The sequence below is a fragment of the Lepisma saccharinum genome, chromosome 1, assembly GCF_977018435.1.
Source record: "Lepisma saccharinum chromosome 1, izLepSacc3.1, whole genome shotgun sequence".
NCBI classification, from domain to species: domain Eukaryota; kingdom Metazoa; phylum Arthropoda; class Insecta; order Zygentoma; family Lepismatidae; genus Lepisma; species Lepisma saccharinum.
In genome coordinates, this window is record NC_139229.1 from 203,299,281 (window position 1) to 203,587,638 (window position 288,358).

The following is a 288,358-nucleotide window of genomic DNA, read 5'->3' on the forward strand; positions in this document are numbered from 1 at the left end:
GTTACATTTATTAGTACTAATTACAAAAGTAACTGTAAACTACTTTTACAAATACTTTCTGTTAGAAATTTTCTTGCGAACAAATTACACACAATTGGGCCTCCTGGATGGCGCAGTGGTAGCGTTGTCGCCTTGTAATCAAGGGGTCCCGGGTTCGATTCCCTGTGGAGACACATAGTGGTTCGGATCCCAATTTAAACTGTAGGTCCAGTCCCGATTAGCCTTACTGTGTATAAAGAGGACTTAAAACACCAAATTAATCAAATCAATCAAATTACACACAATCAATGATTTAATAAAATAAATATATGCAAACTGACTTACATGTGTTTTAATGTGTTTCTGATACATAATGTAAGTGTTCATATATTTATATTATTACAAGAACAAAAAGTGATGAAGCAAGGAGTCAGCTTTGCTTTAATGATTTTAATTCCGAAAATAGTTCTTATACCGCCCACGGTACTTTGAATGTGGTGGCATCGCTTCAAGTTGCACCTGTTTCTTTCCCTTCCAAACGAGCCCTTAGCGGAGTGGTTATCACACCTTGCTGCGATGCCAGGGGTCCTGGGTTCGAATCCCGGCCTGTGCAAGGGTCTTCTTTGTAAGTGTCTCTTCATCAATTTCATGTAATTATCATTTATCTTCACCGAAAGATGCAGAAAGTTGACATAAAATATCGCCATTTAGACATATCCAAATTTTTAATATGCAGAATGGTACACTTACAAAACATGGAGGTAATAATAAAATCCTAAAAGTTTCCAAACAATGTTTTTCAATTATATAGTTAAGTATATGCACTTATTGGGATATAAACTTTTAGCTTGGGTAGGGAGGGATTACGTAGTTCCATACAAGCAGAAAACACATACAAAATACAAAATTGTTACAATGATAACTATCAAGCCCAGTGGTGCAAACGTTTGAAAAACATCTCCATCTTTGTGTATTTGCACTTTGGCACCATGTGCAGCTTATAGAAATATTTTGCGTCGTTATTTTATATAAAAGTCATCCTTCTTACCGTCTTTCCAAGTGAAAATAATTTATTACTAACTCATGCCGTCACTCAATTTGTACTTGCAATTACAATTGTAGGTAACCTAATATTTGACAGCTCATCTCACTTATAAGTTACATATTTTAGCGGTAAATATTTCTTACTTGAGATTGGTTAAGTTTCATTTTTTTTACCTGAGTAATATCCTTCTGTGTTCCTCTTAATTCGCTCATTTTACATATCCCCCCCCCCCTTTGTTTCTCTTAATTCTCTAATGCTTCATATGTATATCCTATCCCCAGCTTTTTAATAACAGCATTAAACTCCAGTTCTAGTTTATTGCGAATATTAACAAGGTATGTTAATGTTTTAATAGTGGAAATTTAAAGACAATCTATCCAAGCGGTGCCGATTTAATATAATTTAGAAAGTGTAAAAATGATATAGTCTTTCCCTTAATATAACAGAAATCTGTATTTTAGCATATTTGCAATTTTGACACTGTACGATTCGGACCTTTCTCCGAATTTCAACTAACAACATGTTCTGTGATAAAATATAGGTGTTGTTGACTCATTTCTTGAGATGAAATAGTCTTCCTTCTGAGGTATTCTATGCTAATCAACTTTGTATCCAAATCAGGAAGTGTAATTTCATTATGATAATACTTTAGGGAATTATGTTTTGATGTGCAGTTGTAATTATATTCAATTATAATTTAAATTGCTATTTGAAAATATATATTCGAGGGAGTAATGAAGGTACTTTTCCCACAGCTTCCTTTAGGTACAGTGCGATCCATGAGTATTACCGTGCAAATTGTCCATGACTATTTTCATTAATTTTAAGCGATGGATTCTTATGCATGCAGACACAGAAGTTGTCAACAGCTTGTTTTGAGTTTTCTTTTAATTCTTGAAGCTCTTATTGGGTCAAATAAACTGCACGAACATGGTGATGAACAATTTGCACGGTAATACTCATGGATCCCACTGTACGTATTTTGGTGGAGCAGGTAGTTTTCCCCTCCTCTCAAAGATGTCGCTCATGGCCTGTCCTATAACATTAAACACGAATTGTGTTATTTCATTGTATTTACATTTGTTATGTTATCCTCCTATTGAATGGAGAAGCTGATATTTTAAGCAGCATAACATATAACATTCACGACAACAGAATTTTCCTCATTTATCATTTACAGCCATGAGGAAACCATAAATACTTTCTGGGTAACAGCACGTCCAAAAGTGACGAGCATTTCTTTCACTGCACTACAGAATGAAATATTTCATTATCCTTGTGAGTGACACAGACGAAAGAATTAGTTGGTGTAATGTGATTGGCAAAAGGATTAATGTACAATATGATTTACGTGTTCTATATCAGTAAATATCAATTATGATAAAAAACTTTGCGCCGATAATTATACGCATTATTATTTTTAATTAGTTCTAACATACAGTGAGTCACATAATTATTCGGACACACAGTAAATTTCTAACGTTTAAGAGCGGGAAGGGAGTGAAATCTGTGTACAGCTTTGAAGTTGATTTTCGTTTAAAAAATGTCATGTTTAGCACAAAATTGGACGATAAAAAGTTAAAAAAAGAACATCAGCAACAATATAACGAAGGGTGAATCCCTACCGTTGCAAAAATAGTGCCACAAAATTATTCGGACACATAGTAAATGTTAACGTAAGTTTGCGATACCGTGACAATTTCGATTTACGGATTGATTGATACGCTGTTCATATATATTAACTCTGGTTTCCTGTAGGTTTCTATAGCAATTACGATCGCGTTTTGTTTAACAAAGTTGTGATATAAAACATTTTCTATGTAGAAATGGGGCGAAGAGGAAAGGAAAGTTCATTTGAACAACGTCAGTTAGTGATATGGCACCACGCTAAGGGTAAACTTACCGTGCAATTGCCTCAATGTTGAAAATGAAAAAAGTACAGTTGCAGATATTATTAAGCGATTTAAAGATGAAGACAGGATCGAGTCCCACGGTCATACAGGGAGACCAAGAATTTTTTCCCCCAGAGAAGAGACAGTAATCGTGCTCCACCGCAGTCTCCAGACTTGAACGTCATTGAGCACCTCTGGTGTAAGTTGGAGAAAGAAGTGAGGAAGACACCTATAACCTCGAAGGCAGACCTCAAGGAAAGACTTCAACATGAATGGGCCAACATATCGCCAGTGTACACCAGAAACTTGGTAGAAAGTATGCCAAATCGTTTATCCGAGGTGTTAAAAATGAAAGGGATGCCTACCAGATACTGACATTTCTGTTCGTTGCTTTTCAAGCGTGTTTTCCTGTTTCTCCTTCCATGTGTCCGAATAATTTTGTTTAACCCACAAAAAATGTTTGTTTTGTTTAATGAAAATATTTTACTAATATATTATATTAAACATAATTGAAGATAATTAACAGTGTGCTCATATTGTGTTTTGTTTGTTAAATAAATATTAAACATTTATCATCGTATTATATCACGACTACGTCAGTAAATATTCAGAAATCTTATCTGTCCGAATAATTATGTGACTCACCGTAGGTTCTTGTTACTGCTTAACCTTTCGTGCTTTTGACCTTATCGTATAATTTTCAAACACCACATCAAAGTTAAGGTCACATTTTGGTCTTTATTTTCGGACAGCCCTAGCAAAGAAGGCTGTGTCATCCAAAAATAGCCGTCGTGCTTATATTTTGACTTTATGGGGGCTCATAGGAACAGAGGTTAGTATTATATTCTACCCGTGTGCAATGCATCCCCTAAAATATTTTTCAAATTTTACATTTACCTGACAAGCCTATTAATAATTTAATTTTAGTAACCCAAAATATTTATCGCGCCTACTTCATTTCTAGTCACACAATACATGCAACCTATAATTACTTTCACGAGGAAACATTATTAGAAATTTAGATTCAAGTTTTATGCCAATGTTTAGTTTTCAAATTCTTTGAGAGCTAAAGAAGTGGAAAACTCAAGTTAGCCTAGAATGTATTTCCTAGCTTCACTTGTTCCAAAGTTATATCAGTATTTTGAAAATTGCAATGTTCAAAATGTGCTAGTGGGGCAATCAGATTTCACATTTTTTTAAATCACAGTGAAGGGGGGGGGGGCAGTAAGGTTCAATCTTGTGTTGATCCCCTTTCTCTTTCTTTCAACCCTTCCCCTTTCATACATAAAGATTTCTTGAGCCCTTTGTACTCATCAAATTAAAAATATTCTTGTGCTACTGTCTTATGTTTAAATTATTTACCTAACATTATCCATTATTCGTGCTACTTTAAAAATGTGATGAAAACTTAGTGAGAGAACAGCACAGATGACTTTTTTGTGAATGACTGAGTTGAACTTAGTAACTAGTTGAAGAACAACACTTCAACCTTGACTTTGTGTTCATAATACATCATTATTACAGGATATACTTCCTGTTGTGTCCTCATGAAGTGTCTATACCTGATGTGCAAAATAAAATACCCAGCTAGTTCTCGAGTTACGCGGTTGGTAACTTTTCATTCTTTAGATCGTGTACGTTTAGTCTTTCTTCGTTATCTACCAGTGTACGGGCTCCTTTTGAAGTTAAAAGTGCAATAAAGAAAAAAAACAGGCTACCGAGATACCAGAACTTGTAACTTCGAAATATTTTCCCGAATTTTAAAAATGTCAAACTTAACTTTGACAAAATATCAACTACTTTAATTTTGCACATTTCCAAACATTTTATACCTAATGTGTGTTAAAAGTTAATGTCTTGTTAGGAATGTTTTAAAGCATTTTTGTTCATTCTGCATTGAACTTTCCTATCATAAAAACGTGAAATTTTACACAAGATAAAAATTACAAAAAGAAGGAATTTGTGCAAAATGATTATCTAAAATCGATGTCATTAGATAAGCTATCACAGTTGAAGTACATATTGACCTGGCCGATGCAGGAAAAGAGATGTTCGATATGGTTCAATAGGAATATGCATATTATTCACATTAATATTTTAAATCCCTGACTATAGATCCACCAAGCTTTCTGAAACCTCGGAAAATATGCGAACTAACCGGCCTCCCTCACCCCCTTCTTTCACCCCCGGTGTTTGCTCTGGCGCTGGTCAGGCAAGGACCTTCCCACTTCCGCTGACACAGTGTTGCTAATTTTACTCTCTTCAAGAATTCGAGGAGTGTTGTTGATGTGCGTAGACGTGTTTTTGAGTAGGCTAAGTGTAAAGTGTCGAAAGTTGTGCACAGCAGTGAGCGAAATTTGCTACTACGAATCATCGAGAAGGGTGGAATTATCCTCGCGATCAATCCCTAAAGAGAGCAGTATATCTAACGGGCGCAAGATCAACAGATCCGCAATGAAGGGAGGACTGTTGTTTACATTGATGAAACATGGATTCATGCTTTTTTCTTTTTACATAATTTTTTTTTATAGTTTACATAATTTGAATATTAATCTTATGTGTTTAAATTGTTGATATCCTTCTGCGAGACAGCAGGCGTTTTTAACTTTAGATTCCCCCTCCCTCCTCTCTCTTATGCTATATTATTTGAATTACCACGTCTAGAAACGAAACTTAATATTGGGCCTGCATATTTGTTTACTTGCAAACCTTTCACGGCACACGCCCACTTCTAGATTTGGCAACACAGGGGGAAAACACGTGTTTCTGCCATCCCTTCCCTTGCCCCAGAGTTCCCGAGCTCCCCTCCTACACATTCGACACTAGCGCCACTTGTTTCTGGCCAGGGTTTCAAATAAGTTGGTGGATCTATACTGTCATGAATATGAGAATGTGTGTGTGTGTTTTGTTGTATGCTCGTGAGTATAGGTTAGACTTTTATTACCGTATGCATTTTTTTATATTTCTTTTTCTTTTTGGTAATTTTTCTTTGTAATTTTATATTTTTTCTTTGTTTTCAATATTTAACTTTTTATGTATTGGTTTAATGTTGTTTTCTAATTTTCATATGTTAAAATTTCGCTGTACACATGGTTAAGTGGTAGAAAAGGCTACAAAGCCCTAACTTCGCTATGATAAACAAGACGAAATAAATAAAAAAATATACAGAAAATATATGCCTTTCCATGTATTGTAGGAAGTAATGAAATTTGATCATGTATGTAGAAATTCGGCTCTTGTTCACTCCTTACCTTCAAACAAATGGGGTTTCTCTTGTCCATAGCGCTTCGAAACTCTTGGAAACAGATTCAATTACTAACTATAGTCAAGGAATAATATAATAATAATAATATATTACCACACGAGTCAAATAAGTCATCCATTACCCAAAATGCTAGGTTAAGAAGCCTATTCATGAATCAAAGTTCTTTTGCATACTATATGAAACTAACCCGAATATGTTTTTCTTTATTTCTTTGGTTTCTTTTAGATATATTTTTATCACATCATGTATGATTTTGTAATTCCACCTCGAAAAAAGTGCACTTTGAATGTTTATGGATACTACAATACTTCTAGGTACAGAATTCTTAACTAGATCACAAGTCCTATGTTTCAAGTATTAAATATGAAAAAAGAATATAAATAATGTGTGTCATCCGTCACCATATATTGCTACGATTTCTGATATCTTACTCGGTAAACTAATGTAAATCCAAAGACAGCGAAACTTCTTACAAGATGATAATTTCTAAGCCTTTCAACTGTCGATAACATTCATAAGTAAATATGCACGGAAAAAGACAAGAATATATTTTTACTCAAGCATTCATATTTTTCTAAATACTTATTGAATTTATTTAGGCGGGGTGGACGGTTGCCCACCCACACCCACCAGTCGCGTCGTTTCTGTCTTGGAGCCTAAACTGTCTTACACGATCTACGTATTCACCAGCAGCGCAGTTGTAACTGAAAGGAGCCCATTCGTCATGTTTCTGCGAGCGTGTGAAGACATTTTCAGTCACACATTTCCCATTTCAATGCTCATAAATTTGATCATTTATTTATTCGTTCGTTTATACGTACATTCCTTGTCTAATAATGATTGTACTATAGTGCGCGAAAGAAGTCTAACTATAGGGTAAGAGGGGGAATAGGACCACCTTAAGACAAAAATTTATAATATTTCAGAGATGTATTGAAATACAGGAAAATTACATATTGCAATATTTTGAACAGTCTTTCCGCAATACGTAGTACACATGAGCGAAACTCTCTTCATGCAAATGACAAGCAATAAAAAAACAAAACGACTACAAAACCCATTTTACCCCGAACGGTGGGGGTATTACAGTGGCGCATACTGGTTTAAGAACCTGGGCTATCGCACCATATCATAGTGTTCGAATGGACAAACATTTGCTGGTGGGGTGCTTTTGTTTTTTAACTCATTTGGGGTGGCGGGTTGAAGTGATGTGACTCTGTGATTAAAAATATATATACCTCATAAATAAAACATGGAAATGTACACTTTCAGTAAGGAAAGGATTTCAAGAATTTCATTCTTATTTGCATAAATAAGAGGCCCATATTGTGAAATATTATGTAGGCTTACATACGAGAATAAAAATAAACTTTCAACCTACCTATTTTTACGCTTTTAAGTTCGGGTACTTCTTGTTGGCGCAGTGGTAACGTCGTTGCCTTGAAACTAAGGGGTCCCGGGTTCGATACATGGTGGTTTAGATACCACTTTAACTGTAGGTCCGATCCCCATTAGCTTATCTGTTCATAAAGTGGACATACAAGAAAATTCCACAACGATTTGGAGCTTATCGTCATTCGTAAGCCGAATAGACAGCTTGTTAATTATGTCCCTCATTTCAGTTCACTACTCAACACAGCACATATCATTCACAAAAATACAATCCACTCACTACTGTATTCACACGCTGCCTCTAAATAAATTTCACGCACCAAGACCACTCGACGCGATCTAGAGTAGAACTGCTCCTTGTCATTTCGGTAATTTTTAGATGCACTCATAAACCATTCCTGCTCAGCCAACAATTTTCTACTCCCCAGTGTATCTCTAATTGCTTGAAGGTCAACGACCTCTTTTTCAACTCCTCTGCAAGCGTTCAATGATGTTCTTGTCCCTGCCATGTGGCACACTTTCCGCTTGCCTGCGATATTTTGGCTTCAAAATTCCCCATTCCTTGGAAAATTACATGCTGGGAAAAATTGGTTTGCAACATTGACCCAGACTGTTGAGGAAGTTCAGAGGGTTTTTCCCCCGCCATATGCAACTCTGTTCTCTCTCCTGTAACAGTTTGACTCCACAATTCTCCGATCCCGGGGAAATAACATGCTGGAAAAAATTGGTTTGCAACATTGATCGGGTGATCTTTGTGGTAGCCCTGTTAAGCTTGCCCATTACGCCCGTGGAGTTGCCTCCGACGGGCCAGCCGTCTCGCGAATTCAAAGAAACCGGGCAAGGTTTCCAACTCCTCTAAGAAATCAGGTTCATCTTCTTATTGAGATGAACAATTGTATGCACATTTTCTGATAGATATTTTTTTCTGTATTTCATTCACTGAGTCTGGGCTTCACAGATAGCCTAGGTAGCCCCGAATATACGCATCTGATGAGCACACTGTTGGGGAATATGAGCATGATGAGTTTGAAAGTAAATATTACAAAATATACATTAAAGGCAAGTCACGATACAACACTGAATGATTCTTCAATACGGTACATATCATAAAATTAACTTGCATGTATCAAATAGCCCTTTACCCACGACAAGCAGGGCAGATAAAATGTACTTCCTCCTTCTCTATGCCAACGCAATTATTATGATACCACACGGAACAGTGTTCACAGCGTATCCACTTTTCTTCAGGTTGATTGTCTTCATGATACCAACCCTTGCATATAGGGTACTCGCTATCTTCGCCGCTAGACAACTGTAGATGGAATAGAACTCGAACTTTCCATGGATCGTGCAGACACATGAGTGAGACGCTTCTCTTTGACTGCAGAAATAGTTCCTGATGAGGTAAGCTCCTTTGCTTCTCTTCATTGTCTTCTCCGGGTCACAGGTAGCTTGTAAAGGACAGGAATTGGTGACAATGTGTGCACAACTCTCCGAGGTGAATATCTTGTGCGTGCAAGCGTGTTTACACAATTTGATCTTACTGCATGTGAAGATGTAGGAGAAGTAGCGTCATTGAGCGATCCAGGAACTGTAGATTTGCACCTCTGAGATCCTGAGTAGGATGGACTGTTGACAGACTGTTCTACGACCACTTGAGAGCTTCCGCTTGGAATTCGTTGGGCCGGTGTAGTTCTATCCTATTGGTTGAACGAGGCTGTGTCGTCTTGCAATAAGGATCTTTCATCATGTGTTCTCCATGTGCTCTGCTTGCCAGGTTTGCCTATTGGACGTTCGTCTGTACGTTTGTGGCATCTGGAATGCAAGAATCAAACCATGAATAACTAACAAAACCAAGGGACACAATACGTGGATGTATGTAACACAACTCTTCGCAAGGTCAAGAAAATATCTATCCTAGGAGGTCACTAGGATGAAGAATCAGAAAGGAAGGACTACAATTATCTATGGTACGTAGGCTTGATACGAACGTGCCCACCGCGAGCGAGATAGCATTTCGATACACTTCCGTTAGCAGTCCACAGTTTTTTAAAGTTTTCAATTCAAATGATTTACGCAGAATCTATACTATAAGCAGCAACATATGATAGGATGCAGTTTTTTTTACAGCGTAATGAGATTTCTGAGGTTTGGAAATAGATTCCATGTCTCTGAATTATTTGTTTATGAAATGCCCATTTGCCCCTTATCAGAATTCCTATGCCCATTTTACCCCAACTTGCTGTGCTCATATTTCCACAACTTTCAACATTTTACGTAAGTTTGTACTACTGCATTCACAACGCGGGACACCGCGTGATGACATTTGCATTGCATGCTCCTTTGATCTAGTTTCCTTGTTGTTATGTCAGTTCCCAGTTATTTTACGTTATGTTCTGCTCAGATCTTAACTCCAACTATTCTACAATAACATCACGTGCATTTTTGACTATAAATTAGAACAGCACTTAACTTTCAACAGGCACACAATCTTCCTTGTCTTCAGCTGCGACGTGCCAACCAACACGGACGACAGCTTGGTCTCCACTGATGTTGCCAACCTACAGTAGAATCTTTCTCACCCCACACATGATGATCTGATCAAATGTTTTGGCTGGGAGGTATTCGATCATCCGCATACAGTCCAGACCTTGCACCTAGCAACTACCACCTCTTCCGCCATCTGATGACCTTCCTGGGCGGCAAGCGTTTAGACACTGATGAAGTGAAAACGACCGTGAGTAACTGGCTATCATCACAGGTGGCAGAGTTCCATGAGGAGGGTATCCAAAAACTCGTAGTTCGTTACGATAAATGTTTAAACTGGCAAGGAAATTATGTAGAAAAATAGAGAAGTGTATGTAATTCAGAAAATAAATGTTTTTTTGAAAAACATTTACTTACCTCGTTTTAATTGCAAAACGGACTTATAAAATAACACTCGTACATATGCATATTTTCTAACTGAATCTAGAACAGGTAAAGAGGACGCCGAACGAGCATAATTATAATATGCATAATCAGTTTGAAAAAAAATAGTTCTAAAATTTTTTTTGCTCGCTTCGCTCGCAGTATGTTGTTCTATTCAAGTCGTATTATATCTTTACATATTACTATTACTTCAGACAGGCAAGCGGACGCGCACCCATGCACTGATATTTCATCGATGAATTGGGCAACCCCCAAGATGAACTCCGAGTTACACCTACGACAATAACCATACAAATACAGTTAGAAAATATTGCGCAAATGTTCCTAATATTTTTATAACTGCTTAAGAATTATATAAAATGATTCCTGGTAATAATATGTTTAAATTTTGGTTTTTCAATGTCGTCTCTTGTATTTTATCTGACTTATTAAATCAAGTACTGAACATTATCGGAAAGCAATATTCGAAACTTTACACTGAAATGTTAACATTATCGCAAAAATCAATTTTCCATGTTTTCCTGCATTTGACATATTTTTTCTTCTGCAATGTTACGTGAAGGGAAGGAGATGGTTAATCTCCAGAAACATCTACGGACAAATTGAATTAGGGCGCACATTTTTAAAATGGTTCAAAATATGCACTTAACATCCCCAAACTTACACCCCCCCCCCCCCAAAGTTTCCAACAACCCCGAAGGGGAAAATCCTGAGTAAACCCCTGTCAAGCACCATCATGGGTATTTTGGAACTACTCGTATATTTCAGAAACAATTTAACCATGATTCTTTCATGGAATCTCAAACACATAATACACACATCTGTGTAATCTGAGCCTCTCGTTACCACTTCATAAGCCTCATTAGCAGTGTGTGTATGTATGTACCAACAATTGACCATCTGCTTCTCCATGTATGCTGTTGAGATTCAGCACTTTGGGGCTCCGTGAATTTGCATCAATCATCTCCACAGTTCGCGAAGTGTTGTATTCAAACGTTTTACAAAATGCTCTGGTTCCTACATTCGTTAACAAGAAATGCGATTAGAGTTGTTTTATTCATTAGGTGACTTAGGAATTTCCTTCACTTTCTGACAATCTGGAATAATGTGATGCTCTGTGACTGGTGCCTGAGTTCTTCCCACGTGATTCTCCTTTCGGTGTTCTTGATAGATGTCTCATTGTACATATCAAACAGACATCGATTCTAGGACTCCTATTACCTTCCGTAAAGCAGTAAACAAGGCAGATAGACCTTACCAAAGTTTAACTCCTCTTCTTTTACTTTCTGAATAAGAGCCACATCATCAATCACCGTGAATGAATTTCCACATATTTCATTTTTCTTAAAGCATGTCTCTAAAGCCCATGATAATGGTTCTAAGAGAGCGAACAGAAAGAACTACACGAAAACCATGTTTATGCAACTGAAAGAACATTCAGAGAACAGATACAGTAGAGTATGGATTAGTACAGATAACAGAAAGGTCCTACAGTCACTTGAACCAATGCTCACATGATGTGCGTCATTATACAAGGTCCACCCATAAAGAAACCGAACTGTCAAAAAAAGAACCAAACCAAATAAAAAGACACCGTATTCTGGCAACACTGCAAAGAGCTATATCTAAACTCCCCGTCAGTGCATGTTTCAACCTGTTACAGGCTGTCGGTATCGGGGCAAGCGTGCGTCAGATGCAGGTCGTGTGCAGGCGGCGTACAAAATACGCGCACCAAGATGGAACAACGTTACAGCATAAAGTTTTGTTACAAATTGGGTAACGTTACAGATGAAACGGGCATTATATGGTGAGATGAAACCTGGTGTTTACAATATGACACCGAAACAAAAAGACAGAGTGAGCAGTGGAAAGTACAGTTCTCGCCCGCAAAGAAAAAACACGGATGTCGAAATCGAAGACAAAGGTGCTGCTGATCGCATTTTTTGATTCCCAAGGACTGATCCACCATGAATTTGTCCCTGAAAACCAAACAATCAATCAGTGGTATTACAAGGAAGTGCTTGGTCGACTCAGAAACAGGATGAAGCGGGTTCAGAAGGACCTCTGTGATTCTGGCCCATGGTTTCTGTTACACGATAATGCTCGGCCTCATGCCGCATTGTCTGTACAACAATATCTTGCTAAGCATTCAGTGACAGTGATCCACCACCCTCCATATTCTCCGGACTTATCGCCTGCTGATTTTCTCCTTTTTCCCAAACTGAAGATGGCTATGAAAGGGCGAAGATTTGACGACGTCGCGGACATTGAATTAAATGTTCCGCCTATTTTGCGAACACTTACTGTCAATGACTATCAACAGTGTTTCCAAGACCTGTACAAACGCTGGTCAAAGTGTATTGCCTCCTCTGGTGATTAGTTTGAAGGTGATAAAGTCATTTGAATGTAATTAGTTGTTTATTTTCCTAAAAAGAAGAAAATAGGTTTTTCATGGGCGAACATTGTAGAGCAATGTGAGTATCAATAGAACAGCTCAGAAACGGACAGGGTCACAGCAGTAACTCACTCCTAGTATGGTGTGTGATCTCGAAAGGCCAACACCGCTGCACATTTGTGTAGCATGTACTCGATGAGGTGATCATGAGAGTTTGGGGGATTCCTCACCACTTTTCACTTTGGACAATTTCAGCTCTGGAAGAGTTGAGGGAGGTGCCAATGCGTCTGCCAAGTGCATCCTAGACATTCTCTATAAGGGATTTAAGTCTAGTAATCACGCTGGCCACTCCATATTATCGATTCCCGCGTCCTCTGGCACGGTGTGCACTAACAGAACTCTGTGAGGACGAGCATTATCGCTGATGAAAAGGAAACGATCACCTACTGCATCTGTGCACGGCATTGCAAGAGGTCTGAGGTTCTCGTCCCCATATCTAAGGGCCGTCAAACTGCCATTTTGGATGACATGGAGGTCTGTACGTCCCACAATTTTGATTCCAGTCCACCACCTTCATTTTAGAATGTTTCTTGCACAAAATCAGGATTATAACGTGTTTCACATATCCTCCAGATTAGGCACGTCTATTGTAAGGCTGGAGGCTGAACAGCGACTCATCGGAGAACACAGCTGAACCCCATTCGTTGTGGCCCCAATTGCGATGTTCCTCAGCCAAGTTTCTACGGACTGTAAGCTGTACAGTGATGGAACACACACCATGAGTCTATATGCATAGAGCCCATCTTTAAGAAGGCGATTGCAGACAGTTTGAGATGACACCTGCGCCCTATTGCTGCGAGAATGGCATGTTGTAGTTTCCTTGCATTCTGTCATCTGTTCCAATCGGTTGTTAACAAGAGGTACCCGTTGTCGCTTGGTGTTGTTGCTCGCGGACGGCCTTGACCTTGCCTTCGTCGCACATTTCCCATTGTGCGAAACCGAATCTACAGTCGAGAGATGGAACATTGAGACACTCCAAGAGCTACAGATACCTCTCTCTGTATGTCCAGCTTCCATTCTTCCTATGGCTCTCCACGCCATTGATTCAGGTAAATTGCACTGTAGAGTCATTGTACTACTTGCCCACGTTCCTCAATTAACTCTTACACTGTCCTTGGACTGCTACTGTCATTCTCACAGTTGCGCACTTCAGTTGTTAATTCAGATATATCGGCATTAATGATGAGCAAATAGCCAATGGAATCCAGTAATGGTGTTAAATCCCATCCAATTTTTCAATTAAATTATTAAAATATTCACATATTTTAATTGGTGTAATTATTATAATCTTAATTATTATCATTATTATTAATAATTTAGATCAGAATTACTGTAATTGTCATTCCTAATAGTAAGTCAAAATATTAAAAATTATCAAAACTTTCCATTTACATCAAGGTATCTGGAGAGTGGAGTGATAACACACAGAAGGCAAAGAGTTATGACGTTTTATCACATATTTTACATCTCTAGGCATCCCAACCTTACCAAAAAATAATATTATTAGAACCGGCCCCCGAGTGGTACCGACAACTTGCCTGACTCATGTAGAATATTACTACACAGTCAGCAAGTTCTTTATTATAATGGATGTCTCACTAGCATTTAATAAATTTGTTCTCTGCTAGACCACTACTCTCCGATATTAAAAGAAACTTGAATGCGAAGGGATACACGTGGGCAGAGCTATAAACAGTGAAAAATTAAGATTCAATAAATACAACATTATCCTGACACCGGTTAGTCACTGTGATTTAATTTAACCTAACTATTTGATAGAGTTTAATTTAAGTGTTGTGCATGGAAGAGTGAGGGGGTGCGTGAGAGAGAGAGATTGAGAGAGAGAGTATCTCATTCTCAACCTGTAGTACAAGTGAAAGGGGAAAATATTTCAACTTGTCAGTGAATTTAAATGTATATCATTATTCAAACATAATATCTACCCAACAAGCAAGTAAAGATAAATTTGAGAAACTGATGAACCTCTGAATGAATGTTTGTTAAATATTATTATTATAGTATTACAGTAATCGTATTTGTATAAATAAAATTATTAGAAAACTGTTTCCTATTTCATACAAATCACTTCATAATTTGACCCAAGTTGCAAGGTGTGATATATTCATTATAAACGCATTTATTTTACGTGACTTAATTTCGTTCCATGCCTATGCACATGAACATTACCGAGTTCACATGCTTCTTGTTCGTTTTATTTATAAATTAAAAATGAATATTCTCAACTAATTTAATTTGACCTGTGGCAGGAAAAGTTTTCTACAGCTTGAATAAGTAGGTTAGAACAATTAGGTTCGGTGTTCTTAGCAATCAGGTGTTTCGAGTAGGTTAGGCTATTTAGGTCTTTCTTAGGATATGTGCACTTTCCTTCTTCCCCTGTAAGCAAGCACAGAACTGGTGTGAGTATGTGTAATGTTATTAATAAGAAAAAAGATTTCAAACAACTTCAAGCAACGAGCATGGAAACTTACAGCCCAATTTGGACCCGATTTCTATAAAATAGTTTCTTAATTCTCAAATGAGAAATGCATTTTCAAATTATGAAAACTTATTTAATAAGAAATGGTGCTTTCTTTAGGCTCCCGTACTACCTGTAAGTTATGACACATGACTTTAACAAATGTATAAGTTGAAAATTTATTACGAATTTAGATAAAAATTAAAACGTGTATTAAAAATGTTATCAATTTGATTTTACATATATAATGTAGCCCACTACTTTATTATATTACATAATTTTTTAAGTGTAGTTGAAAGAAAAGGTAACATCCTGAATGAATAAAAAGGAAGATTAGATTAAATTAGAAAGCTAACTATTACACTTTAAATGCCGAAAAGGAATGTTAGCTCTGTTACCCTGTGGCGACAGAAGATAGTGTGAGGCTCATATAATATCGAGGGCCTCGATTTGCACCAATGAATTTATGTTCGAATTTTTAATTTAGTTCAACAATCACTTTTTCACATTTTCGAAATAAACGTATTGTAAAACACTCTCTGTCTGGTAAGTATTTGCTTGCTTTCCAGTAATTGTTTATTCAGCCATTCACTGCTATCCTTGATTCACTGCGTGGAAATCAACAGTCTATTGTTTGTCAAATCTTGAAGTTACTGCGGATCTTTTATTGATTAGGAAGGAAATAGTGATTTTGTTTATCGAAAGAATAGAAGGTAATGTTGCAGTGTGTAAATAACAAATGAGACACGAGCATGTAGTTACCAGATGACAATTGTGAAATACTTTCTACTTCCAAGGATTAATTTTTTGGAGTCCGGATTTTGTTTTGCAAATTATTAATTTTCTGAGTTAGAGTATGTGTGCTTTTGAGGATAGCTGGTAAAATTAGAAAGTGTCTCATACTAAATTTAGCACTTTGAGCTAAAAGTGACAATATACATTACTAACAACAGCTAACAACTGACTTTGTACTGTCTATTTTATCATGATATTGAATCGTGTAGTGCAGATTGAGCAACATTCTAGAAACATGTTTAATTTAAACAAATAGTTAAATAAAAATCTCACAATACTCTTTCTTTCGTTCGATTTGTGAATTTTACATAGCATGTTAATACTAACCTTACTGTTTCGAATGGGAAATTTTACGTTTTAGTAAGAACTTTGAAGGGTAATAACTGTATATACATATAAATTAATTGGTTTAGTTCATTTTAAATCCCTTTTCTGCCCTTTTGACTAATCACGATGGTGAGTGATGGTATGATGAAATTGAATATGAAACACTTACAAAGAACAGCCACGCCCAGGCCGGGATTAGCGAACCCTGGCATCCTAGCGCGCTGTCGGCGTTCATTCCTATTTCTGAAGCTTAAGCCCTACCATGCAGTTGTGTTGCAATATGTCGTTTGAATTTAGAAATGTGTTTCTTCTGTACTAGGTTTCACTAACTGTCCCTGAACTTGATGCTATTTCTCACCAAATTTCTCTTCAGTATTTTTGCTGTTATGCTAAAGAAATATCCAAAGTTTGGAATAAAAATTGTCCCATTCGATGTCCAACAGTGAATAGCAAAAATTCGAATTATGTAATGAACCTTTCATTATCACTTGTAGGGTACAATAAAATTAATTTTCACTCATTGTATATGGGAGCTGATGTGTGCTTTTTCGAGCTGCTTTCTTATTACGGTAAATATGCGAAATCGCCCGAACGGATTTCTTCAAATTTACAGGAGAAACTAGTTATTGAAATCAGTTTTTGTAGCATTGTGGAAGTTCTTCGAGGTATTTTCTTTCGAGGAAACTGAAAACTTCACCATAGAATGCTGTAGAACAAGAAATAATCACTTTTTATATAAGGAAATTGCACTTTCTGTAAAGCGACAACATTATGCCGTTGTTTCCATTATGTACCTGCAGATGGCGCGAGCGTCGAAAGTCACGCGGTCTTGTCAGTGTTTCCAAACGTGCCCTTTTTTTACGAGAATTTTTTCTATTTTTTTATTTTTTTTAACTATGCTTACCTAACCTAAACCAACCTAACCTAACCTTGCCAGAAATGGTCCGTGGGGCTATCGTGAATGGTTTGTGGGGGCTATCCGTCAATGGTTTTTGGGGCTATCGTGAATGGTTTTTGGGGCTATCCGTCAATGGTTCGTGGGGCTATCCGTCAATGGTTCGTGGGGCTATCGTGAATGGTTTTAGGGGCTATCGTGAATGGTTTTTGGGGCTATCGTGAATGGTTGTGGGGCTATCGTGAATGGTTTTTGGGGCTATCTGTCAATGGCTCGTGGGGCTATCGTGAATAATTGTTGGGGCTATCCGTCAATGGTTTGTGGGGCTATCGTGAATGTTTTTTTTGGGCTATCCGTCAATGGTTTGTGATGACATAATGAACACGAAAGTAGGTATTTTTCGGTGAAGAAGGTTGAAACACTACATACCCACTCCCAATCGACAAAACACAAGCACGACGCGCGATGATCCATGACGAGTGCACGCAATATTGTCTGTTACCCAAGCGGAACAAGGAAGACAAATAATGACTCGTAATATGAAAAGTTGACACTATTTTATGGAGAAAGACATAACTTCACCTTAAAGAATCTTCCGCAATGCAGAATAGGTAAGTATGAATGCTAAAATTAAGGAAATAAACGAGTGAGAGGTGTTCGGGCTATATCGCATAATTAACCTTATTACTTCAGAGCTCAACAGAATTCACAAGAAATAAAACAATTTACGATTTAAATTTTTCAACATGAAAGAATTTGACGAAGAAAGCAATTTTTCATACTTGATGTAGATATTTCAGTAGGTGTTGCTCTGGAAACATTTCGATCCCTACAGTACGTTAATAAGTAAAGTACAGTGATTGGTGACAGTTTAGTATAGTAGTAAACAGTGCAGTTAGTTGAAATTTCTTATGCGAGTGCCACTAGTGAAACATGATTGTAGACTTTAACTACAGTTTGTCACATATTATTGTAACTCCATTTTTTGCACTGGTCTTGATCTACAGTTCAATCTGGAGTCAGAAACACAATACACCCCTCCCCCCACACACACACTCGCAGCAACGATGGGAGACGTAGAAATTGTCTTGTTGCTTTGGCTATAAAACCGAACACTATAAGTGCGTTTGTGTTGGGTGTACAGTCACCGACAACATAAATGTAACACCTAGATCCTGAAATACTAGCTTCGCTGCATGACGTTATGTGTGTTACCTATCTGTATGGCGGATTTAATAGTAATTTCAATGGCAAATTCTACCACCGCTGTAGAGTTAAGCAACACACATAAGAAGAGAGTATTTCAGGATCTAGGTGTCCCATTTTTATTACCGGTGACTGTACATATATAGAGTGAAATCCCGATTTTACGATCCCTGATTTTATAGTTTCCATCATTTAAGTTTTTCATCTTGGTCCCATAAAAAACTTAAAAATCGAGATTCCCCTATATGAAGCAGGTATATCGAATAACCAAGCAAGCGAACGAGAAAAGAAAACAAGTTGTGACCCTTCGCAGCAGGGTGTAAAGCTGACCACTCCATTCCCTCGTCCTCTTTCCCTGCCTTGCTCCAGAGATAACTGGAACAGAGTATATATTTTCTGAACAGAAAATACAGATAATGCTTGCCTTACAAATGCACTTAAACTAAACATCATATTTTTTTCCCCCAGTGGATTGCAATGTACAGCAGAGCTCCTCGTAAGGGCCTCGAAATTACTGGAGGCACACCCAACAGTATTGGCCCAGGGTCTTACGATGTGGTCAAGGACAGCGTCATAGAAGGTAAAGCAAAAGTGAGAATCAGCAATCATGGTGGCGTAACCAGACGAAGAATATGAAAAAGTATGTAAATTGTCTTGAATTTTAAGAAACAGAAAGCACACAATTTCACCAGTGCACCTCGCAACAGATACAATTTCGCCGGAATCACACCTGCCCAGCTACAAAACCATTATGGAGGTCTCAAAACAATAAGGGACGTAGCGGAGAGAACATTTTCGAATTCTATTTTGTCGTTTGTTTCATTTCGTGATTATTCCTCTGCTGAGAGATACTTTCTCGCTTCTTTGTGCTGCTATTCGTGATAATGACTATTGTTTTGGTAGCCCTACTTATTTCATTATGTGGATATAGCTTCTTTTACTTATGTTATAGCGTATTATTAGAAGTAGGGGCCGGATAGTTATGCATTTATATGCATTACATATGCAAATGCATATATTTAATGTTTTTTGATAAATGCATATTGCATATGTAAATTCATATATGAATCATATATATAAACTTTTTACATATTTTAGAGCCAACAGCAAATACTAAAATTGTATTTTACGTTTGTGTGTTAGACCCTATTTCCTTCCGTCACTGCTGCTTATTCTCCACTTCCTTTTGTAAAACACACAGCAGATATTATCCTCGCGGGAACACTCAACAATTACTCTTTTTTGAGAGAGAAACGACAACGCAATGGGCAGTGATGATGATCTTGAACTTGTGTCAGATACTGTTGCCTTAAAATATTGTGATTATCCTCTTACAACTACTTTGCCAGCGGTTGAATTATGACTTCTGAAGCAGTGTTTAGAACTTGTTTTGTAACCTGGCAGGTGCCGCCACCTCATCTTTGAAGTTAGATAATATATATTGTGAGGGGTTGAAGACTTGGCACGTGCTACTGCTGGTAAGTCCTCATTTATTATTATGAAAATAATTTATTTATGCAATATAATGTGTGTATATTCTAATTTCTATGTTTGCTAATATTCAATTCTTTAGAAACTTTATATAGTTTTCGGTTCCATTGTTTCTTTTATGTGTACTCACACAGTATTTGTTGACGTTCACAATTGTGCACATCAGTTCCTTAGAGATGTCCTGTGTGATTGTAAATAGAGTAAAGAATAACTTGATTTGCTCTTGTTTCTTATATTTCCGGGTGCTAGTAAAACATAGTAAACACTAATTTGATTCGATTTTGTGTTTGACATTTTCGATTCAAAGGAATATGGCCACAGATATACACATTTAGAGGATGTGGAGGTAGGGCCCAAGACATTCCCGATCTCGGCCATCTTGAAGGTGATGTAATCAGTACCACGCTCCGGCTGCCTTTATTCCCCACGGTTGCCCCCAGGTTCCTATTCATTTGAGACTGGGTGAACCCCAAAGCCACTTATGCGGGAACAAAGCCAGAAAAAAATTCCAACTTTAGATCAACCACTGTGGGAATCGAACCCGAGTCTCCCATGTGGTAGACGCCCAACCGACTAGACCACCACATTTTTCAACTGGAGATAAAATAAATTCTAAATAAAATACATTACATATATATTATTTGGATACTAATATGGGTTAAATTTGACTTAAAAAGTAACTGTATTTTTATTAAAATTTGTTAGGTAAGAATCAAGAGGACACCCTGCAGTAAACTTTAACCCTAATTTGTATCTGATACTACGTAAGGAACGAAATAAGTAAATTGCATATATTTTCTTATATTTCAGGCCCTTCACATGACAAGAAACATCGTGCCTCCCCGATGGCGAAGTGGAAGCGTCATTGCCTTGTAATCGAGGGGTCCCGGGTTCAATACCCGGTGGAGGCACATAGTGGTTCGGAACCCACTTTAAACTGTAGGTCCAGTCCCGATTAGCCTTACTGTGCATAAAGTGGACTTGAAACACCAACTCAATCAATCAATAAAAAACAACAACATCGTGCTAAACCAAAAACCTTTCTGAAAGAGAAGGAAATCGAATGCCTCTTGAACTGCTTGAAAAATTGTCAATTTATCAGACATTGATGAAGATTCTCTGTATGAAGGAACGTATTGAAAGACAATGAATTTGGTAATTACGATGAAGTCGATCTGGATGGACCACATAGTGATGGAGATTATTCGCAAAAATATGAACTATATTGAATGGCTTATAATACGTATAAAAACCAACTCAGAATACTACTACAAAGAATAACCATTGAGACCTGTTGTATGCAAAAGTGCACGTCTTGTATTTCATGAAATATAATACTTTGAACAAAAATTTCATAATTTTGTGTTTCCTAAACCCAAAAAATAAGTTTTTAATTATGGTGAATTTTTTTTTATGAAACCGAAAAAATCAGGACTGAAAGGGTTAACGCATATTTGTACACAATTCAGTATGTGCAAGTATTTAGGGAAGCAGATGACTATCGATCACTCGCTTCAGCTAAAAGAATGAAATGGTTATAATTAAATGCCTTACTTGCTATTCTATGTTGAATACCAGGTGGAAAACGATCAATCCAAAATGAAATCATTCCACAGTAAAATATAAGATAGGTCTTCACTATTTTAAGAAAAAAATACTTTTACCGCAGCTGGTCAACCACATGCATAAGTTTTTCGAAAAATGTAAAACGCAGTTAGAACGTCCCCAAATGTACAAAGCAGCAGATATTGTTCATTCATGGAAATGTTGCTAGAATGGTGCGGCGGACCACTCCTGTTCTATAGTCCACGCGTTTACTTCGCTAACGTCGAAGACCAAAGAAACCTGCCGCCACAAACGTGGGTGGTGATAAATAGCGGGAGAGTTGTTTTCGTCCAATCACACTAAACCTTCAGCCAATGGGCGCAGCTGTGATTCTGCTCGTCTACTCCACGTGGAGTCCTTGAGCTAATGGGCGCAGCTGTCATTCTGGTCGTCTACTCCAAATGGAGTCTCAGTCACATGACTGCGGATGCCTTACTTTGCAACTTCAATGTGGAGACCGTGGGAAGGTTCTTGTGCGCGGATGGACAAGGTGGCGTAGATTAGATGTGGAGAGTAGATGTGTGGCAACTCTTTGCGTTTAATGTGATTGTTGGAGCTGGTGGGCGCTATCCGTGGACTTCAAAGCCAGCCGGTCGTTAACGTAGCTAGCGCGTCGACTATACGCAGTTCTATTTAAATTTTTATTTATTTTTATTATTTTATTTTTAGAATAGTATCCTAGAAAATGAATTTTTATTTTTTTTAAACCTAAAGACCAGAGTTGGTAATATGCTCGTTACTTCGTCTAAGCATTATGTTATATTGTTCTTTTTTATTTTCAGAAAACTCGGCTCCTTTTTTATCATCCGGTGAGAAGAAGTTCTCTTTGGTGCCACGTGGAGTCGCTGAGCTACCGGGACCCTTCGAATACGATCCCGATGCTACTCCTGTACTCAGGAGGGTGATTGTAAGTTCAAGCACATTCACGCAAGACAATGACACTCAGTGTCTGACTAATGGCCTGTAGCACCATAGGTTGAAACAATTTTGCCCTTCCACTTTTCCAGTGTACCATATTTTCAAAACAGCATCACAACATATTCACTCAGAAGAAAATAGTATAATTTTATGGCGAAGTTTATTCTTATAAGATCATTGTAGATGTTTATTTAAGTACCAGAACATTCTTTTTTGGGGGAGTTCTGAAGTCTTTTCGCAAAATTACGAAAAATGCCTGGAACATAAAAAAATAACTCTCATCTTAAACTTTAATTACCTAGGTGTTGTGTTGTGAGACTACTGCTTAAGAATAATGAACTAAACTAAATATCGAACTAAGAAATTAATTTTAGATAAAGAAACGAATAGTAAGATCGATATTTAAAAATAGCTCCACATTTTCCGAAGAAATAATGAAGTGTGTGGCAGGCTTGCTTTTTTCCTTGTCTTCGATTTAGCAAACAATTTAATTTACTGTGAAAATCAATAGTACTCATTACATCACTTTCAATATGTACAATAGTGTGTGAAACAACAATAACTAATGATTTTTTTAAGCCTTGTATGATTTTGTGCCCTAAAAATCCTGCAGGCTACTGGGCGTACTGGTTAATGTGGCACCGATGTTCCCTCGTTCTTTGTAACATTCCTTTAGAAAGGGAATTATTAAGACATTGGCGAGAAATTCCAATTATGTCTTTTTAAAACTAATATCCACAATAAACTAGATTCTTGACTTTTCAGCTTGATTGTTCAATCCATTCGGTGTGAAACTTATAATTGTTTTCCTTACCATTTTTCTCTGCATAGGATTTAGCAACAATGGTGCACGGTATAAAACGTGTTCATCTGTAGTGTAATTTGTCTGCCACGAAGACGGCAAGTAGGAAGATACTGTTCCTTTCTTACTGGACTACAATCAATTATGAATCTGACTGTACAAATACGGTACAGTTTAAATATACATAAGTGTAAACGTGATATGTCTATTTACGCAGCAAAAGAAACAGTTGAAATCCACGAACAGTTTCATTCATTGCGCATTCTTTCCTAATTCACTTAAATTGCAAACCTCTAAAAAAAATGTTAACAACAATAGTAGTCGCTTAATTATTTTATCAAGCTGCTGCTTGCTAATAAACACTAGCAGACCTATTTAAATGATGATAAACAAAACAATCGAGCCTCCGCTGTTACACTGTTAGGGCACAAACAATTTTGAATTTATACGTTGAAACAGTTCATATTACGCTCTATGTAACTCTGATGGGAGAATCCTAACTACAGAGTTTTAGATCGTAATCGAATCCTAAATTGCAACAAACATTTGGCAACACATCTAAAAAATAAAATATAGGAAAAATATCAAATAAAAGTACGTTAGTGATGTGTGAGATCTTTATTTTTCTTGTGATCTTGTTTCAGTACATGCTGTAATAGAGCTATTCGAGGCAATATAGTATAGTCTCAACGTGAAGAGAGCACAGTACCATTTTACACCTTCAATAATTATGCTAAATTAAGGATTTTTTAAATTTTTAATAGCCACAAAGAACTATGATATATGTAAAAAACATTGGTAAGTTACAAGGTCGCCAGCAGGGGGGATAGCAGCACTGAAAGTGGGAGAAAGGTGGACTGATACTTTCCTACAGTTAAGAGTATTCTCACAAATCATCCTCAGCACTAGGATAATTTGCATAAGTACTTAATCTGCTATTTTTCACTGCACCCCTCCTCCATGTTTTCACGCTAAAATTTCAAAATTTGAATGGTATCAAGTATATCTGGATATCGGAGGGGGTCAAGTGCCTTCCCCCCGGCCCCCATCTGTGGGCGCCCTTAAGTTATCTTTCTCCAAATCATCTACTCGTTTATTATATAATCTCATTTGTTTCACAGTTACAAAAGATTTGATTAGAATAGAATGGAGCAGGAGCCTTGCGATAGTTACTAACGAAATGAGTAAACAAGGAGGATTATTTTCAGAAAATAATTTTTGTGTTTATAATTATAGTGAATGTATGATTATTTTTTGAATCCACAGTGAAGTTTACATATGTCATTTTATGCATTTAGTGCTTGAAATTAAGGTGCATTGAGTTGGTATCCGCCAGCTGGAAGAAAAATATGCAAAACATCACATACTCCACCTAACAATTTCCATCTCAGTCAGTGCCGGATGTACAAACAGCAAAACCACGCAGTGCAGAAGGGTACCGGGGATGAATAAACCTTTAGGGGGCCTTTACCGTGCACATAATATAGAATTCATATTCAAATATGTGTACGTACAACAATAAACGTGCAAGGAAAGAACCACCTAAATATTGAAAGGTAAAAGGATTTGTCACTTCTTTTAGGTTCGCTATCATGTAGTACTTTTTCGGTTAGTAACTTCTGTTTAATTCTCGATACCACAAACTAAACATTAATTTCTTTCTAACCATAAGTTTTTCTTCCCTATCTCTGTGGTGCGCGGCAACTAGTTGAAACTCTACATGCATACATACAAGTTAAAGAGGTGAAAGGAGAATTACTCGAAATCCAGCACGGCGGATAAGTAACGAAAACTCAGTGAATTGAACGAAATAAGTATTTCCTTTGGGGGGCCACACCCACACTGATGTAAGTGGTAAATACAAAAACTTTGGTATTTTCTTTCACAGTGCGTATATCTTCCAAAAACGATCTGATATCTTCTGTCGAGATCTGAATACATACCTATATATACATTCATTACACACACAAACATACATTCTAACATCTATACACACACACACACATATATATATATTGCCCAGTATTGATCACCTAAAAGTCATGTGAAATCGGCGCTACTGGAAGAAATCATAATATGATACCTGGTGTGTAATTGCTCGTCTTTTCCAGGGCGGCAAAACACTACAGAACCTTGAAGAGAGAGGCAGGATTACTTCGTCCTGTAGCCCAGGGCCGGGAGCCTATGAACACGATGTGAAGTGGATTGAAGTTGACCGGCCGCAGGTAAGGAGCTCCACATAGTAGTTGCAGGACATATACATACGCGCGCACACACACACAGTGCGAGCGAGAGAGTTAGAGAGTGAGGGAGTGAGAGTGGAGTATATATGGGGGAGTGGCATAGAAAGAGATATACTGTAACAGAAAGAGAAAGATGAGTGAAGCAGAGTGATGACATATAGCTTGAGAATAAGAGGGTGATTATGCAAAGTTTAAGCCACTTTATGCTTAGACACACACGCACACAGATATAGAGGCACGTAGAGATAGTAGCGTATAGACAGATCCAGAGACAAAAAATTGTTTAAAGACCACATTTATGCTCAGGTAAGCTAATCGGGACTGAACCTACAGTTTAAAAGTGAAATTAGAACAACTCTGCAATGTGCCTCCACCAGGATCGAATCAAGCACACTTGACTACAAGGCTACAACCTAAGGCGCACCCAAGGTGAGTTGGTGCGGGTCATGGAGCTCCCTTTGGCCGAGCATGACAAAATGAAGGCTGATTACTGAAAGAAAAGTATACGTAGCCCCACCCCCTTTCGAGAACCCTGGGTACGCCACTAGCTACAACGTTACCACTACGCCACTGGGAAAACCCGATAGACAGAGAGAAAGAGAGAGTTGGGGGGAAGGGATATGGGATGTCATAGGAGGTTATGTTCTTCTTCTTCTCTTACGAAACAACTGCAGCTTATTGATTAGTTGTTATCGAATGCGGCTGAAACCTGCTTTTGCAATATGTTTATTTAATAATTTCAGTGGCGTATGGTTGATGTAACATACAACAACTTAGGTGTTGCCTCATCCGTCCCTTATGGCGGCAACGTCTGGGGATACTACGATGGCTTCTTCGGAGAGCTCCACTTGACTCCAGGGCCTGACCTCGACCGCACCCTTGGACCAGCGTTCTACAAACAAGAGCATGTGAGTATCAAGTGGAACTTTCACGGGTACATGTAGAAAGAGTCAAGGAACTTATTCCATGTTATATTGTATTTGTAAGTCACTTTATTACTTTGTGGGTCACAATAATGGGGACGTATTTAATTAATGCTCTTCCGTATCTAGAATGTGTTGTATTTCAGAGTCTGAACTGGAGAGTTAAAGACCGTTACTTTCCGTGTCACTGACCGTGGCACCATGGACATCGATGGAAATTACATACATCTTGTAAGCTTTTCTCACCAGTGTCAGCTCTATCGTTACAGCACAAAGGTGATTCCGATATTTCTGGAAGCCTGAGTATCTTCTAAGAGACGGCCATCGCCAACAATAAATCGTGTGAATGAAACAAGATAGTGTCACTAGTCATATGACACAGCTGCCAAAAACAACGCTTCGACAACTGTTACCTTGGAGTTTCATTTCCAGATTCGGAGATATCCAGATCATCGGATCTAAGCCCACTTCTCCACAACTCCCAAACTCAAAAACTATTATGACGACCCATCCTGTAGTCTGAACAAGACTATGAGTTTAAAGAAGGGTCCAAACTGAAAATTGTGCAGACCTGGAATCGAATTAGAACTCCTTGATCACTTGATGGTAACGTTAACAACTACCATATCAGGGAGATCCTATCTATATTTATATTTTTGTTATCTATCGCTTTTCAACCTCTTTCAGATAAATCTGGACGATGAGGATGAATTCCAGAATTTTCCATTCAGGTGTACCCACGCCAAGTATTTACCTGCTCATGTTGAAGTATTTTCCAGTCAATTCCACCATTGTCTATTTCACTATGATTATCAAGTTCCACAGTCGTGATTGTTCTCCAATTGCAGGTGGAGCCACTTGCCACGAGGAAGTACAAGGGAAACTTCTGGAGCAGAATGAAGTCTGAGAGGAGCCAGAAGGACTCAGAGGGACCGGCGCCTGGCGATTATCATCTTCCACGCCTTTTCGATGAAAGCAGGGAAGAAGCAGAAGAGAATAAAGATGGGAAGCAAAAGGAGCTTCCAAAGGTGTCCAGATACCTGGATATAGTGATTGCTCGAGCTGTGAAGGAGGTAAAAATATTTTCTCTTTCCTTTCAATATATTTAGATAGATACGAGGGGATGCTGAAAAGTTCGTAGCCCGACCAAGTTCCCAAACTATTTAGAGGAAGGTCACATTATGTATTGAAAGTATATATCCTTCTATGTACATATATAAAACGGCATTGCATAATCGAAATTTACAAACATGGAGTGTCGAGCTGTGATGATGTATTATGTTCCTCCAGAGCAAGTCTCCAAAGATGATCCACGAGGAAATGAGCAACACCTTACAGGACTCTGCTCCATAGGACTACTTTCTGCTTCCACAGCTCAAAACACACCTGAAGGGACGCTATTTTGCCTCAGATGAGGAGGTGATTACTGCCACAGATCATTGGTGCGAGGAGCAAACTTCAGAATTTTTTTAAAAGTGTTTTGCAAAAGTTGGAGCACCGGGCCAGAAAGTGCATTGAGCTGCGAGGGGAGTATGTTGAGTAACTATGAAGTTTAATCATTCCAAGTGCATTCCTTCTACGTGGAGCTACGAACTTTTCAGCATCCCCTCGTACAATGTGAGAATATTGTTTAATTTAAAAGCATGTCTTACTAAACTCCTCACTCAAGTTCACATTAGAAGTGCATGTTGTAGTGATTTCTGGCATCATTAGGCACTTTTGGTCTTTTTACCTACATGATATAATCCAATAACTTATAATTTTGATATATGCACGCGCGAGTATAGTGCTATTTTTCCTTAAGGATGCACTGTGCCGTCATCTTTCTTCGTGCCTGATTACAAAAATATATAGAGATGTACGAATGTACGATCACCAATACGGACACTGCCTGCTTGTAATGAATACGTTGACTTTCAATGGAATCGCTACAAGCCGGCATTGTCCGTGACGTACATTCATGGATTGAGGATAAGAATGTCTGAGGATTCGATGATGAAGATTCCGATTAGAACGCCCATCGCTAGTGTGAACATACTGCAGTACTTTTTGGCTATAACTATTATGATTATCTTCACATGATTTTCATAGTAGTTAATTCCATTCGTATTGCTTCTTTAAATACCTATGGGAAAGTGAATTACGAAAAAAGTTTTTCTTTTTGAATAAAGATAAAAGAAAACACAACTTATATGAAATGACATAACCAACTTTCTTTTCATAAAACATATTTTGGAAACTTTAGGAACCTTTACATGTAGTTCTATCAAGAACAAATTTTCAGTAATTTCTTACTTTCTTAATTTGTAGCACTGATTTTCCCTCACGGCAAGAAGCATGACAATCTGATGAAGGTTCTGGGACAGGCGCTCCTGTCTTGCCACTCCACTCTCTTCATCCCTATAGATTTCAGAAGCAGATGAATAATATAGCCAAACATTTTAACGAATTACGGTATCACACTCCTCGACTTTTTGTAGGGCTACGGTATGTGTATTAGGGAAGATATATCTTCCGTAAATGTATGCGGGATTACATCAAATCTTATTTCAAGAATATAAAGACCGCTAAGAAACTATTAAAGGAAATAGTATTTGTAGATGCTAGATTTCTAGAACAACGTAGGGAGTGATAATTCTACATTCTAAATATGAAAATAGAATGAATGGCCTATTTCTCTTTCGCAGAATGCTCCAGGTCCGGGATGGTACGAAATGAAGAGCGCATTCGACCCACAGGAGAAAGATGCTTTAGTCTTCCCAAGGTGTGCGTTTATGGTGACTGGGGAGGTAAGTCTCGAACGACACAAAAGAGTTACGATGAAAACTTCTACAAGAACGTCAATACTTTGTTAATTACTTACTTCATTGAATCCTCGACATAGATCAGCGTTAATGAACATAATATTTCATAAGCCACTCATTAGATTCGATAATTTACTCATGGAAAGATCGATTGAGTTCGTGTTTTAAGTTCACTTTATGCACAGTAAGGCTAATTGGGACTGAACCTACAGTTTAAACTGGGATCCCAACCACTATGTGCCTCCACCGGGTATCGAACAGTCATGGGAAGAGCCGGCCTCCCTGGCGGAATTGTTAGCGCCCCGCTACGAGGTCGGTGGTTCCTAGGTTCGTATCCCGATCTGGGCGTGGGTATTCTTTGTGAGTATCCCATCATCAATTTCATCGTATCATCACTCATCGTCATCGTCGCGATTAGCCAAAAGTGGCCGAAAAGCGAAGCAAATTAATCCAAATCAATCAATCAATCAATCATTTACATAAAAAGTTTAAAATTAACACTGTATATATGACTAACTCTTCTAGCAGAAGCTTTGCTAGTGGAAACACTGACACAGAAAAAAACTTTACCAGTGACGGATAAGAATAATCCGACAATACAATTCAATTGTAGAACGAAAGTTGTTGGTAGACATTAAGCCTTTTCTACTAACAAGATGTTTTTCGAAGGATACTAGTCCCCCGTTACTTCCCTTGATTGCTATCTCTCTGTTTTTTACATGCGTTGTTGTCGTTCTTTGTACGATTTCATTTCTATTTGTATCTTACATTTCTCGTATTTACATTTTCGGAATCCTTTGCGCCCTCTCTTCTTGTCGACAATATTTTATTACCACTGAGACTCATTTAATGATTCAGAACATAACTCTCAATTTTTATGTTATACAGGGTTATTGAAAATAATGGCGACATCTCTAAACGTTTATTGTAACGGAAGCTTATTATTTAAAAGTAAATGGATATCATATGAAAGCTTACATATCAGAGAATTTCTGATATATAGGACATACAAATTTTCGACATCCACTGCACGCCAAGACGATAGTCAAATTAAGCCTATAATTTCCAAGGAATGCCCAGAACGACTTGCATGTATGCATAACTTCAGTGATGCATCCTCCTTAGTCTCCTGTAAGAAGGAGCGAGACAAATACTTAGTCTTTCAGTATGTGTGTGTGAGAGTTTGTGTGTGTGCATATATATAATGTACGTATATTTTCTTTAGAGGTTCAAGTCCAAGCAGAAAGCAACCCCAGGGCCTGGCGATTATGATGATCTTCGTTCCTGCGTAGAAAGCGCCAAGAAAATAACATCCTACAAGAACATCCCTTTTCTCAATGGCGCTGCACGCTTCCCTAGGTCCGTTTTGTCTGAAGTCCCAGGTATGTACATTATTTGGCAAGAATTAATCTAGAGAAATTCATTACGAGGTCAATATTTGACCATTGTCTCACATTCACAGTGAAGGATTATCAACGTAGCAGGCACCAGCACATACAGAATACCCTGCTAGGTGATGCTGATATAAATTTCAATATGATTATTATGTGAAACTCATTTATTCCGTAATATATTTCAGGTTTCTAACTAACTAACTAACTAACTATCTAACTCTCTAGCCTTCTTAAACCCGAAGGTTCATGCAGCAACACAGGCCTTCCATCTGTCCCTATCTTGAGCAAGATCTATATACTCTTTTCCATCCCTACCGATTTCCCTTAGGTCCATCTCGACGTTGTCCCTCCATCTTCGTCTTGGCCTTCCTACTGGTCTCTTACCATCAGGTTTCCCAACAAGAATCCTGTAAACTTCTCTTTCCTCTCCCATTCGTGCCACATGGCCTGCCCACCTAAGTCTTCTTGATTTAATTATTCTAATAATGTCTGGACATGAATACAAATTATGTAGTTCTAAATTATGTAACCTTCTCCACTCACCTGTCTCCTCATCCCTTTTAGGTCCAAATATTTTCCTAAGTATCCTATTTTCAAATACTCTCAATTTATGTTCCTCTTTCAATGTAAGGGACCAAGTTTCACACCCATATAATACTACAGGCAAAATTACGGTTTTGTATATTTTAACTTTTAGATTCTTAGATATTAAACGAGAAGACAAAAGTTTATGAAGAAAGAAGTAACATGCATTTCCTGAATTAAGCCTACTTTTTATTTCCTCTTTAATATCATTTTCATTTGTTAATATTACTCCTAAGTATTTGAATTTGGAAACTGGTTCAAACGAGTTGTTATCAATAATTAGATTTTGATTATTACCTAACACTTGGTTTCGGCCTGTAAGCATATATTTAGTTTTCTCTTTGTTAACTTCCAAACCTATCTCTTTAGCAGTTTTGAAAAATATTTTAGCATTATTCTTAATTGTATTCACATCATCCCCCAGTAAGTCTACATCATCTGCATATGCTAACAACTGAGTCACACCATTTAATTTTAGTCGTTCTTTAGTTTCGTTTACCTTCCTAACAGCATATGCTAAGGCAAAATTAAAGAGCAATGGAGATAATGCATCTCCTTGTTTTAACCCATCATGAATTGTAAATTTGTCAGACATATTAATACCCACACGAATTTTACTTTCTGTCTCACTGGTGCATATTTTTATCATACTAACAAGCTTCTTAGGTATTCCAAACTCTACTAATATATTATATAATTTATCTCTTTTGACCGAATCATATGCTTTTTTGAAATCAATGAATAGCAGATGGACATTTTGATTATATTCCCACTTTTTTTCAAGTGTCTGTCTGATGTGAAAAATTTGATCTGTAGTTGATCTGTTGCGTTTAAATCCACATTGATAATCACCTATAATTTCATTAGCATTTGGGGTTAGTCTTGTTAAAATAATGTTAGATAATATTTTATATGTTGTTGAGAGTAGAGAAATTCCACGGTAATTATTGCAGTTCATTTTATCACCTTTTTTAAACACAGGAACAATTATGGATTCTTTCCACTGTTGAGGGATTTCTTCTTTATTCCATATTAAACAAATTAATTTATGAATTTGACAAATTAATGAATTTCCACCATATTTAATTAACTCAGCTGGTATTAAATCAATGCCAGGTGCTTTGTTATTCTTTAGCCTTTTAATAGCATCTTTAACTTCAGTCAAGTTAGGTTCTGGAACAAAAGGTTCTGCTGTGTGTACTTCATTCACTTCTGATTTATCTCCTACATAAACATTTAAAAGGTCATTAAAGTAGTTCTTCCATCTATTTAGAATATCGCTTGGGTCAGCTAGAAAATCACCGTCTTTATCTTTTATCAAGTTTACTTTAGGTTGCCACCCCTTTCTAAACTCATTTACACCTTTATATAAATCTCTGATATTTTTATTTTTGCTGTTTGTTTCAATTTCGTTAATTTTGCTTTTGAAGTAATCTCTTTTTTTACTTCTAAACGTGCGGTTAACTTCTCGCTTTATTCTATTATAATTGTTTAGATTTGTATCATCAGAGTTATTTAACCACCTAAGTCTAGCCTGATTTCTTATTTCTATTAGATTATGACATTCATTTTCAAACCATGGCTTACTTTTTCTCGGTTTATGGTATCCTATACTTTCTTTAGCTGCTGATTCTATTGCATTACGTATGTGCTCCCAATTCCTATTTACGTCTGTTTCATTTATATTTTCATCATCATTTAAATCCTGCAAAACATCAAATCTATTTGACAGTTTAATTTGGTAATCTTTCTTAATTCTTTCATCAGTAAACTTTCCTGTATCAAATTTTATAACTTTTAGATTTTGTTGCTTATGATTTATCACTGAGAGTCTTTCTCTTAATTTAGCAATTACTAAATAATGGTCACTGGCACAGTCAGAACCTCTATGTGTACGAACGTCAATTATACTAGTATGCCTTCTCTTATCAATGAGAATATGATCTATGTGATTATGAGTTTTACCATCTGGAGAAGACCAGGTATATTTATGGATATCTTTATGTTTAAAAGTGGTACTTTTCACAATTAAATTCTTTGAGGTTGCAAAAGTAATCAATCTTATACCATTATCATTACTTAATTCATGAAGACTTTCTTTACCAATCGTGGGTTTAAATGTCTCTTCTTTGCCAATCTGTGCATTACAGTCACCTAACAGAATTTTCATATCATACTGAGAAAATTTATCAAAGACCTGTTCTAACTCTGTATAAAAATCATCTTTAGTATTATCATCTTTATCTTCCGTTGGTGCATGTATGTTTATTAAAATAATTTTACACCACCTACCCTGTAAAACTGCATATGATATCCCATCATTAATAAATTCTACTGTGTTAAGAGCTGAGATAATTCTATTATTTATGAAAAAGCCTGTTCCAAAATTATGATTTTCAGTACCACCATAGAAAAAAGTATAATTTTTAGTTTTACAATTCCCTTCTCCTGGCCACCTAACTTCCTGGACAGCTACTACATCTAATTTATACTTGACTATCTCATTAACTGTACACTGAAATGCCCCAGGCCGGTAAAGGCTCAGAACATTCCAGGTGCCTAATTTAATATTTTTCTTATTCCTAACGTAGATCTTATCCTTAGTCCAGGGACCTCCCAAAGTAGTCCCCAGCCGGAGATCCGAACGGGGGACTATTTTACCTCCGGAATATTTTACCTTGGGAACATTCATGGCCTTATATTGCTGATTCTTGACATGGCTTTTTACAGTGCAGAGTTGTCAGCTCTACGCCTAACCCCCAATATGAATGGAGGAACTACTACACAAGACAAACACAAACACATTATACAGCACAACTACTACACAAGTATTATTTTCCTGTAGTTTACGGTTATTACAAGCATAAGAAAACAGTTTTTTCTTTGTAACGTTTCAGGAGAACACACGCTCCTTTCATCAGACATTTATTTTCATTTTGACTAAAGATACAGTTATAACAATGGTTAGTAATTTTTAAACAAAAAGAATCTGTTATATAATGGATGTTGTCAATGTTACATTGTCAATGTTGAAAACAGCATTTTTCTTCATTACATAGAATCTCCAATTGTTAATGCGATAGGTGCGGATATCAAACTCTACATCAGATATGTAGATGATGTGCTAATTATTGCTAAAAATGAGAACACCATCATGGACGTATTTAAATCGTTAAATGAATCACATCGTCGCATAAAATTCACTTGCGAACCCATGAATAACAATGTAATTTCTTTCCTTGATCTGCAAATTAAGACAACTGACTCAATAATTCAAACATCAGTCCATAGAAAAAAAATTAGCGGGGGAAAAATACATCCATGCCAAATCAGAACATTCGCGTATAACAATGGATAACATATTTTTAAATTTTTTCCTGAGAGCACAAAGACTATGTTCTAATAATGAGGATATCAAAAATGAAGAAGAAAGGCTCTTTAATATAGCAAAAGAAAATGGCTTTCACACTACCAGAATAAACCAAATCAAAAAACAAGTTGCAAGAAAACTAAAGGAAAAGAGAAATACAGACAAAGATGAAAAATCTGTTGAAAAGAAATTTGTGTGCATTCCATTCCACAAGGGATTCTCACATAAAATTGCAAAAATTTTTAGAAGTTTTAATTTCAAAATTGTTTTTAAATCACCAAGAAGTTTGGAATGTACATTTAATGAATTCAAAATGAGAAACTCGCTACCAGATGTGGAAACCACAGGAATATATAATATAAGTTGTTCATGTTCAAAAGATTATGTGGGACAAACAGCAAGGAAAATGGCAATAAGATGGCACGAACATGATTTGGACATTATAAATCTAAACCCAAGAACAGGTTTGTCAACTCATATCATCGAAGAGAAGCATTTGATTAAAAAGAGAAGGGTTTTAAAAAGATTAACGGGAAAAACAGAGTTGAATGTCTGGGAAGCCTCGTTCATTGCAGAAGAACACTGGAATAAATTAAATAATGAAAATGGTAACATAGATCCAGTGTGGAGTTTTCTTTTTCACAAATGGAGTAAGCCACCATCTTTAAAATTTAATGTAACAGAAAACATCAAGAAACTTTGTGAAAACAATGATGAATTTGAATTACCTGATGATATTTGGGATTCATAATTTAAAAAAATAGACTGTTTTTTTCACAGTTAAGTTGCTATATTACAACAATGTAACATTGACAACATCCATTATATAACAGATTCTTTTTGTTTAAAAATTACTAACCATTGTTATAACTGTATCTTTAGTCAAAATGAAAATAAATGTCTGATGAAAGGAGCGTGTGTTCTCCTGAAACGTTACAAAGAAAAAACTGTTTTCTTATGCTTGTAATAACCGTAAACTACAGGAAAATAATTCTATCATGCAAGCAATGCGTACATACAAGAAAAACTACTACACAAGACACACACAAACACATCACAACTATAACACAATATAAACACAAACACACCACAACTACTACACAAGACAAACACAAACAAATTAGACAGCACAACTACTACGCAAAACAAACCTACTAGACAGCACAACTACTACACAAACATACTAGACAGCACAACTACAACACAAGACACATACATACACACCACCGATACTACACAAGACAAATACAGGGTGGGAAATAACCCCTTTCCAGGGGTCCACAGTAAAAAGCAACAACAATCAAAACATCACGGAAACACCAAATGCTCCCCACGACAACTGCGGCCACAAAAACAAAATTAAAAGTTAGTATGTCCGCCATTTGCTTCTCTCACAGCACGAAGATGATCAGGGTAGGAGCTCAGAAGATTCGCAAACAGTCCGTTGCAACTGTCCCCGGTGTGGAGCAGTTTGTTGCAATATTTTAAATAAAATTAACTTTTCAAATGTTACTTAACAAAATTAATATATTAACCAATTTCTACAGTCACTATAGTAACGAATAACAAACAAAATAACATCAAAATTGAACAGAGTAGCACAACAGAATTTTCTTCATTCTTTTCAGATTATGCTCACAACTACCGTAAATAACAAAATATAATTGTATAATGTCTTTGAATTAAAGAACTGTTGCAATAGCCTCCTCCTCCGGTTGAAAACCTTGACATCATACGGGTTTTCGTAAATGATTGTCGGGGTTTCCTCATTGTTGTAACCGATTTGGGTGAATGACACGGTGAACACAAATGCACGATATTCTTGAGAAACTCAACAAGTTTTGTTCCTTATTTGTTTCATAGACCTATGTTTCCAGATTCTGCCGCTAGGCGGCAGTTTTCCAAAATGGCGGATATTGCTAGTGAGAAGGCGTTCTGTGTCCTTGAATATCACGCAACGAGGTCCGTTACAGTTGTGCAGCGACATTTTCGTGCGCGATATCGGAAAGATGCACCATCAGACAATTCGATTAGAAAGTGGTATGCACAGTTCAAGGAAAAAGGTTGCATTTGCAAAAACAAAAGCAGTGGTCGACCATCAGTCGGAGCCCGAAGAAATCGATTCCTGCTGGATCCAAGGAACTAAACATACCGAAGACAACATTATGGAGTGTTCTACGAAAACGGCTCAACATGAAACCATACCGCCTAAGTCTGCATCAAAAGCTAACACTTAACGACCGTCGTGTACGGGAAACGTTCGCCTGCGATATGCAAAATCTCATGACTGACGATGACAATTTCATCGAGAATTTCGTTTCCACTGACGAGGCGACATTCCACCTAAGTGGAAAAGTAAACACACACAATGTGCGCATATGGGGAACGGAAAATCCTCATCAGTTTGTTGAATTGGTTCGGGACTCCCCTAAAGTGAATGTTTTTTGTGCTGTGTCACGAGAAAAGGTGTACGGTCCATTCTTCTTCATGGAGAAAACGGTTACAGGATTGACATTCCTGGATATGTTGAATGAGTGGCTATTTCCTCAAGTGGAAGAAGATTCTAACACCTTCATCATGCAATTGGATGGAGCCCCACCTCATTTCCACTGTGAAGTGCGATCATTGCTCAACAGAAAATTACCAAAACGTTGGATTGGGCGCGGGAGTGATGAGGATGAAAACCTTTTATCATGGCCGCCTCGTTCCCCTGACCTTTCTCCTTGCGATTTTTTTCTCTGGGGATACGTAAGATACCGTTTACTATCCTCCATTACCCACTACCATCGAGGAACTGAAAACACGCATAACGAATTCCATCAACAGTGTTACACGTGATATGCTATCCCGAGTGTGGCAGGAAATGGACTATCGCTTAGATATCTGCAGGATATCGCGAGGCGAGCACATGGAACATTTGTGACTTTGTCATAAAAACTTGGTGAGTTTTCTAACATTTTGCAAAAAATTGCATGTATCTACCTTTATTACGTAAAGTACAGTGCTTGTTTGTAACCCCGACAATCATTTACGAAAACCCTGTACTTTGATATAGAAATACGTATATTTTTCAAACGTAACATCTTCAATGTATCATCTTCACTTCTTCTTCTACTACTTCTTTGGCAGCAATCTTATTCCTTTCACATCTTCTTTACAGCCATCTTCAGTAGATTTCTGCTTTACTGCAATCTCATTACCATTACTATTTCATAACCATCTTATGTCCATTTATAAAAGGTTTTATTCTTAACGAGTGCACTTCTTCCGTTTGAAACTATATGTGCAAATGAAGCCCTTCAATAAAAATGCCCTTCAGTAAAAATGCGAACCACCTTACATTCAACTTACATTATATATATATATTCCTTCTTACCATTCTTCCAGAGAGACACTTTGTATAATTCTCCCTTTGTTATTCGTGTCAACACTCTTCCTCAATACATTGACATACACCATACTGATGAGAATAGAAGCCAAACATAAGTTCTTACATAAAAGATAATATGATGATCAACAGAACAGAGATAATAAATTCACGCTGGTTTACACATGATAATAAATACATAATGCAAACAACTGAACTCGTTTTTGCACAAAATTACAACAAATTCAACCCTTATGTACAATTAAAACATAAATCAGTATTTCTTAACAACTCCTTTCTTTTCTCCTCCGAACCATTAAAAGGTTTAATGTTTTCTAGGTTTTGTCTACCTTTTGTTCCCTTTCCATCTAGAGAAACTACAGTCGCACAATTGTTTCTTACTTCTATTACCAAGAATGGGCCAATAAACAAATCATACAATTTGTAGATAGTTTTGTTTAAAGCAGAGCTCTTAGCATGATTTTTAATCATGATTAAATCTCCTTTGACAATATTTTTAGTGCCAGAGCTTGTTTGAACACCTTTAGAATTTCTTCGATGTTTAAGTTTTTCTTTTAGCTCCAAGTATTTTGCCTTCCAGGATAATTCTTCAATATTCTCAGGCCAATCGACAATATTAGTTATATTATCTTTAACTTGATCGTGTAAAAATAGTTCTGCAGGTGTAAAACCAATAGATTCAGAATATGAATTGTTCAACAATTTGACAACGTTTGTCAAACATTTAGCCCAAGATTTATGATTATCCTTGCAAAATAACCTCAGTAAACGCACAATCTCTTTATTGTAGCGTTCAATTGGATTAGCGTGTGGTGAATATGGCGAAGTAAAAATATGCTTGATGTTCTTGGAGGTAATAAAACTTCGCCACTCCTTAGATTTAAATTGTGAACCATTATCACTTAATATAATTAGACATGCAGGATAATGATGAAAATACGATTGGTTTAGTTTATTGATAATTTCCATAGATGAAGCTTTACGCAAAGGATAAACCATAATAAACTTACTTGCAAGATCCACTATACTTAGTATATATTGATAACCTTGAGTAGCTGGTAACGGACCAATCAAATCTAATGAAAGGAATTGATGTATTTTAGGAGTCAATATGTGATGATCTTCTCGTGTGATACGTTGCACTCTCTGCTTTGACTTGGCACATTCAAGACAATTTCTCAGATATAATTTAATGCTGGCTTTCATGTTTGGCCAAAAGAAAAATTTTGAACACTTTCTGAAGGTTTTTGAATAACCAAAACGTCCACATAAATCATGATGATCATACAGTACCTTTTCCACAGCTTTTTTAGGTACAAATATTCTCCAGTGTTCAGACGCAATAGATTTATAGAATAAGATATTTTCATGCATTCTGAAATGTCCTCTGATTTCGAACTTAGAATCTTCTTTGTTTATCGCAATTCTTAACTTTTGACACTGCTCATCGTTCTGTTGAGATTGTACCCAATATTGTGGAGTATCTTGAGATAGGAGATCGATATTTGTATTATTAACGTAGAGTTTCGATGTGAATAAATCTCCATGTGCCCTTGCAGGATATCTGCTTACGGCATCAGCCACAATATTGGTAGAACCTTGAATATGTTCAACAGTAAAATCAAAACTTTGAAGTTTTAATGCCCAGCGGTTTAGTCTTGGGTTTAAATTTCTAGCCGACTGCAGCCATGAAAGTGACTGATGGTCACAATGAATAACAAATGTTCTTCCACTAAGATAAACACTAAACTTTTCTACTGAAAAGAGGATAGCAAGACATTCAATCTCATGAGTTGAATAAGTTAATTCTGTACCACGCAATACTCTACTAACATATTGTATTACTAACGTTTCATCTTCATCTGATAACTGCCATAAAACTCCTCCAATTCCAACTTTGCTTCCATCAGTGTTAAGATGGAAAATTTTACTAAAATCCGGTTGAGCTAATACATCAGGAGATGTAACTAGCTGTTTCAAATCATTAAACGCTTGGTGATGATTCTCCTTCCAGTCCCACTTGTTATTTGATTTTAGTAAATCATACAAAGGAGCAGCTATCATTGCAAATTTGTGAACAAATTTTCTCCTCCAATTTACTATTCCTAAAAATTTCCTTAGAGCCTTCTTGTTTTGAGGAACTGGAAAATCCATGATTGCTTGGTTCCTTTCAGGATCAATATGAATGGTTTCTCCAGAAATCACATGGCCTAGGAAATGTATTTCAGTTTGGAAGAACTTGCATTTTGATAATTTAATAGACATAGTAGCTGCCTTCAGCGTTGATAAAACATAACGTAAATGTTCTAAGTGGTTTTGAATTGATGGAAAGAAAATTAAAATATCATCAATATAAACAATCAGGAAAGAATGTGTATGATTGCCAAATATTTTATGCATTCTATCAACGAACACACTCACGGCACTTTTGATTCCAAAAGGCAAAAAATGGAACTCCATCAAAATACCTCTATAAGAAAATGCCGTAAACTTAAACGACCTTGGTGTCAAAGGAATCTGAAAATAACCGCAACTAAGGTCAATAGATGTGAAGTATTTTTCTCCCTTCAATCTTTGTAGTAATTCCGAGATAGGCTCTACCTGTGTCATCGGAGAAATTACGTGTTGGTTTAATTTACGGAAGTCAACCACTGGTCTCCATAAACCTCCCGCCTTTGGGACTATGTGGAGTGGATTCCTATAGGGAGATGTGCTTTCTTGTATAACGCCCCACTGTTGCCATTTTTGTAACTCTCTTTCCATATCATCCCGTCTAGCATAAGGAACAGGGTAAGTGGGTGCTATTATTGGCACATCAGTATCCAATTGTATATCGTAAGCTTCCACATTTGCTTTTTTAGATCTGTCAGAAAATAAAACTTGGTATTTGAGAAGAAGATGAAATAACTGATCCAAACAATCAGATGGAAGAGTATTGTTCATGTACGCTGCACGCCGAATATCTTCCTCCGAAGCGATGTCAGATGTTCCTTCAATTTGTGAAGTGGTTGAAATTGGTAATTTGCAAGAACGTACTATTCCCTTCATTGACGGAAGACTTTCTTCAGATTGCACTAAAAACGGAGTAATTATTTCCTGACCTAATGAATTCGAAAGCATGACGGTTGCGTTGCTGTAATTTATAATCGCCTTATATTGCCACAAAAACGGCGAACACAAAATTAAATCAGCGTGTAACTGTTTGACAATATACAGTCCCATGTGGAAAAACTCATTTGCTATTTGACCTGTTACATATTTGAAACCCATTACCTTTATACGTTGATCTCCTGCAAAGCAAGCCAATTGTATTCCTTCTAATTGTTCCAATTTTGCTCCTGGTATAATTGAACTTAGAATTGTCCAGATTTTATAATCTAATAGATTACACTGACTTCCAGTATCAATTAAACAATTTAAAGACAGATCCGCAATTTTACCTTGTATTTCTGGATTCTCAATTTTTGGTATTGGAGTACCGTTTTCTGACATAATCCACTCTGGTTCAGAATCGTACCATTCTAATAAAAATGCTACAGATAAAACTTTATCTCTGGTAACGCCTAAAGATTTAATTTTATTATAATCCTTCAGACATTCCTTAACATGTACTAAATAAGGGTTATTAGCTCTACCATCCAGCTCCTTTGCATTTATTTGTGGCAAGGTAAATCGGAGCATATCACCCTGCCTTAGTTGTTTAAGTAGTTAGAAGAATGTGCACTTGTGGTAGTAGTAGCAGTCGGAGTTAGGTGTTCCATATTTGCAGAATTACGCTGCAAGTTGGTGCTGCCTACTGTAACACTGTTTTCCTGTGAACTATGAGATGCATTACCATACTCTATTGATTGTTCATTGTAATTTCCAGTTCTACTATATCTTCTGTTATCAGATGTTGGGGTATTGCCAAGTCTGAAATTCGAATTATTTACGTTATTATTAATTCTTTCAGACCTTACAAACTGCCTTCTTGAGGGATTGCGTTCAAATCTTCTGGGAGATGGGCGATGATTTACATTGATTCCTGCATTTTCGGTCTCTCATTTCAGGTTTCTCATATCAATAAACACTAGCCTCAAATATTGCTTAAGTCTTTTGAAACCCATCGTCTCGGTGGGCGAGTGCTGAACGCATGATGTCGCACCGACGGTCCCAGGTTCGAGTCCACGTGTGGGTGCTTCTTTGTGAGAGCCCATTAGCTTAATCTAATCACCGTTCATCTTCATTGAGTCCTAGCTTATGTACACCAATTAATTTATTATTTGGCCAGTCCTTGATTTTCATCAAAATTCAGGCACACAATAAGTAACGTTCTCAATTTGGAAGAGGATACCCATCTGCCTCGACTCAATGGTGCAATTGGATCGTGAAACACTTGCTTCTGTGCATGGCGTTGTGTGTCCTGCCTAATTGAGCGAGTATTCTAAGTGCCCCATTTTTATTGCGGGTGACTGTGTAACTTTTTTTTAATCGATATAATGTTGTCGTATATACAATAAAGGATGGCCTATAGTAAAAGGGATTTCCTGTTGCCTCTATACGTTATAATGCTCAAAAATGCGCTTTTCCTATACGTTACTTTTTTGGTTTGGGGTTCTGTCGAGTTACCCTGTCTCACCACCCCCCGCTAAAGTCGACCCTGTCACCCCGATGGCGTAATGGCAATGCCGTCGCCTTGTAATCAAAGAGTCCCGGGTTCGAAACCCGGTGGAAGCTCATAATGGGTTGGAACCCACTTTAAACTGTAGGTTCAGTCACGAATAGCCTGTGCATAAAGTTGTCTAAAAACACAAGATCAATCAATCATAAAGTCGACCCTGTTTGCTATTGTATTCTACCAGGTGGCCAAAATTAAAGTTACCCAACTCAGAGCCCTCTGTAGCCTGTTTGAGGCATCGTAGAACTTTGAAATTTGGTGAATCCACTATGCAGACCATGGGGAAGAGGATGGCGATAAAATAAAATATAGTTCAATTTTCCGTCACCAGGTTGAAATGTGGCTCTGTACTTCCATGATGGGTTGTATTAATGACATAAAATGCTCCAATTGGTTATGGTTTTGCCTTTACCTTGCAATCTTGCAATAAACGAGATTATTTTCTCGCAACTTCCAGCCACTAACAAATGTCTTCATAATTAATAACTCGGCTAAATCATTTAACGTGATTATTTGTACAACCCATCATAGAAATACAGCGCTACATTTCAACCTGGTGGCGGAAAATTGAACTATATTTTCTTTTATCGCCATCCTATTCTCCATGGTCTGCATAGTGGATTCACCAAATTTCAGAGTTCTACGATGCAGCAAACAGGCTACAGAGAGCTCCTAGTTGGGTAACTAATTCTGGCCACCCGGTATATCTCGTTCGTTGTCGAATGTTTAAATCACGGGAAAGCCTGATGTTGGCATATTTTCGATGGCACAGATATCTAGGCAGTATAGTAGTCTCGTCTCATTTCGTCCTTCAGCCTCGGTCTGGAGAGAGACAAGTAAAGTTTCAAGTTTTGAGTGTTTTAAATAGCGAAGTACAGAACCTTAAACCCCCTGCATCTCTGTAACAGGTTTGCTGAGCAACCAGAATATATTTAACACTAACTCCTAAAGCATTTAAAAAAACAAGACTATTGTTTTTCTTATTTAAAATCGTAAATATGTTCAAGGTTCTTTTGGGGGAGCGGAAATTTAGGAATGGCAGGGTATAAATTAAAGGGGCGTCAAAATCCTACTTCGGCCGGGTGAAAATTTTAGCCACCCCTGGGCTCGAGGAATGAAGCACAAGAATAACAAAGTATCTTCTTTATCTTTTTTCTTGTATGTACGCATTGCTTGCATTATAGAATTATCTCCCTTCTAGTCTACGGTTATTACAAGCATCAAAAACACAGTTTTTCGTTGTGACGTTTCAGGAGAAAACACTCTCTCTTCATCAGACATTTATTTTTAGTTTTATTAATGATACAGTTACAACAATGGTTAAAAAATTTTAACAAAAAGAAATCAGTTATACAATGGATGTTGTCAATGTTACATTGTAGTAATATAGCAACTTAACTGTGAAATAAGCAGGCTGTTTTATTATTATTATTCCAAATAAAATAATTTGATCACCTTTTTTTAAGAATTATGAATACCAAATATCATCAGGCAATTCAAAATCATCATTGCTTTCACAGATATAGAATGATAACGGAAAACATCAATAATGTGAGTTAGTGTCCATTCATCAATTTCATCATATCATCACGCATCCTTATCTTCGCTATTAGCTAAAAGTGGCAGAGATGTGAAGTAAAATAAACGAAATCAATAAATTAACCACACATTCGTATTTTTTCAAATTTCGCCGTTTCAACTTCTGCAGCGATCAAAATGGGCACTACATCATGCCAAGTGGAGACAGTTCGCATTTATTCCGGTAGATGGAGCGCAAAGTCAGAAAGCTTGTCCTGTCACCTGGTGACGATATGTTGAACCCTTCTGCAAACATGACATTTATTGAGGCATAGAAAATCCTCGGAAGCGCATCTCTGTCGGTGTGAACCGTGATGATAAATGGACCTGTGAGAAAAGATGCTGAAAAGGAAGGGAAGTAGTTTGTTTCCAAAATCTGATTCGCGAACTGATTGGCTACTTTTGGTACAGAAATACGTACGGGAAACATAAGAAAAATAGTGTAGTGTGTGACGTTCCTTTCTGATGTTCGCCACTGGATCACTACGTCACGGTAACTACCCAATCTCCTTGTGCGGCGGAGTTATGAGACTCTCCTTAATGTTAGGCTACAATGAGCATTCTCAGGACGTAACGATTTGAAAAATAAATAGCTTCTTGTCATTTACAAATTTAATAACACATTTTACCTTTAAACATTAACTGCAAAATAACAACAATATTCACAAACACAATCACCTTTCAATTAAGCTGCGGCTTTTCCTTTATAACAGTGTTTTTCACATAATTCACATCATCTCACGCAACTGAACTTACTTTTTTCCTTTTTTCCCACTGTTATCCTGGCAACGGAATCAATAAAAGATTAGACAGTTCTACAAATGTTTATAAACCGGAAATGACTTCCGGTTCCGATATTGCGTGTAACAAATATACAGCAAAAATTACAAATTTAAATCAACACAAACAATAGTATTGAAACTAACAAATATATCGAACAGATGTCTGTGAAATTAACAGAAAGCAAATAAACTATTACATATGGCCAAAATAAACAAGGCGTATCAAGTTCTCCTCCCATACAAACAAAGAAAATTGACGCAATGTACATGAAGGAAATTTTCTTCATAGAATAAACTTCTTCGGGCTTTCTTCAGAACTCTTCACTCTTCAAGCAAAATCGCTCTAAGAAAATTCATATGATCCTACATTTTTTTAATCATAAAAACAAATCTTCAAACTATCTGTTCTCTTGCTTTGTGTAGAACTTCTTTTCTTTCTTTCACCATCCTTTCCACATCTTCTAAGAGCTTCTTAACATTAACAGCTTGTTCTTCATCCAACTATACATTTCCTAAACATTTGTATTTCCAAACGTTTAACTTCTGAAATTGTTCTGGGCTTAAACTTAATTATTGACATTGAAGTCTCACACAAAATTATACATTTGTTCCCTATTGGACCTTTATCATTTTCAACTATGGCTGTCCTTTCCGTTCGACTTCACCATTCATTCTCAGATTGGTCTTCTGGAACTAAATTATCAACATTGTGAACTTCTAATTCTTCTGGGAATTATACCAAACGTCAGCCCTCTTTCGGTTTAATAATAATCATTACAGGAAATGAAATTCAAGTTGTATCCAAATCATGTACACAAGCCAAGCATTATCTGAATAATTATATGGCTTTGTAAACTCTTCTTTATCCATTTTCTTTAAAGAATGTGCAGGACTCTCAACGATTACTTTCTATGATGGAATATACTATTCAACCTTCATAATGCAACCAAAAGATAGATTTTCATATACATTTGATAACACGTACTTCACATCTTCACGTGCAAGCTTATTTGATAGAGTGTTTTACAAGCGGTTTCTTTTTGTTTTCTGAACTGTCTTCTTCTTCCTTCTTTTTCTCCATAGATCAAATATTTCTTTCTTCTCTTGCCACTTTAATAATTCTCCTTCCAACTTTTTCCTCTTGGACAACGGGACAGGATAAGGATTGGAATAAACAGGTTCTTCACTGGTTAGATTTATTTCGCAGATAGAATTCCTAAATAATTCTGGCTTGTCGGTGAATATTCTTGTACATTTAAACAATAAATTAAATAGCTGCTCCTTTTCCTCAACTCTCAAAACATCTGAAGCAAAGGCTTTATCTCTTATGTCTGATTCTGTTGCAGTCCACTCATCAGCGTTAGCTTCTTCTCTGAATCTCCAGCGTTAGGAAGTAAATGTTGCTCTACTGTGTGTCCGCCATTGATCAGATACAATTTTTCAGCGCCTGCATCCAGAGTGACTTTGTATCTTCGAAGGAAAGGATAACCAAATAATAAGTCAACTTCTAAGCACTTGACCACATATACCAAATCTTCAAATATAAAACCTCCAATTTCAAAATTTATTCGCCTACAACCAGCTATCCGTGATCTTTCTTTTCCAGCAAAATCTTTTAATATTACGCCTGGACACTTCTGCAATTTAAGACCAGGTAATCGCTCTCGTACTTGAAGCCAAATATTACAATTCATAAGGGTGCATTCGCTACCCGTATCCAGAGTGCACTTTATTTGGAATCCTAATACCTCAACTAAAATTTCAGGTTTCCTCACATTATCCCTATCTTCTTCCATTATCGTCTTTCTAATTTTTAAATAATTTAGAGGAGTGGCTTCGATATTCAAGTACAATACTTCTAACGGATGTTCTGTTAGGAATGGGTCTTCACTTTCGTCGCTTTCTTGTACTTGCATGCCCTTCATTGCAAGCGTAAGAGCACCGCTTACAACGGGCGCTGGGCTAAACCCAGAACTTCATTGCAGTTAATTTCCCATGGCGACGCTGTAACTATAAGATTACTGGGAGGTAGTTCTTCCGTCTGTATTGCACACTCTTTTCGTTCTGGAGTTCTTTGATCCCTTCTCCAACTATTTGTGTACGGCGTAGTCCTTCTATAAAGCCGGTTATTTGTCCAGTTTCTATTCTTCCACCTTCCACCCGGGAATCGCTGTCCTTCTCTGGTGACTGGTTCCTTCTCATTTCCGCTCTCTGCGCTGCGGGATCCTCCAGGATTATTAGTAGAAGTTGTCATCTGTACTCTGCGAACGCGAGGTTGGTTAGGTCTCCTTTCTTCTGCTTCTGCTTACCCATCTAATTGTTCTGAGGCTTCGTACTTCCCCAAGAAGTTGGTCAACTGGTCAATGTTTCGAGGATCTCTTGTTAATACTAGCTGCCGTATTCTATATGGGAGCTGATGAATAATTAAACTTAACACTTCTGTTTGGTCCACACGTTCGATCAAGTTACAGTATGACCCGTAGATGTCCAAACAATAATCCTGCATAGAAAGACCTGAGGATTTGGAATATCTTCTGTTTCTTAAAATCTGGATCTCTCTCTGCTTCGCTTCTGCAGAGGCATACCGTTTTTTAAACGCGGCACAAAACTGTTCAAAAGACTTCCACCTTCTCTCGTTGGCAATAAACCAGGCTTTAGCTTTCCCTTTCATTACAGAAGGAAGCACCTTTAATCTATAGTGCATAGGCATTTTCATTATGTCCATGGACGTTTTCAGTTCTTCCAAATAACGCTCCGCTGATATGGAATTTATTTCTCCGATAAATTTGCTCAGAGAGTTAATATCCGACATTCTAAAAAAATGTCCAGTGTGAGATGGACTGTGAGAAACATCAGGAGATTTATCAATATCTTCTCTGAATATCCCTTTTGTAGTTTGGATACGTCTCCTCCTCTTACGGATCCTTTTAGTCAACAATTCAGCAGAAGATACAGATTCTGTTGAGGATATACCGGAAAACAAAGGGCCATTATCGTCTCTCACCCATCGAATATTTTCGACAGATCTGCCAGTATTTCCAGCAGTCATTTCTGGATTTCTTTGCACAGATTCTAAATGTAATCTCTCCAACTTTCCTAAAAGGAATTCCTCCATAAAATAGAACTTCTGGTTAATTTCTTTATTCATCTTCTCACTGTCCTGCATACACAAATTCCTTGAAGTACTTTGCTGATCCCCGACGGATTCTATCCTTGCCTTTACGGTGTCCAATTCATTCATTACTTTTCGTCTGTCTACTTCCCTGACTTCTTCTATCTTATTTAGTGCATCTCTACCTTCATCAATTTGTTTTAACAAATCACATCGCACAAGTTCCAATTCTTCTTTGTTTTCTTGTCTTCTGTCTTCTATAACTTCCATCATTTCATTTTTATCTTCTTTCCGCTCATCCTCAATCTTCTTCATCAATTCATCTCGGTCTGCTTTCATTCTCGTCATCAATTCCTCCCTATCATTCCTAAATACTTCCTCTAAGTTTCTAAAAGCTACTTTAGTTTCATTTCTTCCGTCTTCAATAATCTTCATCAATTCCTTCTTATCCTCTTTCCGTCCTTCTTCAATCATCTTCCTCAATTCATTCTTATCTTCTAGCCTTCCTTCTTCCATTTTCTCAAACCTCTTTATCATTTCATTCTGACCTTCTTTCCTTCCTTCTTCAATGATCTTCCTTAATTCATTCTTATCTTATTTCCTTCCTTCTTCAATTCTCCTTAACCAGTCACACAGTACCTCCATATTAAAAGTCGCACTATCCGATTTGCAATTTTTACAAACTAAGTCACCATCAGGAAGAAATTCTCTGGATATTGGCAAATTTGCACACCCTAAATGGAAATACGCCTCGCATTTCCTGCACTGAACTATTTCGTCCAAGGGCTTATCTTTATCATCACAACAATTCAATTTATCCATTATCTTCTTGCTCTGGCTTCTCAAAATTCTCCTACTCATACCTTGACATCTTTGCAAAATCAATCACATGACTTACATCTATGTGTTATCAGACTATGTAACGCTCGACAATTTCCTCATGACTTCACACTGCACAAAACACACGTCTTTTTTTTTTCCACACGATATTACAGTTACATTTATCCTTTTACATCATCGGGGCCTTCACGTTGGTCGCCAAAATTTACCTGTGACGTTCCTTTCTGATGTTCGCCACTGGATCACTACGTCACGGTAACTACCCAATCTCCTTGTGCGGCGGAGTTATGAGACTCTCCTTAATGTTAGGCTACAATGAGCATTCTCAGGACGTAACGATTTGAAAAATAAATAGCTTCTTGTCATTTACAAATTTAATAACACATTTTACCTTTAAACATTAACTGCAAAATAACAACAATATTCACAAACACAATCACCTTTCAATTAAGCTGCGGCTTTTCCTTTATAACAGTGTTTTTCACATAATTCACATCATCTCACGCAACTCAACTTACTTTTTCTTTTTTCCCCACTGTTGTCCTGGCAACGGAATTAATAGAAGATTAGACAGTTCTACAAATGTTTATAAACCGGAAATGATTTCCGGTTCCGATATTGCGTGTAACAAATATACAGCAAAAATTACAAATTTAAATCAACACAAACAATAGTATTGAAACTAACAAATATATCGAACAGATGTCTGTGAAATTAACAGAAAGCAAATAAACTATTACATATGGCCAAAATAAACAAGGCGTATCAAGTGACACGTGTATATCTCAAAAAGTAACTAATTACATTACAGTATAGTGCACACACAATACAAATGCACACAGAGTATCTCCCCATTCCCCCAATACATACCCTTCACGTTTGGATAATATTTACATAAATTGAATAGGGCATGTTGTAAAGGTGTTTGATTGGTAATTGCGATTTTTTTTTAAAAAATCAATATAAATATAAGATCGGTGCAAGTTAAAATATTTTAATGACCATATGCATATTATCAGTATAGCCACGGACATTTTTGAGTTACAGAGACTTTCATTGATTTTCAACGCGAGTGTTACAACCCATTAGTGTTCGTGACTTGAACCATATTTTAATCGGTTAGAATATATATAAGTAAAGGGAAATTACCCTTCGTATTTGAAGCTTGCCGATTATTGAAAGAAACTGGATTCGTGAGGAAAGTCTGTGAATGAAAAGGAAAAACGTGTAACAAAATGACTTGGCCAAACGAGGAATTTGGGAAACATTTACTGTTATAAAGTCAAACAATGTGTTGTTGTAATTAAAAAGAGCAGAGTTTTCCATACACACAGCTCAAAGGTAATAATCTGCTAGAGAAGGTCGTTAGAAGCTAGATTTAGGTTATAAACCTTTAATAATGAAGTCTTGTGAGAATAGGCAAGTTTGGATGATCGCGCAAAGTGCATGAACCTTGTGAAGAAAGATTGAAAAGTTCCAAGTTATTTGAGAATTTCTCTCCGTAAGAAATCCATCGGATTTATGCAGACATTTATCTAATTTAATTAATATATGATAGTTTGTCGAACATATCTATACATCTTTTCGCATAGGATGGACGATAGCCACATAGGCAAATATTGAAACACTGCGGGAGACAGGCCAATGACGTGGCCATGCCTTCCCTAGGAGCTTTAATACAAGGGACGCGGATTGGCTGTCGCAGTCACGTGGCTCTCCACTGAGTACAGCGCATAGGGTTCATCTGCCGTCGTGTATGTATAGCTGTATAGGTGAGCTAATCATCGTAAAGAATTGTTCAATTTGACACGGAGGCATTTGCAGTCACAAACCTAAGTGTGAAGTTATTCTCTTGTATATTTTGATAGGTTGATTGATTGATTGATTGATTAAATGATTTAGTTTATTTTACTTCGCGTTTTGTGCCTCTTGGCTAATTTGCGAAGATGGGGATGAGTGATGAAATGATGAAATTGATGAATGGACATTCACAAACAACCAAGCCCGACCGGGATTCGAACCCGGGACCCTTGGCGTCGCAGCGCGATGTGCTAACCACTCGGCCACAGGGTCGGGCATATTTTGATAGGTGGAGGGCAAATTAGTCAGTAATGTGATCCCAGCTAATCAAGTTCCAATGCAACTTTGTGCATTTTTCATATAAAGCTTAGACTTGCTATAGGTCTTTTCAGTTCTTACGGCGGGCGCCCTATCAGCTGGCAAGGGAAGTGGAGAGCGGGGAAACGACCAATTCAGCGCGATAAGAAACGCAGCAGCCTGTAGAACGAGGTTCACGTAGTACTTACTGCCACGTCGTATCTCTCGGCGCCACCGCTGTTGTCTGGTTGGTCTGCGGCGTATTCCCCGTTCCTCACTTCCCTTGCCAGCTTCTAGAGCGCCCGCCGTAAGAACTGAAAAGACCTATAATAAACTAAAATATAGCTTTCGCCCATGCATTGGACCCTACCATGGAGACATATAGGAGATGTGGACAGTGACGTGCGGTGACATCGACACTTCGGGTAGCAATAAGGGGGGTGCCCAAGAGGGAGTTGGTGTGGGTCTAAACCTCCCCCCTTCCTAGCGCGCAGTACGAAGGCAGGAAAAGATTGCAACATGAGGAATGACTACTCAAAAAAAGTACACGTAACTCTCACCCCCTTTCGAAAATAAAAAAGATTTGATTTGACTACTAAGCCAGAGGTTCCGGGTTCGAATCCCGGCTTGGTCATGGGTGTTTTTTGTGTGTGTCAGTTCATTAATTTTATCGTTTCATCTTCGCGATTAGCCAAAAGTGGAGGAAGAGCGAGGTAAAATAAACAAAATTAAACAATCACTCAATGATTTGATTTAATTTTTGTTACTTAGCGTCGCTATTTTGTCACATTTGATTAATCGCGAAGATGATAAGATAAAATTAATGAAGGGACAAACACAAAGAGGTCTAGGTCGAGATTCGAACCCAGAACTCCTGGCGTCGTAGCGTGCTGTGATAATCATTCCTCCACGGTTGGTTGATTTGGTGTTTTAAGTTCACATTATGCACAGAAAGGCTAATCGAGACTGGGCCTGCAGTTTAAAGTGGGATCCGAACCACTATGTGCCTCCACCGGGTACCGATCGGGGACCACTACCACTTGCACTCCCCCGCGGAGGTCGGCCGACAACAAAGACGAGAGGAAAGCGGTAACCATTCGGATACGTGGGTATCGGTAAAGCAAAATGCATTCTTCCTCAGTGGTAATTTTTAATTGGATTTTTGAAGCACTATCTTTGCTTGCTTGATTGATTTTTTTGTGTTTCAGAACCTACAGTTTAAAGTGGGATCCGAACCACTATATGACTCCACCGGGTATCGAACCATCTTTGCACATGAGTACTGTTTTCTTTTTTAAAAAAAAATGCATTGCTTGATTTCCATAATTCTCCATCTCACGATCTCGTTACTGAAGGATCCGGGCTCGAGCCCTTGGCCTGTGCATGATTGTTTCTTTGAATCCATCCTTCACCCGGTTAATTTAATCAACGTTCATCGTCATGGAAGAAGTTAGGTAAAGTGTTGGAAGAGCAATGCTAAAGAAAAATAATAATTAATAATAATAATTTCCTCCTAGTTCATCTACAGGACACTGTAAAATCAGGAGTCCAGAGTTCTCTGTTGATTATACCTCATGACTTCCAAAAGCTCATTAGCTACTTATCGCGATTAAATCTATACAGCTAGAAGAAGTGATGGGACGTGGCAAAAATTCAATATATTAAAGGGGATAGACAGGTAACAAAACACACTTTTTTGTAGTTTCTTCAATAATATTCATTTGGCCTTTAGAGTTCTAGGATAAATTTCTCATTCCAAATTATTTCATTATTCACTGCAGAGTACAACACATAAGAGCAAGAATGCGCGCTCGTCACGGGTTCGAATCCCAGCCTGGATTGTTCTATGTGAAGTCCCTTCATCAATTTCATCATATCATCACTCATCCTCATTTTCGCGATAACCAAATGTGGCAGAAAAGCGAAGTAAAATTAACCAAATAAATGCATCCGTATTTATGACTGTTTAGCTTACCTGTTATTATTATTGGAGTCCAAGAGAATAGTATATTTTAATAAAACACTATAAACGAGACCGAGAGAGAGAGCGTGAGCAAATATTTGTTATTTAATCATTATATATTCCATATTTGAAAAAAGAAAGCGTAACATTTTTGTCTGCACATAATACGTTCCCATTTTATAAATAATAAAACTACATCCCATGTACGTACATACATGTTGTACAACGTGCAAAAATTTGTGGTGTAAATACAGAGAACATAAGTACTAAATATTTTTCCCCTGAGTTCTTTAGAGGATTTGCAAAGGAATCTAGGGGAAACAAATCTGTTCCTATAGGAGAGAGACTGGGGTAGTTGAAACCACGACCTTTTAACCATTGCAGCGGGAGGAGAGGGGCAGGGGAAGTAAAAGCAGAATTTGTCCCTTTCCCTTCCGGCGGCTGTTTCTACCTGGAACTGATGAGGCGGAGGGAAAGCCAGCTACAGTGGAGTCACCATAGTAACCTATGTACAATTACAGTTCAGAACGGTTATTTTGACAAAATTCTGTTTCCCTATTGGCTGCATTTTGGAGGGGGAATTTTATCGTTGTCGGCTCTTGCAAAAGCTGTGGTCCTAATTGGCTGTTTGACCGCGAGTTCCTTAGCAGGCAAACGCGGCAACAGGGTCACTGCCATAAAGGCGGTCTCCGCGCCGGTTCCTGGCCCGGCGGAACTGTAGAATAGCTTCTTCCAGCCTTGCCCGCTGATCGCACCGAGGGACGAGAAGCGCGTGGCATAAAAGTATTTCATATGAACTATGGCTTCAACAGACAAAAAATATTGTGATTTGAAAATATGAGATTGATTGATCTATCTCTGCTAGATTAGCTACTCCTCAGTGCACGTTACTGGATGTGGAGGTAAGTGTCACGCATTCTCGATCTCGGCTGTAATGGACACAATGCGACCAGTACTGCACTTCAGCCGCATTTAGTCCTTCAGGGTTGCTCCAAGGTGGCCTTTTATTACAAGGTGGGTGAGCCTCTGGGGCCGGGACTCGAACCAAGGTGTCCTGAGTGGCGGTCAGACGTACTCGGATTACCTGGCTTTAGGATTGCTAACATAGTTTCCATTTAGTTTTGAGTTTTTTGTTTGAAGTTCACTTCATGCACAAATAAGCTAGTCGGGACTGGACCTACAGTTTAAAGTGGGATTGGAAACACCATGTACCTCCACCGGGTATCCCTTGAGTTGAGTTGATGTTTTAAGTCTACTTTATGCACAGTAAGGTTAATCGGGACTGCACCTACAGTTTAAAGTGGGATCCGAACCACTATGTGCCTCCACCGGGTATCGAACCCGGGACCCCTTGATAGCCAGGCGACGCATTACCAGTACGCCCGGGGAGGTCCTTTTCAGTTAGTGTGTACACCGATGAGCCATTGCATTATGAGCACCTACGTAATGAGTTATCACATTATGTGTGGAGTCCCATGTGCAGCAGTGCTCGATGAACCGCGTGCTGTGAAACATTTTCTGGTCAACACTGTTGTATTTGTGCGCGAGTTTTCGCACTGTGGCTCTGCGATCGCTCAGAACAATGCGCGACATCCTCCGCTGGCCTCTGGCATCAATGAGCCGCTGTCGACACACGGCTGGATGGCGTGTCGTTGTTTGCCTATTGTTGCACCACTTTTGATACATGCTCACAACAGCGGCACAAGAGCAGGCAACAAGCCACGCTGTTTCAGAGAAGCTTGTACCAAGGTGCCATGCCATCACCATACCTCTATCAAACTGGGACAGATCGGCCACTTTTCCCATTCTGACGCCGGAGACACTACTAACAGCGAGCCTGTAGACCTGCAAATATGTACCATGCTGCCAGCAGTCACGTGTTACTCTCCGTGCTCCAGGTGCGCTAAATGTTCTTGTCGGGGTGGTCATAATGTAATGGCTCATCGGTGTACACACTTGTGGCTTTCCATCTAAGTTATAAAATGCTATTTGGAACTTACTTTACACAAGCAAAATAACTGGTACGAAAACCTACATGCATAGCATTGTCAATCGGTGTCTTTACCTAACATTTTACTCACAATTACAGGTCCAGGAAAGTATTACATCAAGAGCTTTGTAGAGGAAAACCAGCAGAGAGTCAGTTCGCCTGCACCTTTCGGATGTTCAGCTATTCGGTTCAGAAAGACACGGGCGTCCACCGCACCTCCAACTAGAAACATCCCCTGCACACCAAAGGTAATTCATTCAATTTAATATTATTTTCTTAACATAATCAATCGAATTCCGCACAGTTCGATATTGCTATTTAATTTTCATGCTAACGATACCCTGATGGCTGTTCTGAAACAAAGCAATTTCATTAATATAAATCAAATGCCATCCCTAAATTACACGATCTATATGCTGGATAAGCTATGTGTAGATATAAGTTGATAATATTTTTGACAATCTACAAGTGAGGAGGGCGGGGAAACTGACATAAACAACATATTATATACGTATGTAGATATACAGGGTGAGAATAAAGTCTTTTCCTGATATCAAATATTTTTTACACAAAAAGTATGCTAGATATCAAGTAATTAACATAGCAAATCAAGTCGGTAATTTTAAATAGCTTTTCTATATGTTTGGTTAATCGTGACAACGATGATGACCTAGTGAAATAAACGATGCGACAAACAAAGTAAAACACCTTTCCTTAGGGGCCTCTGGCATCGCTGACAACTCTGACACAGTTTCGAAAAACTACGATCATGTTGTGCGCAGATAAAATAAGTGTCAGTGGCAACCTTGAATCTTGCTGTGTGGATATTTACAGGTTTCATAAAAATTTACCTTCAGTACAAAATCTCTGCCCCTCATCTCTCTTGAGCAAAATAAATGCTATCATCACAAAATTAGAATTAAGCAGATTAAAACCGCCTTTTAACGCACACTCTATTATTTAAAATCTATAACGTGGAACATACACTTTGACACTGAAGATAAAACCGTCGAACTGAAAGTGGTACGTTCCCAACGTAGAAATTCTCTATACGTTTTTACTACAACAACACCATTTTAATCTACATTCACTCGAAATGTGCAGGATAAACCAATCATGTTGAGCGTAAAACTTGACACTGGTGACATCAACTGTTCGGCTTCTTCATTACACGTTATTACTTGACAGGTTGTACGGTGTGTCATTTTAAATCATGAATCAGTAAGAAACTGCCTGTGAACGGACTCAGGAACGGACACTTCTGGGTTTGAATTGTTTTCTGTTGTTTTTTAAACTTTTCACATAGCCTATAATTTCCATGGGGAAAATATGCACCACTGAGAACAGATATGATACTCGTGTTAAGAGTTAAATGTACTTATTGCATGAGAAAGTAAAGACAACCTTAACGTGTTACTATCGGAAGCAAAGTAAGGCTAAATATAACGCCTTACTTCTGTCATTATCTTATTCAAGTCTGGTACAGAATGAAGCTTATGTACATCTTCAAAAATATACACAATTTTGAGGCAGAATTGACCTTTACATTCCCCTTGAAAGTTGCGCTACATCTTCTTAGTCTCGGATATTTCTTTCTCATGCTCTGCATTACTAGGGCTACTATATTTCAAATGTGAAATCTGGACTTCCTTTGGAAATTCACCACAAGAATTACAAGAAATCATATAACGACAAATGTTAGGATTGAGTAGGGGAAATAGGATCACAGAAAGGGTGTAAAATGATCCGATTGTCACTCTGCTTCCCCGACATAATCTATTTCATCCCTTCTGTTTCTCATTACTAAAGATGATACTTTAAAAAAATCGCGAAGTGTGGAACCATGAAGCTATGAATTAAACACATCCGATAGACTCTCAAATGCCACAGAGAATTTTCAGAGGATTGAGTTTTCCTTGTGTTTCTTAAAAGAAATTGAATTGGAATTAATATTTGGAAGTTTCAGAAAAGAGGATTAGAAAGAAAAGATTCTCCCGAAACGTCTGGTAACCTTTTACATTTTTAAATTCGTTCCCAACATGAGAAAATGTTATCCCACCGAAAGTATATGCACAATTTTTCTTGTATGTACGCATTGCTTGCATTGTAGAATTACTTCTATTGTAGTCTACGGTTATTACAAGCATAAAAACACATTTTTTCGTTGTGACGTTTCAGGAGAACAGACATTTATTTTTAGTTTGATTAAAGATACAGTTATAACAATGGTTAAACATTTTTGACAAAAAAAGAATCGGTTATACAATGGATGTTGTTAATGTTACATTGTTGTAATATAGCAACTTAACTGTGAAATAAGCAGATAAAAAATTTTGATCACAATTTTTCTTTTTTTAAATTATGAATCCCAAATATCATGAGGCAATTCAAAATCATCATTGCTTTCACAGAGATTATTGATGTTTTCCGTTACATTAAAATTTCAATATGATGGCCTTTTCCACTTCTGAAAAAGAAAACTCCATAACGGGTCCATGTTACCATTTTCAATATTTAATTTATTTAGTGTTCTTCTGCAATGAATGAAGCTTCCCAGAAGCTCCTGATAATGGAGGGCGTGTTCTCCTGAAACGTCACAACGAAAAACTGTGTTTATATGCCTGTAATAACCGTAGACTACAAGAGAAATAAGTATATGTACCATGCCATTATCTTTATCAATATTCGGTACCAGTATGAAAAACCATTTTGAAAAAAATATGCTAACTCCATGATTTATTTTCTCCATAGCCGGTGGAGAAGAAAGTACTACCGAAGAGAAAGTTCTTCCTTGTGAAGCCCAGAAGGATAGGGAAGGAAGAGGACAAGGTAAGGATGATGTTACCCAATTACTTTAGAGGCCTGAAGGTGTCCGTAGGAAGTAGACTGTAGTGATAAACAGATATGAAGGTAAGAATCTTACGTTTGATTCTTAAAAAGGATCAATACCGCAATCTGAGGAACAGCGAATATTTTCCTTGCACCATTTTCAGCATCGTCTCCGAGAAAGATGCGAAAGGTGTCAATCAAAGAGTTCGGTTATTATTAGGACTGATCCGATACCGATGCCAGTGGCATCGGAAGGTATCGGTTGGAATTCATTTACCGATACCAGCCGGTACTTTTCCGCCACTTTGGTCTTTCGCAGGCACTGCAACAATCCCGCTTGATGTGGCAGAGTGTCAGTCTCTCGCCCAGCGCGGAACAGGTAGGTCGTGCCGTGCGAGTTCTGTGCTTTGAGGGAAAGTGAAAGTCCAGCGCGATATCGGTACGTACGTGTGGGAGAGGGTGTGCTGTTGAACTGTGCTAGTGAAGAATTGGACAAAAGTAAAGTATAGAATGGATCGCGAAAATATGATAAAAATCAGTTTTGAAACAGGAACTTTGAAACCTAGTCCTTTGGAAGTACATGAATTTATTCATGATAAATTCAAACTGAGTATAGATGAAATTGCAGCCATACAAATTCCCACGACGATTAAATGTGTATTTTTGAAATGAGTGCGTCCTGGAAAAATGAGAAAAATATTAGAAGAAAATCAGGGGCGCCGACTTGTCAAAATTATTGGGGGGGCTCTGATCACTGAAATAAATGAATGAATGACTCACTCCCTCCCTTTTTTAAAAATAAAAATTACGTCTTCGTATAGGAGTTTTGAAGCAGCTATTATATTCCTCATGCAAATGAAATGTAACATGTCTTTTGTGTCTGCTCATTTGTTTTTTAGATAACAATTAACATTTTTATTGAAAAGTATGTATTTACATTAAGAGACCAACCTAACAGTTTTATGCCGGCCTCGGTAACCGAGCGTGTTGGGTGGTCGACTCAACTCGGTTTGATCGGGAGGTCTCGGGTTCGAGTCCCGGCGAGGGCATGGGTGTGTTTTAATGTCCGCAACAGACATGTGATGGGTTTCAAATAACCCATAAAATAACGAATATTTAACAGTTTTATTTCATTATTTACATAAATGCTAACACAAATCGCAGGAAAATAGTTTTACTTTTTTGTTCTTGCTACAATATTTTACTTTTTTGTTCTTGTTACAATATTTTACTTTTTAAATTTAATTTTGCAATAATAAAAAAAATAGCATGTACACTAAGATATAAAGTAACATACACAACAAAAACATATGAACATGATTTCAAAATAAAGCAAAAGTTGCTTTACGCAGTGGGTTATTGTTTTATGAACTCATTAACGAGCGGTCTCGGGTACAAATTATCAAGCACAGTTTGATGTATGTGGAGTACCGCTAAGCTGCTTAGTCTCTTCTGCCTCATTGTAGATCTCAAATATGTCTTTAGTCGGCTAATAGCACTGAATGATCTTTCGGCTGTGGCTGTCGTCACTGGCACAGTGTGAAGGACCATCATGAATTTGGCTCCTGGAGGGTGCTGTCTTCCAAAAGAAACTTCCTTATGTCACGCATGGTAGTTAGAACCACTTTCTTCTGTTTGGCGATATCACCAAGCATGGACATGTGAAAAGAGAGCCTATCGGCATCCAAATCTTGGCGAAAGAATTCTCGCGTTTGCTGAAAGTGTGTTGTGCAACTGTTCACAGCTGAGATGCATTCTTTATCTACGGTTGTTACTTTTTGTAGTCCTGTAGATTCATGTCCTTGTTTAACACGTGATTTTGCTGTGTCACACACGTCAGTGTATATTGATTTATAATACTATTTTGGAGTGTAGAACTTGTGATGTTTGGCAGCATCGGGATTTTCAAGTTTCTTAGAGACGTGATGTTGCCGTGGCAATTCTGGCTCATCAATGAGGCTGGGTTTGCCCTCTGTGCATTTCTGCCAGAACTGCTCAAAACACATTCGCTTTTCTTGAAAGATGTCAGTCAAGCATTTTAGTTTTGATTCCACTTCTGTAGCACCAATGCGTGGAGACTGAATCTTGCAGTTTACCTCTTCTATTGGACCCATCACATGGCAGTAGAGGGAAAGAAAGAAAAATGTCTTGAAGTGAAGCATTGTCTCCAGGTATCCAGCACATTTTGATGCTGCGTCAGTAGAATCTTCTTCAGAAAATTTCTCAAGAAAATTGAGAAGGTTTTCATAGTTCCTTAAGATCTGTTGCATACTGGAGGTTCTCAGTGTCCACCGACGAGGGGAAAGTGGTCGCAGTCTCATTCACATCAATAATATTCCTAAATATTTGCATTCTTTTTAGGGGATTCCCAAACAGTCTTTAACCAGTCGTTGGCTAAATTCATTATGTCTCTGATTAATATAATAGTAAATAATAATTATATACTTAGTACATAGTAATAAGTCGTGTGTTTTGCTGTCTCCGGTCATAGCCCCCCCAAAGTTGATGGTTTAGCGGTCTCAGCCCCCAAAGTTGATGGTCTAGAACATTTCAAATGTGTATTTAAGTCTAAGTTCATGTGGCACAATTCAGAGTAAATTTTACAAGAGAAGAAAAATAATACATTAAATCCTCTTAAGCAAAATTATTGGGGGGCTCTGCCCCCTCATCATTAACATTGGGGGGGCTCGAGCCCCCCTAAGCCCCATGGAGTCAGCGCCTATGAAGAAAATACTGGTGAAGTGAATTTTTATTATAGTAGTGGGGCTGTGGCACATGTGAAACTGAGTGATGCGAATCGAATTGTGAAGCCGGTTCGAGTGTTTAATCTTCCTTTGGAAGTGACAGAACGACAAATTCGTGAAAAACTGAGTGAATATGGCACAATCGATGAACTGATAGCAGAAACATGGAGTGACAAATTTAGGTATAAAGTGTATAATGGGGTGCGTCAGGTTTTGATGGCAATTAAGAAGTCAATTTCCTCCTTTGTGAAAATAGGCCAATATACGGCACATGTAGTATATAATGGTCAAATCCCGACGTGTGAATGGTGTGGTAGCAGTGACCACATGCGGTTTAATTGTAACTTACGGAAACCAACAGTGTTCAAAGTCATGGGTCGTGCAGTTCGGTCCTATAGTGAAGCAATTGCACCGTCTACACACGAAGGTATAAATGTTGGTCAACTTAATGCGACACAGAGTCAAGTATCAGCACAATTGACAGTGACAGAAGGGCTTCAACATGGAATACATATACAAGAAGACAAAAATGTAAACAAGAATGATCAACAGAATTTGACCAAGGAAGGAACTGAAGATAGTATGCAAGAGCAACCAAAATAACCTGTGTCAAATGTTCAACTTACGCGACAAAGTGAAGAAATTTCCCTGGATACTATGGAGCAGAAGAAAGGTGGACCACTAAGACGACAAGAAGACATAACAAAAGTGCAAGAGGGATCGAGTGATAAAGTGCTACAGAGCAAGAAGGAGAGGAAGCAGAATCATACCATCAAAAAGACTTCCGGCAAGAAGCGGAACAGAAAAAATATTCCGAAACTGATAGTGAAAATGGAAGTGCCCAAAGTAGTACGGGTTGTTCGGTTTCCGGCTCACAAAACAACCGAAGAGTAGGAAAGAGTCAGGCAGCAATCGGACGAAAAAACGATCATTGAGCCATGGAAAAACAAATATACAGGGTGGGAAATAACCTTTTGCTAGGGGTCTGCAGGAAAAAGTAACAACAATTAAGAAATTATGGTAATACCAAATGTTTACTACGACAATTGTGGTTACAAAAACAAAATTAAAAGTTAGTTCACGACAAAGCCCCTTGCTTCAAGGCAAATGTTAAAACCAAGACCTTCTTCGGCGAAGTGGCCTTTACTTCTTCAGCAGTTCTGAATGGCCAGATGCATCACCGGACCTGAATGCAGCGGAGCACTTTGGGGCTATTCTGAAGGCCGCATATGAGTCCTTGATGATAGTGGAACGTAGACCGGACCGCTATTCCCGGGCAACACTCCATCTGGAACAAGTCCTCCGTGACATGGAATGGAATACGGACTGTTTGCGAATCTTCTGAGCTCCTACCCTGATCGTCTTCGTGCTGTGAGAGAAGCAAACGGCAGACATACTAACTTTTAATTTTGTTTTTGTAACCACAATTGCCGTAGTAAACATTTGGTATTACCATAATTTCTTAATTGTTGTTACTTTTTACTGTGGACCCCTAGCAAAAGGTTATTTCCCACCCCGTACAAGAAATGGTTATTGATACGAATCCGATAGGCCATGAAAGTTTGTGAATCCTGGATATAGGAATCATTTTAAGATTAGAAAATTGTATTATTATATGGACAGCCAGTAAGTTAATGATAGCGAATTGTGTGGTGGTAGTTATTTATGGATTAAGGTATATAAAGGGAGGGGTATTTCCCCCGACCACTGAAATAATATTGTTAGTGTGTTTGTTAATTTTTGGCGTATAACATTAGGGGTATATAAAAATAGTGTAGGAAGTATTACTCTTAGATGGGGCAAAGGTGGAAATATAAGTATTGGGAATACCAAATTCCAAAAATTTTGATCATAATATTTATGATGACGACCCTTCGCTTTGCGACTATAAATATAAACAAAATGAGATCCGTCACAAAAGGCGTTAAAGGACTTTATTATACAAGTATCATTAGATATTGTATTTCTCCAAGTATGTGGACAAACGAAATTCAATTTTCCCCCAACGATAAGAGTTCATAATAATGCGAATTTTCAATCGACAGGAACAGCTTTGTTAACACATAATACGGTTCCCATCACAAATGTGGTATGTCATCCTAATAATAGAATCATATCAGCAAAAGTTGCAAATGTATGGATATATAATATATATATCCCATCCGGGTCACAGTGTAGGAAACAAAGGGATGAGTTTTTTTGGGCAGGAAGTTGCGGTTGAAATGCAGGGTAGGAGAGAAAACATAATATGTGGGGGAGATTTCAATTGTGTATTGTATCCGCAGGATCAAAGACCTGGATTTAACACGTCGAATTCATTGCAAAAATTAGTAACTGGCTTTAACTTCACAGATGTCTGTAGTGATAGATATTTTCGGCAGAGATGTTTCACGTATATACGTGACAATTGTGCATCCCGATTAGATAGATTTTATGTAACACCCAAATTACGTCAGTATGTAAAGTCCATCAGTATAACACCTACATGTTTTTCAGATCACAGTGCTGTCATTATGATGATAAATGTGGACATTCCAATAGTCCCTAGAGGGTACGGTCGTTGGAAATTAAATGCTTCAATTCTTAATGAGGATAAGTTCAAACAAGCATTTAGTGACAAATTCTCGAGATGGAAAACACATCGTGTTAGGTAGATGGATATAATCCGCTGGTGGGAGGAGATTCTCAAACCGGGTATAAAAAGATTCTGTATCAGTTATTGTAAGGAACGGTCGCGAGATTGGACAAATGAATATAATTTTTACTACAGGGTGTTGCGTGAACAAATTCAACAAGCAACAGATGGGAAAAAGTGCAAACTGAAGTCGAACGAATACAAGCTGTACTGTTGAAAATGACTACAGAAAGGCGTCAAGGGGTTTAAATTCGTAGTAGACTTCCTCATTTTGACAACGATGAGGTTGCCTCTATCAGCCATGTAATTCATGAAAGAAAAATGCGAATAGACAATGTATTAGAGAAATATTTGATAATGGGGGAACAAAGATCAATTCATACCCTGAAATACGTAATTGCATTTATAATTATTTTGAGCAACAATATTCCCAACCAGCGTCACATAATGGAGATTTGATGGATGCATTGGCATCCGAGTCAGAGGCTTTCACAGATGAAGAAAGTGAAAACTTAAACAAAGAATATACAAGTGAGAAAGTGTTTCGAACGGATAAGGTAGGGCAATCATTTTCAGCTCCTGGTTGGGATGGGATACCCAATAAGTTTTATCAAACCTTTTGGAAATTGATGTGTCAAACAATAACGGCTGGATAAATGCAGTGTTTAGAACGTATCAAATGGGTAAATCTTCCAATACGGGTATCATAATTCTAATCTCAAAATGTCCAAAACCAAGCGAAGCTGGTCATTATAGACCCATCATCCTCCTATGTACGGATTACAAAATTTTGGCGCGTTGTATGCTTGGCACACTTATGCCGTATGTCGACAAATTAGTTGGAGAGGAACAATATGTTTTTGGTTTAAATAAGAAAATCACAAATGTTTTACAAACGATGAGTGAAGTACGTAATTACATGTTATAGACTACAGAACAATAATTCTGAAAATGCTATATTAGCATTAGACTTTGAACGTGATTTTGACTCGATAAATCATGAATATCTATTTAACGTTTTGCAGGGTTACGGTATACGTGGACATTTTCTGTAGGTCCAGTCCCATTATCCAATAGGTGCATAAAAGAGGGCTTAGAAAAAAAAACATGTTTGTTCTCTCTGCTTAACGCAATAAGAACTTCGAGAATTCAAACAAAACTCCACATAAGCTGCTGACAACCTTTGCATCAACATACACACATCCAGTTCATAAATACACGTAGGATGCAGGAGAAAAATTACTGAAAATAGTGATGGACAATTTGCTGACCGATACTTGTGTATCCCACTGTACAGCCAACGCATAGCAGCTGGTAACAATTAACATTTACACTTGATAATAAGGTCAATGGCTTACATAGGAACAAGTTTGTAAACCCATGTTAAAATAATTATGTATATATAGTGTTTTTGGTCTTCGAAAGCCAATTTAGCGTTGGGAGGTAACACCAGAAATGGGCCTTTGCAATTATAAGTTCCTGCCATCTTCACCCCAAAAACAAGAACTTGCGATTGTGAAGCAAGTAGCAACGACAATGACAAGGAAGACCGTGTTGGAGTCTCTGGTCCTCTTCCAATTAAGAGTCCTGGTTGGTTTCATCCCCGTGACAGGCGGGAGGAAATATCAGTGGAAGGGAATCGGAGAGCAAACAAGCGTGAAGACAAGGAAAAGGGATAGGTGGAAATGAACAAATTGTTCTCTGTGGTTAGAGAGAGAATGAGAGGGAGAGAGAGAGAGAGAGAGAATGGAAGGGGAGATGAGATAAGGACTTGGCACGTAACGAGATATTGATTGCTGGAGACAACATGCGAGAAACACAAAACGAAACAAAAGCCAGTCGAAAATCACAGAGTGATTTGGTACTTCCCTCCACATACCCGCTTGTATCAGAAAACGAATCATTCCCAGTGTTGCCAAGTGTTTTAGCACGGAAACTAGACTATGGATGATAAAACGAAATGGGATCTACCGAAGCTTGCACTATGATCTCTAGTTTGTGCAGTATACAGAAGTTAGCCTTATTCTTCAAAAGGGACCCCACATTCAAGTGCTTATAGGACAAATGTTAGGACAGTATCATCGACATAATTGAAGCTGACAGCTTTTAATGCAAAGCAAAAAGCATCATTGGAACTTTTATACTTGGGGTCTGGTTCCACGAAGTTCAAGTATTTGTATCTATTTTACATTTAAGTACGTCGTTTTTCTGCCGATTTTCGCTAATCGTGACGATGAAGATGAATGTTGATGGGGATAATTCCGATGAAAGGACACTCCTAAGGGACAGTCGGTAGTAAGATCGCGAGCCAGAACTCAACTCAAATCGCCCTCTGAGGCCGCACGAAGTTGATCAAAACTTGGCATACAGTTTAAAATAAAACCCCGAAGTACCCCATCGCCATAGGATATTGAACTCTGGACCCACTTGTGACAAGGTATAATATCATCTTAATATTGTTCCTATTACTGTTCCGATTTGTTGTCCACTTTATGCACAGATAGGCGAATAGGGACTGGACCTACAGTTTAAAGTGAGATCCGAACCACTATGTGCTTCTACCGGGTATCGAACCCGGGACGCCTTCATTATAAGACGAAAGCAATATAAAGAAACTGGTGCCAACACAGTGCCGATGCTACAGGGGTTATGGGGCGAATAGCTACTTTCAACCTTGCTAGTTAAACAGAATGGCATGCCTATGCATTTTACATGTGGATGTATAAACTTATATTATTATTATAATTATTATTTTTGCTAGCGAAATCACTGCAATATCACGAAACGTTTGAGAAACACTCTCTCAGTCCTCAAAACATCTGTGAATATTTAGGTAACTATAACATACAACATAAATTAATCCTTTCTCCACTTGACGGTTCCTGAGGGTTACACTTCCATTAGAGTTGGGAAGGCTTCTCGTTTATAAATGCCTTGAAAAAGTTTGACAGTAACACATTAAAAAAGTTTCAACGATTATTCCACTTCAAAGTTTGGACCGCCTCAAAGGATAAGAATGAGGAGGAATGCTCTTCAGATACTAGAGAAAGAATCAAGACAGTTCAATTTCTTGCCTTGGTCTAAGTTTAAGTATAGCGCTCATTTCCAGAATTCCACGGGTTTTAGAGACAACACGAATAGTTTCTCTGAATGTGTAATGAAGTATAGCAACTCAAGTGGAGAATTTTATGATAAAAGCGTAAAACTATATGTGGTTGTCAGACCAATATAAACGTATTCATAACCAAAATAGCTTTCGCGCTCTAATTTCGAACTAATGGTTGGGATTTTCTCTAAAGCAAGTTAACTTTTCTCGTTTTCTTCTCTTTGTTCGCGTTCTTCTCGAAAACAGTCGAAGATTGCAGATGATAGATAACGCGAATATATGAAAACCAGTGGCGGCGGTTGAGTTCCAAAACTGGGGGTGGGAGGCAACGTGGCAAAACTGGGGGGAAAGAATAATTTACTTTCCCTTGGTAGATAAGGTTTAGCATAGTGGGGGGCAACTGCGTTCCCTATTCGCCGCTACTGATGAAAACTGTGTATACGCAACCATGACAAGGAGTTTGTTATACAGTTTGTAATAAGCAACATGATTAGTTTTATTCGTATGTTCATTAGTGTTATAAAAATGTGTTAGCTCAGGAGGGAGAACATTTGATTCAAACATATAATTATGTCCAATAAGGTGAGTGGAAATCAGAGGGGCAAGAGAATTGTTGTACCTATATATGTATTCCATGCACAATTCACATTATATATCGTCACACCAATTAAAAGCATTTTAATATTTAATGTTCTGGAGAAAAAAACAAATTTTACATTTGGATAAATGTTATCATGGGTAAAATATGAACACACTTATGACTGTTTATTAGGTCATACGAGTTAGCACAGGAATCCATCATCAAAAAGTAGTCAGATACTGCATTTAGCTGAAAAAGTCAAAATTTGCACATTCGTGGTTTTCGCATTGGTGCCACGATATGTCCTTTTTTGAGGCCGATGGCACAACCACAAAAGCCATCGCGTTTCGCCGATGCATTTTCTGCACGCGACATTTGCCGTTCGTAACAAAAAATAGCAGTGGGTGTAGTCAAATGGTAACAGTGCTTCCATCCCATCTCTTTTCTTATATAGTGGAAGACGGATCCAAGGCGCAATTTATTTTATGAATCGGCGAGTTGCATAGAAAATAAGGATAAGAAGATGAGCTGTTCATCCCATCACAGAGCATTGCTGCGAATGAAACAAAAATCGTCCACTAAGAATGCAAATGTTTTATCTCCAAATTGAGGCCTTTCTTCTGTTGCCTACTTAGGATACTATTATTTCAACTAAAACAAATTGTCGAATGGTCTTTTTCACAAATGTGGAAGATTCACACCAGCATGAAATCATCTTGATAGAACTAAATAAACAGGAAAATTGGCAGAGTGTAATCTTTTTTTATGTACTGGAGCAGCGGCCATGCAGATCTTTTTACTAGAAAAGGAAATAAAAATCTTTGTACTCCTCCGATAATGTGCCCCAAATTGCTTTCCTCTTCTTCACCTTATATATAAACAGAGGCGAGGCGTCCGGTCATCGGAAGATGCGGCGATGACAAAGCAAAATAATAAAAATATTGCTTTTTAAATATTTTTAGAGAAGAAGTATAAAATAGGTCAGAATATTCGCATATTTGAGCGAAATTAGTCAAGCGACATCACGAAACAGCTAGAAATACCCCAGAGATTCGCTAAGTTTAGCGCATCGAAAGGAGAGAGCCCAGTTCTAACCTGTGTGCCCAACCGACCCGCTACGTCTCCTGTTGAGTGCAATGGTGTCAGGCTCAGGAGGGCCAGGTCATCTCAGCAGGTCTGCGAATCCAAGGTCCTTCGACCACTTTTCTTCCGCTCTTGAAGGTCTGGCCATAGAGACCTTTTTTTCAGCCCCCTTGTTTACAAACACGGTAGGGTTTCTGTGACGTCATCAAGATCAAACTTCTCAGAATGCCCAGCACTGTAAAGCATGCAACGCTCTTGTTTTTAAGAGAAAACACATATTGAAGAGCATCGCAATGCAACTTACATAGTATACATGAAAGTAATGGTGCTTAGAAAGAAATGTAAGTAAGCAATAGCATAAATTTCCCCACGGTTAGTGCTAAAAAGATCTTAAATTAAAGAGCAGTTCTGGATCCATTGTATTTCCTTCATAGCATTTCTCCAATTATTATTATTATTATTATTATTATTTGATCCTGCGGTTCAAAAATCGAATTTGGAAATAAATGTTCTTGCTTTACAAAACACGAAGTACTTCCTGTTGTTCTGTGTTGACTATGCTTACAAATGACAAGACTGATCAAGATTTTTGTTTCGAGGTGACAGACATACTTCCTCAGACAGAACCATTTTCCTAACATATCTTACTTCCACACCAGGGATGCCCAAAAATATCAGGATTCCGGAAAATTTAAAATCTCGATTCGGAAATTTTACTACCCAGATTTCGGAAACAATCCGAATTTCGGAGAGAGAAGTTTAACACATCTTCCATTTCTTCGGGTAGAATTTATTAAGAAAGTTTTGTCTTTCTTATTTTACGATCATATACTTCGTAGAGAAAAAATAGATTTAGCCATCTCTACTTCACACGTCATGTACAAACATTGTTATAATCATTATCAATGTAGTAATCCCCCCCGTGCCTCGGTTGAAAGATTGACCGTGACGTTTGGCAAGTCTTGCGATGACTACGTAAATATGTCACGCTTCGCCACTGTCTATAAACTGCTTCATCTTTGCATGACAAAAAAAAGGGGGGAACCCTCGAAGAATGCCTAGCCCCCACCCGCATTCGAGGGTATGCGCTTATGTCCTGGTGCCCACCAGGACATCTTTTACACTAATGTCATTTCCCCGTTTTTCTTTTCTCTTTTCCTTATTGTTTAATTTTACAAGTTGTCTTGATTGTACAGGTGTCTTGTACAGACATTCTGCAGTATCATATCCCGGGACTGTTCGGTAGTCATGGACAGCACCGGTTTACAAATATAGGTATATTATAATACGTATAAAAATGGGTTAGTATTCTGGCATGATATAAGTGTAAAAGTTTTACATGACAGAATCTCATTTGCTTGAAAAGTTTCACACAACTAGACTCCAGTAATCCGACAAAGCGGTTGGCAATGGTGATTTTTAAACCGGTAGGCGATGGAAGAAAGCGCTGTGTTTGCACAAATTGACCCATTAGCCGCTGTAATATTTTGAAAATGTTTTGTAAGTTTTGCCACTGGCGTTTTCTAGGACGCAACGGCAGGTGAAACGGATGTCAGTGCATAAGGTGACCCATTCCTTTTCGCTGATTTACAATGCGTATGCCCCACTCTTGCCGTCGACCGAAAAAATATACCAAAAAACAACAAGAACAACGTGTGCATAAAATGGGTCCGAGATGTGGAGGTAGTCGCGATTTTTGAAATTTAGTGTAAATCCTACATAAGAAAATGAAATACCCTGTCAACAAAATGAGAGTTGGAATAACGGGGACTGTAAACAGTCGGGATGGGTAATTCTCCGCAGACAATACAACGGGAATTCGCAACAATCTGCCAACACTGCTTTCGAACTAGGAGAGATAGGAAGAGAGAGAAAGAGAGAAACCAACCGTGTTTGCTGCGACAACCGTCTACTTATTTGCGGCAGCACCAACTTGAAAAGAGAGGGAGAGAGAAAAAAAAGGTCTGCAAATTTAATCTCCATTGTTTCCCCTTCCCGTTGGCGGATGGGCAAACAAAAGGGTTTTGCAGTAGACGAATGAATCGCTCGCTGTGAGCACTGTAAACACGCGACAAACACTGGAGCGAAATTGGCTGCGGCTTCGTCGTTCTTCGGCGTTCGTCCTCGCTGGATTTCAGATGCAGAGAGCTGGCCGGGCCTTGTGTGCGGAGAGACTTGCTTTGCCGTCGCCATGCAAGCACATAATCTGCCTCGGTGTGTGCACAGAACGAATATTATGGCTTAATTGATAGGGAATGTCAATAATATTACGCAATTATCATCACGGGCCCAATATTCGCAGATCGTCTCGTAGCATTTAGCGTTCTGTTCGAGGATCGGTATTGTCTACACAGTGTAAATTTGTGTGGTTGATGCATTGTTCGTAGGTACCGAGAAAGTACACGGTTACTGGTTGCTCAGAAACCATCGCAGATTCAACGGTGGAATTTGTATTCAGGGAAGTCTTTCAAATTGATGATTACCCTTGTTGGAAAATTCGTTCAGTGCCGAGAACTAACGGAATTTCGAGCTATCGGGTTGTATTACAAGTCATGAAAACCTTAAAAGCCCAATAAAAATTGTATGGCAGATGCTCTATACAGCTCAAATTTACATGAGGTTTCAACCGTTATTCACAAAACGACCTCAAGGCTGCAACACTAATGAAGTGAGCTTCATAACGCCATTTTTGTTTTCTTCAAGATGGCGACTCATATGCCCACTTGCACCAGTGAAGAGAAGTGGTTTCTTGCCCTCTGTCAGCCTAAAACTTAAAGAAATTTCTCGGTAAATAAAAATTCAATATCTCTGTGCATGCTTACCACACCAGCAAGCTTACTAATGGAGGACGGTTTTATAATTATTGTTTTCAATAAAATATTATTTTTTTATGTGTTACATATATATATATAACTATTGGTATATGCGTTAACTTACATGTGTTCAGATTACATATATTACATAACAGTTCACTTATGGTATTGTCCAAAGCATGATGTACTGCATAATCCTACATTACACTCAACGCAACTTGTGACAGGCTTGCTTGTGAAGACTTTACATCTTCTCTGTTTTCCATTTTCATTTCGAATCAGATGATGTTGACTTCAAAATCTTGCATCTGGATACAAATTAAACTTTCCCTGTTGACCAGTTATTGTCCTCCTTGCAGGTGAAGAAAGTAATTGAACAGTGATGTTTCATCTGAATGATAAGAGGTCCATGTTTACTAACTCTAGTATTTTGTAGAGTTTCCATGAAGCCACTACAGCTCAGTCTAAGACATTACAGAACAACCCCCAGCACCATTTCTTCCCTTGAATGTTTATCTCATATCCAGCCATCAAATAGATCCACACCATTCTTATACATGTTGTATGATCGAACACATCTTGGTATAGGCACATTTACAGATTGACCTTTTTGCCTTCTTTTGACATTTCAATCAGATTCAAGTGACTCAGTTGTCCATATAGATTGGGCAAAACTTTGGGTCATGTAGAGACTTGAAGACATGCTCGCACAGTGGCGTTTCACCTTGACATCCTGGTTGTTAAGGAATAATGTTCAGGGGATACCCATTGAATGTTACCAACATGAATAACTTATAGCCAAACTTCACTGGCTTCCCACACATGTACATTTTAAAACCATGACGTCCATAATATCTTACCATTAGTTCATCTATTGTCAACTGAGTCACAAAAATCCCAAACTGTTGGATTGACTTATTCAATAAGTGATAGTAGAGAGGGCGAACTTTATAGTAATGGTCTTTTGTATCAATTTTGTCATATTGTCATTGAAATGTAGTTATTTCTTGATCTGCATGACATTATTCCTTGACATGCATTTTGACACTATTTTATTTCCACAATCAACAGCTTTTTCCCAGTACGTGTCCTGGCGTGGGAAAGTTACATAACCACTGTACAAAAGAATTCCAAAGTACTGACGAATATCATCTTCTGTCTTGCATGACGATTTGTATCCAATGCAGTCTTTGATACAATATCTGTTATCATCAAATTGAACAGTTCGTGGGGAGATCTTCAATGCAATGCTTCTCTCACACTTTCAGATAAACCGTCGTTTAGGGTAGTAGGTTGAGTAGAATATATAGTTAGACTATTTCGGTTGGATTTTACTTGCTGAAGGCTCCACTAAACATATATTTCCACTGACATCTTGAATTTCTTCTGAATCAATATTACAAAGTACATCTTGAGACTGCCTTAATTGTCCATCATCAACATCTTCTTTATCACTCACATCATCTGGGGCAGGAGGTATTATGGCAAGCTGAATGTCGCCATCAACTGAATCCGAAGAACCTTGCAGCAAATATTCTCGAACCTCTTCGGTAATCTTGAAAACCTAAGGAAAAAGAAAGAACATTGTCATATATCCTTTAGAAGTAATTTCAATAAATATTAAAATTGTATTTTTTATATATTTTTTCTTGTACACTGTCAATCAGTAATCACACATACTAATGTGTGACGTAAATCTATTTAGGAAATAATATCACCTCTTTAGGCCAATGTCTTATATGTAGGACAGTACATAAAATATGCAAATGTATTTTATTCAAAGTAACATTCAAGTATATAAAATGTGTTCTATACTTCAGAGACATACTAAATTACAGATTACAACTGACCCTCATTACACTGTTAGGTCTATATCCGGGGGAAAAAATCCGATATGGCTGACTGTACGGTACCAAAATTAAGCAATTGAATAAAAATGGTAGAACCTGACAAATACAGCAAAACAAACTTGTTACATTTATTACATCAAACTAGTTCTATAAACACTGTTTTGAACAAAGGAAACAAACCCAGTCAAGCCACAATAACAAATAATGATTTTAGGAAAAGGTGTCCTAAATATAGGCATTATTAAATATTTTAATGTATTTTAATGTATCCCATCCCTATCCCTATAATGTGGCTATGTGATATCGTCTTTTACAATTCCAGTCCCCTCCGGAAAAAAAAAATCCTCCGTACGCAACTCAACATGGAGCACTTAGCAAGGGGTCCTGATTCAACAACTGGCAGAGGCACCTAGTGCTTGGGATTCCACTGTAAACTATAGGTTCAGTCCAAATTAGCCCTTCTGTGCATAAATTAGGACTGAAACTCAATGGAGCACATAGCAATTACGCAATGAACGCACCTCCAAGTTATTTCAAATATGCTCATACTCATGTACTACTCTTGATGGAACACAATTTGAAGTGTGTATGCTTAAAATAGAATTTAAATAACATCTCCTTTTCTTCTTATGAAATTTGAAAAAAAACTCATTACAAATTTTGAACTGTTAACAAAATATAGAAGTCCATATAGAAATTTAATTTTATTACTTCTCTTTTCTCCTATTCTTAGCTCTCCCCTTGTTGTAACTGTTTCCCTTTACTTTGTTCGACTCAATTACTTAACTTTATCTCCTCTGCAGTAAGATTCTGTTTGTATTTAACGCGGGGTGGGTGTATCGGTATCGACAAAAGCCACAGAGACACAGAAGGAGAGAAAGAGAAAATGATAAATCGGAGGAAAGAGAGAGAGAGAGAGAGAGCGAGAGCGAGAGAGTCATTCTTTGTGCATTGCTCCGTGCCATAGGTGGTGTGGAGGTAAGGTCCAACACATGTCGGTCATACTGAAGGTGATGTGATTAGTATTATGCACCAGCTGCCTTTACCTCCATAAATGCCTTACAGTTACCCATTAATTAGAAGCTGAGTGAGCCTCAGAGGCACTTCATCCACGAGAGAGAGAGAGAGAGACGAAATAGAATGATGCAGAGCGAGAGAGAGAGAGAGACATAAAGATACGCACAAACACACACACACACACAGAGAGAGAGAGAGACAGAGAGAGATAGAGAGAGAGAGAGAGAGAAAACAGAAAGCTTCAGGAAACAGAAGGGAAAGAAAAATGCAGAGAGAGGGAGAAGGGGAAGAAAGATGCAGAGAGAGAGAGAGAGAGAAAGGAAAGATAGATGCAGACAGAGAGAGAGAAGGAAAAGAAAGATGTAGAGAGAGAAGGGAAAGAAAGATGCAGAGAGAGAGGATAGGAATAGAAAGATATAAAGATGCAGAGAGAGAGAGAGAGAGAGAGGGGGGGAGCGAGAGCGAGAGAGCGCGTTGGGAAACAGAAATACAAAGATTAAAACAAATACATGAAAAGGGAAAGAGACAGAGAAAATAGAAAGTTGTAAGGCCATTCTCAGAAGGTGAAGGTTATAATACAACCCTAAGAACACGCGCCCTGTCATCCGCACCCAGCAAATTAGTTTTTCGTTTCTTTCTCCCCTTTAATCTTCCGTAACTTAATTACGTGCGAACTCCTGAATAACTACATCCCCATGATGAGAAGACTGTTAATTAAATTGCGATTCTTCCTTCCCGAAACAAGACAAAACTTCTTTTTTTCTTTCCCGTTCCCCTTTTCTGTTTCTGAACTAAGAAAATCAACGAAACCTTTCCTCTTTTCTTATTCCTTTCTCCCCAACTCCATCTGGAGGCGAGAAGGAGAAACATCAACTTCAGACCTTTAATGTTTTAATTTCAGTTTCGTGATTTTTTTAACCTCCCTTCTACATTTCAACTTCTGCTCTCTCTGTTTTCCTTTCGTTGTGAAGATGCTGCTAGAGGAAAAACCAAAATTCCTAATTGGGTTAGCTTGTTACTGTGACGCAAGGTGCCGTAAGTTGATTAACATAACGAGATAGAAGCTGGGGTCGGGGGGGGGGGGAGGTATCATGTCTTAGGAAAATTGAAAGCCAATAAAGGAACTCCTTTGGTCTTGAAATTTCCCAATGAAGGGGTCTGCTTATCTTTCCTTGTTTATTCGGATTGTGAAAAAGAACACAAGCTTCCTTCTGTAATTGTTGCTCATGGAAAGTTTGATGGAGTTGGGACATACAATTCCATTTCCCTGTTCCACAAAGGATCGAGGAAGTAACTGTTATGTTTGTGATGCAATTAAGATTATTTAAACATTAATCATACAAAGAATAATGAATTCACGAGAAAACGCTTGATATTTCGTATAAATATTTGATCTTAAAATTATGGTCGCGGACCGTTTTGAAATGCGTATTTTATATGACGGTTTATTGCTCCCCCCCCCTTCTCTCTCAGTCTGTCTTTGCTATCAACAAAAGTTGCATGAATGTGGTAATCAATAATATATATAGAAAACCTATGCCGAACCTGATTTAGTCTATGAATTATTTTATGGATTGATTTGGTATATTTTACTTCGCTTTTATGCCACTTTTGGCTAATCACGAAGATGAGGATGAGTGATGATAAGATGACGTTGATGAAGGAAAACTAGGAAACAACTATACCCAAATCACGATTCTAATCTGGGACCCCTGGTGCGACCACTACGTCAGAGAGGCCAGAGATTAACTATTTTGTGTTATTGTGGATATCGTTATGGTGGTATATGAAGTCTGGAATATGCTATATCTTATGTGCATTAATCTCGAACACAAATCTCATGCAGACCAAGAAAAATAAAAGTCCAATAAATAATTTTCTTAACCCACTTCTATAATTAACATATAAAACTTTAATTTAAGTTATAAAGAGAGGTTCTTATTATTATATATAATATGTATTATATTAAATTAAACTGTAATTAGAAATTATAGTTTATTATAAAGTTATAACCAATATATTAACCAGAAGCACATCCCCCAAGTTACCAAGTCTGCCACTGGTGCATGCCGTTCCTCGTACTATCCCTCCTGTCGACTAGTTGCGCACCCGACAGCAGCTCCAGAAGCAACGATTTTGTGCCACACGTACGGGATTATCTTCTGGTTTCTCTTCAAGACAGTCACGGTAATAGTTACAATGCCGAGGCTGTATTTTATGTAGCTCGTGTATTGTCTTATTTTATTAAAAAGGTAAATTTTTACAATAACTAAACTATGTATTTACATATTTAGTAAATTTTTACTACATATAAATCCTTTCCATGAGCATGACCCATGGTCATTTGCTGCAGGGGCTTGACCCTCCAATGTGTCGTGCATGTACCATTGCTGATTTAAGTGATTGCAGATTTCACTTTCCTCAGACAGTGTTTTAACCTTCTCAACGATTTGCCATCCATGTTAGATGATGACGGTGTTTTACCAAATGCTTTTAGTTTCTTGAGAAAAGCAGGTCCTTTCCCCTGTCTGTAAGGAAGTTCTTTTTTATATAGTGAATCCTTACCTTTTAATATAGAGTCACTCGGGGGAATACGCCCAACTTTTTTTTCCCGGTTTATAGCTTCGCTAAATGAAGGAGTGTCGCAATGAAAAGAATGTCAAATGAAAGCTACGTGTTTTGTTATTGTTACCTATAAGTTTTATTACTGTAAGTCTTATAGCAAAAGAACCATAGATAAATAAACAGATGAACGTCAATTTGGGCAGGGTATAATACCCAATACAAGAAACAATTGTTGTAATACTTGACATGACATATTTAAAGGAAAATAATACACAGCATTAACTGGAAGATTATTAACGTTTGTTTCGTAAACAGAACATCATTTGTACAGACAAGCATAACGTTTCTAACAACATTTATTTTGAATTTACAATAGCCTCTTTTACTGTTTACATTTGTGAGAAATTGCATTCCACCTTCGACACATGGACGTGACTTTGATACATATGGCATGCATCCACATACTACAACGAATACACTGGATCCAGTCACATTGTGGTCCTTTCTTCTCATAATAATGCCCATGGGCATATTGTACTTAATTTCTGTGGGCATATCACCACACAGCTACAAGCAGAAAATTGAATCACTGGGTTGACAACTCTGAGTACCATGCGGCAGTTTCCCTGACTCTTGATCTTTACACCAAATATAATTCAGTTTCTTTCTCTCTTGGAAATATTATTGCACATTGTTAATAAACGTCCAAAAAATTATTATCTCAAAAAATGTCTTCTTACCTCATGAAATTAACCCTGAATGGCTTCAGATTCTTCTCACAAGCTCCAAACCTGCTGCCTCGTCTCACCACCGAGGGCGCTTTCGAACAAGAGTCGCAGAGTTGACATAACATTAACGTTGCGCGAGATACGAGGGGCTGGGCATTTAACCCCGATGGACATATTCCCCAGAGTGACTCTATTGTGTTTGTCCATTTAAAACCATGCACTTCTAACCTTTCCCAAGGGTTCTTTACACACTCTTCTTAACATTAAGATAAGGGTTTTAGATGAGAGGATTTCTCTTGTATAATTATAGGAGAAGGGTGCAAAATGGCCCAAAGTGCCGACGCATCCTAAAATGTTAACTCATTCATAGATTCACTCACGGATAAATGTGAATTTTGAACAAATGTCCTCAGTGTACACATATTTACACCTTGCGCTAATTGTTTTCTATTTTCAATCCCCTCTCTGTAGACATTTTTCAAAGCTTAAGGAAGTAAATTTGCAGAAATTTTATTACATTACTTGGGCTATCATTTCCTAATAAATGACTTCGTTCATTTTTAAGTCTCCTTCGTGCACAGAAAGGCTCTGGACCTACAGTATAAAGTGGAATCTGATCCACTATGTGCCTGCACCGGTACATTCAACGCTCATTTTCCCGAGTTCGATATAGAGGCACATAGTGGTTCGGATCACACTCTAGACTGTAGGTCCAATCCCGATTAGCCTAGCTGTGCATAAAGTGGAATTAAAACCTAACTCTAACAAACTCAACACTCACTTTATATTCTCAAGACACAAAGCACCTGATTCTGACATATTTCCGCGAAGAGCAAGCATGCATTAAACCTAAACAAACTTCAACATGGGAGATCCACCACAATCACCAACCTGTCTCCCGCAAACCATAGAGACATCGTTAACTCCAATGGAGCACCAACGCCTGTCATGATGTCATAGGTTTAAAGGGGGTTCATAGTCTTCTATACTCGCAAACAGCCACGCGTCATCAGGTAAAGATGTCTGCATCAATGCAAATATTTCCCTTTTCCGATCCCGTTCACAACTCAATACCTATTGTCAGTCACAGGTGGGAACCCTGCTGCACTCTAGCGGTGTTTCCCATTTAAATTTAAATTGTTGTTTGGACAAAGTTCGGATGAGCAGGGGATGGTTTTTTATTCTCTTCCCGAAGTTTTTTTCTCCCCCTCTTTGAACCATTGTCGTCAAATGCTTCTTCCTCCCCCTTTTTCAATTCATCTGATCATCCCGAATGATAGAAAAGGAACGGAGGAAGGAAAAAGAGACTGGATTTAATGTAAGATGGGGGGATGTAAAAGGGGAGGATTTGTCTTTCATGATGTAAAAACCGGTTCAGATTTCTTGTCTTAAGTCTCCAGGCAAGGAGGCAGAATCTTTCTGGGGAAGTCGGATTAAGTTGAAGATTACCCCGCTTTGGAGTAAAGTAAATGGATATTTTTATTTGAAAATCCAAACAACACACTACCGAGTAGGGAGGTTACACAACAAGGCACGGATTGATTAGTATTTTGTTTGAGTTTCTTCTTATTTCACCATGCTTTTCTACCTCAACAAGCTCATCATGACAACCAGGATGAATGGTGACTAGGTAAAACTGAAGTCCAGGCATGGACTCGAGCCACGCAACTAGAGGCGTCAAGGTTTGAATTATTATTAACACTGTCGCCTTTTAACCCTGGAGTTCTGGATTCATGCTCAGTAAGGGCCACATGTTCGGATTTCACTTTAATCTGTAAATCTTGTTTCGATCATTTTGTCTATGCAAAGAGTGGTCGTAAAGAAACCTTCACAATATATTAGTAATGACAGAGATTTTCGGTTCATCGAATATCCTGATGCAGTGAGTTCCGGATACCCGGATCAGAAACTTAAAATCGGCTACTCCAACCCGGAACCGAGAATCGGATACCAAGTTTGGATTTCTGAATTCGGTATTTCCCGGTAATCAGAAATTTCAAGAACCTGATATGGTGATGCCAGCAATGCAAGATGTAGGAAGTATTTAAGGATAGGATATTCCTCTCCACGTGCTTGGTCGAAGACGTGAAACCAGCACACTATACACGTCCTTACTTTTGAGATACTGCGGGACAGACTACAAGTGTACGGTAATATCACACATATAATTATACATATGAATAAATGGGGGACGTATCCCCCTCTATCTTCTCCTCTACAATCACCCTTGAGCACCACACTCCAGCTGTCCATGGCAATCGTATATGATTGGAGTGTTGGATGAACAGATATCATATACATTTCATCACAGTATATATCATTCTCGTTTATTAAGAATAGGCAGCATTTATTCATAAAGTAACAAGATTTCTGCAGCTTCACCCCTAGGGTTCTTGGCATTCTGAGACCACCCTGTGCCATTCCTTTTCCTGCAGAAACCAAAGAGTGTGCTACAGTTTACATTTATTTGAATGCGGTCCTACATCTAGTCCCTCTTTTCGGCTGTTTTAGTTAAAACGATTAAATCTTTCGACGTTCCTGTCCCCTCCCCGCGTTTATAGTGACGCCATCCTCCGTCTAGGAAAGCGAAAGAGACGTGCCAACTCACAACTGGCCCTTTTGTCTCGGTGGCTCCACAACCCAAAGATTTATGCTGATTTGTGGTTGGATAGTGGAGACGAGGGACATTATACTCTGTCACGGAGATTAGTGGATGATTAGTTTTTCACCTCTAAGAGATCTGAGTATTTGTAATACCTCAGTCGATCAAGTTCAGACTAATATTTAATTTGAATGAACTTTAGTAGAGTTAAAATTAATATCGTAAAATATAAAATGTATATCAATTGCAGGGAACACCTCCGCCTGGGAAATATGACGTCATGAGTTCATTCTCCAAGACTCAAAATAAAAAGAGCCACCACATCCCCTTTCTCGGAGGTGATCCACCCCCTAACCCTTCTCCGTTTATGGTGAGCAGCACAAGATTCACAAAGAAATCTGAAGGTATCCCAGGTACGTGCAAATTTTTGTAAATAAAATTCGTTGTAATTAGCTTTCTTGGTGTGTCTATCTCCCGTTTAGATGTAAGAAATGTTATCATGTGGAGTTATTATTATTATTATTTTTTAAGAAACAGTTACTGTAAGAAAAAAATCTTCAGAATTGAATGATTTCTCCATTGGTCATGTTATTTTAGCACGATGTTAAGCAGATGCGCATGCACATATTTTTACAAGTACAGCTGTTATTAGGTGTCCTTATTATATCACTTTTACAGCCTTACCACTCGTATTGGAACATCTTTTGCAAGAATTTCAATTAAGAATACATTTTACGGATGAACCGCTATGAAATCTTCGCCGAGACCGATAAAGTACCTGTCAGGATTAGAGATAGCTAAATGTATTAAGAAGTAAAGTCTGATTTGAACAATATGTCGATATTCTGTGACTTGATTGTCGATAATATGACGTATGACGAAATGCTGTATATGTTCTATAACAAATGAATCATTGATTGATTGATTTTTGATTGAGTTTGTGTTTTAAGTCCACTTTATGCACAGTAAGGCTAATTGTGACTAGACCTATAGTTTAAAGTGGAATCCGAACCACAATGTGCCTCCACCGGGTATCGAACCCGGGACCCCTTGATTACAAGGCGACATCGGGAGACCTAACAAACGAATCATTTAAAGTTAAGGTCATGTGGCATTGTTTAATTAACGCAAGTACATGCATTTTAATTTTACAGGGAAAGGTAAAGCTATCCCCTGCAAACTGCAACATGACATGCAAGCATATGGGGAGTGTTATTTGATTTTGATTTGATTTGATTTAGTTTATTTTACTTCGCGTTTTGTACCTCTTGGCTAATTTGCGAAGATGGGGATGAGTGATGAAATGATGAAATTGATGAACGGACATTAACAAACAACCAAGCCCGACCGGGATTCGAACCCGGGACCCTTGGCGTCGCAGCGCGATGTGCTAACCACTCGGCCGCAGGGTCGGGCAAGGGGAGTGTTATCAACGGCACGATCCGGCTGCCTTTACCCCACAATGTTGCCCCTGAGTACCCATTTATTAGAGGATGGGTGAACCATAGGATCTCTCCGTGCAGGGACAGTGATCGAGAATTTCCCACCTGAAATCACCCATCCCGGGAATCAAACCAGTATCCGCCGCGATTACAGAAGCATTTAGAAGCAACGCATTTCATTTAACCCCATAAGAAAGAACCACCTATCAAAACGTATTCTGAGACCTCTGAGACCTCTTAGACCACATATTTTTTGTTACTACTGTGTGGGATAACTCACAAGACCAGAATGAGCTATGCGTATCAATGCCAAGTCTCATTCTGTCTCTCGTTACCGAAGCATAACAAGAATATGCAATAACGCCGTAATATCTTTTGAGCCATAAAACGTTATTATTACAGCTAAATCTATGGTTAAGACCAACGTAACAGTGTTTTATAATATTTCGCAATGAGTTTCCATCCCTGTATGGCGTTGTAGGAAGTCTATTCTCCCTAGTAGAAAGCACCGTGAGGCCGGCCTCATGTTCTATATTAAAGACATGCCCCTGAAAATAGACTTCCCTACTTGAACTACATAAGATCTTATGGAACCAGGTGAAGTCCTCGTAAAGGTGCCTCAGTGGATGAAAAGCTCGAGTATCGGGCAGGGATAGAACTTAAAATTTTAGTTTTCTTGAAATACGCGTAGTTCAATGAAATTATAAGTAATAAAATCCCCAAATTGACAAATATAATAGAGTAGATATGACCTGCTGGTCTCATTAGGACGCTTCACCTCTGGTTAAGGGTTCTTACTTTTGCAACCATCGCTCCCTGAGACACCGCATTTTCTGTCAAAAAGCAAACATGTTAACATATGCAGATCGTATAGGAAATCCATTGTTATGATTTTCAATGCGCTCAGAACGCCTTGTAAAGACGTATTCGTCCTACTCGTTTAGGGGGTTAGAAATGACAGCACACTGGCTGTTGTCATACCGAAAAGTATAGGCGAGGAAGAGTAGCAGAGGAATTCAGAAGCCAAAGTTTGAGATAGGTTGGTCAATTGCCACTGCGTTATCGATTTATCTTTCAAGAGTACTCAATCAATCTTCTGCAGCGCCCGGTCACTCTGTCGCTGTGCTCCCTATAGAGTACTCTTAAGGTCGAACAGAATTTATGTAACTATAACAGGCTAGTTAGGATACGTGAAATAGTTCTACCGAAGCCTTCAAACCAGAGACACAGAGATGGTGCACGTCTCACGCCTTGTGAAATGTTGCTCTTGTCAAAGTTCGTGACAGTATTTCCTAGGATAGTGAGGAATGTAATGAATTGTCAAATTTGTCGGGTCGATAGTTGAAACCGGGTGACCCCACTATCACTATCTCCTGAACCGCAACATACAGTACGGTGTTCGATTCTAGAGGAGATAAAACATGTGAAACGTTCCGAAGTTACGAATACAGATGTGGAACTGAAATGAAATGAAACACAAACCAAAGTTTACATTAAACCAGTCATACAGTATGGCGTCAAAGGAACTAAAAACTATGAAAATCGACACAGAATACTCGACGTATTTGTTCTTCTTCTTCCTTTCATCTAGATTATATATTGATAATACATTATGAAGCTAAACCATAACAGTATCCAGCACGAATCCCACGAGAGCCAAAAATCATGGTACAATATCTAAGGAACCATAATCTAGACATACATTACTGTGTGATTCTTTATACATCATTAATGGTCCAATGTCGATCGAACCGAGCCTTGAACAAAAATGCTGTATATAATAGCGAATTCCTGTGGCATGTGTACCTCCAAACCATATGGCTAATGCTTCGGCTTGTAAATCAAGGAGTCCTGGGTTGGATTCCCAGTGAAGGCAAATGCCACTTTAAACTGTAGCTCCACTCCCAATTAGCCTATTTGTGCATAAAGTGAACTTAAAACAATAATGCAAACGAACATATGGCGAATGCGGATCAGGTGTCGTTAACGCAGCTCCAATTTGTTCCACGTCCTTCCTTACGGAGCAGGCCAGGAAGGGACCAGGCTCGTCCGCCATCTCCTCTGTCCACACTCAATCAGATCAAACAAGGGTTCATCGCGGGCCGTTGCGCCGATAATCTGCTCACTAGCGCCACCACCGAGGACCCTAATCCTAGACGAAGCCTCTTCGGATCCGTTAATGGTTATGGCGTTGCCGAACAGCGAATACGGCCGCCTCTTGATTTCCCCTTCTGCAAAGCCCTTAATGCCCCCCGCTACCTCTTTACCCTCGCATCTCGCGATCTCTGGTCCAGATACAGACTCCATCGGCAGAGAAGTTACAAGCATCTTTTTTTCTTCTCTCTCCACTTTGGCTTGTTGAAGCGGCTCGTTTCGAAAGAGAACTCGTCGAACAATGGAAGGAAGTTCATTAAAACAATAATTACACGAAACCAATTGGAATCAGAAATTTCTCGAATATGGTGGTGCACGGTTGTATCTTATTTGCTTTCCGCTAAGCCCTTCTCGTTTGCGAATCCACACGGCGTCGGGTCAGAACTTTTTAATAGAGTTACCAAGCAAGAAGTTACAATTTTGTACTTCACTTTTTGGTTTGTTCCAAGCTATTTGTGGGGACGTTAAAGGAATTACACAAATCATTCAGATGACGATAACAATATTATTTCATGTCTTTAAGTACGATATACATCTCAAATACAGAGTGTTTCACTAGCTCTAGGCCTATAATTTCGCTTATAAAAATCAAACTGTTGGTCATATTTAGGACCCGGGAATTTATGTCCTATAAAACTTTAAAATATGTATGTAATTATGTTACTCAAATGGAAAAAATATGTAACGAAAAATTCTGAAGTATCCCCAGTAAAGACAAAAATATGCACAACAGTACTTTCGAATGTCTCATTATACGGGATGTCAGTATCTTCCAGGGAGGATCGACTACGATAGGAGTGGGGTATTAAATGAAGTCAGAATCCCTTTAACCATATAATGTAGTGGGAAAGTACTGACAATATATTGTGAGGTTCACTGCAATTATCCAAAACGTTATTTGCTATTATGTCAGATTTACACCTTTGTGAAAAGTAAAGCATAATTAGCAGCTCGCTATAAAAAAAGGGGGTATTTTTGTTCTGTACTAGTTGGTAAAAAGACAACATCTGCTTTAATTTCTTCGTTCGTAATTTCCTTATCCTGCCATCGATAATATGAACTATCCGTTGCGCTAAAGGTATGAATTATAAAATAAAAATTAATAAATTTTAAAATAACCGATTATATGCAAGACAATTACGAAATTATACAGAAATATGTCTTATTACGACAAAATTGAAGAAATATGTTGTAAAAACACGAAATTGGTAAAATATGTCAAAATATGCCTTATCAGGTTTGTCTATTTCGACTGACTTTCATCAGATATGTAAAGATCTCACCCCAGTATCCGATCCGATGCCAAATAAAAAATATGTTATAACATAAAGTCCTGTGCCCTAGACTCATATTGTAATGATATTTGCTACGGACATACCTTAGTGTATGAGAAGCATGGTTACGTCACAGCGACTGTTGGAAGTGGTCTCTTAATTGACTCTCTTCACTTTGTGAGGGGATTGGAATTGTTGCACAGCAGTAACACGATATGCATACAGCTTCGCTTCTTTGGCATCTCGTGCTTGTGGAAACTCCCATTTCCTACGACAGCCTACGCAACGACTTCTTTGGTGAAGCCAGCAATCTGTTTTACTCTTCCTGCACCGTTCCTTATGGCAGTTTTGGACATCCTCGTTCGTGCACATCCAACAATGTTCACATTGTTTCCAGTTTCTTCACCAAATATTGAATAGAAGACTCTGCAGGCGGTTTCCGGACCCAAAACCTTGCAATAAATTGTCGCTGGCACGCCTTCATGGACTCTGTTTTGGCATTTAACGGCAGAATCCAAGGTACATATAGATTAGGTAAAGCCATCCGAAAATTGCCGGTCTTGCACGAACGCGTGACGTCACAGGAGAAGCAGTGAGCTCGGCTGAAGCAGACTGTCCCTAGCATTTTTATGGGAGATTCAGAGAGCGAAAGTATATTATTACATTTAGGAGGGGGAAAATAATAATTGTCATCCTCTGAGATGGTATTGAGGCATCCTCTTAATGAATAGTAACATAATTGAAAACGCGCTACTTTTAAAAGGGGGCAAAGTACATGTGAAAAAATGTATTTTGAGAATCCATATTCCTGAAACTTTCTGACCGATGCGCTACAAAGAAAGTTGCGTGTTCTCCTTTAGAATTTCGATATTTTACAAATCGTAATACAATTTTAACAAAACGTGGCATGCAAAAGAAGAATTAGAGAGTTTAAAAAAATAATTGATTAATAGATTTAGTTTATTTTACTTCGCTTATCTGTCACATATGGCTAATCACAAAGATGAGGATGCGTGATGATATGATGATATTGAAGAAAGGAAAGTAGACCCATGCCCTGGCGAGGATTCGAACCTGGGGGCCCTTGGCATCGTAAAGCGTTGTGTTAACCACTTCGCCACGGAGGTCAGCATTACAAGGAAATAAACAGAAAATGGCGTCTATGTTTTAATATGCGAGAAACATTTGCGAGGAGGTTATTGAAGTAACAAATAATTATTGCAAGACGTTGTGATGAAAATTATTAATATATCTGAAATATCGAGAGTTGACCTTGCAGTCTCTAAATGTACTTTTAGGGTTACGCAAAACCTTTACTCAAAATTGCTAGTGTAAATTTATAAGCTATTAAAATTTGAAACTTATTCCTGTTCGAAAAAAGAAACTGCCAAGTCAAATTAATATTTCGTATAAATACATATATTTTTTCTTTCATGAGGCCAAGAGAGTATTTGGAGGGGACAGTGGCTTGGGAAGGCTATAGCCCCGCATCTCGATCTGCAAAGGGGCTTCCAGTAGGAAAAAACTGCTATGAAATAGTCCAGAAGAAGGGGCAAAATGATTTTTTTAAAATGGCTCAAGAATATAAAGATATAAGTGGACATTTGACAAGCTTAGTCTAAAACTTACAACTGAAATCGTACATGTGTGTGTGGGGGGTGGGGGGCTACGTGAGGTAACACAGTGGAATATGATTCACAATACTAAAATTAAAATAAATATGTGGGAACAATAGAAATCAAAAATATGTTGTAGCTAGTGACGGCGCAATAGAAAAGATGGGAGGTGTAAATCATATTTTCCGGGTCAATCATGTTTATTATTCCGTTACATACGACAACAAAAATGCATATTTTGGCTAAAAGAGCATTCATTCATTTATTTATTTTTGTCGTTTTACTGGGGGCAGATAAGAGAGAGAGAGAGAGAAATTGTCGAACGAGAATAGGGGAGCGTTCCTTCCCCCCCCCCCGTAGTGTGGTCACTGCCTATAGCTATGCTGGAGAAGAATGCACCAATTAATACGCTATTAAATAAAACAGATACTTTTAAAACTTTTAATCAAATTATTTGTGAACTATGATTTAAATTTAGAGAGAGCACATACAGGGGTTCCTTCGTAACACGATTTCTTGAAAACCATTTTACACATTTGAATCAACTTTGTGATAAATTGATTAGAAAGGATGAATCTTAACAGTAAAAGTTGTAACTTTTCCCCTGCTACTATATTTTAGAAGATATTCGTTGTCAAATATGTGAATATTTGCATAAGGAACCAGCCTTTTCCGTGCCGAGCGTTTCGACGATGACGTAATGCATCCATGGACAGCTGCGCATACGATCTGCGCCACCGAACGAGCATCCCCTGGGCAGAATCGCCCAGACGCACGCGCGTGCCAACGAAAGGACTGGAGAGACTGTGGCGCCATCTCTAATGACGTCACCATGCTTCTCGTGCACCAAGCTATGTCCGTAGCAAATTGCAATACATTATGACCAATAGTGTGGTTTTTTATAAGTGAAAATCAGGGATCGAGAGCGAGTGAAACAGCCTTCATAAATATTTTTATGTTATGAAAAACTAATTAAATTAAGGTGCTTTGTTGGTTCATATGAATGCGGATTGGACAATTTTCTACTCGGTGGCGCCGATTAGGTGACAAAACTGGAGGCAAAAAGTACATAATGCGGGACTTAAAACGAAACTTTAAACCAAATTTTCAACAGCAATCCAGTGGTCCACCCACCAGAAAATCTGGTGCCGCTATTACATAATTGTGCTCGACATAGGAACAAAACTTACCGTAAGATAATATTACAATTAAATTGTTTTACTTTCTATTTATTTATCATTTCCAATTGTTTACGCATGGTGTGGAAGTTACAGTTTTGTTCTAACAAATGCTTCGCATAAGTATAACAATGGTACGTTCTAAAAAACAACTCGATTGTATAATATGAGGGTTGCTGGCAAAGTTTCTGCAAACTACCACCAACAGGGACGCTAGTGTTCCGCTATTATCAAAATCGGAAGAATAGACGTTTTTTATGTTTAAATTACCTTTGATTGTTTGTTTAAGCCTATTCGTTTATTTTTCACAGCAGTTTGAAGAAGTAGTTTCTTGTGAGAAATGGAAATTTCTCGTGAACATTTTCGGGCAATGATTTTTTATGATTTCAAATGTAGTTTAACACCGAAACAATGCATCGAGTTACTTCATTTGGCTTTTTGGGATGAAGCACCATCCAATAGGACTGTGTAAAATTGGTTTTCCGAATTCCAGCGTGGTCGTACATTTCTCAGTGATGAATTTCGTGAAGGTTATCCATCCACGTCTGCTGTTGCCAGTAATGTTGATGCTGTGCGTGAAATGATTGAGAGAGATCGGTATGTGACATACCGTGAGATTCAGGCATCCTTGATCATTGACATGAAAGCAATACATACGATTTTGCATTGGCATCTGAACGTACGGAAACTTTCAAGCCGTTGGATCCCACACAACTTGACCGAAGCTCAAAAACAAGCTCGTGTAAATTGGTGTAAAGAAATGCTCAAAAAATTCAACCGAAGCAAGTCAAATTTGGTGTACTACATCGTTACAGGGGACGAAACTTGAATCTATTCATATGAACCCGAAACTAAACAGCAATTTACTGTTTCGTTGTTTCAAAGTGAGCCGAAACCAACAAAAGTTGTTCGTTCGAGGAGTGCTGCCAAGCAAATGATTGCTTGTTTCTTCGGTTATACAGGTCATGTGGTAACAATAGCTTTAGAAGATCGAAGGACTGTAAATGCTGAGTGGTATACAAGGATTTGTTTGCCAGAGGTCATCAATGTATTGCGTATAACAAACTCAAATCATCGCATTATTCTTCACCACGACAAAGTCAGTTCCCACTCAGCACACCAAACTGTTGATTTTTTGTCCAGTAAAATGTCGAATTAATGACTCATTGTTTGTACTCATCTGATGTATCCCTTAATGACTTATTTTTGTTCCCACACATGAAAAATAAGATGAGTGGTGAGGGATTTGTGTCGTCGCCTGAAGCAGCTGTTGACGCATTCCGAACAGCGGTTTCTGAGATATCAGCTTCAGAGTGGAAAAAATGCTTTCAAAATTGGTTTGGGCGTATGCAAGAGTGTATCGATCATAAGGGTGAATAATTTGAAAAACAATAAAGCCATTCCCAGAATTTCACATGTCTTTTTTCAAATTGATTACAGACACTTTTCCAGCATCCCTCGTATTTGTATTACATAATAACAATACGTCTCTACCAACGGGTGCTTGTTGCTTTCAAATATTTCGTCAGATACTTTATGCAGAAGATAGTCTCAAATTAAGTACCCGTGCTCAGAGAAATAATATCTAGACTCCATACCAGCTTCCTTTTCCCTTCCAAAGTTCTTTGAGAGTTTCTTCGGTGGATTTATCTTCGTTCAACAAAGAAACGGAAATTAAGAGAGGATAAAATTAAAATTCCAACCCCCTCATGGAGATGATTCAGCTTTGTTTTCTTCCTTCTATTGTCTGCTTCCTTCCTTTAATTTTGCATTCATCCAAGCTTCCTTCCCTTCTTGATGTCTCACTTATTCTTAGAATTTTCCTCACAGATTTTCATTTTTCCAAATAAATAAGAATGCAGGTCATAAGTTAGCATATACCTATTTTTTTAGTAGGCCCATGTGTAAAATAGATCTAATCACAACCAGTTATCAACGGGAGAGAAACTACAGTAAAACCTCGTTAATTCGGACTCCGATAAGCCCGACTTCGCTTAAGGTAAAAGGCAAAAGAAATAAAAACAGAATGAAAGGTTTTAAATGTGGCTAAAAGTCAACAATCGCATTCGTCATATTGCTCCGTAACGGCTAAGAATACCTACGTCACGGACACTGCCGGCTTATAACGATTCCATTGAAAGTCAATGTATCCATTACAAGCCGGAAGTGTCCGGGACTGTACATCCAACGTCCATGAGGGAACTTCCCAAAGAAAAGGCAGTCAACCACTGATGAAATTCTGTTTCCCGCAGACTTTCGGGAAGAAGCCGCATTGACACAGGAATACTGCATTGTCGTATTACTGTACTGTATAGTGTATTTAGGCCTATGCCCTTTAAATACACCATAATAAGCTTGTTTTGTTTCTATAAACTGAGTTTTAATGCACTTTTTACTGTTCTCTTAAGTAATTTCAGTTAATCCGGACGTTCGTTAAGCCGGTCAACTTATCCCCCCATTAGTCCGGATTAACGAGGTTTTACTGTATTTCTTACAGTTCCAGATGCAGCATTCTAATATCATTTTACACTGTAACAAATATGATAAAATCAAAACAGGTCTGCGTGACGCTCTACGAACCCAGAGATCCCAGGTTCGAACACTGGTCAAGTGTAGATAATTCGTATTTGTACAGGGTGGGCCAAAAGTGAGGTGACAGTAGTGGTAAAGTATATAGGATGAGCACCACTTACAAGTGTAGAAAAGGCGAGGCTATTTGATTGTTCAATCAGATTTGCTTACACTTAAAACAATGCCAAGAGGGGCCTATACCCCAATTCTTCCAGTGTGATATGCTCTTAATTTTAAGAATTTTGAATTCTAGTGTAGAAAGGGTGAAAGCCTCTCAGACAGATTTGCTTATACTTAAAATTATGCCAAGTTCCCATATGATCGTGTGTTTTTCTGTCAAAATCCCAGGAATTGAATTTTAGTGTTTCAGATTGATTCTGCCATGTATATTAATATAAAGCTTATAGTTACTGGGTTCTGAGGCCCAGTGGAGTGTGGTGCATGGTTTTTATTGCCTTGCAATCAGGAGGCCTCTGGGTTTGAGTCCTGATAAAATGTGAAGCCTCTCCTGATGGCAAAATGTTAATATTGTTGCTTTGTAAGCAAAAGGCTCGGGTTTGAGTCCTCATAAAATGTAAAGCCTCTCCTGATGGCAAAATGTTAATATTGTTGTCTTGTAAACAAGGGGCTTTGGGTTCGAGTCCTCATAAAATATTTAAGATTGAAAACATGTGGCAAAATAATATGTCCACAAGTGAGATTTTGAGAATATTTGATATACAACTCCCAGATCTGAAAACCTGGTAAAAGTGTTTTACAATAATATATTGTACAAAAAACTGAATTTTCTTATTTTCTCATGTTTTATAACCACCTCCTCAATACAATAGGAGAAGAGCGGGTAAGCATTTGCGTGCTTTGCCGGCACGCAAGAGACACGCTAGAAGGGAGCATTAATGATTTTTCCGTATGATTCACTGAAGGGGTCATTAATCTTTCTGTGCGTGTAACATGTCTGTAACAAGGAAAATGTAACAAAGATTATTGAGATAAAGATACATATTTTCACACAGTGGCAATGAACTGTACCCCCCTCGTGCTGAAAGCAATTCTATTCTGATAATATGAGCCTAGGCAAAGACTTAGAAAATATTATGGCAGTTCAAAATCCAATTTTGTCTGCATAAGGGTCTCAGAACCCAGTAAAATGTGGGTATATTCCATTTGGAGACGTGTTAATATTGTGGCATTGTAATCAGAGGCTTTGGGTTCGAGTCCTGATATAAGATTGAAATATATGCAATTGCCCACACATAAGATATTCACTGTTAGTTGATAAATAGTTGAGGTTTGTATGTTGTACATCAGCAAAACTATCACCAAAACCTAGTTACTGCTGTTGTTTGGGTATAAAAGCACCAGCTCAGCCATTAACTGCTGAACCCAACTGATATTTTTATTAAGTATAAAGTTTGGAATTGAAGCCCAGAAAATCTTATATAATAAACAACAAGAAAAAATGCCAAAACAAAAATATTGCAATCAGTGTAATAAAAATATATCTAGTTCTCATTGGGCTAGGCATTGCAGTATTTGCGACTGTAAGAAATGCAGAAAAGCTACTAAAATGTGTCCAAGATGCCACAAAATATTAAGCAAAGCATATTACAAATGGCATAAGTGTAATTCTTATGTACAGTCATCAGCATTGCCCCCGCAACCATCTACTTCTGGTCTGAAAAGAAAACACGAAGCACCTGTTAATGCTTCACCTGCAAAGCAGCCACGCTATGCACCCATACATAGCAGTTTTAACGGTCAATTAAGGGATCACTGTTTTAAATCAGAGCCAAGATGTGGCATTGAGAATTTCTTGAACAGTATAAATTCTGATCTGCAGGCAATTCTCAATGCACAAAATGGCTCTTATAAGCTGTCCCTCAAATTGTTTGTACAATATAAGAAGCCAAATGGCACAAAATTTACACAGCCCCACATAACAGAAACTGTACCTGTATATTCAAATTCAAATTCAGATACAATAATAGGCAATTTGATAGATCAATTAAATATCAAACACTCTGAATTTGCGGCAAAAGAGTCAGGATGGAGCCTATGCGGTTCATCACACAAGTTATATGTTCATATTTCTGAATTCAGCCCATTACAAGGATCTACATATCTGCCATTGCCTGCTAATATCAAAAACAAAAGAGCCGTGGTCAATATAAAAAACACCGATCAGAAATGCTTTTTGTGGTGTATATTAGCTGCTTTGTATCCAGTTTCAAGAAATCCTCAGAGAATAACTTATTACAAACAACATGAGCACGATTTTGACGATGTAATGGAGGGTTTGGAATATCCAATGTCTGTTCAGAATATTGATAAATTTGAAAAAAAGGCCAGGCACATCAATGGCAAACAATTATCTATTAATGTATTTACTTGTTCTAGTGGCCGTGACAATTGCTTGATAGATCCTCTCAGAATCAGTATACTTGATGATGAATCTGCAATTCCGATTGATCTGCTCTTAATTGAAAAGGATGGCACATATCATTATACTCTGATACACAGTCTTGAAGCTTTAGTGAGAACACAACTAGACAAATCCAATACAATATTCAAGTTGTGCAGAAGATGCTTAACTGTATTTGATGGTAAAAAAATAATAAAAGGGGTTTGTAAAGTGAATGCAGAAATTGCAAAAAACAAGTTAATTGAGCATCTGAAATACTGTGGGAACCATAAACCTGTTCATATGGTGATGCCCAATCCAAGTGAAAATTGCAAATTCAAAAAGTATGAAGCCTTGTTGGAACACCCAGCATATATTGTCTGTGATTTCGAATCGAACCTCAAATCTATTGCATTCTGTAGCCCAGATCCAGAAGAATCATCAATTACACCGTACCAGCTACATGAACCTTCCAGTTTTTGTTATGTAGTTGTACGGGATGGTGTAGCTAGTGAGCCATACTCATACATGGGACCAGATGCCATCAAAATATTTGCACATAGAATAGAAAATGTGTGCCGTGACATAGCATCTAACATCTTATTAAAATCAAAGCCTATGTTGCCTTTAACAGAGGAACAGATTGAAGATTTCAACAAAGCAGAAAAATGCCCGGTATGTGATTCTGAATTTTCAGATACAAATATCAAGGTGAAACACCATTCTCATACAGATGGTCGATATAAACAGGCCCTGTGTAATAGCTGTAATATTAAGATCAAGAGACCAAGATTTATCCCCATATTTTGCCATGGAGCATCCAATTATGATTTCCATCATCTGATCAGATACGAGGGGTTTGACAAGCAGAATTTAAATATTTTAGCTGAAAATGATGAAAAATATATATCTATTAGCAAGATAATTAAAGTTGATGGTGTTCCTATTCACATAAGATTTCTTGATTCTTACAGATTTTTATCTGCTAGCCTGGCTACACTGGCCTCTCAATTATCTGATGATGACTTGAAAATCACACGTGCCTCGTTTCCAAATCAGGACCTGAAATTAATTAGGCGGAAGGGTGTATATCCATACGACTATGTTACAGATTTTTCTAAATTTGATGAGTGTTCTCTGCCACCACAAGAAGCATTTTACAGCAAAATCAGAGGATCTGGAATCAGTGATGAAGATTATCACCATGCCAAATTGATGTGGAAGAGTTTAAAATGCAAGACATTTCGTGATTATCACATGGCTTATTTGAAACTTGATGTCACCCTCTTAGCTGATATATTGCAAACATTCAGAAAATCTTCCATGCAAAATTATGGACTGGACCCAGTGTATTTTTTCAGTGCCCCGGGCCTGGCATGGTCTGCAATGTTTTTGAATACCAAAAAGCAATTGGATCTGATCCACGATCAAGATATGTATCTGTTTATGGAGAAATGTATAAGAGGAGGGATGGTGCAATGTTCCCAGAGATATGCCAGAGCAAATAACAAATATATTCCTGATTATGATCCAGCACGGCCATCAAATTATATACTTTATGTGGATGCAAACAACCTCTATGGTCACGCCATGAAGCAAAAACTGTCATATGCAGGGCTTGAATGGGTTGAAAATTTCAAGATTGAAGATCTTCAGAATTTTGATGACAGTGAATATGGCCTCTTCTTAGAGACTGATGTGACAATTCCAGATCATTTGCACAATAAATTTTCTGATCTGCCCCCAATTCCCGAGGTTCAGTGCTCACCTGGCTCTAAACAGAAGAAGCTCATGATGACTCTGGAGCCGAAACAGGGATATGTCACATATTACAAAAACCTCCAGTTCCTGATGAAACATGGTGTTCAAGTAACCAAAGTTGGCAAAGTCTTGAGGTTCAGGCACTCAGAATGGTTGAAACCATACATTGATACAAATACGGAGCTTCGAACATCTGCAAAGAGCCAATTTGATAAGGCATTGTTTAAATTGATGGTGAATTCAGTGTATGGCAAAACAATTGAAAATGTCAGGAAACATACCGATGTTAAAATAATTACTGACCCCAGCCGGAGCAAAAAATTGGTTGCAAAGCCCAACTTCAATTACAGAAGAATTTATGATGAGGACATGGCACTTTTCAACATGATGAAAACAAAGATCAAGTTTGATAAACCTATTTATGTAGGGGCTGTGATATTGGAATTGTCCAAATTACATATGTTAATATTGTATTATGATGTGCTGAAACCTTTTTATGGTGATCGTGTAAAATTATTGTACATGGACACGGATAGTTTTATTCTTGAAATTCAAACAGAAGATGTTTATCAAGATATGTCACAGCCTGAATTGTTTCAATACTTTGATACCAGTGAACATACAAAGATTCAACACCACCACAACAAAAAAGTGCCTGGCAAGTTAAAAGATGAGACACTTGGTGATGTTATTGTGGAATTTGCTGGGTTAAGTGCCAAGATGTACAGTTTTAAAACATGTAGTGCTGTTGTCAAAAAAGCCAAGGGTATTGGCAGAGTAACTGTTGAAAAAGAGCTTGTATTTGAAGATTATAAAAATTGCATCAAATCACAGAGTTCAATCAGAACATCAGAAAATAGAATTCAGAGTGAGGATCACTTGTTGACTAGCAATATTGTAAGGAAAGTGGCTCTGGACCCACATGATGACAAGAGATGCATTTTATCATGTGGCATACATACTCTACCATGGGGGCATTGTGATTTGAAAAATGGAAATCAATGCCCAATTACAGAGCATGATTTGAAATAAATAAACATGCCTATGAACTTATTTGGGTTCAAAAAACAGGCTATTATGGACCTGCCAACACCACAAGCCTCTTCTGATTTACAATCTGTAATGTCTAAACTGAGTGGCTTGTTAATTATTCATCTGAACAGCATACTTACAGATAATGATGAAGAAACAGGCAAAATATTGTACATATTTAACAATAATTTAAATTATTACCAATTACCTGTAGGTGGGCAATTGCAATTTATTACAACCCCTGAGGGTGATGTCAAGATTTCAGTAGGGAGAAATATTTATAGAATTAAGCACTCAAACATGATTTCTGGCACTGTATATACTGTTTCTGCTGGTGACTGCTTATATATTGAGGTCCCTGGATCCTATGACAAGCTTATACCCTTTTTTATAGAATTAAGAATCAGATACTCTATAATAAATAACCATTAAAACAAAATGCCTAATGATATATTCGGCCATACAAGACATGAAGATCACAGTGATGAGATTCTTATGCTTGATGTCAGAGTCAAGAAATTAAGAAGTGATTTACAAGCTTTACAAACCACACTCAATGCCAGTCTTCAATTAGAAATTACAAATTTACAATCACAATGCATGGACCCTCTTCTTAAAATTGATTCTGAACTCAAATTGCTGCTTCAAAAATATACTGATCTGGCAACATTAGATAATTTTCAAAGTTTAGAAGAAGCTGTAGCAGCTCTTCAAGCCAAATTTAAGACCCAGGCTAACAACTCTGAGCAATTGAAACAGCAATTGGAAGAGCAGATAAATAATGTCCAGGCACAGCTCCAAACAATTGTCAAAAGCATAAAATCACAAGAAGATTTTGATCTAGTCATTTCCACTCTCAAAGAACAGATTCAGTCACTCCAGATACCTAACCTGGATCCTCTGCACAATGCCATAGCCGAGGTTAAAGAAAAAATTGAGACACTTGAAAATTTTATGAACAACTTGCCATCTTCTGATGCTTTGAATGCAATAACTCGGAGTGTAGCCAACATTAAGCTGCAACTTGAAACATATGAAGATTTTGGAAAAATTCAAAGTACCATAACCCATCTTGAAGGTACCATAGCAGCAGTGCAAAGTGATTTGGCAAATGTACAAGAAACTCGCCTGCCTGGGATTGTAGACACCCTTGTCAGTGTCCAGCAACAAATCACAAAGCTTGAAAACCTCAACACTGAATCTGAACTATCTCATTTTCATCACTTGATAGATGATATCCAAACAAAGCTTGAAATTTTACAACGATCAACACCCTCTCAGGCAGATATAGCCCTGCTCCAAAATGCCATGCAAAATGTGGCTGATGCATCTGAATTAAACAATGTGAAATTGGCACTTGAATTTTTGCAAAATACAGTATCAAATCTTCCTACATCACAGGAACTTAAAAATATTAAGAGAGCAGTGAATCGGATATTGAAATCAGAAGATATCAAGAATATCCAAGCAGAGATCAAACATCTCACACAGACAGTGGCCACTCTACCAACCAATCAACATATTAATGAACTGCATGCCTTGTTTGAGGATATCAGAAGACAGGTCCATGATCTTACTGCTCAAAATTCTAAATTGGCAGTTGTTGAAAATTTGCAACAAATTGTAGCTAATATCAACCAACAGCTAGGGACCATGGAATCCAATCAAGCAAATGCTCTGTCTGCTTTTGCCACCCAGCTTCAAGAGATTGTGCAACAATACAAGAAACTTATTGTGGACATAAAAATCAAGCCAGGCCATGATGATGTTGTTAGGACCATCAATGAGCACCTTGAATCTGTAACAAGCAGATTGCTTACAGCAGAAAAAGAAATAACAGGCATAATCGAGAATCCAAAACATACAGTAATTCTTGAATTGTACAGCATCCCCAACAAAGAATATGATTCTCCATTTACACCAGGTGGCAAAATATATATGCTGTCCCCTGCACAATTTTATTACCAATTTTTTGTTGGAGGCACACTGAGACCAATCAAGATCAAATATTGGCATCAGCCACAGGCACACCACTACCCTACCTTATCAATAACAAATGCTGACAACAAACCAAAAATCACCAGTGTAGAGTTAGAGGATTTTACAGACCCCAATACATTAGAAACATCTTATGCTGAAGATGATGGCTCTCTTGAATTTAAAATACAAATAGGGGACAAATTATATTTAGAAAATCCTGCAGTATCAGCTGCTGAACACCCCATAGTTGCAATATTCTTGTTCTCATATTATGTCTAGACAAATTATTGTCGATGAATTACACAGACAGGCCCGACATAATTATAAGAGACTCCCAGTAGTCACAAAGGGCATAGATGATTTATGGCAGAGCGACTTGATTGAAATGGCAACTGGACAGTTGAAAAACTTAGACAAAATCAACAAGGGCTACAAGTATCTACTTACTGTGATAGACACATTTTCAAAATTTGCCTGGGCTGTGCCACTCAAATCCAAGACTGGAAAATGTGTTACAGAAGCCTTCAGGACAATCATCAATCATTCAGGAAGATCACCGCGCTATTTGCAAACAGATAATGGCAAAGAATTTTATAATTCAGTGTTCCAACAATTTATTAAAAGCCAGTCAATAAAACATTATTCGAGTTACAGTGATCTCAAGGCCTCAATTGTAGAGAGATTCAACAGAACCTTAAAAAATCTTATGTATAAACAATTTACACTCCAAGGAAATTATAAATGGCTTACAATCCTTCCAGAACTTCTACATAAATATAACAACTCGGTTCATTCCACAATCAACATGAAACCCTCTGAAGTAACTTCATCTGATGAGCAAAAATTGATCAGGACTGTTTATTATCCTAGATACCAGCCAACAACAAGAAGGGCCAAATTCAGGGTGGGTGATCAAGTAAGAATCAGCAAATATAAGCACTTATTCAAAAGAGGCTTTACAAGAAACTGGAGCACCGAATTATTTACAGTGGTTCAAGTTAAACCCGGGACCCTTAACACATATATAATAAAAGATCACCGAGGAGAAATTCTCAAAGGCAGGTTCTATGAACAAGAACTCAGCAAAACTAAACAGCCTGACACATATCTCATAGAAAAAATCATCCGCAGGAAAGGCAACAAGTTACTTGTCAAATGGCTGGGTCATCCGGAAAACAGCTGGATCGAGGCAGACAAAATAATAATATGAGCACCTGGGATGTTATAAAAAGGCTGCCAGAACCTGAACAACAGAATAAGATAAATGGAGTGCTGCTACCTGATAATATTAGGTGTCTTATTGTCGGGCCATCTGCTTGTGGTAAAACTACACTAATGGTTGATAATTTTTTATTGGCACCCAACTGGTTAGACTGGAAAAACAGGCACTTGTATGTCTTCTCTAAAAGCTTGGAACAATTAAAATATCAGCAGTTGATGAAGCTATATGATGGATTGGATATTGCCACTTTTGAACCAGATGTTAAGCCACTTGATGAATGTCTCGATAATTCTGTTGTTGTGTTTGATGACGTTATATTGGATAATCAAAACAAGGTTAGAAATTTCTTTACACAGGGGCGGCACAAAAACATTGATTGTTTCTACCTGGCACAGACTTTTTCAAAAATACCGAAGCAACTGATCCGAGACAACAGCAATTTTATATGTGTGTTTCATCAGGATCATACCAACCTCAAACACATACATGATGAATATGTAGGTGGGGACTTGAGCTACAATGACTTTTCTAAATTTTGCAGCAGGTGCTGGAACCAGGACAGTTATGGGTTTGTCACAATTGATATGACAAGAACACGTAATAGTGGCAAATACAGAAATAAAATCAACAATTTTCTAGACATTGAAATATAAATAAATAAACATGAAAAGGCCAATCATTGATGATCTTAAATTAAGAGATTATCTTGTAAAAAGATTTAAGGGATGGAAATCACAGAACCGAGGAATTTATGAACAACACAAACAAACAGAACAGCCTATAATTGATGCTATTAATAATTTAGGTAAGAATATCAAAACTGTTACAGAGCAAAATCAAGATTTGATCACGGAGCTTGTACCTGTAGCTGCAAGGAACATATTAGATTATCCATTCACCCCACTTTCCAGTATTCATACACCTAGTCCTGTTGCTCCTAGAAGAATTGAAGCTACTCAGGATCCTATTGAATTGGGTCTTCTTGCACAAAAATATTTAACCACACCTAAAGACAACAAAGATGAGGTCTTTGGCTTATATGCCGACACAGAGCTTGATGGCAGCATCATTCATAGAATTGGCAATTTTAGGGTAACATTTATGGGAGATGATCTGATTGTTTATTCTGAATCTCGTCTCGGAGAAAAAGGTGGTTTTGTTAAATATCCCGGCACGCCTGGGTTGTCGGAACTGATAACTAGAAAAAGGCCTGGCAGCTATACAGATCAAGATTATGAGGATTACAAGGAAATATTAATAAAATCAGATGCTCTATACCAGAACAATGATCCCACACAAAAAAGAGTCAAGTCTAGCAGTGGGGCAAAATACAACAATTTAATCAAGCCCATATGGTCACAGATCAAGACTGGTAGTGGAATCAAACAATACAACACCCTGCCTAAAGAATTTGTGTGGGTTGATGATGTCAGGAAACTTGTAGATAGGTTGCTGGTGATAGCTGGGGAGGAAAATGCTGGCAACCACAATTTTTACAATGAAAAGGTTGGAATTATGGACATAATAAGCACAAAATTGTCTAATTTTATAGTGAATGACCCTAAAGGGATTGGATATCTCATAAAAATTATTAATACTCTACCCCCTAAATTTTGGAATATTTCTGAGGGTCGGGGATTAGTTAATGACATTATAAACAAGCTGCCATTTGAACTACACATTCCAGGCTATCAGTATTGTGGTCCAGGCACAAAACTGGATCATAGATTAAACAGAGGGGATCCTGGTGTAAATCCCCTAGATGCTGCTTGTAGAGACCATGACATAGCATACAACACACATTCTGATCTTGACAAGAGACATGTTGCAGACAAGAAATTAGAAGAGGCTGCATTTGGTAGATTTGTAAGCAAAGATGCTTCTTTAAGTGAAAAAATAGCAGCATTGGGAACCACCATAGCTATGAGCACCAAACAAAAACTGGGGTGGGGGTTGTGAATATGTATATAATAAACCTACGATGAAGGCCAAGGGTGTTATGTATCAAATACCTTATGCAGGTCTTAAATCTCTTAAAACTATTGACAGTCTCTTGACCAAAAAGCAGCGCAAGAAAAAAAATTCTTGTATTGCAAAGGGACATGGTATGAAATTGTTGCTTAGCACCCCCCAATTAAAAAAATTACAACAATCAAGAAAAAAATCACATACAGGGGGATTCATATTTACCATCCCTGCCATCTTAGCTGCTCTCGGGGCTGTTGGGAGCTTGGCTGGGGGATCAGCTGCCATAGCAAAAACAGTAATAGATGCCAAGAAAAATAGGGCAGAATTAGATGAGCAGAGGCGCCATAACCTGGCCATGGAGAAAAAAGGCAAAGGTATTAAGAGAGCCATGAATAAGTTTAAAAAAAACAAGAGCCGCTTACAAACCAAGATATTGAAGCTTTAATCAAGCCACTGGGCATCAAACATTTTAGAGGTGTGTACATGTCTGATTCTTTACCAGAACAACCACTCAACAAAGAGTGTGGCATTGTTAATTTGGATGAGTACAAAAATCAGGGCACTCACTGGATCTGTTATCTTAAATATTTAAACAATGAGGCATTTGTGTTTGATTCATTTGGAGGTGTTCCACCTGAAAATTTAATAAAATATCTAAAATCACCTAATCTTTATTACAATAGTGCCCGTGTTCAAAACTTCAAAGATGTTAATTGCGGACATTTGTGTTTATCTGTTCTTAGATATATGTCTCAAATAAATAAACCATCAATTGAAAATTTTCAAAAAGCCTTGTGGTATTTAAAACATCATGGGGGTATTCCATCTCACCAGCCAAAATTCAATATTGAAACTCAAATTGCATGATGATATAGTGTATCCCAAAACAATAGCTCTCAGAGCATTTTACGGCATGTACTTGATACCTAATATTACACACCACAACAACACAATTGCAGTAGGGGATCAAAAAATTGTCATCACTCCAGGGCAATATAATCTGTCCACTCTAAATGCTCAATTACCCAGAGGTGTGGTGTTAAGTCAAAATTCTGTCACTCACAGAGTAGAGATTGTGTCTGCTACAGAAACAGTGCATCTGGGTACTATAGGAGAGCTGTTAGGCTTTGAGAACAACACAAAACTTGAACCGGCCATCAAACACACTGCTATGAATATACCTAAATTCTTAGCCATAGAGACTCTGAATATTCACTGTAATGTGGCCGAGGGTATGATCACCAAATCAAATGGCATAGGCACTCACAAACAAACCGGCATCATTGCAACATTCAAACCTAATTCCGAATTCATGGAGCCCATCATCTACAATCCATCCCCAACATTATATTTTCCTGTGTGCCATAATAGAATAGATTACATTGAATTGATGGTCACTAATGAAAAAGAAGAATTAGTTGATTTTGCTGGAGCCACAACAACTGCTATCATAGAGATTAATATTTAAATAAAAATACATACAATGGAAAATATTGAGAGTTATGAGTTACAATCATTCCCTCCAAACAGGAGGACATTTGCAAATTTAAATCAACCCAACACGGAGGTTGAGGTTGATCTTGATGTAGGGGATGGCTTTATACACCCCCACAGAGCAGATCTATACATCAAATTTGATGTTGTAAAGCTCGATGGAACAGATTACCCTGCAAATTCAAATATAAGACTTGTAGATAATTTTGTGCCGCATCTGTTCTCTGAAATTGAGATCAGAAAGCATGGTGTTGTTATAAACAGAGTAGATTATCCCGGTATTACCTCCACAGCTTTGGCCACTCTAAAATTATCCAAAACCGAGGCTTCTTACTACAAAATAGGTGGATTTGAGGCTGGTGATAAGATATTATCTAAGAACCACACTGTGCTGTTCCCCATGCGCCTGTTGCCAGGATTCTTCTCGGATTACAAAGAAATTATGTGGAAAGGCGGTTTAAGAATTACATTTAGAAGAGCTGCCAATGATAATAATGCTTTGATGAGGTACAGCACATTAAACACTACAGGAGAAGCTATGCCCAATACCCTACCTGATGAGGGCAAATGCATTATTCAGACTATGGAGCTAAGAATCCCGGTTGTTGAATATGAGGCCAGTTACGCTCTTAAATACAAAGCTGATATCCTAAAAAATCCACAGATTCCTCTGCAATTTTACACATATCAATGTGTACAGAAGCCTGCATCTGGTACTTATTATGAATTTGATGCCACAAATTCATTCTCCAGCATACAATACGACATGCCTGATTTTGTGGTGGTACTGTTTCAGACTGGGAGACACAATAATCAGGAAAAAAATTCAAGTAGATTTGATAACTGCAACATCAAGAATATATATCTTAAAAATGGCAGAAATGAGGTATTTCCTAGAGAAAATTACAATTTAGACATTTCCAAGGATGATTTTCTCAAATTATATGAGGCATTTTCGGCTTTCAAAAGGGTCACTACTGGCAGTACTGATATGTATTACTCACCAGATGAATTCAAGGCACGGAGACCCATGTTTGTCATCAATGCTTCAAAAAGAAAACAAGTTGTGGTGAATGACAGAACAAACATTAAAATTATCTGTGAATTCCACGAGGCTTTACCCGAAGACACCATTTGTAGTGTCATTCTCATAGGAGAAAAATCATATGTTTATGATGTAAGAAATGAGAGAGTCACGGAGCAGTTCTAGAAGATATTTGTTCTATTATCCTGTTGTACAACACACAAACCTCAACTGTATTATCAGCTAGCAGTGAATATCTTATGTGTGGGCAGTTGTATATATTTCAATCTATCAGGACTCGAACCCAAAGCCCCTTGTTTACAAGACAACAATATTAACATTTTGCCATCAGGAGAGGCTTTACATTTTATGAGGACTCAAACCCGAGCCTTTTGCTTACAAAGCAACAATATTAACATTTTGCCATCAGGAGAGGCTTCACATTTTATCAGGACTCAAACCCAGAGGCCTCCTGATTGCAAGGCAATAAAAACCATGCACCACACTCCACTGGGCCTCAGAACCCAGTAACTATAAGCTTTATATTAATATACATGGCAGAATCAATCTGAAACACTAAAATTCAATTCCTGGGATTTTGACAGAAAAACACACGATCATATGGGAACTTGGCATAATTTTAAGTATAAGCAAATCTGTCTGAGAGGCTTTCACCCTTTCTACACTAGAATTCAAAATTCTTAAAATTAAGAGCATATCACACTGGAAGAATTGGGGTATAGGCCCCTCTTGGCATTGTTTTAAGTGTAAGCAAATCTGATTGAACAATCAAATAGCCTCGCCTTTTCTACACTTGTAAGTGGTGCTCATCCTATATACTTTACCACTACTGGTGACAGCATTGTCATAGGAAAGGCTGGTGTGTTGGAGGTCCACTTTGGCTACATATGATGTTTGGGGGGAGGGGCAAACCCAAGGATACATGTGACCACCCCGGGCGCCATCTTGAAATCCGACATCTTGAACGCAACTTAGGTTTCTTAAATGGAACCATAGGCATGTGGCATATCATTTCCAATTGTTTTTTCGTCAGTAGTTCAATGCCGCAAACAGTTTTGTCTTATCATAAACATTTTCCTAATTATGGCCTGTTTTATCTTTGCGGTATCACCGACTGAATAATGTTGCTGACGACCAAAGAACGTGTGGAGATCATCCTCATGTGCGGAAATCGGAGCTCGCGCGTGGTGGCTGCAGAGTTTAATGCATTACAGCGCGATGGGGAGCACATTTACCACAATGGTGTGTCCAAACTCATCAGCAGATTCCGAAAGACGGGATCTGTGGCCGATAAAGTGGTCACCCGAAAACTTCAACAGATGAGGCAACCACTGTCGCTGTCCTCGCATCCTTCTCAAAAAGCCCCCAACGTAGCACCAGAATCTGGAGTTAGCCGAACGTCCATACGGAGGATACTTGCCGTTAACAAGTGGCACCCATTCAAAATCTGACAGAGAACGATCCTGACCGTCGGGCACAGTTTGCAGAATGGGCGACGGAGGAACTGGAGACCAACCGGGATCTCCCCTTCCAGGTGTTGTTCTCCGATGATGTACTTTTTTATGTAAACGGAGAAGTAAACAAACAAAACCATCGTTACTGGAGTGACAACAACCCTCACTGGATTGATGCATCGCGGATAGTTGGTTCCGAGAAGGTTATGGTATGGTGTGGTATTTTTGGCACGAGGATCATTGGCCCATTTTTCATCTTCGGCACGCTGAACGCCAACCACTAACAACGACTGCTGGATGAGGAGATTTTTCCGTCGGTTTTGTCGGAGGACGGTTCATACCCAACGTTCTTCCAGCAGGATGGAGCTCCTCCCCAGTACGGACATTGTGTACGGGACTACCTGGACCAGCAGTTCCCTGGGAAGTGGATCGGGCGTTGGGGACCGGTAGAAAGGCCACCACGGTCACCGAACCTCACGCCTCTCGACTTCTATCTGTGGGGCCACCTCAAGGCCATGGTTTACGCCGTGGAAATCCAGAATTTACAGCATCTGGTGCAGCGGATTGTGAATACCTGTGCTGCTGTGCGTCCGGATACATTGCTGGCTGTGCATGAGGACTGGAAGAGCCGTGTGGCACAAACCATTGTGCACGAGGGTGGTCATTTCGAGCATGTGTTGTGAGGAGACACAAAGAGGGAAAGATATGCCATAATTAAAAAAAAGGTTCATGATAGGACAAAACTGTTAGCGGCATTGAACTCCTGACGAAAAACAATTGGAAATGATATGCCACATGCCTATCGTTCCATTTAAGAAACCTAAGTTGCGTTCAAGAATGCGGATTCCAAGATGGCGCCCGGGATGGTCACATGTGTCCTTGAGTTTGTCCCACCCCTCAAACATCACACGTGGCCAAAGTGGTCCTCCAACACACCAGCCTTTCCTATGACAATGTTGTCACCTGACTTTTGGCCCACCCTGTATTGTTTGTTATTTAGCGTCGCTTTTCTGCCAGTATTGGCTAATCATGAAGACGAGGATGAGTAATGAGATGAAATTGATGAAGGGACATTCACAAATGACATCCATACCAAGACCTGGATTAGAATACGAAAATTTCGGTGGTGAGAAGGTATAGATGAATAATTGTGTTGGTCTCATCATAGCTATTATCATTCATCCTCAACGTCGCGATTAAGAAAATGTCTACATTTGGACAAAGGTTCCGGAAATAGAATAGAAAGCGCTGTAGAAGCTATAGTCTTGTCTAAAACCTTCAAGATGTCAAGTCTTCACAACAATCTACTTAATAAGATTCTTTCGCCCTAGGTCCAGGAGAGTACAACGTTGCGAGCGAGAAGAGGCTGTACAAGCTCTACAACGGTCCGTTGGCAGAGAGGTTCCAGTGCAAGGCTGACGATGGAATTCCAGGTCCTGGATCCTATACGGTACGTGACGCTGGTGGGTTAATTGTTGTACAAATTAGGTGTCAGATTCAGAATAATGCACCCTATTATTTATAAGCCTCAGAACATGAGAAATATAAGAAAACTTACAGCATGTTTGTAATAAGTGTAGAGCATAAAGTGGTTGTGAATTTTTAGTGAAGTAATGCAACTTGTGACTTGTGAACGAAAAGGCCTGTTCCTTATAAATACAGTTAATCTTAAACGTCCCTGCCCCATTCTGCAACAGATAGCAACTGAAAGCGTTGCTACTCCTTATCCCTCTTTTCGGCTCATTAACTTAGAAAGACCAATTGTAAACATTTAGAACCTGCCCCCTCCCCCTTCTCCGTATTTATGGGAACAAAGGCAAAACTTCCACACAAAACTTCTGCCCAGTAACTGAGAAGCAGCCCTTCATTGCTAGAGGTCCCGCAACCCCAAAATTAAGGGCTGTGAGTTACTCTCGTATAAGGTAGATGAAGGTCGTGAAAGACATGTCTATAAACACATAACTTGTGACCCCCTTTGCTCTTTATTTTGTAATATTGTAGTTATTTGAGGATAGTACTATCACACGTAGCATCACTTATATGAAGCCAGTATCGTTTGAATGTTCAGAAGATTTTAAAACAATAACTAACTCTCTAGTCTTCTTAAACCCGAAGATTTATGGCTTCAGCAACACAAGCCTTCAATCTGTTCCTGTGAAACAATAGTTCCTTCATTAATGTTTTATATGCAAAATTAAGACAGAGATTTATACATTTGGAGACACTAAGAAAAGAAAAAGCCGGCCTCTGTGGCGGAGTGGTTAGCACAACGCGCTACGACGCCAGGGCTTCCGGGTTCGAATCCCGATCTGGGCATGGATGTTTGTGAGTGTCATCGGTCAATTTAATCATGTCATCACACATCCTTATCTTCGCAAATTAGCCAAAAGTGGCACAAAAAGCGAAGGAAAATACAGCAAATCTATTAATCAATCAATCAGCCAAAAGAAGTAGCTAACGAGACTTCCCTGAAGACCCTCAAAAGTTAACCTCATTTACGCCAACTACAATCCTTGTAGGCTAATGAGGCTTTGGCGCCTGGACTCACAGCCAGAATAATCCTCTGTAGAGCTGTCTGTTATCCTGTGATTTATCCCTAAATGCGCTGACCATCCCTTTACAGCCTCAGCTTATAACCTAGGTAAGGAGTTTTTAGTCCTCAGAGACAGGAGCCGATCTTAGAAATGGTAAGGGTCTGGTCCCCGTATACGCGTAGTGTAGTGGGGGCAAATAGTTCAAGTGCTGACTCACCAAAAGTCTCCATTTCGTTCATTCATTTCTTTCAGATCTGTTTATAGTACAAGTTTGTCGTGGATGGTTTCCATATTTCAATGCAGTATCTCATTCAATTCACTTTGCAACACTTTTCAAAACCTTTTCTCCTTCCTGAAGTTCTCCCACTAACTCCGAAACTGGTTAAATGTTCCGCAAGCTCTTCTGCGGAGGGATGATTATAAGTACGTGTAATTGGCCAATAATATGAAATATACCTTGCAAGCTCACATTTGATTTACAAGAAAACATTAGCGTGTCACGTACCTTCTGCCTCCACCTCTATACAAGAAATTTACCCTACACTCCTCATGTCGTGAGCAAATGACTCTTACAATCACTAGTTGTGGTGAACTAAGCTCTCGGTTTAGTCTTAATGAAATGTTTTATATCTCTTCTACTTACAATTTACAAGTTTCAAGACCCGCATGGGCATTATTATTCTAGGCTTCTTCAAAGTTCCGTTATTCCGTTGCTATAGATATTGTGAGACCGCTCATGAATTTATCGTTTCGTACATTTCGTTGCCCGGTTGACATCTATAGGCTAGTCTACTTGTCTTTCTAATACTAGTTGCCTGTGACACTCTAGACAGACAAAATAAGAAGCGAACAAACTCAACGTTCCAACTAAGTATCGAGTGATTGATTTTGATTGATTTTTTTGATTATATTACTTCGCTTTTTGTGCCACATTTGGCTAATTTGGGAAGATGGAGATGAGTGATGATAGGATGAAATTGATAAATGGACACACACAAATATCCATGCCTAAGCCGGGATTCGAACCCGGGACCCCTGGCGTCGTTGCGCGATGTGCTAACCATTCCGCCACGGGGCCCAGCTCCAACTAAGTAACATACAACTACGAGTATAATGTACGTGTTCAGGTCATTACAAGAGTGATATCTGAAGTTCGAAGCTTTTGAATTTGAATTTGATTTTAAAATTGTGGGAGCGTCAGCACTTAAGCAATTTTGCATTACAAAGAACAACTCTAACGTTGCATAATTAAAAATCTTAAAATGTTCTGACTTCTGATAAAATCTGAGGCTGTAAACGGGCACTCAGCACACACAAGGACAACAGGACAAAACAAACAAAATTATACTGGCCATGGGGCCAGTCGCCAGAGCCTCGTTAGTCTTCAGTCCAGGGTGTACTAACGTGGAAGTGAGGTTGACATTTGGGTGTACTACGTGGAAGGTCACCCCTTACACCCCGAAGTTCGAAGCTGATTGTCGTGTTGGACATGTGCATATTTTGGGGGTACTGATTATTAATCAGCAGAGGGATGCTAAAGATTGTGCCTAGGGAACTTGGCATTCTAAGTTCTTATCTGTACGTTCCACAGCCTGCATTTGCTATACTCATTTTCACCATCTTGAAAATATTGAATTATGTATTTGCGTGCAAAGAATTTCTGTGAGAGAACTTACAAAGACGTAAAGTGCAGAGACTGATTCATGCTGCTTCCCTCCAAGAAAATCTTCTTTAATTCCGTCGGAATGTGTTTCTATCGACAAGAATCTGAGATCAGAAGAAGAAAGGACAGAGAGGGAATAGCTGAATTATCATCTTATGGATCAGCCAACTTTTGCCATCTTCCAATCTTCCCCTCTCGCAGGGGAAACGCCGAAGACACATATAAAAGGGAAGGAAAAAACTTTGCAATTCCGAGATCCAGAGACAGTTGCCCATTTGTCTCTGATGGACGATTTGCTTTACATTGATTGCAGAAGCTGATACTTCAGCAAGGAAGAAAGATGAAAATAAGGGGTAGATTTATTTACTGCCTTGGAACAGGGAAAAAGTTGAGGAAAGGGGCCCGAAGTGACTTGCCAGCACTCCTAGACGGACCGTTTGCAAAGATAGGAGTCCGTCAGTGCGTTCCCTTTGGTCTCATGGGGCAGCGGAGGGACTTCTTCAGTCAGTCGGATCCTTGTGCCCCAGCACGAAAGTTATGGCACCCATATAAATCGCAGAAGAGGACAATAAGTCGGTTTTGGAGATAAGCAAGAGAGGGGAGGGAGGACAACAGCCATGTAGAGACGCGGGAAAACCTACCCCGAAGACCGTTTCGTGGAAGGAGTTTATAGGCATCCGTCATTAGAGCAGGCCAGGGGAAACGACCCTTCAGTATCACTTCTTACGTACTATAAAATCTTCCTTCCTCATATATTTCGATTTTGGGATGTTTCTTGAGCAAAGAAACTTCCTATATTAAAAACGACCCACCGACTTAATCTACCCTTACTTGTATCCTCCCTCTTCTCGGTTTACGAGCCGAAATCTACATCGCCCAGAATACAGTCTCCCCGAACACACACGCAGGCAGAGAGAACAGATGAGTCATCCGCGAAACAGTGGTAATAACTTCGTGAAAATGGTCTTCCGAATAGCGGTCCAGTCTGGGTGGGAAGATGTTAAAGGCGCTTTCGGAGATAAGGGAGAAGAGCCTCTCACATATTGAATTCCTCTCGGGCTCAAAGGGTTGCGTGGGAGAAGCGATGTTCTCTTCCCGAAACGACGCGGAATGGAGAGAAAATAAAAACATCAAAGAAAACCCTTGACGCTCTTTAAACTTGTACGTAGGTTCCTCTATGATATGAGTTTACTTTATGGAATTGGAATTCTAAGCAGTACCCTTGTGTTTTAAGAAGATTATTTGTGGGTATGGATTTTGCTTTCAATGCTTGCAAAAATTGTTGTCAATCTATAATCATGCATAACATGTTATTCTTTCTGTCAAAAATTATAGTTTTCTGTACTGTGCTCCAAAGCTTTTCATTATAATTTTAAAAATTCTTCTCTGATTTGCCTCAACGCTGGTAAGGGCATTATTCGGTACAGAAACATCTCTGTACGTAGATATTTAACCGTACAATTTGCACCACTACCGTAGATACAGTGGCTACAGCGATGTCCGTTGAATCGTGGAAACTGCGGGGTGGCATTGCGAGTCAATGCTCGCGGTGTTGTAACGTTCCGCGTACAGCTTTACTTCGCTAAATAAAAATCTGTATAAAATCGATTTCGCAATTTGAATTGACAATGATGATACACTTTAAAAACAGATACAAAGAGCTTCAAAATAAGACCAATATTGCATTTGTACAACTACCCAATACTAAGAAAAAGTTTGTTTTGGAAATTGAAAAGAACTGTTTTTTGACAAATTTTGATAACCTACAAATTAATAATTATGTTTACAACCTTTCTGCCTGCACCCTGCTAAAATTTCATAACGATCGGACAACCCGTTTTGATTTACAGAATTTCAAAGAGAGCAATAGTTTGCAAAACGCCAGAAGAAACGGCCTTTCTTTTCTTCTCACGGCGATTAAAAATATAAGGCATACTCAAAAAACAATTTGGTTAGCATAAATTAACGTAGAATTGAATAAGCTAAATGTTGATGTAACTCGTTTTTATGTAGGTCTACTAGATAATTTTTAATTGTAGTCCAAACTCGAGGATCTATAATTTTTAATCCGATAATAATCCAATTTTCATGTCCTGCTTCCCCTTGGTTCGAGGTGTTGGGCGAAATACACATTTGTTTTGTCAAATCGCCACAAGATGGTGCTACAGGTCACCATCTCGAAAATCAACGGCTTGCGATTGGAAGGAGTACAAGTTCATTCTCTTCAGATGGTAGAAAATAATTATGTAAACATTCCAATTAAATAAAAGGAATTTTGCAGTTGCAATGCTATAGGCTAATATTGCGGGTCTTGCTGTACTGGAATGCACGCTCATGCTTGAAAGTATATGAAATATATGTTCGATCGCGGAAGACGCGCCTTTATCGAGTGGACAATTCCAAACGCTAAACATGCGCGATAAAACACTGTAGGTTTCAGATACTATATTGTTTGAATGGGATCGGCTATATATTATTGCTCCGTTTTTGCATCTGTGATTTGTGGTTTGCCGGTAGATATTGTAACAAATCCTTTCGAGGTGGAACATGTCAATTTTCACGAAATCTACTTCTCGATTGTGTCCACTTCCCAGTCTCCCCTATTTTTTAATGGACTCGTCCAGTTAACACCTGTGCACATTTGTTTATGGTCTCGACTAATGCAGACGGAGCGTTTGTTTTATTTCTGTAAAATGTTGATGTTTACACTACTTATAACTTGGATACAGTATGTATTATCAATTGCGATGTACTCAAGGGAGATGATGTTAGTGGAATGTGTTCAACGCATGGAGAGCATATTGCTACATGTACTTCAACAGACACTTATTGATTGTAACGAACCTACTGACTTTCATTGCAATTAATTGCAACCGCCCTGAGAAACAATTCTACAATAGCGGAGTGGTTTTGCAGATCGCGCCAGGCGTTCTGGGTACGAATGCCCGCCTGACCATGGCTGTTCCTTGTGAGTATCCCTGCATTAATTTCCAAATCATCACTCATCCACATCGTCGCGATTAACCAAAAGTGGAAAAAAATCAAATCAAATTTCTACAACTCCCTTTACATTCTTCAACCGAGCTCTTTTTATCCATATTGCTATTCCAGGATAATTATATAATTACAACGTAAACTACAGTCTTCCAAAATTTCTTCCACCTTAATCTTGCTGCAGTCTTCCACCACAAAGCGTCTTATGTAAGCCCTTTACCCCCACTCACTTCTTCATCCCCCTTTGCCATTAGTCCTTCCTTTCGATCGGTGATGATATTAAATACTAGCTGATTGGCCGGCGTTGCCAATCTTCTATTAGACAGGAAAATAATGAATTCTTACTATAGTGTAAAATTAACTTGTAGCTACTAGTTGAACGGCATTGGGAGTGTCACTATTCATCTTAGAGGCCCCGAAAACTGGATTCCACACTAATATCGGTCGTTTTACTTGTCACACCCTTCTCACTACCACCCCTAGGGGTGTCAGAGATGTCTTGGAGTTGAATGGCATTGGAAGTGTCACTATTCATCTTAGCGACCCCGAAAACTATGGATTCCACACTAACATCGGTTGATTTACATGGCACCCCTTTCTCACCCCAAACCCTAAGGGTGCCAGGCGTGTCTTGGGGTGGAATGGCATTGGGAGTGTCACTATTCATCTTAGCGACCCCGAAAACTATAGATTCTATACTAACATTGGTCGTTTTACATGTCACTACGTTCACACACCCCCTATGGATTCCACACTAATAACGGTAGTTTTCGATTATTTTTACATGTCACACACTTCCCATCCGCACCCCTAGGGGTGTCAGGTGTGTCTTACTCCTACAGTATTTATTTCCAGATTGCAAGTGATACGTGTACCAAGTTTGGTTGAAATCGCTCCAGGCGTTTGAGAGTTATGCCGGAACAAACAAACACACACACATATACATCTATACACACATACATCCATTTATATATATATATATATATATATATATATATATAGATTTACTTTAGACTTTAGAATCTCTGTATATCATACTTGATCTAGCTTTTTAGTTGTTCTTTTTGTTTATCTACTATAGAATGAAACATTTCAAGAAGTGATTACAATAAATATCAATATAGTCCTGCATATTGGTCATGCCAGGTGCAAAATCCATTGCAACGCTGCAAATGACTTCACTTCCTCATCAGCTTTCATGGATCCATGTTCAAGAAGAAGAGCCTAACTCTTTTATAAAGCGAAGAAGTAATGAAAAATTCTTTCGCATCTGGACTAACCAGCACGATCCTTCAGCAAGGGAGGTTTCCTCCCCCATAACGACGCCTGGGGGCCCTCGGGGTCTAAAACGGGGCCCCTGCCTTTGCAAATGGCGCCTTGGAATCAGTTTGCACGGCTCAATGTATCTAAATATCTCGAGCATTAGGAATTAAAGGGAGGGCGCTGTCATCCAGGAGAACGCTTTACGCCCCGCGTTATCAATTCAGCGAGGTTCCTCCCTCCAAGGTGCATTTTACCACCGCGTTGCCGTCCCAAGTCCAATCTACCGTTATTACTTATTCACCACTTAATCCTTCTTCTATACGCGTGCTCTCATAAAGCTTTCATGTCTTCTTCCATTCTTCCCCCCGTGAAAACGCCAAGCATCTCGTGTGATTCTTCCTCAAATTCTTCCTGTTTTGTTTTCGCGCCTTTGTTTCTGGAAATGTCAGATTGCGAGGGAGAGTCGGGTAGAAACGGTCAGACTTTCACAAGCTTCCTCCGCCAGGAACTCCTCAAGCTTGGACTCTTACTAACTTTTATTTTTCATTCTCTAATGTATTTATTCGCATTGACATGTATCGCTGTGTTTCATTTAGAGAAAACATTATGCACTTACATATGTTGTACACCTACGAACAGGAGTGAGTTGAAGTTCAAGTAAAAGCAATACAAAAACATGAACTAAGTATCCGAGTCATCTACGAACCCCTTATAGTCAGGCAACCCGCTTCACCTAACAAATAGGCACGTTGTATACTTTGCAAGGATCTCTATTGCGATGGATAAATAGCTAGTATGAACATTCCTAGATGGATACTTTCATGTACTTTTCCTATCAAACTATTCTGTTGCATTGCTATTTTTCTCTTCCACATTCATCTCCCTCTGATATTTTCTAAATTGCACAATAATCAAATAACAATAAAACAAAAGAAAATGTTTCTTTCGTTGTTCAAATTGGAACAAAACCCTGTATGATATATTCATCTGTTATTCAGCAGTGGGTACTTTATTCATCTCTAGATATCACTTTCTTATTTTTTTGTATTCTGAACTTGGATGCACTTTGATCGTAAGTGTGCATTTATTGACATACTGTCCTAATGCGCCGGGATATTTTCAGCAGATGCTACTCACTGTAGGCCCTGGTAGGGATTTGAGGAAAGCTTTTAGAACGTGGCACCCTCATACTGAATGCACCGCCTGCCAATATTTGCAGTAGCAATAATAGCAATCCTCCAACACTACAATCATTCTCAGCTTCACGGGAACTAAAAGCAGCAAAACTGAAAGAAAGGACCCTCTATGCGCAGGTCGAGTCTGTAATGTGACCTATGGTATTTAAGTAACTTCCAGAGCATCGACTGTCTGTGAAAAACAATAAAAGTGTTTATCAACAAAAAATATTAATCATTAGAAAAATTCAAAACACCACTGCTATTATCAATGTGTGAAGTAACTCAATGACTCGTGGAGTTCGGCAATGTCTGTTCTAGAGCATGATATTGTCCAGTGGGGTGACTAGATGTCCACAAGGAGGCGTTATTTTTGGAGTTAGTTCAAACCTTTCAGTAACGACGCCACTCTGTATACCACACGTTTACCACTTTACCACTTGTTTACGGGAAGTTAGATAAGGAACGAAGTGGTTGATCGGGAAGGGGCGTCCGCCTTGCCGCCTTCTACCACCGTCACTGTTTACCTCCAAGTATCTTATGTTAACATTACATAGGAAAATTGGAACGGTGTAGTTATAATCCCCATCCATCTGGTCCAAGCAGTACCTAATTTCATGCTGAAATTATCATCTACGGAGAATATTCTAATATAGGAGAAATTGCATGTGAAGCGGTTATAAGTGTGTTTCACCTACGTCAAAACTGTTGCATTGTGGCTTCGAGCAGCCATGATAGAGGCCAGTTCTTGTAAGCCTATAACGAACGCAACGTGGTGGATATTTTCTTGTAAACGACAAATAAAATTGTCCGCAAACATGGCGGCTGTGCGCATCCTTACCTATTCATAGATTAGTAAAATAAGTCGGAAGGTCACAAGATCTATTATAAGCGCAGAATTTCGAACTTGCATAATGGTTTCTTTCCGCGCCCGAGCTTGTCCCCAGAATGCAACGGCTGGAGAAGTTCCAAATTGCTTTTTGGCTTTGCTTAGGCCAATTACCGAAAGGAACAATCTAACCGATATTTGCAAGGAAATTTAAGACTTCCTGAAATCCATCAGCTCTGACGTTTACTGCTTCTTTTTTAGGTCCATCCGCTGTACGGGCAGTCGATGCTGAGGAGGACGTACAACGTCACCATGAACAACCCTGTGCCCGCCATCACCAAGGCCTGCGTGCAGAAAGAGCGGGAAGCGAAGGCGAAGGAGGCAAATCGCGAGTTTGAAATCCCGGCTTTGCAGATATGGAGAGGCCAATGAAGAGATTTGTACTTTGGATCATTCCTATCAAACGTGTCCAGTGCCACAGTAAGATTGTATGTGCTTGTGAAATATTTAATATTCTGTGGAGATCTTGGATACTTGCAGAGTAAGGGTGTTCGTATTCGCCCAATACTGTTTCGAAGCTAATTAAAGTTATAAATAGAAATATTAATTTTCAGTTCTATTATCCTGTATGATAAAAATCGTACGGTAAACTAATTTGACTTATTTATATGCTGGAAACATTTGAAGCCTCGGTACGGCCGACGGTAAAAGTAATATTTAGGCGATTTGTCAATTCATTTATGTTGCTGATTGTACAGGGTGAGTCAAAAGTTAAGTTACATAGGAGTTTCTGACTGTAAGTAAAGAAAGATTCTCACAAAACACGAAAGGCGTGGATGTGATTTTCCTGAGTGGCCACCGCTGTCTCCAGACCTGAGAAACAATGGCTTTTTCCTTTGGGGTCATTTACAGGCACTCGTCCACTCAGTTAAGATTCAGAACATCCAGCATCTGAAGGAACAACGCCTTGTGTAATGTGCAGACATGATTATGCCGAACGTTCTGCAAAAGGTTCTGGAGAACTGGAAATACATACATTGATGTTCAAGGTGCACACATTGAAGATATACTATAAATTCCTATACAACCTGACTTTTGACTCACCTTGTACTGTACCTGCAGCTCTATTGTATAATGAAGGAATCATTGGAGCGCCAGAAACCTATTATCAATTCCCACTAAAATTATTGTACACATGCACTGTTTTATCCAAACAAAAGCATAAATTATTTTTTGTTGATTAAAAACAACAACAGAAGTTTCCTTTGACGATATCCCCCCTCCCCAGAGATCCTAAGGTCTTTGTAATGAGAGTAAAATCTCCAGTGTTCAGTCATATTCCTCCTCCCAACAATATGTGCTGCTACGGAAGTGCTGCTACAGAGGGTCCTTACAGATCATATCGACTCGACCTGCTTTAACAGAAGAACTGCTCAGATTCCTGTGGACATTCTATATCGAGATATACATGATGTCCTTCGACAACTGCAGGAATGGTTGCTTAGAAAAGGTCGTCCTCTACTGGGCATCATCAAGTCATAAACCTAGTCATCTCTTCAGGGTATATATTTATGTAATGGTATCTTCTGCACCATTAATTTCCATGATTAAATCTCTCATAACTATTTATTCTCTTCTCTATACCTCCGTTTCAAAATGTCCAGTCACGCTTTACCTAGAGTTAGAACCTGACCAAACCGCCACGTAAACAGGCAAATGCTATCCTTTGCCAACACACGGTGATTCGGAGCGCCACAGTTAGAGAAAAGCTTTAAAGATCCAGGAATTTTAAATAAATTTAATTCCGGCCCAGGAGAGAAAATCAGCAATCGTCAATGAGTTCTGGACAGTAAAGAACCCATTAGAATTTATGGGTTTCTGGACCTATAACAACTCTGCCTTAAAGTTATTTCTCCTAGGCCTGCAACTTGCCAGAACCTTCATGATGTTGACAACGAAGCGAACAGCTTAGCTACACTACCACGACCTGATCTTCTAAGAGTTAAGTTAGCCTCGTGGTAGGAGACACAGAGTATAATCTCCTCTTTTTTTTCTGGCTTTAGGATTTAGACGTCCCCACGGTTGCTGATATCGATGTAGAGGTTCGCCCGCCCCTGGCGCAGACTCTCTCTCCCACCATTATGCAGGAATTCCTCCGGATCTTCCTAAATATTTCATGGCACTGGCTCCGTAAACCGATTAACCGGAAAATGGTCCCCTGAGCTTTCTTTTTTTGCCCCTCCCGGTAGAAAGTGGAATTGATTAAGGGGGAGAATGAGTGGATGAGTGAAGCTTAGAGGAGAAGTGAAGCTAAACTTCCAAATTGAAAGCTTCGGATGACGAGGGAGTTGCAGGCTCGCACAAGATGACAGTTTCTTGCAGTCTTGCTTGATCTCGACGTTTACATGCAAAACAAGGATGGCAAGAATGTTTTTTTTTAATCCAGAGAGAGAGGAAGAGGAGGAAACTGAGAAAAGACAGAACGAGAAAGAGATAGATAGATTAGATAGACAGATAGATAGAGAGAGAAGGGGGGAGAGAGAGAGAGGAATGGTGTATGTGTTTATGTGTGTGAGAGAGGTAGAGGGAGAGAGAGAGAGAGAGAGAGAAAGAGAGAGGAGGGAGGAAAAGAAAGAAAAAAGAGACGGAGGAAAATATAGAACGAGGAAATCAGAAAAGTTGCCTGTGTGTGAGAGAGAGAGAGACACGCAGAGATATGAAGGCACAACCAGAAAGAGAAAAGGAATGAGAGAGAGAAATAGGAAGACAGGATAAGAGAGAAGGAGAGAGTAAGTAATGGTGAGAGAGAGAGAGAAGGAGGGAAAAGAAGGGAGAAAGAAAGTTGAAGAGAGAGAGAGAGAGAGAGAGAGAGAGATTACTATGTAAAAACAAACTTACATGTTCCCAATGAGGGGGTGTATTACATCTTTTTTTAAAACCTGAATATACACAAGTTCTTAACGTTACATTAAATTTAATATTACTGTGCCTCTGAATTCCTCTGTCGCCTATATTTATTACGTTATAATTTATTTTACATTAACCTGGTTGCTACAATGAAATTAGATGATTAACTGATGAGCAAAAATAAAGGAATGAAACCACAAATTAGAAAGAAATATTGGCTGATAGCCGAACACATTAAATGTTTGGTTTGAGTTTGGTTTGAGTTGGTGTTTTTTAAGTCCACTTTATGCACAGTAAGGCTAATCGGGACTGTGGGATCCGAACCACTGTGACATGTGCCTTCACCGGGTATCGAACCCGGGACCCCTTGATTACCACTGCGCCATCGGGTTGGCGAGGCCCCCCTACATTAAATGTTTTAGTCACATTCTCGACATTGAATGTTTTAGGTTCAAGCCAAAGGAAAGACATAGGGGTTTCATTGTGTTTGTTCCATCTATTTTGTCTATTCATCTTTCATCCTCTTAAAACTTAAGACTTAAAACGGATCTCGAACAGAGTATCCTTTGTTTACCAAAGTGGTACAATCCGTATGCAGAGAAGTATCTCTAGAAGTATACGACGTCGTTATTTATAGTGTACCTTATACGAACAAAAGAAATAACCAATATCTTTGTTACATTTAGTCAAACACGAAGTTGGAGGGGCAATATTTGCTATCCTCATAAGAAATACAGGGTGAGCCGAAAGTCTTTCCCTGATTATGAATATTTATATCTCAACTTTTCGTTACACCTCAATTACATGAATTTCAACCATGGGTAGTGTTTCAACAAGATGGTGCACCGACACACTGGGAGTTAACTGTTCGCCAGTTTTTGCATGACACCTTTTCAGACAGATGGATCGGTAGAGACGGTCCCATATCATGTCCACCGCGTTCGCCGGACATAACTCCTCTTGACTTTTTTATGGGGTTACGTTAAGGACACAGTGTCCAGTTCCTGATATGCAAACTCTTCAGACACGAATACGGGATGCTATAGAGACAGTGACAGAAGAGATGTTGGTAAAGACATGGAGAGAAATTGAGTATCGCCTAGATGTTCTAAGGGCAAAATGAAATGGAAAGCGTAGGCTATAGTATATAATTTGCTAGCTGGCTGATTACCCTGCGTTGCCCGGATGTTTAATGAATTCTAACTATAGTGTAAAATGTAACTAATTTTGTTTACAGGTATTTAAAAGTATGAGTACAGTATACAAATTCTAAAGTAATATATTTTACAAATTCACTATAATATAAATTTAAGAACAATTTATAAACAACATTTTTAGTTCCACCTCCAGGAGCAAGAATAAATAAATTAAACGGCATTGGGAGTGTCACTATTCATGTTAGCGACCACGAAAACTATGCATTCCACACTAATATCGGTCGTTTTACATATCACCCCCACCCCTAGGGTTGCCAGAGGTGTCTTGGAGTTGAACGGCATTTGGAGAGTCACAATTCATTTTAGTGGCCCCGAAAACTGTGGATTCCACACTAATATCGGTCGTTTTTGATTATTTTTACATGTCAACCCCTTTCCACCTCCAACCTTGGGGGTGCCAGAGGTGTCGTGGAGTTGAACGGCATTGGGAGTGTCACTATTCATCTTAGCGACACCGAAAACTATGGATTCCACACTAATATCGGTCGTTTTACATGTCACCCCACCCCTACCCCCAGGAGTGTCAGGGGTGTCTTACCCCCACAGTATTTCTTTCCAGGTTGCAAGTGATACGAGTATCAAGTTTGGATGAAATCGCTCCAGACGTTCGAGAGTTATGCCGGAACAAACACACACACACACACACACACACCCCCCCCACACAAACACACACACACCCACACACACACAGTTTGTTGACTGATAATTATAATATACAAATTTGCATACCCAAAACAACCTCCCGAAATGAAAATGCAAATACGCCAGTTAGTGGGAATCCCCCACCCCACCCCATTTTGAAAGCACTGAAATAAATACATACTTAATTCGAGAATGAAACTATAGGTCTGTATTCTTGCCGCAACAATGGATCTCCATGAGCTGTCCATGAGTGACAAAACCAAAAGCAAGAATTGCAATCGTCAAACTGGAAATTTGCGGATACGTGGAACAAGCCCATACCTCCATGCCATCACAGGGACAACCGAGTTTAGCCGATATTGCCGGTGGAAATTGGTTCAATACGTTGTAATTTCCCAGATATTGGAGCCGTATTATCTCTCTGTCACGAGGACCCCCCTCTTTCTCGTCGCTGTAACGAGATAAAAATTGTGACGGCCAGAAGATGGCGAAAGGTTAAAGAGGTGGAGATTACGCTTTGTGCGAGCCGATCGAGTGATAAAGCTCTCATATTTCTCCCTCCGGCTGAAAACGCGGTTTTGGCTTCACCTAAGCTCAAAATCCGTGGATCCCTCATAGTCTGGAATCCCCTTTTGTCAGCAGGAAGGTTCGTGCCCGTTATGAGTCCATTTACAGGTCCGTTTGAGAGAAAATTAATAGCCCGTGGGGGAGGGGAGCACTGCATCTCCCCCTTCCTCACTTTCGTCCCCCCACACTCTCTGTAGCATGAACAAAAAACCATTGAACATTTGCCGAAACGCGCTCCTCCTGGCGAAATAGTATGACATCGCCATCCGCGGTCCCTCGGTGACAACCCGTGGCGTGAAGTGATTGTAATTAAAATTCATGTGACATTCGTTTAATTAAACCCCTGCTAAAACCATAACCGTTGTCTCTAGGGAGTGCTTTGGTGTGCGTTCGGCGGGGACCCCGTGGCAGCCACAATACAACACAAGTTCGACAACGACTCCAGATTTGCATTGTGGCTATTAAACACTTCGGATTACAAGATACTGTATGTTATTTGGTCAACTTTATGACCTTCGTCCACCTGAGTCAAGAAAATTGTATTTTGATATCAACTTGTATTATGGGCGAGATTTTAGCAATAAATGGTTGTGATTGGATTTGATTGATTGAGTTGGTGTTTTAAGTTCACTTTATGCACAGTAAGGATAATCGGGACTGGGCCTACGGTTTAATGTGGTATCCGAACCAGTATGTGCCTCCACCGAGTATCGAACCCGGGATCCTTTGATTACAAGGCGACGACGCTACCACTGACACATCGGGGAGACGTGGTTGATATTTTGTGAAAGTGGGACTGAAAGTATTTCGTTGACTTTCCCAAGGGAGCGGAAGTTTTTCCCCTATCATATAAAGGTAGCCTCACTTTTTAGAGAAAAATGTATAGCATAGTACGTACCATGTGTAGAGCTTTCTACTATGCGTATCAGAGGCGAGACATGTACTTGGTGTCGTCCAAATTTCGAACAGTTCTAATTCCGAACACGAGGCTGGTAACCGACGTACCCCCTCGAAAATTACAACTTTCTTTTTTTCAACGTGCAGATTTCGATGCTTTAAGATACCGGAAAGTAATTTTAAGAAGCGGAGACCACAAATAAGCGAGATATTTACCCTCGAAATGTGACAACTGCACGTTGAATTCCTCGCTCCTCTCACCACTTGCGCAACTTATTTGAAGAAATGTTCATCATACACGCAAGAAATCATCGAAACATGTACAACAATAACGCGTAATTACTATCATCATGACTTAATTCTTCAAGATAAATGATATACGTACCTTGAAAGCATACAGTTCCCAATCCGTTGTTGGTGTGTATGAAGCACAGTCTACTCACCACGAGCGCGTGCCCTGTACATAACGAGTCTCACTTATCGCACAACACTTCAGCAACCTTGTGTTCGGACGTCACGTGAGAAGGCTTTTCTAATTTTAGGCTAAATGCCTTGTATTTATGCTAATGTTACCTAACCTAACAGGCCTAACCTAACCTCGTAGGCATTCCTCGTCTGGCGTCTGAACAAGAGGTTGCCGTAGTGTTGTGCGATAAGAGAGAAACCCGTTAGAACACGAAGGTGTCTGCCTCTCGTACGATTAGCAAGATGTCGATCACGCTGTGTGTGACGTCATGAATCACACACACAAAATCGCTAATTACTCACTTGTAACGCATCTCCGCGAGCTAAAAACAACAACAAACGTTCATATGAATTATAATCTTCCTAAAAACTTTCACGTTTTTTGCGGGGCTACGGAGGGTCACCATCGCCGCGAATACTTGCTGCCTGAATAGGAAAAACTTCGAAGGGCTGTGTACTAATTGCAAACATTTTTCTGCCTTTGGACCTACAACTTCTTACATTTCCTGTGTCCTTTCAACTAATTTTTTTACAAGGGACTCAGTTTCACACTTGAGACTGGCCAGGACCTTGTGGGTTGGAATATAAAAAATTCGACATGATTAAAATCGTCGTCGAAGTAAGTATAATTTAAGAACAAAAGTGTGGCATATTTTTTATACGACTACATACTGAATAATTCTAAACTGAAAAGAGCATTGTCAATTGATAATACAGTTATTAACTTCGTCAATTAATAATATAATTATTAATTTCTACCTAAATTTCAAATTCAAATTCAGATTTCAAAAATCAGCTCTCTCTGGGTCACTACCGTTATTTGTTATGAAAATAGGTTTTTCATTTCTATGTGTTCGCAATTAGGATATGGAATTATTGTTCACTTTTATGTGTTCGCAATTAGGATACAACCATCTACTTAAAAGAGGAAAAAGAATAATATTGTTGCCAGAGTAGTTTCGAGTGTGTTTTGCATTAAGGAAATGGAGTGGCGGCGATTAGTGAGGGAGGGCGTGGGAGGAAGTTGCCCCCCGGATTTTTGCAATTTTTGCCCCCGCACTATGCTAAACCTTATCTAACAGGGGAAAGTAAACTCTCCATGTCCCCCCCCCCCCACTGTTTTTGCACCTTGCCGCCCAAGTTTTGGAACCTAATGGCCGCCACTGAGGAAATGTACAGTAATATTCATCAGTGCTTTCAGGTTTCAGACTTTAGGGACACCCAGTACACGAACATACAAATTATGCGAATAGAAAGTGTTAAGGTATTATATTTTACGTCTTATTAAACCTTTTAGTTCGAAAGTATTTTCACACTTAACGTACAACGAAGGTAAGATCTGTGATCACTACATGGACGACTCCGGTTCGATCCTCAAGTTGTCCACCTACCCTCCTATTACATGGATACCTTAAGATCATTAGGGATCGAGAATGTGTGTCACCTCATCTCACGCACCATAGTCTCACCTGTACGGTATCGATTCTACCACACTTGTCCGGCAACATCACCAATGTTCCTGACATGCAACGTGTCAGCTTTTGAAGCTTCACATCATATCATGCAGAACAAAGTGGGCTGACATGGCTAAGAACTTAACAGGATTAAAAATTTTGAAATTTTATTTTACTAATTCCCCCTCCCCTTCTCCCATTTCCACCCTTTGTTGTTGAACGACAGTTCCCAATGCAATAAATAACTTCAAAGCGGGGAGAGCGCCCATGCGGACTTCCTGGCAGCGGTGGACACTGTTCGCGCCATGGGCCACGTTATGATGGGGGGGTCCGAAAGGAAATGACCGACCGAATGGAAGCGGTGCCCACTCTTGCGTAAGGTTGCAAATGCAGTTATCTCTCACGGACCTGTTGGGGGTCAAAATCTACACACAGGAGCAAATCTTATGAAAAAACCATAAGCTTGAAAATTACTCTAACATGCAGGGTGTAAGCGCACAAGACCAACAAACTTTCACAGCGCTTAGAGGAGAACAAGGCAAAAAAATTTCTTAGACACTACGAACTTCGGCTGTTTCTATCCTGTAGTTACAACGGATTCATGGTTGCCACTATCATTTTTTCTCTATCGGAAAAATTACTAAAAGCGATAATACTCTGTATAAGCATTATTATGTAGCTAGTAAGTCGCAGGGTTTCATCCCCCTCCCCTTAAATCATTCATGTACATTGTCATGCATAATTATTAGCAAGCAAATTGTCCATCACAATGTTCATTATCTTTTTTTCACGCATTGGAAGTATGAAGAATTGAAACAAAACTCCAAACAAGTTCCTTACATCTGCGCCAGCGACGTAAAAACGTGTTGGAAGAGAAGAATTAATGAGAGATGTCATAATAAGTTTGCCGGACAATACTTGTGCATGTCATTCTACAAACATTCATGAATATATTTGGTAAATTTTGCCCTTGTTTTTATTAGTTGCACAATGTGCCCTTATCATAGTTTCGATTTTCAACGGAAATTATAACTGGCAGTGGCAACCCTCATTCTGTACCGCCCAGCTGCATACATACAGGATGAAATTGCCTTATTTCGAGGGATCGTGGCGTAGAATCGAGATCTGAACCAGCAAAACATTATAAAGGAATGTTATTTGTCTTGTTATCCTCTACATGCTGTGTTTCTACGCGTTGTATGGCAACATCCTGTATACATACATATATAAGCATTTCAGTGGGTCTTCCAACAAGAACAACAACAAATTTTTTTTAAAAAATGGAGTGTGTAAGTATGTTACATGCAAGCAGTATCTATCATTGTTAAAAAAAGGAACGTCAACTGCAAAGAGAGGTGGTAGAACATATAGGCAACTAGTCGCCTTGTAATCAAGGGGTCCATGGTTCGATACCCGGTGGAGGCACATGATGTTTCGGATCTCACTTTAAGCTGTAGGGCCAGTCCCGATTAGCTTTACTGTGCATAAACTGGACTTAAAACACCAAATCAATCCAATATAAGTAACTAGTAAAAAGAGAAGACGTAACTCCCTCCCCCTTAACGGTCATATCACCAACCTCTGGGCATGCAACTGCCTGTCGAAACTTGAGATGATACCGTGATGGGGTGGGACGAGACGAGTCTTTGTCTCGTGAGCAAGGAAGCAGATTAGTAAATAATAATAAATGCCTCTCTCATTGTCTCGTTTGTGCACAGGTCTGTGGTTTGTGTCTCGTCTCGAAATCAAACATCGGATGTCCATTCGATTGTGTAGTCTCGAAATAAACTATGTGCAAAATTTGGAAAAAACAAATTCCTGCTCAAATAAACTAAAAACGCATGTTTCTGCATGTGAAATAACACAGCTTATCAATAAATAATAATCAGACAGCAACAATATTAGTATGACAGAATAAGTTGTATAGTTATCGATTTTCTATTTTAGTCGAAATTGTGAGCATCTTACGTAATAATTGAAGGGCTCGGGTGTAAAAAATGCTCAGTGACATTTTCGTTACTTTTTAGTTACAAAGTAAAATGTGCCATCCTTCAATTTTCGAGTGAAATTGTCATGTCATACAATTTGGATTGGACTCAGTGAAGCCTTCTAAAATTGGTAAAGACAACACGAAAACAATTTATGTACAGTGTAGCTTCTAATAACCTTTATTCTTAATGAACTCAGAAATGACCAAAATGTCACTTATCATGTTTTACAACAAAGTCATTCAATTGGCTAAAGTCTCACACAACTGTCTCGATTTCACAGAACTTTTCATTGTTCATGGTCTCGTTATGTCTCGAAGCGTATCGTTTTTTGACTTAAATTACGTTTGACGTATAATTTAATATGTATTAAAAATTAAGAATATGTTAACATTTTTGTATTCTTCCAATATAATCTGCCTAGAAATATGCCTAAGTGTAGGGGTTTATATTGGTACAAATGCTTTAGTCTACGTATACGGATAACTTTAATGGGAAACTACGTATTTACACTGGCGTGATATTTCCAAAAGTAATGATTGAATGATTTGATTTATTTTACTTCGTGTTGTTTTGACTAATTGCGAAGATGAGGATGAATGGTTGTAATATGAGATGAATGAGGGGAGAATCGCAAACATTATGAACAACACAACATAAGCCTCATAGAGTATTCTACAAGCTGTGAGTTCGCTAGCCTCGCTAGTTTTGTATAATGCAGTCGTGGGTGAACTACGTGGATGGAAGGGTGGATGACATTTGGGTGTCTTGAGGGAGGGTCACTCCTTACACTTCATTTTCAAAACATATGAAGGGCGTTAGAGCCATTTAGTAATGAAAGGATGTTAAAGGTTTTGGAAATTTACGTCCAAGATCAAATTGACAAGAGTGATAATGTTTTTAATAAATTATTGTTACGTTATCAGAGCTAACAGGTAAATATCAGGCTAACATTATAATGAAAAGCCTTATTTGAGTTTCAAAGTGTGCACATCACTGGAATTGTCCTTTCCTATTCATTAAACCATATACTACAAATACTATATTGGAAAACCGTACTAGTGTCTCGTATAAAAAAAATCTGATTTCAATAAAGAACAAGAAGGAAACAATAGATTAGCTTATACTGATCTCCAGGAAACAACGCTATAACTTCGCTCGTCTTACATTTGGCACCCAGAGCGTTAAATCTCAAAAGGTTACTGATATGCTGTGCTCTAATTTGGCTTTTCATTATGAGGTACGTGTGTTTGGCACTGTATTACATGTTATGTTCTTTTTGCACTTAAATATCGAATATGTTAATTTTAGTCACTTTTCTACCTCTTTCGAAATATGATAATGGAGTAGACAAGAGAATAAACGAAAAGAGGGAGTAGTAGCTTGCTCGGGATTCGAATCTAGGTTTGGGGTTGTTACACACAGAACCCGAGATATGTCAATTGACAAACATATTCTGACTCCAATAACACATTAAGGGAAGCTGATGATCGGAAGCCTCTTGGGGAGTTGGGAAGCCTAGATCCGACAAAATAGTATGTATTCACACCATAAGCATTATGGGTTATACACTGAAACTGTCGTTGGCTTCCAAAGATGGTATTTCAGTATCGATTTTTAAGGACGCAGATGTGTATGCTAATTTTAGAAGACAGTTTTTTTCAACAAAAGTCACAAAAATTCAAAACTTAAAAATAATATTCAGAAAACTATTTTTTGCCTTACATAATAGTTCCCTTTCATGTACAACAATTAAATTAATAAATAAGAAAAAAATTGCGTTAATTAGGCTTAAATGAACTTCCTCGTCTACGTCATCTTGTTGTCCTGCATTTCTACACTTCTCTTGCTGTGCATTTTTGAAGCAAATTTCTGTTTCTGGAATTCAAGTTATGAAACTCGACGCACGATAATTTAGAAAACCGAATCTTCAGAATCACACAAGTTCAGAGGGTATGTATTTCCAGTTTATTTAGATCCAAACTTTATTTGAAAACTGCTGATTTAACAGATAGGCTCCCGAGCACTGACTGCTAACAGTGAGCAGCTTACTATACAGTGGAAGAGAACAGTAACTTAAATTCGGCACTGCAAACAGAAGGAGATTAAAGTAGCATTATTATTAATTGTATGCTGTACCACATCCTTGTAACTCGATAAGTCTTGTATTATTGAAAGGAAGCAGTTCAATGTACAGTTGTTTTGTAAAATTTTAAAATTACGTCCAGGTATTTAAATAGAAAAATTATATATGTATGTGTGTGTGTGTGTGTGTGTGTGTATATATATATATATATATATATATATATATATATATATATATATATATACAGGGTGACTGGTAATTAGATGTATTCCCTAAAAGGGGTTAAAGTAGAGACAATTTGCAATAAATTTGACCATATGATACCCCGTCCGAAAATTAGTAGTTTTCGAGATAATCGAATTTCAATTGTTTTTTTAAAAAATGAAATTTTTTCACATAAAAAGATGAATTGAGAAAAAACTGCTCATTGTATGGAACTAATTTCAGCGTTTTCTGATAGCTAACAAATAAGTGGTTCGTTTAAAATAAAGTTTTTTCCAAATAACAATCATATGTAAGTAACGGGTGGGTCTAAACGTACAAGTGATGATAAAAAAATGCACTCTTAGTTTACTTGGCAATGTATTAATAACAAAAATGGTATGACACGAAGCGTACAAATTACTTAAATTACTTCCTTGTGACATCTGCTATCCAACAAGGTACAAATGTTGCTTACATTCACATTTGTGTACAAGAAATAATACTTCATTCATCTTCATGTGAATGGAATCAATGAACAATATAATTAAAGAACATTACACGTCTTGATCAAAGTGGGCACCTCCGTTACGAATGCAGGCACACAGGTTTTTACGGACATTTGGTCTCTTAACTCGTGATGTGATGGTGTCCTTGATGTGTTGACCAGCTGTTAAGATCCTGTCCCTGAGCTCTTCCTGCGAGTTTACCGGTGTCTTGTCATGTGGCTCCAAGCGTTGTAAACGAACTTACGAAACACCCTGTATACACACACACACACACACACACACACACACATATATAAGTGTGTTGGTTTGTTAATTTGGAGTTTTAAGTCCACTTTATGGACAGATAGGCTAATCGGGACTAGACCTAAAGTTTTAAGTTGGATCCGAACCACTATGTGCCCTCCACAGGTATCGAACCCGGGACCCCTTCATTACAAGGCAAGGACGCTAACACTGCGCCATCGGGGAGGCCTATATATATATATGTGTGTGTGTGTGTGTGAATGTATGTTCGAATATATAGTGAATGTGTTCCTCCACTATAGTACAATAATGAAAAGTTATTTATATGTCATGTTACAGGTTTTTCGAATTCGACTCTTTTGAGAATTTGACTTGGCAGGAGAATATTTTGTTAGGATGTCGAAGATTGTTCAAGATTTCAGGTGAGTGCTTTAAAAGTAACAAAAAAATACATATATCAAAATAATACTCCCTCTGTCCCATAATTATTGTCCGGTATGCCAAAATGGTGACTTTTTAATTATGTTCTTTTGGATACTTGATCGGCCAATTTGTACTGATCCTTGAGTAATAACGTTGTATGACTCATCCCCGTGTTTCATTTTCTTCTTCTGTATACACCAATGTCACAGTTTGAATATCGGACAATTATTATGGGACAACAAACAAAAGTGTACCGGACAATAATTATGGGACAGAGGGAGTACCTTTTTTGTAACAATTCAGAAATTGATAGATATTTGTGCATATGAAATATTAAATAGGATTTTGTAATGTATTTTTACAATGTTTTGAAAGGTTACATTGATTCTTTGATTCTTAAACGCAGACTAAGACGAAAGATTTTTAAAATAACTACATTTTTTATCTTTAATTTGTCACAAAAGTTTCCTAAAAAAAATATTTTTCTAAGAAAACAGAAATTAGTTTACTTTTTTAAAGATATTACAACTTTATTTGAACATTGATATTGTATATTTTTATGTGGAAACTTCAGTAATATAAGATAATGAATTTCAATGTATGAAAGTTTCACTATTAGAGATTAGTGTATTTCCTCGTTTACAAGATACCATATATTTAATGGTACTAGAATAAATGCTTCTCATTTTGTAGTTTGGAATTTAATAAGAATCTGTTCTAAACTGAATCGCAAAATGTACACATTCACTCCCACACACATACACAACACACACAGCACCTTTATTTTCTATTTTTAAAGAAGTTTAGTTTTAAATTTTTCCCCTGAAAAAAAAAACTACTTTTACAAAAAAATAATGTTGAAATTCCCGCTTAAATTAAACACGGATAATCCTTGTGTCTGTATAGGTCCAAACTACAGAGCCTTGAATAACGTAGTGTGGAAAACGGCACAGTTCTGCGCGCTCTGGCTGGTTCCACTCGAAAATGATCCGCTAGAGGCGCTGGTGTTGAACCCGGTGCTTGGTATTCGTCTGCTTATAATGGAAGTAAATGGAGTTTTCGCTGCAACGTCTGATTCTTTTACATGAAGCATTTCTATGAATGTGTTAATTGCTATGATATTTGGTACAGTGGCCGCGAAGATATTAACGAACATTCTAGACAGTCGACCACGTCCTGTTATCGTCATACTTTCGTTAATAATACGGGAGAAAAAATACGCGTGGAATGCTCTTGGCAACTAAATTTTTGTGTATGAATTAGGTTCATTATTATTAGCATCATCATCATTTCTTTTAAAGATATACACACTGAAGCATTTGTAGTTTGGATATTTACTGTCTCTTTTCTTCCGCTTTAAACTTTCTTAGTGTCATCGACATGAGTGTAAGGAAACTTTCAAACCAATGGGACAAGCGACACGGGATGTTCACACTGTCACACTAGTGACACACACTTCCAGACTGTAAAATAGCATTCATTGCAATTGAGGGTCCAAACAGCAAACGACACGTTCATATGGCGTATTCGCGTGCTACTTGTTACTTCGGTCGGAAAGCTCCTTAAAGGAAGGGTGCTCAGATCGAAGCGACGCGCTACAGGGGAGTTCCCAACTAAGTGACCAGCGACATGGTGCCTTCAGTCTATTGGCAAGCGTTCGCTGCTAATTGTGCGAACAACAGATAGGCGACACGAAAAACCGCACATTACAACAACAGATCTAGGCGACACGATAAGTCACACGTGTCGCTTGTGCGTCGCTCAAACTGGGCCATTTCCTCAATAGCTTGCAACATGTTGCCGTGGTTTGTTGTTCGCGCATGCGCGATGAAATGAGGGTCTTGCTTTAGGGAGATTGCGCACCAAAGCGACAAGGGGCACGCGACACTTATCGCTTGAGGATTTCACCAACCGAACGCTGGCCTGTGCTTCCCGTCATGCCGCTACTATGTGAAATGTTGCTCTTGATTGGCTCGTTTCCAAGCAACATGTGTCGCTTCGGTGTGAAAGTTGCCTTGGACCGAAGGACCCGTGTCGCTTTGGTGTGAAATCCTCGTATCGTTTGTCGCGTGTCGCTTTGGTGTAAAATCTCCTTGAGGAAACGGTGCAGTCAGAGCTTGTGTCCCTACGGTTCGAAAGGCTGCATTGATTTCCGACTGCTCGCTTTCAAGCGACATTTGTGTTTTATCGCCTCGGTATGAAATATCTCTCAGGATAGTATTTATATTCTAATAACATAGAAAAATAAACTCTAATACACAGTCCAAGACCTGACGTCCGAAATCACTTTGCGATGTTTCTTCTTGTGTTACGCATGCTATTTATTTATTAATTTTATTTTACTTTTCTTTCCAAATTAATGTCATTTCGTGACTGCCAACCACTCCACAAATATAACTGTTTCCATCAATTCACGTACCGCCTTTCAAGACAAACAAATCTACAATATATATTCCAAAAACTAACAAAGCCGCATTACTTTCATAAGAAAATTAGCACCGACATTGATCGCACTGCCATCTATGTTTCTCATCCGTCTGGGGAACCAGTTTCTTGGGTCGTTTTTTTCACACTACGTTATTCAAGGCGCTGTAGTCCAAACTAAGCTTCATTTCCTACATAATTGCCAATTGCGTTCGAACGATTTGAACTTTATCTTCTCTTTAACGCTAAAATGTATCAATCATTTCCAGAGAATCTGAAGATTACCAGTATGATCGTTTACAAGGGTCAAGGACAATTTCCAGATGCAGAGATCTGATGTCAAAGCAGCTATGGAGCGACTGCACTTTCGTCGTTGGTCCAGCCGACAACAAGAAGGTATTGTTACAGCATTTGAACAAAAAAAACATTTGCACAGAAGAAAACAGGAATATTTCCTCTGTCTCGGGCATTAGTTAATTATGTGTATGGGGTACAGTTTCGCATAAGGTCCACGTTTAATCTAATTCTGTCGAAATGTCCTCAAATATTTTTCAAAATGTCCTCTATATTAACATAGAACAGTAGTTCTGAACCTTCGTCAGACTATGGTCCCGTCGATGTCCTAACAACTTTAAGTACATTGCTATTATTTTAAACGTTAAACAAGTTGGTCCAATAATATGGAGTCACCCGAATAAAAGTTGAATGACATACTGCTCCGCAAAACTGACACTGTGGGTTTGTAATAGGTGTGGGGGGAAATGTTATAGGACATATGACGATGACGGTCCCCATCTTGAAACCCACCATCTTGAATTCAACTTCAAAATTTTAAATGGGAAGGGTGTGATATGACATATCAAATTAGGCTAGAATTTCACGAGAAATGCAATGATGAAGGTTTTTTCTACGTATCTTTAACCATTAAGTACATATGAATGAATTATTGTACCAATTTGCAATGACACTTACCTTACGTGAAATACATGTTGCATTTTGAACACAGAAAATTTTCAAGTAATCTGAATATTTTCACTACAATTATTTTTAATTCCAGACGTTTAAATCTCACAAGATTCTGTTGTCCGTGTGCAGCCCGGTGTTTGAAACGATGTTCTTCGGTGGCCTACGGGAAACAGGAAATATCAACATACCTGACGTTCTACCGGACACCTTTGCCTCGCTTTTAAGGTACGGCGTTTTCTAGTGCTTTACAACAGCGAAGTTGTTCAGGTTGGATTCAAAGTTAGTGCTTCGTAAAGTAAAGCGGATATTGTAATGCAATGCGTTTTGGAACATACGTAATGTCGTTCAAGCATGTAGCAGCCCTATGTTTAGTAGAAGAATGCAGAGAATGAAAAAAGTTTTAAAATCAATTTGCGTGGTCAGTAATTAACCCTAGCAAGTTCAAGACAATGTTATTGACAAAATTTTAAGTCGAGTTCCAGATAATGGCATGAGTGTAACTTTGTCGCCTTTTAATCAACGGGTCCCCTGGTTCAATACCCGATGGAGGCACATAGTGGTTCTCAGTGGCGGCGATTTGATTCCAAGATTAGGGGAGGGTAAGGTACCAAACTGGGGGAGGTGGCAAGGACAGTCTGCTTTCCCTTGGTAGATAAGGTTTAGCATAGGGACAAAACCAACAAAAACTGGAGAGAAACTGGCCCTTGTCGCCTCCCCTAATTGCCGCCACTGGTTATTCTGATTGCACTTTAATCTGCAGATCCAGTCTTGATTAGCCTTTATGTGCATAAAGGGGACTTAAAGCAAACTTAAGCAAATCAACAAAGCTCAAGGCATATGTCTATAGAAGAGCGGGAAAATTGAAGCGTGCAGCTTCTTTGTTTCCATAGAAGCTTCAAAAAAAGACGTACTTTGTTTTGTGTCTATCCGAGATTTCCTTTGACAGATAATTATTAAATTATTATAATGAATTTTAAACCTATTTTGCCAACAAAGGCGAGGAGAAGGAAATCGATAAAGATTACAAATTCGATTGCAATTCTTTTGGCATTTGACAGGCGTTCAGTGAAAGTTCTTTGGTCTTTTTGCAGCTACGCATACACCCGTGAGGTCAACCTGGGCAGTATTGAAGAGGCGATCCACTTGTACTGCGCCGCACACAAATACATTATTCTTGATTTGCTGGACAGCTGCACAAACTACATTTGCACCAACATGGACCCTCAGAGGACGCTGCAGGTCCTTCAGTGCGGATGGATGTACGACGACAAGAAGTTGATGGACGCGGCGATATCTGTAAGTGGGAAATGAAGATTGGTTACTGTGTCATTTTCAGATTCCTCTCCCCTGAGTGAATTTCTTTTCTCCAATTGCTTCACCACAGTAGGGCAAGTAACGTACACCACTCCAGGTGAAGGACTCATAGATGACAACAACCAATATCCTTATTACCCACCGCACATAGGCTAGTGTTGTGATTACAGGAGACAAATATTCACATTAAATAACATATATTGTGGAGGGAACTAAGAAACATGGAACAATATACATATAAAACTAGGAAATGTTAACAAATAGAGTTAATCTTCTCTATGATGGACACCGATATGGAAAGTCCAAATGTCCGCTATTGACAAGTGCCCACTATTTGGAGAAAATGTTTTAGGTGCTATAAAAAGGTGATTTGTAACCCATTTTTAGTTCAAAATTGATGGATTTGAAAACGAACTCTTGACTACAAAATTCTCAAACTTAAACATACTGTCCTTAAGACATTCTCTGGGAGCGAGTTTCAGTTAGGTTTAATACAATGAAAAAACCGTGAACAGTTTAAATCTTCAAAAATTACGTTGAATGTAATTCCGTAAGGAGATAAATGGTTTCCCTGTGATTCTAACTCTCCAACAACGTATTCTCAAAATGTAGAACATCTAGAATTTCTTGAAATTTCTCCCGGACGCCTGGCATTAGATTACAATGTAGGCATCTCCGGGAGATAGAAGATATCTGATAGCTTTATGAACGTCAAAATCTTACGAACGGAACATTGACAATTCGATGTTTGCAATTTCTCATTATATTTTGAGGCAGTTTTCCCCTAACTTTCTAACTGAGAAACATCTTAATTGGCATATTCTTGTTTATCTCTGTTCAAGGAACTTCCATACAGTGACTGTTGTTTACACTTTCCAAATGGGCAATAATATTAAGGAAATTGAAGTGTGAGTTTTTAGGGTCTTTTATGTCATCGAATCGCACTTTAGTTACACATGGAGGGGGATATTAGGGGGCATTGATTCAACAAGTCTCGAATCTCGAATGTTTCCATAAAATATTGTGTTCAGAAAATAATTGCTTCGACAAAATAGCTGATGTGGTTATAGTTAACAGTACTAGACAACTGACACATCAGAGATATGGAAAGAACACAGAACTCTATACAGACAACTGTCATGCCTGAAACGCAGACACAATTCAATCTTGCTACAACGTTCACCCGAACTCCGTTTCTTTTACAAACATTCGTTCGTGGCTAACCTCTAATTGAACACGCTGTGAATTCTAAGTTTTGGTAAGTCGTTAGATTGGAGTATTGACACCGTTATCAGTGCGTTCCATTTCTCACTAATTTTCGATTCCATCGTCCACACCACTCATTTTCCAGGAATGAATGATAGTGTGGATAGCTTAGTGGAAATGCTGTTTCCTTGTAAACATGTAAACAAAGGGCACTGGTGGAGACATAGTGTGCACTCTGGTTCAGATTCCAATTTAAACTGTAGATTTAGTGGCGATGACCTTATCTGAGCAGAACGTGGACATATAACAAAGTTCGTCACATTTTTTGTCTTTCGAAGACTTCCTATTCTGGTTGATTGTCACGGTAATTCACACAGGGTTTGATTTCCAGATGGTGCGTCGTCAATGCAGCGAGGTTCTGGCAAGTCCAATTCTGGAGGATGTCCAGTTGGGCGTTCTGGAAATTGTGTTCGACCAAGATGTACTGAACGTTGGGTCAGAACTGGAGCTGTTCGACGCCCTGGTCCGCTGGTCGACGAGGGACTGCGAGAGAAGGAAGTTGGAGATCACCAAGGAAAACCAGAGGATGGTACTTGGAGGGCTGCTGAAGAAAGTGCGCTTCCTGACCCTCTCCCCGAAGGAGTTCAGCGTCGGACCCGCAGCTTCAAAGCTGCTCACGGTCGAGGAGACATCTTCGGTGTTGCTGAACATGGCCTCCGAGGGGGAGATCCCATTGGTGGATTCTATATCCTCCTGCACGTTCCCGCGTCAGACTAAACTGCTCCTCTTCAAGTCCCTGGGTACGGAAGACGTGAGGGCAGTGCGGCCTGGAGGAGGACCTTTCCTCGAGTCGATCAGAAACTTCCAGAGGATCGAAGAGCATTACGAGGTGATAGAGCGAGGCAGGGTCAGGGACGTAACCGTCCCCTCCCAGGAGGTTAATCTTCAAGCCCTGGAGTGCCTGTACCCGGAGTACGATGTTTCCTCCTACGAGGAGGAGATGAGGTTCTTCGTCCGGAGGAACGGGATGTACCACGACTCCTGGTGCTACAACAACAGGGTCGAGTGGGGAAGACCGATCACCTTCGAGCTTGCTTCTCCCTTGTACTTCGACAGAGGAGACATCGTCAGCGTTGAAGTCCAGCTCACGAAGTTCGGCTGGTACCCGCTTTCGCCGTTTCGATTCAAGCATTTCTCCAATAACTACATTGGAAAAAACTTCTTTTTCGTCATGAATTTTGAGTAAAAGTCATCGAACTAACTATATCTATGTTTAGCATCCTCCGAAACGTGACATAAGGTCAAATATCATTCACAACATTCGCTAAATCATGTATCCTGTTTCTTCTCTCATATTGTAAATCTGGGAATAAAGTTGCGTTTTTGAATTTCAGAATATCGGGCTCTGTCTGTTTCACAAACCTCTTAAAGCTTGGAAGAACATAAACATAATTGCTAGTGAACTTACTGATAGTGTAGTCGTTGGAGATGCCGTTATACGAGTGAGTTTCACATTATTTGAATGTGTGTGAAAGATAATTTGACAATTGCAAACAGAATGTTTCGGTCTCAGAACTGTTAATACACAAGAGATAGAAACGCTATGTTCTAGCACAAACAGAAGATATGCTGCTTAGAAAGTACAGCGAAAAATACAGGTTCGATCAAGACTAAACACCCGAGTCTGGAAAGCTAGGTTTACAGATAGGGGTCACGCCACAACAGCGCACAATGTATCGTATAGGATGTGAAATTTTCGAGTGTTATATGCATACTAGTACAGCCACATGGCTGAAGTCTCTAAACCTGCACTCAATCAAAACTTACATCCTTTCTGCATATATTACAACAAACTGCTCAGAGATACGTACATTAACCTATCGTACACAACGGTTTACTTTTCTGAAATCTCAAACGGATCACCCGGTAAGTTGTAGTTTTGTGCACCATAAATATAGTTTTAAAAATTGAAACATTAAAATTGGATTGACTAGGTTAAGTATGTTAAATTGTTAATTTTTTACCTTAGTTAGATAGCAGCGAAATTTGACGGTCTTATTCCGTCATTTCTGCATTGGAATTTTCACAGTGCTGAGTCTGAAAATAGCGACAGACAACGGAAGCAGACAATAACATCAAACAGGGTTCATTTTTATACAAGACTGAGCAAAGGAGGCACTAAATAAACCCAGAAATAGGCATTTGTATGCACTAGGAAAACATTACAGAGCTTGTGATTTACAATAAGGAAATTAGAGAAAGCATACAGGCATTACTCCACACTCAGTGATGACCTAAGGATACATCATACTAGTTTCTTCTTCATTTTCCTGTGTCATTATAATAAAATAATTGTTCCCCTTGAGCGATTTTGATTTTAATTGGACTGCAAATCATTCGATAATATGATGAAAAAATAATTGGAGGCGTAGTTAGGGCTTGAAGCTGCTTAATTATGTTCTTTGGGGATGCTAATCAGATAGAGTTAACGAGCTCATTTAAGGCTGTATCTCTTCCCCATGGTGTGTGCACTCTAGTTTCCCGTAGCTGCAAAGAAAATTAAGTCAATAGAAACTGCGAACCAATTCACACCGTCCTGTTGCGTTCCTCGTTACCTATGAAAAGCATTCGCTCGTGTTATAGTCAGGTGTGAAATCGGTGAATAATTAACACTGAAATCCACATAATGAACTTAAAATATACCTTTACCAGTTAATGATGACTTGCAAGGACAAATTCTACACATGAAGCAGGAAGGCCATAGAAATATTCCCATGTATGTGTATATAGTGTGTCATGGTACATACAACATTACAGCAAATAGAGGACCTAGTGGTAACTTCGTCGCCGTGTAGTCAAGGGGTGCCGGGTTCGATACCCGGTTGAGGCTCATTGCACAGTGGTTCGGATCTCACTTTAAACTGTAGGTCCGGTCCACTTAGCTTTTATGTGCATAAAGTGAACTTCAAACAACAATTGAATTCAATTCGCAGGCCCCCGTAGCGGAGAGGTTAAGACATCGCGCTACGACGCCAGGGGTCAAGGGTTCGAATCCCGGCCGGGGCATGGATGTTTGTGAGTGTCCATTCATCAATTTCATCATATCATCACTCATCACCATCTTCGCAAATTAACCAAAAGTGACACAAAAAAGCGAAGTAAAATTAAGCAAATCAATCAAATCAATCAATAGATTCTATTGAAGCTCCTCCTTAGGCACTGATGTACCAATCGGGACTGGGACTACAGTTTAATTAAAGTGAGATCGAACCACTATGTGCCCGGGTATTGTACAAGGCGTGTTTCGAACACCACACTTCTTGATTACAACGACGTAATATTGTGAAAACATCGATTTTTGGAACTGCCCATTTACGCGTATTCCCTTGTTCAATGTTTTTGAAACTTCGTCAAAGTTCTTTTTCCGTCAAATTCAATAGATGGCCATCCAAATTGTTCGTTGGTATAGTGAAATGTTGCAATAATTTACCTCAGTGAGTTCCGTGCATCAATACACAAGATTTGCAAAAAAAAAAACAAAAAAAAAAAAAACCTTTGCTTATTTGTTATTAAAACATGCATGTTCTTACATATGTTTCTCTCTCTAAATTTTCCCAATATACAGGGCATTCTCGTGGCAGAAAGCGTTTCTTCTCATTCCGTTTCGCTATTCCGTTATACGGTCGTAAACACCGGGTTGCGTGACTTTTCGGACACTCTGTATTTTAATGAAAAATTATCATTCATCGTAAATGTTTCGAAGCATCAATTCTCATTTATAGGAATGTTCCCTTTATGATATTTTAATTCTTAATGATTTTATTAGTTGCTGGTTAACCAATTAATCATGGGAAATAACCATGAGTTTAGTAATCTCACAGGAATCTTAATTTAACGAAAAAGTAAATATTCCATTGTAAACCATTAGAGAATGAAACGCTAATATAGGGACACTTCTGTTAATCACTTTATGTTGATACAAATACCACACTAGTTTCAATATACTTACAAGAATTGGTCTTTCATTTTTGGTACTCTGAGAAATTAGGCATTGTCAAGGCCATCTTCTACAATGTATTTTAAATGGAAACAGAAAAACTGCACGGAACTTAAAACAGTAATGCGATATTTAGAGTGCAAGAAAATCGTGATCAATTCTCGTGTTGTAATGATTGTACTACCAGGTGGTTATAATTAAAGTGACGGTTTTCAGAGTGGTACAGCACGGGCTGTAATGAGAGTAGCAGTCTGAAACTTCGTAGATATGCAAATGAAGCAATGCGCTAGCAAATTATGAAAAAAAATAGTTCCAATTCTCGCCACCAGGCTAAAAAATTGCCCTATAAGCAGTCAAAACGTGGTATAGTTACAGGAAAAAGGCAGGAAAGATCAAACACATGAGAACAATGGTTCTGGCATGTTTAATAGGAACTATGGTTACAAGAACTGTTCAATATGGCCTCCCAATTCAGCAACATGCTGCATTCGTAACACGGCATGGTCGACGGTTGCTCGCAGCATGTCTGGTGAAATCTGAGCGACATGTCGTTGTATGCTAGCCTTCAGATCAGGCAGAGACCGGACATGTCCCTGATAGACACGATCTTTTAAATATCCCCACAGCCAGAAGTCACATGGATTAAGGTCGGGGGATCTGGAAGGCCATGCATCTGGAAACTGTCTATAGATGATGCAGTCATTAGTGAAGGTTTTTCTCAGCAAATTTCACTTGGCGAGCGACATGTGGTGTTGCCCCATCTTGCATGAAAATGGTGGTGTGTTCACAGTTCCGTTCTTGCAAAGCTGGAATCACGTGTTGCACAAGGAGGTCCCTATAACGTGCAGATGTCACTGTACACCTAACAGGCCCTCGAGATGTCATCTCCTCGAAGAAAAACGGATCAAGAATGAAGGAGCTAGTGAACCCACACCAAGCAGTCACGTAAACTGAGTGCAATGGTTGTTCCTGCACAACATGTGGACGAGTGGAACCCTATATGCGACAGTTCTGAGTATTCACTGCACCGTCCAGAGTAAAATGCGCCTCGTCAGTCCAATATTCCCCGGCCACATGTCATCCACTTCCATGCGTGCCAAAAACCGATGGGCAAACTCACGGCGTTGTGGAATATCTTGGGGTTTCAATTGGTGCACAGTTTGAATCTTGTAGGGATACCAGTGTAAAATGCACCGCAAAACCTTGCAAACTGTTGACCAAGGGAGTGACAATTCACGTGCCACAGCTCTAACACTGGTTGCAGAAGTTGAGGCATGAGCTGCACGGTCGTCCACAACTTCCACGGGGATGGACCGCCTTCCTCTCCCTGGTGCAACACCCAATTCACCTGTTTCCTCGAATTTCTTCTTCATCTTCTTCAGCCCATTAATTGACATGGGCCCTCTTCTGAGCCCTTTCTGTTGGCGATATTTCCGCAGTGCGGCGTTGCTATTGCTCCCATTCTGGTAAAAGAACTTCACTAGCAGTGCACGGTCTTTCTTCGCAAAAGCCATTGCTTTTTACACGGAAAAAATCAAACTTTTTAATGTTCAGCGAACATTTACATACTAAAGGAAAAAAAGCAACAAGCGTCACCAACAACAACCAGGGAGCTCACACAATGGTTAGGCAATGTCACCGACTTTGACGTCAGAGTTATTGATAATTCCACGTTTTGACTGCTTACAGCGGCATTTTTACCCTGGTGGCGAGAATTGGAACTTTTTTTTCTACGAAGTTTCAGACTGTTACTCTCATTACAGCCCGTGCTGTACCACTCTGAACACCGTCACTTTAATTATAACCACCTGATACTTACGTTCCACAGACAGTGCAACGCAAGGCAAGCGAGTTGCTGAGCCGACAAGAACTGGAAGACATTGAGCTTCCTGCTTTGAAGGCAGTGCTGGAGTACGAGGAGCTGGGGGCCGGCGACGAATTTTTTTTTCCAGTCAACTTGTGAATGCGGGTTCATTTCTTGTTCTCTGATTGGCTGTTGGAAAGTTACGGTGCTCTGATTGTGAGAATATCTTATTTCCTATTTTCAGCGCAAATTTGCTGCTTTCTAATCTAATCTAATCTAACCTAACCTAACGTACAGCACAAATAAAATATTCTCACAATCAGAGCACCGTAACTTTCCAACAGCCAATCAGAGAGCAAGAAATGAACCCGCATTCACAAGTTGACTGGAAAAAGAAAAAGCGCTGGCCGGCGAACGCTGTCGATAGAAACAATTGCAGGAAAGTTCTTGGGGCGACGATCGGCGACATTAGATTTCTGGTTCTGGAAGAGGCGGACATTGTCGCCATAAACGAGGGAGACCTCCTGGTATTTGCGGAGATGGTGGTGATCATCAGCAGCAAGTTCGGTGGAAACAAGATCGGAAGCCTGCAACTGAGCAAGCTGAAAGAGTAGAGGAAGCTCCAAGATAACAGGTTCTTGAGTATCGAACCTCGTGGACGTCTATCCAAACATCGGAACGCCGGTGTGCCCATCGAACCAGTCCAACAAGCACGTCTGCGAGCAGTACAAAGCTGGAGAAAACGGAAATATCACCAAGCTGTACGTCTCGCACCAGGAGGTCCTCATTGTCGAAGTCCGACCGAACGAGAAGACCCTGCAGATGTGGTTCTCGATATACGAGAGATGCCGGGGCCAGCAAACGTGCTTCGAACTTCACAAGACTCTGCCCTTCAAGCGCGGTGAAGTCGTTACAGTCTCGATAGAGTTGATGATTAAGTTAACGGAATCACTGGTCGATCATTCTACCCATTCATATACTCCCCTGACTTAAGGCGAAGAGGGACAATTACGCACCAGGCATGCATATATTCCAATATCGTCGGAATGAGAAATGCTACTAAAAAGATCTCCGCCAGAAATGAAGAGTATGAATTTCTCCCCATGTGGCAAGTGGAAGCGGTTTGCTAAGTTGATTATTAAGCCTTATACGATTTTTGAAAAAATGATGAATTAGTATTTACCGAATCCCATGTATTCCTTATGGGACATCAACTTCAACTTCAAGTTACGGCTCATCAAATGGGAGTTTCGACTTTTCCTACTACTATGACATAGTTCAACGTGTCCTTTTTCCGTCCATGTGCTTTTCTACGTCATCGGATGTTTGATATTCCCGAGAGAACGAATAAAATAATGGTGCCATAAGTCTAGTGCATTTCTCCTTGCCTCCTACGACCATCCTGGCAGTGTTGCCAAACCTGATGTGCATAATAGAGCTAAATTTCAAAATTAATATAGCTAAAGGTGACTTTCAAGGAGCTAGATTAACGAAGGCTGCATAAAGTGGCTACTAGGGTAATTTTAGTTGTCAGAGGGGTGGGGTGCTGCTATTACCGTTAGCTTTAAAGTTATGGCAATTTATTCTTAGCTTTCACCGCCTAGATTTGGCGGCATCACCCATCTCAATAATCCAATGATGTTAATATAAAATCGAAAATAAAGGGTTCCCGGATAACAAAATTGTCATCTTCATCTTAGCCACAGCGCTATATATAAAAATACATGGGGAGGAAAGAAGAGGTAGGTGACGCAGCCTATAGCAATACGAACATCACGTCACGTGCAAAATGTACACTCATGGCAAAAGTTGGTCTTTATGAGCCGGAGTCAGTGGTGGCATCATGGTGGGGCAGAGGGCGGGTGCCACAGTTCACAGTCAAACGAGTGCATGAAAGAGCCAGATCTGGCTCCAAAAGATCGAAGTTGGCAACAGTGATCAGCAGCTGACCCAGCGAGAAAGACCTAGGGGAAATTGTCCCTCCTCGCCTTAAACAATAGTCTTCGTAGTGAACCTTCAGGTAGATTTCAGGTTTCACTCCATCTGACCACAAAGAACGAATAACACTTCGTTGCTCTTCTACGGTGCAAGTTCTACGAGGTACTGCGCATGCGCATGCTGCACGATCGTCACGACAAGTTTATGACGTGTTGCTAAGTAACCATTTTGAGTCCCGAAATACACATTTTCGTTATGCATAAATCTCCATGAAGTTTAGAATAAAATTACTGTTATTTAATGACTTCTCCTTATATTTTATCAAAGGCTTCCAATTTATAAATTAACCTTATTTACCGCATTACGTTCCCTATTTTTATTATTTTTAGAGTTATGTACTAACAGACATTACTTCATATTGGGTCAATACAATAACAATAGCATGAAGTGTAATATTTAAGGTACATTTATTAAAAAGCACAATCTGTTGTTCCAAAGAAATGGAATACATTTTGAAATCATGTAACTTACGGTTTCAGAATTTCAATTCTTTTCAAGAAGATTTGGCACGCCACCTATCATCCTTAACAATAAATAATATTATTAATTCTTGGTAAATAACCAAGAAATAATTTTAATATTATTTAACATTATATTAAAATATTCTCAGAGAAAACGAGATTTTATTTGCTTAATTAGGACTATTTTTAAAATATTTCTTTAAGAGAGTGCGCTAAGCAATCAATTCACCATTTTGTCTTTCAAGGTTCTGGGATCCCCCCCCCCCCCCAGCACGAGTGTTTCATTGTATCTGCTCTTTCATTTATTTTACATAATCGTATTAAATTCTTAATTTGATTTAATTTATTATTTAGCATTGCTATTCTGCCACTCTTGGCTAATCACGACGATGAGGAGCAGTAATGATATGATGATATTGATGAAGGGACACTCACAAAGAACACCGGCCCTCTGGCGTCGTAGCGCTGTGCAAAACACTCGGCAACGGTCTTTAATTATTATCGTTCGCAATGAACCTCACGTGGGTTGAAAAGTGACGTCAAATAACTAAATGCAAACAAAAGCCAATCTCCGTGGCGGAGCGATTATCACAGCTCGCTACAACGCCAGGGGTCTGGGTTCGAATCCCGTTCAGGGTATTGGTGTTCTTTGTGCTTCCTTCATGAATTTCATATCATCACTCATCCTCATCTTCGCGATTAGACAAAAGTAGTAGAAGAGGGAAGTATAATCAATCATTCAATGAAGCAAACAAAAGGCAAACCTAGTACCTACATGCTTGTTATCCCTGTAGTACGTACAATTTTCTGTGTATTGGGGATTGGCGTATCACATGAGCACTGAAGAGTGCACCTCTAATAATGCCTACGGATTATCACTTAATGTGATGTACAAAACGAGCATATTAACCTCCTTAGTGTAGTAGTTAATGTTACGTGCTACAAACCCAAGGCAGTGCTATAGTCCTAAAATGTTTACAGGGTATGCACCAAGTTTTGTGAAACGTTAAACAGAGATCATGCTTCCATTAACTTTGAAATAAGTTTATATTAAATATATGGATGAAATGATTTAACTTCTACGAAAGTAGAAGACGTACGCACTGTAGAAGAAGGTATACGCCAACGAGTAAGGTTAACCAGAGGGTATACATCATATACCGCCTTATACCCTCGGCAACAGCCTTGACCTAAGTGTTCGCGGGTTAAAATTCTGGGTTTGACGAGGATGTTTGTTTCTTCCTCAATTTGATCAACTCACCATCCATTCTCTAAACGCCAGGCCCAGAAAAGCATACAAACACGCAGCTTCCTTATTGGTCGTTCATTATTCGGCATCTGTCAATCTCTGTTTTTAACACATAAAACAAGCCGTGTGCATGAACTCTCTCCCTATTCTAGGTATCGATATACTCCCCACGTTCTAAGCTGGGAACTTTGCTGCCTGAATTTCCAAATTTGCAAGACATTAGTCTCCTACCGAGCGTGCCTGAGGACTGCGACAGCTCCTTCATCATGATGTACCGCACTCACTGCCAGAGGATCTTGGACACTGTGATCAAAGCTAGCCTCGACGAGGTAAGTACGCATGTTCAGCTGCATATCGATTCAATGATAATGATAACCAATATGTTCTTATAAAACATTTCAATAGTCGTAACGAATCAGCAATTTGAACTTCTAAAATAGTCATCGAACTCTTCTGTGTGACTGGAAGATATTTTATTATAAGTTCAAGTGAGGATTGATGTATGCGATGATGTAATTATAAAAGGTAACAAATTCTTGAAAGAAAATCGTATTATAACCTAAACAAAAGCGAGACAAATTCTAAAATAAAACAATTCGAAGACAATGAACAGGTGCTTTCTGATTATTTGCATTGGAGTGTTTGGTTGGTTCTGTTCTATATTTTACTAAAAATTTATTCCGAATATAATATTCATCGTGGATATTTATTGGAATAATTTACATAACTTTCATTTTCTTATTAATATTCGTAAAACTACAGTAGATATGCTTAACTTATAAACTGTTTCTATTCAAAAAATAGTTGTAAAACTTTTAAAATATAGGAATAAAAACGCGCTAGTCAGTTAAAACATGTTCTTTTGTGTGAGAAACGACGTTATTGGACGAGAGATTTCAGGGAACGGTATTTCCCTCCGGCCTGTTCTCATTGGTCAGCTCTGATCTGATCACATTTGTTGCACCGACAGAAATGATCGTTTTTTGACCTAGAATAAAATAGAATACTTTATTGGTCATTAGACAACATGATTGCAATAGACTTCGTCATAATAGGTATATAAATGTTAATATAAAAAAATTACAAAACAATTACAAAAGAAAAGAAAATGAAAAATACATATTAAAATATTACACATTCAACAATACATATTGCAAATTAAACAACCTGTTTTTATTTACAGCGAATGCAATTGAAAATAGTACTCTATATTTGATTGCAATACAATCAATGTCTATAAACCCATTTTACAGCTCTGTGATGCATTATCAGTAGACATTTACATTTTACAGGCCATGACATGCTGAGTCTTGCATAATCTAGGGTACGGCATTTCTATATTCAGATTGTGCCTTGTATTATAGTCATGTACGTTAGATCGCAACCTAAAACTGGGGAGGTTTTCCTTTATGTGAATTAAACTATGATAAATATTTATAGAGGGCACTGTCATAATACAGTATTCCTTAAAGAATTCCCTACATGACTCCATATCATGTACTCCTTTAATACAACGTATAGCCTTCTTTTGCCATTTAAAGACTTCCTTTGCACCTGTAGAGTTTCCCCATATTAAATTACCATACAGAAAGTGTGAATGGAAAAGAGCGTAGTACACAGAGATCATCATTTCCTCACTTACAGACCTTTTTAATTTCCGCAATACATATAAGACACGGGCAAGTTTCTTACATAGTTCCTGGTTATGAACTGACCAGTTTAATTATGTATCTAAATATATGCCAAGCAATTTTACACAATCCTGATTATTTAAGGTGCACGGTGGGTTATTTAGGTAGAAAAATTGAGTTTCTGTTTTTGTCGTATTTAACATCAAGCTATTTGTTTTAAACCATAAAGAGGAAGCATTTAACATTTCTTTATTTTTGATACTAAGGTTAAGAATACTATGATCATTTGTAATAAATGTAGTGTCATCAGCATAGATAGCTGTTTTATACGGTAGGCAATTAGGTAGGTCATTCATATAAACTAAAAACAAAAATGGACCTAATACTGATCCTTGGGGGACACCAGACAAAACGTCTAGCTCATCAGATTTCTTCTTATTAAATTTTACTATCTGTCGCCGATTAGTGAGATAAGACTTAAGAAGGGAAAGTTCGATATCATGTATTTCATAATACTGTAGTTTTTTTAAACAAGATTTCATGCGCAACTGCATCAAAGGTCTTATTTAAATCTATCAAAGAAGCACATGTATATGAGCCAGATTCGAAACCATTAATTATCTCATTTACGACTGTCTCTACCACATTAACAGTAGATAGACCCGATATAAATCCAAAGTGGGCTACATTAATAAGTTAATTCTGTTCAAAATAAGGGGTCAATTGCATTTTTACACAGTACTTTATAATTTTAGAAAACACTGGAACAAGGTATATAGGCCGGTAGTTACTAGGGTTATCTCTATGACCCTTTTTGTGGATAGGGACTGTTATAGGTAATTTTAGGTTTACATTGTTTGTGTTGCAATTATTGTGCTTCGGATCTTAAGCTCTTGTGTAGACTAGGGGTAAGTAGTCAAATGTCCTGTAGTATATTATAAAAGTGCCATTCATTAACCACTAACTCCATGTGGTAAAACTATGGTTTAGTTGCGTATGTTCGTGTAGCGTCATATTTTTATTAACGGGGTATAATTGTCCAAGTTAGACCACCACGTGTTTCCCAAATTGGACCGCGGAAAGTATGGGCTGTGGACAGAAATGGAATTGCAAGTGGCTATAGCAGCATACAATAATGAAGACTATGGCTTTAACGAGTGTAGTAGAAGGTATGGTTTGTTTGGTTTTACAGCTGACCGAATATTCAACGTGGATGAGTCAGGTTTCGCCACAGTCCAGAAACGTCCGCAAAAAATTGTTGCAAAGAAAGGAAAATCACAGGTAGGTAGGGATCCGGATCCTAAAATTTTTCGGATCCGGTTCCGTGGATCCGGAATTTTCAGATCCGGATCCGGTACTTTCGGATCCGGTTCCAGAACTTTCGGATCCGGATTCGGATTCGTTTTGCCATCCCGCATGCGCTTCTTTGGAAAGTAAGAATGTGCTTATAACATATTGTTACCTGCTAATATATATATATATATATATATATATATATATATATATATATATATAATATACGTACATACACACATATATATAGTGTGTGTGCGCGATTTGTAATTAATTAATACACTTACAAGGGAGGTCTAAGTCTCCCCCTCCGATTTCCATGAAACTTGGCAGGTGTATAGAGGCCCCCCTCAAATGTCAAGATGAGGAGAAATTGAAGTGGGGATCTGACCCAGAAACCACGTAAATATGGCATAGGAAGAAACAGGGGGCATAGGGCCCTTCTATACACCTGTCAAATTTCATCGGAATCGGGGGGGGGGGACACAGGGGTCAGATAATCCCCACTTCAATTTGTCTTCATCTTGACAATTGAGTGGGTTTTGCCCCCTAAAACAGTTTTTTAGCCGAAACAAATAAACACGTATTTCTTCCTTTGGGCCCCTCTATACACCTGCGAAGTTTCATGAAAATCGGAGGGGGACACAGGGGTCAGATGCCCACTTCAATTTGTCCTCATCTTGACAATTGAGTGGGTTTTGCCCTGCAAAACCGTTTTTTAACTGAAACAAAAAAAAGACACGTATTTCTTCCTTTGGGTCCCACTATACACCTGCCAAGTTTCATGGAAATCGAAGGGGGACACATAGGTCAAATGCCCACTTAAATTTGTCCTCATATTGACATTTGAGGGGGGGTTGCCCCTAAAACAGTTTTTTAGCCGAAACAAAAATAAACACGTATTTCTTCATTTGGGCCCGTTTATACACACACCTGCCAAGTATCATGGAAATCGGTGGGGGACACAGGGGTCAGATCCTCACTTCAATTTGTCCTCATCTTGACATTTGAGGGGGTTTTGCCCCCTAAAACCGTTTTTTAGCTGAAACAAAGAAACACATATTTCTTCCTTTGGGCCCCACTATACGCCTGCCAAGTTTCATGGAAATCGGGGGGGACACTTAGATAACCTCCCTTGTTAGTCTTACACTTTTTAATTATATAACACAGCATATATTATAATGTTTTATTTTAATTTGTAAAACTGTAACTGTAGAACAATTGCATAATTTTTGTATAACATTTCTATCTTGTTATATGTGTTAAACGTTTCATCCTGGAATGGAATGTCTCACATTTATGTGTGTTTTCATTTCCAATACATTCAAATGAATACATATTCGTTTCAATGGCATTTACAAAATCACCTCTGACATTTTATGTTAAACAAGTAAGATTATTTTTGTGCACGAGTGTGTTAGCCGATGCGTAGCAAAGTATTTTAGGAACAACACTTGAAAAAAATTCTTGTAGGACTAACTGATGAAAAATTTCTTTGTAATCGAAGATCATAACACCTTTTAAGATGTGGTAATATTATAATGGGATTGAGATACAAAACTCCCAGATCCGGAACTCTCGGATCCGGATCCGGATCCAGATCCGTAACTTTTGGATCCATTTGTCCATCCCTAGTGTGCAGTGAGTGCTGCAGGTGTCTAGATACCGTAGACATACATACGTATGTACATGCCTTTGTGAGCGGTCCAACCTAAGCAACCTGTGGTCCAAGTTAGGAAACTAGTTGCCTATAATGGACCGATGTCACTACTTTCGTTTATGTACCCTATTATATTGGTTCCTGCATTTTTTTGTTGAAATACATATATGAAGTGAAAGCTATTAGTTTGTTCTTCTCATACCTACAATTTCGTTCTTTTTCTGTGTCTTGTTTTTGATGCAGAAGCAAAATAGTGCCAACTGGTCCAATTTCGGCAACTCTCCCCTACATTGAAGCGTGCAAAATGGCCATATGTGTCGATGCACCCAAAACTTTTTAATTCATTCATTCATTCCAAGCAAACTTTTTTCTCTGTGGAGGTAGAGATAATCCAGAGAGAAAGAAGGGGACATTCTTTGGTTTACCCTCATTCAGCTCTAATACGGGTTATAGCCTATTAATTCCACTAAAATGCTATACATTTTCATTATCCCAGAATACATATACAGGGTCATTCAGTAAGAGTGTCCAAAAAGGATACATGTTAAAGGTAATGCACCACTGACCAATTTTAGACAAGGAACCTAGGGTCGGATAAGCTAGCGTAACGAGATATGAGCTGAAACATGTCTTGCCCTAGCATATAGCATAGTCCATAGAAATGAAAAATAAGGAACATGTATCGACAGGTAGTGACACTACGGATATACAATTAGTAGGGACATTTATTGATATTGATTTACGCATATGAGTTGCATGCTTGACGTTTGGAAACTGGTGTCATACCATTCACAAAGAGGTGTTAACAATGTACCATTAGGCACCTCAAAACAACTGTTCAAGATGACAGCTACCGACCCGAATGAAAGAACTACAGCAGTATACAAGATTCTGCCGCACCCTTTAAAGTATCCCGGGTGTGTTAACCCTTGCTTACCCGTGCCGTACGAGAAATTTACTTACCTGAGAGGGGGTGGGGGGAGGCTCAAAGGCCTACACTTTTTTAATTATTAAAATTCAAGAAACCATTTTGTTGCTTCTTGCTTTCTTGTTTATAGAAGTTTAGTTATTTATTAATTATAATGATTACAAAAATTACCATGATTAATAAAAAATAATAACGAATTATTGCATGAGTGTCACACCAAAATTTTGCCATTCGCTACAACTAACATTATATTTTTTTATTAATGATTCTTTGTTTATCGGGGGGCAGTTGTTTATTAATTATAATAATTACAAAAGATAATATTATTACCAACATATTGTACACTCTCACTAGCACGAGTGTCTCGAATAACACGCTTTAAAAGATGGCGCCTGATACGTCCTCCAAGTGCATATTGCATCCTATTTACATTACATTTGTGCTTTTTATGAAAGAAACTAATATGGAATATTCGGAACACCCTACGGAACAATGTAAGTTATATTAAATATTTTTATCAAAAAATTTCAAAATTGAAAAATTGAAAAAAAAAAATAGAGATGGTGGCCCTGACTGGCCCGACACTCGGGTATGCACTAGGATTAAGAATCACATCTCAAGTGGCGACAATACTGGCAACAAATCACATGTCCATCTTCACTGGAGCCACATAAAAAAATGTGGTTCGAAATGTCGGCAAATTAAAAGTTGAATAAATTCAGATCGAGTGACATCTCATGCGAGGAAATACGACGTCCCCGTACAATCCAGCGAGCAGCAAAGGTAACATCCGGAACGTTGCGAACATCCACGCTGAAGTCAGGTGCTGTTCCGTCTTTCGGCACTCTGGCTTCTTCGACCTAGGTTCCTTATCTCAAAGTGTTCGGTGGATGGTGCATCACTTATTTCCTGTTTCCTGTTTGCACGTTTTCACTGAATCATCCTGTATATTACCACCTTATACTCACCTATGTAAACACAGGCATCCTACCATAGCTCCATAACTATTATAAAGACCCATGCGGTAGATATGAAGTTCATTTTTGAATCTTCCGCACTTGATCTAAATTTAGAAAAAAATGACAAGTAACAAAAATCGTTTATCCGATCAAAATTTGAACCTTTGAAATTCAAAGAACCTTCTAATTAATATCATAAATCCGTTCTCGATTACCATGCATACTTTCTTTCAACAAATCTGCCATCTTAGTTCTTGGCGATAAATATGCTGACAAAATATTTAAGAAAAAACAACTGTGAATGAGACGTTCCCTAAATTAGTCACTGTCCTGATAGCGATGAGCTTGTATGTCGCTACAAATACACTCAACATTTGCCATGTGAAAGATCATGATTTATAGTACATTTCGGAGATGGAATGGCCAATGAGCAAATGACAATGGCGTAGCTACGAATGGCTAAGACCCCTCTCAAAATTTTACCCATTTGCCCCAAAATTTGATCAATGTAATGGACACACAAAGTGCTGATTCTAAAAATCACGCTACGACGCCAGGGGTCCTGGATTCGAATCCAGCCCTGGGCATGGGTGCTCATTGTGGGTGTACCTTCATCAATTTCATCATATCATCACTCATCCTCATCTTCGCCATTAGCCAAAAGTGCCATAAAACCGAAGTAAAATAGACAAAATCAATCAATCTAGAAATCTCGGTTTTCCCTTTATTCTGCCTGGCATATAGATCAGTTTGAGATAGTAGGAAGGAAACTAACCACAGCGAGAGGAGGGAAGCATGATATCAGACCAATCTGATGGAAGCACTTGTTCAGTGAAACAAATTTTCCAAATGTCTATGTACTGCATGTAATTCCTTTCAGCTCTTCTTGTTAATTCGTAGCGTTCCAACCTGAACGCGGGGATCTTAAATAGGGATGTAACTTGCCCCTCCCGATTAGTACCGTGCGTCCATTTCGATCTTCAGCCGAGAGATCGGGAGAAGCGTGGCGGGCGGCGCTGACGGAGATGCCGACATTTGCGGCCTGTAATGCCCGCTTATTTTTATGGACATATGCAGACATTTATATAAATATTGCAAAACGAGCACTAACCTGTGTTATAAGAGTTGTTCAAACTGATATCCACCAAGTGCCAATTGTGTAGACTTTCGGGGAGAATACGTTGAATAGCCTGAAACTTTCGTGCCTGTAGCTAAAGTCCTTCTGGGTCGGGCCGAGAACTTATCAGCCCCCCTCGTAACGTGAACCTTGTGGCTGGCATTCCAATCGTCTTACTGACACAACACACATACACACTGCAATAACACAAACAAGTAACGGCAAGTAACCAATAATAACACTCTTGCGCACAGTACGAAATTAACACGCTCTTGGTTTACATCTGCTCGCCACTATATTCACAGCTCTGTCGAAAAGGAACAAAAAACTCGAGCTCGGAGATTTCGGATTGCAAGGAAGCTCACGAACACCATTGACTTTTAACGGTTCCGTCTACGGTTTAATCTTGATACAGTGTTGCACATTCGAAACATCCAAACGATCCCCATCGACACAAAACTCTTTCAAGGATATAAACTTAAGCAGGACGTTACTGGTCAAAACTATGATTAAAATGTTTTATTATCTGTGGCTCTTTACATTGTTTTTTAAAGCGTATTTTTTTGTGTATATAAAGGCAGAACTTGGATGAATTACAGATGATAAATTATAACACAGGTTAGTGCTCGTTTTGCAATATTTATATAAATGTCTGCATATGTCCATAAAAATAAGCGGGCATTACAGGCCGCAAATGTCGGCATCTCCGCCAGCGCCGCCCGCCACGTTTCTCCCGATCTCTCGGCTGAAGATCGAAATGGACGCACTGTACTAGTTGATGGTAGAGACAGCCCTGAACGGGCAGGTACAGATATCTAACTTATCATTAAAATAGACTCATGATTCGTTTTAGACTGAAGTGAGCAATGCGAATGGCAGAATGGGTGTAGACTAGCTTACCCTGTTCGGTTCAGAAATAAGACCAGTAGCTCCTGCTTCTCCGATGATTCCAGATTAAAAGACCTCGTGTCGCTCTCATGCGCACCTATTTAAACCCTCGCTTGGCCTCTCGTCACCTCTTGCCAAAGGCCAGTGTTCTTACCATTTCCTGTGAAAGGCTTACCCAACACATTTCTGAGCAGGAGCTGACAAGGTCTGCAGGGTCAATATTTCTTAATCGAGCAGGGTATGGTACGAATTGCTACAACAGTGACATCGTTCTCCACCCTTAGTTCGTTAAATACGATGCAAATGTTAATTGTTTACTATTTTCTTTAACAAGGAAGCCGAGGCACGCACCATTGCAAGCAACAGAATTTCGATCAACTAACAACTACAACAAAAAATATTTTACAGTATTAATGTCAAGATTATTGTTTTCTTTAGGGATGCTGTAGTCGCTATTAATACTTAGCAACAGGTAAGCATACATAGGACATTTTTATTTCCGCGCCATTTTCCACTAACCATCTTCAAACGAGTTCCTGGCTACGCCTTTCCTAGTTTGTGCAAACTTTGATGGAAATATGTTTTCTTCAGCTTGATACATTTTGTATTCGTTGTCGAAGTTTTAATATAGGAGTCATTCCATGCGAAATCAACACAGCCCCTAACCTGACCATCTCCGATTTTCATGAAATTTGGGGAGTTGAAACTATGCATGGAACTTAGTAACAATGAAAATTTTTAGTTTCGTTTGTCTTGTAATTGTTAAATTATTTAAGGTCAAATTTAGCAGAAATTGACCTTCTTGAGCCCGCTTAGCTATACTAAATATGCTGTAACTCCGCCACTATTTCTCCTAGGAAGCTGAAATAAAGCTTATTGTACAGGGAATTGAACAAGCTTTCTAGTGATATATAACAAGCCTACCTTTGGATAAAAATATAATTTTGTCACCTGACCTTGAGCTTTGACCTTGAATATCTCAAAACATGTCATCACCAAAAATCGTGAAAAAAATATATTTGGTCCCTCATGCGATACTACAAAACATATCAAAAAATCATTCTGGGACTGCAATGGGATCAGAAGATACAAAATAATATGTGTAACTATGTGACTGATAAAAGCCTCATTACAGGAACTATGACGAGTCAAAAGTCCCTTAACACCCTTTACAAAATGTAAAGGAGCTATCCTGGTCATGAAAGAAATAGGTTAGACACAGGGAGATCTCTAGCTGTGTGTGTCAAGCGCAGGTCCGGCATATTGTTGACTGCCATTTTGAATTCAACGCAAAAATTTCAAAGGAAAGGGGGGTGATGTAATATATCAAATCAGGCTAGAATTTCACGAGAAATGAAGCAGCGAAGATTTTTCCAACTTATTTTTAGGCAGCAAAACGTTATACGCATATCTTTCACTTACGATATATGCACATTATAGTGTTGTCAATATTCCTGTGAGCACACTCGTTGACGTCTCTCACACTCATATAGAACATTTGGCAATGTAGCAGGTGCAACATCATCACAAGCAGCAACTATGCCTTCTCTCAGATGGTCAATGTCAGGGACTTTTAGTGTATGCACCAACTAACTAACTAACTCCCTAGCCTTCTTAAACCCGAAGGTTCATGGCTGCAGCAACACAGGCCTTCCATCTTTCCCTATCTTGAGCAAGTTCCATATACTCTTTTCCATCCCTACCGATTTCCCTTAGGTCCATCTCAACGTTGTCCCTCCATCTTCGTCTTGGCCTTCCTATAGGTCTCTTACCATCAGGTTTCCCAACAAGAATCCTGTAAACTCCTCTTTCCTCTCCCATTCGTGCCACATGGCCTGCCCATCTAAGTCTTCTTGATTTAATTATTCTAATAATATCTGGACATGAATACAAATTATGTAGTTATAAATTATGTAACCTTCTCCACTCACCTGTTTCCTCATCCCTTTTAGATCCAAAGATTTTCCTAATGATCTTCTTTTAAAATACTCTCAATTTATGTTCCTCTTTCAATGTAAGGGACCAAGTTTCACATCCATATAATATTACAGGCAAAATTACTGTTTTGTATATTTTAACTTTTAGTTTCTTAGATATTAAACGACAAGACAAAAGTTTATGAAGAGAGAAGTAACATGCATTTCCTGAATTAAGCCTACTTTTTATTTCCTCTTTAATATAATTTCCATTTGTTAATATTACTCCTAAGTATTTGAATTTGGAAACTGGTTCAAACGAGTTGTTATCAATAATTAGATTTTTATTATTACCTAACACTTGGTTTCGGCCTGTAAGCATATTTTTAGTTTTCTCTTTGTTAACTTCCAAACCTATCTCTTTAGCAGTTTTGAAAAATATTTTAGCATTATTCTTAATTGTATTCACATCATCCCCCAGTAAGTCTACATCATCTGCATATGCTAACAACTGAGTCACACCATTTAATTTTAGTCCTTCTTTAGTTTCTTTTATCTTCCTAACAGCATATTCTAAGGCAAAATTAAAGAGCAATGGAGATAATGCATCTCCTTGTTTTAACCCATCATGAATTGTAAATTTGTCAGACATACTAATACCCACACGAATTTTACTTTCTGTTTCACTGGTGCATACTTTTATCATACTAACAAGCTTCTTAGGTATGCCAAACTCTACTAATATATTATATAATTTATCTCTTTTGACAGAATCATGTGCTTTTTTGAAATCAATGAATAGCTGATGGACATTTTGATTATATTCAAACTTTTTTCAAGTGTCTGTCTGATGTGAAAAATTTGATCTGTAGTTGATCTGTTACGTTTAAATCCACATTGATAATCACCTATAATTTCATTAGCATATGGGGTTAGTCTTGTTAAAAGAATGTTAGATAATATTTTATATGTTGTTGAGAGTAGAGACATTCCACGGTAATTATTGCAGTTCATTTTATCACCTTTTTTAAACACAGGAACAATTATGGATTTTTTTTCACTGTTGAGGGATTTCTTCTTTATTCCATATTAAACAAATTAATTTATGAATTTTACATATTAATGAATTTCCACCATATTTATTTAACTCAGCTGGTATTAAATCAATGCCAGGTGCTTTGTTATTATTTAGCCTTTTAATAGCATCCTTAACTTGAGTCAAGTTAGGTTCTGGAACTAAAGGTTCTGCTGTGTGGAGTTCATTTACTTCTGATTTATCTCCTACATGGACATTTAAAAGGTCATTAAAGTAGTTCTTCCATCTATTTAGAATATCGCTTGGGTCAGCTAGAAAATCACCGTCTTTATCTTTTATCAAGTTTACTTTAGGTTGCCACCCCTTTCTAAATTCATTTACACCTCTATATAAATCTCTGATATTTTTATTTTTACTGTTTGTTTCAATTTCGTTAATTTTGCTTTTCAAGTAATTTCTTTCTTTACTTCTAAACGTGCGGTTAACTTCTCGCTTTATTCTATTATAATTGTTTAGATTTGTATCATCAGAGTTATTTAACCACCTAAGTCTAACCTGATTTCTTATTTCTATTAGGTTATGACATCCATTATCAAACCATGCCTTACTTTTTCTCAGTTTATGGTATCCTATACTTTCTTTAGCTGCTGATTCTATTGCATTACGTATGTGCTCCCAATTCTTATTTACATCTGTTTCATTTATATTTTCATCATCATTTAAATCCTGCAAAACATCAAATCTATTTGACAGTTTAATTTGGTAATCTTTCTTAATTCTTTCATCAGTAAACTTTCCTGTATCAAATTTTAGAACTTTTAGATTTTGTTGCTTATGATTTATCACTGCGAGTCTTTCTCTTAATTTAGCAATTACTAAAAAATGGTCACTGGCAAAGTCAGCACCTCTACGTATACGAACGTCAATTATACTAGTATGCCTTCTCTTATCAATGAGAATATGATCTATCTGATTATGAGTTTTACCATCTGGAGAAGACCAGGTATATTTATGGATATCTTTATGTTTAAAAGTGGTACTTTTCACAAATAAATTCTTTGAGGTTGCAAAAGCAATCAATCTTATACCATTATCATTAATTAATTCATGAAGACTTTCTTTACCAATCGTGGGCTTAAATATCTCTTCTTTGCCAATCTGTGCATTACAGTCACCTAACAGAATTTTCATATCATGCGGAGAAAATGTATCAAAGACCTATTCTAACTCTGCATAAAAATCATCTTTCGTATTATCATCTTTATCTTCCGTTGGTGCATGTATGTTTATTAAAATAATTTTACACCACCTACCCTGTATAACTGCATATGATATCCTATCATTAATAAATTCTACTGTTTTAAGAGCCGAGATAATTCTATTATTTATGAAAAATTCTGTTCCAAAATTATGATTTTCAGTACCACCATAGAAAAAAGTATAATTTTTAGTTTTACAATTCCCTTCTCCTGGCCACCTAACTTCCTGGACAGCTACTACATCTAATTTATACTTAACTATCTCATTAACTGTACACTGAAATGCCCCAGGCCGGTAAAGGCTCAGAACATTCCAGGTGCCTAATTTAATATCCTTATTCCTAACGTAGATTTTATCCTTAGTCCAGGGACCTCCCAAAGTAGTCCCCACCCGGAGATCCGAACGGGGGACTATTTTACCTCCGGAATATTTTACCTTGGGAACTTCCATGGCCTTATATTGCTGTTTCTTGACTTTTTTTTTTTACAGTGCAGAGTTTGTCAGCTCTACGCCTAACCCTCAATATGAATGGAGGAACTACTACACAAGACAAACACAAACACATTAGACAGCACAATTACTACACAAGACACACACAAACACATCACAACTATAACACAATATAAACATAAACACACCACAACTACTACACAATATAAACATAAACAAACTACACACCACAACTACTACACAAGACAAACACAAACAAATTAGACAGCACAACTACTACGCAAGACAAAAGAAACATACTAGACAGCACAACTACTGATAATGTCACATGCACCATTCTCCTCAAATGTTTCTGAAGGTAAAAGTCCTCCTAAGATGTTAGATCTGGGAATGTGCAGCCCTCTTCATAGATCCCCGTCTGCCCATCAATCTACCTAGAAATTTACCATGAAGAAATTGCCAAAATGTTCACATAGTGTGGTCACACACTGTCCTGTTTCAAAACTCTGGAAAAGTGCCATATCCCGTAAGCAAGGATGAAAATCCTGTTCACTTAACACATCCAAGAAGCCCTCATCATTTACGTTTCCGTTGTTGAATATGGACCAACCATTCCCGTTCTCCATACACTATCGTAACAGGTTCCCCTGATTAGAGAAAAGTAGCAAGCCAAAAGCAATAACCTCCTTCGAACAACAGTACGTTACGCTATACCACATCATTAGCTTACCAGCAACAACCATTCGGCTGGGATCTGTCTACTGTAGATTATCAAATCAGAGGTATTGCATATAATTTTTATTAACTTTACCGTGAACATAAAAATTAGCGTCGTCACTGAATAATTTTTAACTCCAAAGGAAGTGTCACGTCATTGTTTGAGATACTTTTCCCAATATTCTCCGCTATTCAAGTAAATGCTGCTGATTAAAATCATATGCAATGGTGTGTATACTTATTTCTGTCCCAAGATGTCAGCGTGATCTCGACGAGTTCCTAACACGTTAGGAGCATTCCTAATACCTTGTTTTTAACACCTCGAAAAGGAGAAAATGGGTACAAGCATTCAGTAATAATTTTTTGCTGGTTAAAGATAATTTGGAAAAACCTTCGCCGTTTCATTTCTCGAGAAGTTCTAGGCTGATTTGTATATCACTTCACACCCTTTCCTTTGACGTTTTTGCGTTGAAATCAATATGGCAGTCAACAATATGCCGGACCTGCGCTTGACACACACAGCTAGAGATCTCCCTGTGTCTAACCTATTTCTTTCATGACCAGGATAGCTCCTTTACATTTTGTAAAGGGTGTTAAGGGACTTTTGACTCGTCATAGTTCCTGTAATGAGGCTTTTATCAGTCACATAGTTACACATATTATTTTGTATCTTCTGATCCCATTGCAGTCCCAGAATGATTTTTTGATATGTTTTGTAGTATCGCATGAGGGACCAAATATATTTTTTTCACGATTTTTGGTGATGACATGTTTTGAGATATTCAAGGTCAAAGCTCAAGGTCAGGTGACAAAATTATATTTTTATCCAAAGGTAGGCTTGTTATATATCACTAGAAAGCTTGTTCAACTCCCTGTACAATAAGCTTTATTCGAGCTTCCTAGGCGAAATAGTGGCGGAGTTACAGCACATTTAATATAGCTAGGCGGACTCAAGAAGGTCAATTTTTGCGAACTTTGACCTTTAAGAATTTAACAATTACAAGACGCACGAGACTAAAAAATTTCATAGTTACTAAGTTCCATGCATAGTTTCAACTCCCCAAATTTCATGAAAATCGGAGATGGTCAGGTTGGAAATTGCACATATCTGTGTTGATTTGGCATGGAATGACTCATAGGAAGTTACTGCTCACTTTCATTTACGTATTAACTATTCGCCGATCAAGATACAGATGATTTTATTAAATTTTACGTACCATTGTACTTATTCCGAGTAAAATAAACTGTATAACTGTACCCAATCAACGTTGACTACTTACAATTGGCATACAAAGAAAGAAAGATATGGAGGAGAGAAAGAGAAGTGGAGAGAGAGAGAGAGGAGAAGGAAAAAGAGAGGGAGACTGAGACACACACAAGGATATAGAGAGAGTATGAGTGGAAGAGAAAGAAAGGTAGAGAAAGCTAGATGTGGAGAGAAAGAGAGTAAGAGAGAGTTGGAGGAGAGAGAAAGGAAAATATAGAGATTTACGGAAAGACAGAGGTGGGGGTGAAAGATAGAGAGAGATAGAGAGAGGGAGAGGTAAGGAAGAAAGAAAGCTAGATAGAAAAGCGGAAGGAAAAATAAAAAAGAAAACGGGCGGAAAGGTGAAGAAAGCAAAATAAATTGAGAAGATGGTGAGGGAGAGATAAAACGAAGAAGTTGTTTTGCCAATTTTGTTCATGTGAGAGAGAAAATATTTTTAAAGGTATCTGTACATTTTTACCCACAGCAACAAAATCTTAACAAAGCTATCATACAACTCTGCATATACTTTTATACTTTTATTTCTTCTTGCGTCACAAATCTATCTTCGTAGGTTAAGTGGTGACGATGTGACTACATAAATAGTGAATGAATGGCAATTAATATTGAAATAAACAGCGAATCATCAGTGGGACACTAACCATCGCCTAAAGGGTAACTAGATAATTATAATAAACATTAAACATAATAACACTTAAATTAATCATTCATAAATAATTAGCCATGACTTTTTGCCTTCTACACACAGATGTCATATTTTCTGGAATATAAACAAGAAAATGCATTTTTAGTTTTTAATTTGTATATTCTCTAGTGTAGACACAATTTACCAACATTTGTACTAAGCAAGAAACATTTTCCACATCACACATCATTCTTTCAAAGAGTGAATTAGAACTACTATTCTTCACTCGAAAATATTTCTTCATGTCATAGTTTTATATTGATAACAATGATTCATTGTTATCGAATGCTTAGCAATAATATGTGAACAAAATCAAAAGCGTGATTTATATCTTAGGTTCATTAAACTGTAAACATGTCCGATCCAAAGAAAAGGAAGTAGGTGATTTTTCATAGAATTATATGTCATAGATAAGCATGATATCATATATATTTTCAAGTATTAGTATAGTCCCCTAATATTCTAACAAATGTGATTTTGATTTGATTTTTTTTATATAGCGTCACTTTTCTTCGACTTTTGGCTAATCTCGACGATGAGGATGGTATGATGAAATTAATGAAGAGACATTCACGAAAAACATGTCCAGGCCAGAATTCGAACCCGGGACCCCTGGCGTCGCAGCGCGATGTGCTAACCACTCCGCCACGAAGTCTGGCTAAGAAAAAGTTGTTTCTCGAAATTGACAAGAATGGTTTGTTGACAAATTTTAAAAACCCCAAAATCATGAATTGATTTTAAAACCTTTATGCCTGCCTACACCGTACTAAAAATTCATCACAACCGGACCACATACCAGGTCGCGGGTTCGAATCCCGGCCTGGGCATGGATGTTTGTGAGTGTCCATTCATCAATTTCATCATATCATCACTCATTCTCATCTTCGCAAATTAGCCAAAAGTGGCACAAGAAGCAAAGTAAAATAAATCAAATCAAATTTTGTTCTCACAACGATGTAAAATAGAAGGAATACTCGAGAAAAATTGATTAACATAGATTAACGCAGAATCGAATAAGCTAAATTTTGATGTAACTACTTCTTGTGAAGGTCTACTGCTTATTTTTTAATTGGAGTCCAAACTCGAAAATCTATGATTGTTGTTCCGACAGTAGGTTAGAATTCCAGCTGAGGCACTGTCATCGTCTTTGTCAGATTAACTATTTCAGCAGTTCACAGTTTATAAGCATGATGTACAAATTGAGCTATTAGATTTTGTGGTATCAAGAGATTATAGTTGTACTTATGAAAATAAAAGGTTCCCCTTAGAGCAGTCTAGGCCGACGTATACGTTGTAGAGCCCTGCCGTATGCACACATGTGCTGCAGAGATACTGTAGCGTTGTAAGAGTAGCGAAAAGGATGGATTGAGCTAGTCAGGAGGCTTCGTCGTTCGCGTTTGTGCAGTGGGATACTGTTCGTCATCTGATTCGTGAAAAACAGGAGATTATTCCGTAAACTGGAGAAGATCTCACCCCATTTGCAGTATTTTCTATGCGACTCCCCCACCCCGCTCTGCTGCTTACTATCCTTGAGGTACAGTGTGCAGGCGTGAAGCTCGCACCGCTTGGAAATCTCGCGGGCTTCCACAAGTGCAACCGAAAGGTCATCGCAATCACGTTCAGTGCACACCGTTCACGTTTCCGAGCATAAGAGGTGACGCTTTGTCGAGACACTCATATGTCAACCTCTCTTCCATGCACTGCATTTCGCCTCTGGTGCCTGAAGCCATGGCCAGCTTAATCTCCCTTTGACTTTTGTCGAATGCTGTCCATATGTGCGTGTGATTGTCCCTATCATCTACTTCATCTTTTCACCATGATTCCTCATATTGGCAATTAGCCAAAAGTGGCAGGAACGTGATATAAAATAAACCAAATCATTCATTTTATCGGGAAAAACTTTCAATATCGACGGAGCATCCTGAGGACAATTGGTACCATGATCAAGAAGCTGCGCAAGGAGCCCCCCCCCCCTTCCACGTCTCACACATGCAGTAGCGTAGTCATAGTGATGCTATCAGGTTTGAACTCGCTGTCACACTCAACTGCTCTTCTTGTGAATGTGGGGTCATGAAACTGGCTCCTATGGAAAAGGAACGCATATCGCACCCTTCCGAAATTCCTTAGCACGCCAGTAAGGTATAAATCCTCCTACATTTAATTGATTTAAAAGGGACGAGGAGACATAATTTAGACATATTCATGTCCAGACATTATTAGAATAATTAAATCAAGAAGACTGAGATGGACAATGCATGTGGCAAGAATGGGAGAGGAAACAAATGTTTACAGGGTTCTTGTTGGGAAACCTGATGGTAAGAAACCTGTAGGAAGGCCAAGACGAAGATGGAGGGATAACGTTGAGATGGACCTAAATGAAATGGGTAAGCATGAAAAAGATTTGATTGATCTTGTCCAGGATAGGGACAGATGAAAGGCTTGTGTTGCTGCAGCCATAAACCTTCGGGTTTAAGAAGGCTAGAGAGTTAGTTACATTTAATTGCCATTTCTTATTTTGCATGTTAGCCAGGAGTCTATGGTTCGAATCCCGGCAGGAGCGTTTTTTTGTGAATGTCCCTTCATCAATTTCAGCATATCATCACTCATCCTCATCATCGCAATTAGCCAAAATGGCAGAAAAGCGAAGTGATGTAAACCAAATCAATCAATCAATCTTTTTTGCAGGTTAGATAAGCCTGATGAGGATCCACTCACAAAGGAATCGACGTGGAGCGAAAGAGGCCAGCACTTACTCGACGAAGGAGCCCACAGTGACTGCCAATTTGAATTGAAATATGATGGTGAAACGAAGGTGAGGAGGAACAGATTTGAAAAATATATATTTTGACTATCAACGAGAACGAGAAACAAATAAATCCCCTTTGTTAATTTTTCCTACTTCATTGTGTGCACATGTCGACCAGCAAGAATGAAAGTTGCACATTTTACGTTCAATGATGAAGATGGTTAAAGGGGGGGGGGGATGTGCTTTGTTCAATTTGTTATTATTGTTTGCAATGCCACATCAGTAGAGTCTTCACCAAGGGGGGAATATTGTGAAAAGTAAGCACCGTATGTATTATAATGGAGCATAATAATGCGTAACTTTATGGTACATCTTCGTTCTTCCTGACCTTCTTGCTTCCAAGGGTTATCAGATGTCGAATGGCCGATTAGTTGTATTGAAAGGAAAATAATTATGCATTTTAAAATGTTTTCTTTTATGTTTTGGTAAATAAACAAACCTGGTGTAAAATTGTAATGTAAAACACTGACTTCCTCGAAGTTAACAGCTAAATAATGTCACAAAAATAACACCAATCCCCATCATGAACATTGTGACAAATTAGTTATGGATACCTAATGAAAACTTTCAATGTGTGCGCGTTGAGATAAGCATGTGAATAAAACTGAAAATCTCTTTAATTTTTCGAAAAAAATACACATTATATTGACTATAATTACTAGTTAACTACGCAATTGTGTCTGTCATGATAATCTTCCAAAGCTTGCATTTACATCAAGGACTCTTAGTAATAAATTTCTAATGATTTGAATGTTAATTCGCAAACTTATGAATTTTTATACATTACATATATTTCCAGGTTTTCAAGCTACACACACAATTACTTATTTGGGCCAGTTCTGGCTTTGATGCAATTCTTCGTAAAACAAAAAAGGTCGTAGTGACGGATGTACCCATTGTGTTCTTCCATGCCATGATCCGGTGAGTTCAGAGAATAATTGTGCACGTTAAATAGCATTTCATTTTACTTCAGGAATATATCAGATTCTCTAACTTTCCAGTTATTTATATATACACAGGCAGGCACGTAGCACGTATTGTTAAAAACAGTAATAAAGATATAACCACATTAAAAACTGCATTACATCGAAAAGAGTTTAGTGTACAATAGAGGAACCAGGTTAAATTTTTATATCCACAACTTCCAAAACTTATAGTTTCTTTTTTTTGTGAGAGGTCACAGATTATAAACTTTATGAGTAAAATTTACCACCAACTGTTAAAGCCTTGTTGAAGCAATTGTGTAAATGTTAATAACAAAATACAATAACTATGATTTCCAGTACATTAACTGTACAAAATATAAGAAAAATAATGGACAACAATTGTGTTAGATATTCATTGATACGGTGGATCGAGTAGCAAAATCTCTCCATTTATGTAATAATAACAATACATTTGGATTGTAATTGGTATACTTTTAATAACTTATAATAGCTATTATTGTAAAAAAGGTAAAGTGTTCCCCTGTGCATAGCACCACGCCATGAAGGCGTATAGGGGGGTGTGGGGGTAACGCCCCACACTTTCTTGATCCGGTCGTGAGTGGGGGTGATGTGATCAGCATCACGCCCCTGACCGCCTTTACACCCCAGGGTTTCCCCCAGGTACCCATGTTATTCGACGCTGGGTGGGCGCCGGGGCCGCTTCCACCGTTAGAAAAGTTCCCGGATTTGAACCGGCCGGGGATCGAACCCGGGACCTTGAGCATGGTAGTCAGACGCGTTACCGTCTGAGCCACCGCGCCACCGTCTGAGCTATTATTGTAAAATAACAATAATTATTATTGTCATTATTATTTGTACTAATCAAGTTTTATGTATGGCCTGACCCCTCTTTAGAAATATTTCTGGGGACTCAAGTGCTGATAAGGGATGAGACCCCCGAAATAAAATTCTGGCTACGGGCCTGTACACAAGGTGATTCGGTAAAAGCATGCACGAAGGAAATAGGTGATTGTATTCACTTACATGTTACAAAGGTATTTTTTTCCCCGGCCTATTCTGGGATCCAGAACGGGTCGGTTATACACTCAGTTTTGAACTACCTATTATTATTTTTATCTGAATTCTAATTGTAAATTGGAATTAGAGATTATGAGTTAAGTATATTAGTTCAGTTTTGTTTCAGTTCTGGAAATTGTTTGGTTAGGTTTATTGATGATTATTAGAAAATGAGAAATTGAAAATTATTGTTCCGTTTAACGGATAAGACATTATAATTGGAATTAGAGTATCCTGTACCGTAAATGGTTGCAAGTAAGAGTGATATGTATTGGATATATGAAATTAAGTAAAACAAAGTGAAACTAGAATACAATTATTTAAGAGGAGAGATAGGATTTATTTGCAGTTTTGCTGGGAACCAGCAGTGCTTAGCATACCGGTAGGGCCTCGGCACGGAAAGGTGTATTTCCGGAAGTAAGAAACAGGAAGGGTTTCCGTGCGAATGTCTGGAATTATATATAATTATATAATATATATAATTATATATAATTATATATATATATATATATATATATATATATGTAATGTGGTGTGTGTGTATAGCTATATAAAATGATTACGAACAACCTTTTCAAGCATATGAACACACTATTCACACCATTCATTACTTCCTTGTTCTTCATAGGTTTATATATACGGGCGAATTAAGGTTAGAAAATGTTTACCATGCGGTGCGATTGTATGAGACAGCTGTGAAGTATTCGGTCGTCGATCTGAAGAACAAATGCGTGGAAGGAATATGTAGAACTTTCACCCGGGATACGACGTGGCTGATCCTTCAATGTGGGTACAAATACAAAGACAAGAGAATCCTGGAGCTTGCCACATATGTAAGTCCTGCTTTAGCATTAAGCAACTAAATAAGTTAAGATATTCAGAGAGACGACTGGAAGGGATCACAATCGGTGACGCTCATATTGACTAAACTTGTAATTAGCCAGAACATACATGCAATCTTGAGCCTTCCGTTTGCTGATATGGTCAGAGATAAACAACTGGCCAGTTCATTTATGCTCGCATGTACATACAGCAAATACATTCATAATCGATAAATCTGAAATCAATTACGCCGATCTTCACAGCGCGCTACAATATCGGGGGTTCGGGATTGAATCCCGGCATAGGCATCGGTGTCCTTTGTGAATATCTCTTCATCAATTTAATCCGATCATACCTCATCCTCATCTTCGCGATTAGCCAAAATTAGCAGAAGAGCGAAGTAAAATAATCCAAATCAATTAATGAAATCAATTATAGTTTCACTGGAAACAATATTTAAAAAAAAAAATAAATGCACTTACCTACTCTTTCCACAACCTTGGCTGCAGATCTAACGAAACTTAACAACTAACTCACAAGCAGGGTTCTAAATCCTGCGGAGGGACAGGGGGAATTTCCCCCCACAAATAAATCCTGCGGGGAGAGTTTTTGTTGTAACAACATAACATATGCAATTAGTTTTTACTTCAGGTATACTTTAGTAAGGATAATACCAAAAACACTCACCGTGTGGTTGTGAGTGTTGAACGATTCCTCTCTCTCTCTCTCTTTTTCAAGAGATCATTAACAAATCTACACCAACAACAATATATGCACAGTAAAAGTCAATATTTGTATTGCGAGAATGTAAAATATAACTATGATATTCAATTTATTTTTTATATTAATAGAAAGTAAAACTAAACAAGAACTTATTCATAACAAAACTATTTCAACTATTTTTGTAATGCATTGATATCTTTAACCAGCTGATACATAAAAAAATATCAAATTAATTCCTTTATATGTATTTATAAATATTTAGTAATTTACTTTCATATTTAATAACATTATAAATATTTATTACATAATTTTCAAATATATGTAATTATGTATATATATTTATCACTAATCTTAAATGATTTCGCACCCTGCTGACAAGAGCAAGGAAACTTCAAGATAGATGGAATTGCTGGCATCAAATCGCATTTTCTAAGCTTTCGATTACTATTGGTTTCTCGGCTAACCATGGTTTTGCTAGATCTGTCAATACAAGTCAATAAAAGTTATGATAATGAACACAGTAATACTATATAAAGATACAAAGTTGACATGACATCTTCACGGTTGGTACTAACTTCTGTTAATTTAACAGAACATGCATTGAGCAAATAAAATAATTCAGAGGAAGTTTCCTGCGTTCTTTCACCGTGTCTTTACCGTATAACAAGAGTTGTCCGGGCCTTCCGATGGCATAGTGATAACGTCGTCATCTTGTAATCAAAGTGTCCCGGGATCGATATCCGATGGAGGAACATAGGGGTTCTGATCTCACTTTAAACTGTAGGTCCAGTTCCAATTAGCCTAGCTGTGCATAAACGTTGACTCAAACTCAAAGCAAGAATTGTGAGTGTTTTTGTAGAAGGTAATAAGTTCTGTGAATTTGCCACACTGCGACCACGGATTTTCTCAATCCCTCGTTGATGGTCTCTTTGATCAACTGTGACCTTATTTCTGTGGAGACCTCTCGAGTACCCACCCTGCAAGGACAAACTAGCTAACTAACTCTCTAGCATTCTTAAACCAGAAGGTTTATGGCTGCAACAACACAAGCCTTCCATCTAACCGTATCCCGGGCAAGATCAATACAATCTTTTCCATCCTTACCGATTTCCTTTAGGTCCATCTCAACGTTATCCCTCCATCTTCGTCTTGATCTTACTACAGGTCTCTTACCATCAGATTTCCCAACAATAATCCGGTAAACTCTTTTTTTCTCCCCCATTCGTGCCACATGGACTGCCCACCTAAATCTTCTTGATTTAATTATTCTAATAATATCTGGACTGAACGCACAATGATGCTGAATTGAATTGACAAGGAAAACTAAATAGTTATCTTAGATAGCATACAGGATGAAGGCATTCTTGCCACAGATTGAAATGCTGACTTTTACTTGTTCAGAAATTCCCAGCTCTTTTAGTTCTAGTTTGTCGCTATGCGAGAGGTCAATGATTCAAATATGAACGATTGACATGTCTTACAGGAACTGAAGTACAATTGCACCGAAGTACTGCGCTTTAAAGGCAAGGAAGACGTAGATCTTGGAGTCTGGGAGTACGTTCTGGACCAGGAGTACCTGAAGATTAAGTCAGAGTTCGAACTGTATATCGCTGTTGTCATGTGGACAGAGAAAGAGTGCCAGAAGAGGAAACTCGAAACGAGCAAGGCTAACAGGAGGCTGGTCATACTGCCGCTACTAAAGAAGCTTCGACTGCTGACGCTCACACAAGAAGAATTCAACAGAGGGCCTGGGATATCGGGGCTTCTGACTTCAGAGGAGGTGGTGGCTGTGATCTGCAACATCGTGAAACCTGGCAGCTCTCCCGTTCCGGACACTTTGTGCAGCTCCACGAAGATGAGGAACTATTTTCCCGAACTGAAGGAGTTGCAGTACGACAACTTGGTCGAACTATACCCTGGAGGAGGTCCGCACCATCAGTCCCGAGACGACACCCGCGTGGTGCAAGAACATTTCACGGTCACCCACGCCGGTGTCCTCGAGGGCGTAGGCATTCCCTCGCAGTCTGTGAACAGAGATGCACTCCGTAGGCTGTATCCCAACGTAGATCCCAGTGGATACGAGGAGAAGATGGAGATTTCGATCTTCAAGAATAACGTCAAGGCGGACTCTTGGATTTGTTCGCAGAGAGTCCAGTGGGATGACGTCATGGGGTTTCGAATCGTTCCTCCTCTTTTGGTAGCAGTGACTGATGTCATCACCGTAGTAGTTAAGCTTTTCAGGATCGGTTGGTACGCCTTGTCAAAGCCGAAGAAAGACACATTCAACATTTTCGACACTAACACGTACAACGGGTATTGTTTCGTTTTTGGATTCGCTTCTAATATCCCAGAGACAGAGAAAAAAATGCAGTAAATGTTACCTTTTCAATCACATAAATGTTAATTTTGCTTGTATAGAGACACCTCTTTTCATCTTGCAATATAAAAAATATATGTTCCTTAACATACTGAACCGTATGAATAAATGTCTTCAATAACTACTCCGGAAATAGCTCTTGTCATTTGTTTTTAATTTTCTTACCTTACACAGCTTTTCTTCCATTTTTGGCTGATCATGATGATGAGAATATATGAGAGGTACATGAAATCGATGAAGTGCGTTCACACAGGAACAAATTGCCTACATCGGAAATCGAATATTGAACATTCGATGGTGAGCTCCTGACAAAAATTTTGTTGAAGTTTAAGTCCACCTCAGATAGGCTAATCGGTACTGGACCTACAGTGTAAAGTGGAATCCGAACCACCATAGTGCCACAACTACGCTTTCATGTAAGCCTGCGAGATCGTGAGTGAATCACTTGATGTACCCCGTCATTGAGGCGACATCTGTTTTATTTGATGACGTTGCTTTTTCTTCGGTGACGTCATCCTTCGAGCAATTTGGTGATGTTCGCTAGTCCTGTTCTTCCTTACTCTATTTTAATACTGCGTACATAAGCTTTTCCACGCTTTATTTCGTGCTTCCAAGACGATTTTTGTCAACTCCAAAACAAGTACAAAAAGAAAATTAATCCTCAACCACGGTTGGGTATTTACGAGAAATATTAGTAGGGTGGAATTACGTAGGATATGACCCGGAAGTAATTACTAAAGAAATTATCTTTGGAGGTGTTGTTCATCTACTTCAGGGCAACTTACAGCCAGTATGCTAAAACCGTACGCCTTGGGCAAATCTAGATATCTAAGGAACAATAATAGAGACTAAATAGGCTTTGGCATGAATATTATAAAGAACACAAAGCTTTATCAAAAGGTTGTTCCTCACTCGTGAATTGTAGCAGTAGCTGGAATGTGTTACATTTCAATGTAGAAGGTATAATAGAGTGTAAAGCCCGAATTGTAAAAGTACAGGGTGGCGCATAAGTCAGTTGACCCATAGAACTAATGACGGAATTAGGATACAATAATCGTAATAATTCACAGATAGTGATATTTCGTGATCACAGATAGGTTGGGGTTGCCTTGCAATTTCTCTTTGTAAGGAGTGCTTTACGATATGGTGTACAACTGACAAACAAACGTATCGTGATTGTGACTGTTTTGGGGAACTGAATTTTACGCCAGCTTGTATTAAAGTGAAAAGATGTAGTAGAAATTTATGTCCTGACACGTTGTAACACGAATGCTTTGAATTGTTTGAAGTCTATGTGGAAATATAAATGTCTATGAGCATAGGCCTAACGTGCGGGCACAGGGGAAACCCCCCCCCCCCCAAGTGTTTAGGTTTATGAAAATGTACACGTAATGGAACTTTTTGTTAACCTTCTGAAACCTGAGAGAGTAAAGAACAAAATTGACATTATTTTGCAAATGTAACCGTTATTTATCAAAATAGTTCTGGATGATATTTTTATGGGCTTGAAAACTTTTTCATTCTCCCCCATCCCCTCTCCCAGGTTAAGCTCCAAGTTAGATTCTGCTCCCCAAATTTAGGTTCCAAGCTACACCTATGTCTATGAAAGATACATAAAAGAACATGAGAATATTGTGATGAGGCACTGAACTATTACCTAGAGACAGTGTAAAGATCCGTGCTTCTCAGAAATCTTAAATAATTTGTTAAACATTGTCATCTCTTCCCAACACGGACGTTAAGGTGTGGGAAAGAAGAAAAATTTGACGACATTAAAAACAGCGCATTCCATGAGAATGTGCCGAACATTTAAAATAACATTAAATACACTGCAGAGTTGAGGATCCAACTTTTGCAGATGAGAACTATGGGTGAGACGGCAATGTCCAATGAGAAGCCGACTTAGTATTGTCCCTTCTCTGCAGGAGAACGTCATGCACCAATGATGGGATCCACAGTGGTTCGGATCCCACTTTAAACTGTAGGTCCAGTCCAGATTAACCTTACTGTGTATAAAATGGACTTAAAATACCAACTCAATCAATCAACCTATCCTGCCAAATCTCAAGGAGGAAGTAACGAAACACAATCTGAAGGTCCCTGGCCTATATAGGGTGACCTATAATTAGATGTATTCCCTGAAAGGGGTTAAAGTAGAAGCAATTTGCAATAAATTTGACCATATGATACCCCGTCCGAAAATTAGTAGTTTTCGAGATAATCGAATTTCTATTGTTCTCTTTTTAAATGACAATTTTCCACATAAAAATACGAATTGAGAAAAAACAGCTCATTGTATGGCACATATTTCAGTGTTTTCTGAAAACTAACAAATAAGTGGTTGGTTGGAAAAAAGTTTGTCCCAAATAACAATGACATGTAAGTAACGGGTGGGTCTAAACTTACAAGTGGTGATAGAAAAACGCACTCTTAGTTTACTTGGCAACTTATTAATAACAAAAATGGTGTGACACGAAGTGTATAAATTAGTTAAATTACTTCCTTGTGTCATCTGCTATCCAACAAGGTACAAATGTTGCTAAAATTTACATTTGTGTACAAGAAATAATACTTCATTCTTCATGTGAATGGAATCAATGAACAATACAATTAAAGAACATTATACGTCTTGCTCAAAGTGGGTACCTCCGTTACGAATGCAGGCACGCAGAAGGACGCTCAGCGAAAAATTCACTGACCTATAGGGTGTCCGGAAGCGAGTGGTTCCAGACTCGGGAGCACACTGAAGGAATTAGAATAAATGGGAACTTTCTGCAAAGTGTGAACTTGACCAAAGTACATCGCCTTTAGTATTGCATAATGTTCTGCCGTGTAGATAGAACAAGGAGAAACTAAAGTAAAGCTGTGACTGTGCGAGTTGACAACAAGGCACAACCCATTGATTCAACCGATATGGACCCATCTATATAAAACCACCAATAATAATAATAATAATAATAATAATAAAAAAAAACATAGGTGTGTCTGCCTTTGGGAGAGAAGTTAGAGAAGGGTCATGGAGGAAATTCATACGAATGTCAGGAGAGACTGAAAAAGCGGAGGGTTCCAAGGACATCACTATCAACACCAAGTACTGAGGATTTCGTCTGCATGAACACAGAGTGGCCTTGTGGCACGAGGATGAAGACGTTACACAGTCAACTTTCTCTCGTCAGAGACTGTGGTGATATAGATGGGATGGCATCGAGCGCAAGTGGTGGCAACAATGAAGAATAAGTTGCCTTTGTAAAGATGACGTAGACTCGATACCTCCATAAACAAGTAGACGAATGGGCCGATGCGAAATACACTGGAACACAGATGCATACCAGCATGATGAACAACGTTGAGGGTGCGAAGTTGGGAAGGACAAGAAGAGGAATGCACAACGTAGCGTTCGTTCTACCCTGTAGAACGGGAGATCGAACCAATGGGGGTGTAGCCCCCAACAGGGGCCAGATACGAGGTAACTGACCTAACTTAAGTAAATGACATAACAGTTGTTTTATCCCAACCCTTCTGACTGAGAAAGGCAGATAGAGGAATAATGATAACTCACCCTGTTCGCTATCGTGCAGAACCTCTCTCTTCATTTTCACTTATTAGCGATCATCTACCAAATAGCCCCTCCTCGTTTCGTCACTCACCTTTCCCCAAGGTAACCGTCTCGCCGCTTCCTGTGGCAAAACGTCTTTCTCAACAAAATCCAACTACAGGTCTGGGCAAATTAGAAAAACTTTGTGCAAGATTATACACGATATCGAGCTGGGATGTTACGATAACACATCCACAATCGAATTTCGAACCAATGAGAGATCAATAAAGTCGAATGAGAACAATGCGGTCATCATCCCAAGATGTGTGACTTAACACGTAGAGAAGGTTCACAACTCTTAGACAAGATTACTTCCGCTGGCAGAGATGAGATTGCCAGGGAACGAAAGACATTTGCTTGGATCACAATATTGGAGAAGTACTTACTAACCACGATGAAGTGTTTTCGAATGGATTCACGGCGGCCGTGGCGAAGTGGTTAGCACATCGCGCAGGGATCCCAGGTTCGAATCCCAGCCTGGGCATGGATGTTTGAGAGTGTTCATTCATCAATTTCATCATATCATTACTCATCCCCATCTTCGCAAATTAGCCAAAAGTTGCACAAAAAGCGTAGTAGAATAAAGCAAATCAATCAAAAACGGTTGGACAAGTGTCAAGCTCGAAGGAGCAGCAGAATGGCCATTCACATCCACTACTCACATGAAACATGTCCATACCATGATTCTATCCCACGAGTAACTAACGATGAACTGGCAAACCATATGCACATTAATCCTCTATATTGTGATTCAAGCCTTCGGTAGATATCAGTTCTTCATACACCTTCAGACCACAAAAGAGATATTACTGATCGCTGTTCTTCTTTGGTACAAATGGAGGATGCGGCCATTTTTACCCTGTGAAACAATAAGACAAGATAAAATTGTTTTGAAGGTCAAATGTACACTAAACACATGTCGAATACACACTCCATTGACATGCCCGCGCAGAGAGCAGCGTAGTCAACCCAAAGAAAATTACAGCAAAGTGCAGATACTTATTGACCGACCCTCGTATGTAGAATGATTTCCCCAAGTTACCATCTTTTTGTCATTTTGGATTTGAGTTAGCCTAACATTGGGCAACATTCCTGGAATGAATATTTTCTTTAGTATTTAATTCCGGGTTGGAGCAAAAGTTTAGCTAATTCCACTCTATACGTAAAAGATCGTAAAATACGTATAAATTTACAACAGATTTTAAGGAGCCACCTTAGAAACTATAGCAATCTAAACACATTGTTATCAGTCTAATTTGAGTTGATTTAATTTATTTTTTGGTCATCACATCATGTTACGCAAATTGTGCAATGATTCTGAACAGGCCACAGGACACACACAAAAGAATAGTGCTGTTTCAAAAGTTAATAAAAAAATATTTCTCGCGTTACACGGGCACAGCATACACCATCAGCAGCGGAAACTGTCCACGTTTCTTATGCGTTAATTACGATCCTTCAATGCATGCACCCTGGGTAACACGACACACATCCACACGGTAATCAAACTCATCACATACTCGGTGATCATAGATCTCTCCCACTTGATATCTCAACGGAGCTAAGGCATCGAATCTGCTTTCCCACCTTGTGGCACTCAATGGTTTTAAAGTGAGACTACTCATATCTTCCTTCAAAACGGTGGGTTGGCATATATTAACTTCCAAGTTATGTAATATAATATAATATTATGACTTTCAAGTTTTCAATAGGCTTATTTTTCTTATTCGCTTCAAATTTTGCCGCTCTGGGCGGTGGCACGGTTCGCCCCCACCCCTTCCGCCGGCCCTGGGCCATGGGCAATGGTGATACGTAAACAGTACCTAAATAGCCAGCCCCCGTGGCGAAGTGGTTAGCACATTGCGCTACGACTCCAGGGGTACCGGATTCAACTCCCGGCCTAGGCATGGAGTGTCCGGTCATCAATTTCATGATATCATCACTCATCTCCATCTTCGCAAATTAGTCAAAAAGTGGCACAAAAAGCGAAATAAAATAAAGCAAATCAATCAATCAATCAATCAACTACCTTAAATAAGTGCCCTAAACGATGAAATCAAATGGTTTAAGATCCGGTGAACGGGGTGGCAGGGCACATCCGATTCATCGCTGTGGAAGAACACCATTGAGAAGCGCTCATACGTTCCTGTGAAAATTGGGAGAGCGGAGGAACTCCGTCCAGTTTTAGAATGTAATAATCATAATTAGTACTCAGTCGGGGCACCTTGCTCGAAGTTCCTGTAGTATCTGTCTTGGAGGGACTTAATTGTCATCAGACACACGAGGTCGCCCAGAACACTTGCCTTTACACAAGTCTCCAGTTTCCATAAACTGTCGTTGCCACCTGATTATGTTATTCTCGTGTGGTGCGTCTTTTTTAAACTGTGCACTGAACTCACGCTGCACTGTAATCACAGATCTGGACACATCAAAACGGAGCACACAGAAAGCTTTCTTCTTTTGTGCCACCATCTTGGAAAGTGATCCCTTAGCCTCTCAGAAAGCATGAGAATGGAACTGTTGGTAGCGTATGAGAAACTTGGACAGTTGTCGATGCTGAAGGCGTATGTTGTGCCCGTGTAAGGTGAGAAATAAATTTGTTATAAACTTTTGAAACCGCGCCATTCTTTTGTGTATGCCCTGATGTAGTTAAACTTTTAAATGCAGTATACATTATTTGTGTATGGTTGCATTTACGAATTATTTAACCACCTGGTGCAGTTTGCAGAGAGAGGATGCAGACTATGCTTAAAATTCTGCTTCGTATATTGCGCTACATTGTCATAGAGATCTGACTTCGAATGACATCGCAAGGAAAGCGTCACTGTCCTAGAACTATTTAGTTGGTGAGAGGCAGTACGTTTAGGAGACGCAGTAAGCATTTCCTTACGCCAAGTAATTTACTAATAAAACATATACCGAGCAAATTACCTGGTCAATCCTGTCCTCAACACACACGCAACCAAGCTGTGAACTACAGCCGTTATGATGGTCCATAACCATACAGTATACAGTTAAATTTAACAAGGCGTTCATATTGCACGTACAGTCACGAGGGAAAGTACGTTGTATCCAGCCACAGGAATATAATTTTCTCTGATCTCAAGCTTCGAGCTTATAAACTATTCATAAGCAAAGAAACTTACTCACACGAACAACTATTCTGCACAATTAGGCCCTCTTAAGACGGACGCATTTTCTTTCACATTTTTGCTAGCATAAATGCTTCCAAAACATATAGCATACAGTAAGTACTTCACACGGAAGCATTTCATGTAACATTTCGGTTAGCTTTTGCGATTAAAATGTACTGTATACATAATACAGCACGAAAGGAACGTCGAGTTACACTATCTATTGCGAGTGCGCGGTGTTCACAATTGAAACAACTAAAATATTCGTCCATGCGTGTACTGTGTACGTTATAAAGTATGTATTTAAGCAGTGCCATTGCTTTTGTACCTACAACCATTTAATAGGAATCCTTATTCCTCTCGGTTGAATAGTTATCGACTTTTAAAAACGTGAAGTGATACGTTGTTTACACTCGGCCGCCATTGCAACTGCACTCGTGACCTAGAGGTCGCTTCTGATTGGTTACGCTACGAAAAATGCTACTGACCGAGCCTATCCTTGAGAAATGTCGTGAAATACGCCATGGCATCTGAAATGCCAAAATATTTTTCAGATTACACGGTAATATTTTAGTTCATGGCATAAATGTTACGAAAAATCCTAAGGTAAATACTTTCGTCTAAAGCGGGCCTTAGAATATATTTGCACGTGCAGCCTACTTTTGCTTCTGACCGTACATAAAACATTAAATTATCAATTACGATGTATGGTAGCTGCTTTGCATGAAGGAAACAATAAACCAGTACAAGAAATTGGAAACGGCCAGGATATAAACACTCTCCAAGAGTACCACAGTCTTCGAATCTTCGTCTCGCACCTGCTGACAACTTTAAAAAGACAGTCGCCGTTGGTTTTCCCGAACTTCAAACGGATTTAGGTCAGAGATTCGCAGCTGAGGACAAAGGCTGGCGTTGATAAGATGCCCTGGTTGCCAACAATGGCCTATGACGTGGACAAATGTAACTGCAAGTTCACCTGAATGCCAAGGACAGGGGAGATTTAGTGGTCAGATAGTAGAATTCATTGTCCGGAACTCCGTCGGCTCCTGCCAAAATCCTATCAGAGGTCTCGGTGCAACAACATCTTAAATCAGGCCTCGGGGTTGGAGCAATGCCTGAGCCTACAATGGACTCTTATTTGCGTGCATGTAATTCTCTTATTTAGAACAATATCACACATGTGCGCGCATATGGAACAAGGAGCAACTCCCCAGAAAGCGTGTGTTGAGCAAAAATTACATCTTTCATACATGCAACTTTATTTCAGTGGCAATACATGGCATGTAAAGCACTACTGGTTCAAATTATTCACGCGAACGGTAGATTCAAATTCAACCAATTCTTTGCATGTCCCTTTTTGGGTGGAAATTGCCTGTACCCTCCCCTCTCTCTGTATGTATGTGTGTAATGTGTGTGCACCGTCTCATTGAAAAGCATTAAGTGGCATAATTATTTCTCAAGGAGAGTACTTTTGCGTTTCACAAGATGTCGCTGTGGCTTATTGCGAGCAGAATGTTTTAGCAAAACATTTTTGTTGATGATAAAACAGTATATACTCAATTAAAAAATGTACGTCCTGATATATTATAGCGCAATCATTGACATGAATTCTTACCAATTATCTTTTTAGAATTTTCAATGCGAGTATTAGGCATTATGTATATAATTTGTATTATTTAGGTTTTATTTATTGTCTTTTCCTTATACACAATTATTACCTATCTAATACAATTAATCACGTTGCACTGTGTTATGTAAGCAATTATTATGGATTATATAATGTACGTATAGTCAGAGAAAAAATGCATTATGGTCAAAATAATTTATTGAACTTCCATGGAATACCGTAAAAATCAGTGTAACTTGGTTGTCCGTGCAAGCGTGAGGCTTTGGTTATTAAAAAGTTAGGTTCAAATTAATCCGGGAGCAACTTCTCATTCATTGATTGATGAAATGCCATTATGCTACATTATGCTAATACCTTGACAAGTATTCACGTTGTTCTGTTATCTATCAAGATTCAAATTTAATATGCGGCACAGACTATAAAATACAATTGCAAACACGCGTCGTACTAGTCACACATTACGTTTACCAATATATTACATACCGCACCGAGTCGGCATTGAAAGGAATCAATGGAAAAATATTAATAGTTTTTAACTCTAGATACCACTTTTAGTAAACACTAACCAAATGAAATGAACTTAAGATCGAGGAAAATTACATAATTGTACTTAACGAATATCACGTTACACTGTGAGGTGTACAACTTGTATAATCACTATGTGACGTCATATAGTATGAAGAAAGTGGCTCCCATCATTATCTTTATACCAAATAATAAACCAAAAGTGAAATCATGTTAACGTTATCTAAAATCTGATTTCAGAATTTGAAATATCTGAATTAACATACTATTTAATCTGCAGTATTTCTAGGTCTACCTGTATTGTTTGGGAATGAGAAGAGGGTTAAAGGTGTCTGTATAATCCGAGTAAGTGAAAATTGTTGCGTGTTTTGGTTAAAATTATAACTTGTAGTAACTGAGTTACAGTTATTTGATTCGAAAAGTAATTGGACTTAGAGTTACTCATTTCAGAAAGTACTTAGTTTCAGTTACTGGTACTTGAAAAATAACTGTAAGTTACTTTTACAGTAACTTTCTGCTCGAAACGTCTTGCAAACAAATTACACACAATCAGTGATCTTTAATAATAATAATAAAAATAATAATAAATAAACAAAATAAGACTAACATGGACTTTATTTATGTTACTGGGGCATAATGTAAGTTGTCATATACAGGTATTTTATTATTGCAACAAATAAAAAAGTGATGGAGCCAGCTTTGTTGAATGGTATTAACTCGAAAAGTTGTTTGTGTGCCAGCCACGCTGCTTACATTTGGTGACATCAATTCCACTTACTTCTGTTTCATTCTCTTCCATTCCAAGCTCAAAACGATCCATTCCCTCGACTCTAACTTCCTTCTGGCTCGACTACCACGTTTCAAATGAATGTAGTAATTCGCTCAAAACACTTAAATTTTCGCGCGCAATTAGAAATGAAGAATTGAAATAAAATGTGAATATTCTAAATTTTGCATGCAATGAAGTCTATGCTCTGTCCCGGAGCAAGGTCGCATATAGTGGCAGAGCAAGGGGGGGGGGTATCGAGTGGGCAGAGCGAAGCAGTACACGCTGCTGCGAAAACTGGTAACTGCAGTCGCTTCTCCCCCTCCACGCAATCCCAATCCCTCTCACGTGTTCATTGGTGGAGCCGTCTCGCGCCACAACTTGCGCAGAGACTTGTTTATGTTTGCTAGCTCCAGAGATACCCGGGATAGAGTATAGTTTCCTTGCCTAAGGCGATGCCACGATAATTCTTTCACCTAAGCATCCAGAGAGGGACACACAGCCTAATTGGAAACAGAATTACCAAATTGAGGTCTTCCCCCACGTTACAAATTTTCGAGTTAAAGTGTTGTAAAATAACTGTAAAATCAAGTATTGATAATGTTATTTCTATTATAAAAAATGAACTCTGTTGCACTTACATGTACTTACTTTTAAAGCTAGCTACTTTCAGTTAGAATTCCTCAAAAAGGTAACTTTAACTTGTAACTAGTTACTTCCAATAACATGCATGAACGTACAATGAACTACTTACTTTTATTTATTTTTAGGCTTGGCTACCGTTTCACTCATAGCCAGTGTGGAATATTAAAAAAATAATCCAGTGGAGAAAGGGTAGAGATCTTTGGGAGCATAGGAATTTTATATACAGTATACTCTTTTTGTTAAGAAATATGCAACTAAATTCATTGATTTGTGGCTTTTCTGCCACTTTTGGCTAATCGCGAAGATGGGTGATGATATCATGAAATTGATGAAGGGACACACTCAGAAGCACACCCATAACCAAGTCGGGATTGGAACCCGGAACCACTGCTTCGTAGCGCGCTGTGCTAACCACTCCGTTACGGGGGCCGGATGAATACGCAACTACAAGGGAGGGAAATTTACCCAATCACCCTGCGTTATAGCTCCTGACTAGTTAGGTGTTGAAAATATTACCACTTTCCTAGTCATACCCTCTTGAGTGCTGCAGGAAGAGGATTTCTCTCTAGCGCCAAATAGTTCGTACGGACGACGCTAGATAGCGTACGGAATCCAGAGCTTCTTCCCTGCAAAACGTGCAGCAGTATTCACTCGAAGCCCAGCAATACACGTATAACCGTAATTTGTCTGCGATAGGGTGCCCTCAAATATGGATCGTGAAGTTAAGACGAAGTGAATTTGAAACTTAAATCTGAAGTGAACATTGTCAATAAATCCATGTTAAAATGTAGTTTAGTCTATCTTACCAATACACAGTGATATATAAAAATGTAATACACGATTGTGGGCTGAAACTACCAAAGCGGATATTGTATGTATACGCTATTTGTCCAATATATATATAGCCCCAATCCCACCACTCACTGACATAAATGTTCTCCATGAAGGAAGCCCCGGAGGCGAAAAATGCCCGATTACGACCCCCCATGAAATCGTCCCAAAAGGCCGAGAAAATTAAAAAATCGCTCAATCGGCCCTTCCTTAAGGGTGAAAATGCCCTTTTCTCACGTCCTTAGCAACCGTTGCCACGGGCATTTCTTTTGCACACATTGTTTCCTTCAATTCTTAATTGTCGAGATACATTATATTTCTCACAGATCTACAACACACAGATGAATCAACTCATGACTTTGAAAAGGTGCCTGAAACAAGGGTGACATCTACATAATAAGGAGTTTCAGCCCAGATACAATTACGTATATATTGTTATACTCAATGCGTAAATATCTACATCGTGCTTGTTTTAACTAAATGTTTAGGGGGTATAATGACATGCAATTCCTTAGAGCTTGCCGTGCCTGTTGTTGTCCATGGAAACGGACGTTGCTAGGGAACTTAAAGAAAGTTTATTTTCACCCCGGAAACTACTGTAAGGGGATTATGCTAGACTTTTCGAATTTCAAAATACGAGCATCAGAATTTATTACAGAGGCAAGGTAGGAATTTGAGGGGAATGACGGAAAACAGTTATTATCCAATTACGTTCAAAAATGTGAAAATAACAAAATACGTAAATATTGCATTTTCAATTTAGTCGCTTTTCAATTCGTTTAAGCAAAACATCCAACTAGTTATCTTGAAACGGTTATTACTTACACAGTTTATTATTAAGAAAATAGACAATAATAGTTTGAATATTTGTACTTTATTAGAGCCCATACACACACAAAGTTACTTTCTAAACTTTTCAAATTATCGAACTTGTACACATGTTCCCCATCATCCAATACAACATGCAGACATTTTCAGTCATTAAGATCATTGAGGAACCCCATCTAAAACATGATTGCGATCACAACGTGGCCGAAGGTCACGGATGCGAGCGTACAAGACGTGGCCAAAGGCCACGTCGAAAGTACGCGAGTCCAATATATATATAGCCCCAATCCCACCACTCACTCACTGACTCACTGACATAAATGTTCTCCATGAAGGAAGCCCCGGAGGCGAAAAACGCCCGATTACGACCCCCCATGAAATCGTCCCGAAAGGCCGAGAAAATTAAAAAATCTCTCAATCGGCCCTTCCTTAAGGGTGAAAATGCCCTTTTCTCACGTCCTTAGCAACCGTTGCCACGGGCATTTCTTTTGCACACATTGTTTCCTTCAATTCTTAATTGTCCAGCTACATTATATTTCTCACAGATAAGTAACACTCAGATGAATCAACACCTGGTTTTGAAAAGGTGCCTGAAACAAGGGTGACATCTACATAATAAGGAGTTTCAGCCCAGATACAATTACGTATATATTGTTATACTCAATGCGTAAATATCTGCATCGTGCTTGTTTCAACTAAATGTTTAGGGGGTATAATGACATGCAATTCCTTAGAGCTTGCCGTGCTTGTTGTTAACCATGGAAACGGACGTTGCTAGGGAACTTAAAGAAAGTTTATTTTCACTCCGAATGCTACTGTAAGGGAATTATGCTAGAGTTTTCGATTGATTGATTGATTGATTGATTTGGTGTTTTAAGTCCACTTTGTGCACAGTATTAGAGTTTTCGAATTTTAAAATGTGAGCATCAGAATTCATTGCAGAGGAGAGAGAGAAATTTGCGAAGAATGAAGGAAAACATTTCTTTATTTCAATTATGTTTAAAAATGTAAAACTGACTACAGAAGTAAAATGTTACTTTTCCAATTTAGTGTCGCTATTGAATTCGTTTACATAAAACATCTAACTAACTATCCTGAAACTGTTATTACTTACCCAGCTTATTATTAACAAAGAAACCAATAATATTTTGATTATTTGTACATATTACAGCGCATACACACATAAATTTACGTTCAAAACTTTCCAAATAAGCGAACCACGTCGGCGAGCGCACGAGATGTGGCCACAGGCCACGTCGAAAGTGCGCGAGTCCATTGTATAGGCTCGAGATTAGCAGGGAGCGAGCGAAAGTGGTCCCATGCAGGACTATGGTACCCTAGCAATGGATGTTACTCATGTCGAAAAATGACTGTTGCATCAATTTTCATCACTGTAAGTTCTGTAATGTTTGTTGACAATTAAATATTAATAATCAATATATTTTAAAATGATGATGACTATTGTGGAGTGAGAACGATAGACTGAAAGAGATGGGTGTTGTAGAGAAATTAGTTCAATGGGGGCAAGAGAGGGGGAGGAGTTGAAAAAAAACTGGCGAAGAAAGTAGGAAATCTTCGTCAACAACGCTGCCAGAGCTCCCTGCTGGACGGAGGCCAAATTTATTCTCAACCACGGCGATCTTCTTCGCTGTGCCTCATCACGTTTCACGGAGCGTCAGCAGCGAAAAGCGCTGATTTACCCGAATTTACGCGCATATTTCTAACCAGAATATGCAAGCTGAATAGTTCAGTGGAAGGAAGGAATTTCAAACTCGGCGGTTTAAATTCATCGCCCCGGATGGATGGGCACGGAACAATATTTTTCAAAAATTATGTAGGGGAAAATTCATTTTTTTCACTTGGGAATGGTTCGTGTGGTTCTTAATTATTTTGCACTCACTTTCCTGTCTCTTTAAGCTAATCACGGCGATGAAGATGAATGGTGAAAAATCGATGGACATGGACACTGAGGAGGAAACCATGGACAGGCCGTGACTTGAAACCGTAAGCTTTGGTAAGGAGATACTGAGAGTGACAAGGTGCAGCGTATCTGCGTGTATACTTTCAGTTCTGACTGTTGGGACAGAAAGACCTAGTGGCAGGGCGGCTTAAGGGCCGGAGCGCCGCTATCAGGGGGTGTACTCCTTGAGTAGCGCCAAATCCTTGAATTTGATTCGTGGCTACTTGTTTCAAAAAGAGTTGTTACGAACCAGATATTTCATTAACAAGAAATGAAAGGCAAGGAGTTCTATAAAAGCAACAGATGGCGACACAAGATAAAGAACATGAAAATAAATTGCTAGAGGATAATTATCGATTTAGTGAAAGTAAAAACATGATGAGAAAGTGTACAGAAATATGAAAATTATAAATGAATAATAGATAATAGATAGAAAGGTAAAATAAAAGTCATTTTTATCATTCAACAAGTTAAAACCTATAGTCAATTAGAAGGCATATACGTATAAAGAAGTACTCAAAGAAGTAAAAATTAGTAATAGTTTGAATCAAATATTTCGATATCTTACGTTGCAGTAAGTTCAAAAAATTCTCCTTCTGAAAGATGAAAGCAATGAAGAGAGTACCTATTTACAGTAAAACCTCGTTAATCCGGACTAATGGGGGGGATAAGTTGACCGGTTAACGAAAGTCCGGATTAACTGAAACAACCTAAAAGAACAGTAGAAAGTGCATTAAAACTCCGTTTATAGGAACAAAACACGTTTGTTATGGTGTTTATAAAGGGCATAGGCCTAAATACACTATACAGTACAGTACAAAGTCTGCGGGAAACAGAATTTCCTCAGTGGTTGGCTGCCTTTTCTTTGGAAAGTTCTCGTTTTGACTTATAGCCACATTTAAAACCTTGCATTCTGCTTTTTATTTTCCTTTTGCCTATCCAGATTAAGCGAAGTCCGGCTTATCAAGGTGAGGATTAACGAGGTTTTACTGTATTTTCAAAAGTTAAATTACAGCTGTTAGCGAAACTATGGGTCGTCAATAGACCAGTTGATTATACTGTTCAGGCGCGATTCGATAACATTAATCGGCCCCTTTTTATCTTTTTCGTACATCAGTAAACAAGTATTTTGCTTATTTAGTTTTGCACTTGGTAAGTCTTGGTAAACAACACAATATATATATATATATATATATATATTGGGTGTTGTTTACTTAGTATACGTGGATCTCATACCACTCCCTACACCACAGATACAAATTTCGAGCAGTGTGCATCGGCGGGGGCGTCCGCACCCCGTTAAGCACACGTCCGTCAAAAATCTTGGCCGCGTTGCACGATGTCAAAGGCTTTGAGAAAGAAAAACAAAGGGAAGCGAAAGAAAGGCTGTCCTTGGTCCTTGGTGGGTTGCTCCTCCGCTCGGTGGATCTCAAAAATACATCTTGAGGGCTGCCAAGAAAGTGTGACGTGTGTCATGCCGGGAGAAAATCGCCGTTTGCTTTTACACCACCCCCGCAATTTCTCATGCGTTAGTCATCAGTACTTACTTATCCAACTCCTCACTTGTATGATGCAACGGGAAACCTCCAGAGAAACAATGTATGCTTCTCGTCCTTTTCTCTTGCAACTGTACCAATCGAAGAAGCTTTTATGGCATAAAGTATTGATTAGGACGGACAGTGTGGCATCCTGAAAACATAACACTTTATAATACCTTTGACCTTTTACATACACAACCTTTTCCCCCTCCACACACGCACACAAGTAGGCACCACACACCCTTTAATAGTAGTGTAATAATCTTCTACTTTTACCGTTATTTGAAATTTCACGGTGTGTTACAGTAACTCCAATACCATGCTAAATTTCCCTCAATTAATTATTTTATTTCTTTCTTTCTGTTTTCTGCCCATTTCCTCTCTTTTTCCTTGCTTTCTGTTTCTTACATCAATTTCTCTCTCCGCTTTTCTATCTCTCCTTCTTCAGTCTTCTATCTCCTTCCTCTCTTTGTCTCCAAGTTTTTTTATCTCTTCTCTGTTTTTCTATCTCTTTCTCCCTCTCTCTCTCTCTGTTTTTATTTTCTGTCTTATTTTCTTTTCACTGTTCTCTCTGCTTTTCTACTTCTCCCTCCTCCTTCTATTTGTTTTCTAACCCCCATCTCCTCATTTTCTATATCTTCCTTCTCTTTTCTCTATTTCCCCTCTTCTCTCTCTCTCTCTCTCTCTCCATCCCTACCCCCCTTCTCTCTCTCTCTCTCTCTCTCTCTCTGTCTCTGGTTTACTCTTCTCTCTTTCTAATTTTCTCTTTCTACCAATTTGTCTTTTAGTTCATTTCTATCTACTATTATCTCTTACCCATCTCTCTCCTTTTCTCTATATCTTAATTATCTCTTGATAATGGTATCTTTGTCTTCCTCACGGTAATATTTAATTTATTTTGTAACTTCATTAACATTTAACGCTAAAGGTTGTTGAAGAAGTACCTTATCGAATTAAAGTAGAATCATTGGCTGTAACCTATAAAGGAATGTGCTTCTACGTGAATGTTTATGGGATTAGCGACCTTTACTCATTGGGTACCGACAAGTTGTTTTTTTTTCAACTGTTAGGCGCTACGTTCTTTGAAGATACATTGTTATTTTTTGACATCTCCGTGAAAGAAACAGCTTAATTTCAGACGTGAAAAGATAAATTGCTATTCGTCATTTACATGACCTTAATTCGAGACATGTTAAAAATTCTTGGGGCTCGGATGATCGACATCCCTCTGCTTCCCTTAAGTCGCTAACACCTTAGAAAATATATTTCAGTTGATTCTTAAAACTTCTCTGGAAAGAACTCACGTGAGAGAAGGAAGAAGAAGAAATATTTTTTTTTACCTACTTGGATATTTTATGTTGTCTAGGTGAATTTGAATGTTGAAGCAGACAATTTTCATAACAACAACGAGGAAGCATATGAAACACTAACATCGAACTACTGGTTTACATTATAGTGCCTAACGCATTGCGCTGGAGCACAAATGCATGCACTTCCACGTAGTACACCCTGGACTGCTTTGTGCAGACGAACGAGGCTCTGGCGACTGGCATTATGGTCAGTATGATTTTGTGTGTGTTGTCCTGTTTTTTGTCCTTGTGTGTGCTGAGTGCCCCTTTGCAGCCTCAGCTTTTAACGAAAGTCAGAATGTTTTTATATTTTAGCAACAAGACACTGCCTGCAATTATGCTATTTTAGTTATGGTAAGGGGTTGGACCCCGTATAATGTGACGGGTGCAAAATAGCCTAAGTGCTGACGCACCCACAATTTTAGGTTCAAATTAAGAATAACAAAAAACAAAAACAAATGCATGCAATTTGAAAGGAGGAAAAGAGGACGTGGGTATATATTATTTTCCGAAATGTAATCTTTTTGAACGTTCCCATAAATGATCTGTATTTTATCTATCAAACTTTTGTTTCATTTCGTATTTCCTGTTGAGTGAAAAATTCTTTCCGTGCCTTCGTTTCGTAAGTAGAAGGCAACGTTCATATAAATTATATGACCCAGTTTCGCTCTGATCCTAAGCGTGTGTTAACATGTGTAGCCACGGATGCAGTTTGGACTGCAGCCAGCTCCCATGTTTATGTCCTCGACAGAAATGCACTTCTCTTCGAATAGAATAAACACCCAATGAAAAGTGATCTTGTCCTATCGCTTGAACGAATATCTCCTTATTACATCTATATTTTCGTCCTTCCCTAGCAAACTCTGGAGGTATTTGTAATGCCTCTTGCATTCGCTTTTCCATCGAGAGCCAAGTGTGTTGGGAACTACAACGAGAGATCCATAAACTGTTGAGCATAAACCCGTTTTACGATTTCTCGTAGCAGTTTATGTTCACGCCTAGGTAATGTGGAATAGACGGCGAGGTTTGAAATTCTGCGAAGACAATGGCTTCCAGCTCTATTTTTGTGGAATATATTCTTGCTTCTTGGATGGATGTAGGCCGAACATTGAGCCCTCATTTTCTTCCAGCTTCTTTCTATCTTCTTTCATTCATCATTCATCGGCACTATGCCTTCACATATATTGTTGACCTGTTCTTTTAGTGGTGAGGACCCATCCAATCAAAATACATTTCCACAAACAGCTTGGGGATTCTCTCATTGTACATTCTGAGTACAGGGTGTCCGAAAAGTTCTGCACCATAAGCCACCATATCTGTTCAACATGTCCTCTGACGAGTTCCTCTGGAGGTCTGCGGAGGTAATCGCAAGTTCTTGAGCACACGGGAAAGCAAAATAAACATGCTATGGCCTTCGTCGTCGATTATGGTGCGGAAGTGGCGAAATTCACGCTGACCCGTGATTTCAGAAACCCTCAAATGCAAAGTTTAACGGATTCAAATCTAATGAGCCTTGGGCGTATTGAACGGGACCTCTGCGACCAAACCACAGTTCTGGAAACATAGTATGCACCAATCAACGCAACAAAATCAATTTTACCATTTAGCATATGGCGCATGACTTTTCAGACACCCTGTATGGTAAACCCATTACAAACATTTATTGACATGTTCTTAATATCATAAATATCAGTAATTCAAATTGCTCTCATATTACGCTGTTTCGCAAATGATGAAATGTGTATTAAATCCGACAATTACATCCGTATACCTGAGAGAGAAGAGCCGGCCCCCGTAGCGGAGTGGTACAGAGTTTCATTTCTTTCCAAGCACAAAGCAAAAATCAATTCAATGGTTAATAGTACAATACCTAATGTTTTTATTTCCTACAGAAAAAAATATAATTATTTGGACCTTGGACTAACTCTCATACAAGAATATGACCAAATGTCTCAAGACTATAGAAAATTACATTATGCCAACTCTTTAAAGGTAATTTATGAATAACATAATTTATATTACTTTTGTAGAAAATTATTCTATGCTTTAAAAGGAAAATAAAAAAAAGTGGTTAGCACATCGCGCTACGACGCCAGGGGTCCCGGGCATGGTCCCGGGGTCGAATCCTGGCCTTGGCATGGATGTTTGTGAGTGTCCAATCATCAATTTCATCATATCATCAATCATTCCCATCTTCGCAAATTAGCCAAATGTGGCACAAAAAGCGAAGTATAATAAAGCAAAATCAATCAATCAATCAATAGCTGAGAGAGAACTCAGCAACTCGCAGTATTTGTGAAACAGCGCTCTTGTATTACACACCTGAACTGCAGAGCGAGCAGTTTTACTGTAGCATTGTAAGAGAGACAGAAATAAGGGAACGAGCTGTATAGGAGTCTTCGTCGGTCGCGTTCGTGCAGTGGGAAACCTCTCACCATCTAATTCGTGAGTAACAGTTATTTATTCTTTGCACTTCATCAGAGGATTAAACAGTGCCGGGTATATAAACCGCGAAACCCGGGGGGAAGGGGAGGATAAGCTAGCTTTTAGGGGTCCCTTGCCATGCAATTTGCATACTCAAATATATGTATGCAAAATAATAAACGTAGTAATTTGTCCAGCTCCGCAGAGCAAAGAAGAAAAGATCACCGAAATATTGGAAGGAGAACGGATTTGTTGTTCATTTTAAGTTTGCTTAGATGCAGACGTTTTCGGTTAAAAACTTCTGTTTAGAGCCCCATATCACGAACTGAACATTAATGTATATCTAGCCGCAAGTGTTTCTTCCCCCAGATATGTGATGTGCAACTAGGAGTAGAGATTCTACTGTACGTATGAGTTAATAGGTGAGACGGGTTTTACTACATAGAAGTAAAACACGGCGGAGCAAGTGACGAAAATCCCATGGCTAGATCGAAATTACTATTTACTTTGGGGGGCCCTCAAACCTGATTTGCTTACCTAAACAGTACTGCATACCCAACCCAACGCATGGCGAACTTATAGCACAAGCAGAGCAATTAAAGAAATGTTATGGAACAGTTTTTGCTCCAACATTCCCAGCTGAATTGTTGTCTCTTTAAAAAGCTCTAACTAACTAACTCTCTAGCCTTCTTAAACCCGAAGGTTCATGGCTGCAGCAACACAGGCCTTCCATCTGTCCCTATCCTCAGCAAGATCTATATACTCGTTTCCATCCCTACCGATTTCCTTTAGGTCAATCTCAACGTTGTCCCTCCATCTTCGTCTTGGCCTTCCTACCATCAAGTTTCCCAACAAGAATCCAGTGAACTCCTCTTTCCTCTACCATTCGTGCCACATGGCCTGCCCACCTAAGTCTTCGGGATTTAATTATTCTAATAATATCTGGGCATGGATACAAATTATGTAGTTCTAAATTATGTAACCTTCTCCACTCACCTGTCTCCTCATCCATTGTAGGTCGAAATATTTTCCTAAGAATCTTATTTTCAAATACTCTCAATTTATGTTCCTCTTTCAATGTAAGGGTCCAAGTTTCGCATCCATATAATAATACAGGCAAAATTACTGTTTTGTATATTTTAACTTTTAGTTTCTTAGATATTAAACGAGAACACAAAAGTTTATGAAGAGAAAAGTAACATGCATTTCCTGAATTAAGCCTACTTTTTATTTCGTCTTTAATATAATTTTCATTTGTTAGTATTACTTGAATTTGGAAAATGGTTCAAACGAGTTGTTATCAATAATTAGATTTTTATTATTTCATAACACTTGGTTTCGGCCTGTAAGCATATATTTAGTTTTCTCTTTCTAACTTCCAAACCTCTCTTTAGCTGCTTTGAAAAATATTTTAGCATTATTCTTAATTGTATTTATATTATCCCATAACAAGTCTACATCATCTGCATATGCTAACAACTGAGTCACACCGTTTAATTTTAGTCCTTCGTTAGTTTCTTTTACTTTCCTAACAACATATTCTAAGGCAAAATTAAAGAGCAATGGAGATAATGCATCTCCTTGTTTTAACCCATCATGTGTAAATTTGTCAGACACCTTAATACCGACACGAATTTTACTTTCTGTTTCACTGGTGCATACTTTTATCATATTAACAAGCTTCTTATGTATACCAAACTCAAGTAATATATTATATAATGTATCTCTTTTGACTGAATCATATGCTTTTTTGAAATCAATGAATAGCTGATGGACACTTTGATATTTCCCACTTTTTTCCCAAGTGTCTGTCTGATGAGAAAAAAATGATCTGTAGTTGATCTGTTACGTTTAAATCCACCTATAATTTCATTAGCATATGGGGTTAGTCTTGTTAAAAGAATGTTAGATAATATTTTATATGTTGTTGAGAGTAGAGAAATTCCACGGTAATTATTGCAGTTCATTATATCACCTTTTTTAAACACAGGAACAATTATGGATTCTTTGCACTGTTGAGGGATTTCTTCTTTATTCCATATTAAACAAATTAATTTATGCATTTTACATATTAAGGAATTCCCACCATATTTAATTAACAGCTGGTATTAAATGAATGCCAGGTGCTTTGTTATTCTTTAGCCTTTGAATAGCATCTTTAACTTCAGTCATGTTAGGTTCTGGAACTAAAGGCTCTGTACTTTATTTACTTCTGATTTATCTCCTACATGAACATTTGAAATGTCATTAAAGTAGATCTTCCATCTATTTAAAATATCGCTTGGATCGGTCAAAATATCACTGTTTTTATCTTTTATCAAGAATACTTTAGGTTGCCACCTCCTTCTAAATTCATTTACACTTCTATATAAATCTCTGATATTTTTGTTTTTGCTGTTTGTTTCAATTTCGTTAATTTTACTTTTCAAGTAATCTCTTTTTTTACTTCTAAACGTGCGGTTAACTTCTCGCTTTATTCTATTATAATTGCTTAGATTTGTATCATCAGAGTTATTTAACCACCTAAGTCTAGCCTGATTTCTTATTTCTATTATATTATGACATTCGTTATCAAACCATGGCTTACTTTAAAAGCTCTCAAAAGTGATTTATCAAAAATTTTAATCTGAATTTGATTTTGCAAAACTTCTGTACGAAAAGTACAAGACAATTCTACGTACCTATCTCTCCAGAGGTATGCCGACCTCCGTGGCGGAGTGGTTAGTACAGTGTACAACGACGGGGGTTCAGAGTTCAAATACGGGCCTGGGCAGGGGCGTTCTATGTAAGTGTTTCTTCCTCAATTTCATCCCATCATCATCATCATCGTCGCGATTAGCCAAAAGTGGTAGAAAAGCGACGCTAACACAAATCAAATATTTTTTTCCAAAAGTGTATGCATGTATGTACACATACACCCCCCCCCCCCCAACACACAAACCTTCCCTGCATGAACCAGCAAACACTTCTTTCAGACATGTATGCATTGCACATAAACCAATACGTCAAGAAACTAAATGGAAGAGAAGGAATAATGATAAAAAGGCACCAAGAATTAAAAAAAAAAAATGTGCAGAAGATATTTGTATTCAGATGAAATCGTTGGATAATATGGTATGAAATGTGTGGATGAATACCCCATAAACTGTCAATGTGCAAATGAGGCGTTAATGTTAATGTAAAACAGTCTTTATGTGCAAATCTGATTTCACAAAACACTACCTCACAGGTCTACCTGTAGGGATAACCTTGAAAATTAAGACCATGAAGAAAGCAACTACTTCAACTTATCTTGAAGTATTGAACAAAAATTTCAAATATCGTTGTTCTTAATTCAACACAATACGCAAATTTAACTCCTTGCTGATGAAGAAGTTTCCAGAGTTCTCAGAGAAATATAGAAACCTCTTGGAATTTCTTGTTGTGTAACGTCATATTCTACAATCAACTGGAAAACTAAATTCCTTGCTTTGTATAATGCATGTAAGCCAAGGACTCTCACTTGAACTTGGAACTTATTTCTCACTGTTCTGGTCAGTTATTAAGACATCATTGCATTGTACACTCACCGGCAATACAAATGGGACACCTATAATCTGAAATACTCGCTTCTCTGCAATATATTATGTATGTTACCTAACTCTTCGGCAATAAGTGGATTTTAATAGCAAATTTTCAAAGGCAACTTCTACCACCGCCGTACAGTTAGGCAACACATATAACGCTTTACAGAGAAGCGAGCATTTCAGGATCTAGGTGTCCTATTTCTATTACCAGTGACTGTACATTTAAATAACATTATAGATAATGGTACTGAAAACGACCACAATTGGAGTACCAAGATCTGAAAGGAAAAGAAAAGAAACAACCTCTCCATTAGCATCAATTCAATAGTTGATTATTGATTAATTTGCTTTATTTGACTTCGCTTTTTGTGCCACTTTTGGCTAATTTGCTAAGATGGGGATGAGTGATTACATGATGAAATTGATGAATGGACACATAAAGTTTTATTGACCTTTAGAATGTATACATTCATAACTTTATCATAAATTTCATTGGATCACTACATTTTCACTACATCTCATTACAAAGCTTTTCCTTCTGAATTTAATTGATATACAAGATACACTACTTCATGGAATGAATCATGATACAATACGTAATTAGAACATGAAGCAGACAATAGTGCAGAACATATTGAGTGAGTATAAAATAATACTTTTTGAAACACATATACATATCTAAAGGGGGGAAACCTCCCGAAGTAGCCCGCCTCCACCCGCGTACTTTCGAGGGTATGCTCTTAATGTCCTGGTACCTTTAAATAAACCAGGACGTCAGTTTCCTGAATTTAAACGGTTACCCCGCCTTTTTATTCTACTTCTTCTCATCTTTATTTTCATACATAAAATACAAGTACAAAAAAAGAAAAGAAAATACATGGAGATTCTATGCATAGCTACATTTAATAATTTTTAGTTTTATTATTTTAATAGACCGTTCTGGTGACCGGAACAAGTCTTAAGATTTCTTGTAAATTTATTGTGCATTTGTATGATTGGTAATTAATTAAACTTGTTAATAGTAGTTATGGATTAATTTATGTTAGTTTATTGGTTAGTTTTAGTTATCGTATAGATAGTAGGAAATGCTATGTACAGAAGGGACAACCATTCTGGTATCCAGAACTGTTTTAAGCTTGAGGGGAGAGTATGATGGGGTGAGAGTTTAGATTGGGGTGAATGATGGCTTGGATTAGTCTGCACGGACGCAAGTTCCCTGTCTGGTTTCCAGATCAGGCTTTATTGTAGTGTGTGGCGAGAATTTGCTATTTGGAAGGAAGTTAAATGCACTGAAATACTGGGCTAGTTCATTAATTTAGTGGATGTCGATTCCTAATATACACTTACTGTAAGAGGTTTTGTAGTTTCTTATTTATCTCGCCGTTGTTGCATTTATGTGTTGAGGACACACGCCCGATAAGATACCGGCGTCAGCACTCCGTGTCAACTTGGTTATGCGACACGAAGCTAACTCTGCATTCCACGCTAGCGACAGTGGCCGTAAGAGGTTCAATGTCCGTGCAGACTGAGGCTGCTATGAGATCTCAGAATGAAATCACAGCCGCACAATTTAACGTGAATCAGTAATACAGGGTACTAAGTTTTGATAGCATGCTAATTATGCGGAAACTGTAATTGTTAGATATGTAATAGATAAATAAATATGACATAAAATACGCAAATAATTATATGTAGACTTGATGATAATAATAATAACAATTATAAAGAAGGGAAAAGATAAACAAACTTTTATATTAGATTATATTAATTAATAGTAAGTATATAAATATATGTTCATGGTTTTTACTACACTTACATTGTTAAAAAAAATAATTTTAATTTAATTTGTTTGTGTTTTCGAAATTTCCTTTTATATTAAGTCTCTTTGGTGCCTGCTGGATTCCAGCAGATTTCAAGTCTAGCAATTTTCAAGTTAAAATTTCTAAGAGTTTATGGTCCCTCATCTTGGATGTATTATTAAAGAAACTTTAGTCACGATTTAATGTGGGGTTCTGATATTACTTTTAAAGTTTCTTTTTTTTTTTCGTTTTTATGCTATTGTATTATTTTATCCCTAGAGATGATTTTTAGGTCATTTTCATCTTCGACGACTTCTCTCCGGGCAACCTTCATGGCTCTCCCCAGGCTGATTGGACGGACGTAACCCTCTTCCAGTGGACACTCTGAAGTTTCTCCTTCGGGATGAATCTCCCGGTGCCGACTCCTCTTCTTCCTCTGGTATCTGCTCCCGACGCGATTGTGACGGTCTCCGGGGAGGGGGTGTGGGGACTTGGTTTCGTATCCTGCTGCTTCTGCGGGGCTCCTGTTGAGGAGGGGGGGGCTGGTGGGCACCGGGTTTCCGGTTCCGTCAGGTTCCTCCGCACATTCACAAACATCCATGCCCGGGCCGGGATTCGAACCCGGGATTCCTGGCGTCGTAGCGCGATGTGCTAACCACTCCGCTACGGGGGCCGGATCAATTCAATAGTGATAGTCAATTTTTCTAATAATACTTATGCACCTCACTGTACAATTTACAGCAATTCTAACTGAGAACATTGCTGTGGTAAACTGTATTACATATTCATATATTTGTTAGTTGTATTAAATCAGTACGAATCAAGTTTTGATATCACAGTTGTGTCATAAACCTGACTGAAGCCGATCAGTGTTGCTGCAATAAGGTTCAAGTCCTTAGTTTCACCATATTTTCGTTAAGTCGTATTTATCGTCGTGACATCAGTGCCCTTTACGCTTTACAGTAATCTCACGGACGCTAAACCAACACGCCTTTATGGGTAAACAAATGAAACGCTCCTTTTGCAAGACTATCGAGTGGTGCGACGCGTGCTGAAGGAGAGAGAGAGAGAGAGAGAGAACGAGAGAGAGAGAGAGATTGTGAATGAGAAAGGGGGCAGGATTACTCACGGCGAAATACACACAAAATATGAATAAATTCTCTCGGGCTATCGACTAGGTCAGTTCTGGAACTGTTTGATTTCATTTCATTTATTACCATCAACTTGATCATACAAGTACAAATTGCACTATGATGTAGTATAGGTCAAGTACATTCTGATTTTGAATACATAGGAATTAACACGTACTTATGTATCTATTAAAATAGTAATACAATAACATGGGGAAAGTTACAAAGTAAAGTAATTCTAAAAAAGGGGAGAAGAAAAAGTTTTTTAAGTAACAGTTGGGCTGAAAAGTTCGTAGGCTAACATAGTAAAAAATATTTTTTTGACAAAATTCGATTTTATTATTCAATATAGTTGCCTTCGAGGGCGATACAACGATTATAGCGGTCATACAATTTTTCGATGCCATTTTTATAGTACGATTTCTCTTTAGTCTCAAAATAGGCCTCAGTTTCGGCGATTACCTCTTCATCAGTGCTAAATTTCTTTCCAGCGAGCATTCTTTTAAGGTCTGCAAACAGGAAAAAGTCACTGGGGGCCAGATCTGGAGAATATGGTGGATAGGGAAGCAATTCGTGGTCTAATTCATATAATTTTGCCATCGTTTTCATTGATTTGTGACACGGTGCATTGTCTTGATGAAACAGCACTTTTTCTTCTTCAAATGGGGCCGTTTTTTTGTGATTTCATCCTTTAAACGATCCAACAACGCTATGTAATAATCTCAGCTATCTCGATCAACTTCTTGCCCAACCCTGTGGCCGAGTGGTTAGCACATCGCGCTGCGACGCCAATGGTCCCGGGTTCGAATCCCGGTCGGGCTTGGTTGTTTGTGAATGTCCATTCATCAATTTCATCACTCATCCCCATCTTCGCAAATTAGCCAAGAGGAACAAAACGCGAAGTAAAATAAACTAAATCAATCAATCGATCGATCAACTTCACTTTACGATCATTTAAAATTATTTTGTGGACTTTTTTGATGTTTTCGTCGGTAACAGCCTCTTTGGGGCGTCCACTGCGTGCATCGTCTTCGATGCTCATTTCGCCTCGTTTAAATTTAGCAAACCACTTCTCAACGGTTGATTTTCCTGGTGCAGAGTCCGAATAATGTTTATCAAGCCAAGCCTTGGCTTCAACAGTATTTTTTTTCGCCAAAAATCAATGCTTTATTAACACACGAAATTCTTTTTTATCCATTTATCCATATTTTAACAAAAGCTGCTTCACTCACAATGCTATATCTCACGAACTAATTATCCGGCAGCTGTGAAATTTATACACGTATCTTTTGAAGGTTAGTACTAAGTAAAAATCACATGGATTTAATTCTAGTAACGCCATCTATGAGTCAGCCTACGAACTTTTCAGCCCAACTGTTAATGTCCATTATTGGAAAATGTGATGTAAGTTATCTTCTGTGCCATAAAACAAATATTTTATTAGCAAGCTCTTTACTTTCATTTTAAATTTAGTTCGATTGTGATTCTTGAATTCCTCTGGCAATTTGTCATATGGTTTTACACCTTGAAATCCTAGACCACTTTGTGTTTTGGATGTGCGAACAGTTGAAAGGTGGAGAAGTTATTAACACAAGTGCTGTAATTGTGTATATCCATATATTTTTAGAACATTTCAGAAATTCTAAGAATATATCACGATGTTTCGAGTAGGTACACACATGGAAGACGTAATATTTGAAAATAACTGAAAATTTGTTTTGTTGGGTTTAAGAGGGATACATTCTTCATTATTTGTAATATCCGTTTTTACCAAATAATAACTTTCTGCATTTTAGGTGAACTGCCCCGGAAAGAGATACCATATGAGCGTACAGGTTGACTTTGTCCAAAATACGTACGTCATAGTCAGCACAACCGACACATCTGACAGATCCACCATTATGTGTTGCACCCTACTTCCTACAAGAATAACAAAATGTAAATATCGAAGGTATAGCAAGGTTATTAGAATTATGCAGGTAGAGCACATTTTAAGTTGTAAAGCACACCCACTGGAAACTTTTTAACGTTTTATTTATCATGCATGAGACTTTGTATACAGCAGCACCTGAGGTTCTCTAAGTCGAACAAAGACACTTGGGCACTGAGTGATGATTCTTTTTATTTCTGGAACTCTGTGTCCAGTCTGGAAGAAAAGAATTTGAATTATTTTCAACGGAAACTTAGCGGGAAATGTAATCCGAAAAAAATAGACATTTATCACGTATGTAAGGCTTTTAGTGAGCCATGCCTAAAGACATCTGCAACCTTGTCTTGTGTAGTCAGAAAGAACCTTTGCTTTTCCTAGCCAAGTGACGTCAAGTTCTCTGATAAAACACATGAAACCCAATGATACGGAACCTGGAGTGACAATTAGGTTCCGAAATTTGGCGAGTATATTTTATTTTTGAATTTTTTATAGCTATTTTCAAGTAAGTCTTTAACACGGTAACAGTAATGCCTTCTTGGACCTCATTCCTTATCATTGTGTACTAATTTTAAGTTTTTCTTCCTCAAAGTTTTCCGAGAGCATAAATAAAGAGATTAAAGCTGTAGCAATTCTATTCTACATTTCAATAGATTAAATGTACAATAGAATTATAATTCCAGTCAACCTGTGCAAACACACACAAACACACATACATAAGCTTACATATACTTATGTATGTGTGGTTTTCACTTTTAGAACAGCCCACTTAGCTTTGAATTTTTAAGCCTTGTACTGACAATAAAAAAATACCCACAAAATAATTGTGAATGCTTTCTTTCGAAAATTTTATGGCTTTTATCAAGGTACTCTTTAACACGTTTACAGAATATGTATAGCCTACTCCCGCAACAGTAAAGCATTGATCTCATTCCGTTGTTTTACACTTTCTTTAAATACTTTTTTCTACCTCATAAAGCTTTTTCAATTGTATAAAAATCATATACCACCATGTAATGTAATGAGTTTACGGAAGCTTGAATTCTTTTGGGTAGGGGAATAATGTAGGCCAGAAGAAAATTGTTGAATTTAGCTACTAAAACGACAGTACCTTGTATCTGACAAATTATAATTATTTGAGGGGGTTCAAGAGGTAGAGTCATGGACACTTTTGAGTTGTAACGATCACATTGAAAGTTAATGGGATTGTTACAACCCAGATGTGTCCGTGACTGTACAATACAGATAAAAGCATTTAGAGAGTTTGGGAGGTACAACGTACTCTTTACGTCCGGTTGGAGGGAAACTGTTGGAAGCAAATTGCCGCTGTTGTGACATGAAAACAAAAAATGTCTATAATTGATATTCCCTTTTGTCAGACAGGGCAGGAAATGGTAAAGATCGAAGGGACAAGTAAAGATCCTTGCTTCTCAGGATAGGATGTAAGCTGCAGAAATTTAAGCGTGCTTTTGAATAAATGTCTAAGAAAGGCATTTTTTTCCGCACTGTAAAAAGTATTTAGCTAGGTATTGTTACTCTACAAGGTAACTGAACGTGTCTGTGTTTTGGAACACTCTACCTATGTTATAATCGGGAAACTATGCACTCCACTGTCTGTATTCGAACTCTTACTACAGCAGTAAACATAAAACTTACTTGTACATGCTGCATTCCTCGAACTGGAGGCCTGGATAGTTGAATAATTTGACGTAGATCCCTGCTCTTTCCGTTTCTTCTCAACCTTTTTCCCTTCCCATGACGCCGCGGACTGGATTCCACTCTCTCGTTGGCTCCTCAGCCTTAGACCTTTTGGTGAGTTCAAGCTCACCCATCCCACCCCCAACCCTAAGTCCCCTTGAGGGCCTCTTGGACCCGTCCAGGCCCAACTTGGCCCCTTTGGGTGCCCTGTGCACCCTGGCTATCCTTCGAAGGGCCCGGAATCCTTATGAGACCCCCGATTCCCCCAGGGAGGGGGGAAACCCAACATTACGGAGGAGATCCTGGACTTTGGGGAACTTCCAAGTCGAGAGGGACGTGGGGTACCTCCGCCTTCCACCCCTCCTTCCCACCGGATCCCTCCCTCCGGGTGGGGATGAATCCCCCGGAGTTAGACGTTGCGTCGGGTGGTGTAGCGGAGGAGCGTGCCCGGAGAACGACCCGCCGTAGCGAGTGACGTAAGGGACGAGAGAGAAGCGGCGGCTGGAGGCTCCGAATAGGTGAAGAGCTAGCAGGAAGAAAATTCTTCCCTCAGCTCTTCACCTGTAAGGGTCAGTCAGTGGAAGACAAGCTACCTGGCATATCTCGACGTGCAGATGTTGCAGCTTCACAAATCTCCTGCCACTGGAAGGAAGTTCCGTTGTCTCCCGGTAGATGGTAATAGCGCCGTATGCTTGTGTGAAGCAGTGTGAATGTGAGCAGAGGGAAGTGCAGACGTCCAGGAACATATCACTCATATCACTGAGGCCAGTAAAGAAGAGCACCGAACGGTCGTGCGTTTCCTGATGGAAGGCGCTAGTCCACGATACATTCACCGTCGAATTACGTCTGTGTATGGGGAACATTGTTTGTCTCTCTCGCGGGTGAATGGGTGGAGTCTGAGGTTTGGCGAAGGAAGAACGTCACTGCAAAACGATCCACAACCTGCACCATTTGTCACTGTCGCAAATGTTGAACTCATACAACGTATGAATGACGCCATTCAACAGGATCTACTGTGTACAATGGAGCACGTTGCACAGACCACAGGGGAGGTCACGGCAACCTGTTTAACATCGTGAAACACCGCCTCCAGTATCGGAAGGTGTGTCCACGGTGGGTTCTCCACAATCTGACCGCAGAACACACGTTGATACGCATGGGAGTGTCACTTGAGATGCTCCTCCGATGCAACCAGGAAGGCAGCGATTTCCTCTGTCGAACGGTCGCAGGGGATGAATCCGTGTGTCATCTGTATGAACTGGAAACCAAGCGGCAAAGTCAGCTGTGGAAATACCCCCTGCTTCCCACCACCGAAGACATCGAAAGCTATTCAGTGTTCATTGTTCTTCGACCACAAGCGCCACCTACTTATCGAATTTTGTGAGAAAAATCTAACCGTTACTCGCATCAGTACACAGAAACTTTGACGGTCCTGCGACAGGCCTACAAATCCAGGAGACCAGGTTTGCTTCCGAGGTGGTGATGTTTCACGATAATGCACGTCTGCATACGGCCAATGTTGACCTGGACCTGATATACAGATTTCGGTTGGAAACACTACAGTACCCACCTTATAACCAAGACATGTCAACGTGCGATTATGCTATCTGTGAGTTGAAACGGGCACTGCGTGGTCACCGGTTCAACTCGGACGCTGAGGTGAAGAATGGATGAAATGAGTGATTGCTTGTTGCAGCAACCGCCCACTTTATACAGGGTTACCACTGACCTCCTGCCAGAGCGGTAGGAGGAATATCTCAACGCTTACGGGGATTACTTTTAAGGTGAGCACATAGTTTCATAGTTATAGCTATAGGGTGGCCTGTTCTCAACTGACCTACCCTCATATAATCTTGCAATATCTTCCGTCTGACAGATATATTATTCTAAAAACGACACTAACAAAATAAACGACTTGAGAGAATTCTATTATATTGTTTTTCAACGCAACTTTCCTTTAATTACTCGATAAAAATAAATTTTGGATTGTGAAAAACTTCCTTCAGGGCAGGGATTTGCATCAACAGAAGCTCATTTTTCCACGTCTACGGAGAAAAATTCTAAGCATTAAATTGGCTTTTATTTATATCGAAGTGGGGTATGGTTGGTGGACTACTATGTGATCCTCCCATCTAGATCCGAGGGATCCGCTGACCAACGACAGGTGCGGTCTTCCATTCATATTGGGGGTTAGACGTAGAGCTGACAACTCTGCACTGTATAAAGACATGTCAAAAAACAGCAATATGAGGCCATGGATGTTCCCAAGGTAAAATATTTAACTTTAAAATATAAAGAGAGGTTCTTTATTGTTATATAGAATGTATTATATTAAATTAAATTATAATTAGAAATTATCTCACGAAAATTTCCTCCCTTTTTATTTTTACTCAAAATATTCCGGAGGTAAAATACTCCCCCGTTCGGATCTCCGGATGGGGACTACTTTGGGAGGTCCCTGGACTAAGGATAAAATCTACATTAGGAACAAGGATATTAAATTAGGCACCTGGAATGTTCTGAACCTTTACCGGCCTGGGGCATTTCAGTGTACAGTTAATGAGATAGTTAAGTATAAATTAGATGTAGTAGCTGTCCAGGAAGTTAGGTGGCCAGGAGAAGGGAATTGTAAAACTAAAAATTATACTTTTTTCTATGGTGGTACTGAAAATCATAATTTTGGAACAGGATTTTTCATAAATAATAGAATTATCTCGGCTCTTAAAACAGTAGAATTTATTAATGATAGGATATCATATGCAGTTTTACATGGTAGGTGGTGTAAAATTATTTTAATAAACATACATGCACCAACGGAAGATAAAGATGATAATACTAAAGATGATTTTTTATGCAGAGTTAGAACAGGTCTTTGATAAATTTTCTCAGTATGATATGAAAATTCTGTTAAATGACTGTAATGCATAGATTGGCAAAGAAGAGACATTTAAACCCACGATTGGTAAAGAAAGTCTTCATGAATTAAGTAATGATAATGGTATAAGATTGCTTACTGTTGCAACCTCAAAGAATTTAATTGTGAAAAGTACCACTTTAAACATAAAGATATCCATAAATATACCTGGTCTTCTCCAGATGGTAAAACTCATAATCAGATAGATCATATTCTCATTGATAAGAGAAGGCATACTAGTATAATTGACGTTCGTACACATAGAGGTGCTGACTGTGCCAGTGACCATTATTTAGTAATTACTAAATTAAGAGAAAGACTCGCAGTGATAAATCATAAGCAACAAAATCTAAAAGTTCTAAAATTTAATACAGGAAAATTTGCTGATGAAAGAATTAAGAAAGATTACCAAATTAAACTGTCAAATAGATTTGATGTTTTGCAGGATTTAAATGATGATGAAAATATAAATGAAACAGATGTAAATAAGAATTGGGAGCACATACGTAATGCAATAGAATCAGCAACTAAAGAAAGTATAGGATACCATAAACCAAGAAAAAGTAAGCCATGGTTTAACAATGAATGTCATAACCTAATAGAAATAAGAAATCAGGTTAGACTTAGGTGGTTAAATAACTCTGATGATACAAATCTAAGCAATTATAATAGAATAAAGCGAGAAGTTAACCGCACGTTTAGAAGTAAAAAAAGAGATTATTTGAAAAGCAAAATTAACGAAATTGAAACAAACAGCAAAAACAAAAATATCAGAGATTTATATAAAGGTGTAAATGAATATAGAAAGGGGTGGCAACCTAAAGTAAACTTGATAAAAGATAAAGACGGTGATTTTCTTGCTGACCCAAGAGATATTCTAAATAGATGGAAGAACTACTTTAATGACCTTTTAAATGTTCATGTAGGAGTTAAATCAGAAGTAAATTAAGTACACACAGCAGAACCTTTAGTTCCGGAACGTAATTTGACTAAAGTAAAAAATGCTATTAAAAGGCTAAAGAATAACAAAGCACCTGGAATTGATTTTATACCAGCTGAGTTAATTACATATGGTGGAAATTCATTAATATGTAAAATTCATAAATTAATTTGTTTAATATGGAATAAAGAAGAAATCCCTCAACAGTGGAAAGAATCCATAATTGTTCCTGTGTTTAAAAAAGCTGACAAAATGAACTGCAATAATTACCGTGGAATTTCTCTGCTCTCAACAACATACAAAATATTATCTAACATTCTTTTGATTTGATTTGATTTGATTTAGTTTATTTGTGCCTCTTGGCTAATTTGCGAAGATGGGGATGAGTGATGAAATGATGAAATTGATGAATGGACATTCACAAACAACCAAGCCCGACCGGGATTCGAACCCGGAAAGGCATGTTACTTCTCTCTTCATAAACTTTTGTCTTCTCGTTTAATATCTAAAAAACTAAAAGTTAAAATATACAAAACAGTAATTTTGCCTGTAGTATTATATGGGTGTGAAACTTGGTCCTTTACATTGAAAGAGGAACAAAAATTGAGAGTATTTGAAAATAAGATCCTTAGGAAAATATTTGGACCTAAATGGGATGAGGAGACAGGTGAGTGGAGAAGGTTACATAATTTAGAACTACATAATTTGTATTCATGTCCAGATATTATTAGAATAATTAAATCAAGAAGACTTAGGTGGGCAGCCCATGTGGCACGAATGGGAGAGGAAAGAGAAGTTTACAGGATTCTTGTTGGGAAACCTGAAGGTAAGAGACCTGTAGGAAGGCCAACACGAAGATGGAGGGACAACGTTGAGATGGATTTAAAGGAAAATCGGTAGGGATGGAAAAGAGTATATAGATCTTGCTCAAGATAGGGACAGATAGAAGGCCTGTGTTGCTGCAACCATGAACCTTCGGTTTAAGAAGGCTAGAGAGTTAGTTAGTTAGTTTTTATTTATATCACGGAAAGGAAGTAAAGTTACGTGGAAAATATAATAGAATTCTCTCAAGTCGTTTATTTTGTTAGTGTCTTTTTTGGATTAATATATCTGTCAGACGGAAGATATTGCAAGATTATATGAGGGTAGGTCAGTTGAAAACAGGCCACCCTATAGCTATAACTATGAAACTATGTGCTCACCTTAAAAGTAATCCCCGTAAGCGTTGAGATATTCCTCCTACCGCTCTGGCAGGAGGTCAGTGGTAACCCTGTATAAAGTGGGCGGTTGCTGCAACAAGCAATCACTCATTTCATCCATTCTTCACCTCAGCGTCCGAGTTGAACCGGTGACCACGCAGTGCCCGTTTCAACTCACAGATAGCATAATCGCACGTTGACATGTCTTGGTTATAAGGTGGGTACTGTAGTGTTTCCAACCGAAATCTGTATATCAGGTCCAGGTCAACATTGGCCGTATGCAGACGTGCATTATCGTGAAACATCACCACCTCGGAAGCAAACCTGGTCTCCTGGATTTGTAGGCCTGTCGCAGGACCGTCAAAGTTTCTGTGTACTGATGCGAGTAACGGTTAGATTTTTCTCACAAAATTCGATAAGTAGGTGGCGCTTGTGGTCGAAGAACAATGAACACTGAATAGCTTTCGATGTCTTCGGTGGTGGGAAGCAGGGGGTATTTCCACAGCTGACTTTGCCGCTTGGTTTCCAGTTCATACAGATGACACACGGATTCATCCCCTGCGACCGTTCGACAGAGGAAATCGCTGCCTTCCTGGTTGCATCGGAGGAGCATCTCAAGTGACACTCCCATGCGTATCAACGTGTGTTCTGCGGTCAGATTGTGGAGAACCCACCGTGGACACACCTTCCGATACTGGAGGCGGTGTTTCACGATGTTAAACAGGTTGCCGTGACCTCCCTTGTGGTCTGTGCAACGTGCTCCATAGTACACAGTAGATCCTGTTGAATGGCGTCATTCATACGTTGTATGAGTTCAACATTTGCGACAGTGACAAATGGTGCAGGTTGTGGATCGTTTTGCAGTGACGTTCTTCCTTCGCCAAACCTCAGACTCCACCCATTCACCCGCGAGAGAGACAAACAATGTTCCCCATACACAGACGTAATTCGACGGTGAATGCATTGTGCACTAGCGCCTTCCATCAGGAAACGCACGACCGTTCGCTGCTCTTCTTTACTGGCCTCAGTGATATGAGTGACATGTTCCTGGACGTCTACAATTCACACTCGCTCACAGTCACATTGCTTCACACATGCATGCGACGCGACTGCCATCTACCGGGCGACAACGGAACTCCCTTCCAGTGGCAGGAGATTCGTGAAGCTGCAACATCTGCACGTCGAGATATACGAAGTGACCTGTTTTCCATCGACCGACCCTCTTAAATCAGAGCGTCCAGCCGCCGCTGCGAGAGCCTCTCCCGTCTCTCACGACACCAGCGACGACGAAGCCTTCCTCCGAAGAACACTCTAACCACTACGCCACGCCGACACAGCATCGAAACTCCAGAAGATTCATCCCCACGCGGCGCACGAGGGGTGGAAGTGTGGAGTTGTCACCAACGAGTGCTTCTCAGCAGCCGCTGGTGCCTACGTCCTTCCCGGCCTGGTCTCGTCCCCCGCTGTCCATTCGCCCCTCTGCAGTGCTGGCTCTCCCCCCTTTAGGCCTGGCCTCCACGGAGACCGTTTCGGCCTTAGGGCCGTGTCCGAATCCGCAGCTGCTACCCTCCAAAGCACTGGCGTACGAAAGGTTTTCTTTTCGGAGGAAGCTGCCGTTCTCGTCTTAATCTGCGTCATGGGCAGAGTTGGGGAAGAGTTGGAAGGTGCTATCAAGTGTCTATTTGTGTGACTCTTCCCAGCTGCACGTTCGGAAGACTACTTGGGTGACATTCCAACTGACTCCTGTCGGGAGAAAGCTGTAGTAGTGCTATTACACCTTTGAACGGCACGGGGGAGGGGCCCTTGAAGATTCGAACACGGCCTAAGTCTCGGGTCAATTGTTACGGTGCCAGAAAAAATATGTGCGGGGAGGGGACGAATTTTTGTGGGGAATAATATTTAATAATGCACTAAATGCCACAGAAATGATGCATGTTTCTGCAAAATTTGTCTTATTCTTAGCATTTTTTTTTAGGGCCAACAGGTCGATCGGGCTTATCCGCTCACTTGCTCCCTCTTCAGTGCTCGAAGTAGAACTTCCTAGCTTGAAGATGCTTCACGCAAATTTTCTTATTTGAGTGTTTGCAATCCACCCGATATCGTCTCCCTCTCCCATTTCGAGCACCTGGCGCCGTCACTGTGGACCCCCATGGGGCGATAAGTCTAGCGGGGAATCCTGCGGCCAGGAGAATGTTATAAACCGGAAGTAGTGTCAGCTCAGTGTCCACTACCTCCACGGAATCTTGCGTCCAAGCAAGAAACCTCGATTGTAGGCGGCGCCTCGTTCATTTCTTAGGAAACTACGAAGGTGGAAGGGGCGGTGGATCAAACAGCAAGGTTTGGGTTACGACCTGGCTTCTTTATTTCCTTTGCCTGTTCCACCAAATCCTCATTTTATGCCCCATGGGGGAGGGGGGAGATTCCAAGACTTGTGGCTCGCCCGTACCTCTGGCCGACCTCAGCGAAGCCATTTTCGATTTTCCTCTCCCATCGAAAAATCGCTCTTCCAAATTCTGGAAAATTATATCTGTTTAGATATTCGCAATTGTTTGATAACTGCGTAAGCCAGGAAGCTAGTATCTTGGCAACAGCCAATGCAAACTACTGGAAGATTCAGTGAATGCTTTAGAAGGAATTCCAATCACGTGTGCATTTTCTTATTTAGGAATATCCCAGTGGTTCATCGAAAGGAGATGAACCTGCTTCACTGGCGTCGGCGGCCGAAGGTCCAGCCGAGCCTCGAGCCAAAACGTCTTCCATGGACACCAGGCCTATCCCTAACCCTCCTCTGCCCTTCCCCTTTCCCCTGAGGCTGAGGAACCCTTTGAAAATGGATTCCTAGTTTTACCCCTTTGCCAGACAGGCGTTTTAACGAGGGAGGGTTTTTTTTCCTCTTGGGTAAGGGTAAGAATCTGACGCCATTTTTTAAAGTGGAATCTGAAAAAGATAGTGTTTACTTAGTCACGTTTATTGGATGAACTAAAAAATCAAATAAAGTTACAAGTTTTCCAATGTTTAATGTACTACAAACTACATTTTTCTTGTTTAATAACATTTAAAGTGAATTGATTTCGCTAGTGTCATCGACACTGCTGCTCTTGAGTTACACCACAAGCTGATATTTTGGATAGAACTGTCTACTCTATCTGTCTGAGAATTTACCGCTGGAGGAAGTCGGTTACGAAGTTTCAACAGCGAAACAATTCATTACGTCGTACCTAAAGTCTCGGTACCATATCCATTAATAATTAGGTTACGCAAATTCCAAATTTTCTTTAAAAACGTTCTTTTTCCTCTATTACAGGTGATTACTAAAATGGCGACGCAAGAAGAGAAGATCTGCGGTGTTCTGAGTCACCAGTTTCTCTTCGTGGCATTTTCATTTAACCATAAACACTACAGGATCCTCTCCCAACAACAAGCATACTGTGATGGGTGAAGATACAGTACTTTTAGGGTTACGAGACACTTTACGAAAGATATCCCGCTCTAACTTCTAGCATTGCAACGTAACGATTTATTGAATCCGGAATGGGACTTTAGGTGCACCCTATATTCTAGGTAGCTTCATGATACGTTAACTGAGTGTTCATTGGCATCAAGATGGTGTCCAAAACTTGAATTAGGTATTTTAAATAATTATATGCTTGTTGGAAAAATGAATAAAAATAAGAAAAAAACATTAAACGCATCATGGGTTTCGAAGCGGAAATTAATTGCTCACATTTCAATGACATTCATTGAAATTCGTAACAAGGTGTGTATATAGATAGACAGAGAATATTCTCGACCTACGTGGCGGAGTGGTTAGCACTGCGCGCTATGCCACGGGTCCCAGTATCGAATCCCGGCCTGGACATGGATGTTCTTTCTGAGTATCCGTTCGTCAATTTCCTCATCCTCATCGTCGCAATTAGCCAACGGTGGCAGAGTAGCGACGCCAAATAACAAAAATCAAATGAAATCAAAACAGAGAATATGGAATAAACAGTACTTACCAAGCATTTGCGGTCTCTCATTCCAGAATGCAGCATTTCCCTTCGGTCCGTGAGTCACTGTGCTGTGTTGTCTCTGAAAGATACGAATAAGACACACATCAACCAAATGCTAGGTAATATCTATTATTTATTAAATTTGTTCTGTTCTAAGACATCGTCATAAGCCCCCAGCACCCCTTGCACCTAAGGCCCCACTGAGTAGCTCCAGCTTCAATTTTAGATTCACTAAGGCTGTCACTAAAATTGATTCAAAAGTTAAGAGAAGCCTTCAAACCAAAGGGTCTTCTAAGTGACCATTTTGTTCAATTCCTAATTGTCTGCTTCATTTTCTTCTTTATTCTCTCTGTCTATCAATATGCTATGATATCTCTTCCTTCTCTTTCTCCTTCCACTCCCCTCTTCTGTCTCCACTTCATTTCTATTTCTTCTTCTGTCTCCCTGTCACGTCTATATTTATTTTTCCCCTTTATCTCTTTATGCCTAGCTTCCATATTTCTCTTACAATTTCTCTCTTATTTTCTTGCCTTCTCTCGATGTTCTTCTTACTTTACTTCTGTCTGCCTCTCTTTTTCTCCCTCTCTCTCTCTTTCTCTGTCATTCTGTGATTGTATGTGTCGCGAATTCTTTAATATTATTTTCCCCTTCTCTATCTGTCGCTTCTTTATTTCTTTCATTCTTTCTCCCTCTGTCTGGCTCTCTCCCTTCCTTTTTGATTTCTCTTACTTTCTATGATTTCTTCAATATATTTTGATTTGTTTCTCCCGATTAAGGCAAATCTTTTCGATTTTGACCCCGTCCCTCCCTTCTAAAATTTTATCTGGGCGTCCATAATTTGGTGCCTAAATTTTCCCCACCAACATTTATGATGACTTTATATTCGCCGTTAGAGCCACTTTTGTTTTGTCGAAGGTGAATTTGAAAATCCAATTTGAAAATTTGACTTGCAAATTTAATAAGTAAAACTTTAAAATCAATTCTCACCTGCTGCTTCTGCAGTTCTCCTCTTGCTGGGTGCTTGCTCTTTCTTCAATGTCTCCAATTCAATTCTCTTCTTGGCTTCACAGAAGACTTGAACTGATGACTTCAAAACTGGAATTCGAACGTTGCCGTCTCCAAGCTGAATGGTGCTTCTATCAACTTATCGAAGCCCTCAAATGTTCACTTCTACCCTGAAGTTGAGAGCGACGTTAGTTCTCGAAAGCTTGGAAATGTTGCCAGATCTCACCTGGTCGATAGACCGAGAGAATCTTCTCATCAGCCTTCAGGCATCTTCTAAGAAATTAAAGAAATATTACTTTGAACTATTCATTTTGTTTTCATGTGTGTCTATTTTTTATGTATAAACGTGTGGATAATGCTTATAGCAGTGGCATCATTAGTCATTTAATAAAATATAGCGAATGCAACTTAAGAAGAAGAACAATTCATTGCATTTAGCGCGCCAGAGCTCATAAAATTTGGGTTACCTGTATTATTTCATTAATTGTGTAAACAATTCTCACCTGCTGCTCTTGCAGTTCTCCTCTTGCTAGTTGCTCTTCTTCAGTTCCAATTACTTGGCTACTCGCAAGACATCAACTGGTGAAGTCACGATGACTTGTGCTTCTTTCAACTTGTCGAAGCCCGCAAATGCGTGCACTTCCACCCTGAAGTTAAGAGGATCGTAGCTCTCAAGAGCTGGGAAATCTTTTCAGATCTCACCTGGTCGATACCCCGAGAGAAACTTTCCATCAACGTTCAGGTATATTCTAAGAAATAGAAATACATTCCTTTGTAAAATTCAATTCGTACAACAATTTTCTCCATAATGACACTAAAGAAATTGTATAAATATAATATTTTACTGTTGTGCTTCATCTACGGAACGTGTCCATACAGACACACGCTTTGGAGCTATAGTTGATTACGGATAACCCAGTGGGCCTGTGAACGCTATAATACTAATCTTTGTAGAAATATTAAAGATCTCTTGTACCCTAGTACAACTGAACTCTCGTATTGTCATGAAAACGCAAATCTGTGTAACTTGAGTTATTAAAACATGCTTCAGTCTGCGTATACGCAGCTTCTCTTAACATTCGATTTATTATGTTCAGGCTGCAATAGCACAGCAAATTATAATTTATAAGTGCATTATTTGTTCACGTTCACACACACACACACCGACACACACACATTTCTTATGGCATCCTTTATTATGCGTAATTCGAAATAAGTAGTTTTTCACTTCCTGTCCATCATCATATTTTTTCATGGACGAATTTATCATGCATTTTCTCATTATAAACAAAAATGTATACTGGCAACTGATAACCTGATTCAAGTGTAACTGAGTGTTAAAAGTTTGTATGAGGGTACAGTATACTACATTTAGTTATAAGCGACAATTACCTTGCTTTTCCTTTGTGGATAACTCCTGGCTTTTGCTTCTTACTAATAGCTAAAAGCCAATTATTATGTTATTTACTATTTAGTCACATTTAGCACAACCATATTTGTAACGTAAAATCTACGGAAACGGTTAAGACGTGAGCATTGTTGTACTGGTACATTGTCGTAAGCCATCATTGTAAATGTTACGGCTCGGGTGGACAAATGAAGAAACAATATAGCATTGAAAAACAATGAAATGTATCGAATGATTGGTATGCACAAATGCAAATTTATTTGAAAGCTTGTAAATGGTGTGCCCAGGTAGGTATAAAATACCCATAATTCCATCAGTTTAAACTACAAATAGGCCAGTCAACAAGGGATGATTTGGGGGGGGGGGGTAAAGGCGACATGTTGCTGCCAGATATTCCTCGGACAGAGTATAGAACAGTGTTAGGTTTTGAACAGGTAAATGTTTGCAATGTTCACAGATCACTGAACACTTTAGCCCAATTTTCTACAGTTACAAGATCCCTTGTGGAACCTTGAAGGCGTTCACAGAATATAATGCGAAGAAACTCTGGTGGTGCAGCTTCCTTGTCTGTTGATACCATCTGTGAAACTTTCAGAGAGTGGTTGAAAGAGGATCATAAAGAGAAGGCTTTTTAGTTTTCCACATCCCTACCTCATCAGCTACAACGGGTATGGGACAGTTTGTACTCTGAATAGGTCTTGTGATTTTTAGTAAAATATTATTTCCAATAAAAACTCTGGATCAACTGGATACAATGCATCTCTGATTTTCACTTCAGAAGTGGCTGATCCTGTGATTATCTCTCTTTTTTCAGTAAAACTTGACATTTGCCAAATACTCAACATTGAAGGCATTCTAACATCATCAGCAGCCGAAGGATTGGTTTTCTTGTTTCCTGTTAATCCTGTAATTATTGACTTTATACCATCAAAACCAGGGAATGATGGGTGAGAGAGAATCACTGACAAAGGAACTGGAAGTCTTTGCTTATCCCTAGATATAAGAGACTTTCGTGCATCAACATTCAGCTCATCTATTTTTTCTGTGAACTAGTAGGCATGCCAAAAATCCTCTTGGTTAGCATTGAGTCAGTCACTTCTCTTCCGTCCTTCCACAACTCTTCATGAGGCACATCACTGCTCAGTCGTTACATCTGACCAGATCAGAGACCAAAACTTTAGTGATCGGGTTATTGTGGTTTGAATTATTGTTTTAAGTCTACTTTATGCACGAATAGGCTAATCGAGACTGGACTCACAGGTCAAAACGGACTCCAAACCATCAAATGTGCCTCCACCGGGTCTTGAACCTGGGACTCCTTGATTAGATTGGCGTTTTATTGTTAAATAGCCCTTTTGGACAACATGTTCCTTTGGAGATATCTTGACTTTCCAACCAAGCATATTATCTCCCGCAAACACTAAACTGGCATGGTGCAAAGCACAAGGACGCACTTTAACTTTCTTACATTTTTACACACTAAACTATTTCCTATGAAGTACTGCATGCAATGATAAAAGCAATTGAACCATAAATGACATTCTTAAAGAAAGAACAAATGTAATAAGTCCAGTTTTATAGAAGAGATATACTGTAAAACATCATGTAACAGGTGCTTCCTTGAGTTCCGCGCTTGCAAAACGGGGCGGGAAAATAACCTAAATGTTCTTGCTCATCTAACACCCAAACGAAGCATTCTAGAAGAAAAATGCACAGAACATGTTTTGTAGAGAATTTTATGTAGAAAATTTTTTATCATAATCTTTTTGCCCTAAAGTGCTTTTCAAGCGAGATATTTGCAAGAAACTGATTTTGGGCGCCATTTTTCAAAGATGGCGGCCAAATCCGAGGTGGTACAGGGGTGCTAAATTAATGTGTTGTTAAAAACCCCTTTAGGAAAATAAAAAAAATTGTTTCAGCTTTCCCTAATTTTTTTCCTTATTGGACCCCCTTATTGACTGGCCCATAAGGAAAACAATGGTCTTGAAAATGTGAATTCGAACGGTACATGTTCGTTTGAATGCCCACTTGGCAAGGTTAGGAATAACCATTTGCAATTGTGAAGAACAAGTCTCAGAGTCTCCTCTGTTAGACACTCATCAGAATTGATGTGCCCAGGATTGATAAGAAACAAAGTTCATTTTCCAATATTTATTTCTTACATTCCGATCTTACAAACTGTACTATACGTATATTATATGACGCCAATCTCTGTGGCGGAGCGGTTAGCACAGCGCGCTACGATGCCAGAGGTTTCGAGTTCGAATCCCAGCCTGGGCATGGGTATTCTTTCAATCAATTTCAGCATATCATCACTCATCTTCATCTTCGCGATTAGCCAAAAGTGGCAGAAAATCAGGGGCGGCGCCAGGCGGGTGCATAATTTTCTTCCGCGACCCCTTCAGCACACCTAGATGATTAATCCACCGCTGCAGAAAAGCGAAGTAGAAATAAACAGGATATTATATATCTTGTGGATAAGGATATGAACAAAAGTATAATATAATAAGTGTTGAAACTGTGTATACTAAAATTAATTTTGAGGTAACAAGAGAAACTATGACAGAATGTAAATTAATATGTGATATATTGATAAGAAAACGTAATGGTTATAAGCATCCAAATTAAAGAGTTGTGCGCCAATGAATAAAATAAGTAACGAATGACGAGGGTATTCTGAATTGTCTCAAGACAGAAGATTAAAGATTTCCAGATGGCTCTTCGGTGGTTATCGCTTCTCTATTTCTCTCACAATCTCCCTTTTACCCTTCCATCTATCTCGTTCTACATTTTCCTTCCTTCTCTGCTACCTTTGTCTTTCTTTCTTTCTGTCATCTTCTCTCACTTTTCCTTTACCTCTCTCCTTTTTGCTCTCTCTTTCTTTTTGTCCTTTTCTATCTTCTTTTTGTTTATATCGTCCTCTTTGTCTCTTTTCTACCCTGTTATGTTTTTCTTCTAAAATTTCATTTTGTCTCTGTTTATCAACATTTGCTATTTCTGTCTAATTCTTTCTACGGTATTCCATCCGTCGCTTTCCTCTGTTTGTGTATGATTCTGGTTCAGACCCGTTTCCACTATTTGAATTTGAATTCGAATGTGAATTTAAAATTTTGGGTGCGTCAGCATTGTGCACCCGTCACATTATACGTGGTCCAGCCCCTTATCATTACACACAACAACTCTAACGTTGCAGAACTAAAATCATAAAATATTAAAATATTCTGACTTTCGTTAAAAGCTGAGGCTGTAAAGGAGCACTCAGCACAAATAAGGACAAAACACAGGACAACACAAACAAAATTATACTGGCCATGGGGCCAGTCGCCAGAGCCTCGTTAGTCTGCAGTCCAGGGTGTACTACGTGCAAGTGAGGTTGACTATTGGGTGCACTACGTGGAAGGAGAACCCCTTACACCCCTCCATTATTTGAGTGGGAAGAAGCAGCCCCCATTGGTGACACAGCCCCCATTGGAAAGGCCCTTGATTAGATCTCTATAAACTTCGTGTAGCATATTTTGGAAATTATTCGTGTTGATTCAGTTTGTAGTTACCTACGAGGAGTTTTTAAAAGCAATGGTCGATTTGTTAAAAAATAAAAAATAAATTAATCATATGTTTTTCTCTTGTCGCTGCACATATTGTAGCACTTCTGGCTTGTAAACATACCATTAGCCTTCAATGAGATTCTTGCAACCTAGAAACGTCCGTTCTGTACATTCTCTGTATACGCATAGTTCTTTTCGAAACACGTTTTGTACTGAGGAACAAGATTTTGAATTTCCCTGACTACAGATTCGTTATTTTTGACATCCTATCGTACGATATCCTGGATTTTCACTGACTACTCTCTACAGCTGTCGGTCAGCTGTCCGAAAATCCCAAGGCAAGAACGTTGATCGAGAATAATAAATTATAAACAATTTGGGAATTTTTAAGTATAATTTATGAACTATTTTAACGCGTTCCAAAATGATGTTCGGAGCAAGCAAACGTTTTCTGCGGTAAACTACCAAACTTACCTTGGTGAAACCAGTGCTGAAAGAAGGAACGACGCAGTTTTTTTCTCTCATACACAACGACACGATAGCCCAGTTCTTGGCACCCCCGTTCGAGCATGGGTCTGTGGATAGTGTTCACTGCTGCGAAGATACCCTCCCCTAGGTCTGTGATATTAGGGATATATGGTGGACCCGATACCCTGCCTTTGATGTAACACCACAAAAAGAAATCGCATGGTGTAAGGTCCGGTGATCCTGAGGGGCACAGTATCAGGTGCTGCAGACAAATACCCTATTGGGGCCTCCTCGATGGCGTAGCGGGCCTCCCGATGGCGCAGTGTAATCAAGGAGTCCCGGGTTCGATACCCGGTGGAGGCACATAGTGGTTCGGATCCCACTTTAAACTGTAGGTCCAGTTCCGATTAGCCTTACTGTGCATAAAGTGGACATAAAACAACAATTCAATCAATCAATCGATGGCGTAGCGCAAAATAGTTGCCTTGTAATCACGGGGTCCCGAGTTCGATACATGGTGGAGCCACTTAGTAGTTCGGATCCCACTTTAAACTGTATGTCCAGTCCAGAGTAGCATATCTGTGCAAAAAGCAGACTTAAAGAAAACATTCAAACGTGCTATCCAACGCCTTGGCAGTACTGTGTTCAGGTAACGACGAATTTCATTGTCGAATTGGGATCCGATGATAAAAATGAATCCGGGTTGTCTTGTAACTGAGGCATAGGCCCAGCTGTAACACGTCATTCCTTTTACTTTGTTCTCCAAGAAAGATAATGGCCTGCAGGCGCGTTCACTAGAGATGACACAGAACACATTAATCTTCAGAGATTCCCGTTCTGTTCCAAATAAACACCTGCGTTTTCAGTTTCCAGTTCAGTTTTCAGTTATATGGGTAACGAGGAGGATGATGCCAGAAGGCAACTGGACGGCAAACAGTTTGCTACAAGACTTCAATGTTCATTGCGAGCAGTTCGAGATGAAAATAAATGTGAACAAGAGAGAGTCCATGGTTATTGGGAAGAAACCAAAACAAAATAATTTCGAGACGATAGAACCGAGCAAGTGGACTGACAGCTTCAGATATCTGAGCTGTATCATAAGCAGTGACATGAGTTGCAATCAGGAAGTCAGATAGCAAATGGTAATAGCGAAGGAAACCTTTAAAAGAAGAAGTGTGTCTTGTGGTCTGTTGAGCAAAGAACCACGCAAGAAACCAATAAAGTATTTGCATTTTTTTTTGTATAAATTCACTTTTTATGCTTCATTAAAATTCTTAAGCTTAGGCTATGCGTTTGGATTACATTGGCCGTTTTACACTTCATATACGAATGAGTAGGGCATATGTTTCGCTTGTTGAGCATGCAATTACATATATTGAGGGTTCACCTTTCTAGTTTTTCTAACCGACGTACTTGTGAATCAGTAGTGAAGAAGTTACAACATTCTTTGGTGGGTGGTCAACCACTATACAAACACTGTATATATATACTTGTCTTAATTAATCCGTTCTCTCTCACATTATAGTATCACCTTTTATTTAATGAACTATTATATATGAATTCTAGAATGTGAAACTATCTTTCTACCAGTTTCCAGATATCAATATTCAAATAACCAAGAGCTGCTAATATCTACACTTCATAGGCTAATGCTAATCTGTATGTTATCTTCTGTAATTTCCTTCATAAATAGGAATACCGACACAAGCATGAAAAATATATGTCCGGTGGAGACACTTAGTGGTTCTGACCCCACTTTAAACTGTCGATCCAGTCCCGATTAGCCTATCTGAAAACATTCCTGTCCCACTGAACACAGCAATGCACTATCCAAGTTTACAAGTCCAGTTTTCTCCGAAAAAAAAATCTGCGTACGCCAGCGATTGTAGGTATGTGTTTATTTAATATCTACATAATGACATGAACATAACAGTAATCCCTTAGCTGGAATTGCTACATAATTTGTCAATATGCTTATTACGTTATGCAGCAGTAACTTCAATTAATTCTTGTCTACACAAATCCAACTTTTTAAAACAAACAACCACGATTATGTAATCAGAAATACGTTTTTGGCGCTCCTCAAGGAGGACACCCCGGTTTCACGACCCAGGTCGCCGCCATTGTTCGCCATCGCTTCCCTATGCCGTCCGTACCGAAAGACACCATAGTAGAACAGTTATTATGCTTCCCGCCAGGTGGCAGTACGAATGTCAACCATCGCGCTCTGTGGTAAGTACCATGGGCAAGTCCACTATACGAAAGCAACAGCAGACAGACAGACAGACGCCAATCAAACATCATAATGTCTTCAAACGATATGAACCTCACTGCTCACCTCAAACGTGGCAGTTTTACATATTTGCTTTAAGTGATTATTGTTCTTCTCTTTTTATCTTTGTAAAATATCTATGCTTGTAATTGTGGTGTATTGATTCGATGGTAATATTTCTTACGTTTCATAACCCATTAACAATATTTACAATTTTATAAAGCGACAGCGTAAAAGGAGTCTAAGAAAATATTTCGAACTGTAATTTCCAAATCTTACCTGTACAGTCGGAGAAACAATTACCTGGGCCACGGGACCTAGAATTTCGTAACGTCTTAAAGCCTGTTGTTTATGCAACCCAAATAACAAATTTTTCGCTTAAGTTTGTCTGGTGGATTCGAGTTCTCGGGAAGGATTGAGCATTGATAGCATGAGTCACATGACTCATGCCCCAGCAACAACAAACAACAGCTGGGTGCTACGTGGCCTCAAGAAGAACATTTCAGCAACTGGTTTCTTAACAAGATCTACTCGTAAGGAAATATTTTTCGAGTGATACTAGTCATTGTCAAGAAAGTTCACTGAAATGATGGTTCTCATCACAGGCCACATGCCACACGCTAATTGTTTAAGTCCAGTTTATGCACTGGACCTACAAATTAAGGTGGGATCCGAACCAAATGTTCCTCTATCTGGTATTGAATTCGGAACCCTTTGATTACATGTCGAAGACGTTACCACTACGCCATCGGAGAGGCAATGGAACGCCTTGAGAAGAGACGAGTGAAAACATATTTGGCGTAAATTTTAAAAATAAGACAATATTTTGTGGTCACAGTTTCGAACCGTGGGAGAGGCATATATATTTTTTGTTTCATCGTCCATTTCACGAGTTTATAATTCTTCCTCAGCAACACGATTAATACGAGTAGTAGAAGAAAGCGAAGTAAAATAACTGAAACAGAAATAAAAGGATAAAGCGAAACAAATTTTATCCATAATATTCTGCAGTCACTTCAGTCGTGTTCAAGGAATGCTGCCTTTAAAGAGAGCCGTGGTCTCTAACTTGTCTTTTCCCCTTCCTTTGTGCTCTCGATTCCCTCTGTCACGATTGGTCTAAAATTAATTAATGCGACTTTAATTAAACAAACCAAACAACGAAACAATGCAAACAATTGAGATGCTGTAAAATGAAGTAAGAAGCAGTAATAAACTGGGAATTTGGTACGGTATAGAATTAAATCGGTAACGATGTTCCATTTGATTGGATTTTTGTTATTTAGTGTCGCTATTCTTACACTTTTGGCAGATAGCGACGATGAAGATGAGTAATGAGTGATGATATGATGACATTGATTAACGGACACTCACCAAGAACACACATGACCAAGCTGAGATTCGAACCAGGGGCCCATGCTGTCGTAGCGCGCTGTACTAACCACTACGCTACGGAGGTTGGTTAGGAGTGGACATTATACCATATTTTGTGTGCGCAATTTGGATCAATCAATGGAATGACTAGGCATATTATATTATTAATATATTCATATCATAATATCACGTCATATTATTCGGCACGAAGTAACATCAGAGACATTCAATCTTGCATTATTGCCTTTCAACTATTTCTTCGACTTCAGGTTAATAACATCAATAAGATAAATTATGAAACAAATGATAATGAATGTGGGATATTGACAGTTATTTCGAATTACTGACAGAAGCAACATTAAGCAGACTCGGTGGGCAACCTCATTAAGTGGCCAACCTTCGATCTCGTCACCACAGTACCCGGATTTGAGTACCGCCCCTGTCACAGGTGTTTGAGTATTTCGTCATTAATTTCATGTAATGGTCACTCGTCCGCGACTAGGAAGAAAAGTGATGTTACGTAACAAAACTAATAAAAATAAACATGATCGAAGAGTACTTGTTTCATCTCTCAAGAAATCTCCTATAAAACCGGGATATATATGAAATATATGTATCTTCACATACTTTTTCGATTTCTATATTTAACTAGTCGAGACCGAGAACGGGAGAGCAATTTTCAATTCGAGAAACCGAGAGACGGAGACACTGTAAAGTCTTGTTTCTTTCTTGACATCTCCATAATTGAGTTGTTGTTCTGTTCGTTATTGGCTTTGTATTGGCAATTGGCATTATTCTTCCCCCGTAGGTAAACCATAACGACGATTTATGATGAAATAAAGCAGATAAAAGGGCAAGAAGAAGAATGTCATGCCTCCGCGGGACTTCAACCCAGAACCTTACGTAACGAGATTTGAAATTCTGGAGAAGGCATCTGTGTTTCGCTTGGCTTTCTCTTTCCTCAACTTCTGTTATTTTATCATGCACGTATAATTAAAATGGATCTGAGAAAATACGTTGCGATCCATAATTGTGTTGGTTAGATGCTATAAATGTGAACTCCAACATGGAATAAATTATTCCCTTTTGTATGTGGTTGAACATGAAATTTTCTTACACTGTGACAATTTCTTTTTTAGTTTTTCTGCACAGATAAGCTAATCTGGACTGGACCTTCAGTTTAAAATGGCATACGAACTACTACGTGCATCCACCGTGTATCGAAACCAGGATCCCTTGATTATAAGGTGACGACGTTATCATTACGCCATCGAGGAGGCCCCGTGAGAAAATATTATTCACTCGACCTATACAATAATTTATTTAAAAATTTACATTTTCGTTTTCTTCCTTCTTTTTTGTTAACTACTCTTCTACGACTCTTTTGTCTTGGAATTTCTTCTTGTTTCAGGAAAAAAATAATACTTGCAGACTGTATATCACCCCCCCCCCCCCGTGCAAATAGATAGAAAGCTCACTCTCGAGAACTAATTTATAAATAACGTATCCATTAGGAAACAATTCGAACGTTAACTGATATAACTGCAGATGAAACAATACTTACAGACGCTAACGAAATATCTATTCTTGTATAAGCTCACAGGCAACAGGTATCTGGTGAGTCATTCACTCTTGCTAACTACGAGCGAAGGTCACGGAACCAAAGGGTGGCAAACAGGCGTCTGCTCTACGAAACTAGGGTTAGCAGACGAGCCCCGTGTTCCTGTTATCAATGACGTACGAAATAAGGAGGAACACAGCTTTCATATCAAACTAGACGTGTGTTTTGGTCCCGTCGTGGCCTTGAAAGGCCTACGTAAAGGCTTCTCTGCAAGAAAGATATCTTACCATTGAGGGGAGGAAAAGTGTGTGTGTGTATCGAGGTCCTTCAACTTTCGTATTCTTCTTCATTTCACAACGCGTGCTGTATCGCCGATTTAATCCAATCTAGCCGTTCTAGTTTTCAGGTTCTGTTTCTGTTCGGTGATTTCACATTGTTTTCCTGCTTATGTTATTCCCGACGAAGCTTCTGGTTTCGATAATGTGGACAATAATGGAATTGTGTTGGTTGGTTGATTTGGTGTCTTAAGTCCCCTTTATGCACAGTAAGACTAATCGGGAATGCACCTACAGTTTAAAGTGGTATCCAAACCACTATGTGGCTACACATTACTATGCTGCTAGATATTTGCATGCTAAGATGTAGGAAGTGCTACATTTTCAGTGTGTGGAATTGATTTATTTCTGATACGAAGAATCGGAGAATGCAGTAGTGAGAAAAGTATCACCTCACATGTTTGAATTATAACCCCCCCCCCCCCCACACACACACACACACACACACACATACACACAGGATATCGGCCGTGGTTATTATAACGAAATATAACATGGATGAATTGTGTCAAGAAAAACTGGAGGCTATTCACATCCCTACGGAACTTGGAAGAAAGTCCACGTAGAAATTAGAAAGTTCTGTTCCGACAAAATCGGGACGTATAGTAAATGATAAAGCAAAGTGCTACCTTGTGCTTTGCACCAAGCCATGAAGGTGTGTAGGGGGTGCGGAGTTAGGGTCCCACACTTTCTTGTTACGGCCAAAGGTGGGGATAATGTAATCAGCACCACGCCCCTGGCCGCCTTTAGCCCCCCCAAGTTTCCTGAAGGTACCCACTTTATACGATGCTGGGTGGGCGCCGGAGCCACTTGAACAGGTGGACAAAATTCCAATTCTCCCCAGTCGGGGATCGAACTCAGATCTCTCGCATGGTAATCAAACTCCCTCACGACCGAGCTACCGCGGCACATAAAGTATAGTAGCCTTTGTAATTAAGGCAAGAATTATTTTAGCGTTTCGTTCAACGGTTTTAGGGGAATCATTTTCGGACATAGGCTATAACTCTTGTCGGTACTGCGACCTGGCTTGAGAAAAGGAGATTTTATGACGAACAACATTGCACCTGACAAGTCACGTGACTTTCCTACATTTCCTGTGTCTGTTGGCTAATGCATGAAAGACGAGTTGCTCCTTGAGACAGACAGAATCACCCGATCACCTAAAGGTGCAATGTGTGTTGCCTACCTTTCCGGCATTATTTACTGCCATTAAAGTCTTATGGGGAAGAACTTTTTTCCACCACTGTACATGAACAGCAAGTTCGAAAGTCGTCAATGAAAACGTTTTCGTATTCTACATTTTAAAGTCTCTTCTTCTAATGTCATAGATATCAGTTACAACAATGGAAAGATTGTTGGTTTATTTTTCGTTCTGTAGAGCTAATAGGGTCGAAATTACAATGTTATTATTGACGTATTGCTATTATTTATTCAAGAATGGATCGCATAAATGGTACATCATAAACAATAAATGAAATATGATCTTCCGTTTTCAAAAAGTATTAATTATTATAATCTCCGTATAGCCTTTCTGGTCCCTAGATTTCTCTTTTGAGTTTGTGTCAAGACGCAGGAACTTCAAAATCTTTTTGCAGTTCTATAAAGAAACTGCATGTTTATTTTGCTCTACAAATAATGGAACACATTCAAAACAATGCATATTTTTAGCATGAAATGTGTCTCAAATTTAGATTTCGTTTTTAAGATAACTCCTAAACCTTTATGAAACTGGACAAATAGTGGCTTTTTAATAATATGAATGGGACGACCGGGACACACCTCTGAAACGGGACTGTCCCGGTCAAAACGGTACGTACGGTCACCCTATAGAGTGGTCCGGGCCTTACTTTAAACTGTAGGTCCAGTCCCAATTAACCATACTGTGCATAAAGTGGACAACAATTCTTCAATACACCATATTTTCTTAGAAGAGAAAGAATGTAATGATTGTTGTTTAGACACTGTATTTCGGTAACCTTAACACAGTAACATCGTATACTCGGTCAACAGGAAGACAGGCCCGTATCCAGGGAAGGTGCCATGCCCCCCCTCCCCTCGAAACATGAAATATTTACATGCGAACCTATAAATCCCACGATTTTTCACACTTGTAAAAATTTAAATTTTGTTCTTGCAAAAAACGAATGTGTTTGTTGTTAGGAGAAAAAGGCTAACAGAAGTCTGCAGTCTGCAATATTGGGTAGTTTTTGTTTTGTAATCATTGATACAAGGCTACCAGACGTCCGATTCACTGACTCTTTATTATTTTATTTTGTTAACTCACATTTAGAAACGTTCTTTGTAGTAATAATAATTGCTAATACCCAAAATTTAATTTATACGGGCCTGGGAAGAAGATGTGTCTATTAATTAAAACTTATTTCAAATAATTCGAAATGGAGTACACAAAACGTTCGTCAAGGAAAGCACCACGTTGGAACGCTTTCAGCGTGTGTAGGTATTCCCCCTATCTCCTGTCCTCTGCTTCTTACGTCATCACCGTGTGGCAGCGTCCAATGGAGAGTTGCTCGTTAGCCAAATGGGCCATCGTAGGGCGTGCGACAGCGGATGACACATATTCGGCAGAGGCCTTCCTCATTAACGTCTCAAACTTTAATTTCGGAAGCTATTTCTGACCTTTTCCCTCGCTTCCGAAGAAAGAATGAAGAATGGGAGAGCAACTGCGGCCTTCGCAGGTATGGAATGAAACAATAAGCCATCCGGAATCAGGTGAGAGGGACGGAAATAGATTTGAAAGCATCCGTGAAATTTTCTTGGGGATTGGGAGACTCTTGGTATGATGAGAGGAGAGGAGAGAAGATTCTGTTTGTTTAAGTAGCTCGCTCTCACATCTACTCATAACATTTTCTGGAATTTTTAAGTTCACTTTATGCACATATAGGCTAATCGAGACTGTACATGCAGTTGTTAAAGGTCCAGGAATTTTAAATAAATTCAATTCAATTTCGGTCCAGAAGATTGATTGATTTGGTTAATTTTCTCTTTCGCCTTTGTACCACCTTTGGAGAAGCTGAGGATGAATAATGATATGATGAAATTGATGAATGGGCACTCACAAACATCCATGCCCAGTCCGGGATTCGAACCCGCGACCCCTGGCGTCGTTCCGTGATGTGCTAACCACTCCGCCAGGGGTGTCCAGCTCGGTCCAGGAGAGAAAATCAGCAAAGCGTAAATGGATTCTGGACGGTAAAGAACCTTTTTATCTGAAAAGTCAATTCGGTCCAGGAACCTTTTTTCTTTAAATCAGTTTAAATACGGTCCACGTTCCGCATTGAAATGAACAACACGCAACTTGGACCGAATTGAAATTGTGCGAGAAAGAAGGTTCCGGTACTGCAGGGGGACCCAATAGAACCCATTGGAATTTATGGGCTGCTGGACCTTTAACAACCCTGGTTTAAACTGAGATCCGAAACACTATGTGTCTCCACCGCGTATGAAACCCGGGATCCCTTGATCACAAGGCGACGACGTTATACAACACCACCATATCGGGGAGGAATTTACCCATATCTGACCGACATTCACACACACATTGGAGTGCATGGAGTAGCCTTTTTAAAGCCATTCATTGTACTTCCACCTACTACACCTTGGACTGCTTTATTGCAGACTATCGAAGCTCTGGTATAATCAATCCTCTGTAGGAGTGTTGTGTGTTTTCCATGAGTGTTTTTGAATGTCCTTTCATCAATTTCTACTCACCATACATTCTCATCGTTGCAATTCGCAAAAAGTAGCAAAAAAGCGACGTAATCAAATCAACCAATAAACACACACGTACACACTTATATAGAGTCACTCGGAGGAATACGTCCAACGTTTTTTGGCGGTTTATAGCTTCGCTAAATGAAGAAGTGTCGCAATGAAAAGGATGTCAAATGAAAGCTACATGCTTTGTTATTGTTACCTATACGTTTTATTACTGTAAGTCTCATAGCAAAAGAACCATAGAAAAATAAACAGATGAATGTCAATTTGGGTAAATCACCCCGTGTTCAGGGTAAAATACCACCCATTAGGGGTAAAATATACAAGAAATAATTGTTGTAATACTTGACATGACTACTTAAAGGAAAATAATACACAGCATTAACTGGAAGATTATTCGTAAACAGAACATCATTTGCACAGACAAGCGTAGCATTTCTCATAACATTTATTTTGAATTTACCATAGCTGCTTTTACTGTTTACATTTGTGAGAAACTGCATTGCACTTTGGACACATGGACCTGAATTTGGTTCATATTTCATGCATCCACATACTACAACGAATACACTGGATCCAGTCACATTGTGGTCCTTTCTTACCATAGTAATGCCATAGACATATTGTACTTAATTTCTGTGGGCATATCACCCCACAGCTACAAGCAGAAAATTGAATCACTGGGTTGGCAACTCTGAGCTCCATGCGGTAGTTTCACTCTGCAGATATGTTTCCCTGACTCTTGATTTTTACACAAAATATAATTCAGTCTCTTTCTCTCTTGGGGATATTATTGCACACTGTTAATACAGTAACGTACAAAAATTATTACCTCAAAATTGTCTTCTTACCTCATGAAATTAACCCTGAATGGCTTCAGATTCTTCTCAGAAGCTCCAAACCTGCTGCCTCGTCTCACCACGGAGGGCGCTTTCAAACAAGAGTCGCAGAGTTGCCATAACATTAACATTGCGCGAGATACGAGGGGGTGGGCATTTAACCCCGATGGATATATTTCCCCGAGTGACTCTATGTAACATTTCCGAGAATGTACGGTGGAGTTTTGCGAGGTTATTGGAAATGATAAGTTAAGCAGTCAATGGAAAAGTGTTTTATTTTTGTTTAGCAACAAAAATAATTTCCAAAGCAAGCAGAGATGATTAGGAACTATAAAAAATGCATTAACTAAAACACATTCTGAACAGAATTCCTACGCTAGTAAGTTTCAATATGCTCCACCTCGTGTGTATGTGCATAGACTCTGAGTTGTAGATCCTAAGAAAACAACATTCAAGATACTCGTATACCGTGTGTATCTTTCACAATACATTCTCGCAAATCCTGTATACACAAACACATACTCACACATACACAAGGCATGTCAAGCGGCTTTTTATTGGGTGACACATAGTCATTGCGTTCAGTTCCAATGCTGCTATTTTCTGGCTTTCGAAGAAGTCAGCGAAGAGTGTCAGTATGTTTGATAAGTACGTACATCTGTAACTTATATGTTAAAACTTGGGCAAATGCAGTCACAAGAGTGCCACACGCTCGACTGCCCACACCAGATGTTAGATGTGGCATAGAGACGGCACATGTCGTTTTTTCTCGAAATGTAGCTAGAAGCTACTGGTGTGTAATATCGTAAATGCAGCTGAGATTTTGAAACTCGACAAATTAAGAAATAAACCAAAACACGTCACTCAAGAAGTCTCTGTCAACAACTACAAAAACAGTCTGATGATAACAAGCTGGCTTTTTAGGTATAGTTTTTTTGGGGATTTCTCACGGGGATGAACCAACACTGAAAATTTGGCGTTCCCACCGGGATCGAACCCGGAACCGCTCCTCTCTCTCTCTCTATCTCTCGGTCTTCCATGTCCGTACTGGAAGTTAAGCTGTCAGGTCAAAAACCATCCCGATTGATTTGTGTCTTGTCGAAAATTGTGACCAGCGATTTAGAATTCAACACGGATCCTCTGATTTGAGTGAACTACAGGCCAAGAGCTCGTTTCCTAACATATTTAAGTGGTTCTTCGAACATAAACCGCTGCGGCACTCGTAGCTGAGCGAAGAGTGATACTTCCTCTCACACTTTGAAGCTTCCAATAAGCAAAGCCGCAGAAACTGTTTTTGACCTCGAGTAAAATTCTTAAATTAATGCGTTTCCGTGGGTTTCTTAGAACCTGTAAATTTACTCGCTTCTTCCTTGTGTAAGAACCACATATCGAATCCATTCGTAGAGAGGATGAGTGTACTGTGAGTGTCCTGTTCATGTTGGGTGTTTTTGTGCGTGTGCGTGTGCGTATGTGAATGTGTGTTTGTGTGTTTCTTATTTTGCGTCGCTCATGACTAATCGTTAGGATGACGAGTCAGACCTGGACCTGAAAGTAGAACATTCGGTCACGATATCATGAGTCGGCCACTCAATGCATTCGGTCACCAAGACACCTGTGTGTGTGTCTGTGTTCGTGTGTGGTGTGTGCGCTTGCGCGTTGACTGTTTAGTCGTATCGGAGAACAACGTTAGAACACATATCATTTACACATACGAACACAATTGAATTGAATTGAATTGAATTGTTGTTTTTAGTCAACTATATGCAAAGAGAGGCTAACCGGGACTGGACCTACAGTTTAAAGTGGGATCCAAACCATTGTGTAATGTGTCTTCACCGAGTATCGAACACAGGACCCCTTGATAGAGGAACCAAATTGACTCTGGGGAACATTCCTTGGGTCGCCGGAAGAAACAATCATCCAAAATCCAATATCAGATTATGAAATAATGCTCTGGTATAATTTTGAGTTAATTCTGCAAAGTTCCCCAAATAGTAGAGAATTTTCATAAACAAAGTGTAAAAATTGTGTGAATTAGTTCCCATCAAGCTATCCAGGCGGCAGCACAAATGCAATGTGTGTAGAATCTGCCAGAAGTATGTAAGCCCACCTCATTATGAAATTCCAACCTATGTTTTAGAGCCAGAAAACTATACGTAGATCGCATCAAAGGATCCCTGGTTCGGTACTCGGTAGAGGCTAAGAAATGAGAGGGTGTCCGAAATGAGATGCCGTGTCAGTTTCCCAGATTTTAAAATCTCGCTGTGCATGTGTGTGTGTGTGTATGTGTATTTGTGTGTGTGTGAGAGAGTAGAGCAGTGAATGGTCACTTCGTTGGAAGTCAACAAACAATGTATTTTTCCCCGGTGAAATGGGCAACATAACATTTTAATTGCACGGATGTAATTATATATCAATAGTTTAAATGTCCGGCTAAAAGAACGAATCTGGTCTTCGATAAACAAATTACTCGCATATTGCTCGTAAAATTATGATTACTGTTCAACTTAATCCTGGATCCCATTAAACTGCGGGTCCAGTCCCAATTAATCTGAGCATAAACAAACAAACAAAAATCTCTTCATTATTGTGGTTGGCATATAAATGCATCATGTATAATGTAGATGCAGCACAAAATAATAAAATATAATAAAGACATGCATTTCGCTTAATGACACACCATGAAAAGATCCAAAAACTTAATTCTTTTTCCAATTAAAGATCACTCTTGTGACATAGTAAATCTCTTACCGTTTAAGGTTGTGATAGTAATTTTGTGGCTGTTAGTTTACGTTATATGTGTGTGGCAGAGATAAACGCTATCGCGACACACGCAATACGCAATATGATCATTTCTACTGGGTTCACTCTCATAAACGAAATATCCCGCATGTGCAATTGGAGATTGAACCGAAAAATTTGATTGGATCAGCGAGTACAAACTGAAGATCAAATTGAATCAACAGTCATAACTTCACAATAGGGGTACCCACACGATGTTTGTTTCAAACAGATAGTATTCGTCATCGAAATTTTTGAGTATGCGGTGGACCTGCCGCACCTGTCAATTCGTGCTCTCTTGTTTTGGACTTGGCTTTGATATTTATTGCTGTCGGTTGCTGGTAGGGATGTACTACCACTAGGTCATGAAAATTTTAGCTTATGCATTTCTATTCCAGTATTAGTACATTCTGCCCAGTTATGTATCTGCTTATTCCTATTTCTTTTTCCGGGATAGTTTCCCTAGCGGTTTCTAGCAATCATTCTATTGTTTAGAAACAAATTAATCCAAATGTTTGTGAAGAGTGCAGGTTACGCTAGGTGTCTTGAGAAAGATGAGACATACAATACTCAAGAATTTAATTTACCGAGGCAAAACGTGTAAACGGAGTAATTTTACACTACCAGAAGACTTGTATGATAGTATACCATGAAGTGTGTGTAACCAACATTGGGTAAGAATAGTATAAATGAAAAGAGAAGCTGGTTGCCCCTTCAAAAATCCACACCTTAAAAACTGCAGCTAACTCACAAACTTATGTTAAGTTAAATGTAAGAGCTGATGTTCACAGTACTAGTCTAACTTAAATGAACATCCTTGCTATTTTTCTAATTTTACATTCAAAATTCAACAAATTTTAACTCTTAAATTTTTAAACATTAACAAATTGTAACCAATACAAATATGGGGGATTAACACACTCACACATGTACACAAAACAAAAAAATATATTTTATTTTCAATGTTTTGAAAGAGTACCGTGAGAAGCATTGAAAGATCCCCAAAGGAATAAGTATAATGTTTACTAAACGTAATTTCCAATTTTATTTATGTTGGATATAATTGTTTTTACCGTAGCTGTTAGGTATAGATCAGGATTATGAGGAATGCTTAATATATTTTGAGTTGAAGGTATACATTGATATCGCGCCCTCTACACTCCAACTTCTCTACAATTCAGAGCAGTAACTTGTTTTCAAAAAGAAAAGGGCAAAACAATGAGATAAAACACGCGAGTTCTCCATATAAACGAATGTATATTTCTAAGTTCTCCCACCGTGAAGAGATTATTTTCAGTGGCCGATGCCGCCTACGTGCTGCGTTCTGACTCACATAAGCTCTCTCTGCGCTCCACTTTGGCAAGATTCCTTCAGGTTGCGATCCGAGTTTCGGGGAGACGCGGCTGCTATACTTAGCAGCATCCCCGTACGCTCCGCACGTGGGGGCCTTGGTGTGGCGTGGCAGAACTCATTGGCTGGCCGAACAACAGCGAGGAAGCCGGGGCGATTTGCACTTTGGAAAAACCAGGTAAGCGTGCGTGAAAAACATCAAGTTTGATCTTTACCGAGATGGAAAAGTGATAATTGCAGTAGGATACGTGCCGATTGCTGTTTTGGTGGAAGTTTGGTCTTCGCGGACCCAGTTTTAGGTTCCCGTGCAACTCTATCAGGAAGTCGCCATTATTGGCTATTTTAGGAGACGTTCCGCGCGCTTCAAATTACGTCATTTTCTCCCCCCAGCCTTCTCCAGGTCGAATCCCCCCTCCTGTGGAATCAGCTGATGTTTACAGTTGTTGTGTTACAGTGGCGGAGTAATATGTAACCGCGATCGGTTACGAAAGTGAAGAATCTGCTTCGATTGATGTGTTCTTCCTCAACTCTCGCGAGCTCTTCCGAACGGGACATAGCTGGCATTCCACGGATTCTTCGCTGGTAGAGCCGAGGCGAAAGAAACCTTGTTGCTTTTTCTTGCAACGGTTCTTGATCCTCATCGTCCATTGCCCACTCTGGCGGTCACTGTGAGGTCATCCTTGTTGCCTGGATGACCTTCCACCATCATAACATGTGCAGAACATGTTACTTGTGCAGTGTTGGAAGTCATTCTCACGGACACCACGAACGCTTCTCCACAACAACCACATCCATTGCGACAGTCACTTGGATACAATTGTTCAATCTTTCTGTAATATCACCGTGTTCTTAAATCCCAAGAAACTAGAGGAAGTTCAAAATTACACACTTGTTTTTCTTTCGGAACCATTACTGTTGACAAACTAAGTTTTAGATTACCAAATAACTTGAAGAAGATATGCAATTCATACCAGCATCAATTTCATCATGTCATCACTCATCCTCATCGTCGCGATTAGCCACACGTGGTAGAAAAGAGACTTAAAATAACATAATTGAATCAATCAATCTTTGCGCTTGAACATCAAGAGAGTAATCAGAGATAAAAGCATCAATTATGAATAAATGCTCTCGGGTTATCGACCAGGTCAATTGGGGAATGGTTTCCAAGCTATCGAGAGCTAACTTCATCCTCATCTTCACTTCTACTCTGAAGATGAGAGTGACGTTAGCTCTCGAAAGCTTGTAAACCGTTACAGACCTGCTGAATAGCCCGATAGAAATTATTCATCATTCGTCGCCAGAAAAAAATCAAGGCTTATTTAAAAAATATCAATGTTTAGTGAACAAATAATAATGCATTTATTTACATGATACTAAGTACATATATATTAAAATAATTGGCACTGGTATCTTGTAATTATCATTGTTCAGGAATGGTTATTCATAGGACAACCATGGAACTTCCCAAAACGGATATTCTTATCACTTACTGAGATATCCTATGCTTTCTACACATTCTTCTGTCTTCACGTTCCACAAGATGGAGCCTAAAAATGTGCATTCCAGTGGATGGTGAAGAATGGCTATAGAGGAAATTTAGAGCGTGATTGAATACAGATTTATCTGATCAACTGACATATCTCTAAGAGGAACATCAATTTTATTACATGTGAAAGACTACTGGTGTTAAACTTGCATGTATATATACATTCGCATGGACGTTCCTGTATTGCTATGAAATATGAACTACATACCGGTACGTAATACTTACTAGGTACTTACTGCGATTATGCAAATCTACATTTTTAGTCTAATAAAAAAAAGAAAATATTAACTCAACCATAGCCACTGACGTATTTCTAACAATAGTATTTTTTGTATCATATTTGAACTTTAACGTTCAACGCCTAAAATTATTGTATTGAGAAATGCATTTGTAATTGCTTAAATATGACACTGACTTCAAATTCTGACTTTTCACTCTCCTGCTTCACTGTTTCCTTCAGATTACTGTAATGTAACACAAAGGGAAGGTTAACTTCAATTAACAGAAACATATTCAGTAATAATATAATATAGTATTTATGTATATAATTCCTTGGAATGTGTCATGTCAGTTACCGTAACTGTTTCAGGAACCAAATTAGTGTGCGTTTGTCCATCTGTGTCAAAAACTGCCAGGGCTAAAAAGGCAAAATATCGTGAACTGATATACACACCTATTTATACCTCAACATAATATAAAGCAACGCGATCTGGTCGTGAGAGACAACAATGAATCAAAAGTGATCAGCCCATATTTAAAAAAAATAGCTAATATTTTAAAATTGATGAAATATGCTCGTGTGACGTGTTACAAATTATTTTGATTGGTCCGTCAGTCCGTCTGTGGAGGCCAAATAATTGAGAGTCAACAACTGATATACTTTTAATGCTGAGATAACTCCTAAATCATTTCACAAAAATATGAAATTTTGTGAGTTGTAAGAACTTTAAATGGAGAGGGCCGTTCGTTCGTCCGCTCCAGTTAAAAATCAAACCAATTCGATTTCTCAGGAATTACTAATAGTGAAGAAAGAAAATTCACTCGACAGAAACAGCAACATAACACTAATCTAACGCGATAGAAATTATCTCGATCTAGTGTAATTAGTGTTGTCCACGGGACGAGACGGGACAGGCTTTTAAAAATTCGAGACGAGAAGAGATTGACCATGTGTCATGAGACAAACGAATATTTTCGAGACGAGACAGCATTTCCACGAGACGAGACAGGCCAAAGTCTCGTCTCGTGGGCAACACTAAGTGCAATCGCAAGGCAATTTTTGATATATGCTTACTTTCGACAGTTCAGAAGTAAATGTAAATGCAAAACTTTAAATAAATTCTACAAAATTTTCTGGATTGTTCCGTTCAACAATTGAACCAATCGTTATTTATTGATTTTTTTCGGAAACTACTTTGGATGAAAAGATATAATTTGTGGGAGGAAGGAGAAGCTATGAATATAGTAGGATATTTAACATATCGATCAATCTTTCAGTAGGAGTAAAAGAAAAGTGACAAAACAATTGGGATAATAGCGACCTATCCGCAAACAACAAAAGTAAAAATATATTTTTTTGGTAAAATGATAAGTTGCCTATATATGAATTCTACGAAATAGTTTGTAATGAAATCAGACCTAAATGTTGCCTCATTATGATTAAATTATCCTCATTAGCAGTTCGTTAAAAATTCTATAATGGGAATATGCGAATGTTGTCATAGTGTGGTTACATAGTTGATCTTAAATGCAGCTCTACTTTGCGGTACTATTTGGAGATACCCTTTGCAATACAAGAAGTTGTTCAGGGTATATAAAAGTGTCTTCATTCAATGATTCTAATTCCCTTTTGGTCTGCAAATATTGCCGGCTCCTGTGGCGGAGTGGTTAGCACATCGCGCTGCGACGCGGGGTCCCGGGTTCGAATCCGGGTCTTGGCATTCTGAGTGTCCATTCATTAATTTCATCATCATCATCATATCATCCCTCATTCCCATCTTCGCAAATTATCCAAAAGTGGCACAATAAGCGAAGTAAAATAAAGCAAATAAAAAAAATCAAATCGTCAGCAAATATTGATGTATTTTTAGTCAGCCTTTTTCAAGGCCCAATGAAAAGGAGGAAAGAACGTGGCATTGTTTTCATATATCATATGATATGAATTTGAATTTGAATCTAAAATTTTGGGTGCGTCAGCACTTAGGCTATTTTGCACCCGTCACATTATACAGGGGCCAGCCCCTTATCATTACAAATGACATGCATAACTAAACATCTTAAAATCTTCTGACTTCTGTTAAAAGCTCAGGCTCTAAACGGGCACTCAGCACACACAAGGACAAAAAACAGGACAACACACACGAAATTATACTGGCCATAGTGCCAATCACCAGATCCTCGTTAGTCTACAGCTCAGGGTGTACTACGTGGAAGTGAGGTTGACTTTTGGGGCCCTACGTGGAAGGTACCCCTTACACCCCATCCTATGATATGCAAGAACATGACGATGAACTAGGAAACTACCTTGTCATAAGACATTTTTTAGGAAAAAGCTTTATCACTGAATATTTTAACAATTTACATTATTTCAAATGTAAAGTTATATATAGGTCTACTTTCAACAAATAACTAACGCAATCTAACTAAGAAAGAATGCATTTAATCTTCTTCATCGAAACCTAGAGCTAAATGAAGAGTCATTTGAAACCTCATCTAAATCAAAATTGAAGGTCCAGGTTACCAAATACTGAGTATCGGCGTATAAGGCACACCCTGTTTTTCTGACCTATTTTTAAAGGAAAAAGTGAGTCTTATAGGCCGGTAAATACGCTAATCATCTTCACAAGGTTAATGTTTTGATTTTATTAATATACTCGTATATTATCAATGTACCAATTTTTGAAGAAGTAGAGATGTCTTAAGTATTTGAGAAGGTTTAAAATACTTAGATTAGGGTAAAAATTACTATTGTAAATATTGTAAATATATTGTATATAAGGTAAATATCTAAATGTTTTGAAAATAACTTAACTAAATATTGTACATCGAAACTTCTACTGTGTTATAACAATATTTCTATTTGCTTCTAGAGTAGGAATATACTACTATAATTGTTACTGTTAATTTTTAACTTCAACTACCACACAGAAAGAAAATGTTTGTACAAAATTAACAAATAATTTTCCAACTTGCAATCATGAATTAGTTTTGTAATTTGGAGTGTCTGCACAATGAGAGCAAAACTTCCAATTAGTAAAAACATGAAATCAAGTGCAAAGATTACAAGAAATAGTGTTACTGTATTAATATATATCTAAGGTCTTGTACATTTTGTGTATATTTGCATACAAACATGGATATTCTTGTACTAACAAGCATACATTCTTTCACAACTTTCTACATAACATAGTGTAACAAGAGTTATGTTGCATTATTATACCCCTACAATGGACAGAATAGCAAGAAATTTTAACTGAAGCATCCAGCTATACTAGAATCTAGTATTTCTTTCAGCCCACGAATTGATATTTTTGTATCTGCAATAGTTTGTGAGCAGTCAACATGTATCGAATGGTTCGAATGAGTGACAACAAAACTCAGATAGATGAATCATTCATGAATATTTTATCGAACAATAGTACGTAATAAGCCTTTCGGTACAACAAATTGCAAGACTTGCTTCTCTAGAGATATCAAATATTGGTTTATTATAACGTGATTCTAGCAAACAGACGATCACACTGAACAAGATGCTATCATTATGTTAGTATTGTGTATACCTTTCAGTGAGCAAAGTTTTATGTTTCGATCTCTAGCAGTTTCTGAGCAATTCATATGTATCGATAGGTTTCGATTGATCCAATTACAGATCACACCGAGAGTGAAATAAAAAATAATCCAATATGTAATGAGTTATTTTAAGTCCACTTTATGCACAGATAGGCTAATCGGTACTGGGTCTACAGTTTGAAGTGAGATCCGAACCACCGTGCAATGTGCATCTACCGGGTATCGAACCTGGGACCCGTTGATTACAAGGCGACGACGTTACCACTACGCCATCGGGTCAGGCAAATCCAATTCGTGTTCTCAAAATATTTTATTTCACCAAATTCCACATTTTAAGCTCGAAACTTCAGGATGTGTGAGCAACGTAAAGAAAGAAAAAAAAATCGATCTTTCATTTTCGATTGTTCTGCTCGAATAGATATAATTTGTAGTTCAATTAGCATTTGTAAAGTTCTAACTCCCAACCTCTAAAACTTTCTGAGATATGGACATGTCATGATATGAATTGATGGCTAGACACACGAATCGATCAGTAAAATGTATGATGGATGTAGCTATTATTTGATAGGTCTGTCAGACCAAATTTTGCATTTGTAGTCGAAGCAGTTTCTATAATACCGACAGGGGAAACGAATGGGCGGACAGACGGAAAGGACCTGTGCATTAAGGGTACTTTTTTACTTTTGCTGATTAGTAAAATAACCTAATTCAATCAATGCAACAGAATTTCGGATCTTTCCTTTGTTCCACAATTTTTGATCTGCTCCCTCCTCAAAAAATATCCTGATACGGACCTGCAGTAAGAAGTAAGGAAACAACACAAGTTTTTAAATGCATCCCACTTGTTTCGTGGCAGTTGGAGATGTTTTATTGTTAACTTATTGAAATCGGGGAGTGGAAGGTCAAGTGAAAGAAGAAAATACAATAGAATGTGATTTTTATTCAATAAAAGAATAAATGTCCAAGCAAGTTATCGTGATTTGCGTCAATATTTCACATGAGAAATACGACGATAATTTTTACTTTTTGGTAGGCACCCTTGGGCTGAGGGCCCATCCGCCTGTATGTTACCCTCCTGATTTCACGTATTCATTCAAATTATAACATTTAACCAGAATTATAACCATAGCGGAGTTTGAGCTTTTGCTTTGGGGGGGGGGGGGCAGACTCTGGGAGAAGCATATTATATTATAAACTAGGGGATATTCAATAACCCTCAGGTATTGAATATCCCCTAGTATATAACGGGTCCGGAGGCCTTCCCTCGGAAAAAAAACAACAACTTAACAGCACTGAGTTTTAGGTTTTTTAGATTTGAAAATATTAAATTTCCTCGCTTAAGTAAAGAAATATTAATTAGTATATTTGTTGTCAGTTTTAAATGAAGCAAAACAGTACGATTATTGCATTTTGCATTTCATATTTTTTTATTGATACAATACTCGTATTACTTTAAAAAAGTTACGGTACAATAGTAAGCTTCAGAAATTTTAGAAAAATTAAATTGAAAAGTTCTTTTGATGCCTCAGCAGTAACTGTTGACCCAACACAAAGTCATTTTACGTTTTTCTTTGTTCAAACTGTACACATCAATGAAATCGTCTAAGACCCGTTATTGCGGCGCAATTACCGCACATGCCATCATACCAAACGTCAAGATTTGCGGTATGGCTTCATAACAAAAATGTAGTAACTGAACTTAATCATGTGTTATTTTTTAGTCTTTTTAAGTTGGGAGGGGGGAAGGCCCTCCCTGGCCCCTCCAGAACTCCGCCTATGATTATAACCAGATAAATACAGAACGTTTCAATTTCATTGCCCACAAAAATTGACTTTTCCATCTATTTTTTTCACTTCCATTTATTACATTTTTCGTATTATCTCCATAGGAAGCGAGGCCCCGGGCGATCACCCACTTCGCCCACCCCTTGCTACGCCACTGCACAAATATGCATGATTACTAAAATAAATTGGTACCGGCGAACAACCATTTGTTTGTTGACTATTTATTGTTGATTACCCGTTTGCATGTATTTTCCTAAAAGATTCATGTAATTCTTTTTGTGTTTCTATTCCAGGTTCGAAGCCATGGAGGAGGCAGAGGAGACCCGGTTACAAGGGTCCAGGAAGGCTGACCGGTGGCAATTCCTACTCGAGTCCTGCCTCTGGAGCGACTGTGATTTCCTGGTTGGCTGCGAGCATGACCAAAGGGTAAAGTATCAAAGCGAGCGATTGCAATTAAAATTATGGTTGCATCAGTATTTGCACCCTTCCAGGGTTATTAACAAGTGACACGGCAGCCGACCTTGTTATGTGATCGACTTTCGATCCCGCATTTCATTTTCAAACTATGGCCTTTCGTTTTGAGTGCCTACTCGTCAATCCTCAACGTCGCGATCAACCAAAATTTGCAAGAAATACAATCATACTACTAGTTCTACTAATGCATATCTTCCTCTTAGGTTGAGTAACTCTCCTATCCTAGAAAAGTGACGAAAGTGAGTTAGTTCGACGATTAGACGTAACGGAAATTTCATTGCTGAGGGAGTGGTTAATCATATACCTCGTATTGAGGTTGGAGGTTGGAAGTGAATAAACAAACCAAATGTCGAGGAAAGTTACGATTACGAGTATGTTAGAGTTGTCTGCAAGTAACTGAATGCACTATAAACAATTATAACACCATTAAGCCTTGTTTCCATGATATGAAAAACTCAATATGCTGACCAAGGCAGAAATTTATTTTACTATAAAACATAAACTAAACGTAACGTTTCAACCTTCTAGCAAGGTCTTCTTCAGACTCTCCACCAAGTAAAAATGAAAGAAGGAAAACAGGACGATATATATACACAAAAGAAGAAGACACAATGAAGTGGAATGGGGGACTGAAGATAAACAAAAAATGGAAGAAGGTGTTAGAAAGAGTGGAAAGGACAAGAGAGAAAGAGGAGAGAAGAAGGAAGAAGAATGAAGAAAGAGAGGAAAAAGAGCGTGAGATAAAGAGTCCAACCACCTTTCAGATGGAAGAAAATGTTTAGCTAAATCGCCTGTCAGGTGAAAGTACAGTTGACAAGGGAAGGCCACCTTCTGGAATGTTCCAGGAAAACAACTTTCTAATAGTCTTGTGTCTGGAGGGGAGTAATTTTTGTGTATATATATCGTCCTGTTTCATTTTTACTTGGTGTAGAGTCTGAAGAAGACCTTGCTAGAAGGTTGAAACGTTACGTTTAGTTTATGTTTTATAATAAAATACATTTCTGCCTTGGTCAGCATATTGAGTTTTTCACTATAAACAAGTCATTTGATAGCTTTTAACATTGCTATTTCCATACAGAATCGAGAGTTAACCATTTGCAGTTGTAAAATTAATCATATTACTTTCGTTATCTTCTGCAGTTGATAGCTAATTGCGTGACTAGTTGGCGAAGCTATAGAGCGAGCAAGAGGGCACGAGACAGGCGCTGAGACGAGGTGACGTCAGACTCATTAGGATCCACGCCACGCGATTGGAGATTTCGGAAGTTGTGACTCGCTTTCAAACTGAAAAGAGTTGTTCCGAAAATAATCGGACTATACTCCTATGGGAAGAATAACGGTGTTTGCAACAAAAATCAAAACACGACGATAATGAAAGGAAATAAATTAATCTGTTATGCACCTTGTTAACATCAAGGAAGGAGAAAAAGTTATTGGAATTTAGGGTCGAATACCAAGCAGCTTATAATAGCTCATCGGAACACGGGTTTAGCTAAATGTGGGACACAGCCTGTGGAGATGACAAGAGACGGGAGCATATCTGGGGCGCACAGCCCGTTGGGCCACAACGTCAACACAGACATTCTCTTGCTCTGCTCCCCGATTATTATTCGAGCGTGGATACAGGCTTTTCTCCTCGGCGGATTTAATTTCCTAAGTTGATGACTCTTCGAGAAAATCTTGGAAAGCAAACAGTGTTTGAGTTGGAAGATGTCCAGTTTCCCGGAAAGGAGTGGGAGGCAGGAAGAAAACGGGGTTCAAAAAAGAATAAAGAACTACCACGTTATCAACATCCTTCACGCCGTCATAATTTATCATAAAATAACATAAATCTTCTCCCTAATACATTAGAGCCGACATTCTAGATGGTCCCTTAATTCGTCGCTGCAAAACTAATTGGGAAATGATTTTCTCATGCTGTCTCGTCACTCCCTACTTCCAGATCCAAACTTCGAACTAGCATGCAACCGTCAGTATGCAGATGATACTGCAGCCTAGACCTGCTCTTTTTTTCATTTCGGCTAAAATTAGTTCCCGTGAATCGGCGCCAGGATTCAATAGCGGATTTTCCGTAAATACGGACACCAGCCAGATCCCCGCCATATCATAATGCTCTGTGTTCGAAAACATCCAAAATATTTGTTAGGTCTTTTTGAAGTCCTGCCAAGTAGTCCACCATAATAGTGTGGCCAGGAATTTCAGAAGATAAACATTATTTTGAATTCTCTGTACTGACTTGTGGAAGTGCATGGTCTTGTCACTTTCTTGAGAAGGCTATGTTTGACTGAGTGATTGTTAGTATCAATAGATACCGAGCGCCATAATTCTGAGCCAAAGCTAAAAATACCAAAGTATTTGAACAGAATGCTCCAGAAATAAATTTGAAATCACGACGCAGGACGGAAGTTGAAAATTCCTTTGGATACTGCAGACTGACGAAGTTCAGTAACAGAATATATTATTCTTGGATTGAATCTTGCGGAAGACTTAATGATCAATTATCATAAGGGTTCCGTAGTAGTTATTATGTGTATTATAGGTAATTATTTTGTTAGTTCTGTTCCATTGTTATCATGTAGCTCGGTGGCTGGTCGTGAAGCGTGAGATTGTTCAAGATGTAACTAGACATAAGAACCGACTATTGGGGGAGTGGAGCTATATATTACACGCATACATGTACAGAGTGATTCAGAAGTGATGCTCTGAGTCAACACGAGTCTGCAAATTAACCTTTTGCGAGTTCGATAGAGGTTATATCAATGTATTGTTACGATCCGTTTCTGATGAGGTTACTGATACCCATGCTCTTCGTTCCCTGTTCTCCTTACACACTTGTCCGCTAGGTGACGCTCAAGTTTGACTCTTTGTTTACAATACATCAGTGGCGGATGGTAACAATACACACATCCTTCATTTACTCGCAAAAGGTTCTTGGAAACCAATGTTCACTGCTATCTTTTTACTTCTCCTAACGTGTACTTTCACCCTTGCAGTTTGTACCATCACTTCTGAATCACTCTGCTCTGCATATATTATTTGGAGTGGGCAGATAAACATATACTGTATCACCTAACAATAAGATATGAGTTGTAAGTGAAATCTTGTAGGGTGTTGTAATTATTACTCAGAAAAGGGTATGCGTGAAATTCATTCACCACTAGTAGTTTGTTCATGTCGAAAAATTTTCAATTGCAGGTATTTAAAGCTCACAGGCTACCTCTATCCGTGGCTAGTCCTGTGTTCGAGTCTATGTTCCATGGAAACCTGAAGGAGATGGAGACCATAGTAGTTCCTGATGTGACGCCGGACGCCTTCGAGTTGCTTCTCATGTAAGTTAGAGTGTTTGCCTCATTTAATTGCATTTTCCACCCTTCCTTCATTAGGGATAATTCTCTGTGAATAATTAATAACAAACCTTACCGCAAGTGATAATAAGTTTAGTTAACTTTTCATGCTTTATGCATGTGTTCCATTCTGCACATTTTACAAATCTCCGTGTCAAAGTGGTTAGAACAACGCGCAACATACAACGCCCCGGGTTCGAATCGCGGTCTGGAAATGGGTGTTCTTTGTGAGTTTCTTCATCAATTTCATCATATCACTCATCCTCATTGTGGCAATTAGACAAAATGGCAGAAAGGTAACCAAAATCAAATCATATTCTACACATTATGTTGCTAATATTATTTAGGAACAGATATTATGAAACGACGGTAATAATTGATTCAGGGGGAGTTCAATATACAATTTTCACCCGTGCAAGGTAGATTTTTGGTGTCCCCTTCTGTCCAACGAGCCATCACTCCAACTATCTACTCTGGTCTCCCTTCTTTCATCTTCTTCCAATAAATAAAACATGACCATCTTATATAATATAATATAATATAATATATAGGCTTAGTTTTTAAATACTGTAAGTGCTACTGTTAAATAACACGTTCATTTAGGTATGTGTTTATTTATTTATATAAATTTTTATATGATTATGAAGCAGTTTCTTCAATTAATTCTTGTCTACACAAATCCAACTCTCTTTTAAACAAATACAGTAAAACCTCGTTAATCCGGACCCCGATAAGCCGGAGTTCGCTTAATCCGGACAGACAAAAGACAAAAAATGCAAGGTTTTAAATGTGGCTAGAAGACAAGAGAACTTCCCAAAGAAAAGGCAGTCAACCACTGATGAAATTCTGTTTCCGCAGACTTTGTACTATACCGTATAGTGTATTTAGGCCTATTCCCTTTAAATACGCGATAAAAACGTGTTTTGTTGCTATGAACGGAACGGAGTTTTAATTCACGTTCTACTGTACTTTTAGGTTATTTCAGTTAATCCGGACTTTCGTTAAACCGGTCAACTTATCCTCGCCATTAGTCCGGATCAACGAGGTTTTACTGTATCAACGTTTATAAGGTTTGGGCGCTACTCAAGGTTTTGGTTCCCCCGAGGCGGCGCCTCGGACAGAAGCTAGGCAGGCCCTTAAGATGCCCCTGCATAGATCAGATGTTTAAGAATCCAATCGTACGTGTACAATTAGGATGGATATTCTTTTCTCTGCATACAGTCCAATTAGTTGATAGAATAACATAAAGTTCAGTCGGTCCATTTCACATCACCAAACAACATAAAATTTTAATATTGCTGAAAAATATTCTTACCTTAGGTGAATTGATGTGTTACCTCTTCGATACCGTATGACATACTCTATAATGGATAGAAATACATGTTGACTGCTTAATGTGTAAAGCAGGATGTTCTGCTTATGTCAGTCAGCAATTGAAATCAGGTATAAAATTTTGTAATGCCACTTCATTGAATTACCACTGTCCTGCCTGTTAAGCTACTCAATGTAGTAAAAGAGAAAAACGGAGGAAAGATAAACAAGAGGACGTGTTGCTCTTGGTGACGAGAATGAAAATGGGTTGAGATTACCTTAAACGAGTCTAGAAATCGAGTTCACAATAACACAACACAAATTATACATTAGAAAGGTTACAAACTCACCTACCGTGGTTGAAGAAATGTCTAGATAAGAAAATGCATCAAATTTAATTTATGCATTTGAAATGCATCATTTGAGTTTGTCGTCGTTGGCTTCTTCATTCATCGTTGACCAATACTTCCGATCTGATGCATTTAACATATACCAAATCAATCACTCAATCAATCGTTGTTAAATATTTGAAGAAAGTTTTCTGAAACATCAAATTGAAATATATAGCATTATTTGCTGCATTTCAAAGTAAAAACATTCTAAAAAAAACAGGATAGACTAATTATATTTTAATAATTGAAAATAACTTAGTTTTGTTTGTAAGCAAGCTTTAAAATATACGAGGTGTGGCTAGAAAAAACCGGACTGTTGCTACAAAATCTTATATTGGTCATTTTGTACAATACGAACATTATCTCCTTCAAAGTACTCCTCTGCAGTATCGATACACCGCTCCATACGAATCTTCCATTGCTGGAAGCAGTGCTGGAAGCAGTGCTGGAAATCATTTTCTGAAACCATATTCATGACCTTCGTCGCTTTTGTTTACACAGGTTCTACGGTCGTAAATCTGGTTCCTTTCAGTGCTGATTTGGCCTTTGGGAATACAAAAAGGTCGCACGGAGCGAAATCCGGCGAATAGAGTGTATGTTCAAACACTGGGATATCATACTTGGCCAAAAAAGCCTTGACTGACAATGCCGTCTGGGCAGGAGCATTGTCCTGATGAAGAATCCATGACTTTCTTTTCCACAAATCAGGTCGTCATCTTCTTACTCGCTCACGATGGGTCGTTAGCACCGTAATGAAATAATGTTGGTTGACAGTTTGACCTTTGGGTACCCAATTCGAATCAATTCACCGACGTGTGCAATGTTTGATTCCGTTTTTGACGTGCAAGGCCGTCCAGGATGCGAGTCGTCCGCGATCACTTCTCGTCCCTCTTTAAACATTTGAAGCCACTCAAACACTTGAGTGCGTGATAAACACTCATCTCCGTACTTCAACAAAACGTAAGTTTCTGTGGCGGATTTTCCGAGTCTCATAAGAAACTTCACATTGATCCGCTGTTCCACTTTCACACAACATTTTTCCGACGGAGCACAGATGTACGGTTCACTTCGTCTACAAGCTACATCAGAACTGAGCGCCGCTCACCCTGGGCAATCACACAGTCGATAGGCAGGATATCATGTTATACACTTATGTACCGCTTGACCTTGACGCGCTTGCCGTTTGTCGACAGGATCATCAATCCGGTTTTTTTTTCTAGCCACACCTCGTACATGTTAACTACTTAATGTGTAAAGCAGGATGTGCTAATGTCAGTCAGCAATTGAAATCTGGTACAACATTTTGTAATGCCACTTCATTGAATTACCACTGTCCTGCCTGTTAAGCTACTCAATGTAGTAAAAGAGAAAAACGGCGCAAAGATAAACAAGAGGACGTATTGTTCTTGGTGACGAGAAAGAAAATGGGGTGAGATTACCCTAAACAAGTCTAGAAATCGAGTTCAACAATAACACAACACAAATTATACATTACAAACTCACCTACCGTGGTTGAAGAAATGTCTTCCTTTGGAGTATTACCCCGGAAAAAGGTATAACTGCTTCAGAGAATAAGATTAGGGGTATCTCGGACTCAAGCACACACAGATAAGAAAATGCATCAAATTTAATTTATGCATTTGAAATGCATCATTTGAGTTTGTCGTCGTTGGCTTCTTCATTCATCGTTGACCAATACTTCCGATCTGACGCATTTAAAATATACCAAATCAATCACTCAATCAATCGTTGTTAAATATTTGAAGAAAGTTTTCTGAAACATCAAATTGAAATATATAGCATTATTTGCTGCATTTCAAAGGAAAAACATTCTAAGAAAACAGGATAGACTAATTATATTTTAATAACTGGAAATAACTTAGTTTTGTTTGTAAGTAAGGTTTAAAATATATATTTTGGTGAGTGGAGTAATAAGATACAAACAATATTTATAAAAAATCAGATGCATTTTGGTGCATATTCAACATGTGACATTTGCTTGAGGCTGATGCATGTGCTTTTCTGTGTGCAGCGTTTTTCTATTGTTAAAGAGGAAGGACACGTACAATATGATATGTTCTCGGATGGTATCATGGGAACCAGTCAAGTGGAACTTTTGTACACAATTTGATATCACTAACTCGTTGCCATGTAGTAAATGCGAAGGAATTCCAAAGAATTTATGAATTTATTGGTTCATGATAATTCTATTATACCTACCGTAAACACGTTTCCGTAAAGAACTGACTTGTTGAACACTTGCATGACAAACAACCATGCTCCACAATTACGTAGAGCAAACATTAATAACTTTTGGTCGATGCACGTGATCTATTACTGCTGCAGTTACCAATGAAAGATGTAGGAAACCTTAGAGCCCTCTGTGTCTGTAGATGAAAGTTCCTTTGCTACGCAGAGTTGATATGTCATAACAAATATATATCCCCATCTTCTACGATGCCAGGATGATTTCGCAGAGGTGACTTTTCGCGGAGTCGCTAATATTTTAATAGGCTTTTCGGGCGAATGTTCCCGCCGAGGGAACCGAAGCAGACGGTGGAACTTGTAAACACGTTCAAAAATAGTCCCGTTCGGCGGCTGTAGAGAGAGAGAGAGAGCAAGTGAACGAAAGTGACCGGAGCTTTTTTTTATCAGCAGAAACGAAAGCGGAAGCAAGGGGGGGGGGGGCCTGCGTGTCCCGACAAATCGTCCCTTGGCACCCTTGTGACCCTCATTCTTCTCGTAAGAAAAAAAAAGGGTATGCGGAAGGATTGAGACTAAACTGTTGGAATAATATATGAGTTTGTTTCTTCTTTCTGCAAGGCACTATTACATCAGTTCAGTGGTATCTTACCTTACTCTGGACGCAACACAATGTTCATGTGTATTTAACTATAGAGTGGGTATGATGTAGTGAAGAGATTTGGGATAGAAAACTGTTACGTAGTTCTGCTGGACGATTTTCCCGCAGACAACGCGTGGTGGTTCCAACATGACGGAGCTCCTCCACATTCCAGCTTCACAGCGCACATCTCATTAGATTTGCAAGCGAGGTTAAATAATAATAAAAAAACTCTCTAGCTTTGAGGGAAGGGGAGGTTGTATTCAGGTGAAAATAGCAAATGCTTATTGTTATTAACCAGAAGAAAATCTTTACATTTATTACATACAAATCTGCAATATTGTATTGCTAAGTGCTGGATCTTGAATTGTAACTTTTCACTCTTCGTTTGCAACAAGTACAAGGTGGCGCAAAACTCATCACCTGACTTTCTTAGCCTATAGCTTGGGTTTTAAATTAAACAATGTAGGTTTTCTTGTGTTAAACTTTTATTGATACTTGTAAGTTTTATGTCCTCAATTTTTAAAGATAACATCCAATAAATGACCACCATTCGAATTGATGCAAATTTGGGCTCTTTGCATTGCGTTTTCCATGGTGTTGGAAAGAATCTGCGGGGAAATGTTTTAAATTTCATGCTGAATATTGTCTTTTAGTTGCTGTAACGTCTCTGGTTTATTCACATAAACCAATAACTTCAATTTTCCCCCAAGGAAAATATCTGGAGCGGTAAAATCGGGGGACCTGGCGGGCCATGGTAAGTCACCAAAAAGGGATATTACTCTGCCCGGAAAAGTGTCACGCAAAATTGTCACAATTTTTCCACGTTCTTGTGGGGTATACTTATTCATTTTCGCACACAATAAATTTCGTGAGTATCTTCTATTTAACTGACAAAACACTACTGATATAAACAACAAGATGTCAAAATAAAGGTCAGTTCAAATAGGATGATGACTTTTGCGCCAGCCTTTATTATTAGTTATGCATTTGGATGGCTTTATGGAACCAACATTTAAATTAACGCATATTCCAAAAGCCTTGAAAGTGCAAATGTCAGGACGAAAAGCCTAGTAAAGGTGTTGGTTATCCTGTCCTGTAAACTTCCTTCAGGAAATGTATTAACATATTGGCCAACAATAACAAATACAATATTTAGATATTTCTTGATAGCAAGATGGTCACATGCTGACAGTTTCACATTTGTCGTATGCGTGTTGTCATGGATAATACTGATACTACAGAGCATTCCCTGACATTCGCTACGAGACTCGGCGGCAAGCTGCCCGGCATCAGCGCTTGTCTTTCCCGGTGAACGGGTCAGCGACAGTCGCTAGAGTCGGCTATTAAAATTACAGTTTTCATATTGTGTAGTAACCTTGACTACAGAAGGTGTTGAAAATGATGTCCCTCTGCTGCAACACATTCCTGGCATTTCGGAAGGAAATTGGCATTTACACGTGCAAGTTCGTCTACTGTAATTCTCCCGATTTTTCGTACAATACTCTCTTTTAACTCACGGATGGTGTGCGGATTGTCTTTGTATACTTTATTTCCCCATTTTTCTTTCCACTTTTATTCAGAACTGACCCTGTTACTCTAAACTTTTTTACGAGGTTTAATATAAGCGACTGTCGCGGACCGATACTCTGGTTTACTGTAAAAAAAATCCCTGCTCCCCTCTCCCCCAGTGAATAAGCGCCGTGCCCCTAGGTCTCCTGGCCTAACATCGCGGGCATTTACCTACTCATCAAAGCACTCGGATTGTATGCTTGTGCCTGGATCGCTTCGCTGTTGATTTGTGTAAGAAAGTATGTGAATGCGAATCCTGCCATTGAGGACGAAAAATGATTGAGGTCCTGCCCGGTAGGACCTAAATATGTAACCGTATTTGTAGGTTAACACTTACAATCCCTCTGGAATGGATTATATCACTATAGAGCTAAGTTCACCCTCGATTTTCTTACGAGGTGTAAAGAAAATACAGGCACTTACTATTAACTGTAACGATATATATGCTCGTATAATATATGTACGTATATGTACACACAACACGTAATTACACTTTCCTGCACTCCTGGCTAGGGAAACCCGACCACTGTAATGTTCCTATGATAATCAATTACATATCGCTACGCTTCACTGAAATGCCAGGAATGAAAGGTAGCCACGTTAGGCTAACGGTATCCATAATTGTCCACGACGGTTTTCGGCTGTTGCCTAAGTGGCTTCTCCACGAACCCTGAAAACTGCAGAGTGTAAAGATGGCGCTAATAGGACACCGCGCTCAGAATGAATTAACCAATGGGAGTGCAGGTTTCTTAAAGCATTATATATACACACAAAATAAACATTTGAAGTTATACAGAAACAAATGAATAGCAAAATGAGCAACAGAACGGTCTGTTATATTCAAACTTAAAGATATATAAAAGAAAGATAAATCGTGGTTAGTTTCTAGAGACAAATCTCCAACAGTATGGTATATATACTTTTCTATATACTGTTGATACCTATTACAAGTTCATGGTCATCATTGCGAGCAGTTGCTTCACTGAGTTAGACGATTGTCGTACATTCATGATTTATGCAGAATATCAGTTGACAAGAATGAGCCAATGTGGTCTACATTTGTAGACTTCAACAGACGATTGTTCCATATTGTATTTTATTTAGCCGTAAGCAACTATTAAAATGCTAAGAGGGAAGCCGAAATTAGAATAATATTAATGATGAGCTAAAATAAACGTACATGATTCTAAGTCACGTCATCATATCAATTAAGTCATTTATGCTTGTATAGGAGATCTATTTGATATTCCCTGAAATTGTATGATAACATTCCCTTTCGATATAATTATTCTTGCTCAGTTTCCTTGGGTGTTGGAGTAACTACATAATATGTACATCGCTTCCTATTGATAACACTTCATTCATGACATATGGGGGAGGAATAATGAGTTCTATCTTTGAAATGAGCAAGGGATGCCATTTGTTGACGTATCTGATTTGATAGGTTATTGACTCATTCGAATGTTGTGCAAACGTGAGTCTATTATTGTGCTAAAACGTTTTCCGTGAAAGGGTTTAAAAACCATTGACGTCATTTCACATATTATTGCGAAAATTAATTGTGATAGGTCACAGAGACACCGAATTTTCCTGATGTGTGCCTGATGGTGTCGCTGTCATACTTCTGGTGTGCGTTACACCTTCAAATTAAAAAGTATTTAATATTCACATTTCCGTTACGGAATCGAAATAAATAAGATTCCGATAATATGCACCAGAATCTATACATTTTCATGTTATTTTTTTTTCATTCAATTTACCTATTATTTTTTGACAAGTTCGGTCGATTTGATTTTGGATTGGCCATGTACCTTTCTGACCCTCCCTTGTAGCCGTACTGGTTTTGTTTAATTACTTTTAATATAACACGTTTACATGTTAAAAGGTAGAAGAAAATACATTGAATTTCTGGCACAGTCCACGTGCTGTACCAATATGCATGCTAAATACAAATGTTTTACACTTTACTGCATTTTTTAATTACATATGCTCTATTTTGTAGGTGTAAGTACGTTGGGGGTAAAGAAACCAATGTGCAGAATATATTGTTGGCCCATATGTAGAGTTTTTACAAGCAGTTATCTAGAGAGTAAGTAATAGCAATTAAGTAACAGTTAACAGGATTCAATCAGGTGTCTGTTACATGCTTTTTCTTTCGCTTCTTGCTATCCATGTGCATGTCTAACAATCTGGTTTGCATTGCAGATTCATATATACAGACAAATTGAAGCTGGAATGCGTCCTCCAGGCTTTGGAACTTTACCGGGCGGCGCACAAATACATGATAGAAGAGCTCGTCGAGATCTGCTCCAGGTTCCTCTCCAGCAACATCACGCCCCACTACACATGGCCGGTCCTTCAATACGCCACGATGTACGATGACAAAATGCTCATGGATGCTGCCATGGAGGTAAGTTGATTCAGGTTTCCCCTTTTATGTTTATCTGTCTTTCATTCCATAGATTCTCGCTATTTTTCCGATGTCATAGAATGTGTCTTCTTCCTTACTCTCTCTCCTTTGATTATTTTACTATTTATTCTCTCCTGTTTTGACTTATTATCTTCTCTATTCTCTTTTTTTTTATTTCGCCTTTTCTCTCTCTCTTTCTTTAATGAGCTTTCATTTTTGTCTTACTCTCTCTTTCTCACTGTAGCCTTTTTTTCTTCCTCTCTTTGCTTCTTTCTCGTCCACCCTCTCACTCATTTGCTACGTTTATAGCTGTCCCTTTTTCGTACTCTCTATATATCTAAATATAATTCTATTCTTTCTCCCTTTGTCTGTTTATCTTAAATATTTCTATTTCAAGACATCGCACAATTTTCAACGTAATACAGAACAAATCCACGACTTTTGCGACACCGTCGTATGCGACACTAGCATTTCTGCCATCATATGCGACACTGTATGGAAAATATATTCCATGACAGTTGCGACACAAAATGTAAATAGCTTCCCGTCATACTTTATCCAGGCTTAGGGCTGGCAGCATCATGGAAGCTGGTGTTTTTTTTTAAAACCTTTATTAGTTTTCCTTCACACTGACATCATGGAAGGTGGGTGTTTAAATGCTTGATGTATTTATCCTTTGTCAATGACGGATTGTTTAGATCCCTTGTCAGTATAGGAGCAGACTGCAATCCCTTGTCAATGTAGAAAAGTAGAATGAGTCGTTTCTCTTGTAGTTGAACCAACATCTTACTATATTCATTCTAATTTCTGAACGAACGCCATTCTCCTCAAAAAGCGCTTAAGATCTCTATGCTTTCCATAGTCGGCAAACGCTGTTTGTATTCTCTCATCTAATGTAATGTACTGACGTCGTCTAAGTTTCCCTTTAAGATTCAAGGCCCTCCTCTCACATAAGTAGTCGTTGTACACGGCTTCTAATCTTAAAGTCTTCACTAATTGGTACACATTAGGACTTGACTTTTCAGTCAATACATTAACTGTATGGTTCCATCCCTCGACTGCATTGTTAGGCCTGTGCCGCTGTTGGGAGCAGTTCCACATGGAAATGTCAAAAACAGAGTTGTTCATCCACTGTTCAACGAAATAATCCAAAAACTTTCACAATATGTCGTGGTTTGGCGCATCTTCCATCACACACAGCCATCCATCATCGACGTCAGCCACAGGAATGTAAGCCAGAGCTGAACACATTCTTATACACAGCCGCATGTCTGGATCTGTTTTGTAATAGTTTGTCAGTCTCAACTCCTGCACCTTTCGCTACAAACATAGGTTAAAGTGATAATTACAACAACTGATCTGAACCTCGGGAAATACTCTCTTCAGAGACGCTATTGCTGCTGCACGTACGGAAATGTAGCTAATTCTGGTAAACAAATTAGAAATCGTAGGGGAAAATCCAAGCAGTGTCGCTTATAACGGGAAAAAAACGGTTTTTGCCTTAGTGTCGCAAATGACGGTGTCGGAAATGTCGGAACTCCATATAGAACACAACTTTTTTTATTCAGATTCCCCTTAGGAAAAAAAATAAAGATCAATTTGTTGCAAAAAACTCTTTGATTACCTTTACCAAAATATTATTTACTTCATCCGACCACTCTTGGCTTATTTGTTTGTTGGGAAAAAAAATCGAAGACTTTCTCTCTCTCTCTCATTTCCATTATATTTATTCATGTAAAAAATTAGTTCCAAGTAAATGACCCTTCAAAATTCAAGCTACCATTTGGTTTCTATAAAGGGACACAATCTCTAAACACTTCCGTTCAATCGTAGCTAGGCACTTACACAAATATATTTCAGGGAGGAGGGTGAATCAATTATCTCAGAGATAATAATAATAATTTTCTGTAAATGTTCAAATTATTATAATTATATTAAATTTAATTAAAATACTAATATTATTTAAATATGTAAATTAATAAATATTGTATTGTTACTATTACATGAATAAGTATATAAACTGTATGAGATAAGATATATAACAGCACGTATTCATTACCTAGCTTGATTGTAGTTAAGATCACGAAAACTTGCATAACAAAAACTGCCCTGGAGAGGAAATTAATGCCAAATAGATAAATAATTTAATATTTATTGAATAACAGGAATGTTAGATCCAATTGACAAAAAACAGAGTTCCTGATTAGTATTTTGGTACTGTTATTCTATTCAAAGCCTATGATCCGAATATTGTCCTTGTATTCCAATACGTTCGACAGAAATAAATAACCCTCAATTATACAATCAATGTTGAATAAGATTTTTTTCATCACGGAGCCCTTGGACCGCCCTAAATACGTCCTTCATGGTATCTAATAATTGTAACTGATTGTAAGCTTTCAGTATACTACTTGGTGATTGAGTTTTGGGAATTTTACTAATATCAATCTGAATCTGCCCAAAGTTATAATATCATGTGCACTTGGTGAAAACGAATTTGTTATACATGGATATTTTATATCTTCAATTACAAAGTATATATTTTTCTTGGGCATGGTTGAAAAAATGTTTTGACAACAATAAATCAATTTTTATTTTTTGTGTTATGAAGTACTGTTTGTGTGATACCTTCGGTTAGTGTGTGAATTACTCTTGTATTTTTGTTGGGGCAGGAGAGTGTCATCTATTGCTGCATCTAGATGCTCGTACATAGGAGATACCAATGCACGTCATTCATGTACATTTTCCGAGAATAAACCTTTCAACCGTTGACTGATGAATTTGCATATTATGGGTATTGAGATTGCATTTACAGTGCGCATATCAGGAAAACTACTGAAGAATCAAGCTTTTTTTTGCTACTGAAGGGCAATCCCAATGTGACGGTTGTGGCATTCAGACAAATTTCCATTCATTTTAAAATTATTTTCTCAGCACCTTCAAATATAAACTCTATCAATTCATGTAATTTCATTTTCCTTGATGAAAGGTATTTAATTGCAGAATATTTCTCCTCCATCTCAAATCAGCCACAGAAAATACATTTTTTGTACTTGTGACGGGTGTGAAACTTCTGAGACATGACTTTATGACCTTCCTGAGCCTTTAAAAAAACTCTGTTAAACATAATGGTTTACTGAAAACAATTTCATTTTATTTTCACATAGCGAACATTACTCAAAATTTAGAAGCTTCTAGTTTCTAAAAATATTACTACATACTTTTTAATACATATTTTTTTCCCTTTGATGGGTGTGACAAATTTTGTGATTGGTGTGACATCATGCACATGTAGGATTATGAAACAATGTAAAGGCTATGAAAATTATCATAAATAGATTCTTCAAATTAAGGTTTTTATTAGAAATGAATTAGGATCCTTCAGAGCTTAAGATATAGAAACAATAAATGAGACAATTAGAACGAAATTTTAATTATTTTAGTTTTGTTATGGTATAATATTGTATCATAATGAAACTAAATTAAGTGAAAACACCACACATAAAATCCAATTTCTACTATAAAAAGTAATAGGTTTGGAAATATGTTATTTAAAAGCCATGAAATTAATGTTTGTATTAATAATTCCAAATTCTGTATAGTTTTCCCTTTAATTTCATATACGTATAATAAGTGATATGTTCAATAGAAATGAATCAACTTTGTTTATCCACTTTCACATGGAATGGCTCTGAAGCAGTATTAAAATTAACATTTGTAGAATCTTTGTACACATGAACTTCCGAAAAAAGTTCATCAGCTTTGCGATTTTGTGCAAGGATTTTATGCGAAAGTGACGAAACAAGAAGTATATTTTCCTACTCTATGAGCTTTTCCAATTAGTTATTATATTACTCTTCTTATAGCTAACACTTGTTAAGCATTTCTTCAAAATGAAGTCATGTTGTAATCAATTTCAATAATGATATTTGATATCAAACAATATTTGAATCGCGTAAATGTTTACATTAAAAATTTAATGAAAATATTTGTCTTGCATTACTAAATGTAACTACCTTTGCCTGCTAAATGTTACAATTTTACCTAAGTGCATGCAGTGCTGTCTCATATGCTAACATGTAGTCACAATGTGTACGTATCAAAATATTTGTTAAGGTACCCTATCGAAAACATCATCATGTGTAGTTATATCAGGGGCATACTGTTGGTTCTAAAATAGTGTATTATTGTCCAAAATAAATTCAAAATACGTATGTGGAGAAGTTGAAAGTCAGCTGTAATTCAAATACTGTGTATGTAGAATGTAGATTTCGATAGATTTCGATATAGTCCTATATAATAAAAACCAACTAACAAAAAAGGTATGTCTAAGGAGAATGAGATGAATTAAATGAAAAGTGTAACAAGAAGAATTAAAGAAAAGTATAGTGTTATATACATATTGTTTGAAATTAAAACGTAAGTATAAAGATGTGTGTGTGTAAGTGTGTGTGTTTTCTGAAGAAATATTTAGATGTTATCGATAAGAGTTATAATTTTAGTAGGATCTTAAATGATTAGCTGGTTGAGCATCTCTCTTGAGATACTCAGTCATTAACATTATCGTACATTTCAGGTAAAGTTCTATTCTCTTCTTAATTATTATTTTCCTTTTGTAATAATTTTAGAGCATTAACAGTATTGCAGTTCTATAATTTCATACATCCCATTGTTATGAATGATGTACAGCTTAAATACTACATACTAAGTTTGATATAAACAAACAAATTATGGAATATTAGCATACATTTCCAAACACATTAGTAGACATAACGAAAGTAAGTATTAGAATATTATTGACTAACATGAATAGAGCAAAACTAATAAAAATTAAAATTAAAAATTTGCAGGCATTCTTAACAATAAAAGTTAAAATTGATTTTTTTAAATTTTGTTCGAAACCTGTATCTAATATAATGGTCACAGTTTAATTTTTTCACTTTACGAAGTATTTGTACTCACTGGAAATGGAAACCTTGATCTTTGTATAAATCATTTATCAAAAGGTCGCTTTATTAACTACTGTTTTTAAATCATACGAAACGATTGCTTTGTGAATCAGTAAGATTCTATATAAAAGTGATTGATGTAAGTTTATGCTACAATGTGCATACCTCAGGTCTTCAGTTAATCTTACAGTAAAAATTCTAACATACATGTTTTAGACAGAGTATGAAATTTATATCAAATCAGACTGTTTCTCATTTGTGTCAACGATGTTCTGCTTCGACTAAATCAATTTCATTTCTATATTTGTATTTTTGTGACTGAAATCTTAAGAAGAAGTTCAAATGGCATGCAAAGTAACTCGAAACTAAATCAATTACACTGCCTAGTAGAGAAATATAAATTGGCCTCTGTGTCTCAGATTGCATAGGTTAATTAGGAATTTGTCTACTTATATTCACGTTTTCCTTCCTCATAAGATGATTATATAAAAGTTTGTTAATGATCTCTTAACATTGATGCTTCTCTGCTTTACAGCTCTTATAAAATTGATAAGAACGTCTGGAGTGATATTGTTTGTTGTAGAGTTAATACAGAATAAGAACTTTGGTGCAGTATGTAAATGACATGGAAAAATATTTTCACTTTTCAGTTCATCCGTCAGCAAGGAAGCGAAGCCTTGAAGAGTCCAGAACTGGAAGAAGTTGACCTTCCAGTTTTGGAAGCCATCTTGGATCAGGACGGTTTGGACGTGCAGTCAGAACTGGAGGTATTCGACGCTGCTTACAGATGGTCAGCCAGGGAATGCGAACGAAGAAACTGCCCACTGGATCCAAAATGCCAGCGCGAAGCACTCGGGACAGCCTTCAAGAAAATCCGTTTCCTCACGCTCAGCAAGGAAGAGTTCGGTAGGGGTCCCGCCCCCTCGGGTCTCCTCACGGTCGAAGAAGTGTCGGCGATCTTCATGCATCTCATATCAGAAGGACAGTTGCCGCCTCCGAACACCCTCAGCACGGTCACGAGGGCAAGGTGCAAGGAAGCGAACAAGATCTTCAAGGAACTGTGTCGCGACTATCTGAACCTTGTGTATCCGGGAAGCAAGGATGGTTTCCAGATAGTCGCAGGGACTCAAAGGTTCTTCCAGTCCACGGAAGACATCCAGGAAGTCCAGGAGCGGTTCGAATCCCTGCACAACAGATTGATAGTCAACATAGCTTTTGCAGGGCAGCAGGTGAATGTTGCCTCGCTGAAAAAGTTGTATCCGGATTCGGACGTGACCTCGTACGAGGAAGAGGTCGAGGTGCAGTTGCTGAGGGACGAAATGCTTATGGCCGTCTGCCTATACAAGAGGAGGGTCAAGTGGGGATCCCAGGTGGTGGTCGCTTTGCCCAGCCCGGTTCTATGCTCCAGGAGCAACATCATCACCGTCAAAATCAAACTGAAGAAGGAAGGATGGTATCCTCTCTTTGTGCCCGGATCGGTTGTCTGGGAGAATTTCCTCCCTCAGGAACCTACCAAACCGTCTTTGATTGCTGGGATCTGGAGCAAAGATCCCTGTAGCTGTTAAATACATAAAAGGGAAGAACACCGAGTCATAAAAGTTTCGAAAACTCACAAAGCGCACACGCTATTTAGTGTGTGTCACTGTTTCGCTATCGAAGTAGCTGCATGTACCATTCTGATAATTTATCAATATCCATGGCGTACAAGAACAGCGCTTACGACATATGTTTTCCCATCACAAGGATATAACAAGAGGGCATAAATAAGTGTTTGTGCTTCGAACGGGGGTGAAAGTTCTGTTCTGAACATATTAACTGATATCGAAGATATTCAAATATGAGAATCTATTTTTCACCAAGTACTTAATGTAATATACCACACTGAAGTAATATTGAGACGAATATTGTAAAGATTGTTATTGTGCAAAACATTATCAACATCATACACATGAAACTTAGAGGAAAACATTGTAAGTATGAAGATGAAGCACATAATGATAGTTACGAAAGCAGTAAATAAGAAAAAGATGTTGAAAATAGTTTGAAAATTCATCTTCTACTTCGTATTCACAAAAATACTAAACTTGCCAGATCTCTCGCAATAATATAATATGTTAAAAAAAAGTCACAATGAAATTTAAAATTTATATAAAAGGGAACGGCGACGATGGACTGATAGTGTTTTCAGCTATATGAACAAATCAGGAGCTCTCACCACACAACATTAGCATATATCATGACAAAATGCGCATAATTTTTTGTAATATCATTAATTTCTTCCCACGTAAGAACCATCGGAGAGCAAGGTTTTTGTTCCAAAGAACTGAATGACATAAAGATAGTTCAAACTGTAGCCATGATTATATGTATATTTGTGTTTCGAAAGTAATACTGCGTGGAAATTTCCATAGATAACGATGATAAGAACAAATAAGAACGGATGTCATAAAACAGTAAATTTGTCAACAAACATGATGAAGCTAAACAAGGGATGCCTTGACGAATGAGGAGGTGATAAATAATATCAACAAATGAATAACATAGATTTAAATTACTAACTTGCTCCACATTTGTCAGTTTGCAAGTATTCTGAACACTAGAGAACAATGTTTCCTTTTACGTGCTTATTGCTGCACAATAGTGTTCCAACACATCTCTCTCAGTGCAGAAATAACCAAAAAATAACGCCTACATGCAAAGTGAAATAATGAAGTAGAAGATGAAGATTTTCATGCAATGCAATGTTCCCATGCACTTATTTTCTTTAGAAATGATTAAACAAATAAAGACTGTACCTATTGTGTTTCATTGCTGCAATAATGAAAGAGTAGAAGTATATTCTTTTTGCGTCCTTAACATTTTTTCGGTGGTATGTTACATTATATATATATTGGCAAACTTGCACAGCTATTGTATATATTTTACAGTACATGATTTATGGTGAAAACACTTTTATATATTACTTTAAGCTGTTACGCAGAAATTCTATTTCAATCTTTATGAATGTAGGTTTTAGGATAACGTCCATACAATATATTTGCAGGTTGTGTCCAGTGTTTCTCCATTTCAATTTATAATTTTTAATTTTTTGTTTTATTTTATTCTTTGTTTCAGTTGTCTGCTTCTTACTTCACAATTTATTTAGATATTTTGGAGTGACATTTTCCTATATTTTGTGGAAGTTGTTAACATCAGATATGTTAATAATCGATCATGTCCATGAAGGAAGAGTCGAAAAGGCTGCTTAGGACTAATCCGATACACGATTTTGATGATATTATATGAAAGGTATTCCTACAAATGAAGATTATGTTATATATCCACACAGATATCTCAAAGAAAAGGACTTTTGACATGTCAAGGTAATGAGACGTGTATGGGAATTAATTTTACTCGAAGTAAGTAATAAGTAAAAATATATATTTGGAGAGGCATTGAACCAAGTGATTGTTCAGATGAACATGAAAAGTTAAGCATTTACATTTCCAAATTCCAGCATATTTGCATTCGTTAGAGATTTCTAGCTGTAAATTTGTAAAATAAATACCTATATTTAAATATTATTATCATGCACAGCATTGAAAATTTCGCTTGATCATACTACTTATACATTTTATGAACAAATAGTGCAACTGTAAATTTGAAATTCTACAATATATAAAAGAATTGCTCAATTTATATGGCAGTCAGCACATTAATTTAGATTTTCTGATTTTTTTCCTGCTGACTTGTTAATAGTCCTTTTCTATTTTTTACAGCAATAGTTGTTTTCTGCATGTTTACGTGTTTATAACTGGGAGACTTCCAACAAATTTTATAAAGTTGCTGTTTTTCTAGGATTGTAAGATTGTACAGAACTAGACGAGACTATGAAAATGTGATATTTTATTATTGTTCAGATTGTTTAATGTAAATATGTTCACCATTTACGTGAAACACTTGTCAGAAGGAATACTTATAACTAGAAATGTAAGTTATTCATGTTTGTAGATTCTACTTTCATTGTTTTATCTTGATTGCTTTGGTTAAGTTAAAAGTATGGAAGAATATAATCTAGTCATGTACATCGAAACCATTTTACTTATATTGACTATCCTTAATTTAAGGCAAGTGGCAGCCTGTTTATTTTCAACAACACAATGTGTACAGGTCCACATTTATTTAGATAAAATCACATGACTTTGTTGAACTATGTATATAATTGTTATTTTTGAACTGTATTATATTACTGTCTTCAAATGAGCATGAAAATGTACAAGTTCTTCGTTGTAATTTATATGAAATGAAACTAAAGTTTGTTGTTTTTATTAATGAATGAATCTCCAAGCTACGAAATCGTACAATCCTAATGATGATTCTCTTTTCCTAAATTAATTATCTACACATTAATGCCATTCTGAGAAAGGAATTAGTAATAATGGTTACGTTATACTTGGAAATAAACATTGCCCTTACCTCGATGGAATACCTTTCATGTAACTCATATTTAGTTTCCTTAAAAATAGTACTTTAATGTGCTTAAAAAAGAAAAATAACCATTTATGTAAAAACAAAATTTAACAAGTGATGAAATATTTAATGTATTTTTCATCCCATTGTTGGAAAAATTCATTGTACAGATAAATGTGTTCTAATTAAGCAACTAATATGATTTTTAATTCATGGATAGTTTTGACATATTGTTCAAAATTATTGAAATCCTATTCTAAACAAAGCCCTACATAAAAATCGCGTTGAAATATGTAAATATAAAATTGTTAATGTACGATATTCGACTGATTTTTAAATGAAATCGTATAGTGAAAATATATTTTTTTAAGAAACAATGTAAATGCATCACTGTGTCAAAATTCAATGAAAAGTAAACAATGGAGAATTATGATAAAGAACGTCACGGGATATGATTAAAATCTGCTACTTTGATAGGTAATGAACATACTCAATCTGTAATTAAATATAAATGGAAAGAAATACTAATTTAGAAACTTTTATTAATCTTCCATAATTCCTGGCTTTAACCTTCAACATGTTCTGCTTATTGCTCTTAAGTAATAATACGAATATAAATAAACTGTTTATTAATTGTATAAAAAGTTTAAATTTTGATCATATAGTACTTCAGACTAAGGACAAAGAATCTCTGATCTTTTCAGCCCCATGAAAAAAAATAGGTTGTAGGCTCCGTATATTACTCGTATATGCCCCAGGTCTCGCATCCACCTAAAGTTAATCAAACATATTTCAGCACCAAACTGTTTCTTTGAAAAAATATAAAAAATTGTAACTGATATCTTTAAGAAAAGCTGTTAGAATTAGAATACATGCAACAGTACTAAGTATTTACACTGAATATTTGCAAAACTAGACTTCTTCCCGTAAGCAAATGACAGATGACTGCAATAATATGTAATAAGGTAGGTGAGCCAAAGGTAGCCCGTGTTCCCAAGGTGGCCCACTGTACGAAAACATATTAGTATTTAACACAGCTAAAAAATGGCACTACATTAATATACCCAGTCTCCCTCAGGTGCACCATGCAGAAAACGGTCTTGGGCTGCCAGCAGCCATTTAATATAAGTTATTGTGTACCCACTGGCGTTAATGCAGGTCTCCAATCAAAAGTTTGTTACCAACAATTTTCTCTAATAAGATGTAGAAACGTGAATAAACATGAATAAATATGATTTCTTGAGCACAAGCATTATTTTCTAAGCCAACTATAAGCCAACCTTTAGGAACAGATGTAACGATTTTGTAATTACAAGCAATGTTACTAAATATCAATTTAGTATTAGTTATAGAAGTTATTTATTTTAATTTCAGAAATTTATCTCGCATTAGAGATTTGTAAATTGCCCTAGAAGCTTCACTATTGCCACCTTTGGCTCATCTACCTTATTCTAAAATATATTGCTGGTATTCAATATGGTGTAGTAAGTTGAGAAAAGTATGACTCATAGACATGACTTTACTTAGAAACCTATTGCCTTTTCATTATTAGCTATTCGAGGGTTCTCGAATGAGTACCAAATTATACTAATAGGTTTCTGCATATTTTGCAGGAGGTTACGGGAGGGTGAAGCAAGGGATCAGATTTCTTTTATTACTTTTCAACATCCCCCGGTAGGGGCACGTCATCGAAACGCAAATAAAAGAGCAGCGACTTCCAACATGGCCGGACAGTTCCAGGAAATGGATATTTTTTTTCTAAAATATACACTTCAGAACGGAAACACCACATTGCGAGGTCGGACAAACGCACACGCGAGTCACCCGGCAGCTGCCACGATCAAGAATAAACACTCGGGGGCGCCATATTGTTTCGGCCATCGAAAACGAACCGAAAGAGCTATTCGGAAACGAAACAGGCAACCGGGAGAGTTCTGGATGATTTCGATGTTATGACAGGTTCGCTGCGGGGAGACCAATGACAGACCGTGTGAACTTTAGGGAGCAGGCATCTCCTGGCATTACTCATTGTTTGATCGAAGCCACTCATTTTCCTAGGGAGCGCCCGTCAATCACCTCAGCGAGGGAGACCCAAGAACCAGAAGCGAAACACCAATATGGTGAAACTTAATCTCGGCAGCCGCTGGATTAACTTCTGAAGAACTGTTGTGCTCTGCCCATCGCCAATATTTGTGGTTCTGTTGGAGTGTACAGATTTAATGGAATAACACAATGGCCGGCTCCCTTGGAGTGCATTGGCAGCCTCCTTCCTCCCTTGTTTGCGATGCAGCCTGGCGGTTTTGCCGGCCTAATTAAACAATGTGAAGAACCGGGGCTCGGATCTAAATTTAGACCTCTTCCTCCTGCCATTCAACGACGCCCACGATTCTGCGGTTCCGGGTGTGGTTAAAAATGGAGTCACGGTTATGTCAATGGGGTTAGTGCCATTGGCCTTAAACAATCATGAAACCGTGCCTAAAAGTATTCCCCCTTTTTCCACTTTCCATAAAAATTAACGTTGTCTGCCTTTAAAACTATCAATTTTGCTCTTGCTTTCAGGTAGCCTTTGCCATATATTTTCTTAACTCAACTGGAACTTTGACTGAGATGTTAGCGTAGCGTGCTGCGATTCCAGAAGTACCTGCACAGGTTTCGGGTTCGAATTCCAACCTGGGCATGACGCTTTCTGCAGTTCATTTATAATTCTCATCGTCGCGATCAGCATAAAAAGGCCGAGAAATACAAAAATATAAATCATTTCATCGATCCATCATTTATCCTCCTTGTCGCAATTCTTGCTGTAAGGGGCGACCATATCTGAGGAGACTTCAATGCCTTATCACATGGTGCACCCCGGGATATCTATTCAGGCTAAAGAGTCCCTTGCGCCTGGATCCACAGCCAGTATAATAGTTTCTGAAGCGTTGTGTCTTCTCAATGTACGTTTCCGATTTCTCTATCAAATACATATTATCATATCATCCTCCTCATCGTGATTACACAAAAGTGACAGGAAATATATTCCAATTTTTGTTATTCTACGTCGCTTTCTGCCACTTTTGAGCAGAGGCGACGATGTAGATGAGAGATGATTAGATGAAATCGATGAAGAGACACTCAAATGACCAAGACGTGACTCGAACCTGGGATCTTCAGTAGCACATAATACAAACAATACAAATATAAATTGCTATGATTAACCTGCAGAGACAAGAGAGTATAAATAACTAAAAACTATAAATATTTAAATACAAACATACTAGTTTTACTCAATCGTTGACAAAACTAAGGGGTCTTTGATATCAGATTTAGGATTTCAGAGACCAAGAATTATGCTTTTGAAGCCAGACAGGAAGAATAGAAGAGGAAGTGATGAAGAGAGAAATGAAATCTAACAATGTATACAACCAACAAAGACAGACCATTTTTGGAAAAAGGGAAATAAACACCAAAACTAAACTACAAGTGTATAAGTCAGTAGTGGAACCTATTCTACTATACGGAAGTGAAAGCTGGCCAGTAAGAGGAAAGACGTAAGACAAATAACAACAGTTGAGATGAAATGCTTCCATAGAATAGTTGGTAAAACGAGAAGAGATAGCGTACGTAATGAAATAATCAGAGAAGAATTAAATCAGAAGCCAATAGAAGAAAAACTGACACAAAGACAATTAAAATGGTTCGGACATGTGGTACGAATGGACGAAGATAGAAAAGGAAAACAATTTATGAAAGTTAGAACAGAGGGAAGGAGAACAAGAGGTAGACCCCGGAAGACATTCGAAAAAGGAATAGAATAAATAGGACAAAAGAAAGGAAAAGGAATAAGAGAATTGAAGAGGATGGCAAAGGAACGGGAGAGATGAAAGGAGTAGATAGAGGCAACCCCGACGAAGCGGCAAAAGGGGAAAGAGGAGGAAGAAGAAGCTTTTGAAGCCAGAATAATATTGTATATTTCTTAAAAGATTTTACTGAATTTATTCTCATTCATATTCTTACATTCTCAAGTCGCAAACCTCAAACTTGCCAATTTTGGGTCAAATGTTTTAAGATGTGTGCTAATTTTGGGCGTAGAAATATGCTATAGATACCTATGTATCTGCAGAACTCTGTGGTATGGGCAACAATGTAGTTCCAAGGTGCTCTCCTCTGTGCCCTAAGGCACATCCGCCATATTCGCCAAGCAGTATAGTCTCACAATTTGTATCTATTGTTTGTCCGTTGTAAGAACGAAGTCAAAGTAAACAAATACACATGGCCTATGAGAAATCCTATTGGTTGTTCGAAAGGCATCTGAGCAGGAATCTTGCGCGAAGAAGTAGACTGTGTGTGTTAAAGTCATACCACTTAAAGTTTTGGTTTGGTTTGAGTTGGTGTTTTAAGTCCACTTTATGCACAGTAAGGCTAATCGGGACTGGACCTACGGTTTAAACTGGGATCCGAACCACTATGTGCCTCCATCGGGTATCGAACCCGAGTCCTCTTGATTACAAGGCGATGACGCTACCACTGCGCCATCGGGGAGGCCCTATACCACTCAACGTAGCTGCTGTATTAAAGTTACGGGACCTTACATTATTAGCTGTACAGTAACGACCAATATATTTAAGGGCAAAATAACAACAGAAGTGAGACACAGAAAAGAACATATTTCTTAGAAGTCACGTGGCATTGTTTACATTAATTTATTTCTTACAGTGAATGGGGAATATATTTTTCCCACTTTTCCCATTAGTCGCCTACGCAAAGGAAATCCATGCCGAAATTAGTAATATATAAAATACTTGTCAAATCCCTCCATATTTTTTTTCTCGTCGCGCTCTGGCATCATAAAGGAGAGTGGGTTCACAAAAGCCTATACTCTGTCGAGGAGTCTGTGGAGCAAGCGAACGAAAACAAGTCCTCCGAGCAAGTAGTGACGCGAGAGGGCTCGACTAATGAACGCGTGAGAAGGAAGGAGATTTCATAGAGCGACTGCAACTACCTGCAGTTTGCAGTGATGAACACTGCTTTGCGTCGCCCACTCGCTTTCTTCCCTTCTCCACCGTTATGTGCAGTATTGCTCCACATACTCCTGGGACAGACTGTAGTTGAATATATGCGCTCTATACTGTACAGTCACGGGGGAAAAAATGGAACACCTAGATCCTCAAACACTCGCTTCCCTGCAAGGCGTAAAGTAGTTATAGTTTAAGGACCCTGATGTATCAATTTTGCATAATTAAGCTACTTTTTGATCAGTTTTCTACGAACATAATTAGAAAAACCAAATCTTGCATTTGATTATTAGTGCAGTCAAAATAGGAAATATAAAGGAACTAATTCATAACAAGCTGAAATTTGGTACCTAGCGTCATTATAGCAATAATAACAACATATCAAAAGTTCCCGGCGATTACCCGTACGCTAAGTCCGCCATATTGGAAAATGGCGGACAATGAAAGTTTTCACGAAATAAGCGAACTATAATTCATAACAAGCTGAAATTTGGTATATACCATCCTAGTAACATTTGTAACAACCTACCAAAAGTCCCCGGCGATCACCTTTACGCTAAGTCCGCCATATTGGAAAATGGCGGACAATGAAAGTTTTCACGAAATAAGGGAACTACAATTCACATGAAGCTGAAATTTAGTATATACCATCATAGAAACATTAGTAACAACATAATAAAAGTCCCCGGCGATCACCCTGCCGCTAAGTACGCCATATTGAAAAATGGCGGATAAATTCCAAATTTCATTAACTAAAGAACTAATTGACAATATATTGCTGTTGGATATATATCTTTCTTTTAACTCTACTAACATCAATTACAACATGTTAAGTTTTCTGCAGATCATTGACACGGTAGGTAACGGCGCCATATTGGAAGCACGGCGGGTAATTTCAATATTTCGCATGAGAATGGAATTGACTTGTAACAGAATGGAATTTGGCAAATGGGTTTGATATGTAAGGTATGACAATATTCTTTAATATTTGCCTTCTCATCAGGCATGCTGTTGTTTTCACGTGTCACGTTCTGTTCACAAACTAAATCAGATTGTCACTATGGTAATGCACTCCTGTAGGTGACACACCACAAAAGACATGTCTGAATCAAAGAGTTCTTCGCTTGCATCGTTGTCATGTTGATCATTGATACCTTCACCATTGTCTTCTCGGGAAACACTGAAAACAAGAATGAAATTCGTGCAGGAAGCACCTTGGCAAGGGGCACATAATCTGCTTGCATGCAACTACATTCTCCATTATATTGCCAAACTGTAAGATCCAGGAATTACAAGGCGATTCAAAAATAAGGTATCTGTGAATTACAATGTCCAAAGTGTAAACAAGAAAATAAAACTACCCACAGAAGCTCGAATGCTTTTCTTGGCCCAATGATGTGTGAGAGATTGTGATGAAAACAGTACGCATGCTTTTGTTTCTCCTAACAAAAGTTTATCTCGACACATCGTCATTTCAGAATACAGTAGAAACAGATTCGCCCTCAGATCTATCCGACCTTGCTGATACAATAGAAGCAATTACTCTGCAAACACTGTAAAGGAAATTCAATTAATGCTCTAGTATCTTATGCACCACGGAAGGTGAAGCGTTGTTTGGAAACTTCTGAAAACACAATACAACTTTCTGAGTGACCCTTTTATATTGTCAGAAACTCCAAATTAGGTTGAACGCCAAGGAATCTCCAAGAATTTTGAATCAGATTGTTTCTCATGATTCTTGTTTTACTGTATACCTGATTCATAATTTGTATTTCCACGAAAAACAGGATTATTTCATTAGTATAGGCATTTTTTTTCCATGTACTGGTACTCTTACATTTCGACAATGTTTTCTAAAATGAATGTTGAATCACGTAAAATGAATGGTAAAAATCTTCGCTTCGCGCAGTTATACTGCATGTCTACTTAACATTTTGAAACGTATACCCACAAAGGAGATAAATAGATATAAAAACACTGAGAGAACAACGACGAGAGAACAACTTCACATGCTGTCATCAAATTCTCATTTCGAAGAGCTGGAGATGTAGCTCCTATTTAGTTTAAATTTAACTTCATAGATGGCAGGAGCTTATTACGTGAAAGCTTTAGAACTCATAAGCCTAACTTTCAGCAAGAACAACAATAGCAATCAAGCATCATTAGGATACATTTGCATTTACCCGTCAGTCTCCGTCTGTTTTATCATCCATTGGCAGTAATCTTTGTTTTGGCACATTGAAATACATTTTAATGTAGATGATTTATGCCTTCCACTTCAGTTAATGGGTGGCTAATAACGGTTTCTAAAAATTGAAGCTGTTAACAAAATGTATAGATGTACCTGATGAGAAAAATATTGAAATTAAGGCAAAGAAGGAAGAACTATTTGCACTCGTTCATAGTTGAATAGTTTTATTATGGTCAAACTATCAACGAGACACCCAAGATATTTGCTCTTGATTTGATTTTTGATTTGATTTAGTTTATTTTACTTCGCGTTTTGTGCCTCTTGGCTAATTTGCGAAGATGGGGATGAGTGATGAAATGATGAAATTGATGAATGGACATTCACAAACAACCAAGCCCGACCGGGATTCGAACCCGGGACCCTTGGCGTCGCAGCGCGATGTGCTAACCACTCGGATATTTGCTCTTGAACGCGTAGATTGTCACGACTCACGATCTCGCTTCCAAAAGGTTCTGGTTTAGAGTTTTGGACAGGGCCGTAGCCAGAATTTTAATTTGGGCGCCCGGGTCGGGGGATCATCCCTTATCAGCAGCGGGATGGGGGGAGATAAGAAACGTTGGAGATGAATTTCTCAGTATATTAAAACTTACTATACAAGATGTTTAATCCTGCTAAGGAAGTCTAATTACACCATACACTATTTCCAACGAAACATTCCTAGCATTTCGAAAGGGGGGGGGGCTTAAGCCTCCAGAGCCCACCCCCTTGCTACGTGCCGGCGGTTGGAGCATTGCTATTCATTTGTATTTGCCACCTTATCTCTTTTCATAAATCAAAATTCAACTTCATCGTCGCTATTCATTTTAAGTAATAGAAAAGCAACATTGAATAAATGAATTACATTTAAAATTCTAGGGTACGAAAACGGGTTCGAGTTTTGAGAAACTGTTTCCCTATCTAAACTTTTTCTACCTTTCTCTTTCGGCTATCTTATGTCACTTTGATGAGAATGAATCCTGAACTGATGTAATAATACATCCATGCTGTGTGGCTTCGAACCTTGGACGTATAGCGCTGACCACTCGGTCAAGGAGGACTTCTTAGAGACCAATTGCGGTAAAAATTGCACTCGAGAATCCATAAAAATATATATAATCTTTTCAATTGACATTTCTAATTGATTTAATTTAAAAGTCCACGTCAAAATCATTTTTTTTATTACAGATTACACTTGAAATGTACATGCAGTGGTTACTGGGAAGAAACCAAGGAAAACTAACATGAAAATTTCAGGCCACAGCATTGAAAAAGTTGACAGATTCAAATGCCTGGGATGTATCATACTATGCAGTGACATAAGCTGCAATCAGGAAGCCAAGGTGAACAGGAATGGCAAAGAAGGCCTTAATATAAGAAGAGTATGATTTGTGAACCTTTGAACAATCAACTAAGAAACAGACTAAGTGGGTGTTTGTGTGGAATGTAGCGTGTGCAGATATCTGGAAACTACGATAAAATTAGGAAATGCGATTAGAAGCTGTACAAATGTGGCTATTGCGAAGAATGTGAAATGGACAGACTAAGTAAGAAATAAGTCTGTGTTGGGAAGAGTTTGTGAAACACAAGCAGATCAAGAAAAATGAAATTATCAGGGACACTGACTTATAAGGGACTGCATACGAAATAGCCACTGTAAAGAATGGTTAACGGAGAAAGTATCTGGGAAGAAGGCATTAAGCGTAAGGTGGCAAGATTGGAGAGCCTGGAGGAATGAACGAATACCTATAAATAAAATTCCAGCAGACCAAATTCTAGTGTAGGGATATTTGTGTTGCATATATCAGACTTGTCCCCTAATATATGTTTACCTGGAGACGAAACGCCCACTTAGAGGCCGATACTCGAACTCCGGACCTTCGGTGTAAATATCATGTTTCAATCAACGAGCTATATATAGAAACACTAGAGAGGCAACGAGGCAGACATCTTGGAAACAATTTGAGCGGGGAGCAGGTAGCCCGTAACTGGTCAGGCAGGCTGAACAGCTGACATTGGCGCAGGCGTTAACAAGCATAATCCATGCATTACAGCTAACTTGAAACTTAACAAGGAATAACTTACGCATTATAAAATATTTCTACTATCGTACAGGCGAGTTGTTTACCTTTTCTAGCGAAAGGTTAGAGCTGTGTAAACTGCTAATACAAAATTTGCACGCATATTGCCTTGCGGAACTTTCCTCCCTTGCACAGAAAGACGTGAAGTGAATAGCTTTGATAATTAAATACTTTCTTCGTTTGTGCTTATTCCACAAGGCTCCAATAAATATGTAACTGCAGTATATTATCATAGCCGGCCCTAGGGAGAGGTAGCTCGGGCCCAGCGCCAAATAAAATAACTTTTTACATACAGTTTTGACGAGTTTATTGGACGCTGGTACTTCAATTAAGCAACAAATTGCATTTTTTTTTATTTCACGGATTCGTTTCACAGATTTAAATACACCAAAAATCACTGAAATTATATTTCAAACAAAGAAGTACATAAGATTCGTGTTCAAATATTTAATAACAAGTTGTTAATGTGTATTATTCGTTTAATTATAGAATGAAACCACGAAGTGATTTGAAAGCGATTCACAACAGCGTCAAAATTTAATTGAAAAGTAAACAGAAGATAATTCTGATAAACTGTTATTGGTTATGATAAAATAAATACCACATTGTATGTAGACAATGTAACCTGCAAGAAAAGGAATGTAAATTGCTGTTTGGAACGACACCAGTTTTTTGAACAATGCCAACTTTCGTGGCGGCCCTGAGATTTGCGAGGTCCCAAACCCTATAACATTGTGTACATTTTGCTATTTCATTATTCATATAATAATACTCTACCATAAAACACCAAACCTAATGTACAGTCACAGACACTTCTGGGTTGTAACAGCCCCATATACTTTCAAAGGATTGCTACAACCCGGAAGTATCCGTGACTGTACTTGTTTGAAGTTCATTTCCAGTCATGGTGGAAAGAAATATATTCTACTCATTTATCAAAAATAAGTACGTATAAATTATCGATTTTGCGATAATTTTTTTTTTTTTTTAGAGATCTGAAAAATCAGATTTTTGTTAATTAGTCTGAAGTACAAATGTTGAATATTAAAATCAAGAATATATGGGATGCTGAGTTCCTAAATTAGTCTCCCTTCTCATTTCAATATCAAACTAATAATTTACGTATAGAAGTGGCAATTTACATCATATTCAATAACATTCTCTATCATAATTCTCTTTTGCTTTCTTTTCGTTGAATTTTAAGGCTGAAGTGAATTTACATGGTTTCACATGAAATAATATTTAAACTCCATGAATATGGTGTCAGCAATTTTGATATTTTAAAGAATGTAAGAACAATCCATGAAGTCAGAATAAATCAGATTAGTTGCTTAACTTTTAAGCACCGGCGTCCCATAAACTCGTAATAAACCTCATGGAAACAGGTATTTTTATCTGTTGTGGGGCCCCCTGAAACACGGAGCCTCGGGTTTTTGTCGACCTCTCCCCCTGCTCTCTCGCCCCTGGGCGAATTCTACTTCCTATACTTCAAAATATAATAAGTAACAGTAATACAATAATTATTTACGAAATATATAGTGTTCATTTTGTTTTATGACTTATATTTGTCTTTATCTTGCGCTTCCTTCGTAAACACTCAATGTTTTGACCACTCAGGATGTGGCTGCCGCGTCTTCAAATGGTCACAGCTTGGCCGCGTGAAAACCGGTTTAGGCCCTCTCTAGTGTTTATATATATAGCTCGTTGGTTTCAATAATTCAACGTGTTCAGCCATCGTCAACGTTCCGAACTCTACCGTCAAGAAGTTTGCGTTTGTGATCAGAAACTTCAGTAGCTCTCGAGGAAGCTGGCCCGTAGTGAGTGGTAGGCAAGGGGGTTGAAGCCTAGGGTGCCATGAAAAAAAAATATTCTGCTATTACACTGCTGGAATTTTCTGCTTTTTAAATTAGTAGAAATAGAACGATTTTAAAGATGTTCTTCAGACACTAAAACATTACTGAAATCTTCTTAAATATGCTAACCTTTCATAAAAAATCAGAAATGCAAATTAAGAATATTTAAATAATGTTATTTTTAAAAAGTTTCCTTGTTTCCTCATTTCAAAATTTGTAGGATGTCAACATCATAAAGGAAGACAAATATTGAAAATATAGATGAAATCATAAAATGTCGGTGCTTGGTAGTGCGGGAATGAGGGGAAGGTGCAAACCAAAATCCTGCCTAGTGCATTAATATATATATATATATATATATATATATATATATATATATATATATATATATATATATATCAATGGCGATGCTAGATAAAGAGCAACTAGGCACTGCCCCACAACAATTTTATAATACAAAGTTCATCTGAAGATACGATCGGTATATGTATAACTATTTTTTTTTTATTTTTTTTCCCCTCAACTCCTACATTGCTGCAACCAGACTTACAGGGTACGGACCCTGTGCGAGGTTTAAATATTTTTGCGTCCTGTTGGTGAGAGTCCGATCTCAGCTATGCCATGAGACGTGACGTCATTGACTGATGCAAAGCTTTACAGCATAGGCAAGGTACGGTATCCCCTCACAATGGAAAAGCGCAAAATTCGTAGCCGTCTTTGTGCAGTAGACGAGGTGCCCATTCATGTTTGTCTCGTTCAACGTTCATTTCCAACTCTTGGCAGGAACTTCATTCGTTCTTCCAGCCTTCGTACTTTCACCTTCCTCAGTACGATGAAGCAATAAGCTACAAAAGAGAAATCCCTCGAATGTTTTCTTCGCACTTGTTCCGGCGACCGGAAAAGTTGACAACACTTTTTATTGCCCAAACTAGTCCCTGGATGTTTTCAAAAAGATCCTCCTTCCTTTCCATTGGATACAGATTTGGTTTTGAGTTAGTGTGTGTTTGCGTTGCGTTCCATCTGTGTCCGTGTTGATCGCTTATGAAATAATTAGTTTTTCGCGAGTGAAAGAGTTTATATTTACTGTACGTGTGTATTTTTGTATGATTGTGTTTGTGTTCCAAACAACTTGACATGCAGATTATCTTCGTAAGTATTAATGATCCTTTTGAGGGGGTACATGGCCAATGTAAAGTGTTGTATCTGAACTGAACGCTGCATCATCTTCCTAGTTAGTTATTGATATTAGTGGATACTTGGTGAATATAGAATATTTCTTTTCATTATTTTGGAAGACATTTTGCGACTCTAGTCCATGTTATAATGACATTGAATCATGTAGAAACTTTAATATCTACGCCTTTCAATTCAGTGACAATGGAAGAGAAACTGCAGATATAGCGACTATAACTTGACATGTTTAAACACAAGATGCTGCAAATAGCTGTTGCGCAGCTCACACCACATTTCCCCAATCCATTCTCCGCAGCGATGTTGGTTCGTAGTGTTGCAACCTGGAGGGAGCGGAATGGTCTGAGGATTTTCAACGAAATTTGTATTCGCTTTTTCCTAGGCTGCTTTCTACCTGTCGGAGTACAGAACTTCAGCTCACCTTTCGCCAACGACTCTTTTCCTTCTTTTAAAACTTGGCCTTCCGATGGCGCAGTGGTAGCGTCGTCGCATTGTAATCGATTCCAGGTGGAGGCACATAGTAGTTCGGATCCCACTTTAAACTGTACGTCTAGTCCCGATTAGCCTTACTGTGCATAAAGTAGACTTAAAACAACAAATCAATCCAATCCAATTCCTTTAAAACTTGAGAAACAATCCATTTAGATACTCCCGTGGCGGCGCTTGTGGACTCGACAACATTATACTTAAGTTTATGTAACTCCTTCTGATTTCGCAAATATGTTGCAATATTGTAAACAATTTATCTGGCCTGTCCTCTAAGGTTCTTTCCAGAGCAGATTGTGGATTTCGTTGGACCCGGCATGATTTGATATTTGCATTTCAAAAATATGCAGCCAAGAGTAAGGAGCAAGAACATTTAAGTGATTTAAAAAAGAACACAGGCAAGCGTGTTATTAGATTGCTTTCTCGTAGTGATTGTTGTACGATAAACAAAATAACCCCCACCCCATTCGGCTTTAAAAAAAAAACACTGTTCGATGTCGCATTCAGAAAATGAAGTCATTCGCCCAGTAGTTTCCCTTCGTTATAAACGTTAACGCGCGTGCGTAATACTACAGTTTACGATCCGCGCACCGCACGCATTTTCAAAGATCGGATTAAATCAAATGAACCACTGATAAACTGATATGAACCGGCACCGACAATCTACACAGTAAACATAGTTTGTCATATTTGTTTTAGCTTAATTTTGCTGAGTTGGCACCACTCGTAGTCTCAAGGCCAGACCAGTACGTAGAAGAGTGGTGGGGAGGATGAAGTAATAGGAAGTGCTCCGCAACGATCTGCGCATATCGGGACTTTACTTGTCAGGCTATAAGAGATATCTTGAGCCGAATTTGTTACATTTCATTCCAAATAGTGACCCATTGTTCGAACAATTTACTTACTCTATGTCAAGAGAAATATGGAAGTTAACTTCCCCCCTCCCCACGTAGAAGAAAAATGTGCCCTGCCTACCTGGAAAGGCACGCGCCACCCCTGATATATATATATATATATATATATACTTTGTCTCGGTTATCTCTGGAGCAAGGCCGGGCCTAGAGGAAGAGAAGTGGACAGATCGAAGCACTACACGGTGTTCGACGGTTGGCATCTGTAGTCACAATCCACGCAATCCTATTTCCTCCAATGTGTTCATTGGTGGAGCTGTCTCACGTCACCACTTGGGCAGAAACTTGTTTTCGTCGCTTGATGCGTAGATATTCGTGGCAAGAGTATAGCTACGGGGCTGCGAAGGAAAAACAATGGTTCAAACGAAAACGCATCAAATTGGCAAGCATTGTTCGGTTTTATGAGGAATGCAGAGCAGACACTGTAATGTCATTTTGAAAAACACGAGGCAACACTTCATAAATTTGCAAATCCCTATCCCCCCTAGGTGTTGGAGCTGGGAAGAAAAAGTTCGCTTCGCCCTGCAGAGCGCTTGATTGTAGGAAAATAGGACCCCCAGAAGAGGACGCCCCGAGGGTGCATGAGGTCAGAAGGAGACGTTTATGCGGAGGCATGTCCCTGCGAAATCTCCCTCCGATGATTTTTTTTTTGTTTGTTGGACCCTTTCCCTCCTAACAATGGCCCATTGTGGCTCCCCTCCTCCTTTTTTTGTTATTTTTTCTTGGACTCTGCCCAAGAGATATCCACAAATTGTGCCAATTTGTTTGCTTTCCCTGCGGAAAGTTTGAGTCCGCCGAAATTTGCTTCGAGTTTGGGGAACGGCTTAAGGGAGGGAAGCGGGAGGGGAGGCTGCCAGTTTGCAATTTTCCTTTTTCTTTCTGCGACGATGCATCCTACCTGATCGCCTGGAGACTTGGCTCAAATACTAACTGTATTTCTTACCAGTCAGTTCTTCATTTCACGAAAAGTTCTTAGTTTGTCTTGGAAAATAAGCAGGGATTGGTTGTGTTTGGGGGAGAGGGGGGATATGCATATTTGAATTTGAATTTAACATTTTGGATGCGTCAGCCCTTAGGCTATTTTGCACCCGTCACATTATACAGGTGCCAGCCCCTTATCATTACAAATGACAACTCTAACGTTGCATAACTAAACATCTTAAAATCTTCTGACTTCTGTTAAAAGCTGAGGCTCTAAACGGGCACTCAGCACACACAAGGACAAAAAACAGGACAACACACACACACACACAATTATACTGGCCATACTGCCAGTCGCCAGAGCCTCGTTAGTCTACAGTCCAGGGTGTACTACGTGGAAGTGAGGTTGACTATTGGGTGCACTACGTGGAAGGAGCACCCCTTACACCCCGGGATATGCATATGTTACATATCTTAATCAACTAATGAATTTTCAAATATTTGTGACAAACTTTTCCGAGTTTCAAGTTTTTTATTCCAGTCTACATTATTCACACATGGGATAATCTGCACTGGACCTAAAGTTAAAAGTCGGATCTGAACCACTTCGGTGACCTTCTTTATTACAAGGCTGTACTGTTACCACTACTCCATCGGGGAGGCCCAACATGTGTGAAATCACATGTGAATCTTGCACTACTTTATAGTAGGATTCTGATTTTGGGAGTTCAAGTTACATGAGGTTGGCAAGTGTGGGAGAGGAAAGAAGAGTTTACAGGATTCTTGTTGGGAAACCTGACGGTAAGAGACCTGTAGGAAGGCTAAGACGAAGATGGAGGGATAACGTTGAGGTGGACCGAAAGGAAATCTGTAAGGATGGAAAAGATTGGATTGATCGAGCCCATGATAGGGACAAATAGAAGGCTTATGTTGCTGCAGCCATAAACCTTCGGGTTTAAGAAGGCTTGAGAGTTAGTTAAGTTACATGAGGTTTACCAAATTTGTGAATTATGTAAAGGCGGATTGCTTTACACTATGTGATGGTGCTTTTATAATTTTGCCAAGAGTTGAAAAAACTGAAGAGAAAGTCCATTGTTGGTGTGAACTAAAGGGAAACCGAAATTTTACACAAGTCATGTTATTCTTCACCAAACACTCTATAAACTTATATGAATATCGCAACAATCTATTGCTTAAGAATTGTAGCTTTCCTGGCGACGTGATTCGAACAAGTGTTCTCGTGTTACTAGCCAGGTTAAGTCGATGTTGGCTTCATCGACTACCCTGGCTGGTAACCCGAGAACACTTGTTCGATCTATTGCATAATATGGATTGTTGTCGGATGAACCTTTCAAGGAAATACATAGGAGTCTATGTGGATCTTAGCTTATCCAGTTTATGTCGTATTGACCGACTGTTGTATTTATACTTATATATTTGATGTTCAGTTCAGCATGTTTGCTATTTTCTGAACTATTCATTGTTAAGGTAATTTATTAACCCACGACAGTTGATGACAGAGGAGCCAGTAACCTGAATAATTCATATTTTCCTCAGGAACAAAATTTAGAGAAAGGTATGTGATACGGATGCAAAGAACTGTGTGAAAGACGGCATTACAATATATGTTTGGAGGGTTTGTGAGTGTCATACAATTTACTATCATTTGTAAAAGCATTTCAGTTCTGGTATAAGCATTATGTAAAGGTGAATTAGATAATTAATTGTATGATGTACAGATGAAGCAACCCCCACCCCCAAAAAGCTTTAGATTTAGGCACATCATATCACACCATAAATAGGCACATTTCATAGGTAATTATGTATATTCCGTGGACGAGTACAATGCAAAGAATACCGTGATACCATTAGCAAAGAATAATTAATCCGATATTGATGTAGAAGATATATTTTGTCATTGTGGTGAACAATGCGTATTTAATCTGTGCATCGTTAAACACAGTTGGAGTCTGAAATAATTCAGAACAGCATTGGCAGATAAACCTTGAGATTATAGTCCGAAAATAATCGTGAATTTTAAAGAAATCAAGAGTGTTCTGTATGGTGAAAAATTATATTAAATATCTCATTATCGAAATGATGTGGACCTTCATAATTACAAAATCAGTGCCTTTACGAATAATACATTTAATTTATTCATTATCTTCTTAAGTGCTAGTTTAGGGTTCACTAATGATATGATTAATTAATGTTCACTACCATGCAGCTTTGCTCATAACGGAACCTTTCAGTTGGCCGGCGTGGTGGAGTATTGAGCCCAATGCACTACGAAGCCAGAGAGCCAGGTTCGAAAACTGGTTAGAAGATGATTGCGTCAATGTGTTTCATGAATCATAAATTTCATCAGTTTATTATCCTTCCTCATCGCTGCGATTAGCCCAAGAGAGAGAATAGCTACGTAATATTGATTGATTGAATTGCTTTATTTTACTTCGCTTCTTGTGCTACTTTTGGCTAATTTGCGAAGATGAGGATGAGCGATGATATGAAGAAATTGATGAATGGCCACTCTCAAACATCCATGCCCAGGCCAGGATTCGAACCCGGAACCCCTAATAGCTACGTAATAAAATGAGTGATGATATGATGAAATTTATGAAGGGACACTCACAAACACGACCAACGCCAAACCCGGGGCTGTAGGCGTCGTAGCAAGCTGTTCTAACCCCTTGGCCACGGAGGTCGGCTGTAACCGAAATAGATAGAAAGGAAATAAAAATAGAAGAACATGAAACTTCTCTGCCAAGTTAGTGTTTACCGTATTGAAACTTTGAACCTAACGTGTAACTTCTAATGTAGTACACTGCATTGCGGCTTTGTATTTAACATGAAATATCGCTCTTTCTATTGACTACAGTAAAACCTGAAAAATATTTTTAAATTTAGTTTCCATTGAAATGAAGCATTATATCTGACATGAAACGTGAAGGGTCTGTGTACATGAATCTCAGTCTCGTATCAGGTTGGGAAATGTTGTAATTTAATTTGGTTAATCACGTACCACTTACAGAAAACCCAAGCAGACAGCAACCAACTCCAAGATATCCTTTTGTTCCGTTCTCAGCTTAAATGTTAAAGAAGAAGAGAAAGGTGGCCACACAGCAAGGACACCAAGATCTGTCAATCGGAGCGCCTCTCTCCCATTCACCACATTCCATGTCCCAGGAAATTTGCAAGAACACGCGCAGCGGCAGTCAGAGAACCACGGAACGGAGAGAGATATCATCCATCTGATTCTGCCTTGCCATTGGCAGAATCTCAGGAGTCGTGCTTTGCATTCCCTCCGGAAGCAAAACAGCAACAATGCTGGGAATCTGCCAGTTGCGGCAACAGTGAATCTATTCACGTGACACCTCTGCTACTACGGGTGGGGAAAATTTAGAGGTTAACAGATATAGAGATTAGATCATGCTGATGTAATGTCTAGACCGTATTTATTCGAATGCGTTTCCTTGCCGAAATGTTTGCATTTTGAAGTTGACTAACAATAACTAACTAATGTGGACGTTTGCATTCTCTATCTTTGGATTATTGCCTAACTTATTCTTAAAAAATCATTTTGAACGTAAAGAATTTACTAAATATTTTTCTCTTTTTCTAACTAACTCTCTAGCCTTCTAAAACCCTAAGGTTTATTTATTTATTTAATTGAAGCACAACAAGCGCATGCCCAATTACAGTGTTCAATATGGGATGACACCATTACATAAACAAGAACATAATTAAGAAAATTAACAAGAAGTATGAATGACGCAATATGCATTTTACATTTAAAAACAATTATAAGAAGAATTTAATTATTAGATTATGGAGACAAAGGAAACACAGAGATAATACAATAATAAATAACGCTAAACTGTTGGATATAACCTTACAAGCTGAATGAAAACCAAAATACAATGAACAAAACAAAACATACAGAAATTCAGCGAATAGATCTAATGTTACAATTACAGTTAAATAGATGGCTTCCGCAACAGAAGCCTTCCATCTGTCCCTATCCTGGGCAAGATCAATCCAATCTTTTCCATCCTTACCGATTTCCTTTACGTCCATATCAACATTATCCCTCCATCTTGGTTTTGGCCTTCCTACAGATCTCTTACCATCAGGTTTCCCAACAAGAATCCTGTAAACTCTTCTTTCCTCACCCATTCGTGCCACATGGCCTGCCCACCTAAGTCTTCTTGATTTAATTATTCTAAAAAACAAATGTTTGTTATTATGAGACCTGTCGAATGAGATGTCACTTAACAAACCCTCTCGTTTGAAACTGCCGAAGCCGTTCCATTATGTCCGTGTACTTTTGAAGAGGAGCTATTCTCTATTTTGGGAATCTTTGGAGCAAGGCCGTGCATATGGTCAGAGATGGGGAGGAAGCTGAAGCAGTATACGCTACTGCAAAGGCTGGTAACTGCTGTCGCTTTCCCCACACCCCGCAATCCCGTTTCCTCGCAAGTGTTCACTGGTCGAACCGTCTTGCGTCACTAAACTCTGTACCAGCTAACTGTAGACCAGGCGAACAAGAACAAGTCTCTGCGCAAGTAGTGACGCGTGATGGCTCCACCAATGAACAATGAGAGAAACGGGATTGTGTAATGGGCGACGGGAGTTCCAAGCGTTGCAAACTCTTGAAAATGATAATACCGAACGCACATGGCAAACGGACCGTAATTTTGTCTCCAGGTCCGTACGATTGGTTTAAGAATTTCTTAGGGAAATATTAGGAATAAAACTGCAAGAGCAAATTCTGACAAGCCGTGTATTTAGCGTACGGAATAAAGTCTGGACCGTACGGTTGGCAACGCTGCGCTTTCACCACTCGATTTTCCTTCTCCTCTGCCGATATGCGCGGCCCTGCTCTACAGTTAGCTGGGACAGGGTATACTTCCGCAGAGACGTGTTTTCGTTCGCTCGCTCCAGAGGTTCCAAGGTCAGAGAATACATGAAAATAAACAAAATCCAACCACTTTTCTCACCTCATAGGATTCAGCGGACCTGAAATTTTGTTCATTTTGTTTTAGGAAGTCGACAATATCCTATTAGGAAGTTACAGGATAACCACACATATTCATATATCCAAAATTTAAGATTGAATACGGTTTTTCCTACGAAACGAGAAATTTGACTTCACACCTTACAAACACGCAACCAGTTGATTGTCGTTTAAGTTCACTTTGTGCGAAGAAAAGGCTAATCTGGACTAGGCCTACAGTTTAAGGACCCGACCCACCTAGTACCTCCGCTGGGTATCGAACCCGAGATCCCCTGACTATAAGGCGAAGGCGTTACCACTGAGCTTACGGGGAGGACCCACCAGTTGATTGTGAGAGGTCCTATCGGTTTTCTGCACGTCAAACTGGAATTCAATAAAAGTTATGCATGAACAGCAGTGAAGTGGCTGTTGTCTGTAAATACAGTGCGAGTACGGTCTGCAAATGTTTCCTTTTTTTGTGTGTGTGTGTTTACTAAGTTAAGTTAACTGTTCACTAGTGTTTTAAAATATCTGACCTGATTCCGCTTACGAGCTCTGGATTTACAGTACCTCACAAACCACTCACTCACAAGTCTTAAGTTAGCTAATAAACAATAGACTTAGCAAATTAGTTCCCACGATACAGAAACAACAAATAAAGAGAACGGATACCTTCTTTATAATCTGATATTTACAAAATATCCTCGTATCTACTTGCACGTCAACCGTAAGCGTCAAGGATGGTCTTCTCACTTCAAATGTCAACTTTTCTCCTTACTCTGTTTTCTTCTTTGGTTCTTCTTTATATCTTATAGAGGGTGGTGGTGGTGGAGTTATAGTGGGTGGCGGCAAACACATTCAATAACAACTCTAAAGAAATTACTTGTACGTGTACAAGTAGTAGCGATTTACGCCGCGTGTCACTTGTTTCGAGTCATTTCGCAACGACGGGAGCGAACTATCGACAATCGAAGGAGTCTTAACTTCACGAGTCTTAGGCCAGCTGCGCACCGGATGTGACACGACGAGTCACGACGCGATGGAACACGACGAGTCACGACGCGACGCAACACGACGAGTCACGACGCGACGCAACACGATGAGTCACGACGAGACGCAACACGACGAGTCACGACGAGTCACGACGCGACGCAACACGACGAGTCACGACGAGACGCAACACGACGAGTCACGACGCGACGGAACACGACGAGTCACTTTGCTTCCTACAAAACGAAACAAACATTTATTATTTTTATCAGTGCTTTCTTCTGGAAAGGAAGTTTTCGGTACTCTACAAGTCGGGTTGTTGTTATTGTGTTTATCATAAGAACCGGTCTAAATATTGCGGTATATAAATGATTATGCATACATGTGATTTATATTATTATTGCATCCATAGTAAATGTCTAAACACAAGATCTATCACATTTGTCATTTCAGGAAATTACGTAGGTTCTCATTTCCATCTTAAACGAATAGCACTTACCGCAATATACAGGGTGTCCCAAAAGTTCCTTAACAGCCGTCCTAGAGACATGTAGTGCAGAGATTGACATCCGTGGCTGTTTTTGGTCTTCCCTATCGACGTCTATCGTGCACTGCACCCGTTTCTTTAAACCGCTTCATCACATTGGCCACACTAACATGCGACACTAGCGGCCTAAGCGGATGTCTTTGATTGAAGTCATTGGCAATGTCCCGTGAACTCCTTTCGGCGGAAATGAGGATGATCTTAATTCGTTCCTCATTGGATAACATCATGTTCTTTGTCACTTACACCTGCAAGAGAAGAGATATGATATCAGTTATCACAATTTCCATACGTCATTATTTATTCAACATTGCATCAATAACTTTTCACAGATTAAAGATATCTGAAAACTGACTTCATATTCTTGTTTTTGGTTCAATTCTAGCCTAAAATTATGTGCCACACATATACCTTTCCATTTAAAAGAAAATTGACCTCCATCCAATATGGCGGACACCAAGATGGCCGCCGCCATGGTCACCCAAAGCAATCATGTTCCCCCTTCCCCTACAGTATTACTATATACTCAAATCATGTCGTGGCCTCCCACATGGCGCAGTGGTAGCGTCATTGCCTTGTAATCAAGGGGTCCCGGGTTCGATACCCGGTGGAGGCACAAGTGGTTCGGATTCCACTTTAAACTGTAGGTCCAGTCCCGATTAGCCTTACTGCGCATAAAGTGGACTTAAAACACCAAATCAAACCAAACCAATCAAATCATGTCAATCTCTGCACTACACGTCTCTAGGACGGCTCTTAAGGGACTTTTGGGACACCCTGTATTCTTTATTTTTTCTACATTTCCGGTCCGCCCACCAACAGGAGACAAATTTAGTACAAGAACGTTATTATATCCCTTTCATCTGTTCTTTACAAGGATTAATGTAACAACGAATGGACTTTTGTATGATGCATTAAATATATAAAGTGGATGTCCAATGTCGCAGCAAGAACCGAGTTTTGCCAGAATGGAGTTCCGGTGCATTTCGGCTCACTATAAGCGCTCCCCCCCCCCTCCAAAAAAGGAAAAAGTTTAATTCGCGTACTGCAACAACATACCGTCAAACAGGGCAACTTCGTACATATTTTGACATATTCTAATGTGCCCTGCAAAATCCGCGGCGAGTGACAACAAGAAAATTATACGCGAGGAACACTTTGTCCTTTATAAATGTACTGAAGGAATACCAAAGAAATTCCAAAATATTAGGGGGGAGCAAATACATCATCATTTTCGTGACGAAGTTACCCCAGCAAATGGGTTAACTTCGTCATCTCTGCTTACGTTCCTAGCAGGTCAAAATTACCCTCATGAAGAGGTAAGATCGTCACGCTTCCGCGACCGTTTTACCTTTCCGATCAGTCGTAAAGCCTCCTGCACCTGATCGGAGGTATAGTTATATGTCGTGCACGAGAAAATGCTGCAAACAGCACCAAAGCACAATGCACTTGCACACAACACACTTATCCCCCTTGATGTCCGCTCCACAACTGCACGTGTGTGGCTTCACACTCCCTTTGGTCCACCAGCATTTGACTCCTACCGACATCTATCGGTCTCATAACGAAGTTACCCTCAAAGACGAAGTTACCCCATTTGACGGTAACCGTTTCAAGATAGTTAGTTAGATTTCTTGTATAAACGAATTCAATAATAATCCGTTGCGCAACAGCCCATGATGGGGCCTAGGCGTACCTATCGACTGCCGGTCTCCCTCCCACGCTTTCCTTCGTCACCTCTAAGCGTGGAGATCTTCAATCAGTATTGGAATAGTCGGGGGGTCAGCCCGACGTATCCCCAGCCGTTATAGTAGGTCTCCGTGACCGGATTACGCTCACTCACTCGGAGCTTCCCAATTTCCTCACGATGGTGGGTTGCCACCGGCCCTATACGTAGGCCGAATAAATTCCGACCAGAGCCGGATTCGAACCTACGCCGTCCCGCAGCGAACGATCTCAAGACGAGTGAACGCCTTAACCAGCTTTTTTTTTTTTTTAAATGGAAATACCCCCTACACGGAGGTATCCCCCACCATTCACACTTTTTCTCACTTTTACACTTTTCAATTGTTACAGTTTCTCAGTTTCTTATCATCTAGACAAGCACAAATACCCATGCCTTACCCGGGACTCGAACCCGATACCCCTGGCGTTGTAGCGCGCTCTGCTAACCACTCTTTTTTTTTTTTATTGTCTCATTCTGATATACAAGTTGTGGAATTACATTGTTTTTGACATAAGTGTATTATTGCTATTACAATTTGTATTTCTATCTGGTTAACCTTTACATTTTTGTTTGACCTGAATTAAGTATAAAGCACTAATAAGAAATTTGCATACCATTTCTTCCTTGCTTGGAGAGGAATTTTTTTATATTGTTCTTGCAAGAAGATACTGAATTGTTTCTGAAAACTGCTCTCGTCATTGTGAAATATATATAATAAGTATTCTGTTATCAACCATTGTACTGCTCGTTGTTTTGTTGTTGGAAAAAAATTGAAGTCAGGAAAAACTATATCTGTATCCGTAAACTTTGTTACTGAGGTGCGGCATATACGACTGAGCATTGTTCGCAATTTGTTCCACACCGTGGAGGAGTTGCGACACTTCGTTATCCTGTGGGCTAAAGAGTCAGGCACGTTGCATGATATACAGTTAGGAGAGTCTCTGATTCCATATTGGTATGTCCTATCTCTTGTCACTATAACACGATGAACCACTTTGTACCATATTGATTGGGCAGCTTTTGAAAGGTGTTTGGCGGAGACATTTTCCCATATTTGTGGCCAATTATGTGTATTGAAATCCTTGACTATTCGTGGTACTGTGTGCTTGAAACTATTGATTTCACTATATAACTTTTTAACAGATGGTGTAATTGTCTCATGTCGTAATAACTGGTAGCATACCTGTAAAGCGATGTCCTTATAAAACAAAAACCTTTTGGGGATACTTTGGATATCGATGGGAGCTTCTAAAGGAATGTTTTGTATTATCGTCTGTATACATGCTTGGGTCGTTGACTCGTGCAGTGATAAAGCTGTTTGAAGGCCAGTCTGTACAAACAATGCTCTTGCCTGTGTGTTCACGTGTATTAGTGCCAACCCACCTGTCTTCTCAGATAACGTGACCTCATTTATTGCCACCCGGAAAATTGTATCGTGCCACAAAAAGCAGCCAACAGCTTTGTTGACCTTGGCTAAGTGCTGTGTTTTGAAGGGCAGGATTTTTGCTACATACCAAAGTTTAGAGAGAGCAAAAACGTTGATAAATCTTACTCATGCTTTTAAACTCAGAGAGCGCATCTTGTTCACTCTGAGGACGTAGATTGCCCTCTCGCACGTAAGCTTACTATTGGCTTCGATCGTTTCATCGATATTTGCATAGAAGTTTATACCTAAAACTTTTATTTTCTTGTCTACATGGATCGCCGTATTGTTTGTGAAAGGATTCTCCTTATCAAGGGGCATCAGGAATGACTTTCGATTGTTTAGTTTTGCTCCTGATGCGAGCTCAAAAGTATGTATTTGGCTTTTAACACTGTACAGATCTCTTTCATCCTTGAGAAAAATCGTGACGTCGTCCATGAAACTGCCAACTTGTATTGTGGTGGAAGCCATAGAAATGCCCTGTAAATGATGCTGGATACTAAACAGAAAGGGGGCTATTGTGAGAACGTACAATGCGCTACTCAAGGGACTACCTTGTAGTACACCCCGTCGCATTTTAAAACTTGTTGTCAAGAAACCATTTATTTTGAGTTTTAGCAGCATATGATTATATAATGTTTTTATCCAATTAAGAAAAGTGTCTCCGAAGCCATATGCTTCTAAGACATTGTACAGATATTCGTGGCTCACTCTGTCATATGCTTGTGAAAAGTCTAAAGATAGAATTGCATCTGATGCATTCTTATTTTGTTTGGTAATAATTACGTCTCTTATCGTTTGTAGCAAGTGATGTATACTTTGAGACGTATTACAAGCGAACTGTAAATTGCTAATAAGTTTAACCATATATTTTTTTAAACGCTGATTTATGCACCTACTTATAAGTTTGATGTCACTGCACAATATTGAAATAGGCCTAAAATCTGTGACAACCTTTGGATTTGCCTTTTTGGGAACTAACACTATAACTCCCGTGCTACTGATCTTCCCTATTCTCCCTGTTGTCAACACTTCGTTGACCCATTCCGTTAATTCGTCTCCTATTAGATCCCAGAAACATTGATAGAATTCTGATGGTAATCCATCTTCGGCTGTAGTTTTATTCCTCGGAGCTTTGAATACTGCATCATGAACCTCCTTTTTACTAAACGGTTGTGTGAGCTCAGTTCTTTCATTTTCTGTCAGTGGCGGAGGGAGGTAGTTCAAAAAATTGCATTGCGTTTCTGTTGGATTAAAGGCTTGACCAAGAAGATTTTTATAGTATTGCAAAAACCTGTCGTGTATACTATGAGGGCTGGTGACAACTTCACCAGAATCTAAAGTTAATTTATGAATAACGTGACTCCTGGCGTGTTTATGTTCTTGAAGAATGTGACTTAGTGTGGCTTGCTCGTCTGGGTCTATAGGAAGAATCTTGCTCTTTATTATTGCTGCAGATTTTCGTTTCCTATGTATAGCAAGTAATTGCGCTTTTATTTCATTTGCATAGGGACGATCAAAATTACCTTGCAGTGCTAAACGATGGAGATCATTCAAGACTGCATACAAAAAATTATATTTGTTTCTTTGATCTCTACTAACCTCTGCACTGAAGAATTTACTGACCTGACGAAATTTAGGCTTAACTCGAGTTTCCCACCACTCGATTAGGGTCTTTTGCACTGGCCGAGAGGCCTTGAGTTCGTTCCACGTTTCCCTGATTAGCTGGACATAACTGCCATTGCGTAATAATGTGCTATTTAAAAGCCAGTAGCTAGTACCTTGTCGGGGTTTAACCAAATCTAAATTTATTTTGAGAATTGGGACACTATGGTCACTAAAGCATACTGGAAAATTTTGAACACTAATTATATATTCCTGAAATCTGGGTGCGACATAAAACCTATCAATCCTTGACGCACTATTGGAGGTGATATGTGTGTAACCTTGACTTTCGCCATTGGTGTGTATCCAAGCGTCACGCAGTTGTAACCCCTGCGTTAATTCATAGAGCGCACGAGAGAAGTTGTATCCTGGATTTTGATCTTGTGAACGAATTACGCAGTTAAAATCTCCCACTAGTATAGTGTCTAGTGTGTGGGATGTCAACTCGGGCCCTACAACTGTTGAAAAAAAAATCTTCTCTTTCCCGTCTGTTTTGGCTTCCTGACGGAGCATACACATTACAGAGAAACACTGAGCCTAATTTGGCACTTATTTGTCTGCCAAATGGGGTACTACATTACATAAATCCAAGTGTCGCCTACATGCTATGGCAGTCCCTTGTGCAAAGGGAGTAGAATTGTTGTATACTTTAAACATGCTCAGTACAGAAAAATCGTCTATGGCGACCTCTTGTAAGAGGGCCACATCAATAGACGATTTAATGAGAAAGTCATTGAGAGCAATTAGTTTGGTCTGACTTTGCATTTGATTCAAATTTATAGATGCCAAGGTAAATGTTTGCATGATTATAACTGTCCGCAAAAGAAAACTAAACTTACTTACATTCTTCAACATTACTGATCTCTAATTTCTGCCTAGAATGCATTAACTATGCTTTCCACTAAATAAATCTGGGGTAAGTTTGTTACTCGTCGAAGGTTTCCCTTTAGTTACATTTGCTGAATTACTTGTTAAACTAACCTTTGAAACATCTTGTTTTGGGGTACCAGGTTCTACTCTACATTCGTTATGAACTATTGTGGAACTTACGCATTCATTATTTTTCTTCTTCTTTCTACGTAGCACCATGGACTCTTCCGCCACTGACCGTAACTTTGATACAGATCTTGACCGTGATTTCCTAGGAGAGGTAACTACGGGGAATTCTGCCTCCGCGAACAAAGCACTTGGGGGTGGGGGCTGGGGTATGTGATGCATCTCCTCCGAAGTGGTCAATGTTGGCTGCTCCATCTCTTCCCTTCCTGTTGGTGCATTCTTCACACTAACTTCCTGTCTGGTACCTGTCTCCTCGTCGGTGATTCTGGGGCTATCCGTGTTCCCTCCATTATTATCTCCTGACGCAGGGACTTCTGCAACTGGTGGAGCTGAATCTCTTGGTTTAGTCCGTACGGGTAGCACAGTTGGTTCATATACCATTGGGACATTGTCAGCGGGTATATTAACCGGCCCCCTGCGGGGCTGGTTTCCAGAGGATCGACGCTTAGGACACTGTGCGACTACATGACCCTCTTCGGAGCACGCTATGCAGGTACGAACCTGCCCAGGGTATGTTACCCAATAGGAGTCTCCATTCATGTTTACATATGAGGGTATGGGTTTACGTAGTACCATTTTGATCAAGACACGTCCAGTTCGAGTGGGGTAAATGTGATCTGCAAAGTATGGCTCGTCTTCGATTTTCAACACTTCCCCATAAGACCTCATGACACGACTTATCACTTCTGCACTTAATTCAGTTGGGACTACATGGATTCTAACAATTACATGTCGCTGGTGGGCCCATTCTACTTCAACCTTATGGTCACCATCTACGTCACTATAAATTACCTCAGCACGAAAATCATTTAGTAACCGTTCTCCTACCACTTTTGACGCAAATTTAACGTACAAACACTTACGAAAGTAATCTATTTCAAAACTGAGCACTTGGTTCGTAGGCACTTGGTAGACATCATGAAACCATCGATGAAAATCCAATGACGTAGGTCGCGTTTTGACATCAATGAAAACAAATTTCAAGGTGTTTTCTCTTTGTGTATTCATCGTGAACTATTTCATCGTATCTTCACTGACTCACGGTAATTGTACCCAAAACCTCGCTTGCACTCCAAGGGGGGAAAAAAAACTAACACAACACTAGAAACCGTTTACGGCCCTAGCTAACTCGGACAGTTCGATCACTAAGCCTTCTCACGCGAAGAGCGGAGCTCGCTACGAACTGCTTCCTGCACGATTTGCAGGCAGACTGCGCACTCCGCCACGGAGGTCGACATCCGCTCGGCTACGGAGGAGGACAAACGAATTCAATAGCAACATTAAATTGAAAAAGCAATATTTAGTTCTTTTGACATTTTCCCATTTGTAAACGTAATTGAAAAATAATTGTTTTCCGTCATTCCCATGAAATTCCTACCTCTCCTCTGTAATAAATTCTGATTCTCAAGTTTTGAAATTCGAAAAGTCTAGCATAATTCTCTTACAGTAGTTTTCGGGGTGAAAATAAACTTTCTTTAAGTTCCCTAGTCCATATTACAAGCAGGCAGGACTCAGAAGCTCGTAACAAATTAGCAGACGTCGTACACCAGTTACAGATTTTTTTCTTTTTTTTTTTTTTTTTTTTTTTTTTTTTTTTTCACCTGAAACGCAAGTCACGAGTGCCACAGAACACAAGAGACGGAAATAAATTTCGCGTTTTTTGCCACATCGTCTCACCCGCTCTTGATTCGTTCTCCTCATCACAGATTCTAAAGCAGACGACAGCCAATTTTTTTTCGACTTTTTTTTGTCATCTTTGAAGAGCACTTCTGCTCATCCGTCGTATCTATACGCATGAGTACGTCACTGTAAAGGGAGGATAGAGGTGGGGGTGGATTCTCCTCAGAGAGCAGAAGGGTCATAGAGAAAAACGCAGCCATTCCCTCAACAAGGATGCAAATATCTCGTGCAAGCCCTTTTGAACACAGCTTAGGGTCTTCTAAACCGCGCGCAATGAAATGGGGTGGAGATTATGGCTTTGTTCTGCTGGAATCTCCAAAGAAGAGTTGAAGTAGCCGAGAACCAGTCATTTCGAGCCCCCGGTCCCCGAAACTTCTCACCCCACCCACCAGTACTTAGGGTCTCTAGTGTTGCGCAAAGTAGTTGCATCAACAATGAGGGAATTCCACCTCCTTCGCCCCCTCCCCCGGCGAAATGTCCACGCTGGAAGGCTTTGGAGGACATAATTGCGAAGAGACAGTCCACTTCAGAACTTTATATGCGTTGTTACATCATAATCCTTGCTCATATCCTCAAGAGGCGGATCTTCTTTTCTTTTCAAGGGTGGTGTTGGAAACTCTCACATATAGCTCCCTAGTCTGCAGCATGTGGTCCAGAAATAATTATTGTCTGCCGCCTTGTCGTTGGACGAGCTCAGGCGAGACTTGCCAAGTCTCAGAAGCAGCATTGATGATCTGAAACTTCTGGCGACAAGAAACATTAAACTTGATCATTTTTTGGACGAAATGACGAAAAGGAACAATTTTATGGCGTTTGTAAATAATATAGAAAGACTATAATATTTATCCCTGCCCAAGGGTCGAATTTCACCCTGGAATTTTTTTTCAAAATATCTTCAGGTTGGAATATCCTTTTTCTTTTTTCGAATTCTAAAAAATATATATTTTTAGAATCCCATTCAGCTAGAACAAACATTCATCGTGTGGAACGCATTGACTGATATCTGCAGATTTATAATATAAAAAATAAGGCACCACAAAACTCTTGCAAATATTCACATAACCAGTCTTCAGGACCGCCCTGGTGTATCAGCAGGGCTTCAAAACTGATGTAATATTTCTGAATTTAATTGGCAGAGGTGTTCTCTTCAAGACAAGAGACATTTTCGAAAAATACTTCCTGAAAGAGACCAATGCTCACGACTGGTGAGCAATTCATTTCTCCTACTGAAGTTCAATATTGTAGGATTCATTGTATGATTGATTTTACTTCGCTTCTGCCATTTTTTGCTAATCGTGAAGTTGAGGATAAAAGGCGATGAGCTGGGTGAAGAAACAATTAGAAACATATATGGACGACACAACACGAGCCCCACAAGAGATTATACTTGCTGTGAGTCAAGACCAAAGAGCTTTGGTAGTCTGAATATTGCTCAATGCTTTGGGGTCGCTGCATTGCCATGGAAAAACCCAATCGAATATAGAAGTCCTCTATACTTGATATTGTTTGACAGTGAATTGTCAAACAAAACACCGAAGGGGAGTGACAAACAATGTCAATCCGCATTATAGCAAAAGCTGCATTCCGTTACACCTGTTCTGAGAATTTGTAAGACTACACTTGGTGTTACAGTGTATAAATAATAGTGGAAGAAGGAAAGACAGGCATCAAAATGTTCAGCATTGAACATAGAATGCGCCAAAGCCTGGTGCAGGAAGAATGAAAAGATCCCTAGATATCGGGAGCTTTGCCAGATATTGAAATGAGGTGCGAGAAATTTTTGGATGGTATTTGGGTTTGTGTCAAATGCAGCAATAAAATATTCAAGTATCTATGTTATAGACATTAATAAAGATGATAATTTTAAAATTACCCTTATACTGGTTCTATAGTAATATTGATGGAAGCTTTGAAATTCGTAATTAGAATTTAGAGTTACTGTGTTTTCAGAAAAGTTATGGAAGGGATGTAAAAAAAATGCATGGACATGTAGTATACGTCAATATTCCGTACCATACAATAACAAAATGGCATTTATTACTTTTTAATGATGAGAATGGTATTGCTTACAAAGAACCAATGAATGTTGTAGATGCTTGGGGGAGACCAGTAAAATGAAGCAACATTACACTGTAATCGCTTTCTACCGCTTCCGCCTGCTTTATTTCTTCCAAGTTAACACCGAGCTTCATAAAAAAGAAAAAAAGAGCACAAAAAATGTCTCTGCTAGAAAGCTAAGTAATTTGCCGAACTTTTGAAACAAGGGGTAGTTGAATATTCATAAGAGGCAATAAACAAAGTCCTAAGATCCTTCGAAGTTTTAAAGTTGTCCACTTTTCTTTTTCATTTTTTTATTTTTTATGTTCTCTTCTCTTCATTGCCTTGCAGGGCAGGGATCTGCTGTTTCTTGTAGTTTCGCTTCATTGTAACCACGGCAGCCGAGCTGCTTCCTAATTTTCTTTTTGAGGCCATATTTGAAAACACCATCTTGCTTCATTTTAATAAACTGGCCTCACGCAATGCATTTACAGCTGCTTATTTCTCTAGGAGCTTGCGTTATCCATTCATACTTTTAAATTTCCTTTTGTTTCCCTAATTCTAATAAAGGCTAGTTTCAGTATCTCTCTGGTGACGTTGAGTAAAGATATCCTTTCATAGGGGGCTCTCAAGACGTTAACTTCTCTTCCCCGATTATTCTTTTGGTTATCTCACGTCGTTTATTAACCTCTTGGATTAATCGCGACGATGAGGAGCAACAATGAACAGATGAAATGGATAATGGGACAAACACAAAGAAACTATCCATCCTTTGCCAATGATATCAACCTGCGGCTTCTGCCTTAGCTGTGCCTTTCGCTGATCGCTTCTACAAGGGAGACGGATAGGGGTGTGGCTGGTGTAACAGTGTAAAAGTCCCCCTGCTATGGAAACAGTAAAATATCCACCCCCGGATAAAATAAAAATATATTAAGTCCAGTGTGAACTCTCTCCTCGTTCAAGAATATCCCCATAGAGGACAAAGGGAACAAATCACAATGTGCTTTATCTGTGATATATTATTCCTTCGACATTCTACAATGGTGGATTTGTGGTATTTCGCCTCCTCCCGCGCATCACGGTCCATACTCCGTAATTTTCATATGGCATGCTTCCTCACCAAGAGAGGGAGTGGGAACTTCTACAATAGATGGTCCATGATATTTTGCCTTACTGAAATGTTCGTATGTACCTTTTTAAAGGTAAGAATCAAAACTAATAACAGTATATTTTAACAAAAGAAATGCGTGTGTGAACTTGCATGCACAATCATTCATGTACATACTGCAATAT

At 38.5% G+C, this 288,358-nt stretch overlaps 4 protein-coding genes across 5 annotated transcripts; all 4 read left to right on the plus strand.

Moving 5' to 3' along the window:
- Positions 1–16,009: 16,009 nt before the first annotated feature.
- LOC145991272 (sperm-tail PG-rich repeat-containing protein 2-like) lies at positions 16,010–115,371 on the plus strand. Of its 2 annotated transcripts, none has more exons than XM_083127255.1 (13): positions 16,010–16,148; positions 19,127–19,238; positions 22,537–22,661; positions 25,586–25,699; positions 26,461–26,625; positions 27,489–27,713; positions 29,328–29,429; positions 30,670–30,826; positions 55,300–55,448; positions 57,952–58,029; positions 80,003–80,165; positions 105,676–105,794; positions 115,064–115,371. In XM_083127255.1, exons 2-13 carry the CDS (start codon positions 19,136–19,138, stop codon positions 115,232–115,234), a joined length of 1,671 nt encoding a protein of 556 aa, XP_082983381.1. In that variant the 5' UTR covers positions 16,010–16,148; positions 19,127–19,135; the 3' UTR covers positions 115,235–115,371. The 2 variants fall into 2 exon arrangements, with proteins under 2 accessions (XP_082983381.1, XP_082983390.1); XM_083127264.1 differs by lacking the exon at positions 16,010–16,148 and adding an exon at positions 16,161–16,289.
- A 10,714-nt stretch (positions 115,372–126,085) lies between these two features.
- LOC145991283 (BTB/POZ domain-containing protein 6-like) lies at positions 126,086–135,688 on the plus strand. Its single transcript, XM_083127273.1, has 6 exons — positions 126,086–126,179; positions 128,318–128,400; positions 131,095–131,221; positions 131,883–132,016; positions 132,883–133,087; positions 134,703–135,688. Exons 2-6 carry the CDS (start codon positions 128,375–128,377, stop codon positions 135,555–135,557), a joined length of 1,347 nt encoding a protein of 448 aa, XP_082983399.1. The 5' UTR covers positions 126,086–126,179; positions 128,318–128,374; the 3' UTR covers positions 135,558–135,688.
- A 24,240-nt stretch (positions 135,689–159,928) lies between these two features.
- Positions 159,929–168,481, plus strand: LOC145991293 (BTB/POZ domain-containing protein 2-like). The gene is made up of 5 exons (XM_083127285.1): positions 159,929–160,004; positions 162,313–162,439; positions 163,233–163,354; positions 165,065–165,269; positions 167,465–168,481. The coding sequence occupies exons 1-5, from the start codon at positions 159,982–159,984 to the stop codon at positions 168,353–168,355; spliced, it is 1,368 nt and encodes a 455-aa protein (XP_082983411.1). The 5' UTR covers positions 159,929–159,981; the 3' UTR covers positions 168,356–168,481.
- Positions 168,482–221,379: 52,898 nt separating this feature from the next.
- On the plus strand, positions 221,380–256,292 carry LOC145988453 (uncharacterized). The gene is made up of 6 exons (XM_083123334.1): positions 221,380–221,406; positions 227,430–227,593; positions 234,832–234,964; positions 238,208–238,341; positions 246,679–246,883; positions 252,483–256,292. Exons 1-6 carry the CDS (start codon positions 221,380–221,382, stop codon positions 253,395–253,397), a joined length of 1,578 nt encoding a protein of 525 aa, XP_082979460.1. The 3' UTR covers positions 253,398–256,292.
- The last annotated feature ends 32,066 nt before the right edge of the window (positions 256,293–288,358 follow it).

Excerpts from the sequence above, each read along its gene's own strand:
- LOC145991272 (XM_083127255.1), top strand. The coding sequence starts at position 19,136 with ATGTACAGCAGAGCTCCTCGTAAGGGCCTCGAAATTACTGGAGGCACA. Across the intron at positions 19,239-22,536 it reads CAAGGACAGCGTCATAGAAG|AAAACTCGGCTCCTTTTTTA; the intron begins GTAAAGCAAAAG and ends TTTTATTTTCAG. Across the intron at positions 26,626-27,488 it reads CGTTCTACAAACAAGAGCAT|GTGGAGCCACTTGCCACGAG; the intron begins GTGAGTATCAAG and ends CTCCAATTGCAG.
- LOC145991283 (XM_083127273.1), top strand. The coding sequence starts at position 128,375 with ATGTCGAAGATTGTTCAAGATTTCAG. Across the intron at positions 128,401-131,094 it reads AAGATTGTTCAAGATTTCAG|AGAATCTGAAGATTACCAGT; the intron begins GTGAGTGCTTTA and ends AATCATTTCCAG. Across the intron at positions 131,222-131,882 it reads GTCCAGCCGACAACAAGAAG|ACGTTTAAATCTCACAAGAT; the intron begins GTATTGTTACAG and ends TTTTAATTCCAG.
- LOC145991293 (XM_083127285.1), top strand. The coding sequence starts at position 159,982 with ATGTCCGATCCAAAGAAAAGGAA. Across the intron at positions 160,005-162,312 it reads TCCGATCCAAAGAAAAGGAA|GTTAGATAAGCCTGATGAGG; the intron begins GTAGGTGATTTT and ends TCTTTTTTGCAG. Across the intron at positions 162,440-163,232 it reads AATATGATGGTGAAACGAAG|GTTTTCAAGCTACACACACA; the intron begins GTGAGGAGGAAC and ends ATATATTTCCAG.
- LOC145988453 (XM_083123334.1), top strand. The coding sequence starts at position 221,380 with ATGGGAGAGCAACTGCGGCCTTCGCAG. Across the intron at positions 227,594-234,831 it reads TTGCACTTTGGAAAAACCAG|GTTCGAAGCCATGGAGGAGG; the intron begins GTAAGCGTGCGT and ends TTTCTATTCCAG. Across the intron at positions 246,884-252,482 it reads TCATGGATGCTGCCATGGAG|TTCATCCGTCAGCAAGGAAG; the intron begins GTAAGTTGATTC and ends TTCACTTTTCAG.